The following is a 278557-nucleotide window of genomic DNA, read 5'->3' on the forward strand; positions in this document are numbered from 1 at the left end:
TTCAACAGGATCTTTTTACATCCACACTGGGTTGTGAATGGTATCCACACTAAACTGTTTAACAATATCTACAATTGGCTATGAATGGGCTCCACGCTATGAAAATGTAGTGGAATAAGTTCGGAATAATGACCCAAAAGACAAATGTCTCTTTACTGTAAATTATTATTTAATTTTGTCAAAGGTAGAAAAGTAAAACAGTCCTTTCTCGTGTCTATCTATATGTACATCATTATTAGAAGAAAAAACAAAGAATTTTAGGTAAGCCGTGCTCCAATGTACAAAATAAAAGACTCTATAAATGCATCAAATACATTGCATTTTCTGTAATATTCCAGATCATGTCTTTTAACATCACATGGAAATAGTAACTGTAAATTTCTTCACATAACAACATTTCATCAATTTAATTTAAAATATCAATTATATTAAGGTGCAACACCATAAATTATTAATGATATCCACTACATGTAATTATCTGATGCCAACTGGCTGAGGATGGTTAAGAAATTACTAGTATAATTCACCGTTTTGATATTTTTTAGAAATGCCATAAGTGAATAGTAACAGATAAAAGATATTTGAATGAAGTGCAAATTTCAAGATTTTTAAAATCAAAATTCTTGTTGAAAAAATGTTGTGGTCATTTTCCCAAAATATCTGTTTTAAATGGTATCTGAAAATAAGTAAAATATCTCAGGACTAGTATTAATAGTATAATGTGCAAGACTAGAATTTTTGTTTCATTGTGTCTAAATCAGCACACTTGTCTACTGTTGAGTACGCTGAGTATACTTTTGTTTTGTTTTTTTTACAAAGCTGTTAAGTACACAGAAGTTAGGTACACAAAAATAAAAGTTAATGAACACTTTGGTCTCTGATATATGACACGCAGCTTGAAGTCATATTCCATAAAAACGAACAAACACAGATGGGCTGCAGGAAATTGAAATATCAGTGACAACGGGACTGCAAATAAATGTACTGTATGCGGTCTACCTTTTATGGTACATCGTTAAAACTGACCTCACACGGTTTACAGAAGGCTTACTCTTCCCCCGACAGAATCAGAGTGCAGACAGGTTTGAGATGATTTATGACGCTCCCATAGAACAGCTAAAATAGCATGGTGGCATTTTTTGCGTCCTGCCCATTGCGTGCTAAAAGCTGCGGCATGCTTAGCAGACAGTACATACTTTAAGGGCACAGTAGTATGGAGGCTGATTTAAACACAGCCCCATTCATTGTGGACTCATTCTCTCCTGCCCCCTAGTGGTAAAATAAATACACCAAACTGTAAAGTGGTATTATTTCTCATTATGAATTCTTGGGTAAGTCCACCCTCTGGTGGCAGCATATGGAACTGCAAGGCACTTCGCTCCACATAGCGTGACAGCAAATAACAGGAAACAGAAAATGACAGGTCAGACAGGAAGAAGATGAGGTCCATTTGAGGAAGACACTGAATGGGCTGAATTTTAACGTGTTTGAAGACTATGCGCGAGTTTGTGCAACTGAGTGTGTGCATGCAAGTCTGTTTTTTTTGTGTGTGCGTACATGTGCCTGTGTGTATATATGCATGAATGTATGAATGCATTGTGTGGAGCATGTGTGTCATGATTGTGTGCATGTATGAAAGTGCATGCATGTGCGCACACACACAAAGGCGTGTGCACATGCGTAAGAGAGCACATTGCCGTGCACCACCTATAACAGATCAAATATTTAATATTTAATATTTAATAAAATAAGGTGCGCATTAATATCATTCTTTTTTATTTCAAATCGGCAATAAGAAGAAAATGCGTTCCGACAGAAAAGAGAAAAAGCATGTTACTGGGGCGACGGGTTCAACTCCAGTCCCACAGGAGAGTCTAGCCGATGAATTCCTAGCTCTTTATCCAATAGGCATCAGTCTGTGTGCGTCCCGTCACAGGAATACCTCAAACAGACCACTCCACACATACAATCACACACACACACACACACACACACACTCTCTCATACATTCACACACACACACATTCATACACTCGTACACACACACGCAGCTGGACAGACCGATGGTGTGTGATATAGCATGATCACACAACAAACTTTTGTTCATGTGACTGCCATCTGCTGGTAGAATCTGGGAATTTTCACTAGGTCTGGAATGGGTTATTAATTGTGTGCATGTGCACAAACACCAATGTAATTCAGCAGGGCAACGTGCACATCAAGTCAAACAAGAAAACCGAGGCAAGTCCTTTGCCACATAATAAATATATCACTGCATCTACACAATATACAATTCCTAAATTCTACCAGTAGATGGCAGTAACATGAGCAAAAGTTTGTTGTGATCGTGCTGTGTCACAAATTCAAAGTTTATTATGCGTGACAATTTCTGCACCAATAGCAACCTAATTTCATAAAGATTAGGAAACCATATATTGCAAAACTATTTTCTTGAAATAAAGGACACAACTGAATCAATTTCAATGTTAGTATTTATAGAAGTCTTTTTTATATAAGCTAAGGGAATATGTATTGAGGCGTATAACAGGAACACTGTGGAAAGCGTTCATTCAAAGTCTAGTTCCAGATGAGACTGCAGGGAGGGCGTTCTTGTTAAATGGACGACCTAGGCAACAATAGCGACACTCAGAAACTCAGTATGTGGCATAGTTGTCATGTATCATCCACTAATAAAAGCTAGAACAGTTTGTTGTTTCCACTCATAGTTTGGTTGCCGGAGCAGTGAATACCTGAGTTGAGCAATCTCACCTGCGCGAACAGGTCAAACCACTTCGCTGATCACACCACTAGAACGTTTGAAATATATAAACACTTTATTTTGTGAAGCGATAGCAATCAGTTATTTTCAGACAAAATGCAAAAACCTTAGTACAATAATCTGTACAATTCACAAGAGTATTTCCACTTTCTGTAAACAAAAATACAGATTTTGATTGTTATTCTTTCACTTATTCACAAAAATATGACATCTCTTGGAAATGTACCTAATACACACGTTTCTCTAAGTTTACCAAAACTGACAAAAAAGGAGGAAATCTTTCTTAAACCGACGATAATGTACCACAGTGCTTGGTTTCATGTCATTTTTTACGAGAAAAAGATGAAAAACCAAGTAAACGAACACCAGACCATTGTAAAAATTGAAAACAGGAAAAAGACGAAAAGGATTGAATAATAATAAATGGGCGAAAGGAAAGAAGTTTGGCTTTCTGGGATGTCTGTGCTCTTAAAAAGTTTCCATGGCAATGTAATACTGCCTTTCCTCTGTCCTTTACAGCATACAAAATAACACTAATCTCCGAACCTCGGCCACAGAAGTCCGAGATACAAACCACAGGACTCGGGAGCATGACAGCGGTATTGCTTCTACTGCATGACTGCACCAGTTACTCATGTAAACAAGGACTTATTTTTGGTTCCTAATTTTACAGGGCTTTTCGGGTTAAAGGGAAAAAAACGCTCTACTGCAGAAGTGGTTTACAGTGTAGCGTTAACACACGCTGTGCTGTACTGCAAACAGGAGTGACTTCCGGATTTGTGCCCTCGTTCTGTATGTTTGTAAAACAGTGCGTCTGTCCTTTATCCCAACGCTAGCGTATCCCACCGGAACATTCCATCGCACACACCGCGCCTCGACAGCCCGGGAACATTCAGAAACACTACAGCTACACATCGCCCTCCGCGTAAAAACAGCACACAGAGCACCTCCGCAGGTCAAAAATACACATCATTTATAACACCTAAATAGTACAGTAATAATACCTGCACAGTACCTGGGGTGGGGGGCATCAAACACATGGACCGCACTCAAAATAGGTTCTGAGGGAGGACTTATCTATCCAACACGCATCAGACTCTAAGGTGCTGTAGTTATGGCTCAGTGCCACTGGGGGCAGTGCAGGCCGGAGTAGGGGAGGGGGGTTTGTTCCGGGGCTGCAGGCATGTTTATTAATGGATGCCTGCAGCACACTGGGCGGGACGAGGGGGGAACCATGGCTTCCGTGGGGCAGTTTGGGGCAGTTAGGGGAACTCCAGAAAGTGGTGTCCTCAAGTCTTTAGGCAGCGGATATGCTGGCAGTGCAGTGCAGGAAGGGGTGGTGGGGGGGGGGGCATCCATGGTCCTCACTGGTATGTGCTTAGGCCTAGGTAGGGGGCAGTAAGGGGCAGTTCTGGCTGGTAGGGGGGCAGTAAGGTGTAGTAAGGGGCGGTTCTGGCGGGTAGGGGGGTAGGGTGAGGGGCAGTTCTGGCTGGGAGGGGGGGTAAGGTGAGGATCTGGGGTCAAATATCAGTGGAGAGGTGGATGCTCCTGCTGGGGGAGGGGCGTTTGTGCTGGGCGGGGCTGAGGGGGTCGGGGGCCAATCGCTCCTCCTGGAGGCTGCAGGCGGAGTAGCGGCTGGGCGGGGCGTGGCCGTGGGCGTGGCCGTGGGCGGGGCCTCCCGCCAGCGCGTTGCTGACCTGCTCGAAGGAGCGGGAGAAGACCACGCTGCCGGCGTGGGACAGGCCGAGGGCGGCCGGCTTGGGCACCGATTGGCTGGAGGTGAGGTTGAGCCGTTTGAGTGACAGCAGCTCCAGGTTCTCGCTCATGGCCCGGCCCCCCGCCCCCGCCTGCTGCCTGCGGGACAGGTGTTCCCGGCTGCCCTCCGACCCGTCCCGGCTGCTGGCCTTGCCCCCCCCGAGCCTGCGCTGGCTCTTCCCCGAGCTCTTGGCCCCCCCCCCGGAGGGCGTGGCGCTGACCGTGATGGAGGGGGGGCCGTCGCCGGCCGATCTCACGCAGAACCCCTCGTCCACCTCCGCAATCTCCATCAGGTCGTCCGGGGAAACCAGATCCACCGCGTCTGGGAGAAACGGACCAGAGCCTCAGTCCCCGACACCCCCAAACCCAACACCCCGTTTATACAATTAAATATAATCTCTTTTATTGAATTACACTGTATGTTGAATGCACAGACGTTCCCAAGTCTGTTCAAAAAGAACGTAGGTGCAAAGAGAGAGGGAGAGACCCCCGTACAGCACAGGTAAGGACAGGACAGTGGGAAAGAAGCCACACCCCCAGCCAGCAGGACCATGCCCTAGTGCTGCATGATGCCGGAAGGATGAGGCAGCAGATACTGTAGAGACAACACGCAGGGGGGAACGTGAGCACCCAATCCTGCATGCAGGGGAAATGCAGGGGAAATGCAGGGGACTGATTCTGCATGCAGGGGAAATGCAGGGGCCTGATCCTGCATGCAGGGGAAATGCAGGGGCCTGATCCTGCATGTAGGGGAAATGCAGGGGAAATGCAGGGGACTGATCCTGCATGCAGGGGAAATGCAGGGGCCTGATCCTGCATGCAGGGGAAATGCAGGGGACTGATCCTGCATGCAGGAGAAATGCAGGGGAAATGCAGGGGCCTGATTCTGCATGCAGGGGAAATGCAGCGGTCTGATCCTGCATGCAGGGGAAATGCAGAGGTCTGATCTTGCATGTAGGGGAAATGCAGGGGAAATGCAGGGGCCTGATCCTGCATGCAGGGGAAATGCAGGGGCCTGATTCTGCATGCAGGGGAAATGCAGGGAACTGATCCTGCATGCAGGGGAAATGCAGGGGCCCGACTGCAGCACAGAATGGTTTGTGAGTCCTGAACATGACATGCCAATGAAAACAGAAATGCTGAAATAAGCCTCTAGTTAAAGTGTTTTTGACCAGGTAAGACAGACACAATCAAGGAAAGTGGTTAAACTCAGCCAGTAAGTACCGTTCACTCGGCCAATAGGAACGGCCCCTCCCTGAGGCCAAAGGCTCCCAAGGCTCCCAAAGACCCCCTGTGAGCTTATGGGAGGAGCAATGCATTCACATAGGAGGAGGAGCAATGAGTTCTTATAGGAGGAGCAATGAGTTCTCATACAGTCGGAGGAACTAGACTGCACAAGGAAGAAACTTTGTTCAGATTCTGTAGCTGTACACAGGCAGCGGTTTACTGCGCTATATCATAATCATTATAATCTTTCAATACTCATTTCCACATGTAAACCACGATGTGTTTTGGTTTTTTTTAGCTAATTGAAGAAACATGCTTTGTAGTTTTAAGGGAATTCTGATTGGTGGAGACCAAGTGAGCAGTCAAAGAGCAAAAAGCCAGTCTGAATGTGAAGGTGCAGAACTCCAGAAGCATTATCCTGAACAAAACCAAAATCCATCCAGTAGACTAAAATTCCTCCTGTAGACTAAAATCCCTCCTGTATACTAAAATTCCTCCTGTAGAGCCCTCCTGTAGACTAAAATCCCTCCTGTAGACAAAAATCTGTCCAGTAGACTAAAACCCTCCCTGTAGACTAAAATCTCTCCAGTAGACTAAAACCCTCCCTGTAGACTAAAATCCCTCCTGTATACTAAAACCCCTCCTGTAGAGCCCTACTGTAGACTAAAATCCCTCCCGTAGACTAAAATCTCTCCTGTAAACTAAACCTCTGGCTCCTGTAGACTAAAACCCCCCCTGTAGAGCCCTCCTGTAGACTAAAACCCCCCCGTAGAGCCTAGACCAGAGGGCCGGGTGTCGCTCAGGAGGCAGGGAAACGCAGCAGGTAGATGCACAGCGCCCAGCAGAGGCCAGCCTGCATCGCGCTCTGCGGCAGGTGACCCGGGAGAAGCAGGTAAAGGGGGAGCGGTCTGCAGGTGCGCGGGCAACACCCGGGCGTGGCCTGCAGGTGAGGGGGGTGGAGTTAGTCAGCAGGGGGGGCCATGCAGCAGTCACCTGGCCCACACGGTACCTGTGGGCGTGGCCTAGTGCTGGACTCGCCCCGAGGGGGCCCCCCCGTCCTCCAGCAGCCTCCGGAGGGACTTCTGCCTCCGGACCTCGGCCCGGGAATCGGGCCCCGGCTCGGCCAGGCCCGGGGCCTGGGCTTCCGGCCTCAGCCTCTGAGCGTCCCCGTTAGCCACGGTCACGCTAATCTCAGGCACGGGCCCCGGGGGGCCCGCGTCCGTCTCAACACTGCTCTCCAGAGACTCTGGGGGTGAGAGGGACACACACACACACACACACACACACACGCCACACACACACGGACGGACACACACACACACACACACACACACGCACACGGACGCACACACAAACACACACACACACGGACGGACACACACACACACACACACACACACGGACGGACACACACACAAACACACACACACACACACGGACGGACACACACACACACACATGCGACACACACACACACACACACACACGGAGACACACACACATGCCATGGCTGGAAACAAAACAACATTCATATGCAGAAACTCAAAATTGACAAGACACAAAAATGCAAAATGTGGCGACGATGGATGATGGATGTGAAATGTGCTCCCGGGGGAGGGGTCGGCGACGTGGGATAATGAACGACATCGGGGGGCGGGGGGGGGGGGGGGCGACAGAATACACTAGAAGTGATCAGCCCTGTGCTTGAGCTTTCACAGGGGGCCGCTGGTCCACGGCTGCGCTCATCTTACGCACAGCCCAGACCCTCCCCAGCCTCGGCCCCAGTGCCAGCGCTCGTCCGATTGGACCGCGCGGGACGCGACGTCAGACGCAACGAGCTGGGGGAACGAGGCCTGCCGCCAGGCCGTGTGACCGTGTTGTGTGACCGCGTCATGTGACTGCGCGGCGCTCCTCACCGTGCCGCTTCCAGCGGTGGCCGCGGATGGACATGCTGGTGACGGCGTTGCGCGAGATGCGCGAGGCGCTGGGCGTGATCTCCACCTGGATGCAGCGCGGGCCCTCCTTATTGGACTTCAGCGCCGCCCCGCGCTGCGACGACCTGATCGCGTTCCCCACCTGCAAACGCGCGCACGCCGCACGCCCAGAAACGCACCGTTAAACACACCTGCCAGGTCAGGGGTCAGACACGGGTCAGGGGCTATACACAGGTCAGGGCCTATACGCAGGTCAGGGGCGATACACAGGTCAGGGGCCAGACACGGGTCAGGGGCTATACACAGGTCAGGGGCGATACACAGGTCAGGGGCTATACACAGGTCAGGAGCGATACACAGGTCAGGGGCCAGACACGGGTCAGGGGCTATACACAGGTCAGGGGCGATACACAGGTCAGGGACGATACACAGGTCAGGGGACAGACACAGGTCGGGGTTGGGGGTCAGACGCAGGTCAGGGGTCGGGAGTCAGGGGTCAGACGCACCAGCAGCGGCTCAGGGAACAGCTCCAGCTGCGCCCTGTACAGCACGTCCTCCAGAGCTTTAGAGCCCAGATCTGACTCTCCATTACACCTGCACAGAGAGAAAGAGAGGGGGGGGGAGAGAGAGAGAGAGAGAGAGAGAGAGGGAGAGGAGAGGAGAGAGAGATAGAGAGGGAGAGAGAGAGAGAGGGAGAGAGGGGAGGGAGAGGGAGAGAGAGAGAGAGGGGAGGGGGGGAAACCATCATAAAGGAAATGGGCTGTGTAAACCATAAGAAAGTTTTTGTAATGCAAATGGGCATAAATATGTGTGTGTGTGTGTGTGTATGTGTGTGTGTGTATGTGAGTGTGTGAGTGAGAGAGTGAGAGTGTGTGTGTGTGTGTGTGTGTGCACGCGTGTGTGTGTGTGCATGTGAGAGAGTGTGTGTGTGTGTGTATGCATGTGCGTGTGTATGCGCGTGTGTAAGCGCGTGTGTGTGTGCGTGCGTGCGCATGCGTGAGAGAGTCACTCACAGGGCGTAGTGGATGCCAGTGATAAGCTGCACTAGGAAGTCTGAAGACACCATCATCCTGGAGCTGATTCCTTTATAGCGCCTTAACTGCTGCCGGGGGTAGCCGCAGATACAGACCCTGGGCGAGAGAAGCCACACAAGCTCAATCAGAGGGAACATCCCGGTTACTGTACTGCATTACTGCAAGTGCAGTGTATCCCCGTATCACTGTAGTTTACTGGGATACATCCCCGCAGCCCTCAGGCCTACCTGGAGCCCAGCTGACACAGGGACTGCAGCGACAGAGCGGTCATGTAGCTCAGGGCGGCGTTGTAGCAGAGCAGGAGAAACGTCAGGACCTGGAAACTGCGCGGGCACAAACCAAAGAAGAAGAAGAATGAGTAGTGCACAAACCAAAGAAGAAGAATGAGTAGTGCACAAACCAAAGAAGAAGAATGAGTAGTGCACAAACCAAAGAAGAAGACAGTAGTGCACACACTCACACACACACCCAAAGCACACACATGCAAGCGCACAGTAAACATGCACACTTGGGATGGCGCTGAATATTTTATGAATATGATGAGCGCATGAATATTTGATGGGCGATTGACTGCATATTTCATGGCGGGGACTCACCGGTTCTGCGCCGTGAACGTCTCCCTCTGGAGGTGGGGTCCGCTGTACACCACCCGGCTGAGCCCGTGATTGGCCAGAGCCCCTTCCGTCAGGGCCAAGGAGCCAATGGTGGAGGGCTAGAGAGACGGAGGGCAGGCGTACTCGTTAACTACCCAGGGAGGCGGGCACCACAGTGTCTAATGCAGTGTCTAACACAGTGGTTAGCGCAGTGGATAATGCAGTGTCTAACGCAGTGGTTAGCGCAGTGGATAATGCAGTGTCTAACGCAGTGTCTAATGCAGTGTCTAACGCAGTGGTTAGCGCAGTGGATAATGCAGTGTCTAACGCAGTGTCTAATGCAGTGGTTAGCACAGTGGCTAACGCAGTGTCTAATGCAGTGTCTAACGCAGTGTCTAATGCAGTGTCTAAGGCAGTGTCTAACGCAGTGTCTAACGCAGTGGTTAGCGCAGTGTCTAACACAGTGTCTAATGCAGTGTCTAACGCAGTGTCTAACGCAGTGGTTAGCGCAGTGGTTAGCGCAGTGTCTAACGCAGTGTCTAACACAGTGGCTAACGCAGTGTCTAACGCAGTGGTTAGCGCAGTGTCTAACGCAGTGTCTAACACAGTGGTTAGCGCAGTGTCTAATGCAGTGGCTAACGCAGTGTCTAACGCAGTGGTTAGCGCAGTGTCTAACGCAGTGTCTAACACAGTGGCTAACGCAGTGTCTAACGCAGTGGTTAGCGCAGTGTCTAACGCAGTGTCTAACGCAGTGGCTAACGCAGTGTCTAACGCAGTGGCTAACGCAGTGTCTAACGCAGTGGTTAGCGCAGTGGTTAGCGCAGTGTCTAACGCAGTGTCTAACACAGTGGCTAACGCAGTGTCTAACGCAGTGGCTAACGCAGTGTCTAACGCAGTGGTTAGCGCAGTGGTTAGCGCAGTGTCTAACGCAGTGTCTAACGCAGTGTCTAATGCAGTGTCTAACGCAGTGTCTAATGCAGTGTCTAACGCAGTGTCTAACGCAGTGTCTAACGCAGTGTCTAACGCAGTGTCTAACGCAGTGTGTAACGCAGTGTCTAATGCAGTGTCTAACGCAGTGTCTAACGCAGTGTCTAATGCAGTGTCTAACGCAGTGTCTAACGCAGTGTCTAACGCAGTGTCTAACGCAGTGTCTAACGCAGTGTCTAATGCAGTGTCTAATGCAGTGTCTAATGCAGTGTGTAACGCAGTGTCTAATGCAGTGTCTAATGCAGTGTGTAACGCAGTGTCTAATGCAGTGTGTAACGCAGTGTCTAATGCAGTGTCTAACGCAGTGGTTAGCACAGTGTCTAAGGCAGTGTCTAACGCAGTGTCTAAGGCAGTGTCTAATGCAGTGTGTAACGCAGTGTCTAATGCAGTGTCTAATGCAGTGTGTAACGCAGTGTCTAATGCAGTGTCTAATGCAGTGTGTAACGCAGTGTCTAATGCAGTGTCTAATGCAGTGTCTAACGCAGTGGTTAGCGCAGTGTCTAAGGCAGTGTCTAATGCAGTGTCTAACGCAGTGTCTAACGCAGTGTCTAATGCAGTGTCTAACGCAGTGGTTAGCGCAGTGTCTAATGCAGTGTGTAACGCAGTGTCTAACGCAGTGTCTAATGCAGTGTCTAACGCAGTGGTTAGCACAGTGTCTAAGGCAGTGTCTAACGCAGTGTCTAATGCAGTGTCTAACGCAGTGTGTAACGCAGTGTCTAAGGCAGTGTCTAACGCAGTGTCTAAGGCAGTGTCTAATGCAGTGTCTAACGCAGTGTGTAACGCAGTGGTTAGCACAGTGTCTAACGCAGTGGCGGCTCCACTCACCTCGTGGTAAACCGACGGTTTGGACAGGGACGGGACAGTGAAGGACAGCGCTCTGCTCTGGCCGTCTCTGTCCACGATCTCCTGCAGGGGACGCAAACACAGGGGAATGCGTATGTGTCATGCCCCTCAGACAGACAGACACACAGACGGACAGACGGACAGACAGACAGACAGACCCCCGGGCAGACAGACAGACGGACGGACAGACAGACAGACCCCCGGGCAGGCAGACACACAGACAGACGGACCCACCAAGTTGTAGATGCCCCTCAGACAGACAGACAGACGGACCCACCAGGTTGTAGATGCCCCTCAGACAGACAGACAGACAGACGGAACAGACAGACAGGCAGACAGACGGACAGACAGACAGACAGACAGGCAGACCCACCAGGTTGTAGATGCCCCTCAGACAGACAGACACACAGACAGACAGGCCCACCAGGTTGTAGATGCCCCTCAGACAGACACACAGGTAGGCACACAGGCAGGCAGACAGACAGACAGGCAGACAGACGGACAGACTGACCCACAGGCAGACAGACAGACGGACAGACAGACGGACCCACCAGGTTGTAGATGCCCCTCAGACAGACAGACGGACAGACAGACAGACCCACCAGGTTGTAGATGCCCAGCAGGAGCGCCTCGATGCAGCCGCTGCAGTGGGGGTCGCGGCTGGAGGTGACGGACAGGTAGCTCCAGAGCAGCTCCGGGAGGAACTGCAGGGTGAAGTGCTGCAGCTGCGGCTCCCCGCTGCGGTAGAACTCAAAGAGCTGGTGGCACACCGGCTCCAGCAGCTGCAGCGCAGGGCACGACTCATCACACAGGATTCACTGACTCACTGACTCATTACACAGGACTCACTAACACACTAACTCATCACGTAGGACTCACTAACTCACTAACTCATCACGTAGGACTCACTGACTCACTAACTCATTACACAGGACTCACTAACTCATTGACTCATTACACATGACTCACTAACTCACTGACTCATTACGTAGGACTCATTAACTCACTAACTCATCACGTAGGACTCACTGACTCACTAACTCATTACATGGGACCCACTGTCTCATCACACAGGATTCACTGACTCATTACACAGGACTCACTAACTCACTGACTCATTACGTAGGACTCATTAACTCACTAACTCATCACGTAGGACTCACTGACTCACTGACTCATTACACAGGATTCACTGACTCACTGACTCATTACACAGGACTCATTAACTCACTGACTCATTACACAGGACTCACTAACTCACTGACTCATTACACAGGACTCACTAACTCACTGACTCATTACACATGACTCACTGACTCATTACGTAGGACTCATTAACTCACTAACTCATCACGTAGGACTCACTGACTCACTAACTCATTACATGGGACCCACTGTCTCATTACAAAGGATTCACTGACTCATTACACAGGACTCATTAACTCACTGACTCATTACACAGGACTCATTAACTCACTGACCCATTACGCAAGATTCACTGACTCACTGAATCATTACACAGGACTCACTAACTCACTGACTCATTACACATGACTCACTGACTCATTACGTAGGACTCATTAACTCACTAACTCATCACGTAGGACTCACTGACTCACTAACTCATTACATGGGACCCACTGTCTCATTACAAAGGATTCACTGACTCATTACACAGGACTCATTAACTCACTGACTCATTACACAGGACTCATTAACTCACTGACCCATTACGCAAGATTCACTGACTCACTGAATCATTACACAGGACTCATTAACTCACTAACTCATTATGCAGGATTCACTGACTCACTGACTCATTACACAGGGCTCATTAACTCAATGACTCATTACACAGGACTCATGGCATGCTGGCACTGTGATTGGTCCAGTCAAAATGCCTGCACTGTGGTCAGGTCATCTGAAAGAGGGAGAGAGGGAGATAGGGAGCGAGGGAGAGAGGGAGGAAGAGAGGGAGAGAGGGAGCGACAGAGGAAGAGAGGGAGAGAGGGAGGAAGAGAGAGGCAGAGAGGGCAAGGCAGACGTACATCACTGTAATTCTCCCGGATGACCTTGTAGAGAGCGGGAACCAGAGAGGTCTTCTCCTTCAGGGAGGCAGCATAGCCGGACACAGCCGCTTCCGGAAGAGTCTACGGAAGCAAAGGTCAAAGGTCACGTAAAAGAACTTCAACCTGGCTCTGCCACAGCAGACCCACAGGACTGACCGGGCGGACTCAAAGCTGCGGCAGACCCACAGGAAATGATGTCATTTCACATCCTGCACAACTGCCTTTTCCTGTCCAATGACCAATGTCCACCAATGTCACAAGGCTAATTTCCCACACTAATCCCGAAACACTTATTTTTGTGGAGAAAGTGAATTTTCTTGAATAAACGCAAACAACAGTTTATTGGGGGGGGGGGGGGGCAAAATGAGCAAAAATGACAGTATTAAAAGCACTGCTAACCCCGTGCACCTGAGATTCCTTCAGGGGACAACGCAGATGTAATAATAAAAATGTTTTTGAAAAATTGAAGAATACCGGATGCCCCCTATTCCGTGCTCACCTTAAACTCAGCCAGCCATTCTCCTACGACTCCCTGGTCCATAGCAAACATCTTCCCGCATCCGCTTCTGGGCGACTTCAACCTGGCGCAGATCAAACAGCAAAGTACACAGTGAGGGGCAAGCAGGAGACAGTCAACGGCAGCTCCAACTCACAAGCACTGTAGTCCGGCGGTTTGCAGAAGAGCGCTTCTTATCAGACCTCCAAAGGACCACAGACTGTGTTTACAGTGCTGGCAGGGGGTCCGCACGTGTGATGAAGAGACGCTGCTCAGTTGCAAAACATCCGATTGGATCAGCATTATGTAAAACTTGGGCTCTCCGTAATACGGTGTGTAATCATGTTTCCGTATCGCTGGAAAACTGGGGTCACGGTAAATTCCCAGAAACTATCCGGAAACTTTCCACGGGAAGTTAAGCTGGAAAATAAATTATTACTTTTTTTTTTTGCCCAAAATAAAATGTCAGCATACAATAGTTAATAATTTCTGGGACGGGGAGGCAAAAATACACATAAAAAAGTCATTCTAGATATTGTGGCATGTTTTAGTTAACAGGTAAAGCCCCCCAAAAAAACTCCAAACACACATGCGTGAATCTGGCTGCAGAAAGGTAATTCCATCATAAAAACCATGATTATGCACACGCAGCTTGCATGGCTGTCCAATGAGGGCCCACTAAAGCTCAATAAAGAAAGGCTCTTTTTAACCAGCTCCCAGCTCTCATACAGCACTGTGTCAGCTGGTTTCAGTTACACAGTTTAAAACATTAAGGTTTTTAAAAAGGTTAAATTAAATTGTGCGGTTAAATTTGTTGGAACACACACAATGTGGGTTTGGCTTGTTGCAATTTGCTGTCAGTTAAACTCCATTTATTTCACACAGATGGCTTCATGTTTGCACACTCTCAGAAAATAGGAGCCAACTGATTTCACCTGTCAGTTTGAATTAAAATCATTTAAAAACGGAACCAATTTCAATTGGAATTATCTGGCATACACCACACACAGCACAGCAAATGAAAGCAACTGATCAATTGAGCGACTGAAATCCCTGGGATGTGAAAATGGGATATTTATTTTTTCGGGCATGCCAAGTTATTTCTGGCAGAAGGAGGCATTAGGAGGGGAAATCGTCCTTCGATAGACGGTGAAAGTGTCTAATTAAGAACGATTAGCAGCTCGTTACAACACAAAGCTTGTTATTACGGCTGGAACAAAAGCAGCGGCACAGCAGAGGGCCCCAGCACCGGGGTTGAGAAGTGTGCCACGTTGCCAAGTTCCGTCAGGTAAAACCAAGTCAGACGTTTCTATGTGTCAGACGTTTCTGTGACAACTGGGTACAGCACAAAAAGCAACCAGCAGCTTCTGCCAGTGAACTACTGTCTGTCATGCTTCTGTGTCTATGATGTCTCATATTCTATTGTGTTAAAATGTCTGGGATGTCCCATGTTGCATTGTGTTAAATTGTCTGTATTGTGTTAGAAGTTATTATGATGTTGGCGTTAAATGTTGGGACCCTGCTGTTTTTCTTACTATTCTGCACAGCTCACAAATTCAACCAGCCTTGGCTGTGTGGTCATTAAAGTATCCACATCTGAATCTGAATTCTGTAAATCGTTTTCGATTCATTTGTAGCCTGAATAATTATTTTGAACGATACAAAAAGCAAAGTTGACGTTTCAGTCCCCTGGGAAACCCAGGTGGAATAGAGCAGATGTTTACCATAGTGGCACCTCACCAAACCCCAGCCTCAACCACAAGATTAACCCCAAAGGAATCCATATTACCCATTACAGTACATTACAGTACATTACAGGCATTTGGCTGGCGCTCTTATCCAGAGTGACTTACACAACGTTTTTTACACAGCGTTTACACTGCATCCATGTAAACAACTGGACATATACTGAGGCAATGCAGGCTAAGTACCTTGCTCAAGGCTACAACGGCAGAGTCTTATCCGGGAATCGAACCTATGACCTTTAGGTTACAAGGCCAGTTCCTTACCCATTACGCTACACTGCCACCCACGTATACTCTCAACTGTGAAAAGACTCTTCCTTTGCAGAAAATTTCAGGAAAACCTGGAAAACCAAGGGAATCTTGAATCCTGAATCTTGAAAAGCTGCATTATAGCCAGCGTACTGGCAGCCATGTTGGGTATATAAGGGCCCAATAAAACAATAAATAAGGTTTATTATTATTATTGCTTCATATGACTATCTGCGCAGTGCTGAAACGATGCACTGGGGGGGGGGTTTAGGAGAAGCGTTTCCGAGCCCACAGCGACAGACAGCTCACAGACAGCTCACAGACAGCTCACAGACAGGCCACGGCAGCGGGGGCAGGACGCGTCTCTAATTGGACGCCGCGCACTTAACACACGACCATTAACTCCAGCTCCGCACACGCACCGCTCACACAAAACACAGTGATTAACTCCCGCTCCGCCCACACACTGACACTAACTCATACCAGAGAGAGACGGAGACGGGGAGGGAGGGAGGGAGGGAGAAAGAGAGAGAGAGAGAGAGAGAGAGAGAGAGAGAGAGAGAGTGAAAAACACTTCCCCCCCCACCAATGATCTAGCAAGAGCTGCACACTCAAGGACTCTCACGATTATATGCTTGCAATCCAAGAACACACAGAATCCTCCGGAAAGCCATTCTGAGGGGTAGGGAGGCGAGGGTGTCCCTGGCACAGGGTCAGCTCCAGGTCACATCGGGACTCAAACACAGGGCATGTGCACAGGCGCAGGCTATTCTGACCCAAACACACGCATTGCACAGGCCACATTCTGACCAAACACAGCGCAGTGGCACAGGGTAAGTTATTCTGACCCAAACAGGGCATGTGCACGGGCAGTCATTCTGACCCAAACATAGGTCTGCACAGGCGTAACTTATTCTGACCCAAACACAGGGCATGTGCACAGGCGCAAGTTATTCTGACCCAAACACAGGGCATGTGCACAGGCGCAAGTTATTCTGACCCAAACACAGGGCATGTGCACAGGCGCAAGTTATTCTGACCCAAACACAGGGCATGTGCACAGGCGTAAGTTATTCTGACCCAAACACAGGGCATGTGCACAGGCGCAAGTTATTCTGACCCAAACACAGGGCATGTGCACAGGCGTAAATTATTCTGACCCAAACACAGGGCATGTGCACAGCGCATCAGCCATGTACAACATTAAAATCTTAATTATAATCACACTAATTCATATAAACAATCAACCTTTCTCCAAAATATCGATCCTATAAAACACATTATGTCCCTGCTATGACATCTCCACTCAACCATTAGCCTACATTATTGAAGTGGTTTGACAGTACAGAAAACAGATCACACCGATTGCCCAGAAACACCTGTTGAAAAACCTGCGTGCTCACCTGGTCAATACGAGTACGATTGTCTTTCAAACGCACCAATCGCTGAGATCACGGAATTTGGTTGCAATATCATTTCCAACAATCGGCAAAACTACGACTGAGTGTTTGTCACGCGAGTGTCACAGATTCCACGTTTTTGCCATTTGTTCTGGCAGTTCTGTGACATTCCCTATTTTAAGCCATTTTTAGTTCTTTCTGTGATTTTTCAGCAATTTTGGATGGTAACTAGAAACAAACCCCAGAAAGAAAACCCATTTCTTGAAGCTATGACTCTTCATTTTTGCGAAAAGAAGACAGCGTATTGTCTTCTCCACATCCAGAGAAGGGGGCAATGCTCAGGCATTTTCAACTTAGCTGTCCTTACCCACACAAAAGTGGCAAGCGTGTCATTTAAATATTACATGGAGAAAAGATTTCACTGGACTTACGGTTTTTTTTACGTAACGAACACCCAGTGAACCCCGCCCACTGAAAACCTGGCATTTGGCCAAGTAGGAAAGCAAGCCAATTTCGGGACAGACTTTTATTTATTTCTTTTGCTAGAATCATTTTAAAATATTCATCCACCGTTTGCGATAGCAAAAATGTATTAAAAACAGCACATCAGCAAAGATTTCACACATTTCAGTTTCCTGGATCTTTTCGTGATATCTGGGCATGCTGTTTCTAAGAACAAGGCAGAATAAAAACACGTTCATTCTTTCCATGATGGACCGAAGTGATTACATTCACCCGCCTTGTCAACGCATATTTTGTTCCAAGTGCCAACTTCCCTCTGATTTTTTGTTTATAAACTTCAAAAATCTGTTACTGTTGGTACAGCTGAACATTATTTCAATCTTTTTACTACTGCTGCACATGAGGTCTACCGGTTAACTTAATAAATTAATGATTTTTTTTTTTTTTAAACACTTCATGATTTCCAACAACTTTGCTGTGACTGCAAAGTTATTCAGTCTTTCCCATGACGAACACCCAGCTTTCACAATAACAAGTCAGTTTCTCTGGAGTGGCCAAGAATGCTTATAATGACTTTGGGCTTTTTATCCCCCAGAAGTTGCTTGAAAAAAATGTGAAGTTGCATTTTTTCAGGCTCGTTTAAAAAAAATTCAGGGTGTTTTTTTTTGGAAATGTAACAAGCGACCTCATTTTTTATTTTTTTTCACCTTTTATGGTTAGCCTAAGATTGCTCACAAACACTAGCGACCATAATAATTTAGCTAATCCCCCCGGTCCACAATCGTCCTCCTTCACCCCCACCCCTACTTCACAATATACACTGGGAAAGACAACAAAAATCAATGTTTTAAAGTTTCAACGAATCAACTTCAGATGGAAAAAAAAAAAAAGTGTTCACTGGTCGACCGAGATTTCCTTCATTCGAAGGCAGCCCTATAAACCTGTTTGTGCAGAACTCCAATACAGCTTCACTCCTCTAATAAACAAGATGACACACGGCACTTTACTATTTTCACTTCTTGACAAACCAGATACGTTTAATGTAACCTTTTTCAGACTGATCTTTCCGAAAAGCAGATTTCTATGTCCAAGGACAGCACGTTGCACACACATTAGCTTACAAACAAACGCTTCCACTGCATTGCGATGAGGCTTTTAAACGCTATAGACCATTCGGAAGGAAGATCAGCCTACGTTACACGAGAGGGAGGAGTCGACACAACCGCACTGACAGAGAATGAGCTCAGACCTTCTGCAAGTGCAGAAGGAAAAATAATCCGAAATAATGATTAAGAACACAACACACAAAGCTCAAACAACCCCACAGACAGACAGCGTGTGTTTAGTTAAGACCTTACTCACAGCGTGCACAGGAAAGTCTGAAGCTGCAGGTGAACAGCCAGGAAACCCAAACCCTCACCACAGGCACACCCACGGCACTGTCGGCCTAACAACACACTCACATTTCCTGTCCTGCCTGCCTACACACCAGCAAGCAGGTCCAGGCACTCACTGAGTCATTTTCCCTCTAACAGACAGGGGGGGCGGGGCCAGGAAGGAAACGTACCAATCAGAGGGAAGGGAGCTCCAGGGCAAGAGAGACAGAGAGAGAGAAAGAGAGCGAGAGAGAGAGAGGACTTCTCTACACTCTCCATTCTATATAAACACAATTATGAAATGTATCATACATATATGTGTGTGCAGAGCCTGCCCGACACAATCAACATAACTGGCTGCTTAAGGCCCTGGGGTCGTCAGGCAACACCAAATTATTTCAAAAATAATTGCCATAGGAACGGATCAAAGCATGTATAGCCCAGGGGTTGTTCTTTTTCCCCAGAACACATGTAGTCGCAATAGGTGTTTTTTTCTATGTCTAATGTCTCCCTGTGTGCTGGTTTGTTTAGTTATTGTGTCATTTGGACAAATTTTTTTATATTTTGTGGACCAATCAGGGAAATAAAGTTTCACTGCCATTTCACTTGGATGTGGGGGGGGGGGGGTGGCTCCCAAGCTTAGCAGACGACCCAGACCCAGCCCAAACTTCATGACCAAATAAGGGTCCCCCCTTCTCCCTACTGCGCAGTCTCTGGCTACAAATTTTACAACATGGCGGCACAAAAACTGCACTTCTGCTTTCAGATTCAACAGGCTGTCTGCAAGCCCCTGGAGAGTCCCTGGCTGACATCACAGTCACTTTTTTTAATTTTTTTTTTTTTTTTTTACAGTTTACAACCAGATATCCAGAGATGGCCTCTGGAGTTTGGACGTTTACTACCGCGTCAGGTATGATTAAAAACATAAAGCAAAAAGATGAAAGCAAGCCGACATAATTAGGTTGTTAGGACACAGGTATGCTTGGGACTAAGGTGGTGCAGGCATTAGGCAGCACACCAAAATTTAAGTCAAGGTGCCAAGTTTGGTGTTTCGAAAGCAAACACAATGAGATCTAGACAAACATAATGCAGAGCTTAAGTCACAACCGAACCACAACAAACACCAACAGGCTATATTAGTCCACATCTCTGTATAGTATTGTCATATTATGTTTTTTTTTTTTTTAATTAAAAATTTTTTTTTAAACTTGTTAATTCGTTATTATTTTAGTTTTCTGGCTGCGGAGAGGAAATTGTGGCGGAACACACAACCCCAACAGCTGGTGCACACGCGCATTTAATACTTCCATGTTCGCACGTTAGTACCGCATATCTATACCTGCGCACACACCTGAACATCTGTGACATGACGTTTCAGACTTCCAGAAAAAGGGGGGAAAAGACAGAGGAAATTAGCACAATAACAGACGAAATCAGCAAAATAACAAAGGAATATACAAAATCATCTCAGTCTTTGAAGCGAATCAATTTAATATATTTATATATGTTTAGCTAGATCAACATTTCCTTTCCTCGGTGTGCGCGGGTGGCAATCAGTCAAGCGGAAGTTAGTGCTGAACAGCGAGCTAAGGATTTTATTTTCAGGCGCCTGTATTTTATTTACCATTTAGCTACAGTAAAGAACCGAAACAAATGTTTCAGATATTATTACGAACGTTAATAAGCGATCTATACTAGACTACATGGAATCTAAAACTAGCTCTAACTGTCCTGGCTTACTTGCAACTCAACTCTGAGTTTATCATCATGCAAGTTTTAGAGTCCATCAGTACCAGCAACTGCATGCTAAATTAGTCGGTAGAATCAGGGTACTACTAGGTAAGAGTTCTAACTTCCAAGGCGGTCATCTAGCTATCCACGTTTCAATTGCTTCTTAATGATATAAACAGTATTGTCTAAACTCATCTTAGACAGCTAGTCTAAGTAGCTAGCTCTTTGTGGTTATACAGCTGTCTAATCCATACACTGTGTTGGATAGCCAGTTAGTCAGCCAGCGCTGGTTTAGTCGTTTAAACAGAACAGTTTCAATCAACATAACTAGCCTATCTCTATGGCTAGCTCAATGTAACCTTCGCTGTCATTACTACATGCTCCGAGCTGGTATGCCAAAAACAATGAAATAAGTTGCTACTGGTATTTGGTCGGAGTAGGAAACGTTTGCTAGCTAACCTTGACTTTCAAGCTAGCTACCGCGATAGCCTGGTCACTAAGTTAATATTAATTAGGTTAGCTAACTAAAATGGCAAGCTAATCTACCTGTCAAGCAGACAACCAAAGCATTACCATCAGAACCAGCAAGCTAGTGTCATTATACAAGGTTAGTCTAGTCTGGCTAGCTAGCGTTTGTTAAGCTAAATAACCACCCAAGCCATCTGGCTAGCATGAATAATTTAGACTAGCGATCAACTACGCTGGTAAGTCAGAACGATTGACTGTACTTACTAGCATGCTATCTTCCAAAAATGTCTTTTAATCTTGGCCGTTTTATGTATCGTCCAGTGTATGAGCTATCGATTATTCCATAAATTCGTTTAATAATTAAACATGAACGATTTCCTCCATCTGTATTACCATCACTGCTAACCAAACAGACATCTTGTATTACAATAGAGTGACAGTCACTGTAAGCCAATTGCAGTACAGTTTACTGAGTCTCCGCTGCTGTCTTCAAATAAAGATGCGCTATAATGATATTTAGGGCGTGGTGACATGATTTCTACAGAAGAATACAACTGTGGCAAATTCAGATAGTTATGGTACTTATCTATGCATAGTAGTCATCAATCTATATGCGATCCTAATGAAATATCATTGATCTTGTAAGGTTCGGAGTAGCCTACAAGGAACTGCATTAATCATGCAATATATGGTTACGATTTGTCTACCACTTCAGGAGTTTGTGCTAAGCCTACAGATTTACAGACCTCTCCCCTGCACAGCCGAAGTGTTTTGGAAAAGGTGTTATTTAAGTGCAATCAATAATGACCAGCCAGTTAAAGCTACTCAGCATCCGTTAATAAATGGTCAAAAAGTGGAATTTGCTGTGTGCATTTTGCCTTGGCTCACTAAATAGCTATTACATTTTGCAAGTATTATACAATATTGTTTTATGTCAGAGAAATTTGACAATGGAAACATCTATTTTCTTTTTCTACTGAGATGGGAAATCAGGTAGGCTATGCATTGCTGCTCAGCTTAAATGCCTCAAGTACTATGAAGTTAGAATGAATTGGAAGTATAAAAAGATTTAAGCTTTCACCAAATTAGTAACTTGCCACATCTTATTGTAAAAAGAAGGAAATCTAGCAGCTCAGGCAATGCTAAATAGAAAAAAGTGACTAGGCACACCAGTATATGTTATAATGAGATAGAAATGTGCAATTAATTCGCCTGACATTTTCCCTTTTAAATTATTCACATTAATTGATTCCCAGAAATTAGATTCATGCCATTGAACCTCAGCATGGCATGTGCTATGCAGAAGATGAAAGCAGGGCATACTAGCATCATATGTCATGCAATTACCAGTAGCAACAGAAGCGGCAGCAACAGTAACAGTACAGGATAGCCTAAAACCTTCAGTTTTAAATCAACTTTGATAGACCACATTTCCCTGTTAGAGAATGTTTAATACACATTGCACTCAAGACTCTGTTAGGCTTGCATTAACGATGAGCATTTTACTGAGTGGTATATGTAGTGTTTGTGGTTGCAGTTGCAGAAGCAGTAGTAGTAAGTGCTGAGCTAATAGTGTTTCAGTAGTAGTACTGTATTATTATTAGCAGTATTAGTATTGTAGTGTTGGTACTAGTTAGAGAAGTAGTAGCAGTATTTGTAGTAGTAGCAGTTGCAAAGGCAGTAATAGAAATTGCTGTGGTAACAGTATTACAGTAGTAGTAGGGGTGGCTGACATCTCATGATTTTTTTGAGGAGAGCATGCTTGCCCGTGGTCTCCCAGGGCAACGACGGATGTTATGATAAGCACTGCAGCATCAGAAAGAATGGGGGTTCAAAATTTAAGAGAGAAAAAAAAGGAAAGAGCACTAAATGTTATGCAATTTAGTTCCTTTTTAGGCCTTTAACAACCCTTTTTTTTTAAAGAAACAAAAAGAAAACGGTTAACCCTTGTGTTTGGTTTGGGTCAAACTGACCCACCTTAAACTTTCAGTAAAAAAGGAATGACACGTTTGAGCAACTATTGAATTCAGTTCAATTCAATTTTATTTGTACAGTGCTTTTTATATGGACGGTTTCACAAAGACGATTCACAGTGGAGTACAAAATAAAATTGTCAACATGGTTCTTCTTTTGTGTGTTTTGTGTTTCTATTTCTTCATCTATTGTATTTGCTTTAGGTATATATGTTTTCTTTGACTATATTTAAGAAAGATGAATAATGAGAAATGAAAAATAATTGAGAATGTCAGTTTAAAACAATAAATCAATAATCTACTGCATGAAAACCTTGTTTCATTTTAATTCACAGATAAACCTGATAAATCACTTCCTTATCACAAATAAATGGTACTTTCATTATTAAACATGATCCAGCAGAAGTAAATGGCATCCATTAACCATATGTACAGTTTTCTACCGTATTGCTTTCCCAAGCCCCAACAATGTCCTGGGTGTATCTGATCCAGGCTAACAGTTTCACCGGTGCTAATAAGTAAACAGAATGCAAGGGTTAAAACAAAAACAGGAAACAATGCTGTAATGTCCTTATGTCCTGAATATCAAATATTCAGGTGGGGAGTGGTCTGGGCTCAGGGTGCAGGTGTGGAGTCTGGTCTGTGCTCAGGGTGCATATGTGGAGTCTGGTCTGTGCTCAGGGTGCAGGTGTGGAGTCTGGTCTGTGCTCAGGGTGCAGGTGTGGAGTCTGGTCTGTGCTCAGGGTGCAGGTGTGGAGTCTGGTCTGTGCTCAGGGTGCAGGTGTGGAGTCTGGTCTGTGCTCAGGGTGCAGGTGTGGAGTCTGGTCTGTGCTCAGGGTGCAGATGTGGAGTCTGGTCTGTGCTCAGGGTGCAGATGTGGAGTCTGGTCTGTGCTCAGGGTGCAGGTGTGGAGTCTGGTCTGTGCTCAGGGTGCAGATGTGGAGTCTGGTCTGTGCTCAGGGTGCAGGTGTGGAGTCTGGTCTGTGCTCAGGGTGCAGGTGTGGAGTCTGGTCTGTGCTCAGGGTGCAGGTGTGGAGTCTGGTCTGGGCTCAGGGTGCGGGTGTGGAGTCTTCAGTGCTCAGGGTGCGGGTGTGGAGTCTGGTCTGGGCTCAGGGTGCAGGTGTGGAGTCTGGTCTGTGCTCAGGGTGCGGGTGTGGAGTCTTCAGTGCTCAGGGTGCAGGTGTGGAGTCTAGTTGTGTTCAGGGTGCGGGTGTGGAGTCTGGTCTGTGTTCAGGGTGCAGGTGTGGAGTCTGGTCTGTGCTCAGGGTGCAGGTGTGGAGTCTGGTCTGTGCTCAGGGTGCAGGTGTGGAGTCTGGTCTGGGCTCAGGGTGCGGGTGTGGAGTCTGGTCTGTGTTCAGGGTGCAGGTGTGGAGTCTGGTCTGTGCCCAGGGTGCAGGTGTGGAGTCTGGTCTGTGTTCAGGGTGCAGGTGTGGAGTCTGGTCTGTGTTCAGGGTGCAGGTGTGGAGTCTGGTCTGTGCTCAGGGTGCATATGTGGAGTCTGGTCTGTGCTCAGGGTGCAGGTGTGGAGTCTGGTCTGTGTTCAGGGTGCAGGTAAAGTCTGGTCTGTGTTCAGGGTGCAGGTGTGGAGTCTAGTTGTGTTCAGGGTGCAGGTGTGGAGTCTAGTTGTGTTCAGGGTGCAGGTGTGGAGTCTAGTTGTGTTCAGGGTGCGGGTGTGGAGTCTTCAGTGCTCAGGGTGCGGGTGTGGAGTCTTCAGTGCTCAGGGTGTGGGCGAGTGCGATGGCCTCCTTGAGGAAGGCGTCGGCCTCCTTTCGGTAGCTGGCAGAAAGCTCCCCAACGCGGCGCACGTCCTGCAGGTTCTCCCTCAGGTTGGCCTCCAAGCGGCGGTGCTCCTGATGGGAGGCGCTGGCCTCCCTCACGCGCTCCGCCTGCTGCGCCTCCTCCTGCAGCACCCAGCCCGTCATGTTCTTCAGCTTGGGCCCCGCCGCCAGCACGGCCGTCGCCGCCTGACCCAGCGACCTCACCTGCTCCTGCGTCCGCTGCAGGCGGTCGGACAGCTCGCCCGACACCGCGAGGGTCAGCTCAAAGCCCCTCACCTGCAGGCTGACCTCGGCTGCACCTGCAACACCGCAACCAATGCTAGCAATTCAGCTTCATATTCATCAACATCTACACAAATACTGCTTATTGTGAACATAATATGCACTTAGAAAATACGGGAACTACTATATTAAATATCATATGGAATGTTAGTTTGAGGTAATATACAATCCAATAATCAAAATGGACAGTATGCAAGTTGCTGTTCTTGATAAACCCGATGTAACTTGCTTCATGCTATACTGACATTTGGAAACCTGTCCATCAAAAAGACCCCTAAGCTGTAAGCTCTAACTTTGATTGACAGCGACATTTTAAGAAGACTGCTCCTCGAGTCTGTGTTGGCTCACTGTGGTTTTGGGGGGGGGGGGGGTAGGGGTGCTAGCTTTCCCCCAGAGAGCTGATATATCAGAGGATTCATCGGATTCAATCCTATTAGGGGAAAATAGTGTACACTCCTTTTCTTCAAGGGAGGCTTTACAAAGGCTTTGTTTGAAACGGCTGGCCCAGAAATGTTGCGTAGTTGCAAACATTAGTACATAAAGCCTGACAGACTGTGCTGTGATTTACTTCAGCCAGTAGGGGGCAGACATCCATCTCAGAAACTTAAAAACCAGTGGCAGGTTTTTAATCCTACTAGGATTCTCACCACATATGCTGGTCAAAACCAGACACGCAATAATTCAGTACCCCGTTGACAGTTTATACATGGTTTTGGATGACCCAAAACTTTCATTTGCAATGAAGGCCATGGTAAAAGCTTATGTATTTACTTACTGGTTTGTTTGCAATGACAAGCACGTTAAACACTGACAATTGTGAATGCACTGTCCAATGCACCATGCACGCAATTCTAGCCAAATGAGCAAAGCCGGCCCACACAGTCAGTAAAACCATCGCGTTGTTGCAATATTTAAACAGTGGAAACTATAGTCAAAATGAATTAAAACAGCATTCACAAAATGGCATTATAATTCAATGAAGGGTACAAAATCTAAATAATGTGTAATATTGTGTTTGTTTAAAAGCACATTGCCCTAAAATGGCTGCAGGTTCAAACTGGCTCAGGCAAGGCCTTTTTACTCACAGTGCTCCTCCATTATCCTCTTAAGGCACTCTGAGAAACTGTTTCCATTGGAACAGCCGTAGCTGCCCCTCAGTGCCTGCAAGGTTTTGGTCATGGTCTCGTAGTGTCCCAGCTGCTGGTTAAACATGTCGCGAATGTCCGCAAAGTGCTGATCCAGCTCTGAGACCCCCACCAGCTTGGTGAGTATTTTTCCTTTCTGCTTCGCCACAGCTGCAGGAGAACAGGAGAGAACTAAAACTGAACCAAACGCAGAAGCATGGAATGAGACCAATCGCACCACAGTGACATCACAGCTGAGACTGTTCTCATCATGCAGTGACATCACAGCTGAGACTGTTCTCATAGCAGTGATGACTCAAGCTTCTGTTCAACACTGAGAACTGTGTCTAAACATGCGGGGGACTGCCTGGCTGATGCTGCTGGAAGAATGGGCTGCCTCTGAAATTCACAGGGTTAAAACACAGCTCCAACATGCACAGCATTACAGCACAGCTCTGTACATGTACAGGGTTATAGCACAGTTCTGTACATGCACAGGGGTACAGCACAGCTCTGTACATGCACAGGGGTACAGCACACCTATGCATATGCACAGCATTACAGCACAGCTCTGTACATGCACAGGGTTACAGCACAGCATTACAGCACAGCTCTGTACATGCACAGGGTTACAGCACAGCATTACAGCACAGCTATGTATATGCACAGGGTTACAGCACAGCTCTGTACATGCACACGGTTACAGCACAGTATTACAGCACAGCTTTGAACATGCACAGGGTTGCAGCACAGCTCTGTACATGCACAGGGTTACAGCACAGGTCTGTACATGCGCAGGGGTACAGCACATCTCTCTCATGCACAGGGTTACATCACAGCAATACAGCACAGCTCTGTACACACACAGGGTTACAGCACAGGACAGTGTGGGACTATTCAATTTCACTGTACAGTGAGACATGGTTATAGTGCTGCATTACAGAATTCCAGTGACCAATCAATCTGTGGAAAAGGATCAGCTCGTTAACGAATTATGTAACAACTATGTTATTCTATGAAATCTGGGTGACAATCTTTCTGCCATTTCACAGGCAACGTTCTTGGGTCTGACATCATACAGTGGACGGGGGATGCACCTGTCCCTTTGGTGGGTCTCGGGCACAGTTGCGCCTTATTAAACAAGTTGGATCCGCATGTGAGCACCCGTGACGCACCAAGTTGACAACTTTCTCAACCGGTTGAAAATAGGACGATAAATTTAAAACGCATATTTCTCCAAAAATACAGAACGGGCATATTTAATACTTTACTCACTGTGTTTCTTCAATGCCTCTTGTGCAAATAGCACATAAAACCGAGAAAGTGTGAAAATCACCATGGTACTCCTTTAAGGCTGGAGCAATATCACACGGCCGCGGCGCTTTCCGAAAACCAAAAGCAGGGAATACCGAAATTCATATCACCTCAATGTCTCAAGTTGTAGCCACTTCCAGATGCACTATATACTTTGTAGGCTTGTATTTTCATTATGACAAGTGCATACAGTTCTTCACTTTGTTACCTTACTTTTAATTTTAAACTTGCCTACCAGTCGCTAAGCATCAAGGAAGTGCCATCAACAGTATTACCCACAGGACTGTATAAGAACCCAAGAAGAATACGTATGTTGAGAACTGATATGATTTTTTACGTCAAAATTACAATTCGGAGAATCCCAATCGTATTGGCTGTTAAGGGTTTCATACCTCCGCGCTGCTTTCCGCAGATTCATCTACTGTGGAAAGGCAAGACGAACGACAACAAAATAAAAACGACATTTCTTCTTATTATCTTTAATGACAGTGACAAGTTGAACAGATCCGGCGCCGAGTTTCCCGAACTCAGGCATTCCACATGACGTCACGGCCATGTGACTCTCGGGAAAAAGTATCAGAAGTGAACTGGAAACACCTGTTAGAATATCGCCGGTGATTATCAGCCAGGTCGGTTCATATGCGGGATCATATTTCTTTACACGCACGTCCATTTTAGATAAACATTTCATATCGGTGAAGTGCTGCCTTCGAAATGGCTTCCTGTCGTCAAGTTAAATCAATTTAGCAGAGTGTAAAAATGGCAATGTAAACTACACTGATGTTGATCGAATGCGCAACATCAGGCCGATTTTTCCGTCTTGCTGATTATACCTGCGCTCATGTTCACTAATCAGAAATCTGTCGATCGACAAATATTGGGCAAGGGAACTGGGAACATACCTTGGATTAATTTACGAGCAATAGGGTACATACGCGCATAACTCCCCGAAGTAGCCTACATTCCCAGGTATCGTCAAGCAAGGTTTTTTAAAAAAGCGTTTCATATAGGCGGGGGACCATTTGTATGTCTATTTGATTTTCACCACAACCTCGCCAAAGATAAGAGAAAATATCTAAATAATTCCCATGACCTTAATCATCCACACAATGTTGTATTGCCAAATCAAGCATTCTCCTAAAATCTCTGGTTTTACTCTACCATTTGTTCGAACGACCATGTCCATTTCAGACATGTTAACGTGAATATATGACATTGTATAACAATAACTGAAGCTTGTTAGCAAAATCAATCACAGCACAATTTCCAGTCAAAAAGGCTACAGTACAATAAAGTTTTTGAATTTGAATGCATACTCCTCCGCAATGATTCATGGGACAGGAAAAAGGAGAGATACCCAAACAAAGCTTGAGCGGGTGCAGAAACCATGCTAGCGAGGTCTGGGAATAAAATCACTGAATTTACCCCCTACAGTCTACGGTTCCTCCGATCCCTACGTAATTAGCTAAGCCAGCTAACTAATTGTATTAGAAAAGAAAAAAATATACATCGACTGCATAGAGTGTTATGAAAAACTAATTCACCAACTGCCCTTGTGGCAGGATAACAGTGAGAAGGCACTTGCACACTGGCTAGTTTGTGACTATTAAATATTATTAAACTGCATAACCCCACTGTCAGTGATCGCCAGTACTCGACCGAGATTACAGTACGCGGAGTTGAGTTCGTTGGGTTTGAATTAGGGTCAATAAGTATAGTCGGCTATGGCAGCTGAGAAAGCATCAGCGAGCTGTAAGAAGAAGGGTGAAAAGAAGTTTGCGGCCAAAGAAGAATACAGGCTGCTGTCGAGTATAATGGGGGCCATGAACAATTTGCGGAAACAGGTCAGAAGGTTTACTTAACTGCTTTCACTTATTACAGGTACTCCCGAAGTCGGGGGTTCTAATCAGACTCTTAATGTGTGCTGAAGTATGACTTGACCTCTGAAACGACAGTGTGTCGGGAAAAGCTGTTCATGCCACGAATAGTTTTAATCAGTCGGATCAACTAATTCTTGTATTTTACGTATGTGTGAGAGACTATTTTACTGCGTGTGTAGTGTATAACTATGTGTAGTGTGTGGTGTGTGTGTATGTGTGTGTTTAGGGTGGTGTGTGTGGTCTTTAGTGTGTGTGGTGTGGTGTTTAGCATGGTGTGTGTGTGTTTAGTATAACTGTGTGTATGTATGTGTTTTTAGTATAACTGAGTGTGTGTGTGTGTGGTTTCAGTATAACCGTGTGTGTATGTTTAGTATAACTGTGTGTGTGTGTTTAGTATAACTGTGTGTGTGTGTGTGTGTGTTAGTATAACTGTGTGTGTGTGTGTGTGTGTGTGTGTGTGTGTTTAGTATAACTGTGTGTGTGTATGTGTTTTTAGTATAACTGAGTGTGTGTGGGTGTGTTTAGTATAACGTGTGTGTGTGTGTTTAATATAACTGTGTGTGTGTGTGTGTGTTTAGTATAACTGTGTGTGTGTGTGTGTTTAGTATAACTGGTGTGTGTGTGTTTAATATAACTGTGTGTGTGTGTGTGTTTAGTATAACTGTGTGTGTGTGTGTGTGTGTGTTTAGTATAAGTGTGTGTGTGTGTGTGTGTTTAGTATAACTGTGTGTGTGTGTGTTTAGTATAACCGTGTGTGTGTTTAGTATAACTGTGTGTGTGTGTGTGTTCAATATAACTGTGTGTGTGTGTGTTTAGTATAACCGTGTGTGTGTGTTTAGTATAACTGTGTGTGTGTGTGTTTAGTATAACCGTGTGTGTGTGTGTGTGTGTTCAGTATAACTGTGTGTGTGTGTGTGTTTAGTATAACCGTGTGTGTGTGTGTGTGTGTGTTTAGTATAACTGTGTGTGTGTGTGTGTTTAGTATAACCGTGTGTGTGTGTTTGTGTGCTTTGCAGAGCACTCTGTGTGATGTCAGTCTGGTGGTCCAGGGGAGGCATATTCCCGCTCACAGAGTGGCTCTCGCTGCTGCTAGCCACTACTTCTACCTGATGTTCACCAGTGAGTGTCCCTGCATCCTCTGCACATCAGGAATATATACACAAACACACACACACACACAAGCGCGCACGCACACACACACATACACACACACACACACACACATACACAGTTATACTAAACACACACACACACACACACACTCTCTCACACACACACACACACAAGCGCGCGCACACACACACACAACACACACACAACATTTCACCCACACACACAACACTCTCAAACAAACAAGGGTACACACACATCTCACATACACACACACACATCATATGTTATCTTACATTTGTGTGTTTACGTTTGTTGTGTAACTGTACGTTTGTTGTGTAACTGTACGTTTGCTGTGTAACTGTACATTTGTTGTGTGACTGTACGTTTGTTGTGTAACTGTACGTTTGTTGTGTAACTGTACGTTTGTTGTGTAACTGTACATGTCACCATTAAACAGCCAATATGATGGAGTCAACGTCCCATGAGGTGGAACTGAAGTACGCTGAGCCTGAAATCATTGAGCTGCTTGTGGAGTTCATCTATACGGCCCAGTGAGTTGTATACACACAGTGCTTCTATATGGCTAATTTGTACATTTGTGGAAATACAAAAGTTTGCATGAAAGGGTGTTGTGCATATTTTGTATGACAATATTTATGTTGATGCTCCGGTAGAAATATGTTTCAATATCAAGTATAGACATGCGATGCATTTCATGCACATTATAAAAGATTTTTTCCCCCTTTGTTTTAGAATTACTGTCAACAGCAATAATGTTCAGTCCTTACTGGATGCTGCTAATCAATATCAGATTGAACCGGTGAAAAAAATGTGTGTGGATTTCCTTAAGGAGCAAGTGGATGCAGCTAATTGTCTAGGTAAGGGTAATGTATGGGTTAGGTTTTACCCTGCTCACAGCAAGGATACTGTATGGGTTTAACAGTAAGGTTATGGTTTTACAGTAAGGGTACTGTATGGGTTAGGGTTTCACAGTAAGGTACTGTATGGTTAGTGAGTTTTACAGTAAGGTACTGTAGGTTAGGGTTTAACAGTAAGGTACTGTTGGTTAGGGTTTAACAGCTAATGGTACTGTCTGGTAGGGCTTTAACAGTAAGGTACGTAGGGTAGGGTTAGACAGTAAGATACTATGGTTGGGTTTACAGTTAAGGGTACTGTGGATTAGGTTTTACAGTAAGGGTACTGTATGGGTTAGGTTTTACCCTGCTCACAGCAAGGATACTGTATGGGTTTAACAGTAAGGTTATGGTTTTACAGTAAGGGTACTGTATGGGTTAGGGTTTAACAGTAAGGGTACTGTATGGGTTAGGGTTTAACAGTAAGGGTACTGTGTGGGTTAGGGTTTAACAGTAAGGGTACTGTGTGGGTTAGGGTTTAATCTGCTTACAGTAAGGATACTGTATGGGTTTGGGTTTTACAGTAAGGGTACTGTGAGTTAGGGTTTTACAGTAAGGGTACTGTATGGGTTAGGTTTTACAGTAAGGGTACTGTATGGATTAGGGTTTTACAGTAAGGGTACTGTATGGGTTAGGGTTTTACAGTAAGGGTACTGTATGGGTTAGGCTTTTACAGTAAGGGTACTATATGAGTTAGGGTTTTACAGTAAGGGTACTGTATGGATTAGGGTTTTACAGTAAGGGTACTGTATGGATTAGGGTTTTACAGTAAGGGTACTGTATGGGTTAGGGTTTTACAGTAAGGGTACTGTATGGATTAGGGTTTTACAGTAAGGGTACTGTATGGGTTTTGGTTTTACAGTAAGGGTACTGTACGGATTAGGGTTTTACAGTAAGGGTACTGTACGGATTAGGCTTTTACAGTAAGGGTACTGTGTGGACTAGGGTTTTACAGTAAGGGTACTGTGTGGATTAGGGTTTTACAGTAAGGGAACTGTATTTAAGGTTTGGGATGTCTTTGCAGGGATCAGTGTGCTGGCAGAGTGCCTAGACTGTCCAGAGTTGAAGAGGATTGCCGATGACTTCATCCACCAGCATTTCACCGAGGTGTACAAGATGGACGAGTTCCTCCAGTTGGACGTGAAGAGGGTCACTCACCTGTTGAACCAGGACACGCTCACTGTGCGGGCCGAGGACCAGGTGAGCCATTTACCCATTCGCCTGTTATACCTGGACACACCTGGGTACACCTGAGGCCCCCTCCGAACCCGTCTGTGCCCCTCCCCTGTAGATCTACGACGCTGCCGTCCGGTGGCTGAGGTATGACGAGCCGAACAGGCAGCAGTACATTGTGGACATTCTGGCCAAAGTCCGCTTCCCTCTCGTGTCCAAGAACTTCCTGAGCAAGACGGTTCAAGCGGAGCCGCTGATCCAGGACAACCCAGAATGTCTGAAGATGGTGATCAGTATGTACCACTTCCTATTAACCTGTACCACTGCACATTAACCTGTACCACTTCCTTTTAACCTGTACCACTTCCCATTAACCTGTACCACTGCACATTAACCCGTACCACTGCCCATTAACCTGTACCACTGCACATTAACCTTACCACTGCCATAACCGTACCACTTGCACATTAGCCTGTACCACCACACCACTGCACATTAACCTATACCACTTCCCATTAACCTGTACCACTTCCTATTAACCTGTACCACTGCCCATTAGTCTGTACCACTTCCTATTAACCTGTACCACTTCCTATTAACCTGTACCACTGCCCATTAGTCTGTACCACTTCCCATTAACCTGTACCACTGCCCATTAGTCTGTACCACCACACCACTTGCACATTAGTCTGTATTACTTCCTATTAACCTGTACCACTTCCCATTAACCTGTACCACTGCACATTAACCTGTACCACTGCCCATTAACCTGTACCACTGCCCATTAACCTGTACCACTGCCCATTAACCTGTACCACTGCCCTTTAACCTGTACCACTGCCCATTAACCTGTACCACTGCCCATTAACCTGTACCACTTCCCATTAACCTGTACCACTGCCCATTAACCTGTACCACTTCCCATTAACCTGTACCACTGCCCATTAACCTGTACCACTTCCCATTAACCTGTACCACTTCCCATTAACCTGTACCACTGCCCATTAACCTGTACCACTGCCCATTAACCTGTACCACTTCCCATTAACCTGTACCACTGCCCATTAACCTGTGCCACTGCCCATTAACCTGTACCACTGCACATTAACCTTTACCACCACACCACTGCACATTAACCTTTACCACCACACCACTGCACATTAGCCTGTACCACCTCACCACTGCACATTAACCTGTACCACCACACCACTGCATATTAACCTTTACCACCACACCACTGCACATTAACCAGTACCACTGCAGATTGGCCTGTATATTGACTCGGTACTGCCTCCCTGTGGTGATAGGTGGGATGCGCTACCACCTCCTGTCTCCAGAGGACCGCGAGGAGCTGGGGGAGAGCAGCCGACCACGCCGCAAAAAACACGACTTCCGCATCGCGCTGTTCGGCGGCTCACAGCCGCAGTCCTGCCGCTACTTCAACCCCAAGGTAGAGGGAGGATTAAACTACACCTACAGAGACTAAGCTATACCGTGTACAGAGATTAAACTACACCTACAGAGATTAAACTACACCTACAGAGACTAAACTATACCGTGTACAGAGATTAAACTACACCTACAGAGATTAAACTACACCGTGTACTGAGATTAAACTACACCTACAGAGATGAAACTACACCTACAGAGATGAAACTACACCTACAGAGATTAAACTATACCGTGTACTGAGATTAAACTACACCGTCTACAGAGATTAAACTACACCTACAGAGATTAAACTACACCGTGTACAGAGATTAAACTACACCGTCTACAGAGATTAAACTACACCGTGTACTGGGATTAAACTACACCTACAGAGATTAAACTACACCGTGTACTGGGATTAAACTACACCTACAGAGATTAAACTACACCGTGTACTGGGATTAAACTACACCGTCTACAGAGATTAAACTACACCGTGTACAGAGATTAAACTACACCGTCTACAGAGATTAAACTACACCGTGTACAGAGATTAAACTACACCTACAGAGATTAAACTATACCTGCAGAGATTAAACTACACCTACAGAGATTAAACTACACCGTCTACAGAGATTAAATTATACCTGCAGAGATTAAACTACAACATGTACAGAGATTAAACTACACTGTGTACAGAGATTAAACTACACCGTGTACTGGGATTAAACTACACCTACAGAGATTAAACTATACTGTGTACAGAGATTAAACTACAACATGTACAGAGATTAAACTACACCGTCTACAGAGATTAAACTATACCTACAGAGATTAAACTACACTGTGTACAGAGACTAAACTACACTCTGTACAGATACCGCCTCAGTGGATAAACTGCTCTGTCTGTACTGAAGTAAATTCACATTCTAGAAACCACTGACTAATCCTTGGTGTGGATAAACTGCTCTGTCTGACGGGTTGGCGGGTGATGACAGGCAGTTTCTGGGTCGTAGGACTACAGCTGGACGGACATCCGCTGTCCGTTTGAGAAGAGGAGGGACGCGGCGGCAGTCTTCTGGGACAACGTGGTGTACATCCTGGGGGGGTCGCAGCTCTTCCCCATCAAGCGCATGGACTGCTACAATGTGGTGAAGGACAGCTGGTACTCCAAACTCGGCCCCCCCAACCCACGCGACAGTTTGGCGGCCTGCGCCTCTAAAGGGAAGATCTACACGTCTGGGGGGTCAGAAGTGGGTAAGAGTGCGGGGGGGGGGGGCTACTAAGATTGTTGCTGTAGCCTTGCACAGTGACTGCAGTTATCTTGTGCAGTGACTGTAATAGTGTAGTTCTGTGGTAAGTTGGTGTATGCATCTTGTGCAAGGAACAAGTGTGTGTGTCCTGTATAAGGAACGTGTGTGTGTGTGTGTGTGTGTCCTGTATAAGGAACGTGTGTGTGTGTGTGTGTATGTGTGTGAGTGTCCTGTATAAGGAACATGGGTGTGTATGTGTGTGAGTGTCCTGTGTAAGGAACACGCTTGTGTGTGTGTCCTGTATAAGGAACGTGTGTGTGTGCGTGTGTGTGTGTGTGTGTGTGTGTGTCTGTGTGTGTGAGTGTCCTGTATAAGGAACATGGGTGTGTATGTGTGTGAGTGTCCTGTGTAAGGAACATGCTTGTGTGTGTGTCCTGTGTAAGGAACATGCTTGTGCGTGTGTCCTGTGTAAGAAACATGCTTGTGTGTGTGTCCTGTGTAAGGAACATGCTTGTGTGTGTGTCCTGTGTAAGGAACCTGCTTGTGTGTGTGTCCTGTGTAAGGAACGTGCTTGTGTGTGTGTCCTGTGTAAGGAACATGCTTGTGTGTGTCCTGTGTAAGGTAACTCCCCGCTCAGCCTGTTTGAGTGCTATGACACGCGCACAGAGAGCTGGCAGGACAAGCCCAGCATGCTGATGCCCCGCTGTAGCCACGGCATCGTGGAGGCCGACGGCCTGGTCTACGTGTGCGGCGGCAGCCTGGGCAACAACGTCTCTGGCAGGGTCCTCAACAACTGCGAGGTGTACGACCCCAGCACCGAGCAGTGAGTCACACGCCACACCGCTGCCTGGCAACCACTCTGCACGTCTCACACCGCTGCCTGGCAACCACTCTGCACGTCTCACACCGCGGCCGGCAACCACTCTGTACTTCTCACACCGCTGCCTGGCAACCACTCTGCACATCTCACACCGCTGCCTGGCAACCACTCTGTACGTCTCACACTGCTGCCTGGCAACCACTCTGTACGTCTCACACCGCTGCCTGGCAACCACTCTGTACGTCTCACACTGCTGCCTGGCAACCACTCTGTACTTCTCACACCGCTGCCTGGCAACCACTTTGCATGCCAACACCGCTGCCTGGCAACCACTCTGCACATCTCACACCGCTGCCTGGCAACCACTCTGCACATCTCACACCGCTGCCTGGCAACCACTCTGTACGTCTCACACCGCTGCCTGGCAACCACTCTGTACGTCTCACACCGCTGCCTGGCAACCACTCTGTACTTCTCACACCGCTGCCTGGCAACCACTCTGTACTTCTCACACCGCTGCCTGGCAACCACTCCGCACGTCTCACACCGCTGCCTGGCAACCACTCTGCACGTCTCACTCCGCTGCCTGGCAACCACTCTGTATATCTCACACCGCTGCCTAGCAACCACTCTGCACATCTCACACCGCTGCCTGGCAACCACTCTGCACATCTCACACCGCTGCCTGGCAACCACTCTGCACATCTCACACCGCTGTCTGGCAACCACTCAGCACATCTCACACCGCTGCCTGGCAACCACTCTGCACGTCTCACACCGCTGCCTGGCAACCACTCTGCACGTCTCACACCGCTGCCTGGCAACCACTCTGTACGTCTCACACCGCTGCCTGGCAACCACTCTGCACGTCTCACACCGCTGCCTGGCAACCACTCTGCACGTCTCACACCGCTGCCTGGCAACCACTCTGCACGTCTCACACCGCTGCCTGGCAACCACTCTGCACGTCTCACACCGCTGCCTGGCAACCACTCTGCACGTCTCACACCGCTGCCTGGCAACCACTCTGTACGTCTCACACCGCTGCCTGGCAACCACTCTGCACGTCTCACACCGCTGCCTGGCAACCACTCTGCACGTCTCACACCGCTGCCTCGCAACCACTCTGTACATCTCACACCGCTGCCTGGCAACCACTCTGCACGTCTCACACCGCTGCCTGGCAACCACTCTGCACGTCTCACACCGCTGCCTGGCAACCACTCTGTATATCTCACACCGCTGCCTAGCAACCACTCTGCACATCTCACACCGCTGCCTGGCAACCACTCTGCACATCTCACACCGCTGCCTGGCAACCACTCTGCACATCTCACACCGCTGTCTGGCAACCACTCAGCACATCTCACACCGCTGCCTGGCAACCACTCTGCACGTCTCACACCGCTGCCTGGCAACCACTCTGCACGTCTCACACCGCTGCCTGGCAACCACTCTGTACATCTCACACCGCTGCCTGGCAACCACTCTGCACGTCTCACACCGCTGCCTGGCAACCACTCTGCACGTCTCACACCGCTGCCTGGCAACCACTCTGTACGTCTCACACCGCTGCCTGGCAACCACTCTGCACGTCTCACACCGCTGCCTGGCAACCACTCTGCACGTCTCACACCGCTGCCTGGCAACCACTCCGCACGTCTCACACCGCTGCCTGGCAACCACTCTGTACGTCTCACACCGCTGCCTGGCAACCACTCTGCACGTCTCACACCGCTGCCTGGCAACCACTCTGTACGTCTCACACCGCTGCCTGGCAACCACTCTGCACGTCTCACACCGCTGCCTGGCAACCACTCTGCACGTCTCACTCCGCTGCCTGGCAACCACTCTGTACGTCTCACACCGCTGCCTGGCAACCACTCTGCACGTCTCACTCCGCTGCCTGGCAACCACTCTGCACGTCTCACTCCGCTGCCTGGCAACCACTCTGTACGTCTCACACCGCTGCCTGGCAACCACTCTGCACGTCTCACACCGCTGCCTGGCAACCCCTCTGCACGTCTCACTCCGCTGCCTGGCAACCCCTGTGCTGATCTCTCGTGCGGTTTTGGCGTCTTTAGGTGGAGGGAGCTGTGTGGTATGAGGGAGGCCAGGAAGAACCACGGCCTCGTGTTTGTCAACCAAAGAATCTACGCGGTCGGCGGGCAGAATGGAATGGGTAAGTTCTGCCGCTGTTTTCCCTTGTTGGTCATTCCGCCATAAATGTCTTCAGCTCGCCTGATTGGGAAAGCCAGCCATTCAGCCTTTTCCCCCCTCCCCCCTCCCCGTGTCTCCGTGGCGATGCAGGGGGTCTGGACTCGGTGGAGTTCTACGACGTCGGCGGGAACGAGTGGCGGCCGGCGGCGCCGATGCCGTGGAAGGGCGTGACGGTGAAGTGCGCGGCGGTGGGCTCGGTCATCTACGTGCTGGCGGGCTTCCAGGGCGTGGGCCGGCTGGGCCACATCCTGGAGTACCACACCGACGCGGACAAGTGGGTCTCCTGCAGCAAGGCGCGCGCCTTCCCCGTCACCAGCTGCCTCATCTGCGTGGTGGACACCTGCGGGGCCAACGAGCAGGAGGCGTCTTCCTCCTCGTCCTCCTCCTCCTCATCCTCGGTGTAGCCGCTCCCCGCCATAGAACCCGGCGGGGCTTTTTTTTTTGGGGGGGGGGGTGGGTTTAACTGTGAGCATCTGGGGGCTGCTGGGTAACAGGCTGTCTATTCTGGATAGGAAGAAGACAAGGGTTTTTTTTTAAATGGCAGATACTGGTACGATCATGGAGAACTGCGGTGTAAGTTCTGTTCCCTTCAGCAGCGGGTCCGTTATGCTGAAACCTTTGCTGTGCTTCATTTTACATGAATGTCTTTTATATGTAAATATTGAATAAAACCGAAGCTCATCCGCTCTTGCACAGTGTGGTCATTCTCATCATGGATGTTGTTTCTTTCAGCAATATTCATTACGGAACTGCATCTGCTGCATTGCAAATGTGTTGCTTTTGCTGTACACTCGAGGCATTAGGATTTGAGATCAGAAGATGAATGTGAGACGAAAGTACAGCCAATCAGCTTTCACTACATGGCATGTACATGCGTACGTTTAACTGCCGTTTTTACATTACATTAAACAAACGCTCTTATTCAGAGCGACTTATACTACTATTTATACAGCTGGGTATATACTGAAGCAATGAAGGTTAAGTACCTGAAGGGTATAATGGCAGTGGCCTACCCAGGAATCGAACCTATGATCTTTCGGTTGCAAGCCCAGTGACAAGGGTTAACTGTTGTTCAGGTGTTTCCTTTTATATGGACTGACTGAACTATGGCTGAGAAACAACTAATTTGAGGACAAAACAGTTCATTAAGGACGGCACAGAAACTGAGCATAGCAAGTGCAGCAATTTGGAATGTCTTGAAAAAGAAACTACAGGTGGATGTACCGATCGGCCAAGGAAGAGAACTGCAGTTGATGACAGACAAATCTTAAGAGCTGTGGAAAAAAAACCCCAAAAAACAGTCAGTGACATCACCAGCAGTATCCAGAATTCGCCAGAAAATATAGAGAGGAGCCAGAAGCGTTCTGGAACGAAATTTCATGGACATACGACACTGGCCGGATTATCCTGCAGTGGGCACGAAGCGTAGTTGCCTAAAACTTTTATTTTGAAATCGGATTACCGGAAGTACCTCTTTGCCAGCAACAGTTGCTTGTTTCGGTTCTTAAAAATGTTTCACGGTAGCACTGAACTCCTATAGAAGTGAATGGTGTTTTGTTCCTTTTCCAGGACCACTTCACTGTCACGTTAGCCTAATGTATTAGCAGAAAATGTCGGAAGCGGCGTTGTAACATTGTGTTTATGAGAATCGGAGAGGATGACGGTGTGTAACTTCTTTCTACAAGGCCGATGTCGGTACGGTGAGAAATGCTGGGACGAGCATCCACGGGGCGGCGGCGGTGGCGGTGGCGGGTATGGTGGCGGCGGCGGCGGATATGGCGGCTATAATAACCGGCCACCACCGCGGTCCGGTAATCGTGGAGGTAGGGGAAAGAAAGTCGCCCGGTTTGTTTTGTTCCAGCCAGTGCGTGGTAGACGCTTACCTAGCAAATGTTTGCTAGCCAATTATAGTATACGCGACGAAACGGTTCCTCTGCGATCCCTTGTTAACTAACTGGCTAGCATATTTGCCTAGGTTATGTTGACTGTGGATTAATCACTATCGACACTGAGTAACTTGGATGTAATCAGGAGGGGTTTCCGCATATTTCTCACAGCAATACTGAAAACAGCTTGTTAATGTTACCACACTACTACTATACATCGTGTTCGCGTGTTGGTTAATTGACTCCTGGACCCTTTTTCACGACGCAGGATTACTGATGTAGCTGGATAACTGAACCGAGTGACACGTAAACCCATGATCCAGATTTTGGAGGCTTCGGGGTTTCACTCAGCTGAGTTATCCAGCTAACTCCGCAGTCCTGGTTCAAGAAATACCCCCCTGGTTGCAATTCTCTAGGTGTACTATGATTATTTAATTAGTTGACTCTTGTGCCTTGATGCTGGGCTAAAGCAAAAAAGAATAAGCTATCAAGCTAGTTAATTACATTCCCTACTAATGCACATTTGATACCCAAAAAATATCCCTTTCGTGTTCTCTTAGGTGCAGTATTGTGAGTAGAGCTGGTGTAATGTAGTTGTTAGGGAACTGTGTTGGTAACTTTAAGACTGTTCGATTCCTGGGTGGAATACAGCCGCTGTTCTCTTCAACAACGTGCTTAATCAGATTTTTCTTTTCATAAAACATGTAACTGTATTTAATGAAAAAGGAGATCTGGATAAAAGGTCTTTAAATGTAAGAAGCAGGAAATTCTCCTGTTTGTTGATTGGGTTCTGATCTGTATCTCCAGGGTATGGGAACAGGGTGTGGGTAAATCCCTCACAGCGGTCGTCGGGTCGAGACTACATCCAGTCCTCCACCTTCCCCAAGGGTGGGGACAGCGACTGGGGGAGGGGAGGGGGCGAAGAGAGGAACAACAAAAGCTCCAGCTTCAGCTTCTCCACCCAGAACAGATACTCCACCCTGAATACCCCACAGGGCGGGGGCAGTCACAGCCAAGGGGACGACGATGAAAAATATGTGTGAGTTAACACACCCAACATGCACTGAGCATGTGCTGTCACACACACACACGCACACACGCATGCGCATGTGCACACACAAACATTTTGCACAAGAGAAGGCTTGATGTTTACTTGCAATAAAATTAGAGTTTTAGAGTGAGATGTGAGGATGTGATATTGTGAGATGATGTTGTGATATGAGATGTGAAGATGTGTTATTGTGAGATGATGTTGTGATATTGTGAGGTGATGTGTTTTCTGATTATATGAATGATTTGATATGAGTATATTGTAAATGAGGTGGTGTTTGATATGAGGTGTATGTGATATTGTGGTAAGATGAGTGATTTCTGATGTGAGATGTGGTGTTGTGATATGAGGTGTGGTACTGTGATATGAGATGTGGTATTATGAGATGTGATTTTCTGATGATGTGATATGAGATGTGGTATTGTGATATTAGATGTGGTATTATGATATGATGTGATTTTCTGATGTGATATGAGGTGTGGTACTGTGATATGAGATGTGGTGTTGTGATATGAGGTGTGGTGTTGTGATATGAGATGTGGTATTGTGATATTAGATGTGGTATTATGATATGATGTGATTTTCTGATGTGATATGAGGTGTGGTGTTGTGATATGAGGTGTGGTGTTGTGATATGAGATGTGCAGATGTGACGCGAGACGGTGTGGTGTTTCTCCACAGGGAAACGGTCTGTCGGGATATGGAGTCGTGGGTGAGCTCCGGCCAGTGGCTCTTCTCCTGTTACTCACCACTCAATGCCTGCCTCTCAGGTATCTGCTTACGGATTTAAAATCTTCATAGGCGGGCCTGGCTAATGTGTTTAGCGTGATTTCATTAGCGAGTATGTTAGCATTAGCGTGTTGTGCAGTAGCGTTTGGGCCCAGTTTATGGCATTGATACGGGCTTTATTAAAGTGTTTAGTGCTGAGTGTGAGCTGTGTGCGTTGCAGGGTTCACTGAGCTGTCTCCGGAGGAGCTGCGTTTGGAATACTACACCAGCCAAGCCAGCGGAACCTTGCAGAACTACGTGAGTCGCTGTCTGCGATTGGCTGCTCGCTTCGTCGTCGCTGTCTGTGATTGGCTGCTCGCTTCGTTGCCGCTGTCTGCGATTGGCTGCTCGCTTCGTCGTCGCTGTCTGTGATTGGCTGCTCGCTTCGTCGCCGCTGTCTGTGATTGGCTGCTCGCTTCGTCGCCGCTGTCTGCGGTTGGCTGCTCGCTTCGTCGCCGCTGTCTGTGATTGGCTGCTCGCTTCGTCGCCACTGTCTGCTATTGGCTGCTCGCTTTGTCACCCCAGAGCAGACATGCTGCAGTCGCTGTCTGTGATTGGGTGTTTAAACAGTAGTTGATTTATCCTAATGTCGTGCACTTCATGAATGGGCAAGTAATGAAATGGAAAGGGCCGTTGCTGGCTGTAATGCTGAATATAAAAATGAGTTACAATTTTACTACGCAGGTATAGCTGCAGCCTTCTGTAAAGTGTTCCTATTTGCTTTTATTGAGTTAGGTCCTCAGACTGGGTACTGTGACTTGTGTTGCAGGCAGACACTGTCCAACAGCTGGCCAACCAGTGGAGAAGCAGAGTACAGGAGCTGACCACCCTCAATTCCGCCACAAGGGCGGCGCTGGTGAGCCCCTGTTTTTCCACATGGCCTGCCCAGCACTCACAGTGAACATGGCTCTGGTGCACCTTTCTGAGATGTGAAGGAGAGGCAGTTTTGTGGTGGAAAGGGGACATAAGGTCTTTGAATGTTAAAGTAATCCCTGTTTGATGCATTTTACAGATCGCTGAACTGAAAAATCCTCAGTCTGCATCTCTGGGGTTTTCAACCACAGGTTCTGTCTTCGGAGCAGGTTAGCCTTCTGTCATTACTGGAGTGTGAATCAGTTTCATATGGTGCACATCTTGTTGAAATTGTCTTTAATCTCTGTCATCAAATGTGATACAGTTGGCTTTATTGATCCCTTTTGCAACCCCCCCCCCCCCGAATCTTCTGTTACTGAGACTTAAAAAACAAAAAAAGCATCTGTTTAACTCTCTCTCATCTGGGACCAGTCTTGTTGCTTTTCTCTGCACTTTCTCTATTGGCCAAAAGTGGACAGAGGACTATTTAAACTACACGTGTACTAAGGCATTGTACAGTTTTTTTCCACAACCTCCTTTACATTCATTTCTATATTTATTGAGTGTACAACAATTCTGGAGATTAGAATTCCCTGAATATAAGCCCCCGTTTTCTCCAGGTTTCGGCGCTGATGGGTCGCAGGCCGCAGTCAGTACTGGCTTCGGTTCCGCCGCCTCCCCAGCAGGCCCAGCCGGCTTTGGCTCCGCCCCCTCTGCAGAATCCTTCTCCTTCAGCAGTGGCTCCGCCCCCGCAGAGGTGTCACTCAGCGGTGGCTCCGCCCCCTCGGCAGCATCCTTCTCCTTCAGCAGTGGCTCCGCCCCTGCAGCAGCATCACTCAGCGGTGGCTCCACCCCCACGGCATCATCCTTTTCCTTCAGCGGTGGCTCCGCCCCCGCCCCCGCACCCGCCTCCTTCTCCTTTGCTAGCTCCTCCTTTGGCGCTCCGTCAGCCAATAAAGACGCCCCTGCGGGATTCGGGGCGCCTGCTTCGGAGTTCAGCTTCTCTGCCCCAGGGTTTGGGGTTTCGTCGGCCACGCCCCCTGCCACGGGCTCTTTCGGACAGGCAGTCAGTGGGGCGGCGCCCACTGTGGGGGGGGGTGCAGACCAGCTCTTCACCCCCCAGGGGGAACTCACCTCTGAGGAGCTGAAGGAGTTCGCAGGCAAGAGGTTCACCCTGGGCCTGGTCCCCCTCAAACCACCCCCTGCTGACCTGCTGGTGGTATAGCAGCACCAGACTGCCCCCTGCTGACCTGCTGGTGGTATAGCATCACCCGCTGCCCTGCTGACTGCTGGGTATAGCAGCACCAACTGCCCCTGCTGACTGTGGTGGTATAGCATCACCAGGCTGCCTCCTGCTGACCTGCTGGTGGTATAGCATCACCAGACTGTCCCCTGCTGATCTGCTGGTGGTATAGCATCACCAGACTGCCCCCTGCTGACCTGCTGGTGGTATAGCAGCACCAGACTGCCCCCTGCTGACCTGCTGGTGGTATAGCATCACCAGGCTGCCCCCTGCTGACCTGCTGGTGGTATAGCATCACCAGACTGCCCCCTGCTGACCTGCTGGTGGTATAGCATCACCAGACTGCCCCCTGCTGATCTGCTGGTGGTATAGCATTACCAGACTGCCCCCTGCTGACCTTCTGGTGGTATAGCATCACGAGACTGCCCCCTTCTGACCTGCTGGTGGTATAGCATCACCAGTCTGCCCCCTGCTGATTGGTTGGTGGTATAGCATCACCAGGCTGTCCCCTGCTCATTGGTTGGTGGTATAGCATTACCAGACTGCCCCCTGCTGATCTGTTGGGGTATAGCATGTGCTTCAGACAGCTGGGGTGTATGGGTGGAGGGGAGGGTTCTATCTTCTTTGATATTGTTTTGTTTTTATTGGGTAAATAAATGATTATTTGAATTATGGCTGTACACATCTTTGCCTCAGCAGTTCATCAGTATTTTGATATCACTATTGCCATGGTTACAGCAATTAGGTGTGTGTGTGTGTATTTAGTGGTGGCAATGTTCTTTATTTGACCTCAAAATAGCTTCTGTTTGGCTCAGTCTGAGTGTGAAATTTGTTTGAAGCTGTTGATCACGTTACGCCGAGGAAAATGCTGGGATTTAAACGTTCTCTGAAATTGGGCATACTTTTGAGGATGTACACCTGTCTGGTAGGCCATGTGTGACAGCCAGGGGCACTTTTTTTGTTTTACATTACATTACCTTACTCAGGCTCTTATCAGGCGACTTACACTTTTATAGCACTTACCTGACCTTTATACGTGGTATGAGCAATTCGTTAAGCTCAGACGCAGTGTCTACGGATCGAACTGCGACTTGGTTAGTTAGTTCTCGCCTTGCTCTCCGTTTTTTAAACCTTCCACTATACTAGGGGTGTCCAGTCTAACCTGAAAAGGGCTGGCGTGGGTGCAGGTCTCTGTTTTAGCCCAGCGCTAAGACACCTGATTCTACCCACAAAGGACTTAATTGAAGACCGCGATTGGTTTAATAGTTGTAGTGTAGATCTGCTGTTGTGGTGCTGGGTTAAAACAACAACCTGCACCCACACTGGTACCTTTTCAGATAAGACACCCCTGCACTGTATGTTACATTATATACAGTGTATGGGGATACAGAATAGTGCTTTACAAATGAGTTTTCTTCTAGAATGATTTGAAGTTGGTATAATGCTGGTATAATCCTGCCCAGAATAAGCAGGTATAGATGATGGATGGATGGAATGCTGTTATATTTGTTCATAGACTATAACACTAATACTGTACTAAAACTAAACTATGCCAGCTATTCCCTTTGGGGAAAAGCCATTCGTTGGAGCATAGCATTACAGCTTTATGTTGAAGTGAGGGGTTATGTGTGGAAGTGGAGTGCAGGTGTCCCGTGGATTTGTGGGTAATACAGAAGGAAGTGGTTCTCTTTGAAGGGCGAACGTTGACCTTTTCGAGGCTGCAGATTGCAGGGTGCGTGAGCCAGTGGAGGACTTTATCCCTTTCGGGTACAGATCGGGTGATCATCAGCGCAGAGATGGTGGATCATTAACAGCTGAATAGTTTTACAGGAACGGTCTCTCAGGAGTTACTGATTTCAGTGGAGGGGCGGAGGCAGCAGAACCACACCCACCCAGAAAAAAACAAACTGCCAAACTGCATTGCAGTTACAGTTTAATAATGAAATTAAACGGCATGTCATGATGTAACAATGAAGGGGTGGGTTTTCAGTCTGTGTTGGCACACTCCTGGAGAATGGAGGTCCTACCTCCCTGCAGAGAATCCCTGCTTCAGGTGGGGGTTGGGGGTGGGGTGCTGTTTTAAGCTCCACCTGCTAGGTAGGGTTGGGGGGCACTGCATTAATCTGTAGCGGTCCCGGTAAGGTTCGGGGGAGGTGGGGGGGGGGGGGGTACTGTTTTTTTTTACAGCAGAAAAACCGTGTGAACACCTCAAAAATACTACTTCCAAAACTCCCCCCCCTGCTGATCAGACCCTTACTCAAAACCTGCAAACACTTTAGAAAAAGCACTAGAGGTAGTTCTGTGAAGTTTAGTCACTGTCTGCCTATTTAATGTGTGAAGCTTTCAGGCGGCTTAAATGGTAACTTACAGTAACTTGCTGTAAAAATACTCCACTGAGACGGTTCTGCTATGGGCAGCAATTTCCGTTTTTTTCTCCAAAAACAGTGGCTTCAAATCTGAAAATGATTGTTGGGAAAGCCATGACATTTTGACTGTTATTTTTGCAAGTGTCTAAAATGTACATTTAATGTGTGATCTTAAATAGCCTGGGACAAAGTTAGAGACATAAATTAGTCACCAAATTCACCAAATCGCCCTTTTTATCTTAAAAAAAAAAAACAATATCACGAAGGTCTGAGAAAACAAGGATGTGTGATGTAACTGACCGAGCCCTTAACTGTTTAATGTTTAATCGCATCTTAGGACAGGCGCGGAAAAAGACCTAAAGTCAGCGTTTACCAGCATGAGATGTTCTTCCCTGACCAAGCATTCTTGTCTAATCAGAAAATCAGAACATACTGAATAGCTTATTACTGTGTGGTGGCTTGTGGTTAAAATATGCACATTTCCATGGAATATGCTATCAAACCATGGTCAACAAGGAATAAACCACTCTATATTCATACATTCTATATATACAAATAAAAACATCCCTCACAATACATGAAATAAGCCTTTAATGCAGCACTGTTCATATAAAACACAAATTTCACAAACAACATTGTCACTTTGCCATTTATATCACATTTTTATTACCTTCAGAAGGTAGGCAACTATCATTTTAGACCAAAACAGTATCCTACATTTTAGAGGTCATGTAGCGAAAACCTACTGTCTACTAGTGAATTACTGAATGTATGTATGAAGGTATATATCTCCACCTCTACCTGTTCTAACTTAGGAAACTGAAATGCAATCCCTGATTTATTTAATCGCTGTAAAAGTACATGTCAAATAAAATGTACATAATATCTGTTTTTCATGGACTATGTCACAAAATGTGTACAGAGAGCACTGAATCTTTGTCCTGTGTACAGAGAGCTCTGTATCTTTGCCGTGTGTACAGAGTTCTGTATCTTTTCACTGGTGCAGAGAGCCCTGTATCTTTGTCCTGTGTACAGAGTTCTGTATCTTTGCACTGGTACACAGAGCCTTGTATCTTTGCCCTGTGTACACAGAGCCCTGTATCTTTGCAGTGATACAGAGAGCCCTGTAGAGCCCAGGCCAATAGTCCTAAACAACAAGACAGGAATACCTCACTGGATATTTCTGTTTGCAAATAAATATAATAGCTGTAATTAAATAAAATTATCAAGAAAAATAAACGAGCCTATGTACTTTACGCTTCTAATACTGAGAAGGGTAGAATATGAACATATGTTTTAAAATATATGATTTACTTAGTTTCATTAATAATATAATGGCACAGTATAACTACAATAATTATTTAAATTACATTTTACACAAAAGGAATATATAAACATTTCTATGTCAAAAAAATATATTTCATTTTCATTACATCTGTTGTGATGCATGGCACACATGATTTGTGTTTTTTTATGTACAATTGCTTACAGCCCAGCTTTCAGGAAGTGCAATGATGTCACACCAAACATGAGCGACAGAGAGTCCTCGCGTGCAAGCGTGCAGAGCTGAGGTACCTGTTAGGGCACCTGGGTACGGAGGAGGCACTACCGGAAGCGCTGTCGTTGAAGGGGTTCGGGACCGGTTTACGGGTCGACCTTTTCGGAGACGGTGCTGATGGACCGTTTGTGCCTCTGCTCCTTCCGGCAGCAGCGGCCGTAGGTGAATTTGAACAGGGCGACGCCGGGCACCGCTAGGCTGGGGATCCCCGCCAGGATGAAGATGACGACGGGGACCCAGCTCGGGTACAGCACGGTGTCCAGCGTGGGGAAGTTCTCCTGCAACAGCAGCGACAAACAGCAGAGTCAAACAGCACAGTCAAACAGTACCTTCAAACAGCACAGTCAAACAGCACCTTCAAACAGCACAGTCAAACAGCACAGCCAAAGAGCAGAGTCAAACAGCAAGTCAAACAGCAAGTCAAACAGCACAGTCAAACAGCAGAGTCAAACAGCACCGTCAAACAGCACAGTCAAACAGCACAGTCAAACGGCACTCAAACAGCAAGTCAAACAGCACAGTCAAACAGCACAGTCAAACAGCACAGTCAAACGGCACAGTCAAACGGCACTCAAACAGCAAGTCAAACAGCACAGTCAAACAGCACAGTCAAACAGCACCGTCAAAAAGAGTTCTGTTAGCAGTGTGGCCTCTCAGTGTAGTGCAGTGGTGTCAAACTCGTTGCCATGGAGGGCCGTGTGTATGCAGGTTTTTATTCCAGCCTCAGATCTTGATTATATAATTAGTTAAATTATTTGCTGAATTAGGGATGCAGGTTTGTGCACAATGGTGACCCGACGTCTATGGTGACCCGCATTGTCTAAATAAAAATTTTCTTATATTCTGCGCTTCAATGCAGTTAAACGCATATGGCTGAATGAGTAATTGGACTCAATTAAGGCAGCATTAATTGGTTGGAATGAAAACCTGCATACACACGGCCCTCCATGGCAACGAGTTTGACACCACTGGTGTAGTGTAATGGGTAATGAGTTGGTCTTGTAACCAAAAGGTCACAGGTTCGATTACCTTTGGAGCATGGACCTCTAATGACATGAAAAAAAGGTTAACTGTATCTGGAACGTCAGTCACCAGTAAGTTTGAGACTTTACAACTCCAAGGTAGTCTTTGGTATATTCCCCCAGAGTATGAGTCTTTAGAACCTTAAATGAGGTGAGGTTAACAGGCATGCTACGTACGGAGCTGGGGTCCCACACGATGTACGTGAGCTCTGCGCTGAGTTTGGTGACGAAGTAGAAGAGGAAGATGACCAGCATGATGAGGGGGCTGATCACCCTCCAGGTGGCCTGCCAGAAGATGTTGGGCTTGTGCCCGATCATGAACTCGATATCCCTGTTAAACCTGAAGAGAGCAGAGAGGGGAATCAGCACGAAGCGGGTCACGTTCCACAGCCCTGTACCCCTTACTGTTTGGGCTGACGGACTGTAGTCTATAGAGTTAAGGTTTATCACAGGATATGTATATATTCACACAGGAAGTGGAATCAGCACTGTATCCGTTAGGACTGTAGTCTACAGGGTTAGGGTTTATCACAGGATATGTATATATTCACACAGGAAGTGGAATCAGCACTGTATCCGTTAGGACTGTAGTCTACAGGGTTAGGGTTTATCACAGGATATGTATATATTCACACAGGAAGTGGAATCAGCACTGTATCCGTTAGGACTGTAGTCTACAGGGTTAGGGTTTATCACGGGACATATGTACATATATATACACACTGAGCTCACACCTGTCCAGACTCACCTGTCTACACCATACAGGTAAACCACAGCCATCATTTCACAAAATGCGATCACCAGGAGTGGGATGGAGCCAGCAAAGCTGTCGAACAGGGCCAGCCAGTAGTTACCTGACCTCTGCACAAAGATCATGGCCAGGGCGAAGGATATCAGGCACGTGCAACCTGCGGTACAACACAAACACGGCCGCCAATCACAACGCCTGTCAAAGAGACACGGTTTCCATGACAATTTTGACGTTAAAGATGGCGGTGTTCATGTAGTCACAGTCTCAGTGTGGAACAGTGAGAACCTCTGGGGGCTCAAATGCTGTTTGGAAAGATTCGGCCAGGTGTGTACCAGCTCTGTCGGGTGTGTACATGATCTGCCAGGTGTGTACCTGCTCAACCAGGTGTGTACTTGCACTGTCAGGGGTGTACCTGGTCTGTCAGTTGTTTACCTGTGAGAGCCTCTTTGGGCCATTTTTTGGGGAGGATCTTGAGGTCCTGCAGCGGGACCACCACCCCCTCAATGTTCCCGAACATGGTGGAGAGCCCCAGGCAGAACAGCATGATGAAGAACAGTATAGACCAGAGGGGAGACACGGGCATCTTAGTGATAGCCTCTGTGAACACGATGAAGGCCAGGCCAGTCCCCTCTACACCCTGTGGGACAGAAGCACACGCTAAGCTAATGCACTTTACATGAGCACGAAGGTACGCTAAGCTAATGCACTTTACATGAGCACAAAGGCAAGCTAAGCTAATGCACTTTACATGAGCACAAAGGTACGCAAGCTAACCCTAATGCACGTTGTACAATGCAGTACAAAGGTATGCTAAGCTAATGCACTTTACATGAGCACAAGTGTGCTATGCCTAAGAGCACAAGTGCTAGCAAGTTCATGAAGAGGCTAAGTCTCACTAAGCTAACATACTCCACAGGAAAAAAAACGTATGCTAAGCAAACACACTCTACTGGAGAGCAAATGCATGCTAACCTAACAAGCTGTACTGGAGAACAAACACATGCTAAGCTAACACACTCTACAGGAGAACTAACAAACACTATATTACATCCTATTTGGCAGATGCTTTTATCCAAAGCGATGCACAGTAACACTACAGGAGAACAAACACACCGTAAGCTAACACATTACAGGAGCACAAACACATGCTAAGCTAACTTATTCCACAGGAACACAAACACATGCTAAGCTAACACATTACAGGAGCACAAACACATGCTAAGCTAACTCATTACAGGAGCACAAACACATGCTAAGCTAACTCATTCCACAGGAGCACAAACACATGCTAAGCCAACATTACATTACAGGCACTCAACAGTGACTATGTTGAGTTTAGAGTGTTAGTATATATACAAGCTGTGTTGAGTGACTGTATTAGTTCAGGTAGGAGCTGTGTTGAGTTTAGAGTGTTAGTGTATATACAAGCTGTGTTGAGTGACTGTATTAGTTCAGGTAGGAGCTGTGTTGAGTTCAGAGTGTTAGGACAGACCTCGCTGAGGAAGGTGCTCAGATCGCAGGTCTTCAGACTCAGCCCCTGAATGATCTCAGGAGACGTGCTGTTGAGGCTCTGAAGAACTTCTGCATAGTTACTCTCAGTGACGTTGCCTTCAGCAAGGTCAAAAGTGTTCATCAGAGACAGGATGTTTCTAGAGAAAAAAGAGAGAGAATCTGACCTCCAGCCACTGGTGAAATGAACATGATGTTGAAGATGCCGCCAGACCAGCCCGGCGATACCGACCCGGCCAGGCAGTCGTCGAACTTCTCTGTGGCGCGGAAGCCGATGATGGAGTAGATGACAGTGGCGGAGAAGACGGACGTGAAGCCGTTCACCACCGAGATAATCAGAGCATCCTGCTCACAGTTGTTACTGCAGAAGAAATAGACACTTCGTTGTAGTACTATACATACAGTGTGCTATGAATCTCAGGTCATTCAAATAAATTACATTTCACTGCACTGGAATACCCTGCGGTCATGGTTACTTACTGCACTGTTATACCCTGTGGTCATGGTCCCTTACTACACTGTTATACTCTGTAGTCGTGGTTACATACTGCACTGTTATACTCTGTAGTCGTGGTTACATACTGCACTGTTATACTCTGTAGTCATGGTTACATACTGCACTGTTATACTCTGTAGTCATGGTTACTTACTGCACTGGAATATCCTGCGGTCATGGTTACTTACTGCACTGTTATACCCTGTGGTCATGGTCCCTTACTGCACTGTTATACTCTGTAGTCGTGGTTACATACTGCACTGTTATACTCTGTAGTCATGGTTACTTACTGCACTGTTATACTCTGTAGTCATGGTTACTTACTGCACTGTTATACTCTGTAGTCATGGTTACTTACTGCACTGTTATACTCTGTAGTCATGGTTACTTACTGCACTGTTATACTCTGTAGTCATGGTTACATACTGCACTGTTATACTCTGTAGTCATGGTTACTTACTGCACTGTTATACTCTGTAGCCGTGGTTAATACTGCACTGTTATACTCTGTAGCATGTTACATACTGCATGTATACTTGAGTCATGGTTACTTACTGCACTGAGTTGTAGCTGGAGAAGGAGATGAGGCCTCCAAAAGCCAGGGAGAATGAGTAGAACACCTGAGCACCTGCGTCCAGCCAGGTGGATGGGTTCATGAGCTCTTCCACCTGGAGAAACACAGATCTTTTTTTTGAAGGCAACAAAACGTTTCCATGTTTACACTTTTATTAAAATTTTAAAACAATATGTGATTAAGGGCAGTTTTCTTACATCTGGGGTGAAGAGAAACTTAATTCCATCCACAGAACCTTTGAGCGTCAATCCTCTGACCAGGAAGATGGTGAGAACCAGGTATGGCAGGGTGGACGTGATGTACACTGCCTGGGGAGAGAGGAGTGGGTGGAGTCACAAAGAGAGGAGGGGATGGAGTCACAGAGAGAGGAGAGGGTGGAGTTACTGAGGGAGGAGAGGGTAGAGTCACAGAGAGAAGAGTGGGTGGAGTCACAAAGAGAGGAGGGGGTGGAGTCACAGAGAGAGGAGGGGGTGGAGTCACAGAGAGAGGAGTGGGTGGAGTCACAGAGAGAGGAGAGGGTGGAGTTACTGAGGGAGGAATGGGTGGAGTCACAGAGGGGAGGGTGGAGTCAGAGAGAGAGGAGAGGGTGGAGTCACAGAGGAGAGAGTGAAGTCACTGAGGAGGGGAGAGGGTGGAGTCACTGAGGAGGGGAAAGGGTGGAGTTACTGAGAGGGGTCTTGCAGGTCACCTCATTCACCTGTGACCCGGTGTGCTCTCTCCTGCATGGCCACTAGAGGGCGTACCTTGCCGGTGGTCTCTATGCCTCGGATACAGCAGACGTACAGCACGGTCCAGGCGCATGCCAGACACAGGACCATCCACCACTGCAGGCCGCCCGAATCCTCAATGGCCGCTGAGGTGTTGAGCGTCTCCCTGTACCAGAAGTAATCCACCGGGGAGCTACGGTCGCATTCTGGCACCAGACCTGCAGGGGGCGACACTCCCACTGTAGAAACCTGCTACACCTGAGACTGTGTGCATGTGAGTGTGTGTGTGTGTGTGTATGAGACACTGTCCCTGGAGTTATTCATTTAGGATGTTCATGAATATGTACTCACCGCAACATGGGCAGTCTATGTGAATGTTCCCTGTGGGCTGGCTTACAATCAAACATGTGACCGGACCACGTGACCAGACCCCATTTTGTTCTCGTTTTGAAAGTATAGCGTTCCCGAAATGCTGGTCATAAATGCGTTACTAATCTCTATGGAATGTTATGTCACATGTTTCCTTTTCCTCAAAAAAAACATACTCCGCAGAACACTGTAAGAACCTAAATTTAAATTTGCTGTAAGAAAAATGTTTGGATTAACTGATCGATTGAATGATTGACATACCAGTCCTGTTTGCATTGATGGGACACTGGCTCCATGGCAGAGGGTCCTGGAAGGAGTTGAATAAGTACCACATGACCCAGGCCATGATGGTGTTGTAGTACAGACCCACTAAGAAGGACACCAGCATGGACGCAATTCCTGCCCAGAACAAATTTGGAGAGTTAGGTGAGATGTCCTCTTTTCTCTTTGCCAGGAAGGAGGAGGCTTGCACAGGGCTGTTTGATTGGATGCCTGTGGCTTTGCTGGCAGTGTTGTGGATTATTACTGATGTATATTTTATCTTCATGCAGTAATAATAATAATAATAATCATAATTAAACTTCAATAAGGTCTTCCTGCACATTAATGTATACATTGTCCTCATGCAGTAACCCAAAATATGCAGTAACTGATCATTTGGTTGTGTTATACAGACAAACCCCGGGTTTATAGGGGGGTCCACCATTGTCAAACTGACCTACACCACCAAGATAGGGGTGTATGGATGTCCACACCCCAACACTCCCCTTCCTCAGACGCTGGCCAATCGCAAACTCCAGGTGCAACAGAGGGATTCCCTCCAAAACCAGCAGGATCAGGAACGGGATCATGAAAGCACCTAGGATCACAGGGAATTGTGGCTCAACCAAACTTGATTAAACACAGCGTTGATCCGGTCTGTTCATTTCATATGTGCACGTTACAAGTTTTTTTTTTTTCCTGGATTTGTACTTTTTGAGTAGTTTTAAATAAAAATAGTTTTACTTTGAGCACATCTTGAATATAAGATGTTTGATGGTGCTACTCTGAGTAATAACGGTTCCCTTACTGCTTTGTAATTCTGAAGAGTTTATGTTGCAAGGCAGTTGGTATTCTCTGTAAACTTTGCCGAGTATTGTTGCCGCTGATTTATCATTAATACTACAGAGCAAGATTGTCCAGATCTTCAAGTTCCTCAAATCTGTTCTGATCTGGGTTTAACAGTTTTTTTTTTAATTTTATGCCCCTCAAAACCTGAATGTGTTACATAAGGAACTGAACTTACATAAGGAACATGTTTTCATTCTTGGTCATTTTAAGTGTCTGATCTCAACCTTCATTACAATGGAGTGTAATTGTTTTCACAATTTTGTTTTAATAATTGTCCTTGTGAGTTTCATAATTTATGGTAGTTATTTTACATGTACTTATTATTACTGCTAATTTATAATTCTTTGTGTAGTTCATATTTTATTTTATATAATTTTTACTTTTTAATTATTGTTTTTTAAAGCCCGACGCGTTGCGGTAGCCTACCAAGGTGATACACCTTCTCCCCCCCCCCGGGGATACGGGAGCATCCTCTTTCGTTTACGACATGAAGCGGGTCTGTTAGCCAGCTGGGCTAGCCCGACTACTTCAGGCTAGCAGCGATAGCTGCCGCTTCCATGGCGACATCACTAGGTGCCTGCAAGACGTCTGCCTAGAATAGCAGCGAACGACGCAGCTCAGGATAATCCGTTCAGTGACGGGTGCCACCAGCCCTGGTGTCTGTGACCGCACGCCCCAGCACAACTTCACTAACTGAGACTCTTTCACAAAACCGCCCTTTTTATGTAAACGTCAGACCCCTCCAGCGCTGCCCGGGTTTGACCTGCCTGTGGTTCCGGCGCAGGTGAGAGAGGCCGACCTACCTCCGCCGTGGCTCTGGCACAGGTAAGGGAAGCGCCAGACGTTGCCCAGGCCCACGCAGAAGCCCACGCAGGTGAGCATGTACTGGGCCTTGTTGTCCCATTTGGGCCGGTCCCCGGCCTCCTCCAGCTCCATCTTCTCCAGCTGCTGGTGGGACGGGATCCGGCCGTCCAGGCCCGGGTTCGGCAGCTTCAGCTTCATCACAACGGCTTCTGCTCTCACAGGTGTGTGGCCGAGTGTGTGTGAATGTGTGCGTGACCGAGTGTGTGTGTGTGTGTGTGTGTGTGAGACTGTCACTGTACAGGGGGAGGCTACTGCATTTATACTGACCTTTAGCACCTATGGACCCCCTCTCCCACCCCCTGAGGCCCTCTCTCTCTCTCTCACTTACACACACACACAGCCCCTCCCATCTCAACAGACCCTCTCTCTCTCTCTCACACACACACACACACAACCCTCCCATCTCAACAGAACAGACCCTCTCTCTCTCTCGCACACACACACACACACACACACACAACCCCTCCCATCTCAACAGAACAGACCCTCTCTCTCTCTCTCACACACACACACACACACACACACAACCCCTCCCACCTCACCAGACCCTCTCTCTCTCTCTCTCACACACACACACACAACCCCTCCCACCTCACCAGACCCTCTCTCTCTCTCTCTCACACACACACAACCACCACCACCAACCCCTCCCCCTCATCCAACACACTCTCTACCTCTCACACACACAACCCCTCCCACCTCATCAGACCCTCTCTCTCTCGCTCTCACTCACACACACACACACACACACACACACACACACACACACACACACACACACACACAAACCCTCCCACCTCTACACACACCCCCTCACACACACCCTCACATGCCGTGTAGATATCTGTGGATTTGTCTGAACAGAGAGTTACGCATTGTTCCTGGTCAGCAGAATGGAAGAGCAAAATGCTTTAATAATTAATAACTTATCTCCCAGTCGGAGTGAACCAGGGTCCCACACTATATTACCCCCTCAGTTAATATTGGCCTGATTTGGATCTTTAGAGCACTAAAGGCTCGACCAGAGACCATAAAGATCTACTTTGTTCTTTTGCTGTGAGTCAGCACGCACTGCTACCGCCCTTCTACGTTTATCACTGCGTATTTCAAAGAAAAAGATAAAATCGGACTTGCTGGAAAAGTTTTTAGCAACATGCATGTAGATAAAAGTGCTAGCTTGTATTAAAAAAAATGTGTGATTCTTTAGTTTCCAAACAGCCAAGATTCAAGCACATTTTCAGTCAGTCATGACAGACCTTTACCTCAGGATCGGCAGTAAGAGGTGTGTGGTCTGCACTCACGTTGTGCACCAAGCCAATGGCCCTCAATGGCCTGAGTGGTTAATGGCTAAACTTTCCTCTTGCATTGACTGCTTTTGCATCCTTTAAGAATCGCGGTTGTTCCTTTTTCGTGGTGAACAAACACAGCCGTGAGCCAGTAATGTAATGAAACACCGGCCTGCTTCAGTAATGGAGCTCTGTGTGTGGAGTTAGGGTTTGGGATACAGAGCTGAGCTAACTGTCCTGTGCGTCTGTGTCTCGCCACTGGAGTCTGTGTAACACCACTGGAGTCTGTGTAACACCACTGGCATCTGTGTAACACCACTGGAGTCTGTGTATCACCACTGGAGTCTGTGTAACACCACTGGTTGTGTCTCACTCACTGTGCCGCCTGGTAACCCAATGGCCTGTGGTAATCACCCTCTGCATACTGTTGATAACACCATGTTGCTTTGTGTGAACACCACTGAGCGTATGTTAAACACCACTGCGAATGGCTGTGTATTATGATACAGAGTCTGGTATCTCCACTGGCTCTGTGTATCACCACTGGCATCTGTGTAACACCACTGGCATCTGTGTAACACCACTGGCATCTGTGTAACACCACTGGCATCTGTGTATCACCACTGGCGTCTGTGTAACACCACTGGCATCTGTGTATCACCACTGGAGTCTGTGTAACACCACTGGCGTCTGTGTATCACCACTGGCAGCTGTATATCGCTACTGGCATCTGTGTATCGCCACTGGCATCTGTATATTGCCACTGGCATCTGTGTATCACCACTGGAGTCTGTGTAACACCACTGGAGTCTGTGTATCTCCACTGGCATCTGTGTATCGCCACTGAAGTCTGTGTATCTCCACTGGCATCTGTGTAACACCACTGGAGTCTGTGTATCTCCACTGGCATCTGTGTATCGCCACTGGCGTCTGTGTATCTCCACTGGCATCTGTGTATTACCACTGGCATCTGTGTATCTCCACTGGCATCTGTGTATCACCACTGGCATCTGTGTAACGCCACTGATTCTAGTTTCCTTTCTTCCTCTCACCTGCAGTGTCCGTGATGGTGTGCAGGTGACATTACAGTACAGACACTGATGCGGCTGTCCCTGAATGCTAACAGGTTCGTCCCATAGTTTGTAATGTTACACTCATAACCACGGCAGTATTCAGTGAACACAGCCGCGGTGTGCTGCCGCGATTAGATTACTGCCTGGGACCTTGAGGCCTGATCTTACAGAGACAAGAGGCCCGGGGAGACTCAGCTTTGACCTTTGACCTTTGACCTCTGTTTTTACCACAATTCACCAAATCCATCTGATCAAATAGATGTGCCATGCGTGTGTTCTGCAACATGCTACACCAGGAATGGTAGCTTTCCACCACGAGGCCAGACACGTGTGCTCGACTCATATCTGGAAGCAATCTAGCACTGCTTAATGAGGCACTTAAAAATGCATGCTCATCATAAATTGGGTCTTTTATTTTGGCTTTATCTGAGGTGGATCCAGGTTTAAGGATTCACAGAAAGAAAGAAAAAAAACCCTTTTCTGCTTCAACTGATCTGGAACAACTTCCTTCTTGTTCCTTTCAGGAACAAGGTGGTTCGTTGAGAAGAAAATTATTAATAGTTACACTTTGGAGGAAACAAACTCTCATCTGGATTTTATAAGTCTGGACTTTATGGGTTTATAGCCTGTTATTTTCCAACCTTGCTGATAACTCCTAACGTTGCAGAAAGCCCACAGCCTGCACTGCCCTTTGAATTGTGCCCTTTAATGTTTACGCTTTCAGAGTGCAGCACTGAGAACATTTCCTTTTAAATGAAGACAAAGAAAATGGCTGCCAATATCGTAAGCACTTTAATACAAAACAAATTCACCCATATTTTGTGTTTTTTTTTTCAATACAGTCCATCTAATTACAATTTATACATAATTACAGAAATACTGGCACATGATAAACGCGATAAATATCAATACATGACGAAACACTTCAGAGCAAAGCACATACAACTAAAAAAAAAATTTTAAGTCTAGGGGGAAAGTGATAACAATTATTATCATTTACTCAGTAAACAACTTTTTATAGACTGTGTTGTTGTCAAAAACGTTAATGTGACATTATCCCCGTAATAAATATTAATTATACTGCGTGAATCTTGTGGTTATTTGCCAGAAAATGAAGTTCTCTTGCTCTGTTGGAGGTTTGGCGCACCGACAGCAGCAGACCTGCTTCAAATACATATTTGTTTTGAATTCAAATGCTTTTCTGTGCTCTGTTGATCTTGCCTGGTTTAACCGAGCCTGCCAATATGACCAGAAGGCGGGGTTTGCTCTTTCATTCAGAGTATTCCATTGGTTCCAATACACCAGACAAGATCAGTCAAGCGTAGAGAAGCATTTGAATCCAAAACCAATGCGTATTTCACCCAGGTCTGGACAGCGGTGTTGTCATGGCAACGTCTGCGAGGCCCATCCACTCAGGGGCCTCTCGCTGACCCCGGGGCCTCCCGGGGCCCTTCAGAAGCCCTTTGCCCACACCGCAGCGGAGACGGTGCTGACGGAGTCCTCCTCCTCCTGTCGCCCGCCGCAGCGCGCCCTGGTGAACTTGTACAGCGCCGCCAGCGGGATCAGGATGCTCGGCACCCCGGCCAGGAGGAAGATGATGGTGTAGATCCAGCTCGGGTAGGTCAGCGTCTCCAGAGTGGGGAAGTTCTCCTGCGGCCAGAACCGCGAAAGAAACGACGATCAAACCCATGATAAGCTTCTCCACGGCAACCGTTTGACACACAGGTGATCAGTTCAGCCCCAAGCTAACCCTCCACAACACGATGACACACAAGTGTAGAAAGACAGATGCACAGCCAAAACGAATTTTGAGATATCATGTGCGCTTTGTGACATCATCGCGTGTCGCCTCGGGACAAACGCGGCTGCTTAGCAACGGTACGTACGGAGTTGGGGTTCCACACGATGTAGGTGAGCTCTGCGCTGACTTTGGTGACGAAGTAGAAGAGGAAGATGACCAGCATCAGAAGGGGGCTGATCACCCTCCAGGTGGCCTGCCAGAAGATGTTGGGCTTGTGCCCGATCATGAACTCGATATCCTCGTTAAACCTGAAGAGAGCAGAGAGTGGAATCAGCACAAAGGGGGTCACGTTCCATGGCCCTGTACCCCTTACTGTTTGGGCTGACGGACTGTGGTCTATAGAGTTAGGGTTTATCACAGGATATGTATATATTCACACATGAAGTGGAATCAGCACCAAGGTGCCTGCTCTAGCAGGTCATATCATGCAGGTTTGATCATGTTAACAATGTTGGCTCAGTAACAATCACGCACTGGTTGCAGATAGCATTGGAGACTTACCTGTCTATCCCATACAGGTAAACCACGCCCACCATCTCGCAGAAGGCAATGATAAGCAGGGGGATGGAGCCAGCAAAGTTGTCAAACAGGGCCAGCCAGTAGTTACCTGATCCTTGTACAAAGATCAGCGCAAAGATGAAGGAGAATAGACATATGGAACCTGAAAAACAGACACAGATTCCATTACCGCCAATATACACAGGTTCCATTAGGTCACCAATACACACAGGTTCCTTTAGCTCACCAAAATACACAGGGTCCATCACCACACCGATGTATACAGGTTCCATTACCACTAACATGCACAGGTTCTATTACCACAACAATGTACACAGAACGTGGTAGAAATTAGCAAGTGTTTGAGGGACTCCTTTGTGCATCAAAGAGTGGACATGAGTGTGGTGGGGATGAGTGTGTGTTGGGGTGAGTGTGTGTTGGAGATGAGTGTATGGTGGGGGTGAGTGTGTATTTGGGATGAGTATGTGTTACAAATGATTCTGGTGGGGATAAGCATAGTGGGGATGAGTGTGTGTTAGGGATGAATGTGGTGGGGGTGAGTGTGACGGGGATGAGTGTATGGTGGGGATTGATGAAGCTTGTACAGACATGGCCCTTTTATTTTCTTCACTCACCAGTGATGGCTTCTTTGGGCCACTTTTTTGGAAGAAGTTTGAGGTCCTGCAGGGGCACTAACACCCCCTCCATATTCCCGAACATGGAGGACAGCCCCAGGCAGAACAGCATGATGAAGAACAGTATAGACCAGAGGGGAGACACGGGCATCTTAGTGATAGCCTCTGTGAACACGATGAAGGCCAGACCAGTCCCCTCTACACCCTGTGGGACAGAAGCACACGCTAAGCTAATGCACTTTACATGAGCACAAAGGCACGCTAAGCTAATGCACTTTACATGAGCAAGAAGGTACGCTAAGCTAATGCACTTTACATGAGCAAGAAGGTACGCTAAGCTAATGCACTTTACATGAGCACAAAGGTACGCTAAGCTAATGCACTTTACATGAGCACGAAGGTACGCTAAGCTAATGCACTTTACATGAGCACAAAGGTATGCTAAGCTAATGCACTTTACATGAGCACAAAGGTACGCTAAGCTAATGCACTTTATATGAGCATGAAGGTACGCTAAGCTAATGCACTTTATATGAGCACGAAGGTACGCTAAGCTAATGCACTTTAAATGAGCATGAAGGCACGCTAAGCTGTGTTGAGTGGCTGTGTTGAGTTTAGAGTGTTAGTGTATATACAAGCTGTGTTGAGTGACTGTATTAGTTCAGGTAGGAGCTGTGTTGAGTTCAGAGTGTTAGGACAGACCTCGCTGAGGAAGGTGTTCAGATCGCAGGTCTTCAGACTCAGCCCCTGAATGATCTCAGGAGACGTGCTGTTGAGGCTCTGAAGAACTTCTGCATAGTTACTCTCGGTGACGTTGCCTTCAGCAAGGTCAAAAGTGTTCAACAGAGCCAGGATGTTTCTAGAGAAAAGGAAAAACCAGTAAACATTGGGAGACCCCCACCCAGGATAACTAAAGGCACACACATTCTTACCCAGGTTAACTAGAGGCACACACACACACACACTTTCACCCAGGATAACTAGAGGCGCACATACACACACACTTTCACCCAGGTTAACTAGAGGCACACACACACACACACTTTCACCCAGGATAACTAGAGGCACACACACTCGTACCCGTCAACACAGGCGTCCAGCCGCTCTGTGGCGCGGAAGCCGATGATGGAGTAGATGACAGTGGCAGCGTAGATTGAGGTGAAGCCATTAATGACTGAAATAATCACAGCGTCCTGCTCACAGTTGTTACTGGGGGGATAACGGGGGGATACCGTTAACAGACCTCTTTTTGAATCATTGAAATAATTATTAATAATTCATTAGAACAAGAAAATACATGTCGCGGTGCTTCTACACTGAATTACGTCACAGTCCTAACTACTGGACAGAATAACTGCGGATACTCAGTGTCATTATACTGCCTCTGTTATGAATCATGAATACCTGTCAGGTTACTACTGCACTGTTATACTCTGTAGTCGTGGTTACTACTGCACTGTTATACTCTGTAGTCATGGTTACTTACTGCACTGTGATACTCTGTAGGTGCATGGTTAACTCTTACTGTACACTGTTATACTCTGTAGTCATGGTTACTTACTGCACTGTATACTCTGTAGTCATGGTACTACTGCATATACTCTGTAGTCATGGTTACTTACTGCACTGTTATACTCTGTAGTCATGGTTACTTACTGCACTGTTATACTCTGTAGTCATGGTTATACGCACTGTACTCGTATCATGGTTACTTACTGCACTGTTATACTCTGTAGTCATGGTTACATACTGCACTGTTATACTCTGTAGTCATGGTTACTTACTGCACTGTTATACTCTGTGGTCATGGTTACTTACTGCACTGTTATACTCTGTAGTCATGGTTACTTACTGCACTGTTATACTCTGTAGTCGTGGTTACTTACTGCACTGTTATACTCTGTAGTCATGGTTACTTACTGCACTGTTATACTCTGTAGTCATGGTTACTTACTGCACTGTTATACTCTGTAGTCATGGTTACTTACTGCACTGTTATACTCTGTAGTCATGGTTACATACTGCACTGTTATACTCTGTAGTCATGGTTACTTACTGCACTGAGTTGTAGCTGGAGAAGGAGATGAGGCCTCCAAAAGCCAGGGAGAATGAGTAGAACACCTGAGCACCTGCGTCCAGCCAGGTGGATGGGTTTGCAAGCTCTGCCAGCTACAAGGAGCACACACATGCACACACACACGTGTTCCATTATATAATACATTTTGTTGCTCATACCTGAACCCTAGGTGGCAGTATTTACCTGTAAGTACTGCATTAAAACTGTTACAGTAGGAAGAGAGCAAGAGCTTATTATTTATCTTCAGAAGCATTTCATTGTGATTTGGTTTGGCTACAACTTTAAGATTGTTTTCACTTGTGAACATTTGCTAGTCTATCCGGATCGGGTAAATAAGATAAAAACCAGGCACATGTTTGTCAATGCAATTGTAGTATTCATGTTTATACTTCGCTTTCTTGTGTTACATGCGTTGGGGCAGGACATGGGAACTATCTGCAAAATATATTTTACAATGAATATAGTAGTGCCTGGTCTTATGGGTCATAATGAAGTCAGTCTTGATAAATACGTGATTAAGGTCAGTTTACTCACATCTGGGGTGAAGAGAAACTTAATTCCATCCACAGAACCTTTGAGCGTCAATCCTCTGACCAGGAAGATGGTGAGCACCAAGTATGGCAGGGTGGACGTGATGTACACTGCCTGGAGAGAGAGGAGTGGGTGGAGTCACAAAGAGAGGAGGGGGTGGAGTCACAGAGAGAGGAGAGGGTGGAGTCACTGAGGTGGGGCCACTAGAGGCCACCACTAGAGGGCGTACCTTGCCGGTGGTCTCTATTCCTCGGATACAGCAGACGTACAGCACGGTCCAGGCGCACGCCAGACACAGGACCATCCACCACTGCAGGCCGCCCGAATCCTCGATGGCCGTTGAGGTGTTGAGCGTCTCCCTGTACCAAAAGTAATCCACCGGGGAGCTGCGGCCGCATTCCGCCACCAGGCCTGCAGGGGGCGACACTTGCACTGAAACCCCAAACCTACTACACCTTGCAAACCTGTAAAATGAGCTTATCTGCCGCCAGTTGGAAAAAAAATCCTGGCTGTTTGTACTGAAATAAGTGCATGACCTGCGCTTTCTGCCAAAATTTTAATGAAACCTCAGTCTGCAGAAGCACTGACTGTCTAATTGAACGGTTGATTGATTAATTGATCGAATGACTGACATACCAGTCCTGTTTGCATTGATGGGACACTGGCTCCATGGCAGAGGTTCCTGGAAGGAGTTGAAGAAGTACCACATGACCCAGGCCATGATGGTGTTGTAGTACAGGCCCACCAAGAAGGACACCAGCATGGATGCAATTCCTGCCAATTACACAGCCCTCAGTTTCGATATTTCATTGTAAATATGTCAACAGTGTGTGTGCATTAACTATGATGTGTCCATTTCCCTATTTTCAGCTCTCCTCTCCACTCCGTAAAGTTATGCACATTTTCTTGAGTTCAGCCTTGTTTTAACGTTAATTGCATTGCTGGGTTGTGACGGCAGGCCTAGAATATGAATATGCAATACACTTTCGATCCAGTAGGCTGCAATACACTCTCGATCCAGTAGGGTGCAATACGCACTTAGTCCAGTAGGATGCAATACAAAAGTGTATGTTCATTGCATATGTACACAATATGTGTATGATAAAATGTAACAATTGTGAAATACTTCTAAAAGTGGTGTACTGACCTACACCGACTAGATAGGGGTGTATGGAGGTCCACACCCCAACACTCCCCTTCCTCAGACGTTGGCCAATCGCAAACTCCAGGTACAAGAGTGGCATTCCCTCCAAGACCAGCAGGATCAGGAACGGGATCATGAAAGCACCTAGGATCACAGGGAAGGACCAGGGAATTACGGCTCAACCAAACTTGATTAGACACAGTGCTGATCGGTTCTGTACTAGTCTCTAGTCTCAGAGCTCTGTCTGCTCTCAGTCATTTCGGTCACAGTGGCCAATGGTAAAGGAAGAGACTAACTGTAGATCAATGTGCACAAACTGATCAGCAACATGATCATGAGTTTGGGGCGGCAGTGTAGTATAATGAGTAAGGAGCTATAGGTGTCAGGCTCGATTCCCAGGCAGGACACTGCTGTTGTACCCTGTGAGCAAGGTACTTAACCTGCATTGCTACAGTATATATCCAGCAGTATGAATGGATGCAATGTAAATGCTATGCAAACAGTTGTGTAGGTCGCTCTGGATGAGAGTGTCTGCTAAATACCTTTGGCGCCCTCTGTGGTCATTCTTCACACACTTTAAATGTACTTCATCAAGTTTCCTTGTCTGACCTTTAAGGTGCAGAGCTATTTATCGATGCGGACACCTTGGTGTACTTTTTTACAATACTGTAATGCATTTTGTGCAACAGAAACGTGAATTTTGGGGAGTTTCAAACACATCTCTAAAATGTTTTCCTCTGTAAACCATGTGCAAAGCAGCTGGAATGCTGTCTGAAGAGGTCAGAAACACAGTCATAAAACGGCTGCCGCACCGTCACCACCACCGCACCATCATACTGTAAAAGGTTTTAATGCTACACGCTTGCTGGAGAAGAGCTGAAATGTAAGCATCCTATCCTCAACACCAGAGCTAATCCACCAAAGAGGAAGACACCAGAATCTGCATTCTCCGTATCCACGGCAATGGGAGGACATGAGAAGTTACACAAGCCGAACACTCATGAATAAAATGTTACGTTGCTCACTTTTGGAAGTGAACTGCAGAGATCCTGGTGAATTTGCCCCCAGCCCGGGAATCACACAGGTACAGAACTCAGGAGAGAACTCATGTCTCACAGGTACAGAACTCAGGAGAGCTCCTGCGGTCGTTACCTCCGGCGCAGGTGAGCGAGGCCGACCTACCTCCGCCGTGGCTCTGGCACAGGTAAGGGAAGCGCCAGACATTGCCCAGGCCCACGCAGAAGCCCACGCAGGTGAGCATGTACTGGGCCTTGTTGTCCCATTTGGGCCGGTCCCCGGCCTCCTCCAGCTCCATCTTCTCCAGCTGCTGGTGGGACGGGATCCGGCCGTCCAGGCCCGGGTTCGGCAGCTTCAGCTTCATCTGCACGGCTTCTCCTCTCACAGGTGTGTGGCCGAGTGTGTGTGTGTGTGTAACCGAGTGTGTGTGACACTGTCACTGTCAGGGGGAGGCTACTGCATTTATACTGACCTTTAGCACCCTGGACCCCCCCTCCACACGCCCTCCCTCTCTCTCACACACACACACACATTATCGCTTATTTGATCTTAACGAGTACTACCTGTGATCAGTGGAATGTGGGCGGGTCATAAAGATTGATAGCTTATCAGTGAGCCACAGAAATGGCACTGAATATAAAGTTAATAACCATGACAGTGACCAAGCACATCTGGGGGTATACCTACTGAAACTTCAGTTCTTACAAAAAAAAATATTTCAAGCTACATAGATGGTAGATGTGCAGCTGACTTGCATGGGACAGCACTGTGGTTGGGCTGGTGTGTGCTGGCAGTCTGGGCTGGGGTGCAGTTTCACACAGCCAAGCATCAGGCCCAGGACTCTAGGGACAGTGGAGCTGGAACACAGCCATCCATCTTGGCTCACTACCTGGAACACTGTCATCCATCTTGGCTCCCCAACCAGAGCACTGTCATCCATGGCTGTGATAGCAGGCTGTGGGGCCCCTCCACACACTGGAACAGCAGAATGAGCAGCCCAGGACTAGAACAGCAGAATGAGCAGCCTGACGCTAGAACAGAAGAATGAGCAGCCTACCACTGGAACAGCAGAATGAGCAGCCTGCCACTGGAACAGCAGAATGAGCAGCCTGACACTGGAACAGCAGAATGAGCAGCCTGCAGAACACGAAACACCTGCCATTGGAACAGCAGAATGAGCAGCCTGACACTAGAACAGCAGAATGAGCAGCCTGACACTAGAACAGCAGAATGAGCAGCCTGACACTGGAACAGCAGAATGAGCAGCCTGCCACTGGAACAGCAGAATGAGCAGCCTGATACTGGAACAGCAGAATGGGCAGCCTGACACTAGAACAGCAGAATGAGCAGCCTGACACTGGAACAGCAGAATGAGCAGCCTGCCACTGGAACAGCAGAATGAGCAGCCTGATACTGGAACAGCAGAATGAGCAGCCTGACACTGGAACAGATATGAAAATACATTCCTGTTTTGGAGATTATTCACTCTTTCTTTGTAAACATCCAGCCTCCGACACATATCCACCAAACAGCACACTGCTGTTGGTAATTAAAGTGAATGTTTTTTCATCTCTGAACAGAGGCACTAAATGCTAGCCGCTATCCTTGATCTGTCCATCACACTTAACCATCACTGAGGCCTTCTGCAATCTGGGCTAGTGTTAAATATGCACACCCAGGCTCTGCTGTTTGGGAGGAAAAGAGCAGAGTGTGATTTACACTGAGGGAAAATGCTTGCCATGCTCAACTGCGTCGGCTGTAAAACCAGCTTATCTCGATAAACTGAAAGAGATTATGGGATGTTCTTGTCATATCTCTGGACACTGTGCTGTAATAAAAAAATATATACAGCACAATGCATCAATGACCAGCACTTTCATCAGATTTTATTCGGCACTAGACAGCATTTCATTACGCAGCAGATACAGCGATACCAACATTCTCTTAGTTCCAGAAAAGCCCCGTAAAGCAGTCGGTGTGGCCACTTTATTAGGTACGCCTGCTCGTTATTGCAAATAGCCTGCCCCTCTGAACAGCCAATCATGTGGCAGCAAACCAGCATATAAAGCATGAAGACACAGTGGAGAGGTTTAGCTGTTTGTTCGATCAAACGTTAAGATGGGGACGATGCGTGACCTAAGCGGCTTCGACCGAGGCGTGATTGTTGGCGCCAGACATGGCGGTTCCTGCATCTCAGAAATCTCTGCCATCCTGAGAGTCTGGAGTTCACAGAGAACGGTGCGATAAACAAAAAAACATCAGTTTTGTGACCAAATACGCCTCGTAACTGAGAGAGGAGAATGGACAGACTCATCTTTACAAGCTGTTCACTGATTATCTTTCCATCAAAAAAATATTCAGGGGTTGATTCATGAATTTTTATTATGGTGACAAGCGAACACTTTCATTAACAAGGGAAAACTGACTATGACAACCTCCAAATTCATACTCTTAAATTTGATAGAGACCCCCCCCCACTAAAATTGGTGGGCATATGGGCAGATGAGAATCTCATTTTTAAAACCCGTATTGTGCAGCCTTCTTAAAAATTCGAGGAAGAAACCTGGGTACTCATTCAGAGACAAAGCCTGGTTTCCCACATTCACCTGGAAGAGGTTAGTGGAGTCTGTTTATTTCTGCCCTTGTTTATAGACATGCTGCAGCTTCTACCCTGGAGACTTTAGACGTTGCCTAGCATACAGCTCTTAGATTTATAACTGCCCACAATTACAGCTCACATCATCACTGCATTTTATATTTAAAAAAGTAGTTTGGCCCTCTCTTTCCACAAGGAGAAATCAGCGCGGTTTTTTTTTTGCTTGTTTATGAAGCTCCCCTTATCTGTCATCTCTCTTGGTCCGGAATGCCGGAAGCCACCACACACGCTATCGGGACGGCCGAACGCTCCACAGACCTCGAGCCCGCACGGACCTCGGAAAAACCGGCTTTAAATTACGTGCCACTCGTATCTGGAACGAACCGCAAAACAGGATTGAAACTTGATTCTTTTGAGCAGAAGCTCCTCTCTCACGGTAACCACTCACAGCTGTGACAGGACAAGGTCACTAGAAGCGATGAAGTGTTTTCAGAAAAGTTTATTCGGAGGGAAGAGGTGTGAATCGAGAACTGGACTAACTATCACCACTCTGCGGGGCACTCCCAGTCTGGGATCATTTTTATCACTTAAATCCCCCTCTCATGCCCCCTCTCATGTACCTCCTGTGTCACTTTTCATTTTACATGTATCTCGACCCAGCAGTCATATTGTGCTATGTATCATTATCTTGATGTTGTAGCTTGTCATGCCTCCTAGTCTGACTTGGCATAGGTTAGGTCAGAGTAATGTTTACTGTGTGAACTGAACTTAATGTGTTCATGGCTATGAGTAACCGTTACAAAATGAGTATCGTACCTTATTGGACCTGTGTTTTGTAGTTGTTCCAATGACCTTTGGTATGCACTTATTGTACGTTGCTTTGGATAAAAGTATCTGCCAAATAAATGCACTGTAATGTACTGTAATGTAAATGTATTTAATGTAATGTAATTTACAGTATGTAAGAACAGAGAAAGGAGTGAAGGTGTGAATGATGATGTTTATTAGAGGTGAAGAGGTGCGATCAGAGAGATGTTCATTAAGAGTTGTGTGTGGGGATTTAGAACAACCCAACCTTACATGCAGAATTCAATGCCAAATTGTGCCTGTAAATGCTGAAGGGCAAAGTTTATGTCCTTTATCGGGTACGGCAGCCAGTGCCAAAACACACAAACAGCGTTCTGAACCGAGACTTCACACACTTCACGAGCCTGTTGTTCTGCCAGACCAGGCACACGCAATAACCCCTAAATGTGCAATACGGGGACACAGATTAAGCCCATTCTTAGACTAATTTCAACTTTGAGCAGAGATTCTCAATACAAAACTGAGTTTAGTCCAGGACTAAGCTAGATTTGCATCTGTGAAACAGGCCCGTAGTGCCTTATATGTAATTTCTGAAACTTCTCCGCAATTCTTCCGAATTTACGTTAACTGATATCACAGGGGGGCAAAGTGATGATGTTGTCTCAGGACAGATGATGATGATAATGATGATGAGGAGGATGGTCTTCATCGCCGGGCATGCGGAGCACGCAGTGGCTCTGTGCTCTAGGCAGATGCCAGTTTGATACGACTTCACCGGGCTGAGATACGCATGAGATAAACTGATAAACCCTGGGGGGGGGGTCAGACAGCCCCACCCAGGACACTACAGAGAACGCTTACAGTCAGCAACACCGTTTATTACCGCGACCAAACGCGGGAGCCATATTGGATATTTCAGCCAAACCATGAGACACGACACCTATGGCCTAATGAAATGTGGCTCAGCGCCACTTATAGACTGCGTGGTTTATATCACTTGGTAGCCTCTGATTTATTTTAAATAATAGCCACAGACAACTCCGGAACTGACTGTCACTCTTCAGGAAAATGAGCCAAAATGGCGACGAAAACGTAACACGTACAGCGAGTCAAAGTTTGAGCTCGAACACACGGGGAGCTGTTTACTTTTGTTTTACCACTGTGATAGAAAACAAGGTTTCTTACTGTGTTCAGCGACATGAAAATGTATGTTTATGTGTTTATAACAAAACTATGTATGTACCTAAATGTGCAAAATGGAAAGGTACTTCGAAGGAACAACCTTCGAGGAGGAAGAAAGAATGTGGATGAGCTGAGGGAGTCGATAACGATAGCGATCTGGGCATACCGCCAAGTTTCACCTGAAACAATCTTTGGTACAAGAGGAAGACAAGAGGCTTGGCACAGGTGTCTGAGAAGGTCACAAATATATAAACGTGACTTGAGGGATATACTTTGTAAATGGAGTAAAATTTGTAGTAAAAAGTACATTTTCTATAAGCATATAATCAGGTGGTATATGTATGACCATGCGAAGGGAGAATAAGAAGTTAGATTAAGATGGAACACACTGTAAAATCTATGACAACAAATTTTAATTTCACTTTAATAATGATTATTGACATCTTATCATCATTATGACAATGTGTTTAATGTGCACAACACGTTTTATGAATAGAGCACGTTGGAGGGTGCTTTGAGAATGCACGACAATATCATTAATATTCAACAACAGAATTCTACAGTCAAGAGTCAAATTAATTTCAATTTATCACGGCAGTGAAGACTTATTACACGCATATGTATTGACCAGGAGATGTCACTAGAGAGGAAGGTGTCAAATGCCCCAAATGTGAAAGGTCTCAAACTTTTTATACTTGGTCCGGGCAGAAGGGGTCCTGTTCTACGTCCTACCCAGTATCTGTGGAATTTTACTGTAGCATTTTTGAATAATCCCATTTATTCGAATACAAGCGAATTTAAAATTATGAAAAATTTAAAAATTCATATTACAGTAAAATTCCACAGAAACTGGGTTGAACATTGAACAGGAGCCTATCTGCTACGAACAAGTGCCAAAACTTTGGGACCTTTCAAATTTGGGGAGAAATTCTAATCGAAATGTTCATTTTTTAAAATATATTATCTTGTAATGGATTACATAGAAGGTTTGAAGTGTCAAAAGTCGGAGATCTTTCAATTTTGAGGCCAAATTGCCATGCAATATGTCCATTTTTCAATAGGCTTTTATTACTGTATTTGCTAATATAGACAATTTGGAGTTTTATATGCATACGTTGCCGTGATATTTAATTCACACCATGGCAGATGTCCATTGGTTCCTGTTCTCTCTCACGCACGTGATGCAATGTTGAGACTATTAGATTTTGAGGAGAAAACAAAATGCGTGACACTTCGGTATCTGATAGTACAGCCTAAAAAAGACATGTGAAGTGAACATAATTTCTTATTTTTATTTTCACATTACCACCATTGTTAAATTTCTCTCTTGGGCCGTATCTCACTTTTAGAAGCACATTACATCGTTACAACTCCAGCGTCGTATTTCAAGACGTTCATTAAAGTAGCAATCCGAGCTCATCTGAAAGCAACTGCGCACGAATTCCTCACGCTGGTGACGTAAGCAGGTTGCTTCCTCTGCTTTAGGGAGCGGGTGTGTGAGTGCGTGGGAGCCGCTAGATCTTGTTCGGAGGTAAACATTAAAACTCAAGCTCCACATTAACACGCAGAATATCTGTGCAGAGCTCTCAGCGACCTCCGTTTGACCGAAATTCGCATTCAGAGTTCAGCCATGGCGAAAAACATTACCCTGTACTGGGGCTCCGGCTCGCCCCCGTGCTGGCGCGTTATGATCGCCCTGGAAGAGAAGGGTTTGCAAGGATATAACGGCAAACTTCTCTCCTTCGAGAAGCAGGAGCACAAGTCCAAAGAAGTCATGGACATCAACCCGCGGGGACAGGTAGCGAAGCGCTAACGGCTAGCTGAAGTGCTGCACACATCTTGTGTTTAAATGGCGGACGGTGCGGAGCGTGTTTTAGTATGGCTTCCCACATAACTTTCTGCAGAAGCATCGCCAGTCCACTGTTCAGTCTTTCGGTGCAACGAGAGAAATTATGCAAAGGGAACTCGTACTCTGGTTTGAATTACAGTCATTGCAGCATCTCCAACCTTGTCATAAGTGAGCTATTTTGCTCACTCGCTAAACAATTTATATTTGAATAATTTGTTCGTACTGCTGTGGGCGGTGAGTAAAATACCGTGCTGAAAATTCAAACGTGGCAATAAGTCAATTTGGTTAAAAATGCATTTTTAAAAATGTATCAAACTAGTGTTATTCCACAGAGCTGTTGCATAGGTCTGTTTGTACAGTAGCCTAGGTGACACTTGTTCGGAAGTTCCCTTGACGATTGGACTTGTTAGTCAGTTTTATAACTTGCTAACAAGGTGTTTTGCTTAACGCTCGCGTGATTCTTTAGTATTCACGACGGTATTAATATCACGTAATGATTGTTCGGTCTCAGGACCGGACGAGAATGCTCCTCGAGGGTTGCACTTAGACGGGCAAAAACGGTTCTCTATTGACTTAAAGTTAACGTTTCCATGTTATCTTTGGCTGGGTTGCACTTGGGGACTGCTGTTCACCGTTCCAGTTTTTTTGTTGTTTTTTTGATTTTATAAACTGCTGTGTCATGCTTACCCGTGTTTTTTTAATTTATTCCTTTAGCTGCCCGCCTTCAAGCACGGAAACAACGTAGTGAACGAGTCTTACGCTGCGTGCCTGTACCTGGAGGTAAGGTACTTGCGACCTTTTTTACCGGACAGAGAGCCGGTTTTACTGGTAGGCTATTACACGCCCGTGTGGAGTGCCTGCCAAAAGTTTTCACCCCATGTAACTCTCAATAATGAGTCAAATGGAGTATTTAAATATCATCATAAATGCCGTTCAGTCCGTAATTTTGACAGTGACACAATTTTTGGGTTCAGGTTTCACTCCTGTTACCTTGGAAATTTCGGCAGGTGGGGCTCAGTGTTACTAAAGAGACGCTGTCCACAGAAAGAATGGATGGTGCGCCTTTTAAGAGCGTGCGTGTGCTGCCCCCTAAAGGACACACGCAGGACTGCACCCAATTAGAACAGCATTCAGAACACATACTGGTGACAGCTGCGTAAATACGGTCATTAAATATTGTAAAGTGTTCAGTAAACATGCTTTGGGTGAATATTGGCCGGTTGTTGAACCTTAAGCATTCCGGTTGGTTGCAGAGCCAGTTCCGATCACAGGGAACGCCGCTGCTGTTGGGCGGGGCGGAGGAGCAGGCTCGGATGTACCAGCGCATGTTTGAGGCCCAGACTCTCCTGCAGAAACTCAGTAAGCACACCCCCACCCCCCCAGCAGCACACCCCCACCCCCCCCCACCTGTAACACTCCCCTCACCTGTAACGCCCCCCCCCCCCACCTGTAACACTCCCCCTTCACCTGGAACGCCCCCCCCACCTGTAACACTTCCCCTTCACCTGTAACGCCCCCCCCCACCTGTAACACTCCCCCTTCACCTGTAACGCCCCCCCCACATGTAACACTTCCCCTTCACCTGTAACGCCCCCCCCACCTGTAACACTCCCCCTTCACCTGTAACACCCCCCCACGTGTAACACTCCCCCTTCACCTGTAAAACCCCCCATCTGTAATGCCCCCTTCACCTTTAACACCCACCCCTCACCTGTAGGTGGATGGATGGATGGATGATGAAAAAGATGCCATCTTTATCCTGCAGGTGATGTCATCTACTACACATGGCGTGTTCCTGAGGCAGAGAGGCATGATTCTGCAGTGCAGAGGAACAAAGAGGCTCTGACTACAGAACTGAAGCTGTGGGAACAATGTCTGCAACAGGTACGCACACCTGACACAGGTACACACACCTGAGACAGGTACACACTCTCCTGAGACAGGTACACACGCACACACACACCTGAGACAGATAAACACACACCTGTGACAGGTACACACACCTGAGACAGGTACCCATTCACCTGAGACAGGTACACACACCTGAGACAGGTATGCACACCAGACACAGGTACACACACCTGAGACAGGTACACACTCACCTGAGACAGATAAACACACCTGAGACAGGTACGCACACCTGACACAGGTACACACACCTGAGACAGATACACACTCACCTGAGACAGGTACACACTCACCTGAGACAGATAAACACACCTGAGACAGGTATGCACACCTGACACAGGTACACACACCTGAGACAGGTACACACTCTCCTGAGACAGGTACATTACATTACATTACATTACAGGCATTTGGCAGACGCTCTTATCCAGAGCGACGTACAACAAAGTGTATAACCATAACCAGGAACAAGTATGACGAAACCCCTAGAGAGAAGTACCGGTCCAAGTACAGGGAACAACCGCATAGTTCAACTTGGACCCTGATGGTTAAACTGATTAACACTAACAACGAGAACGGCAACAACGCAATCTATGGAAAAATAAAAATAAATTAAAGTACAAGTAGTCGTTAAGACAGGTACACACGCACACACACACCTGAGACAGATAAACACACACCTGAGACAGGTACCCATTCACCTGAGACAGGTACACACACTTGTGACAGGTACACACACCTGCGATAGGTGCACACACTGGCGACAGGTACACGCACTTGTAACGGGGACACACACCTGCAGAATGTGCATAAATACATACCCACCCACACAGTTGCAGAAGGTTCTGTACACACACACACACACCGATATTACAATGTGTAAATGCTACATGAAAAAGTTGTGTAATTCGCTCTGGATCAGACCGTCTACTAAATGCCTGTGATGTAATGTAATCATGTTGTGCTGGGAAAGTAGACTGCACATGTGTGGACCCCAGTTTTAGCCCATTAACCCCAGAAGTCCCCGGCAGCCTCCATCCATCGGGCCGGTCCTCAGAAATCTAAAATCTCCTTCATCACGCTCTACGATTGTCTGGGCCAATCAGAGATGTGCACTAATACTGAAATAGTATTTCTAAAAAACAAAACAAAGTGGGCTATTTTGAGCAGGCATTTCTTCCTTTTTCCAGGTAGGGGAGGGTTCGTTCTTGGCCGGGAAGTCCTTCTCATTGGCTGACGTCATTGTCTTCCCTGTCATCGCCTACGCAGTACGCTTTGGGTGAGTACTTGCATTCTGCTTTGTATTGGATGATGGAGTGGGGGGGTGGGGTGGGGGGGGTTTACATAATGACCCCAGAGGTTAGTAGTGCTGCTGTTTTTCCTCTGTAATCGGGGGGGGGGGGGGGGGGCTGATTTAGACCTGGTTCGCCAGATGAGTAGGATCCGGCCAATCGGTGACATCCCTGACCAGTCGGGTGACCTGCATCAGCCAATGAACCGTCGGTTAGAGGAGAAAAGCAGCAGTCCTGGAGGGTCAGGCTGTGTTTCCCTGCTGTAGTGTATCTCACTGAGTGCAGGCTGGTGCTGGCCCTGACCCTGCTGCTGTCTCCCTGTGCAGGCTGTCTCTGGAGAGATACCCCCGCTTGGGGCAGTACTACTCCCTGCTGAAGGACCGCCCCAGCATCAAGGCCTCCTGGCCCCCCCACTGGCTGGAGAACCCCCAGGGCATGGACACTCTGAAGGATCTCTGAGCCGCCGTCAGCCCGGCTGCCCGCCCGCTCTTCCGTATGCCAGTCTGCCACTCTGCCCGCCCATCTGCCACTCTGCCTGCCTGCCTGCCCGTCCCTGTCTGCCATTCTGCCCGCCTGCCTGTCCCTCTGTCTGCCAGTCTGCCCGCCTGCCCGTCCCTCTGTCTGCCAGTCTGCCCGCCTGCCCGTCCCTCTGTCTGCCAGTCTGTCCGCCTGCCCATCCCTCTGTCTGCCAGTCTGCCCGCCTGCCCGTCCCTCTGTCTGCCCGCCTGCCCGTCCCTCAGTCTGCCCGCCTGCCCGTCCCTCTGTCTGCCCGTCCCTCAGTCTGCCCGCCTGCCCGTCCCTCTGTTGCCCGCCTGCCCGTCCCTCAGTCTGCCCGCCTGCCCGTCCCTCTGTCTGCCCGCCTGCCCGTCCCTCTGTCTGCCCGTCCCTCAGTCTGCCCGCCTGCCCGTCCCTCTGTCTGCCCCTGCTGTCCCTCTGTCTGCCAGTCTGCCCGCCTGCCCGTCCCTCTGTCTGCCTGTCTGCCCGCCTGTTCGTAGCCATATAGAATGCAGCGTGAAGTGCATCTCTCTGCAGCCGTAACCCTAAACTCACCATATGCTCAGTACCTGTACACAGGGTCTTAACAATGAGTGCTAGGCCTACACCTGTGTGCTGTTTAGTGTGTCCAATGTACAGCATAAATGTTCTGAGTAAACTGCTTTAATAAAAAAGATAATTGTCTCTTTCATTCTGTTCGTGTTCATCCGTGCATGCACACGTGTATGTGAACCATTTACACACAGGCGTATGTGCTGAAGCGTGTGCTCATACACACCAGCCACACACACGCGTGCACACGCCAGGCACGCTCTGACGCTTTTGCAATACGAGCCCGAATGGCGGGAAACAGGATCCGGGCTGAGAAGTAGCCGGGCGTAAGCGTCAGCGCAGACATCACCTGGAGACCCCGCCGCCTGAAGTGTGTGCGCTCGTTTGCTACGTCCAGTGCGGCTCGCCGGCGCACTGTCCCGCGATTATGAAAGCGAATCGCCTGCTAGTTCATGGCCAGAATGCTCACGACTAGTCAGGGGCATGGTCAAGCACCACGACGTTACGTGAGCGCTTCAGAACAAAAAACGGGACTGAACTGAACTAGTATGCAAGTAATCACGCCCTTTATAATTATGCATACTGCATACGTTTACTTCTTTGCCCCTTTGCCAAGGTCCGTATCCCCAGAGCACATCCACTTTGCACAACAAAAAAACAGCGGACTGTTCAGTTGAACCTTGCAGAACGGATGGCTCATTCTGCCCACTGAGTAAGCTGAGATGGTTATCCTGCTGATAAAATGGTGGGTATATCCACCTGACTACCAAAATACCCAATGCACAAAATAGGCTACTCAATAGCAATACTATCATATAGCCAGCTCTCCCCAAATAGGCAGTTTTAGCGAGTAGCCTAGGCCTTATAGCCTACATTTATTTTCATTTGCAGTATGAAATTGTGCGCATTTTTAATCAAAATTATTTGTGGATACGTGCACTTCCTTCTCCGCACTCGAATTCATGGTAAATATCTGCAATGCTTAGATTGTAAACAAAATTGAAGTGTAGGTTTTGTTTTTGCTGGTTATTCTGAAAGTTAACAAGGTAGATAACAGACTGGTGTATCTTGTTTGTTAAGTGTAGACTAGCTACTTGGTGATTAAAACGGATTTTAAATTGATAAATTGAATTTATGATTTAATCCCCCTAACACGGTATGAAGATGCTGTGTGTTAAGCTACTTGCCATTTGATTAGTCCGATCGCTGGCACGCTTGATACTAAAGGAAAATTACTAATGATTAGTTGAAAGTTGCTGCAGCTGATTTTGCTCAAGCAGTCTAAGTTGCTGTTAATAATAGCCGGCGTTCGTGGGGGCTGTTTATTCATCTCTCTTTAAAATGTTGCATAGATTAAATTACATGTTAATGAAATTGCCTACCGCGTACCCTGCATAACAGTAATAGCCTACATGAACTATCTTGCCTGTTTTATTTATTTATTTTTTCTCCTACTGAACTAAGTTTGGATAGACTGCAAACCATCTGATGGTCACATATTTTCCAATGGTGGCAACTGTTACCATGAATTAATTTCGTGTTCATTATAGCCTATGACTGATACATACAGCATGCTACATCTTAAACGGATAAATATTGACTGACATACACAGTAAAACGTCGGTTTTTAAATATTTTGACTGCGTTTTGTTATGGAGGAAATTAACACATATAGCTAAACACTACAGGTTCTAAGCTTCATTTTGATGTATAGGTTGCGGGGGTTTGAAAGAAATCCAGCTGCCACACCAGGCTTGTGTCTCGCTAGCTCCCGCACCTCCTCCTCGATGCGAGAGTTTCCCTGAGTGATAGCCGGGAACGGTCAGCTCTCAGCCGGCTTCCTGCTGTGCGCTGACTCGGTGGGGGCGACTACAGAATATAGCGATCACTTTTCAATAATGTGTAGTAAAGGAAAGTGAAATCAAAGTCCTATGTTGAAAACAGAATGGGCATTTTTATCTAGGCTAGTGGCCATCCACAATGATATGAATCGATCTGAAGAAAAATAATGGCTGACGCATTTTATTTGTTAAACATTTTGCAGCGCAGTGGCTCAAAATTTGTGTGTGTAACTGGTGCCCGCACCCTCTTTTCTTGCAGTTCAAGTCTTGCAAGTCATGTTCTTATTTGATGGAAAGAGGTGAGTCATTGAAGGTGAACAAAGAGGAAGTAGAAGAGAAGAAGGGGGAGAAGCAGAAAACTTTTTTCGAGAGAGATTTTTAAAAATCTACTCTTTTATTTTGCCTTTTTCAGTAGGCTAGTTTAATTACCAAAAAATATTTAAGCAAAAACGCATTAATGCTCAGTTTAGTAGTAATTTATTACCTTTTTTAAACGTTCTCTATATAAGTAGATATTATAAACAATCAAAGTGAAACCAATACAATGATTTGTAAGTACATTCTCTTTTATACTACCTACGTGAGTGTAATCATGTAATTCTATGAAGTATAACCACAGCATTTACTATCTACCGTTTGTTTTTCTGTACATATATATAAGTATATATATACTTTCTGCCTGTGAACAATAATTAAAGTCATCGTAACCGGTAGATTAAGCAAATGTGAGCCAAGTGCAACAGTCAAAAATGTATATTAGTAGTATATTTGTAAATACATAATTATTACCTGCGGTAAGATTTGAAGCTGGAGGCTTGTTTTTGAAAAATGCATCATTCTCTTTTCATTCCCACAGGACCATTTTGAATTTTATGTTTTGAGAACATATTTTTCTGTAACGGCCATGGCAGGGTGGATTGATTCCCGTGAGTAGTGACACAACTGTGTCTAAGTTATGTCTCTCCTGTGGGTTTAATGCAAACATTGAACATTAGTATATATTCACAATCAAAGAAAATGATACAAAATCAAGGGATTATTTCCTTTCCAAATACTTTGTATAGACTACTGCTTTAGCAAGTGCAAAAAGGGACTTTATTTTAAATTTAGTCTGAACTTTATTATATTGCAGTTTTTTCCCCCTTAATATTAGTATTATCTTATTTGCTTCTTAGTAGTTCATTGATTATGTGATGATATGGTAGATTATAGAAAGGAAGGAAGGAAAGGAGGACATTTTATATTTGTTTATTAGTTCTCTTGAGTGAGGAGACAGTTGAGGCTAAATGCTGACGGCTACCTATAACCGTGTGAACACCAATGAAATCTTTTTAAAGCTAAATTTTAGTAAGGGTGGCGTGGGATGCCCAGGGGTGAGGGAACAGGGGAGGAGGTGTAGAAGTCATAATTTGAAATGACTTTGTTTAAATACTAGAAGTATTAAAAAAATCCATTATTGGAACTTGAGGTTGCTATGAACTGTGGGAGCCATGACATAGCTGGGATTACAGAGACATGTCTTGGGGAGGAGAATGGGGATGAATATAATATAGAGGGGTACAAACTCATTAGGAAGGATAGATCCAGTAAGACAGGTGGGGGGTATGGCTCTCTATATAAATAAATAAAAATTATTGATTTAATGTGCAGGAAATTCCATAGATTTACCAGTTCAAGCCTAGTGAGGATATTTGATTTAAGCTTATAGGGGAACATTACATTACATTACATTTATTTAGCAGACGCTTTTATTCAAAGTGACATCCGAAAGTGCATATCATGGTCATTGGAACAACTATAAAACAAGGTTTGATAAGGTACAATAAGGACCATGAAAAGGACCTTACACTAGGCGTGTATTACTGGCCACAAGTTTCAGATGGCAGTGTGAATTCAGTGCTCTTGGGAACCATAAAACAAGCTTATCAGGGAGTGAGACTATTATTATGGGTGACTTCAAGTACCCTGCTATTAATTGGGAATTGATGACAGGACAAAGAAAAAGTGCGGCAGAATTTTTAGATGTTATAAATGACCTTTTTGGAACAGTATGTCAGTCAGCCCACAACAGGGAAATAAATTCTGGATCTGGTGCTATGTGGTGCTCCTGACATAATTTGTAGCATAGAGGTAATTGAGCCACTTTGGACTAGTGATCATTCTAGAGTTAGTTTTGATATATTTTGGCAAATTAACAAGGCCTCATCTATGGCCAGAATTTAACATTTTAGACATGCCAATTTTAACATGATGCGAGCAAATTTAAGTAATATTGACTGGGTGCAACTTCTTGATTGCAAGACTGTGAATGAAAAGTGTGTCAGGTTCAAAAGTGTTATTCTTGAGGGAAAAGTAAGTTGAAGAAGCGTTCTCCCCAGTGGACGAACAAAGCCATACGGGCGAGTTTGAGAAAAATAACTGTATAAGATATCTAAAAACTATAGCACTGAGAGTAATAAGGCTAAATATTGTAATATGTGATTATAACGGTTAAGGGTAGAAAAAAACTACAGGAAGCTAAGAGGCTCTTTACATGATGCAAAAAGTAATCCTAAAAGTCTCTTTCAATACTGTAGTAGGAAAATTAAAGTGAAGGAGTATGTCAGGAGGATGTCAGGTGTATCAGCAGTGAAGAAGGATCATTGCTTTATAAGAATAAAGATATTTCTGATGCTTTAAATAGTTACTTTGTTGAGAGCTTTACAAGAGAAGAGGTTACTATTAGAAATAAGGCAGTATTCCCAAGGGTACTCAAAGAGTTAGGTGAGATCATCTTTAAACCACTTGCAGGTAATTTGAGACAGTTTTTAAAAAGTGGAGAAATACCAGGGGACTGGAAACTAGGTAATATAATACCAATATATATAGAAAAGGGGACTGTACTGATCCAGGAAACTATTGCATCCCATGTAAAATACTGGAATCTATCATTAGAGACAAGTGAGAAGTGTTTCTTGAAAATAGAAACATCCTAAGGAATAACCAGAATTGTTTACGCAAGGGAATGTCATGCATGACAAACCTTCCTTTCTTTGAAGAAGCTACAAAGTGTTTTGACTGTAACAAGACTTATGATATTATATACTTTCCAAAAAGCATTCGATAAGGTACCACAGAGTCGTATTAGCAAAATGAAGACATATTTCAGAGTGGATTCAGAACTGGCAACAGAGTAGAACACAAAGAGTTGTAGGAGGGATATTATCTGAGCAGGGAACTGTGGGAAGTGAAGTCCCACAAGGATCAGTGCTGGGACCACTACTCTTCCTCATTTATATCAATGACCTTGACAGGGACATATAAAGTACATTAGTAAAATTTTAAGATGATATAAAACTGGGAGACCCAGCTAATAGTTTGGAATTTGTTAGACCACACTTGGATTTATTGTGTGCAGTTCTGGGGACCATACTACCAGAAATAAGCCGCGTTTCCACCAAAAGTCCTTTAGTTACTTTTCAAGGAACTAAAAGGTTCCTTCAGCCCATTGTTGTCTGCGTTTCCACCGTGGTCTAAAGTCCCGCAAAGATTAGGCAAATTAGCCCACTGACCTATGAAAAAGCGAGTAAAAGTACGGCAGTCTGAAAAAGCTAAAGGGACGATTACTAGAATTAACCTGTTATTTTACCCTGACAAAAAGTGTGGAAGGTGATTTCCAGTTTGCTTTTACTATATCACCAATGTGAATTACGCAGAACTACCGCATACCTCACATAACTGTATCAAATGTTTTGATTCAATTACAATGGGCTAACAAAGAAAATCCGGAAGAAAATATTCAGCAACCGAATTAAACCATTTGAATGTTTTAGTACGTAATATGCTGTCCCAGCACAAATGCTTAGCATTTTATAAAAACGAATACTAAGGCAAGAAAATAACAGAAGAGGTTCCAAGACGTTGGCAGGCTTTAACCAAAAGTAGGCTACTGCGCCGCATAACATACAAGTTTGATTTCAAGTTATTATGAAAATAAATCGGTTTGCTGCAGATTTTAAAAAATGGCGGTTGAAATAAAACACTGCAAGTAGTCGACCAATCAGAAATTTTCAGCGCTTGCACCCCACCCCAAAGGTTCCGGTACTTTTGGAAAGTACTACCCCCCCGAGCAGGAATTTTTTTGGGGGTAAAATAAAGCCCCCAGAACTTAATTTAGACCCTAGTTCCTGCGGTCGAAACGCACTGAGTTCCTCAAAAGGTTCCTAGTTCCGGGGTAAAGTTCCTGCGGTGGAAACGCGGCTATATATAGAGAATCTGATCGGGAAAATGTTCAAAGAAGAGCAACCAAATTGATTCCTTGTATGAAAGATAAAAGCTATGAGGAAAGACTTAAGATGCTTAATCTCTTCAAGCTTAGGCCTGTTCTTGACATCATGTTATGTTATGAATTCAATTTTAGTTAAATTAAATGGAGAAAATAATAAAAAGAAAAATATTAATACTAATAATAATACTTGTTTTTATTATGTGACTAAAGACCAGTGTAGCATACAGTATATATTAGAGAAGTTTAAACACAATGTTATTCTGATAAGCAAATGATAGCATCCTGATGCTATTTGTTTTGATGGAGAGATTATTTTATATTTGGAGTTTTACACAATACCGTATGTGGGTTCCACATTTTCTATTGTGCCTCATTGTGCATTAAGTAATGACTCACTGTGCTATTTCCAGGAGATGTGAAAACAGAGGATTTGCGGAGAAGAGCCAGTGCTGAATTTGAGCATCCCAACAGTACGTTAATACCCCCGAAAAAAAAAAACTAACTATTTATTTCTATGAACTGGCGAAACATATACAAAGGTCTAAAAAGTTAACTTTTTTATTTTAAAGTGCCATTCCTTGACCTTGTCTTTTAGTAAACATTTTGTCCCACTTTGCAGTGTCTGAGCTGAGGATTGTGCTGCTGGGGAAGTCTGGAGAACTGAGGAGTACAGTGGGGAACATCATCCTGGGGGCAGAGGTGCTTTCAGTGAAAGATCAGTGTGAGAGAGCACGAGGTCTGGTGAATGGGAAGCGTGTGGCTCTGATCAACACTCCAGACTTACTGGACCCCAAGCTCCCTGAAGGGAAATTAATCCATCAGATAGAGAGGTGTGTGACCCTGTCTGCCCCAGGTCCTCACGCATTCCTGCTGGTGCTGGAGAACGACAACATTACATCTGCGGGGAAAAAAAGATTTGAGAGAATCCTGCACTCTTTCAGTCCTGAGGCCTTCATGTACTCGATGGTACTGACCACACAGGGGAGTAAAAGAACTCGCTTTCACCTGTCTTATACCCAAGTTCTGCAAATGTGTAGTGGAAGGTGTTACAAGTTTCACAACACAGATGAGACTAATTACACCCAGGTTACTGAACTAATGGAGAAAATAGAGCAGATGGTGGGGGAGAATGAAGGAGGTTTCCTCAGCTGTGAGATGTTCAAGGAGCCAGAATCATCCACGGTTGGTGTGAGTCAGGTACCTCTGAGGAAGGCTGAACAGAAGGTGGAGAGGAAGGAGAAACCAAGGGCTCTATCTAAACAACGACAGGAAATTAAAGAAAAAAAAGGTAAGACAAGAATCAAAGAAAAGATATACTGAAATTAGTTTGTGTTACTAATGGTGAGAATTGATTTGATAGCTAAGTTACCCCTTAATGCTTCTAAAAATTGGATAAATAAAGAAAAACACTGAATACATAAAGATGTAGAAACCTGAGAGAAATTTCTTTTGTGAAGGCTTTTGCTTTGCTACAGAAAATACGGTTATAGCACTGTGAACCGATGCATAAAACATTGAAAACGTATCACTGATTATTCACAAACTGACAATTTGACAAAGTTCATTTCATATTTCAGATGTTAACTTTTGGCATGTAGCACTAAGGCAAGCAAACAAATGGATGGAAACTAGGCTGTGGAATTACACCTGAGTACTGATGAATGAAAGCTGAGGGTGTGCTGCAATGCATGCTGGGGAATGACTCTCAACAGGGCGAAAATGACAATAATGCAGTGAGATAAGTCACAAGACAACAGTCACAAGATAACGGACTCTTCTTCTTTATTTCCAGTGGCTGGGGGAGACAGACTGAACCTGGTGTTGTTTGGGAGGAGAGGAGCTGGGAAGACGTTCGCAGGAAACACCATCCTGGGACGGAGGGAGTCCAGTGTGGGTCCCGGCTCCTCTTCAGTGTGTGAGAGGAGAGAGGGAGAAGTGTGTGGTCGCCCCGTTACCGTGGTGGAAATGCCAGCTCTGTGTGATGCACAGCTCACTGCATCCGCTGTGTCTCGTCTCTTTACCTCTCTCTGTGGCCATGGAGTCCATGCCTTCCTCCTGGTCACTCCAGCTCCTCCCCTCACTGATGAAGACAAGGCAGAAATAACCAGGATTCAGGAGACATTTGGCTCAAGAGTCACTGATTACATGATAGTTATTTTTATCCATGAGAATCCAGCTGCTCAACCTGACATTCTGCAGCAAAGTAAGGACATTCAGGAGCTTCTGAGGATCTGTGGAAACAGGTACTTTGTTTTCTACAACCAGCACATTCTCAACAACCCAGCAGTTCCAAGGCTTCTGCAGGTCATAGAAGAGATAAAGAGAAAAACAAGAAGCTGCTTTTCCCTGGATATGTACTGGGAGGCACAGCTCAAGAGGAAGGTTCGAGAGCTGGAGGCCAGGCACAAGACTGAGCTGGAGGAGAAGGACAGGAAGATCAGAGAATTAGAAGAACGTATTAAGGGCACATCACAGGGTAAGTGGAGAGGTTCATCATTTCTTCATAAGGGTATATCGGTGGACAAGTGTGGAGAGGTTCATCATTTGTTTATTCTTGAGAAATGCTTCACTTCAAAAAGCATTATAATCCAGTGGTTCATTGTGTGTCAACAAGTCCTGTGTTCTGGCATCAAATGGATGAACGCATAATGATGAGAACAAGCCATTCAGTCCACTTAATCCTTCAGACGTTCCATTAATCTACAAAACTCTACCTACATATTCGAACCATGCCAGAGAAGTCTAAGCATGCCGGTGAATTCTGTCCAACAAAGCAATTTAGAATCACCTGTCTTAGTCAGTGGTTTCCACCTCGCATGTTCCATGTTTGTGAAAACATGATGAACAGTCATGATGGACGGATGTATGCCATTTATTTATATGCACCCTTCTTTTAGCAATTCTTTCCCAGCACCTATATATTGTGACAATGTCTACATAACCCCCACAAGATTGTGGTGAAAGATCAATGTTAATTTAATCTGTTTTTTTTTAATTACAAATGGCATATATACCACAGGTGTCACAATTCAGTTCTCGACAGATAAAGGCACTCCTGGTTGGTTGATGGTGGAATCGGTTGATTGCTGGTATTCAATGTGTTTCAGCACCAGAGATTTATTTAATCACTGACTAGCTGATGAGTCCACACACCTTGTTTTCAAGGTCTTCACTGGCAGCTCATTTAAAGGAAACAATACCTGCTGACACTGCTGTGCTTTAGGACTTTGACACCCCTGAGAAGGCTTTTTATGATGGCCTTGATTCTCCGGATTTTCTCTCTGAGTTGTACTGTGTGTCTTTATTTGGCAGGCGCTGGGGGTAAAGACCAGAGCTCTGACTGTGTGAGGATAGTGCTCGTGGGGAAGACAGGAAATGGGAAAAGTGCCACAGGAAACACCATACTGCAGAGGGAGGAGTTCCAGTCGCGGAGCAGTATGAAATCAGTGACGACCTGCTGTAAGAAAGGAGAAGGGGAAGTAGCTGGCAGGCGCGTTGCTGTAGTTGACACGCCGGGTCTCTTTGACACATCATTTTCTAAGGAGGAGGTCCAGCAGGAAATAGCCAAATGCATCTCCTTGTTGGCCCCAGGACCTCATGTGTTTCTCCTAGTGCTACAGATTGGAAGAATCACGAAGGAGGAGAAGGACACATTGCAGCTCATTAAGAGCACCTTTGGTAAAACGGCTGAAATGTTCACCATAGTCATATTCACAAGAGGGGATGATCTTAGAAATGAATCCATTGAAAGCTTCATTCAACAAGGTGACCCTGTAATCCAGAATCTGATTCAAGACTGTGGAAACAGGTTTCATGTCTTCAATAATAAGGACATGAGCAATCGCACCCAAGTGTCTGAGCTGCTGGATAAGATAGACGTGATGGTTCGGAGGAATGGAGGAGGCTGTTACACCAATGAGATGTTCCAGGAGGCAGAATTTACCATAAGGAAAGAGTACGAAAGAATAATGAGTGAGAAAGAGGAAGAGATGCAGAGAGAGAAGGAGACGCTGGAGGCAAAACATGAAGCGGAGATGAAAGAGATGAGGAGGACGATGGAAGAGCAGAGACGCAAAGCAGAAGAAGAAATAATGCTTCAGGAAAAAAAGCTGAAAGACAAAGAAGAACATTTAAGGATGGAGCTAGAAGAGTGGAAGAAAAAAGAGAAGGAAAAAAAAGAGAGGAGAGACAGGGAAGACATAAAGAGGAAGGCAAGACAAGAATCAGCGTGGAAGAGCAAAATAGGTGAGATTGAGGAAAGTAAAAGGAAACTGGAAGAGGAGTTGAAACGTAGGGAAGAGAAAGAGAAGAGGAGGGCGGAAAGCGAGGGGAAACAGAGGGAAGAGCTGATGGAAAAACAAAAAAGAGAAAAGAGAGAATTCGAGGCAAGGCAAGCAGAAGAAAAGAAAAAGAGGAATCAAGAGGAGCAGGAGAGGAAAAACAATGAGGCAAGACAAAGACTTGAGTGGGAACGGAGAATTAAAGAGGCAGAAAATGAGAAAAAAGAGGTACAGGAAGACATTAAGAAAAGAGCTAAGCAATGGGAGAAGGAAAAGGAAAAGGAACAGAAAAGGAAAGAGAAGGATGAGCAGTCCAGGAGACAGAAAGAAGAGAAAGAGAGAACAGAGTATGCATTGAAAGAACGCAAAATGCGGGAAGAGTTTGAAAAAGTAATGCAACAAGAAAGACAAAAGGGAGAGAATGAAAGGAGATCTAAAGAGCAACTAGAAAGGGAGCTTGAAGAAATGCAAAGGCAGCTGAAAAAACAACAAGAGCAGTTAGATAAGGAAAGAAAAGAGGAGGCAGACAGAAGATCTAAGGAGGACGCAGAGAGAAAAGAGGAGCAGAGGAAAAGGCTGGAATTGTTACAGAAGGAACTTGAGAAGGAACGTGGAGAACTTCAGAAGAGTAAGATTGATGAAGAGGCTAGGAAAACAAAAGTAGCGAAAACATTGAAAGACATGGAGGAAACATATCATAAAATCATTTTTGAAAATAATCAGAAACATGAAGAAGCTGCCAGAAAAACAGCAGAGGAATTTAATAACTTTAAGGAGGAACAGGGAAGAAAGCTAACTCAATTACAAGAACAGCTTCAGCGCCATACTGAACATTATGCAAATGAATTGCGGGAGAAAGACGCAAAAATTCACAGATTGGAAAGCAAAAAATGTTTAATAATGTAGCGCTGAAACAGGCATGTGTTCATGTACTAGGCCATGGAATGTACAATTACTTCTGTGTCGATCAAGTTTTCCATGTGGAATGCTCCAATGGACAGAAGACTGCCTTGTGAAAACATGAATTTTGGGCCCTTTATTAGCAGATGCTTTCCCCACATTTTTGTTTGAATTTTTAATGGTCAATCATGCATGCTCACCCTGCAAGGGTCCTCATCAGAAGCTCAGATATAATCAGAGGCTCTCCTCGAAAGCAGGTGGTGTCAGCTGTATGCTCTGTATACCGCAGTTAGCAAGGTGGGCTGTATGTGTGGCTCTACAGATGAAATGGTGGACGCCAGACCTTGGGGCCCTGTCCATGTTCCAGAACATTCCAGAACAGTTCCTTAACAGGATGAGCCACCCAGCAGCCCCAGGGGCCTCTATGTTCAGGAACCACTTAAAAGCTCTTTCAAAGGAAAAAAAAAAAAAAAAAAACGTGGATCAGGAACACATCAGATGTTCTCAAAGATATTTATTAATTTAGAGAAATCCCGCACTACTGCCAGTTACATCATTACCAGCAGTCACTCCATTGCCTGTAATGCTTCTTCTGAACAGTCCCAGGGCACTGGATGTAGCTGGGCTTACACTGAGAAGTTTTTTAGGCACTATACAAGCAGACTAACATTATTACATTTACTACAACAGTGGGCCCAGAGTCAGGTTGTGTGAGATCGGTGTCAGTTCCAGAAATGTCCAGTGTGAGGAGGTGCCCCACAGATATAAACCCCAAGGCCCTGCTTCTACAGTGTAGCTTCCTGTTTGCCTCGTTTCTTCTTCAAACAAAACATTTATATTGCTTGGTTCTTTGATAATGAATGAATGAATGAATGAATGAATGCATGGATGAATTAATGAATGAATGAATGATTGGCACGATTTTAACATTTTATTTTATTTTTTATTTTTTTTTACATCGATCATCCTGATTTTATAATCTTTTTTTATCTGCTTTTTTACTAAATCGACAAGATCAAAATAAGACTGTTACGGATCACCGTTTTGTGTCGCTATCTGCTTTTTCGGCTTGGTAACGGAGACACAGTTCCAGACACGTATAGCCATCTTGTGATCGCCCTACCATTACAGCGTGTGCCTCCTCGTCCGGCTGAGAGGGCTGCCTCTGCCTGGAGTGGAGATTCACGGAGCTGGAGAGGAGAACATCTGTCCTCCACCAGGTCAAAGAGAATGAGGAGCTCCTGGACTCCTCTGGAGACCATGGGACCATGGCGGGAGAAGAGCCGCCCCATGTCCTGGAGTTGCTGTAGAGCAGGCTGAAGATCCTTGGATCCAGCTGAGTGCCAGACCCAACTGCTCGGCTAGCTTCACCCCACCCCAATGCAGGGCAGTCCGCAGAAGTCTGCCTTCTATCAGACCAAAACAGGAAACAGACTGTTTACCTTGCTGACAGGGGGTCAGCAGGGTGTGATAAAGAGACAGTGCTCAGGTACAACACATCCAGTTGGATCAGCATTATGTAAAACCTAGGTTCTCCATAATACAGTGCAGTCGCGTTTTGTATTGTTGGAAGACCGATGTCATGGGGAAGGAGTTGGTGTCTCAGCTATAAAGGTTAACCCAGAGTGATATGCGTAAAGAGATGGTGCAAGCTGGATCATTAATGTTGTGTGTTGTTATCTCTGTGTCTTCATTTGATGTCTTGGTGTTTTAGTTTGATCTTGGAATATATAAGGGGAAAGCTGCAATGGTTTGGGACACTTGTCAACACTCTCTCCTGTGCATATGCCTGTGTATATGGCCATTTCACCACTCACATTTTGCACAATTGAATATTGTCATTATTACTGAACACACAGAACAATAAACTGTAAACTATATTGAATCCTGTCTTAGTGAAGATGGGTCAGCCATTCTTACTGAAGCATCTCCCCATAATTAGAGTTTTATTTTTTTGTACAGCACAGTAGAAGAAATGGGGTGGACTGGCTGCCATCTTTTAAAATTCCGTAAACTGTAAGGTTAATTTAGTACCTTTGAGTACCATGCTGTGCTGCGTAAATGCCAGCTCTCAGTGCTGGCTGTCAGTGCACAGGCCATCCAAACAAGCTTCCACAATGATTTCTGAGAGCTCTTATCCATAATCCAGACAAAACTTGTTAGAATTATCATCAGTGGAGGTTCTAATTTTCACACAGATACAGACACTGACTACAAGGCTATTCTATTATTCACTATTAACTATAGGACCTACTGAATTCTATGGCTTTTATTCAGCATGTTTCAGGACCGATCCACAGCCGTGGTCACACCTTAGACCTGGTCATTTCTAGAGGAATTTCATACGTGATTTTCAGACTAACCTACAGGGTCCAAGTTAAACTACGCGGTCGTTCCCTGCACTTGGAACTGTACTTCCCTCTAGGGTTTCCAACACACCTGTTCCTGGTTTTGGTTATACACTTTGTTGTACGTCGCTCTGGATAAGAGCGTCTGCCAAATACCTGTAATGTAATGTAATGTAATCTGTAATATCATATTGTCAATACTGCCATATCTGATCATTAGTGCATAATTTGTAATACCATGATCAATTGCAAACAACTAAAAACAGAAACGTGATATTACCCCTTTGGTTGCTCGGCACTATACTTCTTATTTCTGTACCCATCCAAATCTGACTGCACTGATTTATGTAATCATTTCAACGCTCAGCCGAAAACTCTGTAGCTCCCGTTAAGGTAAAAAATATTCTCAAAACAGGAGGTGGAATGGAGGAATGAAAGCATCCCACAGCTTAAGCGATGCTGTCGTGGGGCGGAGCGATGGAGGAAAATCAAATCACAGGTATTTTATGACATTTGGCACAGAGTTTTAAAAAAAATTCTAAATGATATTTATAATAACCCCAGAAAGCCGCTTTCCACTATCGACCACCTCCTCAATCCTCCCCATGTCCACACAAGGGATTTGTCTCAATATCAAAATGCACAGAATTTACTTCTTTTTTCTGAGTTGAAAATATTAATTCTGGTGTAAAACAATCGGGGGTTAATCAATAATTAACCCCCCTATTCCTCCATGCAGAGTCTTCTGAGATTGATTTGAAATTATTCCTCATGACATGCTGCACAAAGTTGTTACTGAATTCAAGTCCCCAGCCAGTCTTGTAGACCCCACCGCCACCTCGCTTTTTAACAGGCACTGATCTTAGCTGGTTTAAGACCTAACAGCACAACTCTGAGAGTTCTAATGTCATGCAGTGTCCTTCAGGGATCAATTCTCAGACCAGTCCTTTTTAACCTTGATATGCTACCTCTGGGAGGTGTTATGACTACAAACACGATCCGGACTAAGAAGTAGCAGGGCATAAGAGTCACTGTTGACACCAACTCGCACGTGGAGATCCCGCGGCCTGAAAAGTGTGCGCTTGTTTGCAAGCCCTGGTTTTCTTTTCTCCCGGGTAATTAGTGCTACTGATTGGCCAGGATGTCTTCACACCTGACTCCCAGGCAAAGGGAGGGTGGACAACCAGCAGTTCTCAGCCCTCGAGGACTGTGAGTTGCTGATCCCTGCATTAAAGAATACATTGCAGAAGCTCATCCTGAGGTCGAGAACCTGACTGAAAACTGTGGAGGCAGGTACCCTGTCTGCGATAACAATAAACAAAAAATGTCAAGCCATTGACCTGTTTAAAAAAGGCTGAGAAGATGAACTGGGAGAATGGAGGAAGCTGCTGCACTCGTGAGATGTTCCTGGAAGCAGAAGTGGCAATGATAGAAATACAGACGGAGAAAGAAAAAGAGGAAGAAGTGAAGAGAGAACTGGAGACGTTACAGCCCAAGTGTAAATCAGGAGTTGACGCTTGACAAAAAAGTGGGGCAAGGGGGAATATCTACAGAGGGGGGAGGACAAATTCATACAACGGAAAAAGCAGGACAGGAGGTTGAAAGAGAGGAACAACACAGAAGAAATAATAAGCCAGATAAAGAGCAGGGGGGGTTACAGGGACACCTGACACTTCTGGTGAGGAAAGGAGGAGAGGAAGGGAGAGGAGGAAATGAGGTGAGGGAAGGAGGAGAGGAAAGGAGGTGAGGAAGGGAGGAGAGGAAGGGAGAGGAGGAAATGAGGTGAGGGAAGGAGGTGAGGAAATGAGGTGAGGGAAGGAGGAGAGGAAAGGAAGTGAGGAAGGGAGAGGAGGAAAGGAGGTGAGGAAGGGAGGAGAGGAAGGGAGAGGAGGAAATGAGGTGAGGGAAGGAGGTGAAGAAAGGAGAGGAGGAAATGAGTGAGGAAGGAGGAGAGGAAGGGAGGAGAGGAAAGGAGGTGAGGACGGGAGAGGAGGAAATGAGGTGAGGGAAGGAGGAGAGGAAGGGAGAGGAGGAAATGAGGTGAGGGAAGGAGGTGAGGAAAGGAGAGGAGGAAATGAGGTGAGGGAAGGAGGAGAGGAAGGGAGGAGAGGAAAGGAGGTGAGGGAAGGAAGAGAGGAAAGGAGGTGAGGAAAGGAGGTGAGGGACGGGAGGAGAGGAAAGGAGGTGAGGAAAGGAGAGGAGGGGCCAGTCAACCATAGAAGCAAGAGCAACATGACAGAGGAGGAAGAAAACTGTAAACAAGAGAGAAAAAAAAGAATGAGATGAAGAAGGGAGTGAGAAACTATGGGGGAGAAAGAGAGAAAGGGGTCAGAATTTTTAGTTTACACTTACTGGTTCTGAGACTATTAGGGTTAACCGGTAATGGTTTTTAAATAGAGAACTACAGAGCTATAAATATTGTAACCTGTGTACACAAATACACACGATATGCACAGTACGTCACACTACAGCACAGCACAATAACCTTCTGTAAGTGTAGAAATTCTGCGCAGATGAGATTTTAAGGCTATTATTTTGACAGCACACCTAATTTACGGTACCATACAAACTCAAAATTATAATTTGCTGTCCCATATTGCTCCACTATGTGATTATTAGCTCCAGTATGCAAAGCCCCCAGCAGCAATATCTCATTTAACAACAGGGGGGCCTTTCCTGTGGTAATATATACATACAAAAATACTACACAACAACACAACACAATATATATTAGGGCATGCAGAGACCTCATTATCTGTATCTGTATCTGTTCAACCAACAAATTATTTTCATCGATGTATGCTGTATAACTCGACTACTGATAGAAGACAGGGAAATGGCGTGGTTATATACAGAATCACTTAAATCAAAACAAGGCAAATGCTGTATATATTGCTAACGAATATTAATCTGCTATGCAATGTTTGTACCAAATTACCAAAGCATCGACATTGAAGAAGCAGGAATGGGGGTTTATACAGAAGTACTTTAATCGAAATCATTTACCTATAATTTGACATGCAATTGTTGTCTCAAAGCATCAATTGATTAATATTTCATAATTATGAAATATATTTCCACATCCTCATATTGTACTTTTCATCTCTCTATTTTTTTTATTTTTAACTAAACTAAGTTTTATGAACTGTCTGGACCCTGAGATCCGCTGGGAGGTGGGTGAAAAAAGGTACAAACCAATGAATATCTCAGCTCAAAATAGTTGTATCTTTAATGTATTGTGCACATAATTGTAATTAAGGAAAACAATGTTTTATAAAGAATGTATACTATTGGTACTAGCTTTTACATAAAATATTTCAAGTTTACTGAGTGTAATTAATGCTGAGAATTTTTTTACCCACGAAAATAATCGGTCATCCTCCTCTTTTGTCCTCCCTTATCCATCTTTCTTAAACTGTCGAATTGAAACCAGCGGCGACTGGTGAGCTGAAAATTGGTGATGCGCAAAACTTTCCTTTAAACTAATCATTGATCTCTAACTGTTTTAATTAATTTTCAGTGATTAACAATGCAAACGATCTGAAGCAATTGAAAGGGACACAGCTTCTTCGCATTGTGTGAGGGAGTTTAAATGATAAATGCGATTTAGAAAAATCAGTTTTAATCACTAAGCAGTGGCGGAATCTTCCCCTGATTTTCCTTGAGTATCAATGCAATTAATGCTCAAAATAGGCTACTCAATACTATCATATATAGCCAGCTCTCCCCATATAGGCAGTTTTAGCGAGTAGCCTAGGCCTTATAGCCAACATTTATTTTCATTTGCAGTACGAAATTGTGCACATTTTTAATCAACATTATTTGTGGATACATGCACTTCTTTCTCCGCACTCGAATTCATGGCAAATATCTGCAATGCGTAGATTGTAAACAAAATTGAAGTGTAGGTTTTGTTTTTGCTTGTTATTCTGAAAGCTAACACGGTAGATAACAGACTGGTGTATCTTGTTTATTAAGTGTAGACTAGCTACTTGGTGATTAAAACGGATTTTAAACGGATAAATTGAATTTATGATTTAATCCCCCTAACACGGTATGAAGATGCTGTGTGTTAGGCTACTTGCCATTTGATTAGTCCAATCGTTGGCACACTTGATAATAAAGTAAAATTACTAATGATTAGTTTAAAGGAAAGTTTTGCGCACCACCGATTTTCAGCTAACCAGTCGCCGCTGAATAAAACGTTATGTATGAGGGAAATATTCATTCCTATCTTAGCTGCTGACCAGCAACCTGCTGATTTTTTGCTCAAGCAATCAAAGCTGCCATTAATAATAGCTGGCGTTCGTGGGGGCTGTTTATTCTTCTCTCTTTAAAATGTTGCATAGATGAAATTACATGTTAATGAAATTGCCTACCGCGTACCCTGCATAACAGTAATAGCCTACATGAACTATCTTGCCTGTTTTATTTATTTATTTTTTCTCCTACTGAACTAAGTTTGGATAGACTGCAAACCATCTGATGTTCTCATATTTTCCAATGGTGGCAACTGTTACCATGAATAATTTCGTGTTCATTATAGCCTATGACTGATACATACAGCATGCTACATCTTAAACGGATAAATATTGACTGACATACACGGTAAAACGTCGGTTTTTAAATATTTTGACTGTGTTTTGTTATGGAGGAAATTAACACATATAGCTAAACACTACAGGTTCTAAGCTTCATTTTGATGTATAGTTTGCGGGGGTTTGAAAGAAATCCAGCTGCCACACCAGGCTTGTGTCTCGCTAGCTCCTGCACCTCCTCCTCGATGCGAGAGTTTCCCCAAGTGATAACCCGGAACCTGCTATCCCGCTGCCTGCTGCGCGCTGACTCGGTGGGGGCGACTACAGAATATAGCGATCACTTTTCAATAATGTGTAGTAAAGGAAACGACTAGTTAGTGAAATCAAAGTCCTATGTCGCAAACAGAATGGGCATTTTTAGCTAGGCTAGTGGCCATCCACAATGATATGAATCGATTTGAAGAAACATCATGGCTGACGCACAGAACTTATTAAACGTTTTGCCGCGCAGTGGCTCAAAATTCGTGTGTGTAACTGGTCCACCCCACCCCTCCCCCCCTTTCTTGGCATGTTCAGATAAGTCATGTTCTTATCTGATGGAAAGAGGGAAAGAGGTGGGTCATTGAAGGTGAACTTTGAACGGAACAAAGAAGAAGTAGAAGAGAAGGGGGAGAAGCAGAAAACTTTTTTCAAGAGAGATTTTTAAAAATCTACTCTTTTATTTTGCCTTTTTCAGTAGGCTAGTTTAATTACCATTAATCAGTTTAGTAGTATTTTATTTTTGCATTTTTTAGACGTTCTATATATAAGTAGATATAAACAATCAAAGTGTAATCAATACAATGATCTGTAAGTACATTCTCTTTTATACTACCTACGTGAGTGTAATCATGTAATTCTATGAAGTATAACCACAGCATTTACTATCTACTGTTTGTTTTTCTGTACATATATATAAGTATATATATATACTTTCTGATCGTGAACAATAATTAAAGTCATCGTAACAGGTAGATTAAGCAAATGTGAGCCAAGTGCAACAGTCAAAAATGTATATTAGTAGTATATTTGTAAATACGTAATTATTACCTGCGGTAAGATTTGAAGCTGGAGGCTTGTTTTTGAAAAATGCATCATTCTCTTTTCATTCCCACAGGACCATTTTGAATTTTATGTTTTGAGAACATATTTTTCTGTACCAGCCATGGCAGGGTGGATTGATTCCCGTGAGTAGTGACACAACTGTGTCTAAGTTATCTCTCTCCTGTGGGTTTAATGCAAACATTGAACATTAGTATATATTCACAATCAAAGAAAATGATACAAAATCAAGGGATTATTTCCTTTCTACTGCTTTAGCAAGTGCATAAAGGGACTTTATTTTAAATTTAGTCTGAACTTTATTATATTACAGTTTTTTTTCCTTAGTATTAGTATTATCTTATTTGCTTCTTAGTAGTTCATTGATTATGTGATGATATGGTAGATTATGGAAAGGAAGGAAGGAAAGGAGGACATTTTATATTTGTTTATTAGTTCTCTTGAGTGAGGAGACAGTTGAGGCTAAATGCTGACGGCTACCTATAACCGTGTGAACATCAATGAAATCTTTTTAAAGCTAAATTTTAGTAAGGGTGGCGTGGGATGCCCAGGGGTGAGGGAAAAGGTGTAGAAGTCCTAATTTGAAATGACTTTGTTTAAATGCTAGAAGTATAAAAAAATCCATGATTGGAACTTGAGGTTGCTATGAACTGTGGGAGCCATGCCATATAGCTGGGATTACAGAGACATGTCTTGGGGAGGAGGATGGGGATGAATATAATATAGAGGGGTACAAACTCATTAGGAAGGATAGATCCAGTAAGACAGGTGGGGGTATGGCTCTCTATATATAAAAACATTTTTATTGATGTAATGTGCAGGAAATTCTGTAAATTTACCAGTTCAAGTCTAGTGAGGATATTTGATTTAAGCTCATAGGGGAACATTACATTACATTACATTTATTTAGCAGACGCTTTTATTCAAAGTGACATACGAAAGTGCATATCATGGTCATTCAAACAACTATAAAACAAGGTTTGATAAGGTACAATAAGGACCATGAAAAGGACCTTACACTAGGCGTGTATTACTGGCCACAAGCTTCAGACAGCAGTGTGAATTCAGTGCTCTTTGGAACCATAAAACAAGCTTATCAGGGAGTGAGACTATTATTATGGGTGACTTCAATTACCCTGCTATTAATTGGGAATTGACGAAAGGGCAAAAAGTGTGGACAAGTGTGGCAGAATTTTTAGATTATAAATGAGGTTATAAATGACCTTTTTGGAACAGTATGTCAATCAGCCCACAACAGGGAAATAAATTCTGGATCTGGTGCTATGTGGTGCTCCAGACATAATTTGTAGCATAGAGGTAATTGAGCCACTTTGGACTAGTGATCATTCTAGAGTTAGTTTTGATATATTTTGGCAAATTAACAAGGCCTCATCTATGGCCAGAATCTAACATTTTAGACATGCCAATTTTAACATGATGTGAGCAAATTTAAGTAATATTGACTGGGTGCAACTTCTTGATTGCAAGACTGTGAATGAAAAGTGCTGGGACCACTACTCTTCCTCATTTATATCAATGACCTCGACAGGGACATATAAAGTACATTAGTAAAATTTTAAGATGGTATAAAACTGGGAGACCTAGCTAATAGTTTGGAATCTACTAAAGTAATCCAAGAAGTGGGCAGAAACCTGGCAAATGAAATTCAATATAGCCAATTGTAAAGTTCTGCATGTGGGAAATAAAAACATTGGGCAAGATTACTTTCTGGGAGGAACAAAATATGAATGTGCTCAATTTGAAAAAGACTTGGGAGTAATGGTTGATCAAAGCCTTTCAGGTTCTAGGCACTGTGCTGTTGCAGTACAACAAAAAAAGGCCAACGGGATGCTGGGATATATAGCCAAAAGTACTGAGTATAAAACCAAGGTAGTTATACTTATCTTATACAATACATTTGTTAGACCACACTTGGAATATTGTGTGCAGTTCTGGGGACCAGACTACCAGAAATATATAGAGGATCTGATCGGGAAAATGTTCAAAGAAGAGCAACCAAATTGATTCCTGGTATGAAAGATAAAAGCTATGAGGAAAGACTTAAGATGCTTAATCTCTTCAAGCTTAGGCCTGTTCTTGACATTATGTTGTGTTATGAATTCAAATTGAGTTAAATTAAATTGAGAAAATAATAATAATAAGAAAAATACTAATACTAATAATAATACTTGTTTTTATTATGTGACCAAAGACCAGTGTAGCATACAGTATATATTAGAGAAGTGTAAACACAATATTATTCTGATAAGCAAATGATAGCATCCTGATGCTGTTTGTTTTAATGAAGAGATTATTTTATATTTGGCGTTGTACACAATACCGTATGTGGGTTCCACATTTTATATTGTGCCTCATTGGGCATTAAGTAATGACTCACTGTGCTATTTCCAGGAGATGTGAAAACAGAGGCTTCGCGGGGAAGAACCAGTCCTGACTTTGATCGTCCCAACAGTACGTCAATACCCCTGAAGAAAAAAAATAACAAACTATTTATTTCTATGAACTGGCGAAACATATACAAAGGTCTAAAAAGTTAACTTTTTTATTTTAAAGTGCTTTTCCTTGACCTTGTATTATAGTAAACATTTTGTCCCACTTTGCAGTGTCTGAGCTGAGGGTTGTGCTGCTGGGGAAGTCTGGAGAACTGAAGAGTAAAGTGGGGAACATCATCCTGGGGGCAGAGGTGCTTTCAGTGAAAGATCAGTGTGAGAGAGTTAAAGGTCTGGTGAATAGTAGGCCTGTGGCTCTGATCAACACTCCAGACTTACTGGACCCCAAGCTCCCTGACAGGAAATTATTCCATCAGATAGAGAGATGTGTTACCCTGTCTGCCCCAGGTCCCCATGCATTCCTGCTGGTGCTGGAGAAGGACAACATTACATCTGAGGGGAAAAAAAGATTTGAGAAAATCCTGCGCTATTTCAGTCCTGAGGCCTTCATGTACTCGATGGTACTGGCCACACAGGGGAGTAAAAGAACTCTCTTTGACCTGCCTTATACCCAAGTTCTGAAAATGTGTAGTGGAAGGTGTTACACGTTTCACAACACGGATGAGATTAATTACACCCAGGTTACTGAACTAATGGAGAAAATAGAGCAGATGGTGAGGCAGAATGGAGGAGGTTTCCTCAGCTGTGAGATCTTCAAGGAGCCAGAATCAGTCACGGTTCGAGAGCTGGAGGCCAGGCACAAGACTGAGCTGGAGGAGAAGGACAGGAAGATCAGAGAATTAGAAGAACGTATTAAGGGCACATCACAGGGTAAGTGGAGAGGTTCATCATTTCTTCATAAGGGTATATCAGTGGACAAGTGTGGAGAGGTTCATCATTTCTTTATAAGGGTATGTCAGGGGACGAGTGTGGAGAGGTTCATCGTTTGTTTATCAGATAAGCCACTCCTAAAAGTGTATAATCGGTTGATCTGTTAATGTGTCACACAAGTCCTGTGTTCTGGCATCAAATGAAGGAACACATAATGATGAGAACAAGCCATTTAGTCCACTTAATCCTTCAGATGTTCCATTAATCTACAGAATTCTAATGCCAGAGAATTCTAAGCATGCCGGTGAATTCTATCCAACAAAGCAATTTAGATTCACCTGTCTTAGTCAGTGGTTTCCACCTCGCATGTTCCATGTTTGTGAAAACATGATGAACAGTCATGATGGACTGATGGATGGCATTTATTTATATGCGCCCTTCTTTTAGCAATTCTTTCCCAGCACCTATATATTGTGACACTCTCTACATAACCCCCACAGGATTGTGCCAAAAGATCAATGTTAATTGAATCTGTTTTTTTTAAATAACAAATGGAATAAATACCACAGGTGTCAGAATTCAGTTTTCGACAGCTAAAGGCACTCCTGTTTGGTTGATGGTGGAATCGGTTGATTGCTGGTATTCAATGTGTTTCAGCACCAGAGATTTATTTAATCACTGACTAGCTGGTGAGTCCACACACCTTGTTATCAAGGTCTTCACTGGCAGCTCATTTAAAGGAAACAATACCTGCTGACACTGCTGTGCTTTAGGACTTTGACACCCCTGAGAAGGCTTTTTATGATGGCCTTGATTCTCTGGATTTTCTCTCTGAGTTGTACTGTGTGTCTTTATTTGGCAGGCGCTGGGGGTAAAGATCAGAGCTCTGACTGTGTGAGGATAGTGCTCGTGGGGAAGACAGGAAATGGGAAAAGTGCCACAGGAAACACCATACTGCAGAGGGAGGAGTTCCTGTCGGAGGGCAGTATGAAATCAGTGACGACCTGCTGTAAGAAAGGAGTAGGGGAAGTAGCTGGCAGGCGCGTTGCTGTAGTTGACACGCCGGGTCTCTTTGACGCATCATTTTCAAAAGAGAAGGTCAAGGAGGAAATAGCCAAATGCATCTCCTTTTTGGCCCCAGGACCTCATGTGTTTCTCCTAGTGCTACAGATTGGAAGAATCACAGAGGAGGAGAAGGACACATTGCAGCTCATTAAGAGCACCTTTGGTAAAACGGCTGAAATGTTCACCATAGTCATATTCACAAGAGGGGATGATCTTAGAAATGAATCCATTGAAAGCTTCATTCAACAAGGTGACCCTGTAATCAAAAATCTGATTCAAGACTGTGGAAACAGGTTTCATGTCTTCAATAATAATGACATGAGCAATCGCACCCAAGTGTCTGAGCTGCTGGATAAGATAGATGTGATGGTTCAGAGGAATGGAGGAGGCTGTTACACCAATGAGATGTTCCAGGAGGCAGAATTTACCATAAGGAAAGAGTACGAAAGAATACTGAGAGAGAATTCGGAAGAGATGCAGAGAGAGAAGGAGAGCGTGGAGGCAAAATATGAAGCGGAGATGAAAGAGATGAGGAGGACGATGGAAGAGCAGAGACACAAAGCAGAAGAAGAAATAATGCTTCAGGAACAAAAGCTGAAAGACAAAGAAGAACATTTAAGGATGGAAGTAGAAAAGTGGAAGAAAAAAGATAAGGAAATAAAACAGAGGAGAGACAGGGAAGACATAAAGAGGAAGGCAGGACAAGAATCAGAGTGGAAGAGCAAAATAGATGAGATTGAGGAAACGAAAAGGACGCTGGAAGAGGAGTTGAAACGTAGGGAAGAGGAAGAGAAGCAGAGGGCGGAAAGAGAGAGGAAACAGAGGGAAGAGCTGATGGAAAAACAAAAAAGAGAAAAGAGAGAATTCGAGGCAAGGCAAGCAGAAGAAAAGAAAAAGAGGAATCGAGAGGAGCAGGAGAGGAAAAACAATGAGGCGAGACAAAGACTTGAGTGGGAACAGAGAATTAAAGAGACAGAAAATGAGAAAAAAGAGATACAGGAATACATGAAGAAAAGAGCTAAGGAATGGGAGCAGGAAAGGGAAAAGGAACAGAAAAGGAAAGAGAAGGATGAGCAGGACAGAAGACAGAAAGAAGAGCAAGAGAGAACAGAGTATGCATTGAAAGAAAGCAAAATGCGGGAAGAGTTTGAAAAAGCAATGGAACAAGAAAGACAAAAGGGAGAGAATGAAAGGACATCTAAAGAGCAACTAGAAAGGGAGCTTGAAGAAAAGCAAAGGCAGCTGAAAAAACAACAAGAGCAGTTGGACAAGGAAATAAAAGAGGAGGCAGACAGAAGATCTAAGGAGGACGCACAGAAAAAGGAGGAGGAGAGGAAAAGGCAGGAATTGTTGCAGAAGGAACTTGAGAAGGAACGTGAAGAACTTCAGAAGAGGAAGATTGATGAAGAGGCTAGGAAAACAAAAGAAGAGAAAACATTTGAAGCCATGGAGATAGTCTGTCTTAGAATCATTCTTGAAAATTATCGGAAACATGAAGAAGCTGCTAGAAAAAAAGCAGAGGAATTTAATAACTTTAAGGAGGAACAGGGAAGAAAGCTAACTCAATTACAAGAAGAGCTTCAGCGCCAAACTGCACATGGTCATGGGAAAAAGAAAGGCAAAAAATGTTTAATAATGTAGCGCTGAAAAAGGCATGTGTTCATGTGCTAGGCCATGGTAAGGGTCATTACACTGCTGCGATGTTTTAGGGATGTTCCATGGCCAAAACCTGAACATGATTTTGGCCCTTAAGCAGAGCTGATAACCCACATTTCATTTGAATAGGTGTGTAATGGCAGCAGTGTGACTCATCTGCAAGTCTCATCAGAAGGTCAGTTATCGGTGCTCCCAGGCCAGGGTTGAGAAACACTGTGCTAGGCCATGGAATGTACAATTACTTCTGTGTTGATCAAGTTCTCCATGTGGAATGCACCAATGGACAGAAGACTGCCTTGTGAAAACATCAATATTGGGCCCTTTATTAGAAGATGCTTTCCCCACATTTTTGTTTGAATTTTTAATGGTCAATCATGCATGCTCACCCTGCAAGGGTCCTCATCAGAAGCTCAGATATAATTAGAGGCTCTCCTCGAAAGCAGGCGGTGTCAGCTGTATACTCTGTATACCGCAGTTAGCAAGGTGGGCTGTATGTATGGCTCTGCAGATGAAATGGTGGACGCCAGACCTTGGGGCCCTGTCCATGTTCCAGAACATTCCAGAACAGTTCCTTAACAGGATGAGCCACCCAGCAGCCCCAGGGGCCTCTATGTTCAGGAACCGCATAAAAGCTCTTTCAAAAAAAAAAAAAAAAAAACGTGGATCAGGAACACATCAGATGTTCTCAAAGATATTTATTCATTTAGAGCAACCCCGCATTACTGCCAGTTACATCATTACCAGCAGTCACTCCATTACCTGTAATGCTTCTTCTGAACAGTCCCAGGACACTGGATGTAGCTGGGCTTACACTGAGTAGTTTTCAGGCACTATACAAGCAGACTGACATTATTACATTTACTACAACAGTGGGCTCAGAGTCAGATTGTGTGAGATCGGTGTCAGTTCCAGAAATGTCCAGTGTGAGGAGGTGCCCCACAGATATAAACCCCAAGGCCCTGCTTCTACAGTGTAGCTTCCTGTTTGCCTCGTTTCTTCTTGTGTAAATTCTAAATATATGCACAAAACAAACAGAACACTTATATTGCTTGGTTCGTTGATAATGAATGAATTAATGAATGAATGAATGAATGAATGAATGATTTGCACGATTTTAATTTATTTTTTATTATTTTTTTAGATCGATCATCCTGATTTTATAATATTTTTGATCCGCTTTTTACTAAATCGACAAGATCAAAATAAGACTGTGTTACGGATCACCGTTTTGTGTCGCTATCTGCTTTTTCGGCTTGCTAACGGAGACGCAGTTCCAGACACGTATGGCCATCTTGCGATCGCCCTACCATGCCAGCGCGTGCCTCCTCGTCCGGCTGAGAGGGCTGCCTCTGCCTGGAGTGGAGATTCACGGAGCTGGAGAGGAGAACATCTGTCCTCCACCAGGTCAAAGAGGATGAGGAGCTCCTGGACTCCTCTGGAGACCATGGGACCATGGCTGGAGAAGAGCTGGACTCAGCCGTCCCATGTCCTGGAGTTGCTGCAGAGCAGGCTGAAGATCTTGGATCCAGCTGAGCGCCAGACCCAACTGGCCGGCTAGCTCCACTCCACCCCAATGCAAGGCAGTCTGCAGAAGTCTGCCTTCTATCAGACCAAAACAGAAAACAGACTGTTTACCTTGCTGACAGGGGGTCAGCAGGGTATGATAAAGAGACAGTGCTCAGGTACAACACATCCAGTTGGATCAGCATTATGTAAAACCTAGGTTCTCCATAATACAGTGTTTTGTATTGTTGGAAGACCGATGTCATGGGGAAGGAGTTGGTGTCTCAGCTATAAAGGTTAACCCAGAGTGATATGCGTAAAGAGATGGTGCAAGCTGGATCATTAATGTTGTGTTTTGTTATCTCTGTGTCTTCATTTGATGTCTTGGTGTTTTAGTTTGATCTTGGAATATATAAGGGGAAAGCTGCAATGGTTTGGGACACTTGTCAACACTGTCTCCTGTGCATATGCCTGTGTATATGGCCATTTCACCACTCACATTTTGCACAATTGTATATTGTCATTATTACTGAACACACAGAACAATAAACTGTAAACTATATTGAAACCTGGCTTAGTGAAGATGGGTCAGCGACTCTTATTGAAGCATCTCCCCATAATTAGAGTTTTTTTTTTGTACAGCACAGTAGAAGAAATGGGGGTGGACTGGCTGCCATCTTTTAAAATTCCGTAAAATGTAAGGTTTAATTTAGTACCTTTGAGTACCATGCTGTGCTGCGTAAATGCCAGCCCTCAGTGCTGGCTGCCAGTGCGCAGGCCATCCAAACAAGCTTCTACAATGATTTCTGAGAGCTCTTATCCATAATCCACACAAAACTTGTTAGAATTATCATCAGTGGAGGTTCTTATTTGCACACAGATACAGACACTGACTCCAAGGCTATTCTATTGTTTACTATTAATTATAGGACCTACTGAATTCTATGGCTAATGTAATCTGTAATATCATATTGTCAATACTGCCATATCTGATCACTAGTGCATAATTTTTAATACCATGATCAATTGCTCCACTATGTGATTATTAGCTCCAGTATGCAAAGCCCCCAGCAGCAATATCTCATTTAACAACAGGGGGGCCTTTCCTGTGGTTATATATACATACATAAATACACACACACACATATATATATTAGGGGCATGCAGAGACCTCATTATCTGTATCTGTATCTGTTCAACCAACAAAATTATCTTTATCTGTATCTGTATTCGGATAGAAGACAGGAAATGGGCGTGGTTTATACCAGAAGTCACGTTAAATCAGGCAAATGCTGTATTTTCTAACCTAATATTAATTGACAGTGCAATTGTTGTACCTTCAAAGCATCACATTGATTTAATATTGTCATATAATTAATTATGAAATATATTTCCACATCCTCATACTGTACTTTTCATCTCTCTCTTTTTTTTATTTTTAACTAAACTAAGTTTTATGAACTGTCTGGACCCTGAGATCCGCTGGGAGGTGGGTGAAAAAAGGTACAAACCAATGAATATCTCAGCTCAAAATAGTTGTATCTTTAATGTATTGTGCACATAATTGTAATTAAGGAAAACAATGTTTTAAAAAGAATGTATACTATTGGTACTAGCTTTTACATAAAATATTTCAAGTTTACTGAGTGTAATTAATGCTGAGAATTTTTTTACCCACGAAAATAATCGGTCATCCTCCTCTTTTGTCCTCCCTTTCTTCCTCCTTTATCCATCTTTCTTAAACTGTCGAATTGAAACAAAATAAAACCAGCGGCGACTGGTGAGCTGAAAATTGGTGGGGCGCAAAACTTTCCTTTAAACTAATCATTGATCTCGAACTGTTTTAATTAATTTTCAGTGATTAACAATGCAAACGATCTGAAGCAATTGGAAAGGGACACAGCTTCTTCGCATTGTGTTAGGGAGTTTAAATGATAAATGCGATTTAGAAAAATCCGTTTTAATCACTAAGCAGTGGCGGAATCTTCCCCTGATTTTCCTTGAGTATCAATGCAATTAATGCACAAAATAGGCTTAGGCCTTATAGCCAACATTTATTTTCATTTGCAGTACGAAATTGTGCACATTGTTAATCAACATTATTTGTGGATACATGCACTTCTTTCTCCGCACTCGAATTCATGGCAAATATCTGAACAAAATTGAAGTGTAGGTTTTGTTTTTGCTTGTTATTCTGAAAGCTAACACGGTAGATACTGGTGTAGACTGGTGTATCTTGTTTATTACTTGGTGATTAAAACGGATTTTAGACGGATAAATTTAATTTATGATTTAATCTCCCTAACACAGTATGCAGACGCTGTGTGTTAGGCTACTTGCCATTTGATTAGTCAGATCGTTGGCACGCTTGATAATAAAAGAAAATTACTAATGATTAGTTTAAAGGAAAGTTTTGGGCCCCACCAATTTTCAGCTCACCTGTCGCCGCTGTGAACGTTATGTAGGTATGAGGGAAATATTCAATCCAGCTTAGCTGCTGACCAGCAACCTGCTGATTTTGCTCAAGCAGTCTAAGTTGCCGTTCATAATAGCCGGCGTTCGTGGGGGCTGTTTATTCATCTCTCTTTAAAATGTTGCATAGATGAAATTACATGTTAATGAAATTGCCTACCGCGTACCCTGCATAACAGTAATAGCCTACATGAACTATCTTGCCTGTTTTATTTATTTATTTTTTCTCCTACTGAACTAAGTTTGGATAGACTGCAAACCATCTGATGTTCTCATATTTTCCAATGGTGGCAACTGTTACCATGAATGAATTTCGTGTTCATTATAGCCAGACCTATAAATATTGACTGAAATACACGGTAAAACGTCGGTTTTTAAATATTTCGACTGCGTTTTTTTATGGAGGAAATTAACACATACAGCTAAACACTACAGGTTCTAAGCTTCATTTTGATGTATAGGTTGCGGGGGGTTGAAAGAAATCCAGCTGCCACACCAGACTTGTGTCTCGCTAGCTCCCGCACCTCCTCCTCAATGCAAGAGTTTCCCTGAGTGATAGCCGGGAATGGTCAGCTCTTCAGCCCGCTGCCTGCTGTGCGCTGACTCGGTGGGGGCGACTACAGAATATAGCGATCACTTTTCAATAATGTGTAGTAAAGGAAACGACTAGTTAGTGAAATCAAAGTTCTATGCTGCAAACAGAATGGGCATTTTTATCTAGGCCATCCACAATGATATGAATCGATTTGAAGAAACATAATGGCTGACGCACAGAACTTATTTGTTAAACGTTTTGCAGCGCAGTGGCTCAAAGTTCGTGTGTGTAACTGGTGCCCCCCACCCCTCCCCCCCTTTTCTTGGCATGTTCAGGTAAGTCATGTTCTTATCTGATGGAAAGAGGTGGGTCATTGAAAGTGAAAGGAAAAAGTAGAAGAGAGGAAGGGGGAGAAGCAGAAAACCTTTTTCGAGAGAGATTTTTTAAAATCTACTCTTTTATTTTGCCTTTTTCAGTAGGCTAGTTTAATTACCAAAAAAAAAATTCACGCAAAATTTATTCACTCTATATGTTTTTTAATACTCAGTTTAGTAGTAATTTATTTTTGCCTTTTTTAGACGTTCTCTATATAAGTAGATATTATAAACAATCAAAGTGAAATCAATACAATGATTTGTAAGTACATTCTCTTTTATACTACCTACGTGAGTGTAATCATAGAATTCTATGAAGTATAACCACAGCATTTACTATCTACTGTTTGTTTTTCTGTATATATATATACTTTCTGATCGTGAACAATAATTAAAGTCGTCGTAACAGGTAGATTAAGCAAATGTGAGCCAAGTGCAACAGTCAAAAATGTATATCAGTGGTATATTTGTACATACGTAATTATTACCTACGGTAAGATTTGAAGCTGGAGGCTTGTTTTTGAAAAATGCATCATTCTCTTTTCATTCCCACAGGACCATTTTGAATTTTATGTTTTGAGAACATGTTTTCTGTGACGGCCATGGCAGGGCGGACTGGTTCCCGTGAGTAGTGACACAACTGTGTCTAAGTTATCTCTCTCCTGTGGGTTTAATGCAAACATTGAACATTAGTGTATATTCACAATCAAAGAAAATGATACAAAATCAAGGGATTATTTCCTTTCCAAATACTTTGTATAGACTACTGCTTTAGCAAGTGCAAAAGGGGACTTTATTTTAAATTTAGTCTGAACTTTATTATATTACAGGTTTTTTTTCTTAGTATTAGTATTATCTTATTTGCTTCTTAGTAGTTCATTGATTATGTGATGATATGGTAGATTATGGAAAGGAAGGAAGGAAAGGAGGACATTTTATATTTATTTATTAGTTCTCTTGAGTGAGGAGACAGTTGAGGCTAAATGCTGATGGCTACCTATAACCGTGTGAACACCAATTAAATCTTTTTAAAGCTAAATTTTAGTGAGGGTGGCGTGAGATGCCCAGGGGTGAGGGAATAGGGGAGGAGGTGTAGAAGTCAAAATTTGAAATGACTTTGTTTAAATGCTATCCATTAATCCATTATTGGAACTTGAGGTTGATGAAATTCAACATAATGAAATTCAATATAGCCAATTGTAAAGTTCTGCATATGGGAAATAAAACATTGGGCAAGATTACTTTTTTGGAGGAACAAAATATGAATGTGCTCAATTTGAAAAAGACTTGGGAGTAATGGTTGATCAAAGCCTTTCAGGTTCTAGGCACTGTGCCTTTGCAGTAAAAAAAAAACAAAAAACAGGATGCTGGGATATATAGCCAAAGGTACTGCGTATAAAACCAAGGTAGTTATAATTATCTTATACAATACATTTCTTAGACCACACTTGGAGTATTGTGTGCAGTTCTGGGGACCATACTACCAGAAATATATGGAGGATCTAATCTGGAAAATGTTCAAAGAAGAGCAACCAAATTGATTCCTGGGATGAAAGATAAAAGCTATGAGGGAAGACTAAAGATGCTTATTCTCTTCAAGCTTAGGCCTGTTCTTGACATTATGTTATGTTATGAATTCAAATTGAGTTAAATTAAATGGAGAAAATAATAATAAGAAGAAAAATATTAATACTAATACTAATAATAATACTTGTTTTTATTATGTGACCAAAGACCAGTGTAGCATACAGTATATATTAGAGAAGTTTAAACACAATATTATTCTGATAAGCAAATGATAGCATCCTGATGCTGTTTGTTTTAATGAAGAGATTATTTTATATTTGGAGTTGTACACAATACCGTATGTGGGTTCCACATTTTCTATTGTGCCTCATTGTGCATTAAGTAATGACTCACTGTGCTATTTCCAGGAGATGTGAACAAAGAGTTCCTGCAGGGAAGAAGGAGTCCTGAACATCCCAACAGTACGTCAATACCCCTGAAGAAACAAAATAACAAACTATTTATTTCTATGAACTGGCGAAACATATACAAAGGTCTAAAAAGTTAACTTTTTTATTTTAAAGTGCTTTTCCTTGACCTTATCTTATAGTAAACATTTTGTCCCACTTTGTAGTGTCTGAGCTGAGGGTTGTGCTGCTGGGGAAGTCTGGAGAACTGAGGAGTAAAGTGGGGAACATCATCCTGGGGGCAGAGGTCCTTTCAGTGAAAGATGAGTGTGAGAGAGCACGAGGTCTGGTGAATGGGAAGCGTGTGGCTCTGATCAACACTCCAGACTTACTGGACCCCGAGCTCCCTGAAGGGAAATTACTCAATCAGATAGAGAGGTGTGTGACCCTGTCTGCCCCAGGTCCTCATGCATTCCTGCTGGTGCTGGAGAACGGCAACATTACATCTGAGGGGAAAAAAAGATTTGAGAGAATCCTGCGCTCTTTCAGTCCTGAGGCCTTCAAGTACTCGATGGTACTGACCACACAGGAGAGTGAAAGTACTCTCTTTGACCAGTCTTATACCCAAGTTCTGCAAATGTGTAGTGGAAGGTGTTACACGTTTCACAACACAGATGAGACTAATTACACCCAGGTTACTGAACTAATGGAGAAAATAGAGCAGATGGTGGGGGAGAATGGAGGAGGTTTCCTCAGCTGTGAGATGTTCAAGGAGCCAGAGTCAGCCAGGCTTGGAGCGAGTCAGGTACCTCTGAGGAAGGCTGAACAGAAGGTGGAGAGGAAGGAGAAACCAAGGGCTCTGTCTGAAGAACTGCAGGAAATTAAAGGAAAAAAAGGTAAGACAAGAATCAGTCAAAGAAAAGATATGCTGAAATGAGTTTGTGTTACTAATGGTGAGAACTGATTTGATAGCTAAATTACCCCTTAATGCTTCCAAACATTGAATAAATAAAGATAAACACTGGATAAATACAAATGTAGAAACCTGAGAGAAATCAGGCTTTTGTTTTGCTACAGAATATACAGTTATAGCACTCTGAACCGATGCATAAAACATTGAAAACGTATCACCTATTATTCACAAACTGACAATATGCAAAGTTCATTTCATATTTCAGATGTTAACTTTTGGCATGTAGCATTAAGACAAGCAAACAAATGGATGGAAACTTGGCTGTGGAATTACACCTGAGTACTGATGAATGAAAGCTGAGGGTGTGCTGCAATGTATGCTGGGTAATGACTCTCAACAGGGCGAAAATGACAATAATGCAGTGAGATAAGTCACAAGATAACGAACTCTTCTTCTTTATTTCCAGTGGCTGGGGGAGACAGACTGAACCTGGTGTTGTTTGGGAGGAGAGAAGCTGGGAAGACGTTCGCAGGAAACACCATCCTGGGACGGAGGGAGTCCAGTGTGGGTCCCAGCTCCTCTTCAGTGTGTGAGAGGAGAGATGGAGAAGTGGACGGTCGCCCGGTTACCGTGGTGGAAATGCCAGCTCTGTGTGATGCACAGCTCACTGCATCCGCTGTGTCTCACCTCTTTACCTCTCTCTGTGACCATGGAGTCCATGCCTTCCTCCTGGTCACTCCAGCTGCTCTCCTCACTGATGTAGACAAGGCAGAAATAACCAGGATTCAGGAGACATTTGGCTCAAGAGTCACTGATTACATGATGGTCATTTTTACCCACGAGAATCCAGCTGCTCCACCTGTTCATGACTTTCTGCAGCAAAGTAAGGACATTCAGGAGCTTCTGAAGATCTGTGGAAACAGGCACTTTGTTTTCTACAACCAGCACATTCTCAACAACCCATTTCCAACAACAACAGTTCCAATGCTTCTGGAGGTCATAGAGAAGATGAATAGAAAAACAGGAAGTTGCTTTTCCCTGGATATGTACTGGGAGGCACAGCTCGAGAGGAAGGGTCAAGAGCTGGAGGCCAGGTACAAGATGGAGCTGGAGGAGAAGGACAGGAAGATCAGAGAATTAGAAGAACATATTAAGGGCACATCACAGGGTAAGTGGAGAGGTTCATCAGTTCTTCATAAGGGTATATTGGTGGACAAGTGTGGAGAGGTTCATAATTTATTTATAAGGGTATATCAGTGGACGAGTGTCGAGAGGTTCATCATTTGTTTATTCTTGAGAAATGCTTCACTTCAAAAAGCATTATAATCCAGTGGTTTGTTGTGTGTCAACAAGTCCTGTGTTCTGGCGTCAAATGAAGGAATGCATAATGATGAGAACAAGCCATTCAGTCCACTTAATCCTTCAGACGTTCCATTAATCTACAGAATTCTATCTACATATTCGAACCATGCCAGAGAATTCTAAGCATGCCGGTGAATTCTGTCCAACAAAGCAATTTAGATTCACCTGTCTTAGTCAGTGGTTTCCACCTCACATGTTCCATGTTTGTGAAAACATGATGAACAGTCATGATGGACTGATGGATGGCATTTATTTATATGCACCCTTCTTTTAGCAATTCTATCCCAGCACCTATATATTGTGACACTGTCTACATAACCCCCACAGGATTGTGCAGAAAGATCAATGTTAATTGAATCTGTTTTTTTTTAAATTACAAATGGCATATATACCACAGATGTCAGAATTCAGTTTTCGACAGCTAAAGGCACTCCTGGTTGGCTGATGGTGGAATCGGTTGATTGCTGGTATTCAATGTGTTTCAGCACCAGAGATTTATTTAATCACTGACTAGCTGATGAGTCCACACACCTTGTTTTCAAGGTCTTCACTAGCAGCTAATTTAAAGGAAACATTACCTGCTGACACTGCTGTGCTTTAGGACTTTGACACCCCTGAGAAGGCTTTTTATGATGGCCTTGATTCTCTGGATTTTCTCTCTGAGTTGTACTGTGTGTCTTTATTTGGCAGGCGCTGGGGGTAAAGACCAGAGCTCTGACTGTGTGAGGATAGTGCTCGTGGGGAAGACAGGAAATGGGAAAAGTGCCACAGGAAACACCATACTGCAGAGGGAGGAGTTCCAGTCGCGGAGCAGTATGAAATCAGTGACGACCTGCTGTAAGAAAGGAGTAGGGGAAGTAGCTGGCAGGCGCGTTGCTGTAGTTGACACGCCGGGTCTCTTTGACACATCATTTTCTAATGAGAAGGTCCAGCAGGAAATAGCCAAATGCATCTCCTTTTTGGCCCCAGGACCTAATGTGTTTCTCTTAGTGCTACAGATTGGAAGAATCACAGAGGAGGAGAAGGACACATTGCAGCACATTAAGAGCACCTTCGGTAAAATGGCTGAAATGTTCACCATAGTCATATTCACAAGAGGGGATGATCTTAGAAATGAATCCATTGAAAGCTTCATTCAACAAGGTGACCCTGTAATCCAAAATCTGATTCAAGACTGTGGAAACAGGTTTCATGTCTTCAATAATAATGACATGAACAATCGCACCCAAGTGTATGAGCTGCTGGATAAGATAGATGTGATGGTTCAGAGGAATGGAGGAGGCTGTTACACCAATGAGATGTTCCAGGAGGCAGAAAGTACCATAAGGAAAGAGTACGAAAGAATAATGAGTGAGAAAGAAGAAGAGATGCAGAGAGAGAAGGAGATGCTGGAGGCAAAACATGAAGCGGAGATGAAAGAGATGAGGAGGAAGATGGAAGAGCAGAGACACAAAGCAGAAGAGAAAATAATGCTTCAGGAAAAAAAGCTGAAAGACAAAGAAGAACATTTAAGGATGGAGCTAAAAGAGTGGAAGAAAAAAGAGACGAAAAAAAAAGAGAGGAGAGACAGGGAAGACATAGAGAGGAAGGCAGGACAAGAATCAGAGTGGAAGAGCAAAATAGGTGAGATTGAGGAAATGAAAAGGAAACCGGAAGAGGAGTTGAAAGACGAGGGAAAAGAGGAAGAAAGAGAGCGGAAAGAGAGGGAAAAGAGAAGAGCTGATGGAAAAACAAAAAAGAGAAAGAAAGAAATTGAGGCAGGCAGCAGAAGAAAAGAAAAGAGAGAACGAAGGAGAGAGAGGAAAAACAATGAGGCGAGAAGAGACTTGAGGGGAACAGAGAATTGAAAGAGGCAGAAAATGAGAAAAAAGAGGTACAGGAAACATTAAGAAAAGAGCTAAGGAATGGGAGCAGGAAAGGGAAAAGGAACAGAAAAGAAAGAGAAGGATGAGCAGGACAGAGACAAAAGAAGAGCAAGAAGAAAAGAGTATGCATTGAAAGAAGCAAAATCGGGAAGAGTTTGAAAAAGCAATGGAACAAGAAAGACAAAATGGGAGAGAATGAAAGGAATCTAAAGAGCAACTGGAAAGGGAGCTTGAAGAAAAGCAAAGGCAGCTGAAAAAACAACAAGAGCAGTTAGACAAGGAAAGAAAAGAGGAGGCAGACAGAAGATCTAAGGAGGACGCAGAGAGAAAAGAGGAGGAGAGGAAAAGGCTGGAATTGTTACAGAAGGAACTTGAGAAGGGACGTGAAGAACTTCAGAAGAGTAAGATTGATGAAGAGGCTAAGAGAACAAAAGAAGAGAAAACATTTAAAGACATGGAGGAACACTTTCGTAAAATCATTCTTGAAAACAATCAGAAATATGAAGAAGCTGCTAGAAAAACAGCAGAGGAATGGAATAACTTTAAGGAGGAACAGGGAAGAAAGCTATCTCAATTACAAGAAGAGCGTCAGCGCCAAACTGCACATGGTCATGAGAAAAAGAAAGGCAAAAAATGTTTAATAATGTAGCGCTGAAAAAGGCATGTGTTCATGTGCTAGACCATGGAATGTACAATTACTTCAGTGTGATCAAGTTCTTGATGTGGAATGCCCAATGGACAGAAGACTGGCTTTGAAAACATGAATTTGGGCCCTTTATTAGCAGATGTTTCCCCACATTTTGTTGAATTTTAATGGTCAATCATGGATGCTCACCCTGCAAGGGTCCTCATCAGAAGCTCAGATATAACAGAGTTCCTCTGAAAGCAGGTGGTGTAGCTGTATGCTCGACCATTAGCAAATGCGGGCATGTGTGGTCTCCAGAGCCAGGTTGGAGAACCTGGGTGCTGTCCATGGAATTCCAGAACAGTTCCTTAACAGGTGAGCACCGCAGTAGCCCAGGGGCTGCTATGATTCAGGAACCGCATAAAAGCTCTTTCAAAGAAAAGAAAAAAAACGTGGATCAGGAACACATCAGATGTTCTCAAAGAAATGTATTTATTCATTTAGAGCAACCCCGCATTACTGCCAGTTGCATCATTACCAGCAGTCACTCCATTACCTGTAATGCTTCTTCTGAACAGTCCCAGGACACTGGATGTAGCTGGGCTTACACTGAGTAGTTTTCAGGCACTATACAAGCAGACTGACATTATTACATTTACTACAACAGTGGGCTCAGAGTCAGATTGTGTGAGATCGGTGTCAGTTCCAGAAATGTCCAGTGTGAGGAGGTGTCCCACAGATATAAACCCCAAAGTCCTGCTTCTACAGTGTAGCTTCTTGTTTGCCTCGTTTCTTCTTCAAACAAAACATTTATATTGCTTGGTTCTTTGATAATGAATGAATGAATGAATGGATGGATGAATGAATGAATGAATGAATGAATGATTGATTGGCACGATTTTAACATTTTATTATTTTTTACATTGATCATCCTGATTTTATAATCTTTTTTTTATCTGCTTTTTTACTAAATCAACAAGATCAAAATAAGACTGTTACGGATCACCATTTTGTGTCGCTATCTGCTTTTTCGGCTTGCTAATGGAGACGCAGTTCCAGACACGTATGGCCATCTTGTGATCGCCCTACCATGCCAGCGTGTGCCTCCTCGTCCGGCTGAGAGGGCTGCCTCTGCCTGGAGTGGAGAATCACGGAGCTGGAGAGGAGAACATCTGTCCTCCACCAGATCAAAGAGGATGAGGAGCTCCTGGACTCCTCTGGAGACCATGGGACCATGGCTGGAGAAGAGCTGGACTCAGCCATCCCATGTCCTGGAGTTGCTGCAGAGCAGGCTGAAGATCTTGGATCCAGCTGAGCGCCAGACCCAACCGCCGGCTAGCTCCACTCCACCCCAATGCAGGGCAGTCCGCAGAAGTCTGCCTTCTATCAGACCAAAACAGGAAACAGACTGTTTACTGTGCTGACAGGGGGTCAGCGGGGTATGATAAAGAGACAGTGCTCAGGTACAACACATCCAGTTGGATCAGCATTATGTAAAACCTAGGTTCTCCATAATACAGTGCAATCGTGTTTTGTATTGTTGGAAGACCGATGTCATGGGGAAGGAGTTGGTGTCTCAGCAATAAAGGTTAACCCAGAGTGATATGCGCAAAGAGATGGTGCAAGCTGGATCATTAATGTTGTGTTTTGTTATCTCTGTGTCATCATTTGATGTCTTGGTGTTTTAGTTTGATCTTGGAATATATAAGGGGAAAGCTGCAATGGTTTGGGACACTTGTCAACACTGTCTCCTGTGCATATGCCTGTGTATATGGCCATTTCACCACTCACATTTTGCACAATTGTATATTGTCATTATTACTGAACACACAGAACAATAAGCTGTAAACTATATTGAAACCTGGCTTAGTGAAGATGGATCAGCCACTCTTATTGAAGCATCTCCCCATAATTAGAGTTTTTTTTTTTTTGTACAAACACACAGTAGAAGAAATGGGGGTGGACTGGCTGCCATCTTTTAAAATTCCGTAAACTGTAAGGTTTAATTTAGTACCTTTGAGTACCATGCTGCGCTGCGTAAATGCCAGCCCTCAGTGCTGGCTGTCAGTGCACAGGCCATCCAAACAAGCTTCCACAATGATTTCTGAGAGCTCTTAGCCATAATCCACACAAAACCTCTTAGAATTATCATCAGTGGAGGTTCTAATTTGCACACAGATACAGACACTGACCCCAAGGCTATTCTATTATTTACTATTAACTATAGGACCTACTGAATTCTATGGCTTTTATTCAGCATGTTTCAGGACCGACCCACAGCCGTGGTCACACCTTAGTTAACCGGGAAGGAATGGACATTATAGGCATTTGGCAGATGGTCATTTCTAGAGGACTTTTCATATGTGATTTTCAGATTAACCTACAGGGTCCAAGTTAAACTCCGTGGTCGTTCCCTGCACTTGGAACTGTACTTCCCTCTAGAGTTTTCAACACACCTGTTCCTGGTTTTGGTTATACACTTTGTTGTACGTCGCTCTGGATAAGAGCATCTGCCAAATGCCTATAATGTCCATTCCTTCCCGGTTAACCTGGGCAAGCACAACTCTGAGGGTTTTAATGTCATGCAGTGTCCCTCAGGGATCAGTTCTCAGACCAGTCCTTTTTAACCTTGATATGCAACCTCTGGGAGATGTTATGACGACAAACACGATCCGGACTAAGAAGTAGCAGGGCTGTTGACACTGTTGACACCAGCTCGCACGTGGAGATCCCGTGGCCTGAACAGTGTGCGCTTGTTTGCTAGATACATTCAGTACATTTCACTAGAACACCAAACCAACCAGTCTATATAGAAGATTAACAAGTCTCTCACCACTATCAATGATACAAAAAGTACCAACCATACTGGAAAAAAAGCACAAAAAAGAAGAAGCTGGGCAATGCCAGGTTTATGCCGGTCAAAAGTGTAAACCAGCTTAGCCACTTAGTCAATGTGATGACCATGCTGGCAGACTAACTTGGTCATAACCATGCTCACTGATGTACGCTGTTTTCATAGCAGGAAATATAATCAATGACTCAATGCTTCATAATCGCAATTAACCGCAGTTAAAACAAAGGTAAACAGTGACAGTTGTGCAGATGGTGTTGTGTGCATGTATAAAAATAAATGTCAATACAAGCATGAGAGTACAGACAGGACATTATTTAGCTAGCTATACAAACATTTAAACCAAACCAGTACCTAATTAATACGACGTTCCGTGGCGCTAGCTCGCAAAGATAAAAGACGTCTTACAACCCAAAACGGCGTCCACTTTATTAATAAAACATCGGATAGGCACTTCACCTTCACTGCACTCCGGTACAGTAGGTGACGGTATGCACCTATACACGTTTTTTTAACATCAGCCATTAAATTTAGCGAAGAAGAAGGTACTACACCGGAACGGAAGTTCATGCGACGTCGAATTGGAACCGGAAAGCTAGCTAACGGTGGTTGCTAACGCACGGGTTTTTTTTTATCTAAACAAGTGCCGCGTATCACGCAGTAAGTACATTTAATTTTTAAACTGCTTAACGTAACGATAGTTGACGTTGTGACACATTAAATACGGCAAAGTTGCACTGCGATCTTAGTTGCGTAAGATAGTTAGACTATATAAACAGCTAGTTGTAGTAACATTATTGACCATTCAGAAGCTACCTAGGTCTGTCTACCAAGTTATAGCTACCATTGGAATAATTAACGTTGCTAGTTTTATATGCACACGTATGTCAGATGCCAGTGTGTAAGCCAAACACATACTACCTTAGAAACAAAAACATACTTAGTCAACGTAAAGCGTGTGTGTGTGTGTGTGTGTGTGTGTATGAAAGAGGGAGCAATTGTCAGAGATTTCATTTTCAGAGAATATGGAGAATATTGTATCGACGTACGATGATGATGAAGTGGATTTCATCGTATGCGATGTAAGTGTCGTTTTGTCATCGTCAGATTTTATAATGAATGAATCCCATGTGTTATTAAATTAGTTAAATGGCTAGTAAAATGATTATTCATGTGTATGTATGCATACTCCTTGTTTGCGTGACCATGTCATAGAATTTCTCCCGACCATGAAGAATGGCTGACTTTACATGCTGGACAGTTGTGGCTACGAAGTAAATCTGTCGATGTCTTCGTCGCAGCTATTTCAATATAAGCTATACCTGAAGCGCTGTCCTAAAATTTCTGTTTACCGTGAAGAGTGTCTTACCCGAAAGCGTAGAATTGTGTTATCACGGCGACACAATTATATCGAGAAATACCATCTTTGGAAAAAACGCCATAGGCTTTAACTGCATTTAGATTGAACCTACTATGTATAAAGTATATAAACACTCGTCAGTCACCCACTCAATCTGTGTATAATCCCACCATAGCGCGGAGTGTTTAAAACCGTAAAACCACCCCATTACCAAAAAAAAGCTTGAACTTTAAATGTAGGCCAACTAATCTGACTTTGACAACTTTCGGACTAAACTGGCTCACGTTTTAATTGATAAAACTAAGTAACTTAAACATCCAGTGAGCGTCGACTTACTACTAGTTAAGTATTTTCGTATAATTTCTGCATCCTGTTTGAAAATACTTCGTGTAGCTACGAAAAGTTGCAACGAGGCATCTGTCCAGAATGTAAACAAGTCAGTCATTTTTCACGGTCGGGAGAAATTTTATGACAACAATTGAACATTAAAAGTGAAATGTGTATTCTTTTTCCAGGTATGTAATATTAAGATTAGGACTGACGCTATGTACAGGATACACCTGACCACGATTCAGCATCTCAAGGTAAAGATGTGGCTTTGTGCATTTCTTCTGTACTTTCACATTTAGATAAATATGTAAAAGTAATGTGGAATGCAGTGGTCACTGAATCGATTTTGTTCAGGCTGGGGTTATGTTTTTCTGTTATTTTTCTGTAGATATCCACTGTAATCAGATTACTGCTCTCTTGAAGGCTGGGGTGGGGCAGGGCAGAGTTGGGCTGGGTTTGGGGGTGGGGGCAGAGTTTAAGAGAGCTGGGCAGGGTTAGGTGGTGGGGACGGAGCCTGGGAGAGCTGGGCTGGGTTAGGTGATGGGGGTGGAGTTTGGGAGAGGATGAAAGGATAAAACCTGTTCATGGGAAATATCTTTCCACAGTTGTGTCAATGACGATCTTTCAGCTGAACTGAGAGAAACTGGTGCTTTCAGATCGAGAAACCGCCTGCTCTTTTCAGGCTTAGAGAAACCGTCTGCTCCTTTCAGACTGAGAGAAACCGCCTGCTTCTTTCAGACTGAGAGAAACCGTCTGCTCCTTTGAGACTGAGAGAAACCATCTGCTCCTTTCAGACTGAGAGAAACCATCTGCTCCTTTCAGACTGAGAGAAACCGTCTGCTCCTTACGAGAAACTCTGTCTCAGAGAAACCGTCTGCTCCTTTCAGACTGAGAGAAACCGTCTGCTCCTTTCAGACTGAGAGAAACCGTCTGCTCCTTTCAGACTGAGAGAAACCGTCTGCTCCTTTCAGACTGAGAGAAACCGTCTGCTCCTTTCAGACTGAAAGAAACCGTCTGCTCCTTTGAGATGGAGAAACCGTCTGCTCCTTTCAGACTGAGAGAAACCTTCTGCTCCTTTGAGACGGAGAAACCGTCTGCTCCTTTCAGACTGAGTGAAACCACGTGCTTTGTTAACTGAAGACTGGCTTTAACATGTTGGAAGAAAGACTGATCCAGATTGGAGTTGTGGGAGGAGCTCCACCTCTTTGCTGTTGGACTTGGTTTCTGCAGAAACACGTTCGCTCAGCCGCGCTGTGCAGAGTTTCACACACTCCTTACAATCCTGTCATCCTCTGTTCTCTCCTTCCCTCCTTCCATTTTCTTACATCCTTTTAGTGCTCTTTGTTCTGCTTTGGCAGCCTCCTGCCAAAAGACTTCACACACTGGATGGCTCCTCCTCCAGGGGTGACTCCTCCCCCTGGATGACTCCTCCTCCTTGGTAACTCCTCCCCCATATGACTCCTCCCCCGGATGACTCCGCCTCCCGTGGCATGTGCCCATGATGTTCTTGGTTGCAGTCAGTAAAGCTGAGATGGGGTTGGCAGTTGCAGTGCCCTCTTCAGACAGTGAGGACCGGCTAACTCTGAATGCCAATGCCTGCTGATTCGTTTAACGCATACTCGCGCATACTAGCGCATACTCGCGCATACTAGCGCATACTCGCACACATTAGCGCATACTCTTGTTAGCGCATACTAGTGCATACTTGCTTCTTTCCACCACATTCTTTCAGGAAACAGGCTTCTCTTCCTATTTCTGAGTTTCCTGTTGTCCTGCTTTCTATTGGTTGAAGAGGACTGAAGTAACGAATGTGCCTCCATCGATGTGGAAGTCTCTAATCTCGATTGCACCTGCCAGAGGTCAGTTACACTTGTACTGACCCGGAGTCAGTCACACCTTTACTGAACTGGGATGAGAATCGCCGGGACTGATCTGGAGTCTGCTTCTGCATGAGATCCACTCGAGTTGCTCTTTGATGCGTGTGAGACACCTGTATGTAATGGTCCAGTTCTGTAGGGCCTGGCCCGGGTCTGTGTACTGGTCCAGTTCTGTAGGGCCTGGCCTGGGTTTGTGTAATGGCACAGTTCTGTAGGGCCTTGGTCTGTGTAATGGCCCAGTTCTGTAGGGCCTTGGTCTGTGTAATGGCCCAGTTCTGTAGGGCCTTGGTCTGTGTAATGGCCCAGTTCTGTAGGGCCTTGGTCTGTGTAATGGCCCAGTTCTGTAGGGCCCAGCCCTGGTCTGTGGGGTCCATCTGACCCAGAGAAGAGGAGGGCACAGGTAAGGCCGAACATGGTGGCCACAGGCGGTCTCTCCGTAACGTTTTATTTATTATAACGTCATGTTTCCACTGCCTGTGATTACCTGCCTGTGTACTGTGTCCATAGAGACTCTATCCAGGTGAATTTAACCCGACTCTCTGCGAAGGATGGGGGGGTGTAGGAGCGTGAGCTCAGAAACTCTGTCTGACGCTGTCTGCTGATGCCATTTTCCTCTGTCTCACCTGTGTCTCACCTGTGTCTCGCCCGTTTCTCCTGCATCTTGGTCACCCAGAAAGTGGAGGCTCTGGTTGCTGCAGGTAAGTCCCACCCTGTCGCTCTCTCTTCTTCCTCGTCTCCTTCCCTCCCTCCTCTCCCTCCCTCCATCACGGGAGCCCAGTCCCTCCTCATGCCAACTGTCACACAGTGGCTGGTGAAGCACTTTGCTGTTTTTAGGATTTAAATGCTGTCCCATGCGGAGAGTAAGTATGGATCTCTCAGTGACAATGTCAGTGTGCATTTATATCATCTGCACTTTGGCCTTGTGGGGTTTGGCCTAAATTAGAGTGAATATTAACTTAGCCAACACTCAAACTTAATAACTATTATTGTTATTATGAAAAATATAGCTGCAAAGCAGCGATTCCAGGGTCCAAGCAGGCAGTGAAATATGACTCTGCACAAGGCTGAAGACCAGGTCTGGAATTAACAGACCAATAATTAAAGCTGTGACTTTGCATTTTGTGTACAATGTTTTTTCATATCCTGAGATTGCTTGCCATTTCACCTTCTTTGAAGGTAAAAAAACTTTTCAAGAGTTTTCACCATCTCGTCTGGAAGATATGGATTTTCCCCAGATAAAAAAAAAACAGTACAATAGGGTTCTGGCAGCTTCGCTGCTTGGAGCCCTTCTAGTAATAATAATACCATACCTTTATTTTCTGATACTCAGTACCCTTTACTGTAATAAAGGGGAAAACACTCCTCAACCACCACCGGTGTGTAGCCCCCACCTGGGTGATGCACGGCAGCCATTTTGAGCCAGAACGCTCACCACACATCAGCTGTGGTGGACAGGAAGAGAACACTTTAAGCCACATAAGGTTGGGGGGTGATGAAGTGGCGGGTTGAGAGAGCCCGGTTGGGAATTTAGCCAGGACACCGGGGAACCCCCTACTCTTTGCAATAAGTGTCATGGGATCTGTTGTGTATTTACCGGTTTGCATTTGCACTTGTCCCATTGTGCTTACCGTAGACAGCGGCGCACTTGCTACGTGTATATATAAGGCGACATCGGAATGTAATACGGGCCGGCAAGTAAAGACATGTTATTTACCTGCGCTCCGTCTACCGTCTCATCTTTATTTTGTTATATAGAGGGTTACAAAGTCCCCAGGATATAACAAAGTTGGCGACATTGATCTTCTGTGCAGAAGAAAGGTTTTGCGTGTTTAATATCGTTTATTGTTTTCCGTGTTCAGTTGTGCACGCTAGCTTGTTAAGTTGCTAGTTAGGCGGCGTTGCAAACGTGGTGAGGACAATCTTTTGTGGAGGGGAGGGAAGACCCGTGAATAAATTGTGAAAGGACATTTATTCATACACTGAATTGTCAACGTCTGATGATCAGGAGCCTCCAAGGAAGATGGCCGGAATTATTGGTAACATTGGACATTTTGATGAGAATGTAGAGCAATGGAGCTCATATACAGACCGTTTTCATTGAAGCAAATGAGATTGTGCCCACATTTTTGAGTGTGATGGGGCCAAATTGTTATAATCTGTTGCGCAGTTTATTACAACCAGAAGAACCTGGAACAAAAATATACCAGGAAATTGTGAATGTTTTGAAAGGACATTTCTCTCCCAAACCCCTAGTCATTGCTGAGAGGTTTAGGTTCCACCACCGTTGTCAAGGGGAAGGGGAGTCAGTGCCGATGTTTGTTGCTGTACTGAGGAAGCTTGCAGAGCACTGTGACTTAGATACTGCTGCCCCAGTGTCTCCAATTGTGTCAGACACCATCTACCAGAGAACACAAACACCTCCCACTTCAACGTGCTGAAATAGTGTTGAAGACCTTCACAGGTGAAAGTGTACCCTTGAGAGGCCTAACAGAGGTCACAGTTCAATTAAATGAACAAAGTAAACGGTTACCACTTTTTGTAGTTAAAGGAGACCACCCGTCCTTGCTGGGGCGTGCCTGGCTTGAGAAAATCCAGCTGGACTGGCCATCAGTGCACCTATCCGACCAAAAGTTGAAGCAGACTTGGATGCCCTAGTTAAAAATGGAGTACTGGATCCGGTCAGTGTAAGTGAATGGGCGACACCCATCGTGCCCGTCCTTAAGAAGGATGGGTCAGTTAGGTTATGTGGAGACTTTAAAGTTACAGTCAATCCAGTGTTGTCAGCGGAGCAGTATCCACTTCCCCACACGGAGGACTTGCTTGCGACATTAGCCGGGGGTCAAAAGTTTAGCAAAGTTGACCTGAGTCAAGCCTATCTACAAATGCATGTACATGAACAGTCAAGAAAAATACTGACTGTTACAACACGCAATGGTCTGTTTCGCTACTGTCGACTTCCTTTTGGCATCACAACTGCTCCAGCGATTTTCCAGCGCGCCATGGACCAGATCCTGTGTGGCCTGAAGGGAGATCAGTGCTATTTGGATGATGTGCTGGTGACTGGATCCAACGATGAGGAGCACCTGCAAATCTTGGACAGAACCCTACAGAGCCTGAGGGACTACGGACTCAAAAAGTTTGCAAAGACAAATGCGACTTCTTCCAGTCTTCAGTTGAATGCCTTGGACATGTGATTGACGCCACAGGCCTTCAGCGATCATGGCGGCCCCAGCACCAAAGAATGTTGGACAATTACGTTCCTTCCTGGGATTACTGAACTGCTATGGACGATTTGTACCCAACTTAGCATCTATGCTACATCAGTTGTTATGTCAGAATAAGAAATGGGAATGGACAAAGGAGTGCCAGGAGACCTTTAACAAGGCGAAAGACACCCTCCTTAAGTCAGAGGCTCTGACGCACTTTGACCCTGCATTACCGATCCAACTAGCCTGCGATGCATCATCGTATGGTGTGGGGGCTGTCTTATCTCACATCATGCCAGACGGCCAAGAGAAGCCAATAGCATTTGCGTCAAAGAATTTGAACAAGGCTGAAATGAACTGCGCCCAAATAGAACGAGAAGCCTTAAGCATTGTTTTCGGCATCCGTAAGTTTTATCAGCGTCTTTTTGGAAGAAAATTCACTCTTCTAACTGATCACCATCCTTTGACAACCATTTTCGGACCACATACTGGTATTCCTCCATTGGCCGCCAGTAGGATGCGGAGGTGGGCGCTGTTGTTGTCTGCACACGCCTGTGACATGTGAAGTATAGGAAATCCGCTCTGCACGGAAATGCAGGCAGCCTTTCCAGGTTACCGCTACCTGTGATCAGATCTGAACCATCCAACGTGGACTTTCAGCAGGTGGAAAGCGCACCTGGCACCGTTACACAGGTTTGGCGAGCAACGAGAAATGATCCTGTGTTGTCACCAGTGATGGACATCATTGTCAAAGGCAAGCCTGACAGTGGTGATGCGGGCCTGAACCCATATCTGTTCCAACACCACGAGCTGTCGGTGCAGTCTGGGTGTTTGCTGTGGGGGAGGATAGTGGTGATTCCGCCATCACTACGGAAACCAGTGTTGCGGAAATGCCACACAGGACACTGTGGAATCGTCCGGATGACGGAAATAGCTAGGAGCTATTTCTGGTGGCCTGGCGTGAACGAACAAATTGAGGAAAAAGCCAGAGCCTGTTCCTCATGTCAGCATATCTGCAATGTTCCTCAGCTTGCCCCACTTCACCCCTGGGACTGAGGAAGTATGGCACCGCATTCATCTTGATTTTGACGGCCTATTCGAGGAGAAAATGTTCCTTGTGGTTGTTGATGCACATAGTAAGTGGCCAGAGGTTGCCATCATGCGATCTACTACTGTTGAGAAACTAGGGGAGATCTTCGGAGCAGATTCGTAGCCAATTGGTTAGCGATAACGGTCCCCAATTTGTAGCACAGGAAATAGCTACATTCTTACAAGTGAATTGACATGCATCATATTAAAGCTGCTCCATACCATCCTTCCACAAACGGACTAGCGGGACGGTTCGTACAGACCATGAAACATGCTCTGAAAGCATCTCAGGGCCAAGGTACACTTCACCTGCACAGTTTCCCGTTGTCGTACAGGAACGCACCGCATGCGACCACTGAGACTCCTCCTGCCGCTATGCCGCTAAGGAGAGATCTATGTACCCACTTCGACCTGCTGAAGCCACCCACAGTGAAAGATGTGGTACAACACCAGCAGCACAATCAAATGAAGTGACGTGGACAGCACGCCAAAGGCAGAGTCTTTGGTCCAGGAGATCCTGTACTAGCCCGGAACTACAGCAGAGGGCCTAAATGGGTTCCTGCCACCAGCCTTGCACAGACGGGCCCAGTGTCCTATACTGTCCAGACCGCTCGAGGGACATAATCTGGAAACGACACACCGATCAGCTACTTCTAGGGAGCACTAACTACACCCGCTGAACTACAGACAGCGGCTGATCCAGATGTGCTGCAGGGCGGGGCTTCGAGTGTCCAACCTGCTGCACAGGGAGCGTCGGCATCATCATCTGATGGCCGCGTCGCTTCTGACCCTGCCTCACCAGTAAACGACATTTTGACAGCGGCATCTCGACCGCCTACACCGGTGTCCACACCACCTGTGAGAGACACGGTGGACCGCCGGCACCCAGCCAGAGAACGGCGGCCTCCTCGACATTTGAATATATAGTTTAGTGGCTACCCATTAAATGGGGCAGAATAATCCCCATGGGAAGAGTCAGGGTTTGAGGCAGTCTACCCTCACTCCCAGGTTATTGTTTTGAGTTAAAATAAGTGCTCATGTATGTTTGGGAATGTTTATGTTAGAGGGGCGGAGATGTTGTCTATTTACCGGTTTGCATTTGCACTTGTCCCATTGGGCTTACCGTAGACAGCAGAGCGCCTGTTACGTGTATATATAAGGCGACATCAGAATGTAATACGGGTCGGCAAGTAAAGACATGTTATTTACCTGCGCCCCGTCTACCGTCTCATCTTTATATTGTTATATAGAGGGTTACGAAGTCCCCAGGATATAACAGGATCTTTAATGACGTTAGTGAGTCAGGGCCTTGGTTTAACATCTCATCCGAAAGACGGCGTCTCCTACATCAGTGTCCCCGTCACTGCACTGGGGCACTGGGGCTTATTTGACCAGACGGAAGATCGCCCCCTGCTGGGCCACCAACAACACTTCCAGCAGCAATGTAACTTCCCCAGGCGGTCTCGCATCCAAGTGCTAACCAAGCCCACACCTGCTTAGCTTCAGCCAATCAGCAGGAGCAGGGTGGCCTGGTGGTGTACCTGTCTGCATATAAAGCCTCCCAGAATACAGAATTTCTTGGGGGGGGTTGGAACTGAGGTGAAATTCTTTCTGCCTGTTGTGGAATTCAGGGGGGTTGGGACATTGCAGTCCAGAACCATACCATTAATTTCAAACTTGAACATTCTGGTCCAAAACCAGTCTCCCAAACCTATCGCCACCACTGCTTGGCAGTAACTGTGCAGCAGAGAGAGTGTGTGGATGGTGCTATGGTTTCCTGGTTGGGTGAGAAGGCAGCGCCCCCTGCTGGTGCCCTGGAGACTGCAGTGTCTCACACAGGCCTGAAACTGTGTTTCTCACACAGTGCTGATGTAAATGTGCGAAGTGACACAAAAACACGTACTTTTAAAACGTTACATTGCTTTTAAATACTGCTCACATTTTTGCAGCACTTGTTAGATAAACATGATCAGTGCATTTGCTCCTGTGCTGTACTTTATGGCAGCGATGGGGCGTGATGTCAGAATGTTTGGGTGTTGGTCACAGGGAAAGCCAGGAGAGACCAGTCACTGCCCGTATGGACCAGCTACACCCACTACCTGGACTACCTGCAGCTGGACGAGCCCATCATTGGTAAGACTAAAATCATCTAAATGATCAATCAGCATTGAACTCTACAGTTTAAAATCACCACTGAAGTCTAAATCACCACTCAACTTTGTTGTCTAAAATCACCACCGAACTCTACGGTCTAAATCACCACTCAACTCTACAGTCTAAAATCACCACTCAACAAGCTGCTTGTGTTCATCTGGGCAGAAGTACCCAGTGGAGGAGTAGGGATTTAGGTCAGGGGTTGGAGATTAGGGGTCCTGGGATATGGGTTAGGTGTTAGGGGTGATTGGTTAGATATTAGTGGTTGTGGGTTAAGGAGTTATAGGTTAGAGATTAGGGAGTTATAGGGTGGGGGTTATGGATGAGGGGCTATAGGTTAGAGATTAGGGGATTATGGGTTAGTGGTTATAGGTTAGGCGCTATAGGTTAGAGATTAGGGGATTATGGGTTAGGGTTTATAGATTAGGGGATAGGGGTTAGAGGTTAGAGATTAGGAGGTTATAGGTTGGGGATTAGGGGATTATGAGTTGGTGGTTATTGGTTAGGGATTGGGGTTGGAATTAGGGGTTATGGATAGTTGGTTAAGGTTAGGATTAGGGGATTGTGGGTTGGGGATTAGGGGTTATGGGTTAGGGGCTATAGGTTAGAGATTAGGAGGTTATGGGTTAGAGATTAGGGGATTATGAGTTAGTGGTTATTGGTTAGGGATTGTGGGTTGGACATTAGGGGGTTATGGGATAGGGGTTAGGGATTATAGGTTAGGGATTAGGGGTTATGGGTTAGGGGCTATAGGTTAGAGATTAGGAGGTTATGGGTTAGAGATTAGGGGATTTTGGGTTAGTGGCTATTGGTTAGGGATTGTGGGTTGGACATTAGGGGGTTATGGGATAGGGGTTAGGGATTATAGGTTAGGGATTAGGGGATTATAGGTTAGTGGTTATAGGTTAGGGATTGGTAGGGTTATGGGTTGAGATTAGGGATTTGGGTTAGTGGCATTAGGTTAGGATTGTGGTTGGCATTCAGGGGTTATGATAGGTTAGGATTTAGGTTGGATTAGGGATATGGTTGTGGTATAGGTTGGGATGTGTTATGTTATTAGGGATGGGTGACTTAGGGCGTAGTCACACTGGGTCGTCCCAGGCTGAAGCATCTTGTGGAGGTGGAGACCCCCCCGGGCTCCCTGGGGCCCAGGTACCTGTGCAGACTGTGCAGATTTGACGCAGACTTGCCCGACATGACCAATCACATCATCGGTCGCAAACACAGGCAGAAATACCTGGTGAGCTCACCTGCTGTCCCGCGTCTGTGTGTTTTTGTGTATTAATGTGTGTACACGTGTATGTGTTTGTGTGTGTGTGTGTACGTGTGTGTGTATGTGGTAGTGTGTGCATCTGTGTGTGCGAGTGTATATGTTTGGAGTGTGTGTGTGTGAGTGTATATGTTTGGAGTGTCTGTGTGTGTGGGTGTATATGTTTGGAGTGTGTGTGTTAGTGTTTGTGTGTGAGATAAGGTGCATGTTTGCAGTGTGTGTGTGTGTGTGAGACTGTGAGTGTATATGTTTGGAGTGTGTGTGTTAGTGTTTGTGTGTGAGATAAGGTGCATGTTTGGAGTGTGTGTGTGAGTGTATGTTTGGAGTGTGTGTGTATGATGATGTGTGTGAGATAAGGTGCATGTTTGCAGTGTGTGTGTGTGTGTGAGACTGGTTATGTTGGAGTGTGGTATGTTGTGTGTGAGATAAGTGCTGTTTGGAGTGTGTGTGTTAGTGTTTGTGTGTGAGATAAGGTGCATGTTTGGAGTGTGTGTGTGTGTGTGTGGGTGTATATGTTTGGAGTGTGTGGGTAACTCTTCTTCTTGCAGGAGACGCAGAGGCCTGACCTGGTCACCTGGGACAGGAGCAGCGCCTCTCAGCCGGGGAAGGTGGTGCGGGCCAAAGCGGAGGTGGCCGAACGGCAGGATGGGCGGGGCGTCCCCGAGGTAGCACCTGAACCTAAACACTACTGCACCTGAACACTAACACTACTGCACCTGAATACTAACACTACTGCACCACCTGAACCTTAACACTACTGCATCACCTGAACCCTAACACTACTGCGCCTGAACCTAAACACTACTGCACCTGAACACTAACACTACGGCACCGCCTGAACCTTAACACTACTGCACCTGAATACTAACACTACTGCACCTGAACCTAAACACTACTGCACCTGAACACTAACACTACGGCACCTGTGCTCCAGTACTGCCACCTATTCACCTGAACCTTCAGCCTACTCACCTGAATGCTACCACTACGACACCTGAACCCTAACCCTACTGCACCTGAACCCTAACACTACTACACCGCCTGAACACTAACACTAACTGCACCTGAACCCTAACACTACTGCACCTGAACCCTAACACTACTGTACCTGAATACTAACACTACTGCACCTGTGCTCCAGTACTGCCACCTGCTCACCTGAACCTTCACACTACTCACCTGAATACTACCACCAAGGCACCTGAACCCTAACACTACTGCACCGCCTGAACACTAACACTACGGCACCTGAACCCTAACACTACTGCATCACCTGAACCTTAACAGTACTGCACCTGAACACTAACACTACTGCTCCTGAACCCTAACGCTACTGCACCACCTGAACCTTAACACTACTGCACCTGAACACTAACACTACTGCACCACCTGAACTTTAGCACTACTGCACCTGAACACTACCGCACCTGTGCTCATATACAGCCAGCTACACACCTGAACGCTAACACAAGCTGCACCTGCGCTCATATACAGCCAGGTACACACCTGAACGCTTACACAAGCTGCACCTGTACTGATATACTGCCACCTACACACCTGAACACTAACCCCACTGCACCTGTGCTCATATACAGCCAGCTACACACCTGAACGCTAACACAAGCTGCACCTGCGCTCATATACAGCCAGCTACACACCTGAACACTTACACAAGCTGCACCTGTACTGATATACTGCCACCTACACACCTGAACACTAACCCCACTGCACCTGTGCTCATATACAGCCAGCTACACACCTGAACGCTAACACAAGCTGTATTCAGCTGTAGCCTGCTACACACCTGCACTCCCCTGCCGGGAGCTGCAGTGGGCTGACTCTGCCTGTGCGATCGGGAAGCCTCGCCTGGTGTCACTGAATGATGTCACTCTGCTTTTCTCCCAGAGATCAAAGAGGAGGTCTGCAGCCCTTGAGAAATCAGGCACTCTGAAAGGTGAGCAGCTGTGACCTGTGCTCTAATCTCATTGGCTACAGCTCATAGTGAGGGCCATTGAGGCTTCTGTGGTGTTTTGTGGGAGCGCATGCGCATTCTCACCTGTGCTGACAGGTGTGCCAGCGAGGCTGTAGTTTTAAGAGCGTAAAAGTGTTTGATGGCAGAGACCTGTTCTGTTTCAGTTCCCAGCCCTCAGTGGAGAGGCGGGCAAACGTCGGCCCAGGGGGGGGCTAGAGGGGGGCTGGCCAACAAACCCATCCGGCCCTTGCTGGACCAGCATGGGCACGCCCGCTACAGGGACCTCCCCCCTGGGCGGGGCCACCCAGAGCAGCTCCCTGAGTCCTTTGCTTCAAGAGAGGAGTGGAAAGCCGAGCAACCCAGGAGGAGGAGGAGCCTGGAGAAGGACGGAGGGTTCGGAGGGACGGATGGCCTTCCTGTCGATTCACATCCTGCATATCACCATGGAGACAGAATGTACCCAGAGAACGAAGAGGAAAGGAGGGGCAGGATTTATGAAGATGAGCCTAGAAAGGGTGGAGTTTATGAAGATGAAGGGAGGAGGGGTGGGGCTTATGAAGGGGAAGGGAGGAGGGGCGGGGCTTATGAAGAGGAAGGGAGAAGGGGCGGGGCTTATGAAGAGGAAGAGAGGAGGGGCGGGGCTTATGAAGAGGAAGGGAGGAGGGGCGGGGCTTATGAAGGTGTCGGGGGAAGGGGAGGGGCTTATGAAGGGGAAGGGAGGAGGGGCGGGGCTTATGAAGGTGTAGGGGGGAGGGGTGGGGTTTATGAAGGGAAAGGGAGGAGGGGAGGGGCTTATGAAGGCGAAGAGAGGAGGGGTGGGGCTTATAAAGGGGAAGATAGTAGGGGCGGGGCTTATAGCTATGCGGAGCCAGGCAGAGATGTGAGGGTGAGTGGTGGCCAAAGGAATGCTGGGAACTCTGAGCAGGAGGTGGAAGGAACGGAGTGGCTGAGAGGGCCCCCAGCCAGGGAGGGGCCCTCAGCGAGGGGGGGGCCCACCACTGTGAATGAGCTTCCAGAAACATTCAGGCGCTTCCTGTCTGGAGCTGGAGAGAAAAGAAGAGTCAGTCGGTTTTCCCAGGACACAGAGCCGAGCAGGTTGGAGCAGTACCCAACACCGAGCAGGTTAGAGCAATACCCAACACTGAGTAGCTTAGAACAACACCCAACACTGAGCAGGTTAGAGGGAGACCCAACACTGAGCAGGTTAGAGGGAGACCCAACACTGAGCAGCTTAGACAGATACCCAACACTGAGCAGCTTAGAGAGATACCCAACACTGAGCAGGTTAGAGAGATACCCAACACTGAGCAGGTTAGAGCACAACAATACCCTTTTCCCCAATCCTTTTGTTCACACATTCATACCTGTTCATTTTCAGTTCTACTGTGGGAAATAAAATTTTCCTGATTGTTTAACCTGCAGGGAGGCAGGACTGGACCCAAAGAAGCTGAAACTGGATCTTCTGAACTTTGGAAAGGTGTGTTACTGAAGCTCTGAGGTATGTGTGGCAGGTGGAGGTGTAGAAGGAAGAGATGTGTGATAGGTGGAGGTATAGGAGGAGTAGGTGTTGTGTGGCAGGTGGAGGTATAGGAGGGGTAGGTGTGTGTGGCAGGTGGAGTTGTGTGGCAAGTGGAGGTGTAGGAGATGTGTGGCAGGTGGAGGTCTAGGAGGAGGAGGTGTGTGTGGCAGGTGGAGGTGTAGGAGGAGATGTGTGGCAGGTGGAGGTCAAGGAGGAGGAGGTGTGTGTGGCAGGTGGAGGTGTTGACTGCTGTTTTTATGTTCAGGTGGATTTCCAGGGGATGGTTTCTGAAAGCGGCGATGTGCTGGATGACCTGGTGAGGGCGCTGTAATCCTCCTTAGCTGGCAGACTTCCAGTCGGGTCTTTGTCTTTGCACTGTGCAGTCTGTGGAAATGTTGCGGGTTTGAGTCTGATGAGCAATGCATGTTTCATCCTGGCCTAACTGCAGAGGAACATCGACATCGGAAGTGTGGAAGAAGCCAACTTCATCAAAGAAAAACTGTGTAATCTGCTGAGAGAGTTTCAAGCCAACAAATCTCAAAGGGAAAGGGTAAGCAAACGTGTGTTTGTGTAGAGTAATTTTATATAACGTGTGTGTGTGTGTGTGTTTGTGTGTAGTGCGTGTATGTATATGTGTGTTGGTGCATGTGTGTGTGTGTAGAGTAATTTTATATAACGTGTGTGTATGTGTAGAGTGTGTGTGTGTATTGTGTGAGAGTGTGTGTGTGTGTGTGTGCATGTGCAGGTGTGTAGACTGCGTGTAGTGTGTATGTGTAGAGTGTGTGTACAGTATGTAGTGCATGTGTGTGCGTGCACGTGCAGGTGTGTACAGTGTGTGTAGAATGTGTATGTGTACTGTGTGTGTGTGTGTAGAGTGTGTGTACAGTGTGTGTATGTGTACTGTGTGTGTGTGTGTAGAGTGTGTGAGTGTGAGTGATGGAGATGTTTAATGGTTGTCTTTATTTTTCCTCTCCCAGGCTGGGAGGAAAAGCCCATCGGGTTTTTACAGAGATTATAATCACCTGAGCTCCCAGCAACAAGGACCTTCAACCGACCACAGTCATGTGATCACAGCCTTCCAAGATCCACAAGATCACTATGAAAGGGGTCAGAGTGATCCACAGATCGTTAATGAAGGGTCACTGGAGAGAATCCACAAGATCGTTGAAAAAGGTCGAGAGATCCACAAGTCACTTTGAAAGGGCAGAGAGATCACAAGATTACCGGAAAGCGAGAGTCAGATAGAAAGGATTCACAAGATCACTTTGAAAGCGGTCAGAGAGATCAACAAGATTACCTTGGAAGAGGTCAGAGAGATTCACAAGATCGCTTTGAAAAAGGTCGGAGAGATTCACAAGATAACTTTGAAAGGGGTCAGAGAGATCAACAAGATCACCTTGAAAGAGGTCAGAGAGATTCACAAGATCGCTTTGAAAAAGGTTGGAGAGATTCACAAGATCACTTTGAAAGAGGTCGGAAAGATTCACAAGATCGCTTTGAAAGAGGTCAAAGAGATTCACAAGATCACTTTGAAAGGGGTCAGAGAGATCAACAAGATCACCTTGGAAGAGGTCGGAGAGATTCACAGGATCACTTTGAAAGGGGTCAGAGAGGTCAACAAGATCACCTTGGAAGAGGTCAGAGAGATTCACAAGACCGCTATGAGGAACATGGAAGAGGCCGAAAAGATCACTATGATTCTGTACGATCACGTGAGAGATCAGATCCCAGAGCTACACATCGAGATTCATATGAAGGTAAAGGTATTAAATCTTCATTTAGTAGCTTGACCGTTTAATTGCTTGCAACGGAAGACTTGGTGTTTATAGATACAGCAGAAAGCCATGAACTTAAAAATTTTCAAACACGTCTGAAGCTGCTGGTGGCCTTTTCCAGTGGCATGCTAGAAGTGTAAGAGTGAGCTCACAGTCAGTGTGTTCATATCGCTTGTTTTAGTCATTCTGGTTGTACTATGTACCCCTTTTGTTTGCATAAAACGTATCCTAAACTGTCTTTCCGACATTTTCCTGACCCCGTTTAACGGGATGGTTCACTTTCTGGGGTCTTTTGATATTATTTTAAATATCTTAAATATCAAAGAACTGTCTAGGCCAGTGGTAACTGACCTTGTTCCTGGAGATCTGACATGCTGTGAGGTTTCATTCCAACCTCGACACCTCATCCCACACCTGATTCTACGGCTAGCGATCTCGTTGAGCTGCTAATTGGTAGAGTCAGGTGTGCCAAATTAGGGTCGGAATGAAAACCAACAACGCATGGATCTCCAAGAACAAGGTTGGTTACCACTGGTCTAGACCAGTGTAAAATGTACACTAAAACTCAAATGTAAAAAGTCAAAAGAACAGTAACCTGTGCTTTTAAAATCCCAGCAAGCGCTTGGCTCCTTTAATAACAATCTCATTTAAATTTATCAGAATAGTGCATTGCTTTCATGACCAAAGTTAGCTTCCGTACATTAGCTGCATTGCCGTAGGAACTTGGCAAACTACCTTCCTGTTACCATGGTGATGTATTATTTTTGACCTGTGTTTCATTGCAAAAAATTTTGTTCACAGCTATTAAGAGGCCAGTTCTTTCTAGAGACTTTGCTGTCTAATGGATGTTTTATGGTGTCGAATTGCTTCTAGAAGAGAGAAACATGCTATGACTCTCCATATTTTATAGTTTAAGTAATACATTACGTGATGGTCTAACTGCACTGTTATGCTTGTCTTTTCAGATGTTTTTGGAAAGGCCGCTCCTGATACCAAAAGAAGTCCTGTTCGACGTGGCATGCATAATTACCCACAATCCTCCTCTCTCCCAGATGTATGGTCACCCAAGCAGAGGCTAGACAGGATGCAGCCCACTACGGAGTTTGACCCCCGCCTGCCCCTTCCCCCAACCCCCCTGCAGCGGGGTCATAGCGGCCCCGAAAACTCAGCCTCCCTGGAAAAGATCACCTCTACCCTCCTGCAGATGGTGGCCCGCAATCGCCCTTTCTGACTTGCCCTTCGCCGCCACCTGCTGGTCAGCTGAGGCAGTGCAGCTAAACGTAGTCTCGTGTGAATGACGAACATGGTGTCAAATTGGGTTTCAAATTTTTATAGTTCAGAGGTTTGACTTGCTCGGTTTTTCCAGACACTAAGTAGATATGTTGTGGGGCAGCCATGGCAGCGGTTATGCTGTTAAATTGTGCTGGTGGTGGGACTGCTTCAGCCTGTACAGAAATCAGCCGTGAGTTTACCTGCCTCCTCCTCCTCCTCTCTTCCCTGTCCCGTTCAGTATACAGCGCTCAACATGTCAGAAGCTCTTCATTTTCCCCTATTTCTGATTGTATTCAGGCCAGTTATTACCATTTTTTTTTTTTTTTTTTTTACCAGTTATGCTCATTTTGTCTAGTGTTCATTAAAATGCTGTTCTTGGAACCAAGCAAATTTATCTTTACATTGCAGACCCAAATTGCTGTTCCTGCACATCACAAATTCAGCAGCTATAAACAACCAAAACATGTGCTCAGACACGCACGCACACGTCCGCGCAACCACACACACACGGCACGTCAGCGCGCAGACACGCACCACACACGCTGCGCGCACACAGCACACACAACACCAACGCGGCAACACGCCACAACACACACACGCGTGCAGACACGCACGCAGACACACGCGCGCGCAGACACACACGCACACACACACACACGCGTGCAGACACGCACGCAGACACACACGCGCGCGCAGACACACACGCTCACACACACACACACACACGCGCAGACACACACGCTCACACACACACACACGCTTTAAACAGCACTCACGTTGTGCTCCGGGTTGTTTCAGGTTTAGCTTTATTTGTTTTAAAAGTGAAGAACATTGCAGGAATAAAATGCAAATTTACAGGAAGCAAAACTGAATATTTTACTCTACAACTCAGAAGCACACTGACCTTTCTGCTGGAAATGGACAGAAATGCAGGAGGAGTTAAGGGGTGAAGATAGAGGGCTGCAGTGTGTGCTGTAGCAGCTAGCGTAGCTGGTCCCTGCTCCCCACGCGGATGAGCCCTAACGCTGCCTTCACACCGCTGCGATGAGGGGCTGCAAGAGCACCGCACTGCTGACACTGTGTGTGATTTAGGGTTACATCATATCCTGTCCTGACGCACTGGAGATTTAGGGTTACATCATATCCTGTCCTGACGCACTGGAGATTTAGGGTTACATCATATCCTGTCCTGACGCACTGGAGATATAGGGTTATGCCATATCCTGTCCTGACGCACTGGAGATTTAGGGTTACATCATATCCTGTCCTGACGCACTGGAGATATAGGGTTATGCCATATCCTGTCCTGACGCACTGGAGATTTAGGGTTACATCATATCCTGTCCTGACGCACTGGGAGATTAGGGTTATCATATCCTGTCCTGACGCACGGAGATTTAGGGTACATCATATCCTGTCCTGACGCACTGGAGATTTAGGGTGACATCATATCCTGTTCCCTGAAAAGCACCTGGGAGAATTTAGGGTGACATCATATCCTGTCCTGACGCACTGGAGATATAGGGTTACGCCATATCGTGTCCTGACGCATTGTAGATTTAGGGTTTGCGTCACTACCGAGTCTGGACTTCAAGTCCCTACTGCGCAGTCTCTGGCTCCAACTTAGACAACATGTCGGCGCCCATGAACTACACTTCCCAGACTTCAAAACCTTTTTCACCAAGCCAATGAGAGTCAATGGGTGAGGTTACAGTGACTGCAATATTTTTGTACAGACTATGTTCCAAGCCCATCCAGGGGTCCAGGAAGTCACCACTGCCTCTGCTACTGCCCCCTCCCAGGAACAGCAGTGCTGGCCCAAGGCCAGAGATGTAGAGTGGGGGGTTCAGGGGGGATGTGGGGCTGTTTGAGGGTTGCGGCGGGGTTGTGGGAGGGTTACAGGGGGGTTGTGGGAGGGTTGCTGGGAGGTTATTGGATTGTTGCTGGTGTGTTTGTTATAGGATGGCGGGGTGGTTGTTGGAATGTTGTTGGAGGGTTGCTGGGAGGTTGTGGGAATGTTCTTTGGAGGGTAGTGAGGGGGTTGTGGGAGGGTTGCGAGGAGGTTGTTGGAATGTTGTTGGAGGGTTGCAGGGAGGTTGGTGGAGGGTTGCAGGGGGGTTGTTGTAATGTTTGTTGGAGGGTAGTGAGGAGGTTGTTGGAGGGTAGTGAGGGGGTTGTGGGAGGGTTGCAGGGAGGTTGTTGGAATGTTTGTTGGAGGGTTGCAGTTGCATGCTACATACAGCCCTACAGGTCAATAAATAAATCACAACATCATAACTTATTCATATTAATAAAACTGATCAGGAGCTGCCTGTCTACCCACTCCTACCTGTGGGTCAGAAGTCAAATCACAAGCAAACGCATAGTCTTCTTACAAACACAAAAAAACACTGTCCACATCAGTTATTATACAAAAACAACATAAACAGCCTACACTGCAGAGAGGGGGGAGGGTGGGTCAGGCACAGTGGGGTGGGGCTGGAAGGGGGGTGGGTTGTGAATTAGGGACTTAGACTTCACTCTGCAGAGGAACCACAAATTCCACAGAGTGGTGCAATCAAAGACAAAAACCGACCGGCAATCCAAAACTTTTTCGGGCTGTGACTGAGTGAAAATTAGTGAAGAGTGTTTTTTTTTTTTTTTTTCAAGCCTGGCCTCTGAAGGGTGTGGAGAAGAAGGGCATCCTGTCCCCTAGGGGGCGCTCAATCGCGCGCCCGGCCCACAATGGCCAGGATGAACAGGAAGATGTTGATGATGTCGGTGTAGAGATTCAGCGCGGCGAAGATGTACTCCTCCGGGCTCAAAGCCAGTTTCTTGTTTCCCAGCAACAGCTGGGTGTCCACAGCCAAGAACTGCAAATAAACACATTACGCACAGATCATTATACGTAATACGCAACATATACCATTAAACATTACGCACAATCATTAATACGCCACATATCATAAAATACCACATCATCTAAATTACGCACACATTACATATAACCATTACCACAGATCATACGTAAATTACGCACACATTATACACATTATAAACACATTACGCACAGATCATACGTAAATTACGCACACATTATACACATTATAAACACATTACGCACAGATCATACGTAAATTACGCACACATTATACACATTATAAGCACATCATACATGCAGCACGCCGGGGTCTGTGGGCGGATTATTTCAGTGTCTGGTGAACGGGACTAATTTAGCAGACGCATTGTTGGGTAGAAGTCAAGCTGCCAAAAAAAATTACTTAAAGATTCACGGAAGTTCACTTGGTTATAGCAATCGCAAGAATAGCTTCAGAATACAGTGTTAAGGTGCAGTGTTAAGGTGTGGGTGAGCGACGTGTTAGGGTGCAGTGTTAAGGCGTAGTGTTAAGGTGCGGGTGAGTGCAGTGTTTAGGGGCAGTGTTGAGGTGTGGTGTTAAGGTGCAGTGTTAAGGCGCGGGTGAGTGCAGTGTTTAGGTGCAGTGTTAAGATCCAGTGTTAAGGCGCGGGTGAGTGCAGTGTTAAGGTGTAGTGTTAAGGCACGGGTGAGTGCAGTGCTTAGGTGCAGTGTTAAGGCACGGGTGAGTGCAGTGCTTAGGTGCAGTGTTAAGGCATAGTGTTAAGGTGCGGGTGAATGCAGAGTTAAGGCGCGGGTGAGTGCAGTGTTTAAGGGCAGTGTTAAGGTGCAGTGTTGAGGTGCAGTGTTAAGGCACGGGTGAGTGCAGTGCTTAGGTGCAGTGTTAAGGCATGTGTGAGTGAAGTGCTTAGGTGCAGTGTTAAGGTGCAATGTTGAGGTGCAGTGTTAAGGTGCGGTGTTAAGGTGTGTGTGACTCACGCAGGTGAAGAGCAGCGCTCCCAGGGACGCGTAGACGATGTGCAGGATCCGGTGGCGAATGAAGATGCAGAGGAAGGAGAAGAGTAGCAGCACGATGAGGCAGACGAACAGGACCCCCCGACAGGAAGTGAAGTCGTATTTGCTCTGTTTCAGGTCACATGACAGGAACGGTTTCATCAAAGTGAAAAAAGGAAAGGGTTTTTATCATAATGCAGTTCTCACATAATGCTACTTGAGAACTACTGGAGAAGATCTGGCTGCTAGTTCAGGTCTGATCTGAACTAAAGAGTTCAGCCGTGTAGACAGCCTCAGGACAGATTAGAGAGAGGAGTAACTCCACTCATCACAGAGTGTATGAGAGAGAGTGTGAGAGAGAGACTGACCTGCAGAGAGATGGGGAAGCGAGGGAGTGTGAGAGAGAGAGAGAGAGAGAGACTGACCTGCAGAGAGAAGAGGACCACAGTGAAGCACACTACAGCCGTGATGCCCACAGCCATGATGACGGAGTCCGTGTCGTAGAAGCTGGCGATCATCCCCACCATGTAGGACAGACTGAGCGTCAGGATGGACTGCAGGACACACACAACAGCGTCTCAGTCAGCACCACAGAACAGCGTCTCAGTCAGCACCACAGAACAGCGTCTCAGTCAGCACCACACAACAGCGTCTCAGTCAGCACCACACAACAGCGTCTCAGTCAGCACCACAGAACAGCGTCTCCAATCAGCACCACAGAACAGCGTCTCAGTCAGCACCACAGAACAGCGTCTCAGTCAGCACCACACAACAGCGTCTCAGTCAGCACCACACAACAGCGTCTCAGTCAGCACCACAGAACAGCGTCTCAGTCAGCACCACAGAACAGCGTCTCAGTCAGCACCACACAACAGCGTCTCAGTCAGCACCACAGAGGGGGCCCGTGTCTGTGATCCCGTCACTCTAGGGGCCCCGTGTCTGTAATCACCCAAAGAGCCCCTTATGTTTTAATGTGCAATAGTTCCTGTCAAATAAACGAATAAATAAAATTAAATTAAACTTGCCGTCATCTTACTTTTACAGAGTGCTCATGAGGTCAGTTTCTGCATGTTGTCGGCCTTGTTCCCCATGGAAACCCCCTCCCCACCCCCACCCTCCCTCCCCCCAGTCCAGCCGGGCCGTACCAACGCCACCAGGTTCCAGGGGTGTTTGCGGCGAAATTCTCCGCAGCAGCTGAGCACGATGAGGGTGACGAAGAAGATGGCGTAGGACACGTAGTACGTCCACGGGTTCATCCGCACGAAGCGCTTGGCATCGTCCACGAAGGTGAAGACCGCCACGAAGGAGAAGGTGACCAGCAGCTGGACGGTCAGGACCAGAAACACCTGCAACACACGGACAGGTGTGCTGCACAGGTGCGGTGTTCAGGTGTGCGGTACAGGGGTGCTGCACAGGTGTGGTGTTCAGGTGTGCGGTACAGGGGTGCTGCACAGGTGTGGTGTTCAGGTGTGCTGTACAGGGGTGCTGCACAGGTGTGGTGTTCAGGTGTGCTGCACAGGTGCGGTGTTCAGGTGTGCGGTACAGGGGTGCTGCACAGGTGTGGTGTTCAGGTGTGCTGCACAGGTGCGGTGTTCAGGTGTGCGGTACAGGGGTGCTGTACAGGTGCGTGTTCAGGTGTGCGGGACAGGGGTGCTGCACAGGTGTGGTGTTCAGGCGTGCGGTGCAGGGGTGCTGCACAGGTGTGGTGTTCAGGTGTGCTGCACAGGTGCGGTGTTCAGGTGTTTCACATGGGCGTAGTGTACAGGTGCGTGTTCCAGTGTGCTGTACAGGTGCGTGTTCAGGTGTGCTGTACAGGTGCATGTTCCAGTGTGCTGTACAGGTGCGTGTTCAGGTGTGCGGTGCAGGGGTGCTGCACAGGTGGGGTGTTCAGATATGCAGCACAGGTACAGTGTTCAGGAGTTTCACATGGGCATAGTGTACAGGTGCGGTGTTCAGGTGTTTGTCATAGGCGTAGTGTACAGGTGCAGTGTTCAGGTGTTTCACACAGGTGTAGTGTACAGGTGCAGTGTTCAGGTGTTTCACACAGGTGTAGTGTACAGGTGCGGTGTTCAGGTGTTTCACACAGGTGTAGTGTTCAGGTGAGTCTTACCTTGCGTATGAAGGCCTGCCGAATTGACTTGTCCTCAAAGCCTGAGCTGCTGAACTCCTCGTTGCCATAGTAAGATGGAGGTACATCACCGTGGTAACCAGGGTTGTTCAGAGGAGCTGAAATTGAAACACCTGTTTTGTTACTGCAAATGTGCAGTGATACACATAAAGGAATCACTTGTAATAATAAGCATCACTTTAGATCATGTTATTCAGCAGGCAGAAGCATCTTATCCAAGGCACCTTGCACAGACGGGCAGTACTTTCAGCGTTCAGGAGATTTCCTAATACTGAAGCCACAAGAAGAAGGAAGCAACAGCCGTACAGGAAGTGACAGTGCACCCTTACAGGAAATTATAGCGCGTACCTACCTGACAAGACAGATTAGCCACAATGCAGAACTACCCTCTGACACTAGTGAGCACTAGACCCCCATAGGAAGAGAGAGAGAGAGAGAGAGAGAGAGAGCGCGACAGGGGGAGAGGGAGAGCGAGAGAGAGAGAGAGAGAGAGAGAGAAAGAGAAAGGGGAAGAGGGAGAAAAACCGGCTCAGACTGGTTGGGGTTGTGTGTACTCACCGGTGGACCCAGCAGTGAAGTCTGGTTGGGGCGGGGCCTGCTGGTAAGGGCCTGGAGGATAGGGCATCTGCGGGTAGGGGGCGGGGCCAAACCCCGGCTGCACGAAGGCAGCGGGCGAGGGGTAGGGTGCGCCCCCGGGGGGGGCCTGGCTGTAGTTGGGGGGGGGCATGGCGAAGCTGGTGGGGCTGGGCTGTCCGAACACGGAGTTGTGCAAAGGGTTGGTCTCCCCCATCACAGGGTAGCTGCTCTTATCCTTGGACATGGCCGTGTGCTGCCTGCAGAGGAGACAAGACACCTGCACATCACCATCGAACCCGCAACAGCGTCACCCAAACACACCTGTACTTCACCATCGAACCCGCAACAGCGTCACCCAAACACACCTGTACATCACCATCGAACCCGCAACAGCGTCACCCAAACACACCTGTACATCACCATCGAACCCGCAACAGCGTCACCAAACCACCTGTACAACCAAACGCAACAGCGTCACCCAAACACACCTGTACATCACCATCGAACCCGCAACAGCGTCACCCAAACACACCTGCACATCACCATCGAACCCGCAACAGCGTCACCAAAACACACCTGTACATCACCATGTGCGTAATGAGTGTGTGTGTGGTGTGTGTGCGTAATGAGTGAGTGTAAGTGTGTGTTGTGAGTCATGAGTGAATGTAAGTGTGTAGGTGTGTGCATGGGGTGTGTGTGTAGCGAGTGTGTTTAATGAGAATGTGTGTGTATTTGGTGTGTGTACTGAGTGTGTGAGTGTAAGTGAGTGTGTGGTGTATAAGTGTGTGTGTGTGAGTTTAAGTGTGTGTGTGTGTAGTGTGTGTGACAGACCTCCTCCTCTCTTCCCTGTCTCTGGGGCTATGAAACAGGAGCCACCAGTTCATGTGTTACTGTTACCATGACGATGGCCCCACAGCATCATGGGCCCAAACGACTCTATTCCCCCCTCCTTTTCTCTATCCCCCCTTCCCCACCTCCTCTCCATTCTCCATCTCTTCTGTATTTTTCTCTTCCCCCACCATCTCACCCCCCCCCCCCTTTATAAAGCAGAATGGATACCAGCATGATTATATAACTCTGCCCTACTTCCTCTGTCTCTTTAATCCCATCTGTCTCTTTTCTGGACTCCTCCCTCCCTCTCTCCCTCCATCCCACTCCCTCTCCCTTATTCACTGTCTCAGTCCAGTGCATTCATCAACAAGCTTCAAGCAGAGAGCTCCAGTCCTGGAGGGCCGCAGTGCCTGCAGGTTTAACTCCAGTCCTGGAGGCCCAAGCGTCTGCTATTTTTTTTAACTCCATCCTAGAAGGCGAAGGTCAGCAGGTTTTAACTCCCCATCCTGGGGTGCTCTTTAATCCATCTGCCGGTTTTAGACTTCCATCCCTGCTACGCTCACGCACTGCACTGTTTACTCTCAGTCCGTGCAGCCACAAGCTTCAAGCAGAGAGCTCCAGTCCTGGAGGGCCGCAGTGCCTGCAGGTTTAACTCCAGTCCTGGAGGGCCGCAGCGCCTGCAGGTTTACCTCCAGTCCTGGAGGGCCGCAGCGTCTGCAGGTTTAACTCCAGTCCTGGAGGGCCGCAACGTCTGCAGGTTTAACTCCAGTCCTGGAGGGCTGCAGTGCCTGCAGGTTTACCTCCAGTCCTGGAGGGCCGCAGTGCCTGCAGGTTTACCTCCAGTCCTGGAGGGCCGCAGGGTCTGCAGGTTTAACTCCAGTCCTGGAGGGCCGCAGCGTCTGCAGGTTTAACTCCAGTCCTGGAGGGCTGCAGCGTCTGCAGGTTTAACTCCAGTCCTGGAGGGCCGCAGCGTCTGCAGGTTTAACTCCAACTGAAAGTGGCTGCAGTTTTAGGGAAGTTCACAGAAGTGTGCCTCTTATCAGACCACTAAAGAAAACAGACACAGTTTACTGTGCTGACAGGGAGTCATCAAATGTGATGAAGAGACAGTGCTCAGTTGCAAAACATCTGATTGTATCGGCATTGCGTAAAACTTAGGTTCTCCGTAATACAGTGTAACCATGTTTTGTATTGTTGGAAAGCCGGTGTCATGGGGAATAAGCTGGTTTCTCAGCTGCAAAGGTTAACGGGAGCGGTGGAGCGGTGTAATGGTTCAGGGAGACTCGCAGATGCATATGCGTACAGCCAGTTAACCACGCGCATTCTGCACCATTGTATATTGTCATTATTACTAAACACACTGAACAATAAACTGCATTCATTTGAACCTGGCCTTCCTCTTTGACTCTTACCACTGCACACCTAGCAGTTTTAAGGGCCTAACGTGCAGGCAGAACTCAGGATATCTGCACCCCATTGTTACTTGCCTATATACTAGTGTTGCAGCAGGACTGTATTTATGCAGGCTACGCAAGCCAGAGGCACGCCCACATCTACCTAGACAGACAGGGATCCATACGGAGAAACACTACTGGTGGACAGCAGTCTCCTCCACCTACTCCACCAACTGTTAGCCCAGAGGAAAGGTTGGAACACTATTTTGGAGTCAGATAACTGCTAACATTAAATGAAAATACTATGGGGCGACAGCTCAGGGGGTAAGAGCGGTTATAGGGGCGACATAGCTCAGGAGGTAAGAGCAGTTATAGGGGCGACATAGCTCAGGAGGGGCGACATAGCTCAGGGGGTAAGAGCAGTTATAGGGGTGACATAGCTCAGGGGGTAAGAGCAGTTATAGGGGCGACAGCTCAGGGGGTAAGAGCAGTTATAGGGGTGACAGCTCAGGGGGTAAGAGCAGTTATAGGGGTGACAGCTCAGGGGTAAGAGCAGTTATAGGGCGGACATAGCTCAGGGGTAAGAGCAGTTATAGGGGCGACATAGCTCAGGGGTAAGAGCAGTTATAGGGGCGACATGGCTCAGGGGTAAGAGCAGTTATAGGGGCGACATAGCTCAGGGGGTAAGAGCAGTTATAGGGGCGACATAGCTCAGGGGGTAAGAGCAGTTATAGGGGCGACATAGCTCAGGGGGTAAGAGCAGTTATAGGGGCGACATAGCTCAGGGGGTAAGAGCAGTTATAGGGGCGACATAGCTCAGGGGGTAAGAGCAGTTATAGGGGCGACATAGCTCAGGGGGTAAGAGCAGTTATAGGGGCGACATAGCTCAGAGGGTAAGAGCAGTTATAGGGGCGACATAGCTCAGGGGTAAGAGCAGTTATAGGGGTGACATAGCTCAGGGGGTAAGAGCAGTTATAGGGGCGACATAGCTCAGGGGGTAAGAGCAGTTATAGGGGCGACATAGCTCAGGGGGTAAGAGCAGTTGTCTGGCAGTCAGAGGGTTGCCGGTTCGATCCCCCACCCTGGGCATGTCGAAGTGTCCCTGAGCAAGTCACCTAACCCCTAATTGCTCTGGTGAATGCGAGGCATCAATTTTAAAGCGCTTTGGACCATTTACTAGACTTTATTGCTTTGATTTATTTTTTTAGTTCATCGGTTGACTTAATTTGGCATAGCTAAAAATGTGGGGAATCAACATGAAACAGCCGTTTCTGTTAAAAGGTAAAAACACCCACGTGTGTAAGAACCATGAAATAAAAGCCGATTGCCTGCACTTTTGGCTCATGTTCATCTTTTGATCTCAGATCCAAATATAAGTACTTATGTTGTAAATAAGACTGGATAAGAATGCCTGCTAAATTAATGTAATGTAAATATGTAATGTGTGTCTGTGCCTGTGTGTTTGTGTGTCTGTGCATGTGTTTGTGTGTATGTGCTTGAGTGTGTGTGTGTTTGTGCATGTGTGTGTGTGTGTTTTTGTGTCGGGTGTGTGTATGTGCTTATGCGTGTGTTTTCGTGTCTGTTTTTGTTTCTGTATGTGTGTTTGTGTGTATGTGGTTGAGTGTGTGTTTGTGCATGTGTGTGTGTGTGTGTTTTTGTGTCGGGGTGTGTGTATGTGCTTATGCGTGTGTTTTCGTGTCTGTTTTTGTTTCTGTATGTGTGTTTGTGTGTATGTGCTTGAGTGTGTGTTTGTTTGTGTGTGTGTGTGTGTTTTTGTGTCTGTGTGTGTATGTGCTTATGCGTGTGTTTTTTTGTCTGTTTTTGTTTCTGTATGTGTGTTTGTGTGTATGTGCTTGAGTGTGTGTGTTTGTTCGTGTGTGTGTGCATGCGTGTGTGTGTGCATGTGCTTGTGTGTGTGTATGTGTGTCAGTGTGTCAGTGACTGACTCGCTGTAGGAGAAGAGGGGAATTGAGAGGAAGCAAGTCAGTCACTCTGGTAATTAACGGTTAGGAGGACGATAAAAATCCTCTTAGGGGAGGTGAGCACAGATAATAAGTCTGCCTCTATTTCCACTGCCTGTGCTGTGTGTGGTACACAGATGGATTATAACCCCTCCAGCCCCCCTCCCTCCAGCCCCCACACGGGCCAGTCACAGCACCCTCTGCAGGCCAGAGAGAGGAGGTGCATTTTCTTTCCTGTTTATTAGCTTCTGTCTGAGCCTGCTGGTTAAATGCCAACATTAAAATGAACATGGCCTGAGCAGCCTGTGTGTGTGTGTGTGATTGGCTGGTCTCTTTTCATGTGTGTGTGTGATTGGCTGGTCTCTGATTGTGTTAGTGTGTGACTGGCCGGTCTCTGATTGTGTGTGTGTGTGTGTGTGTGTGTGTGTGATTGGCTGATCTCTGATTGTGTGTGTGTGTGATTGGCTGGTCTCTGACTGTGTGTGAGTGTGAGATTGTCTGGTCTCTGATTGTGTGTGTGTGTGTGTGACTGTCTGGTCTCTGACTGTCTGTGAGTGTGTAATTGGCTGGTCTCTGACTGTGTGTGAGTGTGTAATTGGCTGGTCTCTGACTGTGTGTGAGTGCGTGATTGGCTGATCTCTGGCTGTGTGTGTGTGTGTGTGTTTGTGTGATTGGCTGGTCTCTGACTGTGTGTGTGTGTAATTGGCTGGTCTCTGACTGTGTGTGAGTGTGTAATTGGCTGGTCTCTGACTGTGTGTGTGTGTGATTGTCTGGTCTCTGACTGTGTGTGAGTGTGTAATTGGCTGGTCTCTGACTGTGTGTGAGTGTGTGATTGTCTGGTCTCTGACTGTGTGTGAGTGTGTAATTGTCTGGTCTCTGACTGTGTGTGAGTGTGTAATTGGCTGATCTCTGATTGTGTGAGTGTGTAATTGGCTGGTCTCTGACTGTGTGTGTGTGTGTGTGTGTGATTGTTTGGTCTCTGACTGTGTGTAGTGTGTGTGTGTGATTGTCTGGTCTCTGACTGTGTGTGGTGTGTGATTGTCTGATCTCTGACTGTGTGTGGTGTGTGATTGTCTGGTCTCTGACTGTGTGTGTGTGTGTGATTGTCTGGTCTCTGACTGTGTGTGTGTGTGATTGTCTGGTCTCTGACTGTGTGTGAGTGTGTGATTGTCTGTTCTCTGACTGTGTGTGTGTGTGTGATTGTCTGGTCTCTGACTGTGTGTGTGTGTGATTGTCTGGTCTCTGACTGTGTGTGAGTGTGTGATTGTCTGTTCTCTGACTGTGTGTGTGTGTGTGTGTGTGTGTGTGTGTGTGTGTGTGTGTGTGATTGTCTGGTCTCTGACTGTGTGTGAGTGTGTGATTGTCTGGTCTCTGACTGTGTGTGTGTGTGTGATTGTCTGGTCTCTGACTGTGTGTGGTGTGTGATTGTCTGGTCTCTGACTGTGTGTGTGAGTGTGTATTGTCTGTTCTCTGACTGTGTGTGGTGTGTATTGGTCTGGTTCTGATGTGTATGTGGTGTGTGTGATTGGCTGGTCTCTGATTGTGTGTGTGTGTGATTGGCTGCTCTCTGACTGTGCGTGTGTGTGTGTGATTGGCTGGTCTGATTGTGTGTGTGTGATTGGCTGGTCTCTGATTGTGTGAATGCGTGATTGGCTGATCTCTGACTGTGTGTGTGTGTGTGATTGGCTGGTCTCTGACTGTGTGTGTGTGTGATTGGCTGGTCTCTGCTCAGTTCAGTCTGATGTAGCCCTGCAGCCTCTGAAGTACAGGGTCGGTTTATTAAACATGTTTAATGCACAGTGATGGAAGGTTCATCCTCTGACTATCCGAAACAGATATTCATGTTACAAGGAAGTAATATTCCATTTTCATTTAAGGACTTTCAATCATTGATAACTATTAATGTGTAATCACTTCATTTATTGCAATATGCTATGCTAAAAGATTCCTTTTGAAGGACGTTAGACTTGCAACTAATGTATTGATGGAGATTCTGCTAAAATGCATAAGTCCTAAATGTTGAAAGCATGGGCACATGTTCAATAAAACTAACTCGTTTTGGGAATAGGAGGAGTAGAAAGATGAATAATGGCCAATATAAAAATATAGGATCAGAACAGGGCTACAGAACCCCTGCTGGTGCTGTCCCACAACTTGTGTCTTTAATCTTTCGCTGATTAAACGGCCCAACACTGTCTCCGCAAGTTTCTCTCTCCGTTTCAGACCAGCGCTCGACGAGCGAATGGCGCCAATATCCCACCCAGGAAAAACCTTTCACCTGCAGCTGCCGTCGGTACGTAACGGGGACATCCGCTTTCTGGACGACTGAATCTCGGAGATTAGTTTACTCCCTTGATTTTGTAACCTGCGAATGTACGGCGATCAAAGATATTTTAAGAATATCGTTTCATAACAACTCGCCACCTGCGGTAGGGGACAGCTAATGCTACGGGAAAACACAATGAAACCACTTTTTTTTTTTACGCATAGACCTATCGTAAGGACAGGCGAACACACAGTCACGACCCAATTAAAATGGGAAAATCTGGACTGAAATTGGGCAACTCTTAAAAGATTCACAAAACTGGGACTGTCGGTGTTCTGACATTTCACCCTACCTGTGGAGTTTTCCTACAGAGGGGTATTGCACACGTGGACATCAAAATTACGTCATTTTTCTTGTGTCTATAATTTTATGCTACTTTCGGTTTTTTGACGGGTTGATGATATTTGCATGTTTTTTCACCATTAGTGTGGTTTTTCTTTCATTCTAGTTCTGATGTTAATTCAACCATTCTTCAAGCATATTATACACCAAACCAGCTTATTGTTATCAGTTCGATTCTGTTTGTTATCCAAATTGGCAAACGTTGATTCTAGTCATGAGCACACAGATAACTTCAAGGGCGTACTTTAAGGCTTATTTAATTACCAATGTGCATACAGTGATTGGCCACTTAACCAGGTGCACATACTATATAGGTGTGGCTACGCAGTGCAAATTTGACCAGTTACGTCACCGTGGGTTCGTGTAGCATAGGCCACTCGGATACTCTGTACAGCCATGTCAGGCTGTAATGGCCTTACTCATGTAGGACCTGTTTCAAGCAACAGGGCAGCATAATCCTGCTGTGCTTGGCACTTTTATGTACTTTATGGCACCAATTTGTTTGAATTGATATTTCCAATAAAACACCAATGGTAGGCTTTTCTAATAGGGAAAATGTAGGCCATCAAAATATGCTGCCAATTGTCACTAATTGTCATTATTGTCAATAATGTCACGAGGAGTATTATTTGTATAAAGCTTCAATGATGGATTCATGCTGGTAGCATTGTTAGTGCTGTCTTAATGTAAAGAGAGTTGCGATTAGAGGAAAGAAACAGCCTTTGCCTCTTTGGCTACAAAGTCTCTGCGAAACCCAGGCAAGAATGTTTTTGAACGTTGTTGGATGAATTGATGAAAATAACAATGTAATTGTAAGTTATAAGTTAAAAAGGCCTATCGCTTTTGGCTACTAACATAGCACAGTTTACTTGCGGTAATATTTGCCGATAGGGTAGCAAAGATCGATAGATGTGACTATAGAAATATACAAAACACCGGTCTGTCATGTTTCTTTATCGCTGACAGGAGGACGCCGTAGTGATGTCGTGATATTAACAGGCAGGCTAGGGGGCGGGGCGGGGGACAGAATAAAACATGGCTTTCTTTCTTCAGTCATACACACCCAAAATGTAAATGCAAGTATTTACGACTCGTATGTCATCGTACATCGTATGTCAACATAAAAGGCACCAGATAGAAACTGTCCGAAGGTTAAATCGTGTGGTCAGATAAGGAACTGTTGTAGCTTATTAAAATGCGTTCTCCACCACCCGTTAGGTTGTGACGTCCGTCTCATGAAAGTGAACTCTTACAGCACGCACAAATTGTACTGATATTTATTTGTCTATATCGTCACACCGTTTAACCTTACCTATAACCCAGCTTTTCAGCGAAATGCAGCCTAGCCGACTCCTCGCCAAACCGCTAACACGATTATAATTCACCATCGCGAATTCTGACGATATCAAATGTTTATTCCCAGACTGGAAATAAAAAGCGCCTTTGCTGGAATATAAGCTTGGAAATGAATCCACGAGGCAGATGTATATAATTGCAGCCTGTTGAATTCAAAGCACAGATACGCTCTTCGCCATTGTTTTCTACACCCATACTGGTACTGTTATCAAACCCCGCTCGCTATTAAATAACCTGCTAGCGGTACATTACAATTAAAATGCACCGTCTTTAAAAAAATTTTACAAACTAACTGCGTTGCGTGCAAATTACGTTTACTTACAATGGGAAATTTGTTGATATTTTGGCTCATGTTAATTTCGTTGTGCCCTAGTTTACATGCACCAGTTACAGCGAACCGCCAGGCCACCAGGCTCGTTCGCCAGCCCCAACTATTTCTAGTAACGCCATGCTAGTTCATGCTATGCTAGTCCAAGCAGGATCATAACCTGACTACGGATACAGAACAACCGACTGGACCAATCACCATGACGACGTAATACCGCAAATATTATCTGATAACACAGAATAAATGTGTAACCTATAGCGAATTCCACATTAAAAAAATAAAATATACATTTAGCGCCTGCTATTATTCTACAATATAGCTAACTGAAAGGTGCTTACGGGCATTTGGTTTAGTTATAGTAGGCATATTAGCAAACGGTCGTACTCTAGAATGTTTTCTACAGAATAGCTTATATTTATGTTAAATAAATGTGGACATACACACACACATATATATATAACAAATTTACAGCGGAGGAATATGACTGACCTTATTTTTTTTCCAACCTTTCACTTTCGTACCGAGAGCTGGACAACAAATCCTTTTAAAACTGCAGTCTTTGTGCTCAACCTGCGCACTGTCGTTGCGCTCGACAGCCTGTCCGATTTCAGACCATCAGTCTCCCTCGCCGACTGACGTCATTCACGCACACGCACCCGTCAGCTGACTTGCGGGAAAGGAGAGAACGAACGACCGCTCATGTTTGACCCGGGGATCCATTGAAAAGGAAAATTCAATATATAGACTACTATATATATATATATATATATAATCCAGTATACATTATATTATAATATATGCACTGTATGACCAAAAGTATCATCCCTTGGTCTGGGGCTGTTCTTCGTGGTTTGGGCTAGGTCCCTTAGTAAGCAAATCTTAATGCTACAGCATACAATCACACTCTAGATTCTAGCAGGGTCTCAATCTATCCAGAAGGCCGGTGTGGGTGCAGGCTTTTGTTCCACCAGCAGTTACACACTGATTCTGCTAATCAAACACTAGAGTCCTACTTTTCAAAGGACCTTGATTAGTGATCAGGTGTGTAACTGTCTTGGTTGGGAACAAAGCCTGCACCCAGCAACCGACCTTATCTGGATAAGATTTAGACCCTCTCTAGATGATTCTGTGCTTCCCCAACAGTGTCCTGTTTCAGCATGACAAATATCCAGAGCACACAGCAATGTCCACATAGAAATGATTTTGTCAAGGAAAGTGTGGAAGATCTTGACTGCCCTGCACAGAGCCCTGACCTCAACCGCATCCAATACCTTTGCGATCAATTTGAAAGTCAACTGCGAGCCAGCCCTAATTAGCCAATCAGTGCCCGATCTCACTAATGCTCTTCTGGCTGAATGGAAGCAAATCCCTGCAGCATTGCTCCAACATCTAGTATAAAGCCTTCCCAAAAAGTGTGGACGTTGTTATAGCAGCAAAGGGTGGACCAACTCCATATTAATGCCCATAAAGAGATGTTGGATGTCAGGTGTCCACATACTCTCTCTCTCTCTCTCTCTCTCTATATATATATATATATAGTATACACGAGAGAGAGAAAGAGAATGTCTGAAAACAGTAACAGCGAAGCTGTAGAGAAACAAGAGATGTTCTGTAGGTCCCTTTACCATAATTTTATCTGCGGAAGCACAACACAGAGAAATGTGAACTACCCAGACATTTTAGACATTTGTGCTAAATCACAGTTTCTGTTTCATAATTACCGAGCGATATTTTTTTTGACTGGCAGCCTAAGCACATTTTATTCCATGACACACCTGTGTCACATCGGTTGCCGTGGCGATCATTTTATTGCCGGTCGTCACAGTTTGTAAATGGCTTCCCAGGGTTAGCGGTTATTCACAGTTCATTCAGACTGACTTCAGATCCTGGTCTCGCTGTGCAACTGCTGGCGAAGAGGGGAGTCACCCAGCCGACACGGAGGCCCTCATCAGCCCTCTACCGTCGCCGTTGTTACGCACGTAGCCGCGGCAACTCCTGTGGGTGCTCTGGAAAGCCCCAGTGGGCCTGTCGTGTGAGGCCCTCGCCCCCCCCCCCCCGCTCCACGGCGTCGCTAGCTGTCGCTAGCTGTCGCGGGTCCTGCGCAGGTTCTCCAGCTCGGTCCTGTTGATGGTGCCGTAGGCCTGCGAGTAGCTGCCCAGCTTGGCCCGCGGGTCCCCCGCCGCCCCCACGTTGGCGGAGTTCTGGAACACCTTCCTGCTGTACCTGGGGGGGGCGCGCGTCTCTCGGGCCGGGGACGGGCCGGGCTGGCTCTGCACCCCCCCCCCCCGCCAGGAAGAGAAAAGACACGGGTCTCACTCATCTCCAAATGCAACAGGACGGCCCGTCAAACTGTCAGTCACAATCAACATTTTATTTCATACAGCGAGCAGCCGATTCAGCAATCAGGACGTTATGGTAAGAGCTGTGTGAGTTACAGCAGAGGGAGGTTATGGTAAGAGCTGTGTGAGTTACAGCAGAGGGAGGTTATGGTAAGAGCTGTGTGAGTTACAGCAGAGGGAGGGTTGGGGTAAGAGCTGTGTGAGTTACAGCAGAGGGAGGTTATGGTAAGAGCTGTGTAAGTTACGGCAGAGGGAGGTTATAGTAAGAGCTGTATGAGTTACAGCAGAGGGAGGTTATGGTAAGAGCTGTGTGAGTTACAGCAGAGGGAGGTTATGGTAAGAGCTGTGTGAGTTATGGCAGAGGGAGGTTATGGTAAGAGCTGTGTGGGTTACAGCAGAGGGAGGTTATGTTAAGAGCTGTGTGGGTTACAGCAGAGGGAGGTTATGGTAAGAGCTGTGTAAGTTATGGCAGAGGGAGGTTATGGTAACAGCTGTGTAAGTTACAGCGGAGGGAGGGTTGGGGTAAGAGCTGTGTGAGTTACAGCAGAGGGAGGTTATGGTAAGAGCTATGTGAGTTACAGCGGAGGGAGGTTATGGTAAGAGCTATGTGAGTTACAGTGGAGGGAGGGTTGGGGTAAGAGCTGTGTGAGTTACAGCAGAGGGAGGTTATGGTAAGAGCTGTGTAAGTTACGGCAGAGGGAGGTTATAGTAAGAGCTGTATGAGTTACAGCAGAGGGAGGTTATGGTAAGAGCTGTGTGAGTTACAGCAGAGGGAGGTTATGGTAAGAGCTGTGTGAGTTATGGCAGAGGGAGGTTATGGTAAGAGCTGTGTGGGTTACAGCAGAGGGAGGTTATGTTAAGAGCTGTGTGGGTTACAGCAGAGGGAGGTTATGGTAAGAGCTGTGTAAGATATGGCAGAGGGAGGTTATGGTAACAGCTGTGTAAGTTACAGCGGAGGGAGGGTTGGGGTAAGAGCTGTGTGAGTTACAGCAGAGGGAGGTTATGGTAAGAGCTATGTGAGTTACAGCGGAGGGAGGGTTGGGGTCAGAGCTGTGTGAGTTACAGCAGAGGGAGGGTTGGGGTAAGAGCTGTGTGAGTTACAGCAGAGGGAGGTTATGGTAAGAGCTGTGTGAGTTACGGCAGAGGGAGGTTATGGTAAGAGCTGTGTGAGTTACGGCAGAGGGAGGTTATGGTAAGAGCTGTGTGAGTTACAGCAGAGGGAGGTTATGGTAAGAGCTGTGTGAGTTAGAGCAGAGGGAGGTTATGGTAAGAGCTGTGTGAGTTAGAGCAGAGGGAGGTTATGGTAAGAGCTGTGTGAGTTACAGCAGAGAGAGGGTTGGGGTAAGAGCTGTGTGAGTTACGGCAGAGGGAGGTTATGGTAAGAGCTGTGTGAGTTACAGCAGAGGGAGGTTATGGTAAGAGCTATGTGAGTTACAGCAGAGGGAGGTTATGGTAAGAGCTATGTGAGTTACAGCAGAGGGAGGTTATGGTAAGAGCTGTGTGAGTTACAGCAGAGAGAGGGTTGGGGTAAGAGCTGTGTGAGTTATGGCAGAGGGAGGGTTGGGGTAAGAGCTGTGTAAGTTATGGCAGAGGGAGGTTATGGTAAGAGCTGTGGACTGACCGGCTGTGTAGAGGTAATGGCACCTCTGGCGGCTGCAGGTTCGATGCGACGCAGCAGTGGGTTGTTTTGGGGGTGTGGGAAGTCCAGGGTGCTGGTGCGGGCGTGAGACGTGGGGGCAGAACACCCACGCTGCAGAACCTGTGGGAACCAACCAATGAGAAGCAGCCAAACCTCAACCTTACTACAACAGGAACCAACCTATACCCATCACTTACCAACCAATGAGAAGCAGCCAATCCTCAACCTTACTACGACAGGAACCAATCTATACCCATCACTCACCAACCAATGAGAAGCAGCCAAACCTCAACCTTACTACAACAGGAACCAACCTATACCCATCACTTACCAACCAATGAGAAGCAGCCAAAACTCAACCTTACTACAAGAGGAACCAATCTATACCCATCGCTACTTGCGTTTCCGGAAGTGAAGTAGTACTCACACTAGTGCTGTTAGCGCCATCTGGTGGTTGCACTACTGCATTCTCCTGCCTCCCTTTGGAACCCAGGGGGCGCTGTTGATTGGCTGGCACCGAGGGGTTTTGTGTGGGAGGAGCCAAAGCATTTGAACCTGGACAGACAGCAAATGACTGATTACTGCAGATCATTTATGTGTGTATGTGCTCGTGTGTACCTGTGTGTGTGTGTGTATCTGTACCTGTGTGTGTGTGTGTGTCTGTACCTGTGTGTGTGTGTGTGTGTATCTGTACCTGCGTGTGTGTGTGTGTGTCTGTGTGTGTGTGTATCTGTACCTGTGTGTGTGATGGAGTTGTAGGGCACGGGTTTGCATCTCTCCCTGGTGGGGGGGGCTTGGGGGGGGACAGCAGGGGAGGGCTCAGAGGCCTCTGATTGGGCCTGCCCTCCATCTTCCCTCCTCACCTGATCACCAGACTCCGCCCCCCGCCCCGCCCCCTGTTTCAGCTGCGTCCGACGGAGGATACTCCGCTTCTCCAGGATCATCTGAGGCACAGAATAACAGAGGCTCATTCATCCATCCATTCATCCATTCATTCATTCAACCTTTATTTAAACCTCTGAGAGACCCTCATTTGCCGAGTCACAACAGAACAACATCAGATAAGACAAATACAAACAGATAGATTTAAACTCATGAGCAAGTTCTGTAATTGTTTTAGCGACAATAATCGCTAAAATATCTTTAGTGTATTTTGTGAAATATTCCATGTGCTTTGGGCACTGAAGTGGAATGCAGATCGACCCAGATCGGAGTGAGCAGTGAGATCAGTAAAAGGATCAGCCAGCCCTGGGAAGCTGTATGATGTGTGGTACCATTCCAGAGCAGAAGAGATGATCAATAGGAAAGTATCAGTCTGGAATGGCTCACCATGGCTCATTCAGGACACACAACCCGACTCCGGCCAGTGGGGGGCGCTGGACCTTACCTCATACAGTTTGTTGCGATACTGTGCCACAGAGAGCTGGACCCAGTCATCCACAGGCAGGACCACCTCATAGGACAGGCTGGGCTCCTGGGCGGGGTTATGGAACCTGCAGGGCAGGAGGCCCATTACAGGACTGTGGTAAGCCCCTCCTCCTCCACATTATTACACTAAGTCCCTCCTCCTCCTCCACATTATTACACTAAGCCCCTCCCCCTCCTTCTCCACATTATTACACTAAGCCCCTCCTCCTCCTCCACATTATTACACTAAGCCTCTCTCCCTCATTATGACACCAGTGCTCGTACCTGCAGACGTAGGGGTGCTGCAGGGCCTGTCTCTGCACTAAGCCCTCCCCCTCATTATGACACCAGTGCTCGTACCTGCAGACATAGGGTGCTGCAGGCCTGTCTCTGCACTAAGCCCCTCCCCCTCATTATGACACCAGGCTCGTACCTGCAAAACATAGGGGTGCTGTAGGGCCTGTCTCTGCACTAAGCCCCTCTCCCTCATTATGACACCAGTGCTCGTACCTGCAACATAGGGTGTCTAGGGCCTGTCTCTGCACTAAGCCCCTCTCCCTCATTATGACACCAGTGCTCGTACCTGCAGACATAGGGGTGCTGCAGGGCCTGTCTCTGCACTAAGCCCCTCCCCCTCATTATGACACCAGTGCTCGTACCTGCAGACATAGGGGTGCTGCAGGGCCTGTCTCTGCACTAAGCCCCTCTCCCTCATTATGACACCAGTGCTCGTACCTGCAGACATAGGGGTGCTGTAGGGCCTGTTCTGCGCTCAGCCTCTTATCAGGGTTAAACACAAGCAGCTGCTGCAGCAGGTCCAGAGCATCAGGAGCCACTGAGGCAGGCAGCATCTCCACCAGGGGCACCTGCGGCCTGAGGACCAAGAGCTCATCAGCTTACTGCAGAGATCAGCTTGCACTGCACAGAGATCAGTTCACACTGCACAGAAATCAGCTCACACTGCAGAGATTAGTTCACACTGCACAGAAATCAGCTCACACTATGTAGAGATCAGCTCACACTGCACAGAGATCAGCTCAGTCACACTGCAGAGATCAGCACACACTGGAGAGATGAGCTCACACTGCACAGAGATCAGCTCAGTCACACTGCAGAGATCAGCTCACACTGGACAGATCAGCTCACACTATACAGAGATCAGTTCACACTGCACAGAGATCAGTTCACACTATACAGAGATCAGCTCACACTGCACAGAGATCAGCTCAGTCACATTGCAGAGATCAGCACACACTGGAGAGATCAGCTCACACTGTGCAGAGATCAGTTCAGTCACACTGCAGAGATCAGCTCACACTGCATAGAGATCAGCTCATACTGCACAGAGATCAGCTCATACTGCACAGAGATCAGCTCATACTGCACAGAGATCAGCTCATGCTGTATAGAGATCAGCTCACACTGCACAGAGATCAGCTCACTGCATAGAGATCAGCTTACTCTGCAGAGATCAGCTAACACTGCACAGAGATTAGCTCACACTGTATAGAGATCAGCCCATTCACACTCTGTAGAGATCAGTGTTGGTGTTGTTCTGGGGTGTTGTACTCACCGAAGCAGCATTCTCTGTATGACAGAGGCCCCATACTCAGAGTGAATGGACTGCACATCTGAAATGAGTCACTGACAGATTCAGCACAGAACAGTGTGCAATGAACTGCACCACAATCCAGTCTCTGGCTGGAGACTGTGCCTGCTGTACACACACACACACACACACACACACACAGCACATCCCTGCCTAGTACACACACACACACACACACACACACACACACAGCACATCCCTGCCTAGTACACACACACACACACACACACACAGCACATCCCTGCCTAGTAAACACACACACACACACACACAGAGCACATCCCTGCCTAGTGTACACACACACACACACTGTACATCCCTGCCTAGTACACACACACACACACACACACACACAGCACATCCCTCCCTAGTACACACACACACACACACACAGAGCACATCCCTGCCTAGTGTACACACACACACACACACACACACACAGCACATCCCTGCCTAGTGTACACACACACACACACTGTACATCCCTGCCTAGTAAACACACACACACACAGAAACATCACTGCGTAGTAAACACACACACACACACACACACACACACACACACACTCTCTCTCTCACACACACACACACACACACACACACTCTCTCTCTCACACACACACACACACACACACACTCTCTCACACACACACACACACACACACACTCTCTCACACACACACACACACACACACACTCTCTCACACACACACACACACACACACACACACACAGGCTGTTCCTCTCTCACCCTCGGCAGAGGGGCGGGGCACCGTGCTCAGGATCCGCTCCACCTGGTTGATGGTGGAGGTTCCGGGGAAAAGCGGTTTCCCAAGCAGCATCTCACCCAGGATGCACCCCACACTCCACATGTCCACACCTTTGGTGTACCTGCACAATCAGTCACATGACCACAACTTTAGTGTACCTATATGACCTAGTGCACCTGCAGAGCACAATTAGTCACATGACCAGGGTGTTAGTGCAGCTGGAGGTGCCATCTGTAGTGCTGTGCTGTTAAACACAACACGCCTTCATTAAGGCACAAAGCCAGCGTGACCTCTGACCCCTGTGCTTACCTGGGGGAGCCCAGCAGGATTTCGGGGGCCCGGTACCAGCGCGTGGCCACGTACTCCGTGAGCGTGGGGTTCCCCTCCTCCTCCTGCACCTGCTTCAGCGAGCGGGCCAGCCCAAAATCACACAGCTTCACCTGGCACTCCCTGTCCAACAGCACATTAGAGGGCTACAGGGAGAGAGACACAGGCTTATTACACACACACACACACACACAGACACACACACACACACACCTCGCTCTCTCTCTCTCACACACACACACACACACACACACGCGCAGTAAAGCAGCGGGCGCTGGGCCGTACCTTCTGGTCCCTGTGGATCACGTTCCCAGAGTGCAGGTACTTGGTGGCAGTGAGGATCTGGTAAATGACATAGCGCTTGTGAATGTCCTTCAGCAGGCTCCCCTTCTTAATGACCGCGTGGAGATCCGTCTCTGTGGGGAAGCCCTCGGCCAATCAGAGACCAGAAACATAAAGCGCAGCCCACCGAGCAACCAATCACACCGCACAGAACATGCGGCCCAGCCCACCGATTTCATGACGCAACGTTTAATTAAATGCTCAAAAAAGGCCTAGATTAACCCTGAGGGAGGACGAACACTTGATATATGTTTTTACGTGTGAATTATACATTCTACCAACCCCTGAGGCCAAACATGCAGCATAATCCCAGAGTATCTTACCCATGTACTCAAACACCAGATATCTTACCCATGCACTCAAACACCAAGTATCATACCCATGAACTCAAACACCAGATATCTTACCCATGCACTCAAACACCAAGTATCATACCCATGCACTCAAACACCAAATATCTTACCCATGCACTCAAACACCTGGTATCTTAACCATGCACTCAAACACCAGATATCTTACCCATGCACTCAAATACCAGATATCATACCCATGAACTCAAACACCAGGTATCTTACCCATGCACTCAAACACCTGGTATCTTAACCATGCACTCAAACACCAGATATCTTACCCATGCACTCAAATACCAGATATCATACCCATGAACTCAAACACCAGGTATCTTACCCATGCACTCAAACACCAGATATCTTACCCATGCACTCAAGCACCAGATATCTTACCCATGCACTCAAACACCAGGTATCTTACCCATGTACTCAAACACCAGGTATCTTACCCATGTACTCAAACACCAGGTAGATGTCCTTGTCGTTCAGAGCCCGAATGACATTGAGCAGCTTGATGATGTTGAGATGATCTCCAAACTCCTAAATTAATAACATTAGAGTCACTTTACTGCCTTTAATGATCTCACAACCATAACAATCTACAATAATCATAAACATCCATCTCATGTACAACAGTTTCAGCAATGTTGTGAGAAATACACGCAGACTCTTTAATAGAGCTAGATTGTGTGTGTGTGTGTGTGTGTGAATTCTTACCTGAAGGAACATGATCTCTCTGAACGTCCTCTGTCGAATGAACCAAAAGAGCCAATCAGGGAACAGTAAGAAAAAGCCAATCATAGGAAACTAGCAGCCAATCAGAGAAGAGGAACAATAAACAAACTTTCATTGCACCAGAATTAGCCTGATTGAAGAGCCACAGAATGTAACTTGGGGCGTGCGTGTGTGTGTGTGAGAGAGAGAAAGAGAGAGAGAGCGAGATGTGTGTGTGTGTGTGTGAGAGAGAGAGAGGTGTGTGTGTGTGTGTGTGTGTGAGACAGAGAGAGAGAGATTTGTATGTGTGTGTGTGAGAGAGAGAGAGAGAGAGGTGTGTGTGTGTGTGTGTGAGACAGAGAGAGAGAGATTTGTATGTGTGTGTGTGAGAGAGAGAGAGAGATTTGTGTGTGTGTGTGCGCACGTGCGTGTGTGTGTGTGCGTGCGTGCATGTGTGTGTCACCTGTGCATCGGTCCTGTTCCTGAAGGCATCAAAGATCTTCTTCACGGCTACAACCTCTCCACTTCTCCTGTCCACAGCCTTCCACACGATCCCATAGGCCTGCAGGAGAGGGGGGGGAGAGAGGGGGGGGGGAGAGGAGTAGGTATGATGTTATTGCTGGGGGTGTACTGTGACAGAGTCCTCATTGTGATCTCAGCAAAGCAGCTGTCAGAGCCCCCCCCTCACCCACACCCACACCCCATACCCCACACACACACACACCTGCCCCCAGGTGCACCCTGCTGCAGCTAACCTGGGGAACCAGCATGGGCAGTGTGAAAATGTGTGTGTGTGTGCGTATGTGCAAGTGTGTTTATGTGTGTGTACATATGTGTGTTCATGTGTGCGTATGTCTTTGTATAAAATGTGTGTGTGCAGATTGTGATCCTGCATTATAGCATCAGAACGCAATTAAACTATTTATATAATTATGGTTTGTAATGGAAAAACAAGACCTTATTTCAGTCTTGTGGGAATGGTCACGTGACCAAATCACTACAGAAGAGAAACGTCATCCAAAAGGACCAAATCACTCCGCACACGCACACACACTAAATTGCAGAATTAATAAGCACTTGACAGAATAGCAGAAACAGTTACACTCACCCCTTTCCCCAGCCTTTTCTTAATGTCATACTTCTGGGAGATGTGCTCTTCAACTTCAGAGATGTTCATCGTGTAAATTATCTAAGCTTACAACTAAGATAACAGACAGTAGAACATAATATAACTGAAATCAAATTGGATGAAATAATTGATATCCTAGCCATTAACGGACTACGTGAATAAGACACTCTATTAATTGGCAGGCAATACAAGAAACGTTATTTCGGTGTTTCCCCGGAAATGCTATAGCCACGCTGATGTGTAGGATCTAGGGTCGAACGGGTCGAACCCAGTCATGCGGTTCAGCGCCTCTCGCCAGGTAAAGGTTTCACAACCAAGGTCTCCAGGTTTCGTCACGGTCTACTACGCCAGACTGCAGGCGGGTTTGTGTTTGCCCAGTTCCTGTTACTTTGGCAACCTCCAACAGCTCAGCTGACCTTCCAAGTTTTAGTAGGTTAGCCAGTTAGCAATCTAGCTTTCAGTCGAGCTCGTCTTAAGCCGTCATTGATATACAATGCTAATACACTTAATTATTAGGTGTGCTATCCCAAGCCTTCTTCCGCCCTATTAATCCAAGTATTTATTTTAAACTCTCGCCCGATGTCCGTATGCTCAGATCTCGTAGCCCGACTCCTACGATCGCATCGGATGCAAACGGTCCGCTTCTGTTCGTTTAGGAAGTCCTCTGTCGCCCGGGAGACGCTCGCAACACGACAAACCTGCAGAGCGTCTGTTCTTAAAGGTGTCGCAGCTGTAACACACATGCATGAAAGAATGCACGTATCTCATAGTGAATGCAGGGTTGAGTTTACTTCAGCAGGTGAACACGTCAGTAGTCTTAACTGTCTTAATGCTCTTGGGGGGGGGGGGGGGGGGCTTTGAGGTGTGAAGACATGTATATGCAGAGGTGAAAACACTGCAAGAATTTCATTTCATTTAGTACTTTTTATTTCTAAAAAGAGGTTACATGCATTTTTACTAAACTTTGTTTATTTACAAAGAAGAAGGTAAAATAAATACAGACGTTCTTTGATGCTGCAGAAGAGTGAGAAACAGTTGGGTCAGACAAACCCCGTGTCCTAATACAGCCCTGCACAGCCCCATATAACACCAGCACAGACACTGCCAGTACAATAACTAAACATATGATTAACAGAGAGGGAAAATGCGTTTCCTTTGCCACCAGGCCAGGCTGGTCCAAGCACTTCTGAGCTTGTGTTAGGACCCGGGGAAAAGATGTGTGTGTACCCAGTTATGATTATAAAACATACTCAACAATCACTTCTTGATTAATATACTACACCGAGTAAATCGCAGGTTCACAAAAAAAATTTTCTCCTCAAGTATTTTCAGAAATGAGCGTCACCAAATAGTCACTCATTTCCCCAACAGTTGATCAGATGATTTAGGTTCTTTGAAGAAAAAGAAAAAAAATACTATAAAAGCACAAAAGATTTCAGCAGAACAGGCTCCATGACATCACCATTATACCCACAATCCTCTGGGCTCTTCAGGTGACGTATTTAGAAGGAGCATGCTCATTGGAGGAATGAATCACAGGCCATGAAACTCAAACTAAGGCCACACATTTTCCTCCGCACTGTGACATTAACAGATCAGAGAACAGAAACGGTCGACTCCCCACTCTTACGCCCCACCCCCTGCCCCACGCCCCGCCCCCTGCCTCATGCCCCGCCCCCATGGCCCAATCTGAAGAACAGGAAGTGGAGAGACGGGCGAGTCCCTCGGCCCAGCGCTTCAGGAGGCGTGCAGGAAGCGGTTGAAGGCATTATAAGCCGATTCCAGATCAAACAGCATCTGCCGAACCTGAGAGTCATCCAGCTCGTCAGAGGCAGACATACTGCTCAGCGTGGATAACCTGGAGAGAGAGAGAGAGAGAGAGAGAGAGAGAGAGAGAGGGAGGGAGGGAGGGAGGGAGGGAGGGAGGGAGGGAGGGAGGGAGAGAGAGAGAGAGAGAGGGAGGGAGAGGGAGAGGGAGGGAGGGGGAGGGGAGGGGAGAGGGAGGGAGGAGGGAGGGAGGGAGGGAGGGGGAGAGGGAGGGAGGGAGGGAGAGGGAGGGAGGGAGAGAGGGGTTAGAGAGACAGAGATTTCAATTTGAACTGTCGCACTACCTGAACTATAGTCAAGATAGTGCTTTTAAATACAAAGCAACACAAGCAGCCATAACGCAGACTTCAGGAGCAGACATTCTGGGCTACGTGCGAGCACAAATCACAGAAACGAGCCATGTGACAGGTAGTGCACAGCAGACAGCTTCATTATTTTAAAGTTGATGCTTAAAATGCCTTTAATCGCCTTTAAACGTTTTTACAAAACGTTTAACAATTAAACTTTTAGAAGTCACAGCCCTAAATGGTGTACATGCGTTTGTGTGTGTGCAGGTGTGTGCAGGAGAGGGCAGGTGAGTACAGGTGTGTGCAGGAGTGGGCAGGTGAGTACAGGTGTGTGCAGGAGTGGGCAGGTGAGTACAGGTGTGTGCAGGAGTGGGCAGGTGAGTACAGGTGTGTGCAGGTGAGTACAGGTGTGTGCAGGAGTGGGCAGGTGAGTACAGGTGTGTGCAGGAGTGGGCAGGTGAGTACAGGTGTGTGCAGGAGTGGGCAGGTGAGTACAGGTGTGTGCAGGAGTGGGCAGGTGAGTACAGGTGTGTGCAGGAGTGGGCAGGTGAGTACAGGTGTGTGTAGGAGTGGGCAGGTGAGTACAGGTGTGTGCAGGAGTGGGCAGGTGAGTACAGGTGTGTGCAGGAGTGGGCAGGTGAGTACAGGTGTGTGCAGGTGAGTACAGGTGAGTACAGGTGTGTGCAGGAGTGGGCAGGTGAGTACAGGTGTGTGCAGGAGTGGGCAGGTGAGTACAGGTGTGTACAGGTGTTCAGGGCAGAGCCGTACCACAGGCTGACTTTATCCTTGGCCTCAAACTCTGGGGGCATGTTACTCATCCTGTTCATGGTCTCCATCAACTCCCTGAGGTCTGGCTGGATCTGACCAATCAAAAAACAGCACGCGATCACATGACTGTCCGAAACGGCCTGAAAACAAGACTCTACCACTGCAAACTATCAATGTGCTAAAGCCCTTTAATAAAGGCAGACTGGAACATATATAACCACATATATATATATATAGATGCATATCAACCTTTAGAGGGCATAACATGTGTAACTGACTCAGGGGAAGTAACAGGTGTGACTGCACTACCTCATCCATGGCCCTGATCTCCAGACGCAGCTTATCCATCACTGTGATGAAGAGCTACAGGAGAGCAAGAGAGAGCAAACATGAGACACACACACACACACAGGCACACGCGCACACACACACACACACACACAGGCACACGCACACGCACACACACAGGTACAGGTAGAAATAACTACAGTGACTCACAGAAACAATGTCGGCGATGCAGCGGTTCAGGTTGCCTTTGTCATCCTTGATGGTGATTGGTCGATCCTCCTTGATCCTCTCCATGGCAAGAGGACAGTCGAGCTGAAATCACACGTTCTGTCTTACAAGGCCTGACACCACATACCCAGCATGCATTGCCCGTGTGGGTGTGTGCGTGTGTGTGTGAGGAAGAGAAAGAGCACATATGAGTGGTTATGTGCGAGTGTCCATTTGTACTTGTGTGTGTGACTCACTCTGTACTTCCGGCAGAAGTCATCAATTGAGCCCACGTCGGACCCCTGGACCTGTTTGAAAGCAGCTTTATACTGAACCAGCAACCTGGAGCACGCACCTGTGTACCTGTAGGAGACTCTCATCAATTAGGCAATCAGCACGGACACCTGCCATCAACAACTCAGCACTGACGCATTGGTCAAACAACCAAAAAGCACTGCCTTAAGCATACAGACGCACACACGCAGAGACAGACGGACACACAGACAGACAGAGACAGACAGACACACAGACAGGCAGAGACATACAGGCAAAGACACAGACACACAGACAGGCAGAGACAGACACACAGGCGTGCAGACAGACAGGCATGCAGACAGACATACAGACAGACGTGCAGACAGACACACAGACAGATGGGCACGCAGACAGACGGGCAGACAGACGGGCAGACAGACAGACAGACACACAGACAGATGCACAGATGTAGCAGACAGACACACAGACAGACAGGCAGGCAGGCAGACGCGTAGACTGATATGGGGCACTCACTCGTTGGGTGTCACACAGTCTTTGATGTAAGCTTTCTCCAGGGCCTGCAGAGTCTTCACCACAGCAAATAACTCTGCCATGTTATCAAACCTATCAAAACACAATGCTAATGTTATCACACCAGCCAAAAAACAATGCTAATGTAATCATACCTGCCAAAAAAAAATGCTGATGTTATCACACCAGGCAAAAACACAACACCAATGTTATCATACCCGCCAAAACACAATGCTAAAGTTATCATACTAGTCAAAACAATGCTCATGCTATCATTTCAGGAGTACTTACTTTTCCCTTTCTCTTGCATTTTTGTACAGCTTCACTTCCTGCATAACAGAAAGAATATCATTTTCAGTTACCTGATGTAGTGCACAGGGCTTCTGCAGGTGATGTACTGCCTATTTCAGAGTATGACTATGACTTTACTATGTAAACTCTGAGTAGTTTATGAGTATGTTTAACATGTTCATGGGCAGAGAAACCACTCTTAATGTGCAAATGAATATTTTTTCCACCCCAAATAATATTTGAGACCCTCAGGCACTTAATTGATTTCAAAATGTAAGAAGACCCTCAACAGATATTACCATTTTACTAGATGTTACTATTTACAAAGTCTGCACCCTCGCCCCCACTCAGAGACAGGTCATGGACAAGGACTTACTTCATACAGTTCAGGCTTATTGGCAGGGGCTAAAATTATGAAATGCAGAGGAAAAATATTGAATAAATTTAATTTGCATTACAATCATATATTAAGCTTCTTTGCAGTGAATTATATATACATATAATATATAAACACATTTTTGCAGTAAATAAGTTTATTTTGATGAACAGATTAGTCCATTTACATTATTTTACAATTCATATTACAAGTTAACTCCACTCCAGTTAAGCATTGTGAAATGTCTGGTCACTGGAGTTTAAATCAAATGAGGAACCATATGTACAAGTGAAGTTTTTAAAAATTCTTCAGGTTGCAAAGAAGAAAAAAAAGAGTAAAACCCACCTCCGCCCATTCCTGCGCTCACCGGAATTCCGTGAAACATGGTGACGTCACCAAACTGGAAATCAAAAAGGGATCAGAGAGGGTTTGTTTGTCGCCGGTTTAATATCAGGAAACTAAAGACACCCCACACATCATTAGTTTCCATCATTACAAAAAGAAAGCCATAACTAAATGCCATCTACATTCACCCTTCCACGGTCTTATGTCTCTGTATCTTATATAGTAATGATGAGAAACAAACGAAGGAATGTCTTGTTCCACATCGCAAACAGTGACAGATCATTCTATAACCACGATAGAGTAACTGCCGGAAACCTAGCCAACGTCACTGTTCAGTCATTTACGGTGTGATACATAAACGCCGATATGTCAATTCACTGGCAAGTCGAGAAAATTAGGATATTAGAAGAATAACTGCAGCTAAGAAAAGACGTCACTATATTGATATGACATGGCAATCTGACTCCAAAATTAGCGAGCTAAACTAACAACAAATGTCTTTAGGACTTGGTTTTATGGTCAGACAAAGGAATAGCTAGCGACATTCAAAATTTAACAACAGTTAAAAGGTGTGTACTATACAAATGAGAATTAACGTAAGGTAATATCTGACCACCGGTGTCTTTGTTGTGGATAATCATTGCCTGTGTACGGGAAAGTAGCTAATGTTAGCTTGGCTGCTAATCATAGCTAATGCGAACTACTTAGCCTAGATTATATAATACGTTTCGTTGTTCGTGACTACGACTTAACAAAACGTTTGTGTGCTGTCTTTCAGTAATTAAATATTCTGATGTGCGAAGAATTCCACAGGCTTTCTGCTTAAAACGAAGAAATTATTTCACTCACCTCTTGTCTAATTTTAATATCACCACAAACACACCCCGTTAGCCTAATACATCACTTCCTGTAGCTCATAAAGCTGTCTAGTAGTGTGCCTGTTTTATTTTTTATGTTTTTAAAATACACATTTAATTTGGAATTCAGAGTTGTTTTAAATGTCGATACTTAATCACAAAAAACTCATAGTATAAGTATCGTGGTAAATTACACCTGTGAGGCTTTTGTTTATAATTGAGAAAAGGCGCGAGATAAACAGCTCTCACGAAAAATCTCTTGGCGGGACAGATTTAAATCTTCTGCAGCTACTGTTCGCTTCATATTTAACAACCATAACTCTACTAATTAAGTCGTTACTGGGATTGTTCAGGATCCGCCAGCTGTGCGTTGAAAAGAAGTTGCCTCTCTTGAAAGCACGAAAACTCAATAAAGTAAGCCGACGGAGAAAACGGTTTTATTTTTTTCCACTGAGCAAGTTAGTCTAGATAACGTTAACTTTAGCCAAATGGTTTGCTATTTTGTATGACTTGTTTATTAAATTAGTCGCAATCAAACAGTATGTCTAAAGTTACCTAGCCAATATAATGTTAGCCAAACCATCTCCGGCTGGCTGACTTCACAATTAACTATGAAGTAACGTTAAACAAAGTATTAACTGTTACTTGTCTTTCAGATTTTCTTTCACCTTTCTTCTGTTATTTTTTTTGTGTTCTAATCGCCAATATTTTAAATTGACCTACGTAGTTAGTTTTTTTTCTTTCTCAGAACAAACCATGTTTAAAAGTGATTCAAGCGTTTATTTAGCTTTATTGTGACGTATATGCGTTTCCATTTATCAGAAATTTGACTGAATAATTTTAAAATTTGTTACTTTTGTGGCACGAGGCTTTGAAGGCATAATTTACGTCACGTGATCTGTTCAATTATGCCCAGCCTTATTCATACCGTAATTTTATGACACTGCATGAACACGCGATACAACTCAGCCCTATCTCATGTCATTGTCCTATCCACAGTTATTCAAATTAATTTATGTTAAGCTGCTTATTTATTCATTTAGTCATTTATTTAACCAATTAATTTTTAATTTAGGCTCCATAGTGGATGACTCGCCTTTTCCTCTCTTGTTGTATGAAATTGATTCAGGCTGTGTCTCCGTTTCTAATCGACATCTCATGTATTGGGTGATGTCAGAAGTCTTGTCCTATCCCTTTGTTTACCCCTGAAGCCCTCGTCCACTTGTAGACTCACCTGACCCCGGAGATACGCCATTAAAGTCCATGAGTCCAGAGGGCTTCGTTTGGGCCGGAGCCACCGCAGGGCCTGATTTAGGCATAGATCCACGGTCTAACTAGCCTCCCCCTTACCAGCAGGAACGGGAGGTTGCTTGTCGAGGCTCGGGATTCTGGGATACGCGTGGCGGAAATCGTCGTGACGACGATGAAGGCTTGCAAGGTCCCGGCGAGCACGCAGGAAGACTGCGGCGTGTGGCTGGACACCGCGGACCTCCGCAGGAAGAGGAAACCGGTGAGGACGCATCACGTTTCAGTCCTCGCCAAACACTGGCACTGGATCAGGGTTCAGTGTTTGTATAGATATAGGCCTTAAAAAAAAAAAAAAATGCTTGTACTGGGCCATGTCCAAACCGATGCACGTGCCTACTATTGAGTGTAGTTGAGTACACTGCGTGAGAAAGTTGCGTAGGTGAAATTTTCTCTAGATGAAGTGAACTTATAATTTTAGGAATGTATGCTCATTTCTGGGGTTTTCGCTGAGTACGTTCGTGAGCGTACTTTTCAGGGAGTGAATGACCGTTTTTGGTCCCATAAGTATGATGGGCAGAATTGTTTAATAAAACGAGGCACGGCTTTGCTTACATTTTCCTTCAACTATGAAACGTGATCATGACTACACAAATACGACACCTCCACAGTACGGCTGGAAAATAGTATTTGGGAAATTGTTTCACATACTAAAAAGTATGCACCAAACAGCACACAGTATTCTTAGTAGACCGCATATATTGAGGACCCAGTAGTTTGGGAGTCTGATTCGGACACAGGCAGTGTGCTCAGTAGACCTCAGTAGGCCCCACACCTTGAGGACGCAGTAGTTTGGGAGTCTGATTCGGACACAGGCAGTGTGCTCAGTAGACCCCAGTAGGCCCCACACCTTGAGGACCCAGTAGTTTGGGAGTCTGATTCGGACACAGGCAGAGTGCTCAGTAGACCTCAGTAGGCCGCTCTGCCCGTCTCAGTTGCCGGTTTTCCCGCTTTGCAGGTCCGCCCCCCCCGCCCCATCTCCAGGCTGCTGAACCCGCTGGGGCCCTCGGGGGCCTACAGAGTCCCCGCCGTTCTGAGCTTCACACAGACCAGGCTGCAGTTTCCCGCCACCGCCCAGAGCTCCATCACCTCCTTCCTGTCCCCGCGTCGCCATGGTGACGCCGCCCAACCCTCCTCACTGCCTCTTGGTCTCGGCTCCCGCATCACCCAGAGTGCTTCACCTGCCCCTGGTTTGCCGTGGAGTGGGAGTGAGAACAAGGCTCCAGAACAGGTCATAGTTCTGTCCACTTCCTGTCAGGGTAAGGAAGAGGCGGAGTCTGCCGCTGCAATGGCCACGCCTCTCTCCCCACCGGACGTTACCGCAATGCTGAAGAAGAGGAAACGTTTCGGCAGGCCCGAGGAGCCAGCCAATCAGAGAGTTGGGGGTGTGGTCCCTCCTTTAAGGCCCCTCCCTCAGGACAGTGCAGGAGGCGGGGTCAGGGGGGGCTGCAGGGTGCTGGCGGCGTGTTCATCCCCCCTGCCAGTGGAGGAGGAAGAGGAGGAGCCTGCTAAAAAGAGGCTCAGGGCCCCAAATAGCACAGAGACCCTGCCGTGCCATCTCACCCAGCGTGACCCCTCCCTGTCCCACCGTGGTGAGGGGAAAGAGAACAGCCAGAGACCCCCGCTGCCTCCCTCCTCTCCCCTCTCCCCCAAACCCACGTCCTGGAGGAGGGAGTCCCCTTGCCTGTCGCCGTGGAAACGCCCCCTGCGCGACCTCCCGGAGACGCAGGTGGTGAGCCGCTCCCAGCTGTTCACCCAGGACTCGGAGGGCCGACAGGTAATGGCTCACCGCGGCGCCGTGTGCAGGACCCCCCTGCTGGACTGCACCAACTTACCCCCCTGCAGGGAGCTGCCCGGGACTGTACCATCCCAGCCTCCCCTGCAGGGGGAGCCAGACTCTGAGCTAAGGCCAGAGCTGCTGTTCACACAGGACTCCGAGGGAAACAGGGTTATCAAGCACTGAGCGGCACCATAGAGTTTGCACACAAACCAGATAGTACACCATAGACTCTCCGCACTCACACCAGACACTGGAGAAGTCCAGGGCTCAGAAAATGGAAGCACTGCCACGTCCACCCATTAACTCAGGTGGCTGACTGCACTAATTTGTTCCATCTTCGGGATGAAGAATTGCGCTAATTGGCAAATCCAGGTGACTGGGACGAAGTACAGTGGAGGACTTTAGCTTTCTGAACCTGGATTCTCCACCACTGCTGCGTTGCGTGGAAGGTCTCGTCTCCCTAACATTTAAGACCAGATGTGCATCTTCTGAATATTTAAGTGGTGTCTGTCCCACTACAACTTTATTAGCAACCCACCGTAGCCAAGAAGCTGACGGAAGGAACATATGAGGTGAGCACCTTGTGAGCATATAGAATCTGTGGCCTTCCGCTGGATGCACGAGGGAGGGCGGGGCTTAATGTCATGACCTCTTGGCTGTGCGACAGCGCGCTCTGGTGGCAGGATGAGAGCACTGCACATAATGCCGCTGTTGAGGGCTGCAAAACACAACATAACTGCAGGCACTGAATCATATTCATTTTATTTTGAAAAATGTCCAATAAACAAATTCATTGCGATATTTAAAATGCACTTGTTTCTAATCCCCCCCTTTGACATTATTGGTGGCCGCAAACTCTCGCGGTGTCGAGCCTGAAAAATTACACCTCAGCGATGACTGACACAGGACCAATCACAGCTCAGCAATGACTGACACAGGACCAATCACACCTCAGCGATGACTGACACGGGACCAATGAGAACCTTTTGAGAAAAGAACGGTTTCCCAGTGTACATCTCCCGATAGTACAGCGCAACTGCACTGAGACAGACACAACCTTAAACCTACAGTCTCTTTTCTTTCTACGTTATTACACAGTGATATTTTACACTACTAGTGTTAAACTACAGTTACTGTGATGCTCTATTAGTGTGAAACTACAGTTATTGTGATACTTTACATTAGTGTGAAACTAGTTACTGATACAGGACTAGTGTGAACCTACACTGACGTGATGCTTGACGTGGAACTACAGTTACTGTGATACTTTACATTAGTTACTGATGCACGACTAGTGTGAACCTACACTGACGTGATGCTTGACGTGGAACTACAGTTACTGTGATACTTTACATTAGTGTGAAACTAGTTACTGATGCACGACTAGTGTGAACCTACACTGACGTGATGCTTGACGTGGAACTACAGTTACTGTGATATTCCGCACTATTAGCCTAAAGCTAGTTACTGTTATACACTATTGGTGTATATACACTATAGTTATTGTGATACACTATTAGTGTGAAACTACACTTCCTGTGATGCTCTACACTCTGCGTGTTAATATGACATTGAAGGGGTGGGGAGACTTGTGCAAAAGCTGTCAGCTTTCAAAACACTTAACGGCACACAAGAACCAAGAGCGTGTGAGACATTGTTTACATTCCCTGCGAAGCTTACACACAAATGCTGTAGCTGTGTGTGTCTGTGTGTCTGTGTGTCTGTTTGATGTGCGCACGTGTGTGAGTGAGTGAGACAGAGTTATGGCTATGGCACGGATGATAAATATGTAAGTTTGTGGTTATTCCACTTTTGCCATTTAAGGAGGAATTCATTCGAGAGAAATCACAGAATTAGCCCTAGAAAAACCGCGGCGCGAGTCACATGAACACACCTACATTTACACACGTCACATACGGTCCTCACAACAAGGGTGTGTATATACGTGTGTGTGTGTGTGTGTGTGTGTGTGAGTGAAGGAACTGTTTTAAAGAGCTGCAGAAAGAGTCTTGGATTATATCAGGCTGGTGCTCCCACTAACACAGTGGCTATGGTGAGGAGGACTCCGATGAAGAGTTACTGTAGTATTACTGTTATTTCTGAGTGAATGTGTGAGACTGCTGTGTGAGGAGGAGGTGGAGGAGGAGGTGGAGGAAGAGGAGGAGGAAGCCATCAGCCAGCGATCTCGGTGGGCTCCGACACTAGTCTGGATCCGTCCCACACCGTCTTGAACTGCTCTGGAACGGGGAACTCTCTCTGCAACACAAACACACACACACACTGCTCTAGAACAGGGAACTCTGCTACACAAACACACACACACACACTGCTCTAGAACAGGGAACTCTGCTACACAAACACACACACACACACACTGCTCTAGAACAGGGAACTCTACAACACAAACACACACACTGCTCTAGAACAGGGAACTCTGCAACACAAACGCCCACACTGCTCTAGAACAGGGAACTCTGCAACACAAACGCCCACACACACACTGCTCTAGAACAGGGAACTCTGCAACAAACACACACACTGCTCTAGAACAGGGAACTCTACAACACAAACGCACACACACACACTTCTCTAGAACAGGGAATTCTCTGCAACACAAACACACACACACACTCTGCAACACAAACACACACTGCTCTGGAACGGGGAACTCTCTCCCTCCCCCCTCTCGCTCACGTAGTCGTCTCCTTGCGGGAGCAGGATGTTCATCTCGGAGCTCTTGGCGCTGATGATCTCGCAGTTGAGCGCGTCCTGGCTGAGGTACACGTGGCAGCCGTCCGTCTTGTTGATGGAGATGGTGGGCACTGTCCCCATCACCTAGGAAACGGGGCAGAGGATGGTCGTGACATCACTGCTCTACCTGGAGCCCTATGAGAAACCGCTCTACCTGTACCTCTGTGTGAGACTGCTCTACCTGGAGCTCTATGAGAGACTGCTCTACCTGTAGCTCTATGAGAGACCGCTCTACCTATAGCTTTATGAGAGACTGCTCTACCTGTAGCTCTATGAGAGACTGCTCTACCTGTAGCTCTATGAGAGACCGCTCTACCTATAGCTTTATGAGAGACTGCTCTATCTGTAGCTCTATGAGAAACTGCTCTACCTGTAGCTCTATGAGAGACCATTCTACCTATAGGTTTAGGAGGGACAGAGCTGTACCTGTAGCTCTATGAGAGACTGCTCTACCTGTAGCTCTATGTGGGACAGAGCTGTACCTGGAGCTCTGTGTGGGACAGAGCTGTACCTGTAGCTCTATGTAGGACAGAGCTCTACCTGTAGCTCTGTGAGAGACCGCTCTACATGTAGCTCTATGAGAGACTTATCTACCTGTAGCTCTATGTGGGACAGAGCTGTACCTGGAGATCTGTGTGGGACAGAACTGTACCTGGAGCTCTATGTGGGACAGAGCTGTACCTGGAGATCTGTGTGGGATAGATGTTTACCTGGAGCTCTATGTGGGACAGAGGTTTACCTGGAGCTCTGGGTGGGACAGAGGTTTACCTGGAGCTTTATGTCTTTGCAGTTGATGATCTCCACGATGCCCACCACGCTGTCAAACACCACACCCATTTTCTTACAGTTATCTGTGGAGGAAAACAGAACAAAAGTCAGATGGATGAATGAGAACAAGAGACGATTCATCCCAATATCACAGCGCCCCCTGCTGGCCCGGAGGGGTCATCTCACCCAGAATGATGGAGTTGACTTTGCCCTTGATCTGCAGGGTGGAGTTGGCGCAGCTGAAGACGTAGGCCACCTGCCGGAGCTCGGTGTCGGAGATCAGCAGGTCCGGGGCCTGGTTCTGGTACTCCTGCAGGGACAGAACCCGTTTAACATCTTGCACTCCCACGGGTCGAAGGAGGGATGAAGGGATGAGGAGCGAACGAGTGGGGCACATACCACCCGCCACTTCTTCCCCTCCAGCTCCAGCAGCGGGGTGCGGCTGTGGGGTGGCGTGGCCGCGGCCTTGGGGGCGTGGCCATGTGCGGCTGTGGGGGGGGGTGCCCCGCTCTGGGAGCGCAGGCCCGGGTTCTTATGGGTCTTCTGGGCTTCAGAGACGTGCTTCAGGCCTGGATCCAAAAAAAATACAGTAGCGCTGTGTCCCAATACGAGAGCAGCTGCCTCTCTGCCTGCACCCTTAGAAAGCACTGTGTCCCAATACCCCAATACGAGAGCAGCTGCCTCTCTGCCTGCACCCTTAGAAAGCACTGTGTCCCAATACCCCAATACGAGAGCAGCTGCCTCTCTGCCTGCACCCTTAGAAAGCACTGTGTCCCAATACCCCAATACAAGAGCAGCTGCCTCTCTGCCTGCACCCTTAGAAAGCACTGTGTCCCAATACCCCAATACAAGAGCAGCTGCCTCTCTGCCTGCACCCTTAGAATGCGCTGTGTCCCAATACCCCAAGACGAGAGCAGCTGCCTCTCTGCCTGCACCCTTAGAAGGCAGCTCTTTCTGAAGCCATCAAGCCAACGGTAAAGGAACCTCAAAAGGCAATGAATTTGGGACGCACTTTGAAGGCAGAACGACATCACAGAGAGTTCATGAAACCAACACAAGGTCAGGGTTTACAGCTGACAGCTTTTACTTTCCAACTGACAGACCCAACGTAAGTAATTACTAATTCTGTCGTTGTAGCCGCAATTGTCGTGATTCTTTATTTTAAATTCTCCCTCCCCCCCTTCCTCTCTCTCTATCCCACCCTCTCTCTCCCTCCCCCTCCTTCCCTCTCTCTCCCTCCTTACCTCCCTCCCACTCTCTCTCTCCCTCCCTCCTCCCTCTATCTCTCCTTCCTTCCCTCCCTCCCTCCTTCCCTCTCTCTCTCCCTCCCTCCCTCCCTCTCCCCAGGTGTGCTCACCTCTGGTGATGTCCTCTCCCTGGTTGAGCTGGGCGAAGAGGGCAGAGTGCAAGGCGCTGCTGTCAGGTTTGGGCTGCTGGTCTGCGCTCGGAGGGGGGGGCGGGGGCAGGGGGGCAGGAGGAGGGAGGGCGGGGCATGGGGCAAGGTCCAGCAGGAGGAGAGCCTGAACCTGCGGAAAAGAGCGCAGTTCTCCTTGTCCATGCAGGTCAGACCTGCAAGCACACTGGCACACTGGTGATGGTCGTTTCTGCTGCATAGTGGCTTACTGTGCTGTATGGTGTGGCTTAGTGTTAAGGAATGGGCAGTGTTCAGTGTTAGTGTTTGGTGCTATGGAGTTGACAGTTTTCAGTGTTAAGGAATGGGCAGTGTTCAGGCTTACAGTTTGGCTCCAGGCCAGGCCTGTGGTGTGATGCTGCTTTATGTAGGCTTGCATCTCTGTCCAGATGTTCAGGTAGGACCGAACCCAGTCGACATGCCGCTTATCTCTGGAGGGGAGAGAAAAGAGAGAGAGAGAGACAGAGGCAGGAGCCTCGTTCACACGTTCCATCTGTCCTCCCGCTGCATTATCATTCCCAGCAGGCACCTCTCTCTGGATCTGAACATAGCAGCCTTCCTGTGCTACAGGTCTGAGCAGCACAGCAGTGTCTGAGCTTCAGTTCTGTGCACTGAGGACTGAAACATACCTGCCAATGGGACCATCAGCTCCATAACCAGCATCATTAACAACGCCAGTGTCCACAGTACTCACGTCTGTTTGTAGTCCTTCAGGACGCGGCTAGTGACGGTACTCACGTCTGTTTGTAGTCCTTCAGAACGCGGTTAGTGACGGTACTCACGTCTCTTTGTAGTCCTTCAGAACGCGGTTAGTGACGGTACTCACGTCTGTTTGTAGTCCTTCAGAACGCGGTTAGTGACGGTACTCACGTCTCTTTGTAGTCCTTCAGAACGCGGTTAGTGACGGTACTCACGTCTCTTTGTAGTCCTTCAGAACGCGGTTAGTGACGGTACTCACGTCTCTTTGTAGTCCTTCAGAACGCGGTTAGTGTAGAACATGGCGGCATCGTTCATTTCTTTCACATATGGCCCTGGCTTCATGCACTGTGAGAGACAACACAATTACACAAATACACAACAACAAGAGCACAATTACACAAATTACACAATTACACAAATGACACAGTACACAATAACAGAACAAGAGAACAATTACAGAAATGGCACAATACACAAGTACACAACATTCAGATGCATATATGCATAAACTCAGTTCTATAAGTGAGAACGTACAAGTGTGCTATCTGTCAGGGGCACCTCCATCTGCACTGCTTTAGATACGAGACGGGACGTAGCACTGAGGGGGTGTTGCTGCATACACCATTGCCATGGCTACTCACCACGTACCCACACCAGCCACGGGATCACTCCCACGGCATGAACGGTTAACAGCAGCCCACGCAGTGCTGCATCGCAGCCTAAACGCACTCACTCACACACAATGCCCGACTCACATGATCAACACACAGGAGCAATACACACACATGAGACACACAATGACAACTCACAGCCATACAAATACACAGCACATCACACAGAACAGAAACAAAGCACATCACATCACACTCAGCAATGTGCATAAGCCATGTTTGAGACTGTTGAAAGTGTAGCTCATCTGTGGGCCCCTCCATCTGCATTGCTTTCAGAGAACAGAGGTACCAGAGGGGGCACTGGAGTGGGGTGTTCTCGCCATAGCGACCCAGTTGCCATGGCTACTCACCACGGTGACCCAGCCCAGCGCCGGGATGCTCTCGCTGACGGCTGAGAGGTGGTTGAACAGCAGGCTCCCGCGGTGCTGCTCGCGGAAACGCTGCACCTGCTGGATCTGATCCGAGATGGGCTTCAGCAGGGCCGACATCTCCGCCTGCAAAGCATCATGGGAGGGACAGGGAGCAGGCAGCTCAATAGCGCGTGAGTGTGTGTTTGAGTGTGTGTTTGAGTGTGTGTGTGGTTCGGTGTGTGTGTCTGTGCTGTCTAGTGCAGTGTTATTTGTGGAAGTGTGTGTGTGTATGTGTGGTGTGTGGTGTGTATGTGTGTGTTGTGTGTAAGTGTGTGGCCATGTGTATGTGTGTGCTGTGCTATGTGGTCGTCAGTGTGTGTGTGTGTGTATGTGTGTGGAACAGGCTTACCTGTGCAGGCTGCTGGTGTGTGCTCGCCATCTTGATGAAGTTCCTCTGCACTTTTAGAGCAGTCTTCACCATCTCTGCCTGGAAAGGTTAAAGGTTGGGGTTAAAGGTTAGGGTTAAAGGTCGTGCCAACTCTCATAACTCTTGCTGTGCAGTGCAGTCATGATGATGAGGATTCCATTAAATATTCAACAGATGAGAATGACAGTATTATGTTCACAAAAATATTTGATTGCAAAGAAATATGTCCTTCCTTTTTTGTTTAAATGGCAAATCAAAATTCCAGATGCATTGATTTTATATTAATGTTGTCTGCGATTCTCATTTTCTAAGATCTGGGATTTGTTCTTGTCTTATTTTATTTGCTGCTACAACCACTGACAAGAACTTCTCTATCTCTCTCTCTCTCTCTCTCTCCTTTCTCTATACCCCCGACCTCTCCCCCTCACTCACTCCCTCCCTTCCCCCTCTTTCTCTTTCGACCCCCTCTCCTCCCCCCTCTCTCTCTCCGCCCCACTCCCTCACCCCTCTCTCTCTATCCCTCCCCCCTCTTTCTTTCTACCCCTCTCCTCCCCTCTCTCACTCTCCACCCCACTCCTCTCACCCCTCTCTCTCTATCCCTCTCTCCCTCCCTGCCCCTTTCTCTTTCTACCCCCTCTTCTTCCCCTCTCTCTCTTTCCACCCCACTCCCTCTCCCCCCCTCTCTCCCTCTCTCCATCCCTCCCTCCCCACGAAGCTTGTGCTCACTCGGATGGAGGTAGAAATTGCCCAAGTTTGGTCAAATGCCTCCAATTTTGGAATAAATCACTTCAGAACCAGTAGTTCTCCATAAAAGGAGTGATTTTAAACTTTTTAGCCAAACAATCTCCTCCTCTCCCCCTTTTCTGGGAGAGAGTGTGTTTATGAGTGTGTGTGTGTGTGTATGTGTCTGAGAAAGAGAGAGAGTGTAAGAGTGTGTGAGAGACTGTCCTTGGGAGTCCTTATCACTGTTATCTGTTGGTGTCATTGTTTCTGCTCTTATTTTACATGTCTTTACAATGCAGCTGTACTGACGAATACACAATCTTTGCTTTGGCAGCCTGTATTGGCAGATATGTCCATGCGGATAACGCGCTGGAGCTGGAGTAGGAGCTGAAATGACAGCGTGGGGGTCAGTACTCACGTGCTTCTCCACGTCCTCTCCGATGGCTTGGCTCGTCCGCAGGTAGTCCGACACTGGGCCCTCCAGCAGCAGGTCAAACGCCTCCACACACCGGCTTACACCTGCGCAAGAAACGCCAGAGACTGAGCTACACCTGGGTCATGGTCACAGGTGTGTGAATATGTGTGTGTGTGTGTGTGTGTGTATGTGTGCGTGAGGTCTGTCTGTACCATTGATTCCATTGGTTATGTCTCCATTGGCCACGCCCCCTCCCGGGGTCTGCATCTTGATGGACATGCTCTCCAGGCGTGTCACAGCCTGCTCCAGTCTCTGCACCAAAGCCTCCATCTCTCAGAGCAGCCTGGAAAACAGAGCGTCTCTCAGTCACAGTGTCTCAGTCACAGTCCAATTCAGAGCAGCCTGGAACACAGAGACTCTCTCAGTCACAGTGTCTCAGTCACAGTCTCTCAGTCACAGTGTCTCAGTCACAGTCACATTCAGAGCAGCCTGGAACACAGAGACTCTCTCAGTCACAGTGTCTCAGTCACAGTCTCTCAGTCACAGTCTCTCAGTCACAGTGTCTCAGTCACAGTCACATTCAGAGCAGCCTGGAACACAGAGACTCTCTCAGTCACAGTCCCTCGGTCACAGTGTCTCAGTCACAGTGTCTCAGTCACAGTCCCTCAGTCACAGTCTCTCAGTCACAGTGTCTCAGTCACAGTGTCTCAGTCACAGTCCCTCAGTCACAGTGTCTCAGTCACAGTGTCTCAGTCACAGTGTCTCAGTCACAGTCTCTCAGTCACAGTCCCTCAGTCACAGTCTCTCTCAGAGCAGCCTGGAACACAGAGAGTCTCTCAGTCACAGTCCCTCAGTCACAGTCTCTCAGTCACAGTCTCTCAGTCACAGTCCCTCAGTCACAGTCTCTCTCAGAGTAGCCTGGAACACAGAGAGTCTCTCAGTCACAGTCCCTCAGTCACAGTCCCTCAGTCACAGTCTCTCAGTCACAGTCCCTCAGTCACAGTCTCTATCAGAGCAGCCTGGAACACAGAGAGTCTCTGTCACTTTCTCTCCACTCAGATTCCCAGTCACAGTCTCAGGCACAGTCTCTCAGCTGAGCCTCCCAGTCATGGTCTGTCGTTACATATACAGTACACTGGATCTCACAGCTGCTGAACTCATCGTTACAGGGGGGACCCCTGGGAGGGATCAGGGTTGGTTAGTTATGCACCCCAAAACAACATCACCACACAAGCATGCATTAATACTGAAACCCAACCTGGTACGACCCCCCCCCAACAGAACATGCATGTCAGGCAGGAACAGAGCACCTGTATAATGACTAATGATACACTACACACTAATATCACACACTGCACACTCATATCACGCACTGCACACTCATTTCACACACTGCACATGCATATCACACACAACACATTCATATAATAATTACACAGTGAGACCGTGTAATTAAACACAGAAACTGTTTAATTGCACACTGAGACTGTTTAAATAAACACTGAAACTGTTTCATTACACACTGAGACTGTTTAATGACACACAGAGATTGTTGAATTACACACTGAGACTGTTTAATTAAACACTGAAACTGTTTAATTAAACACTGAATCTGTTTCATTACACACTGAGACTGTTTAATTAAACACTGAAACTGTTTCATTACACACTGAGACTGTTTAATTAAACACTGAAACTGTTTAATTAAACACTGAAACTGTTTCATTACACACTGAGACTGTTTAATGACACACAGAGATTGTTGAATTACACACTGAGACTGTTTAATTAAACACTGAAACTGTTTAAATTAACATGAAACTGTTCATTCACATGAGACTGTTTAATTAAACACTGAAACTGTTTCATTACACACTGAGACTGTTTAATTAAACACTGAGACTGTTTAATTAAACACTGAAACTGTTTCATTACACACTGAGACTGTTTAATTAAACACTGAAACTGTTTCATTACACACTGAGACTGCTTAATTAAACACTGAAACTGTTTCATTACACACTGAGACTGTTTAATTAAACACTGAGACTGTTTAATTAAACAAATACTCTCCCTTTATTTCTTCTCTCTGATCTTCACTGCCCCCCATCCCCCAAAAGTTTAAAATATTTAGTTTGAGTGTGTGTCTCTCCCTTACGATGGTGAGCGTAAACGTTAGTGTAGATGATGGTATATGTGTGTGTGTGTGTGTGTGTGTGTATGTGTGTAAATATTTTTCTTTCCCTGATTCTTTACACGTGGGAGTATCTCCCCACTGGTTCCTGGAGACTCGCTTGTTCACCATACATGGATTCCTCGAATACAGACTTTCCTCTAACTACAAACTCTGATAGTATATTTTTTTTTTTCTTGCAAACTGGACGACTTCTATGATCTCCATTTGAGTACGGGTCCATTTTTGCGTCGACTTGTTGTTCCTGGCAACCAGCACCTTAATCTTTCTAATTGTGCTATTTATCAGAACGGGGAACATTTTAATTAAGTCCATAACTTCCCAAAACAATGAAATTATGAATCTCTTTAAATATATAGGAGTTTATACCGTTTTATGACACAATCCGAGGCAACTCTTCCACGTCACGCCAGTACAACAGACTGCGCTGAAATACGGCGCGGGGTTGGCCGGTTATGATGCAACACAACAGTTCGTCGGTCCTAGCCGGTGTAAACAAGAGACGAGGTCGACCTGCCGGTATCAGCACCCACCAGCTCGTGCCCGGAGGAGCCACAATAGAAGCAGTAAATCTTTGGGCTCCCTCTCGAAGCATCAGAATCAGTGCGTCATCGCCAGACCGAGCGACCGTAATCCACCCCCGTCAGGCCGCTATTATTTCGCATCGCTACAACCGTTACGCACGCGTCAGGTTTCTATAATAAACAATGATGTCAATTAAAATATTAAGCAATATTGTATTTGCGCACACTGTGTCAAAGTAACATAAACATAGTCAATGTCTTGGGCAGAAGTTCTTTTTGAATACAATTAGCGACGAATAAATACATTGTGCGGTATGTGACTTGATTTAATAACCGAAATAAAAGACACTCGCGGTTATACGGCATAAAAGAGCCACTGATCAGGCATTCGTCTTGTATTTCCAGTCCAACCAACAGAGTCAATCATCTCCTCACACACAAAAACGCATGCTTCCGACACACAATCCCCGAGCCTGTTCCATTCCGTCAATACATTTGCTATTTTCACACACTTTGAAGGCGATCGCGATAATACCTGCAAAACTGAGATTCCCTTATGATGAGCGAATTTTGAAATCTCGAACCGCAGCCAGAAGGGTCTGTTCGTGCCGCAGCTCGTGCCCCCCTGCCAGTCACTGCGCGAGAGCCGGGCGCTTCCGGGATTTCCAAATAAAGCAACATCGGCGAACCTGAGAAAGCGGTGGAAAAGTCAGTGGGCAGATCATTAAGCGACCTTGCTTCTCGCTCGGTTTTAGATATCCAGGGGCGCGGAGTCCCGCTGACAACGCGCCTAAATAAGGAATGACTGAATAACGGCCACCCGCATGGTGAACGCGCTTTTACATAGACACGTCTCGAGACGCCACTGCAAGCGTTCATAGTTAGTTGTATCTGGGTGCAGATTGCGAACTTCACCCAGTTGTATTGACTATGTACTGAAACGCCTGAACGTCCGTCTTTGTTGTTATGAATATAGGCTACATATTGATTCCTATGTAAAAGTGAACCATTAAAAAAACTATGTGTTTGACGACAGTATTTTGGAGTAGGGGAATTTAGAGTGCAGCATTGCCTGCATTTTAATAACCTTCTAAAGTGTTGTTTTCATGAAAGACGAAAAGAGACGACCAGCACCTAACCTTCGTCACCCTTCCCGTCCTCCTTAAAATAGCAGCTGTCTTATTCTTGTGTGTCTGTTCTTAAGTGTCAGAGAATGAGTCATTTGTCTTTGTACCTCTCTGTTCTGCTCCATTGCTGCAGAATCGTTTTCCAGTTTTTCCCAAATCTACCCCATGAGCGTTTTTCTGTTTTTGCTTTTGTTTTTTGCTTTTTTTATTGGTAGGAGGAAATATCCACTGTGTTTATATCTGCTCATTAGATAGAGAGAGAGAGAGAGGGAGGGAGGGAGAGAGAGAGAAGTTTCTCCACTTTATATTATACTTATATACTTATAATGATATATATGTTTGGCCCCAGTACTCGATAGTCCAGTGTAAAATGCCTTATCTCTGACTGTACATTCTATAACAAAGCACTCTGTAAACCTAAAGATTCAGAACGAGTGAAAGAGAGAGAGAGGGGTCAAGGGTCATGGGTCAGAAGATCTGCTGTGGAAGGCTGCAGTAGGGAAGAGTGCTATCACTGTAACCATGGGTACCATCTCCAGAGAGATACAACCTGAATGGTGTAAACACATGCTTATACATCACACACACACTTAGTCACACACACACGTGTAAATACCTGGCAATGTAAATACATGTGACTATGCTGCTGTATCAGTGACCTAGGATATGGGTATTTGCTATAAAGTAGGCTGAGAAATGTTAAAAATATATATTAAAGACTAGGAAGCATACATTTATAACATTTGTGTTATTCCTGCAGGTGCAAAGGACAGAGTCAGATTTCCATTTACGCAGAGTTTTTTATTTATTTAAATTTAGAAGCAATATGGACATTCTGTAACAATGCTGATATATCTAAAAATGCCCTGCTTTCATGTTTTAAATAACACCGGCATTTTCTGCAAAACGCTGTACGTTCTGTAATCCAGTGTAAGTTAAAGCTTTTTTACAGTGCTATCTTATGTCATTCACTTCATGTATTCCCTTGAAAGAAGCAGTTCAAGTATAAGAATTCCCAACAAAACATTCTCATTTGAGGCAGGATCTCCCTGTCTGTTCTTGGGTTTTAACCCCAGAGTACATCATCACTAAAATAATGTTTTATACAAAATGTATGAAACTACCCAAAAATGTATATCATTCTAAAATTCAGAGCGACAAAAAATGACCATCTCGTGTACGTACAGACTTAAATATAGACTTAAAAATATATCCTATGTCCTATAATAAATATATCCTATATATGCTAAGGCAACATGTTTGGTTGATTATGTTTATCTACTCAATAACTTACATGCCATGAGATGAATATATGATATTAATTTATACGGCTGCACCCCTTTGAACACTGTCAGCCCCGGTAAATAAATACGTTAAACAGAAGATGGCTTTCTGGGGTGCACATTCGTGTTCAGGGGTGTCTGTATTCATGTTCAGGGGCGTGGGTTTGAGGTCCAGAAAGGTACAGAAATATCCCTGGTCCCTGCCCAGAACAGGTGTGCAGGGTGGATGGAGTGTTCAGTGCAGTTGGGAGTGTTCAGTGTGGTTGGGAGTGTTCAGTGTGGATGGGTGTGTTCAGTGAGGTTAGGAGCGTTCAATGTGGTTAGGAACGTTCAGTGTGGATGGGAGTGTTCAGTGTGGATGGGTGTGTTCAGTGAGGTTGGGAGTGTTTAGTGCAGTTGGGAGTGTTCAGTGTGGTTGGGAGTGTTCAGTGAGTGTGGTTGGAAGTGTTCAGTGCAGTTGGGAGTGTTCAGTGTGGTTGGATTGTTCAGTGCAGTTGGGAGTGTTTAGTGCAGTTGGGAGTGTTCAGTGTGGTTGGATTGTTCAGTGCAGTTGGGAGTGTTCAGTGAGTTTGGATTGTTCAGTGCAGTTGGAGTGTTCAGTGAGGTTGGGAGTGTGTTCACTAACTGGCGGGGAGGCAGTAAAATGTGACAGTTGAACAAATGAGCACAACTGGGGTTCGGTTTGAGTGGGGGGCTGACCCAAAATGCTCTGTGTCTAAACAGCTGCATGTACACAGCTGTGACTGTCTGTCCCACACACAAGAGTGTGTGTGTGTGTGTGTGTGGGGGGGGGTGTGTGTGTGTGTGTGTGTGTGGCGGGGGGGGTGTGTGTGTGTGTGTGTGCGCGTGTGTGTGTGTGTGTGTGTGTGTGTGTGCGTGTGTGCGCGTGTGCGTGTGTGTGTGTGCGCGTGTGCGTGTGTGTGTGTGTGGGGGTGCGTGTAGGTGTTCCTACATGCTGATTCTCAGTGTGCTCTGTGGAGATGAGGCGGTCTAGGCCTGGAGGTGTACTCCATTACACTGTGCTTTCAACAAAACCTCAATAAATAATCACATGAAAAAGACAGTGACCACAAAAAATACTATTGCTATTACTACTACTATTACCGCTAATACTAACATTCGTACTATAACTATAATTATATAACTACTACTACTAATATTATTAGTCCTTCTCCTTGCAGCTGTTTTTGTATGCTTTGTTTTATCACTGCAAGTCCAGATGTGTTTCTACTTATAGTATTATCATCATCGGCAAATAAACTAATCTGTTCTGGCTCCGCCCCCATAATGTTCAAACCCCACCCCCGTAATGTTTAGACTTCGTCCCACAATGTTCAAACCCCACCCCCACAATAATCAGACTCCGCCCCCACAATAATCAGACTCCGCCCCCCACAATGTTCAAACTCCGCCCCCCGCAAATGTTCAGACTCCATTCCCGCGATGATCAGACTGGGCATCCAGGTAAGCTGGCCCCGCCCCTCTCAGTGAGGTGGTAGCAGGTGTATACGTCTGCCAGGTCTGGGGCTGTCATTGCATCCGGTCAGTCTGCAGCTGCTGTTGCTGGAACTGCCCGAACGTGGGCGGGGCAGAGCCGGGCGTGGGCGTTGCCAGGGCGGGTGGGACCGCGTAGCCGTACCCGGCGGCGGCAGCCAGGTAGCTGGGCGTGGCGGGCGACGCGGCGTAAGGATACTGCTCATAGGCAGCGGCCGCCATGCTGGCGGTGGAGTACTGCGCGTAGGCAGCGCTGTAGTCCAGGTACGGGGAGGCGGCCGGTGTGGAGGCGGTGGGCGGGACCTGAGGGATCATCAGGCTGGGCTGCATGTAGGCCTGCGGGTACATGTACTGCGCCTGAATCCTGCGGAGAGCAAGGGCACAACGTTCAAACCACGCTCTAACAACATTTACACAACGCTCAATCTTTACACAACGCTCTACCAATCTTTACACAACACTCAGTCTTTACACAATGCTCAATCTTTACACAACGCTCTAATAAACTTTCCACAACACTCAATCTTTACACAACACTCTAACAGTCTTTACACAATGCTCTACAGTAAGTCTTTACACCACGCTTAATCTTCACACACACTCTAACAATCTTTACACAACACTATAACAAACTTTACACAATGCTCAGTCTTTACAAAACTCTCAATGTTTACACAATGCTCTAACAAACTTTACACAACGGTTAATCTTTACACAACACTAACAATCTTTACATGATGCTCAATCTTTACATAACACTCTTCACAAAATGCTCAAACAACACTCTAACAATCTTTACATAATGCTCTAACACAGCTCAAACAATGCTCTAATAATCTTTACATAACACTAACAATCTTTACACAACGCTCAATCTTTACACATCACTCTAACAATCTATACACAATGCTCAATCTTTATACAACACTAACCATCTTTACACTATGCTCAATCTTTACACAATGCTCTTACAATCTTTACACCACGCTCACGCAATGCAAATACAACGTTCACGCCATGCAAATACAACACTCATAAAATGTAAATACCACGTTCACACACTGCAAAAACAAGGCTCACACAACGCAAATACCATGATCACACAACACACTTCCTGCATAGACACTGCAGGAAACAAATGCCTAATACTAACATGACAGTGATGCAGTGTTCATACAATACTCACCCAGCTCTAATGCAGTGTTATAAAATATAATGAATATGTCTGAAAGTGGATATGATGTATATAAATATGCTTAACAAATACTGTATACAGTGCACTCCAGAAGGATGGGATTGGTAGAGTGAAATTAGTTATTTTTGCTATAGACTTAATACATTTGGATTGGAGATCAAAAGATGAATAGGAGACAAAAGTACAGACAATTAGCTTTTATTTCACGGTATTTACATGTGTATATGTATTGGGGGGCTCAACACAAAAATATTTATCTTCTGAGCTCGAATCCAGATGCTCTAATTACATAGCAAGAATAATTAATTTTACCCTAATAATTAATATATTAATTTTACTTGTTCCCATACTTTCGGAGGGCACTGTATGTGTTATCCCCCCGCGACCCTGCCCAGGATAAGTGGGTATAGATAATGGATGGACGGATGGATGGATGGATGTATGTGTTATGTGTATACATAACATATAAACAACTGTTTTGTGAGTGATTGTAAGACCAGCACTATCTGCAGGACCTATGTCAACTCCCCTCCAGACTTGGATAAAGAAGTGATTTCACTCTTTTGCTCACCTGTATTAGAGCAAAGGTAAATTAAGCCTGTTTCAGAGCCCTTACTGACACGATCCAAAACCCAGGTACAGAAGAAACAAACAGGAAAACCAAACATTAATGAGAGAAAGAGCCTCCATCACTTTTTTCCTCAAAAGATCTTAATTCTGTTCGAATCCCCCCCCCTCTCTCTCTCTCTGCCTCCCCCCCACCCTCGGTTTTTCCCTCTGCCCCCCTCCCCCTCACACATAGACTGCAGACTCCCTGCAGCCGGGGGGGCTATTTCAGGCTCTTCATGTCAGCCTGAAAAAGATTTGGGGGGGGGGTATTCACCATGACCCTCTGTGCTCCCTCTCTCTTTACCTCTCCCTCTCTCTCCATCTCCTGGTCTCTCTTTCTCATTCTCTCTCTCCGTCTCCCCTCTCTCTTCTTCTCCAGCGCTCTCTCTTTCTCTCTTCCTCTATCTCAGTGTGCATGTTAAATGGCTGAGTCATTAAAGGTCAGAGTTCAGACCGGTGTGATGTAGATGGATGGGGTAAAGGGGTTTAGAGCAGAGGGTCACAGCTGCGCCAACAGGATTTTGGGTGGTTAAAAATAGCTCTGTTGCTATGGTAACGCCCTGTCTGCTTGGTAGCTGGAGTCTTTACATTTCTGGGCTAAATAAAGTGTCTGTCTGACAGAGACAAGCCCATGGGGACCTCCACCAAGGCGCCATTATCGCCATCTTTATGATGAGTCACTGTGCCCCACACTGCCAGAGACTGCAGCGCCCCCTGTGCCTGGCTTCCTTTTAACCTCTTATGTCACATCCTGTCCAGCTGAACCACAGCTTCCCATTGGAATATAACATCCTGTCCAGCTGAAACACAGCTTCCTGCTAGAACATCACTTCCTGTCCAGCTGAACCACAGCTTCCCATTGGAACATCACATCCTGTCCAGCTGAAACACAACTTCCTGCTAGAATATCACTTCCTGTCCATCTGCACCAGAGTCTCCGGTTAGAGCTCTCCAACAGTGCTGAATGTTCCTGTTCCTGTTGGAACATCACTTCCTGTACAGCTGCCTCAGAGCTTACTGGTAGAACCCACTCTACATGTTCCTTCCAGTTGAACATCACGTCCTGTCAGCTACCTGATTAGTCACTTCTCATTGTCCTCAGTAGAAAACGTTTGTGACAATGAGTCACTCCAGACCAAACTATGACAGAACCCTGTGACCCTCAGCTGTTCCACCACTGTGATCATTACTCAGGCCTTCCTTTCTCTTTATTTCTCTCTCCCCCTCTCTCTCTGTCTCTCCCTCTCTCCTCCCTTTCTCTTCCTCCCTCCCTCACTCTCTCTCTCACCCCCTCTCTCTCTTTCTGTCCTCTCTCTCTCCCCCTCTTTCTCTCTCTCTCCATGACCTCTGGCTGACATGCAGAACAGCTCCATTGCTTCTGTGCGCAGCCCCACCATATAGGGCTGAAAGCAGCAATTGCACTGGTATGATGTTTACAGACAGAGAGGGGGAGAGAGAGAGAGAGAGCGAGAGTCTGCAGCCAGAGAAGGATAAACCCAAACACAAGATGGAGTAAAGCAGAGTATCAGACTAAAACAGGAAATACTGCTCACTATAGCAACCACAATACATACGACCAAACACATCCGCAGTCAACCAAAAACAACTACACGAGATTCACAAAACCCTTCTACCACACTGCACCAACACCAGAGCACCTCTGGTCCAGTCTGCCTCGGAGAAGAGCAGCAGCTTAACCAAAATAAGCAGAAAAAAACGCAGATCTCATCTTTAAGCATGGCTTAGAAACGGGAACACAAAGCAGAACATGCATGCATTTAATCACCCGATCAGCTGCTCTGTTTTTGATTCTACTGGTCTGTGTCAAGCAGACGCACAATCTCAACACCATCTGCCAGACCAGAGAGAAGGACACATTGAGTCAAAATGATATCCACATACATGTACACACAGGCGTGTGCACACACACACACACACACATACACACACACACAGATCCAGGTATAAAGTACCTCTATCTACCATCCACTCAGGACACAGAAACACACAAATGGACCCAGATGGACCTGTCAGTACTACACCACAGACACACACACAAACCTGTCAGTTCTGCAGTACAAACACACAGTTGGACCTGTCAGTACTGCAGCACAGACACACTGATGGACCTGTCAGTACTGCAGCACAGACACACAGTTGAACCTGTCAGTACTGCAGCACAGATACACAGTTGGACCTGTCAGTACTGCAGCACAGACACACAGTTGGACCTGTCAGTACTGCAGCACAGACACACAGATGGACCTGTCAGTACTGCAGCACAGACACCCAGTTGGACTTGTCAGTACTGCAGCACAGACACACAGATGCCCCTGTCAGTACTGCAGCACAGACACACAGATGGAGAGGATATTCAGTACAACAGATGCAACTCGGCATTTCTGCCATGAACTCACTTACCCATAAGGCCTTTGGATAAATGCTGGGTGCAGCTGTGGGACCCCGAAGGCAAAACCTGGAACCCAAAGAGTTTGAACGGCTATAGAACATACTCAATGATATCACTCAATTATATTAAAATTATAAAAGGTTCATTTTTGGGAAATCAAAGTCATGAACATTCTGTTTAATGGCTGCTTGATGGTGAAAGCATTGCCTTTGTATCCATTTTATATCCATCAACAAACCACCTGCCTAAAGCTGATTCAATTAATTTAGTGAATTTTGTAGTTCTGGCTGATTCAGAATGTTCTGAAGATTGGCCTGATCAGTGTGCGGCATTTCTGTGGGCGTGTCCTGGGTGAGTGGGGCGTGGTCAGTGTAAAGGTGTGTGGAGTGTGGTCAGTGTAAAGGTGTGTGGAGTGTGGTCAGTGTAAAGGTGTGTGGAGTGTGGTCAGTGTAAAGGTGAGTGGGGTGTGGTCAGTGTAAAGGTGTGTGGAGTGTGGTCAGTGTAAAGGTGTGTGGAGTGTGGTCTGTGTAAAGGTGTGTGGAGTGTGGTCTGTGTAAAGGTGAGTGGGGTGTGGTCAGTGTAAAGGTGTGTGGAGTGTGGTCAGTGTAAAGGTGTGTGGAGTATGGTCAGTGTAAAGGTGTGTGGAGTGTGGTCAGTGTAAAGATGAGCAGGGTGTGGTCAGGTGCTCGGTGGGGGCGGGACCCTCACCTGTCTGTATGACGCGGGGCTTGGCCCCCAGGTACGCCAGGTTGACGTTGGCCTTCCTGCCATCGATGATGGGGTTGGGGTCCTTACACGCCCGGTCTGCTGATCCCCGGTCCCCCATCGTCACCTTGCATCAAAGAGGACAACGCTCAGATCCAGCCCAAACGCTGACCCCAGAACAGCTACAGTAAGACTGACCCCAGAACAGCTACAGTAACACTGACCCCAGAACAGCTACAGTAACACTGACCCCAGAACAGCACAGAGGGGACAGGCCTTAACAACAGCTTCAGTAAGACTGATCCCAGAACAGCTACAGTAAAGCTGATCCTAGGACAGCTGCAGTAAGACTGATCCTAGAAAAGCTGCAGTAAGACTGATCCTACAACAGCTGCAGTAAGACTTATCCCAGAACAGCTACAGTAAAACAGATCCTAGAACAGCTGCAGTAAAACTGATCCTAGAACAGCACACCAGCTAAGATACAGACTCAAAAGATAAACAACAGAACAACACGGCTACGTCCCGAAAGTGGCATTGGTGGGCCAGTAGGGGGTGTGTCTTCCCTGTGGAGCAAATAAACCCTAATGCCCCACCATAGTGATGGGGACACTGTGGTGTAGGAGACACTTTCAGAGGCCTTCCAGTTCCTGACTCATTGTGGTCATTGCAGATCCCATGGTACTTAATTATTCATCACAAAGTGTCCACCTGCCACCTACTCAAACCCCCCCCCCGGTTACACTATTTCCCTCACCCTAATATTCCCTTTAACAAACAAGGCACACTAAATCCGATTCCCGAGAATTACGAAAACTTTATCAGCCCCTGCAAATGGAAGGAGTCTCATTCTTGAAGTCGATACTTGTCCTTTCCCAGATCCTGTTTCCCTCTCCGCCTCGGCCGTCGTGCGCTGGGGGTGTTCCGGTGCGAAATGCAAAATGGCTGCCCTGGCCAGTGTTACATGCTGAGGGGGGGGGGGGAGGCGAGTTTCCGTCCTGTACTTAGTGTTGTGAGGTGAAAGGCGCTGTATAAATGCCCAGTACAACCATAACCGCAAGGGTGTGACCTCAAAGACCAGTTCGGCTCTCAGCCCAGAGCTGGAGGGAAACCCAGGAGACACATCCACACTGACTGAGGCCTAAATAAAACTTTTTTTTAAAACTGCCAATTATTTATCACCTTACGCCGTGTCCTCCGTGTTTCCACTGCCGGGACATGTCGTCCTGTGCTTGCTGGAGGCGGTGGGGGGAGAGGGTGGGGTGGGGTGTCTGAGGAGCCATGTGGTTTTTTGCCGAAGTGCAGCTGTTTACGCTGAAGGCCGGCAACACAATGCGCGTTTGTGTAAAAACGTGGGGACACAGAGGGAGGTGTAGGCGGGTGTTTCCCCACACCTGCTGCCGACTGTACGACTGCTTTGGTTGGCTGCGGAAAACTGAAATTTCCGAAATTAGCCTTTTAAAGGTTTCGGCAACTTCACCCCGAAAACGAGACAAAACGCGCACGCAGAATGTCTAAAAAAGCCGACGTAATTCTAGGCTATTAAAATATTGCTGGATACTCTTCCGTTATCAAAGTTCCAAGTAAACTTTGATAACGGAAAACTTTGATTCCAAGTAAATAAAAATATGACTCACTTGAGCCACAGGTCTATTCAGTGGTAAAATGATTGACTGGAGGACACCGCCTACTACTTAATAATGTGTAGAAATGTTAAGCATAAGAACCACATAGGCCTACATATAAGAACCATGGGTTGGCCAGGAAGAAATATTTGGTCCCATGTTTTTCTCGTTCTATGGCCTTTGACACGTCCGGATTATATTGCTTCAAGTGTCAACAGACTGACGACATAAGAAGACAAATGTTGCTCAATTCAATTCTGCGTATCTATTCCAGACTCATGCACCGTAAGGCTGTCAATTCGCTAAAGTTCCCCTCTTTTTTTAACAAGCTCATGCCCCCTCCCATCATCTCCACCCCCATTAAATCAAGAGTTTTTCTGTGCCTGTGTCAACTGTCACTTTAGCGTGCGTGCCCCAGACAGCGAAGTCTGGAATAAACGGTACTTACAAAGCCGTAGCCTCGCGATTTGCCAGTCTGCCTGTCGGTTATCACGACAGCTTCTTCGATCTCCCCGAACACTTCGAAGTATTTCCTGAGACTTGTGTCCGTGGTGTGGTAAGGAAGACCCCCAACAAATATCTTCGTATACGTGGTGTCCTTCTGCGTGGTGTGCATTTTATTAAATTATTAGTGCACAACAATATAAATACGAACAAACGAAAATAGTGCACTGTTGCCTTAGTGTCCTGTATGGCAGGATACGGAGTAGAAACAATATAAAAATATTAGAAATATAAAATAAAATTAAAATGATAGTATTGGAGGTAGATCAGTTATTGCCACACCGAAGGAGGAGCAGAGCCGAAAAAAACCACAACGCTTCTTCCAAACTTTGTAGAATCTTACTTTTGTGCTCGTGATCTAGCTCTAAATGCACTGCCGTTTGCTCCACCCAGTTCACGAGGCGAGGGCAGGGCGGCCGCGCATTCTTCCCCGCCCACCTGCCGCACGAGCCGGCCAACTCTGGAGCGCGACCCTTGAAAATGGCCGGAGTGTACCGGTGTCCTCGCGCTCCTTATTTAACCGTCAATGGGACACAGAAAACGCTGTTTAGCTACCAGCATCGGCAGGGAACATGTAGTTGGCAACACAACTTAATTTTCATTGTCACTCATTGATCGTGTGAAGTTATTACATTACAGGCATTTAGCAGACGCTCTTGTCCAGAGCGACTTACACAACTCTTACTTAGCGTTAGTAGGGGTCAAGCCGTAAACACATTCTGATAGTACTCAACATTCATCTGGGAAGTGTTCATGATAGACTGTACTGTGAGGCCAGTTGTGTAATCTTGTTGGCATCCTTTACCTTGGTCATTTGATGTGGTGTTTTGCAGTTGCTGGAACGGAAGCACAGACTGTTCTGGAATCAGTATGGCAGGATATTCAAGTCTTTCACTGATAAACAGGTGGTCTAGCGTCAGATAAAGAATTCAGTCATGTTTTAAGCTTACCAACAACCTGCTTGTATCGATCCAATGCAACCCACTCTGTGAAATCGCTGTGTGAGTGTGTGTTTGTGTAGCTGTCCAGTATGTATATTCCATACGTATAGGATCTGATTATTTTTCAGAAAATGAAGTTTAAAATGACTCAGGTTACATCTAGCCTATTTGAATTTGTTATGTACAGGCTCTGGAAACATAGCATTGCTGTATACACTGCTTTGGAGTCACTTTAAGTGTATTTTCTTGCTTCAAAATGTAACGCCCTGGCGCCCATATACCTGCCATCATGAAGCCAACAGGTATTCAGAAACTTCTTTAATTATCTGAACTATCTAAATTACACAATAAAACCGACTGGGCCAATTGGAAGCGCAAAGGCTGGAAGAATACACTAAAACTCCAGCTATGGCTATAATATGCTGTCTTAAAGTGTAACTGAAAGTCTGTTAAAATCCTGTACCTCCAGAAATTGTTCCTTTGGAGGAAAGGGGGCAGGTGTGTGTAGGGGGTGGGGGTTGGGGGGTTGGGGGGGGCGTTGGCAGGTGTGTTTTGAACCCAAAATACCCTAATCATTTGAGTACAGTTTCATCGCCGAGTGTGTGTCTGAGAAAGCAGTTTTCAGGGCAGTTATCAAACACAGGAGGCATCCAAGGAAATTAAGCTCAGTGCGCTGAGTGGATTACTGTACCAGAGCACCTGTTACCTGCCTATCCCTGTTTCTACCAGACACCCACCCCTTGGCCTCCATTAGGGGATGAGCTTTCTTTCTCAACACAGTTTTAATGCTCATTGTGCATTGACAGTGGCAGTTGGGCTACCAATGGACCCAGTGAAGCACAACACAGATTTGACTGGTGATTTCATTACATATAAATGGCTGCACATACGAATAAAATGATATTATAAGAATAATATAATTGTGAAAAATATATACAGTGGTAAAAGCCTTGCATTTGTAGCTACTTCAATGTTATATGTGTTGCATTTTTTCAGTTTGTTGTGATCTTGTGTTTTGTCAGGATTGTTCAACTCTGTTTGATGTGGAATAAGTAGACCTGGATGTCGTGTAGTTTGACGCTTAATTAATTATTAATTTCAAGGCTGGACTTCACTGGCCTCGCGGGTAGTTTGTCTTTCCTTCGTCCGTTATTTACACGGACAAACTTGATACTGAAGGCGGTAAATTATGCACGCGGTCTCTTCTGTGAAAGGGCTGTGTTGTGCAGCTGTTGCTCGGGTTTGTAACTGGAGAGCTTCGTCTTTATTATCACGCGCAACCCGACCCAATGATCTGCCGCGCGTGCGAACATCGGGGTCCACCACAGCCTGAAGACGCAAAAAAAAAAAAAAAAACGTAAGCGCAGCTGGCTGTCCACTAGGCCAGACAGCAGTGCAGTCGCAAGCGCCGGGGCCATTTCCTGAAGATCTGTAATTTATTCATGAGCTGCCGCACGGCCGACGGGCGCGGGACACGCCGGGGGGAGCTGGCCTTGTTATCGCGTTGCAGCGCCTCACAAAGGGAGCGCGATCAGGTTCCCCTGCGCGTGCCCCCTGTCCACTCTGTTGTACTATAAACACTGTGCGCGGGGTTCGTCATTTATAAAGACAGATTTATTGGGTAGCAACGCGTATGTTTCTCACGCGCACGAAATCGCACTCATTTACGTCGTTTATAAAGTTAACAAATGTAGAATATTTTCGCGTCAATGCCTTTGCGTCTTCTGTGTACTTTTAGTGGAAACACAAAAATCCAAACAGCCACATATGCTACAGATATTTCGCGTTTTTTTATTTGCGACGTGTCAGCAACTGAATAACATAAAACGCGAGGGGACAGGTGTACCACCCACCACCCGCGCGCGCACACAAACGCGCGCGCGCGCCCACACAGGGCAGTGAGTTTCAGTGTGTGCCACTCGCAGATGCTCCGCCTGATTGTGGGAAACAGCCCCATCTAGTGCAGGAAGTGGTTACATCTGCAGGTTAATTATAAAACATAATGTCCGTTTAATATGTGTCACTGGCACGTGATCAGCTCCCGACAGGAGGAAAGAGCTCAGAGCAGTTATACGCACACGTCATGCCTGCAGTATACCAGGGGACTCTGTTCCACCCAAAAATTACAAAGATATCTACAAGAACAATGTTAAAAAGGACTTGAACCACTCACATATGTGTAAAAAGACCGCAATGTGGAGATTACATTGTCTGTTCCGTTAACCCCCACCCCCCCCCCATTTGAACTCACGTTGCAGTAGGCATTAAAAAAAAACCCTATTTATTCTGGTTTTACCTCCCCAACTGCATCCCCCATGCCACCTCATAAATTACCAAGAGCACACCCTTAAATATAGTAACAAGCCCGGGTTGCGCTCTTATTTTAGCGTGTTGTGTGTGTGTGCGAAGGGGGGGGGGCATTAAAATATAACCTGGATGTCTGCACTCTTACCGATACCCCACTGTGACAGCAAGCAATCCTGAACTAACGCAAGTTGACCTAGAACTGGGAGCAGCGAGCAACCCCACAATCCTTTTCAACAGCTCTTCCTCGGCCTCCCGGGCTCTTGGTGATTTCTGAGCTCACCAGAGCTCTCTTTCTTCTTACTGATGTTCCAGACAGTTGATTTTGGTAAACCTACAGTTTGACCTATGTTCCAGTTTTTTTTTTCTTATTTCTCAGCCTCATAATAGCATCTTGGACTTTCATTGTCTCAACTCAAAAGGCTAGAATCAAAACTAGATCCTGAAAGCTTTCTTATACCAGCACTAAGGAAGCAATTGTGATATCCTGAAATGGGGGAACTATTTCTAAAAAAATTTTTATTAAAAATACCCCTACATAAAAGCTTAGAATGTGCTCTTTAACCACATGTGAATTGTTTGATTACAAATATAAATTGTGGAGCACAGAGCCAAATCAAGAAAAAATATGTCTTTGTCCAAAACATTTAGCAGCTCACTGTATATTTTAAATAAATTCATACCTTCACTCATATTACATAAAATAAATATGTGCACAATGTAATCTGCTGCTGTCTGTAGATGACACACACGCACACACACACACCTGTACACACACATGCACACAGACACACCTGTACACACACACACAAACACATACACACCTGCACACAAAAACACAAACAGACACACACACAGGCACATACGCACACACACATACATACACACACATGGTCACACAAACACTCACACACACACATACACGCACAGGGCTGCCACATGGAATAGTATATTTGGCTAAAACTCTTCCCCCTCGGGGTCTGTCTCTAGCTGTGTCTCCTCCAGGCCTGGGTTGGGGGGGTCAGAAGGCTGCAGGGAGGGGCTCCTGCAAGGCCCTGGGGCGGTGGGGTCTGGGGCTCTGTCAGAACTGCCCTCCTCCTCCTCTTCCTCCTCCTCTTCCTTCAGCTTTGGGTTGCCACGGAGCCGAGCTGACCTCAGCCGCTGCCTTAGCTCCGCCTCCTTGACCTTTTACACAGAGAGGGGTGGGGTTAGCCTTTAGCTCTGCCTCCTTGACCTTTTACACAGAGAGGGGTGGGGTTAGCCTTTAGCTCCGCCTCCTTGACCTTTTACACAGAGAGGGGTGGGGTTAGCCTTTAGCTCCGCCTCCTTGACCTTTTACACAGAGAGGGGTGGGGTTAGCCTTTAGCTCCGCCTCCTTGACCTTTTACAGAGAGGGTTGGTTAGCCTTTAGCTCCGCCTTCTTGACCTTTTACACAGAGAGGGGTGGGGTTAGCCTTTAGCTCCGCCTCCTTGACCTTTTACACAGAGAGGGGTGGGGTTAGCCTTTAGCTCCGCCTCCTTGACCTTTACACAGAGAGGGGTGGGGTTAGGCTTTAGCTCTGCCTCCTTAGGGGTAGGATTATATGGGGGAGGGCCAACCTGCTTATTTATATACCAAACTTAAAAGTTTTCCTGCACCTCATTTCCATGTTTACTGTCTCTAATCCTCTCTGGCTCTCGTACTCCCGCCACCTCTCATTCCCTTTCTCTCTCCTTTCCTCTCTGCCTCCCTCTCTCTCCCTCCCTTCAGATTCACCTTGCGTCTCTCCTCTACGCTCTTCATCTTTTCTTCAATGGTTTCCATGCTGGCAACTGTTTGCTCCTTGCTAGTCTTCAGTGACTGCAGACGTGCAGGTGGTTTCTGCAGAACCTTGTCTGTGCTGTCCATCTGCCCGAGAGAACATCGCAACAGTAAGTATTAGAACACAGTCACATTAGAACAGTAAGTACTAGAACACAGTAACATTAGAACAGTAAGTACTAGAACACAGTAACATTAGAACAGTAAGTACTAGAACACAGTAACATTAGAACAGTAAGTACCAGAACAAAGGAACATCAGAACAGAAAGCACATGAACAGGAAAGAGGGATTATCGTTGGAGCATCAATGCATTACAAGAAACTGCGCAGTCACTCTGCAGTCCCCCAGCTGAGTTGTACAGTCCCCCAGCAGAACTGTGCAGTCATGGAACTGGAACAGAACCTCAACAGAGCCTTAACAGATACCAGACCATGGGGCCCATTCACATACTGGGACAGTGCCTTAACTGATACCAGACCATGGGGCCCACCCACACACTGGAACAGTGCCTTAACAGACACCAGGCCATGGGGCCCATCCACACACTGCAACAGAGCCTTAACAGATACCAGACCATGGGGCCCATCCACACACTGGAGTCTTAACAGGATGAACCAGCCTGCAGTTGCTATATGCAGTAAAGGTGGCACGTACAGGTATGTTCTCATCAGGTGGGTCATATCTCAGGTAATGTCAGAGCCCCTGTGCAGGTGACGGTCTCCACCCCGGGGACCAGGTACTCACCGTCACACTGTAGGCCTCACCTGCCGCACCCAAAGTGGGCGGGGCCAGGAGGATGCCCTGATTCCGCAGCTGCTCCAGGATGTCGCTGGAATTCTGCCTCTCTGCGTTCTCCGAGCTGCGAACTGACACACACCTTCATTACTGTGTTTCTCACCTTCATTACTGTGTTTTGCTCGGCGTGGGAACACGCGGCACTGGCAGTTTGTAGGGTGTTGTGCATGCTTGTTTAAAACGAGCATAAATGCAGCATTACTGTGACAGTCCTAAGAAAAGAACCCGGAGGTAATCATGTTGCACTAGCAAATTCATCAACAAGCCTCCCAAGCCATTTCTGTCAATATCATAAAACAACATTAAAACTAATGAAAAGGCCTAAACATTTTCGTCCTATTAACCCGATATGTTTTCTTCAGTTTTTTTTACGTTATTATTTAATAAATGTAGGCTCAAATGCTAATAATGCCCCGGGGTGTTAAGACAGGCCTTTCAACCTGCCGCCCAGTCAAGTTCCCGCAAGTGGCTCTGATTTAGACAACTGCGTGTCCACGGGAGACGGAGCGGCGGACACAGCAACGCCCTCCCCTTCAGCACGAAAACGGGCATTCCCTCACCCGTTAGCGGCGGCGCGAGAGGCGGCAGCGGCCCGCGTGAGGGCGACGCACCCTCGCCGGCCTCCAGGCCCAGCCCGCTGTCGTTCGTGTGCTTCGACACCGCCGAGTCGCCCCGGGAAAACGCGGCGGGCTTGCAGAAGGCGTCCTGCAGGCACATCACAGTAACACTGTGCTTAAGATCTGCAATTAATGCGACTCTGCAGGCCTTCAATCTGATCACTTAAAAAGGGGGTGCTCTCGTGCACAGCCAGGGAGGCCCCTGTACCACCCCCCGTATCGCGGTATAATCCAGCAAGTATTTAGATAAATATTCATTTTATACTATTACATTATTGTAGGCCAATGATTGTATACATCTTGTTAAACAGGAAATTGACCCAGTGTCGAATGTTGAGATGTTTCCATATGTATTTCAAGATGCGTTGCAATACAGTTTAATAGACATCAAGGTAATGAACAACTTGTACTTTTATACAATAAAGTGATGTAGGCTAGGCCTACTGCCTTTACAGATGTATCACCAATATAGCTTATAGCCCATTCAGTTTAGTTGACATCAGTTAAATGTCTTGAATCTGTGTCAATGTGTTGTACGTACATTATGTCGACATCATGAGAACATTATTTTTTCTTTTTTTTAAAAAAAGTTTTACTTTGTTCAACCTGAAAAGAGTAACACGCGCAGAAATTGTTTCACACGCTAAAATTACCTCAAATCCGTTGCGTTCCACTGGGCTGACCACCCTGATTTTTGAGCTGCCACATCCCATTCTTAATTCAGGAGATAAGCCCTAGATCGTTGCATCTATTTCACGTAGCTGTGCTTTGAAGCTACTTTTCACGGTGAAGGAACACTAAAGAACGATTGACAACAAGCTCTCACATTCTTATACATGGTCCGAGAAAGCACGAACGACGTTGTCATGGACTCATGCGTTGCCAGGTGCCGTTGCTACAATAAATCTGACCCAGTTGCGGAGTTGACAATACGCAGTCAATGAGGGCTATGACCTCAACCCAGTCAGCACGTGAGCTAGAGGCTAGGTGAAGCACCAAATTCTGTCTTTTCAATTGAAATGTATATATTCATCAGAAAAATATAAAAAGGCTATGGTTAATATCGCAACCTAATATTGAATAGTTAAATCACATTAAAAATATAGGCTAATCATGATGACTCTATATGATCACTATTATAAATGTGATTTAGCTAGGACTATTCAATATCAGGCTGAAATAATAACTTTATACAAATTATAAAGTGTATTCTCGTTTTTCTTATCACTGGAACGTATATTAATTTCTTACATTAAATACATTAAATGTCCACCTTTTGTATTTCATGACATTGCATTTAAGCTGATGACCTTCTGGACAGCTTCCAATGCGTCATATATTTGGATATCACTTACTGGATTTCAGACGTTTGTTCGTCTTTCATTTTCCTAAATTATATGCGACGTGCGAGAAATTTGCAAGAAGAGGTTGCTTTGCTGGACACAAGAGAGTGGACAATCCTGTGGCCCTTATACTCCGGGACGGAAGGTGGCAGCATCGCTCGTAAATGATATCTTAAAACATAGAAAGCACTGAAGAAGAGCCACTCAATGTACTTATGGTTGGAGCACGAACTCCTCATGTGTGGATATCCTGTGGTAACAGTAGTCCTGATGCCACCTGTGTTCCGTCATTTTGACAACATGGAAATCCGCATCCACTAAGAAAGATACTGACCGTAACGAGAAAGCCACCTCACCTGTGCATACCGAGCGTGAGTGCCATTATTCTGTTTGATATTGAGTCAAGGGCTTTTAGGTACTACCCAGCTTTGACGTTAGCAGTCTAGGTAGCTCGCTGTTTGGCCACATAGTTGTCATTGATTAGGATATAATTCAGCCAGGTGCAGTTTCAATTTGTAGCCATGATCTTCTGTAACGATAGGCTAATTTAGTAATTCGCTACTATCTCGTCGTTATCAAAAATGTTATTTCATACTCACAAAAAACATTATGCAGTTGCTATATATAAAACAGCCAACAATCTAATAAAGAAATGCAAAAACACGACTTGGTTTGCCAAGATGAAAATAAGGCGGCTTTCTCAAAGATCTGTGAGTCGCTATACCTGTGAATGTTGCATGTGAATGTCATATCCTGTTGAGCGTTTCATGTCTATGGACAGTAAAACGTACAGCTTCCATACGCGCGTGTAAACCTCTGTGCCTGTATTGACGAGCGCAAAAAATGTTTCCTTGTTCTGCCATAATGACATTCATGGTAATACTTATGTGGTGAGATTAATTACATGTATTTTTGTGTTTTTTCTTGTTGTTGTTGTTTTTTTTTTTACTCGTCCTTAGGTGTCCAGTTTAACGGATTTGTCCCGGGAGTTTCCGGATGGCTTTGGCCCAGTTTCGGCTGCTGCTGAGCCGGACGTTGGTGGCGGGGGTCACACGGAACCCCCAAGTTCAACCCCTAAGTTTCCGTGGCCATGCCGCCCCCCCGCTCTGGGTCAGAGGCGGACTGTGCCGGAGCGGGACAGTTAGCCGGTACAGTGAGCTGGCGGGCCGGGGGGAGGGGCCCGCCCCCGGTGCTGCTGTGGTGAGCAGCGCACTGACAGACCTGCCCCTGCCCGGAAGCCTGCCCTGCCTGGTGGGTGAGTACGGACGACACGTCATTTCAAACGGGCGTGAGATCCTGGATCTCTGCAGATTTTTCGCCATGTCTGTGTGTCTGTGTGTCTGTGTACTGAAACTGTGTGTGTGCTCGTGTACTGAAACAGTGTATCTGTGTTTGTCTGACGCGTGGCATGTCTGCCGCCACAGATCTGGACAGAGCTCCGCCCCTTTCTCCATTCGAGGAGATCAGCGAGGAGGAGGCGGTGCAGATCGTGGCCCTGCCCCCTCTGCCACCTGTGTCTACCGCCCTCCGGGATTACGTCAACCAATCAGAAACTCTCCGCATGCTGGTGCACCTAGGTGCTTCTTTCATTCTCATTGGTCAAAATAACTTTAAGTATATGGTTAGGGTCGCCAGGTTGTCTCCACCTTGTGACCTGCAGTGATTTAATTTAATATTACTGAGGTGGTGCAAATGATAATTGTTTGAGAATGGGCTTGACAAAGAGGCTATCCTGACCTCTAGCTGGCGGAGGACTGAAGTACCATGCAAGAAAACAAAGGGAGACAAACTGGTGTATATACTGTGTACCTGTGTGCAGGTGTGTATATATATATAGTGTACCTGTGTGTGTAGGTGTGTTTATGCTGTGTACCTGTGTATGCAGGTGTGTATATATATATATATAGTGTACCAGTGTGTGCAGGTGTGTTTATGCTGTGTACCTGTGTGTGCAGGTGTGTTTATGCTGTGTACCTGTGTCTGCAGGTGTGTTTATGCTGTGTACCCGTGTGTGCAGGTGTGGATCTCTCTAAGCTGCAGGCCAGGCGCAATGTGGGCTCCATGCTGCTGAGGATGGGCCTGCAGGACCTGCAGGAGCGGCTGCTGTTCCTCAGGGACCTGGGCCTGCAGGAGCCCCAGCTCGGCCCCCTCCTCACACGCAACCCCTTCATCCTCACCGAAACCCTGGAGAACCTGCGGGCCAGGTGAGGCAGGGAGGGAGAGAGGGAGGGAGAGAGAGGGAGAGAGAGAGAGGAGGGAGGGGGAGAGAGAGAAAGAGGGAGGGGAGAGAGGGAGAGGGAGGGAGAGAGAGAGAGAGAGGGAAGGAGGACGGTGGGGGAGAGAGAGAAAGAGGGAGGGGGGAGAGAGAACGAGGGAGAGTGAGAGAGATTGGCAAATTGTTATAAAGATATAGTAATTTTTGTGTGGTGTGTGTGTGGGTGTGTGCAAGGGTGTCATATCTTCGGTCTAAGCGGTTCAGCTCCGAGGAAGTGGGTTCCATGGTGTGCAGAGCTCCCTACCTGCTCAACTTCAGTGTGCAGAGGATGGACAACCGACTGGGCTTCTACCAGACCCTGCTGGGCCTCAGTCCCCAGAAGGTAGGGAGTGTTAGATACACACACACGCACAAGCCAGACCCTGCTGGGCCTCAGTCCCCAGAAGGTAGGGAGTGTTAGATACACACACACGCACAAGCCAGACCCTGCTGGGCCTCAGTCCCCAGAAGGTAGGGAGTGTTAGATACACACACACGCACAAGCCAGACCCTGCTGGGCCTCAGTCCCCAGAAGGTAGGGAGTGTTAGATACACACACACGCACAAGCCAGACCCTGCTGGGCCTCAGTCCCCAGAAGGTAGGGAGTGTTAGATACACACACACGCACAAACCAGACCCTGCTGGGCCTCCGTCCCCACAAGCTAGGGAGTGTGGGCCTGACTGTGTGTGACTACAGTGGGAAGATGGCAGGGATGGGCACATGCTGCTTATGTCTCTGTTATGAGTCGTGTGTCTACGTGCGGTTTTCTTCCAGACTCGTGACATCGTGACTCGTCTTCCTCGCCTCCTGTGTGGCAGCCTGGAGCCGGTGAAAGAGAACCTGAAGGTAGGTGATCGTTCCGGAGCCTTCCGTCCTGCCGTGTTCCGCGCTTCGCCTCCCGTCTCAACACACTGCCCCCCCCGCAGGTGTGCGAGCTGGAGCTGGGGTTTCGCCCAAACGAGATTCAGCATGTGGTCACGCGCATCCCCAAATTGCTGACGGCCAATAAGAAGAGGCTGAGGGAGACGTTCGACTACGTCCACAACAAGATGGCCGTCCCTCATGCGCTGATCGTGAAATTTCCCCAGGTGGGCTGCCGCTGGCAGTTTTTATCATTTGGCTTTGATGACACGATGGAGTCACTTTTAATGCTCTCTGCAGTGCTTGTAAACTACAACTCCCATGATGCTTTGTGTGTGGCCCGCAGGTGCTGAATGCCAGCCTGCTGCGAATTCGGGAGAGGCACCTGTTCCTTCAGTACCTGGGGAAGGCCCAGTATGACCCCGCCCAACCCGGCTACGTGCCCCTGGATCAGCTGGTGTCTCTCCCCGACCCAGAGTTCTGTTCTGAACTGGCGACGGCCTCCCTGCAGGACTTTGAGCTCTTCCAGAAGACGCTGTAGTCATTGGGTGCTGCGTCGCTTGAGCTGTTCTTCTGCCTGTGGACAGAGGGCTTGGGAAACAGCTCAACACCAAGAGCCAAAATGGCTCCAGTGTTGCCATGTTGCAGAGGATTTCCACCTCAGAGTGACTGCATTGCAACGTGGTTCAGTGTACACGGGAGAATAGGTGTTATCAATGAAAGGTTAAGATCTGGATGTGCAGAGTGTAGAAACCCGGGGGGAAGGGACTGAGTTCCTGTCTGATATTGCAGTGTGTCGTCTGGAAGTGGCTTAAAAGATTCCAAAGAAAATGGCTGCAATGTTGAGGTCATAATTTGCAATAAAATGCTTAATATTTAATTGTCTTACTGTTTATGAGGGACGTTTCTGCTTGTACAATGTACAAAATGTCATGAAATATGACTTTTTTATATTAAAGGAGATCAAACACGACTTTAATTATGAAATTTTAAATGATTGCTTGTGTCATATGCCAATTAATGCTAAATTTTTAGCAGAAGATAAAAGAAAGTGCTGCTTGAGTCTCTCTTAGGCCCACAGGTGCTCTTTGCATTATGTGGGTTAGTTTTAGTTAAACAGAAACTATGAAGAAAGCCACTTTGCATTAGACTGATATATCTCTCAAAGGTACTCCTTTGTTTCAGTAGAATGTAAGCCTTTATTATAACATGACAAAATGATTTAAAATGACCCAGGTTGTTTTAAATCATTTTCTGATGTTACAATAATGGCTTACATTTTCTGAAACAAAGGATTGATTGAAGAAGTGCTTTTTACATTTGCAAGAGATGTCAGTCTAATGCAGTGGCTTTCTTCATATTTTTAACTCATCCTAAATTCTTATTTTACTTTTCAAAAAATTTTGTTATATATTCAGTCTATATAGCAGTTTTCAATTTTCTAAATTATAATTTTGGGCTGAATAACCCATTTTTTAATTTCCCTTTTTCATTGTATTTAAATTAGGGTTGAATAATTCTCCATCATTCCGATCCTAATTTGGAATATAACGTGAATATAAACACTGCACGGGACAATGGTTATTAACCTTAAATAACACCGCGAGACGACAACTAGGCTGCAGAGGACGTCAAGCAATACGGCACCAATGATTTCTTCCTTGCGCTATACTAGCTGACCCAGCATCAGTCCACCCGAGTCTGATTGATAAGTGGGAAAAACAAACGCTGGTCCAGGGTCAGCAGCCGGAGCAGAAACGTTGTGCAACGCGTCCCTTCTGCGCAAACGCAGTCCTTCCCATAATCCCATTCGCCAGTCATTAGGAAGTAAAATGGCGTCCAGAGCACCAGGTAAGAGCTGTACTTTTCTGTATTTTGTCTTCGTTTCTTCGTGTATTTTAGGGAGCAGATTAAGAGCACAGCCATGTTGTTAGATTGTCACAGCGAGTAATGATTTCTGGTATGTGAACTTTGTCGCGAAGTAGTTATTTTTCTGACGAACATCCGAGTGTCCTCTACGGTGTCCCCGAGTGGCTAACGTTAGAAAACTGGCGAGATAGTATGAGCTGTTCTGGGCAGAAGTAGCCCGTCATCTGACCTGCGTTAGTAAAACGTTGGGTGTCATGATACAGTTCAGATCTCAGTTAAGTAAGACACGTTGAATAGTTAGCTGAACTGAATTCCTCCGCCCGGAAATTACACTGTTCAGGCTGGCGATCTGACAAGGTGCTGGCGTTCGCTAGTACGCCTTAAGGTCGGTTCTACTAAATGTGTTTTGGATGACGGAGACACTTTTGAGACTATCAACTTTGTAATGGTTTGTTGAATCCTGTCTGTGTCCAGCAAAGTTACGTGCACTACTGTTCTAACGTGTAACCCGTCTTGGGCAGATTGACATAATAACCATGTAATCGCGAACGGAATTAATGCTCCCTAGCACGTTGACTAGTAGATTGAGAACTAGACTAGTGAGGTCTTGCCAGCCACAAATTGGAGAATGCTGTTGACACACAGACCTTCATATGAAACTGCTAGCCTGCTATTTTGGTAAATTTCACAATTAAAGTACATAGCAGATGCTTCGAGGCAAATGGCTTGAAAACCATAAGTACATATAGACCTACAGTCAAATGAATTCTATCATAGTGATGTGAGCTACAGGACCTGCAGAACAGAGAGAGGGAACAGACAGTTTTTAAACAAAAGCTGGAGTAGTAATTGGGTGTATTGTGAAAAGGTGACTCGGTTGTGAAAGGTACATTTTAATTGGCTGTCTAACGCATGTTCTTGTCTTGCAGCATCTTCTGGAAGGCTTCTTCTCAGTTTCCGCAAATGGTACTACAACGCAGCCGGCTTCAACAAGATCGGTATGTTCTTCAGTCCTTGAAACGGCGAAAGAGCCAATTCATTCAGTGTGTCTGTTGGAATGTTTTGTTTCTGAAGTGTTGCTGAAGTGTGGGGGTCAGTGTATTTTATAGGCGGATTGTGGAGGCAGACTGGTGTGTGCTTGTTTCAGGGTTTATGTGTGATTACATGGTTTATGAGGACTCTGCCCGGTGTGTGTGTGTTTCAGGGTTTATGCGTGATTACATGGTTTATGAGGACTCAGCCCGGTGTGTGTGTGTTTCAGGGTTTATGCGTGATTACATGGTTTATGAGGACTCAGCCCGGTGTGTGTGTGTGTGTGTGTGTGTTTCAGGGTTTATGCGTGATTACATGGTTTATGAGGACTCAGCCCGGTGTGTGTGTGTTTCAGGGTTTATGCGGACTCTGCCCGGTGTGTGTGTGTTTCAGGGTTTATGCGTGATTACATGGTTTATGAGGACTCAGCCCGGTGTGTGTGTGTGTGTGTGTGTGTGTGTTTCAGGGCTTATGCGTGATTACATGGTTTATGAGGACTCAGCCCGGTGTGTGTGTGTGTTTCAGGGTTTATGCGGACTCTGCCCGGTGTGTGTGTGTTTCAGGGTTTATGCGTGATTACATGGTTTATGAGGACTCAGCCCGGTGTGTGTGTGTTTCAGGGTTTATGCGGACTCTGCCCGGTGTGTGTGTGTTTCAGGGTTTATGCGTGATTACATGGTTTATGAGGACTCAGACCGGTGTGTGTGTGTTTCAGGGTTTATGCGTGATTACATGGTTTATGAGGACTCAGCCCGGTGTGTGTGTGTTTCAGGGTTTATGTGTGATTACATGGTTTATGAGGACTCAGACCGGTGTGTGTGTGTTTCAGGGTTTATGTGTGATTACATGGTTTATGAGGACTGAGCCCGGTGTGTGTGTGTGTTTCAGGGCTCATGCGTGATTACATGGTTTATGAGGACTCAGACCGGTGTGTGTGTGTGTGTGTGTGTGTGTTTCAGGGTTTATGCGTGATTACATGGTTTATGAGGACTCAGCCCGGTGTGTGTGTGTTTCAGGGTTTATGTGTGATTACATGGTTTATGAGGACTCAGCCCGGTGTGTGTGTGTTTCAGGGTTTATGTGTGATTACATGGTTTATGAGGACTCAGCCCGGTGTGTGTGTGTTTCAGGGTTTATGTGTGATTACATGGTTTATGAGGACTCAGCCCGGTGTGTGTGTGTTTCAGGGCTCATGCGTGACGACACGATTTACGAGGACTCGGATGTGAAGGAGGCCCTGCGGCGGCTGCCGGAGCCCGTGTACAACGACAGGATGTTCCGCGTCAAGCGGGCGCTGGACCTGACCATGAAGCAGGCCATACTGCCCAAGCACCTGTGGACTAAATATGAGGAGGTGCGTTATGAGTGGAGTGGGGGCGGAGTCTGTGTGACTGCAGGTGGGGAGGGGTGGAGTCTGCGTGACTGTAGGTGGGAGGGGCGAGTCTGCATGGCTGTAGGTGGAGGAGGGGGTGGGGTCTATGTCGCTGCAGGTGGAGGAGGGGGCGGAGTCTGCGTGGCTGCAGGTGGGGGAGGGGGCGGAGTCAGTGTGAATGCAGGTGGGGAGGGAGCGGAGTCAATGTGACTGTAGGTGGGGGAGGGGGCGAAGTCAGTGTGACTAGGTGGGGGAGGGGTGGAGTCAGTGTGAATGCAGGTGGGGGAGGGGCGGAGTCAGTGTGAGTGCAGGTGGGGGAGGGGCGGAGTCAGTGTGAATGCAGGTGGAGGAGGGGGTGAAGCCAGTGTGACTGTAGGTACGGGAAGGGGCGGAGCCAGTGTGACTAGGTCTGCTCTGTACCTGCAGGATGTGAATTACCTGGAGCCCTACCTGAAGGAGGTGATCAGGGAGCGGAAGGAGAAGGAGGCGTGGCAGAAGAAGTGACGTCCCTCCTGGTTTGGCATCGGTCTCCTCTTGTGATATTTAAATAAAACGTGTAACCTGGTCCAGAGTCTGTAATTAATGAATAAACTGTACATTTCTGACACTGGCTCAAGTGTTTATTATTCTGTCACCAATCTCTCATACAGCACATCAAGCAGTGAAACGGCAACATGATAAAAAACAGCTGGTCTTAGCTGATCCAGGGTTAGTTCTCTTTGGTGTTTATAACTGATTCAGGGTCAGTTCTCTTTGGTGTTTATAATTGATTCAGGGTCAGTTCTCTTTGGTGGTGATCACTGATTCAGGGTCAGTTCTCTGGTAGCTAGGTGGAGGGTTGGCTGCTGCATCTACTCTCCGTGGAGAATTTCACTGTATTTTCCCCTTATTGTAATAGGAATGAAATGGTGTGTACATCTTATTTGCAGATTCAATAATTATTCAAGCTAATATACTCAAAAATACTATTTCCCTGCAATGTCCAGTTAAGTTAAAAACAAAAAAACCTAATATCCCAAAAAAATCCACTGAAAAAATGTTCTCTTTTTTTCCTGTGCACATGTATGCCTGTGTGTGTGTGTATGTGTGAGAGTGCTTGTGTGTGTGTGGTCTCTGCTTCACTCTGTGTGTGTGTGGGGTCTCACTCTATGTGTGTGTGGGTGTGTAGTGTGTGTATGCGTGTGTGTGTGTGTGTGTGCGTGTAGTGTGTGTATGCGTGTGTGTGCGTGTAGTGTGTGTGTAGTCTCACTCTGTGTGTAGTGTATGTGTGTGTGTATGCGTGTGTATGCGTGTGTGTGTGTGTAGTCTCACTCCCTGTGTGCCACGGTGTACATGTAGTTGCCGAGGGCCTCTCTGAAGGAGTGCAGCATGGCCACGCCCAGCTCGTTGCTGGTCTCGTGGATGTCGGGGTCGAAGGCGCCGAACAGCGGGGTGCAGACCTCCACGTCCCCGCGGCCGGCGCTCTGCAGGACGCTCAGCAGGTTGGCGCGGGCGCGCTCGAACCCGGCCCGGTCGTACTGGCCCAGCGCGGCCTCGTCCAGCGGGTACACCGCGTCGGGCGGGTAGCAGTCCCGCGGCACGGGCAGCTCCACGTAGCGCAGGTCCGGCAGTGCCGCCAGCGCGCCGAACAGCCGCCGCAGCGCCGCCACGCCCAGCGGGTTTCCCAGGATCCTCAGCTCCCGGAGGGCGCGGCAGGGCGCCAGCGCCTGCAGCAGGAAGTCGGCCTGCGCCTCGCCCAGGGAGCACTCCTCCAGCGTCAGGCTGCGCAGCGAGGCTCCGCCCCGCTGGAGAAGCTTCTGGAAGGTCCGGGGGAAGACGGTGGCCAGGTCGTGGCCGCTGAGGTCCAGGCTGCCCAGGTGCTCCGCGTGCAGGCTGTTGGCCAGGTAGGCCATGTCCACCGCGTTCAGCCCGCAGTTGGCCAGCTCCAGCGCCTGCAGCGGCGTGTGCAGTGGGCTGCCGGCACAGGAAGCAGGAAGCAGGAAACAGGAAGCACAACTCTCACACACTGTCGTCGGGGGCTTTCCAATCTCTTATTTTACCTCTTTGCATCCTTTCCTCGTGTCCTTTCCTTGCACTCCTGAGCTCCATCCAACGGAGGACTCGAGGAAAGGACGCGAGGACGGAGGAATCAAGGCAACGTGTATTAGGCAAATGGAACGCCCTTGCTCTTTCCAGCGTCAGTTTAAATGCACGAGGCTGATGGGGAGAGATCGAACGACAAATACGTGACGTGTTCCGAAAAAATTACTTCTGCAAAGGATGCACTCGTGTTTCCTTGCTCAAGCATCCTTCAGGAGCCTCCGAGCTCCTTGCTTCTGGCTCCTTGAGGGAGCATTTAACGGGCTGGAATGTCCTTAAAGATGGAGGACCTGAATCAGTTTCCGGATCAGGACCGAGGAGACAAGGACGGATAAAATAAGCGACTGGAACAAGCACCTCTGTCTATCTTTAACTGTAAAAGCTGATTCCAGAAACCTTGGTGTGACCCTTGATCAAAATCTCAACCTTGCTTGTTAAGGCCAACCAAGAAATATTTCTAGAATCAACCATTTTATAATCATTTGAGGATACAGAAAAAAAATTATGCATTTTTTTTGTCCTCACGTTTGGACTACTGCAGTCCAGCTTTATCCTTGCCTTGGCTGTCAAGCACGGCTTCAAATGGTACAGAACTCAGCGGGGCAGACTTTTAACGCAGACGCACAGGAGAGCACGTATCACCCCTGGTTTTAGCTCTCCTTCACCCCAGCAGCTCCCAACGGCTTTTAGGGTCTATTTAAAAGTTTTATTCATCACCACCAGCGCTCAGCACGGTCCAGCTCCCTCTCACATTAGTGAACTTCTGTCCCTACAAGACCAGTCGCCCCCATAGGGCCACAGGTCAGGTGCTGCCGGCTGTCCCAGAGTCTCGGTGGGAAAGTGGGGGGCGGCAGTGTGGTGTAATGGGTAAGGAGCGGGGCTTGTTAGAAACAGCATCTGTGGACAAGCCTGTGTCTAACCTATGTACCCAGAAAACAACGCATAGACATGCCAACAAACACACACACACCATAACACACACACACACAACACACAACACACACTACACCACCACACACACCTCCATCACACACCACAACCACCACACCACACCCACACTCCACACACACACACACACACTCCACACACACACACACACTCTCACACACACACACACACTCTCACACACACACACACTCTCACACACACACACACACACACACTCACTCTCACACTCACACACATACACACTCACTCTCACACTCACACACACACAGTCTCTCACACAATCACACCTCACACACACACACTCTCTCACACACACACACACACTCTCACACACACACACACTCTCTCACACACACACACTCTCACACACACACACACACACTCTCACACACACACACACACTCTCACACTCACTCACACACATGCACTCACACACACACAGTCTCTCACACACACACACACGCACACACACACACTCTCACACACACACACACACACACACACACACACACACACACACACACACACACACACTCACACACACACACACTCACACACACAGTCTCTCACACACTCACACACACACACACACTCACACACACACACATACACACACACAGTCTCTCACACACAGACACACACTCTCTCACACACAGACACACACTCTCACACACACACACACACACACACACACACCACTCTCACCCTCACACACATGCACTCACACACACACACTCTCACACACACACACACACACTCTCACACACAGACACACACTCTCTCACACACACACACACACTCTCACACACACAGACACACACACTCTCACACACACACACGCACACACACTCTCACCTCAGCAGGCGGCGCAGGTGTCCTGTGAGGGTGGAGAAGGCCAGGTACAGGTGCGTGAGCTCCGTGAGCTGGCTGAGCTGCTCGCCGATGGAGGTGAGCAGGTGGAGGCGGTCGGGCTGGAGGCGGCGGACGTCCAGGGCGCCGGTGGGCAGGGTGAGGGCGCGGAGGCGGGGGAAGGCCAGCTCCTTCAGCAGCAGGTGGAGGTGCGCGGCCTCCAGCGGCACGTTGTGCACCACCTCCAGCCGCTGCAGGTGCTCCGTGCCCGCCAGCGCCAGCGCCTGGAACAGCTGCTTCAGGGTCAGCGAGTCGCCGCGGAAACCCGCCAGGCAGGGCCGCAGCGGCGAGTGCTGGCGCAGCAGCAGCACCCGCGACACCGCCTCAAAGTTCCGCCCCGTCACGAACGCGTTGAGCCACACGTCCACGGCCGGGGCGGCCGGCGGGGCTTGGGGCGTGGCAGCGAGTGTGGCGGCGGGTGTGGCATCGGCGGGCGTGGCGGGCAGGGCGGTGAGTGGGGCAGAAGCAGGCGTGGCTGTGGGTGGGGCAGCAGGCGTGGCTGTGGGCGTGGCATCGGGCGTGGCTGTGAGCGGGGCAGCGGGCGTGGCTGTGGGCGGGGAAGCGGGCGTGGCTGCGGCGCCATCCCCCTGCGTGGCGAGCAGCGCGTCGCAGCACATGCGCGTGAGCAGCTCGGTGCGGCCCCAGCGGCCCAGCGTTCGCCCGCAGGCGCAGCCCTGGTGCTGCGCGTCCCGCAGCGCCGTCAGGTCCGCATTGCGCATGGCCCGGGCGTAGGGGGCGCTGGCGCGCAGGACGTGGTCCCGCAGCCCCGTCAGCAGCGCCTCCAGGCACAGCCGGCACGTGCGCGACGTCAGGTCCTCCGGGCAGTCCGCCGTGCGTCCCAGCAGCTCCTGCAGGTCCAGCTGCGGCAGCGGCCAGGCCTCCACTAGGTGGCGCAGCAGCTGCGGCCGCTCGTGCAGGTAGCAGGCCTTGAACAGGACCGGGTAAAGATCATAGGCCACCGAGCAAAGATCCTCCGGTCTCGTCCGCCCGTTAGCGACGCCTTCCGCCGCCAGAAACCGCAGAGTCTTCATTTCACTGCTCACTGCTACACCGCCGCTCCTTCGGTTTCTCTCTCTCTCTCTCTCTCTCTCTCCACTCTCTCCCTCTTTCCTTTCTCTTTCTCTGCTCACTCGTTCGTCTCTGTCTCTCTTCCCGCTAACCTTGTCTATGCGTGCTTTCTGTGTGCCTGTGTCTGCGCGGGGCTCTACCGTAGAGGAGACAGTTGCCCCATGTGGGGGTGCGTGAGGGGTTATTTTCGGACACAGCTGCCTTGGTTCTATTTCAAGCACCCAGCTTGATCACGCAGTGGCGCAGAATAACTGTGTAGTGACCTGTGTAGTGACCGCAGTCCTGTCTGTTGTTATCCCTGAACCAGCAGAGTTAAAAACACGCACTTCGATGAAAACAAATCCATCAAAATCAAAATTAATGTCGCGATAAAACAAGCACTGTAAAAATTCACACGTGAATGAAAGTGTCACTTTCAAAACTGACCTTTCACTGATACAGTGACTGAACAACAAAAGTAGATCATGTCCGACTCAGACAATATTCTGACACTTGCCCCCGCCAGATGGCGCCAGCACTGCAGACGTGTGTCGTAAATAGGATATGGTTCAGTTTACGGCAGCGTTTCCGCTTTCCTGCTTTCCTGCTTCCGTCCTTGAGGAATCTGCACGTTTGCGGCTAACAAAATGGCAAAGATCAGCAAAGAAACGAAACTGCGGCTACAGCAAGTGTTCCAATGCGGCCAGTTCGTTATCAGATGGGGATTTATCCCCACGGTTCTGTATTTAGGTTAGTATCTCACGGTCTGCTTTTTTACTTTCTGCTTTTAGTCGCGCGGTCAATCTAGCTGCCCGGGTTTACCTGGATCTAGCGCGCTAACGTTCTCCAAGTAGTGGGAATACGTGTGAAATATCAAATGATGTTATGCACCTACCTGTGCAGGCTAAGCGAAAATAAACCCCTCGCACGTTGTGTACAGCGCCGAACTCTAACGTTCGTTCGGCTTGGCTTTAACTGTAGGTTTAATCAGAAACCGGGTGTATTAAGGTTGCAAGCGAATATCCCCCGAAAAGTAGTGTTACTTCTGATATGGTTTCTGGTCAATTATTTCTATTTCTGTGAAGTGTTTTGTGACAATTCTCAGTAAAAAGGCAGATAAAAAATAAACCGAATTGAAAATTGACTTTAAAGAAACTGATGCCGTTTAGTTTAGCTGTATCATTTAACAAGTCCTCTAAGTGCAGAAATGCCACTACTCTGACAGCTGTGAATATGACCAGCAATTAGCCCTCTCTTTTGACTAATGTTAAATGGCAGGTCCAACTCCAGCCTTTGGAGGGGGCGCTGTGTCTGCAGGTTTAACTCCAGTCCTGGAGGGGGCGCTGTGTCTGCAGATTTAACTCCAATCCTGGAGGGGGCACTTTGTCTGCGGGTTTAACTCCAGTCCTGGAGGGCCGCAGTGTCTGCAGGTTTAACTCCAGTCCTGGAGGGGGCACTTTGTCTGCGGGTTTAACTCCAGTACTGGAGGGCAACAGTGCCTGCAGGTTTAACTCCAGTCCTGGAGGGCCGCAGTGTCTGCAGGTTTAACTCCAGTCCTAGAGGGCAACAGTGCCTGCAGGTTTAACTCCAGTCCTGGAGGAAAACAGTGTCTGCGGGTTTAACTCCAGTACTGGAGGAAAACAGTGTCTGCATGTTTAACTCCAGTACTGGAGGGCCGCAGCGCCTGCAGGTTTAACTCCAGTCCTGGAGGGGGCACTTTGTCTGCGGGTTTAACTCCAGTACTGGAGGGCCGCAGCGCCTGTAGGTTTCATTTTTCAGCCGCAGTGTCATTTTTGGTGACTGTGTTGTGTTAGACTTCCTTTATTGGCTGATCCTAGTTCTCGCTGTGCTAAATGTTGTGGCAGTGACAGCAGTTGGAAGGATGTGTCCCCATCATGTCTTTTGAAACCCTGGTGGTGCTTTTAATGTGAAAGACCCTGGTAGTCTTTGGAAATTGCATGGAGGTCTTTAATTAGCTTGATTTTCGTTTGGTTTTGGGAAAACCCCTTTTTTGTGAAGCTTTGCTATTCCTGTGCAGTAAAATCCCAAAGTGTTGCAAATGAAGTGATGTCAGCACTATTTTACAATGTGGGCAGTCTCTCTGGATTGAGCACATTAAAAAAAAAAAAGGCATCATTCATGTACAAACGAGACTCATGGAAACCGTGTTAGCTGTGTGTTGAGTTTTCTGAAAAGGTACGATACATTAGATGATGTCCAGGTATATACAGTGCCTACGGAAAGTATTCAGACCCCTTCTCTTTTTCCGCATTTTGTTACGTTGCAGCCTTATTCTAAAATGTATTAAATTAATTTTTGTTCTCATGAATCTACACACAATACCCCGTAATGGCGAAAACGGGTTTTTAGAAATTTTATCAAATTTTTTGTATTTTTTTTAAAAACTGAAATATCACTTACATGAGTATACAGACCCTTTGCTGTGACACTCAAAATTGAGCTCAGGTGCATCCTGTTTCCATTGGTCATACTTGAGATGTTTCTACAACTTGATTGGAGTCAACCTGTGGTAAATTCAGTTGATTGGACATGCAGGGACCCGGGTTCAATCCCCGGCAGCGGTACTTCTGCGATCACATGTATCACGGGAGGCATGTGGTAGTCTACATCCTCCCCAGACCGACAGAGGATAGCGCATCGACCAGGACCGTGATACACACGGGAAATTGGTATAACAACTAAATTGGGGAGAAAATGACAAAAAAGAAAAGAATTGAATCCATATTAGAATAAGGCTGTAACGTAACAAAATGTGGGAAAGGGGATCTGCAGGCACTGTATGGGAGTGTACAGGTGTGTGGGTTTCTCTGTGTGTGTCTCTCTCTCTCTCTATCTCTATCCCTCTCCCTCTTTCTCTAACTCTTTCTCTCTCACTGTCTCTCTCTCTCTCACACACTCTCTCCCTTTCCCTCTCTCTCTCTTCCGCTCTCTCTCTCTGTGGTGTGGAAAGTCTGTAAATAATGCCATTGGTTTCGTCTGTGTAACTTTTTCTGTGAATGTCCACTGAAGAGGAAGAGGAAGAGGAAGGCTGTGTGTGTGTTCCTTTTTGTAGTGGCAGCCATCTCCCCCGGAAAGTTCACTGTGCAGAATGTTAAAGATGTTTGATAACTGACTGCACATCCGCTGCAGATGGGCGTTAAAGATTGTTAATAACTGTATTTTGCGACGTCCGCTGCTGACAGCGTTAAAGATTATTGATGACTGACGTAGCTTTCTACGCAGTGGACGAAGCAAAATATTATTAATAACTGACAGCATACTGAGGTGAAGAAGGGGTTCTCTGTTTTTAGCGTCATGTCTGTAGTACCATGTGTGGTCACCCCCCCCCCCGCCACCGGTATGGTTCCTACTGCCCAGTCATCCAGCATTCTTGGGGGGGGAGGCGGGGTGAAATTGCACAAGCCAGTGATGTCACTTCCTGTGCTGAGTGAGAGTGTCTGATGTGGCCTCTTGCCCTGCTGGATGATCGCCATGGTTTCCTGTAAATGGCTGCAGTGATTGGCAGGGCTCACGTACACACGGGAAACATAAAAATATAATAACCAACCCCCCCCCCTTTGCAGCATAGTTGGTGTCTGTGGAAAGCTGAGCTAGGACAAGGGGAGCGACTGGTATAGTCTGCTTTTTATAAATAATCCATAAAAAATTCATATCTTTGTCTGTGTGGTAGGAAAGAAATATTTTACTTTGGAAAAATAATAAGTGATTTTTCTTCTTTATATAAGGCACAGAGTTAACATCAGTATTTTAGTGGAAGTATTTTCCTGTCAAAAATGAATGGAGCCCAGGGGGGAAACTTGGTTTTTGAGCGAAAATCATAGATGTCAGCAGGGGGCGACATTACATCCGTTGCTGAGGTTGAGAACCGAAAGCTGGCCCCTTGGTCCCCCCTGGAGTGCAGTCCCTGACTTAACATTTCCCCCAGCTCCCGCAGGTGTTCTGTGCAGTTCCACCCTGAAATGGTTCACCTGGATGATTATGCATTATGAGTTTGAGTGGACTTTTTTACTGCAGTGTGTTTGTTTGATCATCACTGCGTCTGCTTTTATCACAGGGTTCAAGCGAGGGGCGGATCCAGGTATGCCAGAGCCCACCATTCTGAGGTAAGGCTCCGCCCACTCTCCCCCATCATGTGACAATACAGTCCTACCTGATTGGATGCCGGTGTGCCCCAGCCCCTCCCCCCATTAGCGTCACTCAGCGGGATCGCTTTTGAGCCCCGGATGTTTCGTGACCTTCAGCGCGCACTTATCGTACATCGCTTTGGGACGAAGCCGTCTGCTGAATAAGTGTGATGTGATGTTATGTGATGTGATGGATGTACCCTCGGTCGCCATTTTAGGGACGGGTCCGACCCGTTAAAAAGGCGAGCGAAGTCAGTGACACCGCCTTCTACGCATCTGCACCAGAGCACACTCTGCAAGCTCATATTACCCACAATTCACAGCAGGCTTCCTGTCCAGCGATAATCACGGTATTAGAAGTTAAAAGGACAAGTGGAAAAGACAGTGTATAAGTTTGAATTAAGAGTTGTTTGTTAATAGGAACAGATTTTCATGAAATCATTTATCCAACCTTGTGTTACGCGTTGGGAAGCACATTAAACGTGAGATATCCCTCTTTAAATTTACGCTCCCTGATGTTCAAATAGTTTTGGCGAAAGCACATGCCTTCTTAACCCAAAACCCCCCGCCCCACCATCCCGACCCAGGATAAGCGGGTATAGATAATGGATGGATGGATGGATTTTGTTAAAAGGAACTGCATTCTGTGACGTGATGAGTAGAAAATGCTACAATAACATGTGATGCAATTCAGGCGAATTTTTGCCAACTGTTATTATCATCACCGTCCTTGTTAAACAATCTCATGTTGTAGTTATCTTTGACATTGTCATTTCTTCATCATTGTAGGCTATATTGGCCTATTGGTCTTGATCATTCAGTGAATGAGTTGTTTGATTGTTTAAGGGAAACATAACTCCCCTGCTGTCGGGTTCAAAGGTCACGTTTTACGCACTACGTATATTGAAGTGCTGCGCAGTTGTATGACACAAAAAAGATGCACGCGCACTGGGTGCAGGTAAAGGGTTGGGGTTAGAGCTCTGGTGTGTTGTAGCTGGTGCAGGTAAAGGGCTGGGGTTAGAGCTCTGGTGTGTTGCAGCTGGTGCAGGTAAAGGGCTGGGGTTAGAGCTCTGGTGTGTTGCAGCTGGTGCAGGTAAAGGGTTGGGGTTAGAGCTCTGGTGTGTTGTAGCCGGTGCAGGTAAAGGGTTGGGGTTAGAGCTCTGGTGTGTTGCAGCTGGTGCAGGTAAAGGGTTGGGGTTAGAGCTCTGGTGTGTTGTAGCGGTGCAGGTAAGGGTGGGTTAGAGCTCGTGTGTTGTAGCTGGTGCAGGTAAAGGGCTGGGGTTAGAGCTCTGGTGTGTTGTAGCTGGTGCAGGTAAAGGGCTGGGGTTAGAGCTCTGGTGTGTTGTAGCTGGTGCAGGTAAAGGGCTGGGGTTAGAGCTCTGGTGTGTTGTAGCTGGTGCAGGTAAAGGTGGGGTTAGAGCTCTGGTGTGTTGTAGCTGGTGCAGGTAAGGGTGGGTTAGAGCTCTGGTGTGTTGTAGCTGGTGCAGGTAAAGGGTTGGGGTTAGAGCTCTGGTGTGTTGCAGCTGGTGCAGGTAAAGGGTTGGGGTTAGAGCTCTGGTGTGTTGCAGCTGGTGCAGGTAAAGGGCTGGGGTTAGAGCTCTGGTGTGTTGCAGCTGGTGCAGGTGCGGTCGGTCGGAGCTGCAGGTGCTTGTGGGAGTGTGACTTCATCCCCTGCTGAATAATCACTGGCTCTCGGGTGCGGTGAAGCTGCCGGTCCGGAGGAAGGACAGGGTTCGAGCCTGAATTCGGCTGCAGTGTTGTAACTGCTTGTTGTTTTGTGTTTTTAGTTTGCTGTGGGGATGAGGGTCCAGGTCCAGGTCCAGGTCCGGACCCAGGACCGGTCCGGTCCGACGCCGGTCCAGCTGGAAACAGAGCCACGGTCTCTCCTGCGCCCAGACGCCCTTCCTGACAGGCAGAAGGGTGGACGCGCCCCTCTGTCTCCGTTTTAAACGTTCCCCCTCCTCTGTTTGGACTGTAGCTGTATGGACACAAGCCGTCTTCATCCGTGTGCGTGCGTGTTGCGTGTTCCGCGATGCGTGTTGAATGCGCCGCCAATGCGTGTGCGCTTTCCCCTGAACATTCTGTGTGTGTCTCTGTGTCGAATGTAGAGCGCACTGTATTTGTACCATGTGACATGCCTAGACCAGTGCGAGTGTTGAATAAACTTTTTTTTCTCTTTTTGTTGAGTTTGGCCTGATCGGGTGGCTGGTAGGTTTTCTAAAATCTGTGTTGAATCGAGTATTGAGTATTTTTTGCCACTTGTGTCATCTCTTATTTGAGGCCTTAGCCCAGCGCTGAGACACCTGGTTCATCGTGGTCTTGGAGCAAGGCCTTGAGGAGTGGGGACCCACTGTATGTAGGCACTTTTGGGATAAGATTAGACACCCCTGGTCCGTCAGTGCAGTCCGAGCTGTGGGGAGTACCATTGAACTGCCCCCCCCCCCCCTCCAAATCTCTCCCATAATTCACTACCCAAAAAAACCCTCTCCACCATCCTGTCCACATTCATTCTAGTGATGGGATTACCTGTGGTGGGTGTGTTGTGGCCTGACCGTTGGGCTCAGTGAGTTTTTTTTACATAGACCAGACACGATGTGGTTGACCTTCTACACTTCATTTATTTCCCTGAAAGTTTTGTTCATTTTACACAGCAGAATCTATTGTCAATTTTACAGTCCCAGAATAAATACTCAAATAAATTACACTTTACATAAATAATGGAATCCACCTTTTTAAATAAAATTAATAAATAGTAAACAACATCCTCATCAAGATTAAAATCCCAAGTATAGTATAAAAATGCTTCTGATATGTTGTTATAATTTGAGACTTTAGATACCTTTTAGTTGATACGACAGTACATTGATCTGTATTACAGGTACACCGATATTTTAAATAATTCCACATAGTAAATACTTAAAATATGACATATTTTACAAAAACTTGACTTGTAAACCAAGAAATTCTTGAGGTCTAATGAAAAAAACATTTACGCATTGGGCCCATTCTTCTTCCTTGCGCGATCCTCTATGCAACGCAACGCTCTTAAGGTATTCTCCAAGAAGGTCCGGTAGTCCCGCAGAAGCACGGGCACCGTAATTTTCTTCTGCCACGCGGTGGCTGCGTTCAAGTCGCTCAGCAGCTGGTCGCGCACTTCCGAGTTCAACCCCTGCGCGCGCTTTGAATTGTTCATCTGTGAGAAAGGAATGCAAATATTGACCACCCGGAACCACAGCTGAGCCGAGCAGGCGATGATATCAGAAGCACCGTGATCAATAATATACTCATAAAAAAATCATATGTCAATTCGTTTATCTTAATAACAGAATATTAGTGCTATTTAGAAATAGGGCCATTACAATATTGAAATTATATCAATAACGGGCAATCTTGGAAGCTATCTGCCCTGTTTAACTCGCTTGTAGAAATTGTCGTACATCACAAAATAGCCTAGAACGTGTCATTTTAAAGTAGGATAGAATAGAATACGAAACATTTTATGCCATTTACCAGCTCCATGACGTGATCAGCCAGCGCCTTCGTTCGCAACCTAATGTGAGAAACTTTGCCGGGCTTTGAGCACTCCCGCTCCACGAACTGCAAGTACACCATGTGCCGCTCCAGTCCCCTGGAGATGCGCAACAAGTAGTTCTCCTACGCGAAAAGGCACGAGAGATTCAACACGAGCTCGGCAGACCACTCAGTCTATTAAATGCATTGGAAAATAGAATCTGTGTAGATTGCACAAGTTTGTTGTTGAAAGAAACGTACACTGGTCATTAATAAAACAATTATGTAGGTTAAAATGAGATTAAGTTATTAAATAAAAGATTCCTATAACTGCGCAAAGGTGGAACTGATGAAAGGCCTCACCTTGCTGAAGTTTGGGGAAGAGCAGTCCCGCGGCAGCTCCAGCTGGTCAGGCTTAAAATCGGACACGCTGTCTTTTGGTACACCAAACTCTTCGACGAACTGAAAATGTGGGAAAGGATAAATTGGATCGTCTCTTAAAAATGTCAACATGAATGTGACTGATTACAATTAATTTCCACTGTATTTTAAGCATTAACTGCAGCAGCAACAACAAAAGATTCAAAGCATTACTGCTGAAGGAAAAAAATAATGTTAAGATGTGAAGGTATATTTTAATAATCAGGAGTAAAACGGTCTGTTTTTTTTTTTTTTCGTACCTGGTCGCATAGGCTGTTGACCTCGCAAATTAGCAGATAGGTCAGCGGTTTCCATTTTGTGGATGCAGAGGTTTTGAGGGCGTCGGGGAGTTCGTCTCCGGAGATTTCTAAGGTGTCACCGCCGGGGCTGGAACACGGCGCTCCTGTCACGTGTAACGCGGTGGCTGACAGCAACAGCAGCAGCACAGGCAAAGCGCGGGATCCTGCGGAGGGGAAGGTACAGTTAGGGAGGTACAGTCAGAGCCGCTGAACGCGAGAGAGCGCAAACGCCCTCCGAAGGCGCACGGAGGCGCACTGAACTTTTACTCACGCTGCGCAGAGGGCATTGCAGTCGCTGATGCAGTCTTCGTTTCGGGAAGCTGTTTTAGGACCAACCATCTCGTTTAATTTATACACCCCAAAATCAAGGGATTCCCCCTCCCAGTTCCAATTCAAGGAAAGACCGGCACAGAAAAAATACCGTTGGATTATAATTCTTCCCCATTTCAGTGACATAATAATTATTACGTCCACAGACAGCCTGACCCTCTTTTCCATGGTAGGCCATCCAAATAACGTTTACTAAAATGAAATAGCATATAACAGACATTGCTCTTTTATAAATTACCCAGAAAATGGCATGAAAACTCGTATACTGCCAACACCTGCCTGTACATATAAAATAAATACTACGAGTGGCTTCACGACTACTAATATTTACCACAGTAGTAGGAAAAGTCATTTAAAATTAAAACTCCATAAAACGAAAACTGCGGTAAATGAATATTATTAACCGACATGTGAAGATTGTGCGCAGTGGTAATCATTTTCCGTCATATGCCGCGAGTTCATTTATTAATGTAATAAATAAACAAATACATTTGAAACTGGTCATGTGACCGGGCAACCGAGAGTAAAGATTATTTTAGAATACCCAATTTAACCTAAACTCTACTGTCGAAATAGCGGAATATTTGCCCCTAAATTTTGGTTCGGATTTGCGTGGTGAAATCTGTAACATTTAGCTGTTCCGGTCGGGCTTCGTGTGGAATCTCCGTAGCCAAGCTTAAGCAGGCTACTTCTGAGACAGTTATGTATATCTACAGCATGATGGCAAAATGACTAAAACAAGCTTTTAAATTCTTCACCTGAACATTTTACTTTGCCGTTGTTTTCCGTAGAAAACAACGGCACCGCGCGACCGCAGTCGAATAATGCCCAAAATAAGTAATAAATAAATAACATTTCATGAATGAACGTACACTGATTACCTTACCATCTCCATTAAGTCGTGCGATTATTTTATATAATTCCCAAAAATACAGGAACTGTAGAGTGAAATTAGTTATTTTTGCTATATATTCAAGGCATTTGGATTTGATATCAAAAGACAAATATTAAAATAAAAATGTGCAGCTTATATTTCAACGTTCTCTTGGTGTACCGCACACATGCACTGGGCCGATTGTCGAGAATATGGTGACGGATGGCTCATCTGACCATATCTCTTTTTTCCACATCTCTGTAGACCAGTGCCTATGGTTTTTGCACTACTGCACTCTCAAATGTGCATTCATCTTTGTAATGAGGGGTTTATGCCTGGCAACCCTACAATAATATCCCTCTCTATGTTGTTGTCGATGGACTGTTCTTTCTGACACTGTCTGATCACGTCCAGCACTGACATTCTCAGTCACTTGAGGAGCTCCTCTGTTTTTCCTTACATATAATGCACTAATGCATCTGCATCATGGTCATCGAAGGTGAGCTTTCAACCACAATTTCTGTTTGCTGATGTGTTTTCCATAGATCTGCCAATATCCATTTGCCTATTGGCAAAATGATTGATTGATGCCCCGCCCCTTGCCCCGCCCCCTTAACGTTTTGACCTCTGATATGGTCCGGTTTTCTATGATGTACATATTGTCAAGATTTGATTGATCAGTTTGACCTTTTGACCTCTGATATGGTTTGGTTGGTGAGGGATAAAGGGATGGGGAAGGAGGGGGGGGGGGTTTACCATATGGCCCGCGCTTCACAGGGCACCCCACCTGTTCCGATACATCCCCACTTTGCGTACTAAACGTCGACATCTATTTATTGATGGGGCTCTTCGAAACTTTGTGTGGGGGCATTGCTCTAAAGTAACAGTGGCTCCTCCCTAACTCTGTCCATGCTTACCGGCTCGCTGTGACCATTTTGATCCTCGCAGCTCAGCTGTGAACATCTACCTAGAGACCCTCCGCTTCCGTATTGTCGCAGGAAATCGGCTAAGTAACTAACGCGTGTACTTTTTTCTACTTTAGCTTTCTTAAAAACCTCTCTTATACCGCTTTAACACTCCCGGATTCGGCTTGTTAAGACTTTGCATACTTGCCTGGGCTTGTTCTTTTTAAACTAACGTCCAAAGCACTGCTTTAAAACTTAGTTACTTACATATTCTCACATATTGCCTGTTTAACTGGTAAAGGATAAAAAAAGTTTCAAGTTCCACAAGCACTTTGCCCCACAAGGAGTGTAGCTACACCAAGCATTCTGAACATTTAAATTATTTTTATTTTTATTTATTTATTTTATTTATTTATTTATTTCTATTTTTATCCTCACCATCTGGCAACCACAACCCCCCCCCCCCCCTTCCCCATCCCTTTATCCCTCACCAACCAAACCATATCAGAGGTCAAAAGGTCAAACTGATCAATCAAATCATGACAATATGTACATCATAGAAAACCGGACCATATCAGAGGTCAAAACGTTAAGGGGGCGGGGCAAGGGGCGGGGCATCAATCAATAATTTTGACAATAGGTGCATCATATATTCTTCTGTTACTGTACTGAGTGAAACACCAGCCAGTTGAGCAGTCTTTATGACTGAAGCTCCTGCCATCTGTGCCCCAATAATGAATTCTCTTTCAAAGTCACTTTGATCTTTTCCTTTTGCCATCTGGATCCAAAATTAAGGTCGACTGGGCCTGCTCAGCATTTTTATCCATGCCACAGAGCATGATAGGATGTTAATTGCTTAATTGTATCATGCAGTACACCTATATGGAAACATCTGCATTCATTATGTTTCTCATCTATTCAGGGTTTTTATTTAATTTGTCACCCGGCTGTATATGCATGTGAATACACTGAAACCAAAGCTGACCATCTGCACATTTGTCTCATATTCATCATTTTGATCTCAAATACAATTGCCTTGCATGTATCGCAAAAATAACACATTTCACTCCACCATTCCCTCACTTATTCAGGGCATTGCAGATAAACAAAATTGCTATAGATCACAGATGGGTTATGGTTGAAAAGTTGACTTGCACAAAGTGTCTCTCTGTTGTTATCTTTAGCTTCAACACCATCATTGTTGTTAAGAAATTTCTACATCACCTTTTGCAAAAAACAGTTAATTCTCTTTTTGCAGCTTAATTGACTGGCTCACTTCCATAAAGTTAAATGTTTATTAAACAGCTGTGATGATAACCGGGCTTGGTAAGAACGACAAGGAACTCTGCTTCAGTAATCCGCGGGAGCAGACCGGTCATTTTCCTCTTGAGTACAGGGGGGTGCGGCCAGAACTCTGTGCTTATGGTAAATGGACTGCATTTATATAGCGCTTTTATCCAAAGTGCTTTACAATTGATGCCTCTCTCTCATTCACCCATTCACACACACACTCACACACTAACGGTGAAAGGCTGCCATGCAAGGTAGCAATCAGCTCGTTGGGAGCAATTAGGGGTAGGTGTCTTGCTCAGGGACACTTCGACACGCCCAGGGCAGGGGATCGAACCGGCAACCCTCCGACTGCCAGACAACCGCTCTTACCTCCTGAGCTATGGCGCCCCCCCGCTCCGCTGCTACCCAATCACAGATGTGATTGTACTGAGTCAGCTGAGTCACATGGCATTTATTAATTTCATAAGTCGCTTCAAAAAGCTTACGGAACATTGACAAGACTTCGATTCTGGTTAGATTCCGATTAGTTGCAGGATAACATCACAATGAACTAGTTCCCCAGAGTTTTATTAGTTTGGTGAAAGGCATAGGAAAACATTGCAATTGGAAGGCAGTTTTGTGGGGGGGGGGTGGTGTTGATGGTGATGCAGAGGCTGTTGACGAGGGGGGGCATTGACGGGGGGGGGGGAAGGGGGCATGCTTTCTTGACAGTGGGGAAGAGCAATCAGTTAGGAAAGTGCTACAGGGACGCTAAGTGCTAATTGCTAATTGGGGATTGCAGAAGTGACCCCACCAGGGGTCCTCTCCTCCAGCTGCGTATAGCTACTGGGACAGAGACTGAGAACCAATGCGGCCCAGAGCACCCTTCCGTGGTACTGCTATGGTTTCTCTTTCTGATGTATTACTTCATGCCGGAGAGAGATAGGTCTGAATCACCATAAAATCTGCGGACGTGTTTCCTCACTAAAGACAAAACCGTCTTGTTTTTCTTAGAAAACAGATGCAACTTCTGCCTCGGGTTCCAGGGAATCCGGCTTTCTGTGTGATCGACAGAGATAACGCCTTTCCCCTCCTCACTCTCACCGGTCCACTCTCTCTGAAAGCTTTACGTCAGCGCGAGCCGGGGTCACAGAAATGCCCCGCAGCACACCGTGTGGCGGCTTCAGCGTTACTCAATCACGCAGAAATCATGAGTCAAGGATTCTTAGCCAGTCATGTACCTCCCTGGGTAATGCTCCAGCCAATCATGCTTCTCCCTGGGCAATGCTCCAGCCAATCATGCACCTCCATGGGCAATGCTCCAGCCAATCATACAGCACTCTGGACCATGTTCCAGCAAATTATATAAACACCCTGCACAACGCACCAGCCAATCATACAACACCCTGGGCAGTGCTCCAGCCAATCATACACCTCCCTGCAGTTGTGTCTTTGAACCCAAATCTTGGGCAAGGGAACACTTCTCTTCTCCTGGATTGTGTGGAGACACTTCAATATCAGAACCACAGTAAAACGTTTGAAGCAAGGGTCTATACATGACTGTAGCCCCTGACTTTATAAAATAATACTAATAAATTAATTATGATAATTGGACTTAATGTGTTCATGGCTAATAATAACTGTTAAAAAAATTAGTATTGTACCTTATCGGACCTGTGCTTTGTAGTTGTTCCAATGACCTTCGGTATGCACATTATGTCTAGTTTATGGTTATGTAATGTAATGCTACACTATGTTTAGTTCATGGTTATGTAATGTAGTGCTACATTATGTCTAGTTTATGGTTATGTAATATAATGCTAAATTATGTCTAGTCCATGGTTATGTAATGTAATGCTACATTATGTCTAGTTTATGGTTATGTAATGTAATGCTACATCATGTCTAGTTTGTGGTTATGTAATGTTATGTAATGCTACATTATGTCTAGTTTATGGTTATGTAATGTAATGCTACATTATGTCTAGTTTATGGTTATGTAATGTAATGTAATGCTACATTATGTCTAGTTTATGGTTATGTAATGTAATGTAATGCTACATTATGTCTAGTTTATGGTTATGTAATGTAGTGTAATACTACATTATGTCTAGTTTATGGTTATGTAATGTAGTGTAATACTACATTATGTCTAGTTTATGGTTATGTAATGTAGTGTAATGCTACATTATGTCTAGTTTATGGTTATGTAATGTAATGTAATGCTACATTATGTCTAGTTTATGGTTATGTAATGTAGTGTAATGCTACATTATGTCTAGTTTATGGTTATGTAATGTAATGTAATGCTACATTATGTCTAGTTTATGGTTATTCCACAATGCTTGCAGCCTCATAATGATAATGAGGAAGATGCTTTCTTCCGAAGGCCCCGGCCTGCTTGTATCGGACCTTGTGCGGACACGTGCTGACTCAGGTTTTCATCCTGACAGTGTTTCCCCATTTTAAGACTGTCCCTTGCCGGGGAGTTTTTACAGAAAACTTCAGCGAGCCCATTTGCATGGGGCATGCAAATGAGGGTGGAGTTTTAGGGCAAGAGGGGGCAACGGTGGGAATAACGGTCCCGGGTTCGATGAAATCCCTGCCGCGCGGCTCGAGCGGGACCTCACTTCCTGGGCGGTGAAAGCGAAACCTCTGGCGTGGCGCGGGCTGCGTCCTGCGCCCGCCAGCTCAGAGAGATCCCCTGGCAGAGATAACCAGGCGCAGTTTAACCGCGTGTGACAGTTAGGAAACGGGGGAGCCGGGTGGAGTGGGTGCGCAGCGCAAGGTGTGAAGTGTAAGCAGTCTGAGACACTTTGCAGAAAACATGAGTCACCATCACCGGGAACCTGGGTGGCGGTCTTTACTGTTAAGGCAGTGTAAGATGAAAATATTTATTTTCCACATCAGCGTTATGAATCCATTGCCTATACAGAGCTTATATTCTGCATGTATATTATTATTATTATTATTATTATTATTTTGTTTGTTATTATTATTATTATACTGTTATTATTGTTGTTGTTGTTATTATTATGATTATTAATACATAGATTTGGCATTTATTTCCTGGTGGTAGGCAGTGATCACTGTCCACGGGTCTGTAGTGATTCAGGAGAATGAGGAAATGCCCGGACTTGGACCTCCAATAGCTACCACAGAACCTTCCTGTCGCCAGGCAACGGAGTCACCTGCTGCGCTCTCTCCTGCCAGGCCATTGGCCACAGTCGGCACTGACACCTTCCGGAGACAGCGGGGTAATAGTGCACATCTCGGTTACTTTCAGTGAGTTTCTCAGACTCTACAGTTCCTCACCTGTCCTCTATAACCAGAATCTGTGCCACACCTGAACTGTGGCAGGTTGAACAGGTGTGTGTTCAGCCCAGAGACACCCAGGCTCTCAGTCCAGGGGCTCTGGACAGTTACACTCCATCAGCAAAGGGAAATTTCCACGCTTCACAGGGGGAGTCCTTTATCTATCCGTCTTTCTTCCGTTTTTTAAAAACAAAAAGTCCTCATCCTCGCCTCATCCAATCTACATTCTGGGCAGTATTTGGGGAAATTCAGGGTGTTTTGGGGAAAGTATGTGGCGAGTTAATTCGTATGCTCGTTGGCCTATGCAGGATTTTTCTTATTTAATTTTTTTATTGTGCCTTTGCATTGTAAATATACAGTTGGGAGAAAAAAAAAATTGAAAATAACCCTTTTTTCCCCAGGCTACAAGGTAGAATGTACAAGATCGAAACAGAAATACAAACAACCACATGTATATTTACACACACGCATATGCATATATATGTAACAAAATATATGTAAATAAAGGAGTGAATGAAAAAGAAAATTAAAAAAACAAACACAAAAAAGTAGAAGAAAAAAAACATCAATAAAATGAATACCTGGTCAGATAGAAGCATGGTTCTAATATTAATTTCACTTTAACAAATAGGGGTATATGAGCGGGGATATATATAATATGCTGTGGTTCCTCCCTAGGATTTATATTGCATATAAAGTATATACATATACAGATACATTTATACAAACATAGCTATCAAAGCATGTACACAATAAAATACACTTAGACAGTACCTTACCCAAGCATGACAGTATATATTTACCCCAGTGGTGAGACCAACTTATTCGTATGGAAAGTTATTTAAGACATATATGGGTTATAAAAAACATCTTCGAAGCCGTGAGCTAAGGCACTTAAACGCTCCATAGGAAGAATTTTAAAGATCTCCTGGGGCCTTATTTATAAAAATATTCTTAGATTTATACTTGAACTTAGTCTTAAGACCATTTCCGACGGTGTGCTTATGTTCGATTCATAAAAGACACACTGAGCATAAAAAACCTTGCTTACGCAGGTTCCAAGAAGCCCATTTGTAACTTACGCACCTGTGATCTATAAATCTCAAATTAACTTAAAATTGATGGCACCTGAGCTTGCCTTACAATCAGTGAATTTCCCCTTATATAATGCTAGCACAAATAAGGGTTTATTCAGGAATAACCTTGGACCAAATGAGAAAAGCAAACTTTTTGGAAGATCATCATGTGCAAAAAAGTCATTCCAGTCTCTGAAAACTCTCTCCCCTCTAAAAGCAAGGTTCTCAATGCCTTCCAATAACGCAAGAACAGCCATGGTTACTTTTTTCTAATTTGACGCAAATGTGAAGATAGTCTTCGGTTTGTTGGTGAAATGAACGGTCACTGTTTCCAACATTCGAAGTGAGACAGGAACCAGCCAGCCATTTTGCAACCTTCTCCATCGCTTGCGGAGAAAGTTTCCAGATGGCACAATCGCTCTGGCCTCGCTCAACGTTTCGGGTTACGCCATCGATTACGCGGGCGGGTGTGCACACAAACCCCGATCCTCAAACGTCAACACATTCAGCATTTTGATCAAGTTCATGTAAATTGTCTCGATTGAGGCTTTTGGTGAGGCGCTCGAATTCATAGTGATTTTAACCTTGTCTCTGGACAGTCTGTGATGTTTCTACCTGATGGTTCTTTGTTCATATGCCTGAAATAATCTATGAATCTGACACTCCCCTATAGTCAGTTAATCATTTTTATTTTTGTACTAGTTCTTCCTGAAACACTGAGACCCAGTCATCGTGACACAACACTCCTGCTCATCTATATTGTGGCACTGATTTTGTTTTTTGAAGTCAAATGTATTTCTCTTAGCTGCCATACTGATGGGCATTAAGTCAGTGTTTCTGAACTCAATCCCCCTGTACTGGATGTTTTCACATTACATTGAAGGCATTTAGCAGATGTTCTTATCCAGAGCGACTTACATTGTATCCAGTTATACAGCTGGATATATACTGGAGCAATGCAGGTTAAGTACCTTGCTCAAGGGCACAACAGCAGTGTCCTACCAGGGAATCGATCCTGTGACCTTTAGGTTACAAGACCAACTCCTTAGCCATTATACTACGCTGCCACCTTTTTGAGGGACCAATACCCCTTAACTAGTTGTGGTAAATGAATCAGTACATTACACCCAATTACACCCTACATCTTTACTGGTAACGTGTAAATTAATTCCTTTTAAACTTGTCTAACGTGGAAACGTATCAGGACTTCAGGATCAGATTTAGAATCCTCTCATCAAAACCCCCTGGGATTGGCTTTGAGAGGCATCACGTGACCACTCCTTTGTCACAGGGCATAGGGTCTGAAACCTGGTTCTGTTGGGCAAATACTAATCAATATATCAGCTAAGAGAAAAACAGCGCCTGACTTACGCCATAACGGCAGTTTGACTATGGCTGTGCTCAGGGGGAACCCCACTGAGGTGCCAGACTCTGAACAGGGTGCCGTCTGGAAAAGCAGCGATATAGATGCACAGGGCAGTGCCAGCTTTGGTGTCATGGTGACTACTAGGTCTGTGTGTGTTTCAGGATAGTTATTAAAGGGATTAACGGACTATAATGGAGTGCCCTTTCATAAATTTATTTCAGGCATATTAGCACAGAACCATCCGGCAAGAACAGAGACTCTCCAGAGACACGGGTGACATCACAATGGCTGCGTGCGCCTCACCAAAGACAGCAGTCAAGACTATTAAAATGAGCTCGATCAAAATGTCGGTCGTGCTGACATCTGAGCATTACTGCTTGCTTTAGCAAGACGACGGACATTTTCAGAAGCTCGTCCAGGCATCGAGTATTAAAAACAGCCAGAGAGAGCAGCTGCTACAGGCTAGCTAACGAAAGCAGCTGGCTAGTAACCTAAGTAAAATGTACCCAAGTAATACAAGAACAACAACAGTTAAAACAACTGAATTAAACACTCAAGTCAGACGAATGCTGAACACTATTTAACAGTATATGAAAGCTAACTCTGTGTAAAATGTCACTGAAATGCAAGGGGGCAAACTAATCAAACACAACTCTCATAGGGGGAAGGGGGTAGGGAACACTCTGGAAGTAAACTATAGTTCCTATAGCAGATGTGCGTCACACTCCATTGTGCAAGAGGCCAATATCGCCAATATCGCCCTCTAGATGTACTCCATCTCTGCGGCTAGTTACCCATTGAGCTGGGTCCCAGCTAGACTGATAATGTTATTTAGGCCCCCTGGCCTGTAACAACTACCTGTAACATAAGTGCGATTAACAGCGCGGCAAAGCTGTGTGACTATGTACTAAATAACAGACTGAAATCCTGGCTGGAGCCCAGCCCCAGCGACGCTGCACTCAGCACGTCTTAACACTTAGGCTGCTTATCGACTATCGTGTGAGAAAGAGGATACAGCTGTATGTTGCACGTATAGACTTCTCGCAGGCCTATGATCGTGTGCCAAGAGGAACGATGTTCAAAATTCTAAGAAGTATGGGCTGTGGTATCGTTATGCCTTTGGCCTTGATGTCAATGTACAGTGTTACAACAAGTGTTGTGGGCTCAACTATGGTTACATCAACATTAGGCGCGCGACAGGGCTCATCTACGTCACGCTTCCTCTTTGAGTTATTTGTAGACATGCTGATAAGAATGATTAAACAGGGATGTGGAGAGGATAGTTTCCTGAAACGGCTTCACGTTTTAATGTTAATGGACGAAACTGTCATCCTGGAAACACCAAGGGAGAAATGAGTCAAAAAACAACTCAAATACCTCGAAGCATATTGCAGTGAATATGGCATGGTTGTGAATGAATGCAAAACAAAGTTCATGGTGATTATGGGCTCTGATGAAGGCAGACCGCAAATTGACCTTGGTTCTCTCATAGTCAAGCATTGTGACAGTTACACCTGCATTGGTGCCATCTTCACTGCTGATGGAAGTGCCCTGACGTCACTGAAAATACATGTGGAGGAGAAAGTGGAGCACTTAAATAGACTAATCATCTTTTTAGCTACTATCTATGATGCTCCTATCAGTGTAAAAATGAAAGTATTCAAAGCTGCCTTCTCGTCAGCCATCCTGTACGGATGTGAGGCTTGGCTTAAAGTGCCCCTAAAATCTGTTGAGACCCTCTCCATGCCCGGGGTAAAAATCATGCTTGGAGTAAGGACTACTACACCCAACCTGACCTGTCTGTTAGAGGCAGGGCTCCCATCCGTACAGGCCCTAGTAAAAGAGAAACAGGCCGAGTTCCCGCGCAGGATGAGGGCACGGCATGGCATGCGTGACGATCCTTTGTGGGATGTACTCGAAATGACCAGACATAAGAACCACGTCATGAACTCACATCTAGTGCAAGTGATGGAGGTGATGGATTATATAAGCACCGATCGAGAGGAGATGATGGAAGGGGTGCGGTCAAAGGAAGGAACCAAGTACAAGACATATTGTGAACTTAACCCTGAATTAACTGTCCACCCACTGTATACAATAGTGGACCTTTTATTTATTTATTAATTCACCTTTATTTAACCAGGAAGTCTCATTGAGATTAAAATCTGTTATTCAAGAGAGACCTCGCCAAGGTAGCAGCAGTAGGCCTACACAACAGTTACAGACAGTACAACAGTCAACTGAACATACAACAATACACAGAGACAGCTATTCAGTCTTTAGGAAGACATAGCATCTCAAAAACATTTACATTTCTCAGTTGCAGTATTTTGTATGAGACTTTTAAAATCACCCAGAGGTATGGGATTAACTAAATTCAGCTCTTCCTGTAGTTTATTCCACGCCCACGGTGCCTAATAGGAAAAAGCTGTTCTTCCCAGTTCTGTATGAGCCATGGGAACTTTACAGAGCAAACGTTTCTGGGAGCGTAGCGAGTAGCTTCCTGAGTTTAGGTACAGCAGGGAACAAAGGTAGAGGGGTAGTTTACCTAGCAACGCTTTATAAATAAAAACATATGAGTGTTGCAGTCTGCGTGTAGCCAAAGAAAAATTTTGAGCATATTTCTAATGACCTTAGTTCACTATTCATAGACACGGACAAGAAAGTTTTGTGTATGTTGCGTAAATGTTTGGAAATCCTGGAACATGAACATGTAAATGAGTAATATTTATTTGTATATGGAATACTGTTTGGACCCAATGTTTTTATTCTTTGTATTTTATGTTGAATATTTTCTTTGGAAGTCAATAAACATAACTAACTAGGACGGAGTGTGGCACAGTGGGTAAGGAACTGCGCTTGTAACCGAAAGGTCGCAGGTTCGATTCCCGGGTAAGGACACTGCCGTTGTACCCTTGAGCAAGGTACTTAACCTGCATTGCTTCAGTATATATCCAGCTGTATAAATGGATACAATGTAAAAGTGCTATGTAAAAAAAAAAAAAAAAGTTGTGTACGTCGCTCTGGATAAGAGCGTCTGCTAAATGCCTGTAATGTAATGTAATGTAACTACTCCTTTGCGGTAGACTGCGGCTGGTTCACGCAGTGCCCTCTTGTGGCAGAACTACATACTGCGTTGGACTGGTTAATTCGTAATTGTGTATTTAAGGGGCAACAAGTTGATGCAGATTCGGACGCGGCCAAAGAAGGTGTTTTCATCACGTAAAACATGGACTGGACCATTCACAACCCGTAACTGGACCACGGAGACTGTTTTTTTTTTCTGTTTTTTTTGGACACTACTGTTCTCCACGTATGTACCAAACAACGGATTAAGTATAAGAACAGTCTTAAGATGTTTCATTTAAAACTTCATCTTACATCTGCAAGCAGAGCCTTGAATTAAAACAAATTTTACCCCCGCCCCCTCTCCTTTCGCCTGCGCCACGACCTTGTGTGTGTTTTTTTTTTTTTTTACCCCTTCATTTGTTAGAAGTTTGTGAGCTTTTGAAGAGGTATCCATTCGCCGCGCCTAGCTCAATGGAGGTGAGTCACACATGTATCGTCTTATTTATAAACGATTGTTTGTTTCTTGCTCGCTATTCCTCCGTTGCATCGTAATTGCTCGCAGTTCTTGTATAGCTAACAGGACTAATAAGGCCCAGTCCATTCAGAGGATCCCCAGCCATTCCCTGTTCCACTAATTTCTATGATTATTCTCGGAGCTCAGGTACAGGCTGCCAATATCAAAAACAAGGACTAAAAATGCCTTTATCCCAACTGGCATTGGCTTTCTTAAAGCCATAAGTTATAGGACAGCTGAGGTCGGCATGGACTTACTCCTTATCCATCTGTGTTTTAAGTTTCTCCTTATGGTTATACACTTTGTCGTACGTCGCTCTGGATAAGAGCGTCTGCCAAATGCCTGTAATGTAATGTAATGTTAAGGGTTGACTTTTTTTGCACGTATTGCTTTTATTTATTAATTAATTTAATTTATTTATTTATTTCAATCTTTTGTGCTTTTAATGTTTTTAATGTTTATCTGTTATCGTGAATATATTTATTGTTATGCGGTTGTCACAGTGCTGCAGAACAGTCCAAAGACATGCAGGCTGGTCTGATTGGAGACTGTAGATTGTCCGTATGTGTTGTTAGTGAGTGAATCGTGTGTGTGTCCTCCGATGGACTTGTGACCTGTCCAGACCTGTTTTTATGAGTGAGTGAGTGAGTGTGCGTTTTTATACGAGTGAGTGTGCGTGTATAGCGTGTTTTTATACGATTGAGTGTGTGTGTCGCGTATTTTTGTACGAGTGAATGGGCGTGTAGCGTTTTTATGAATGAGTGTGTGTGTAGCGTGTTTTTGTTTCCGGCTAACTCCTTCCCCAAACTCAACTGCAGAGGGGCCCCTGAAGCTATCATTTCAAAGTAGGCCAGACAAATCCAGACCTCCATTTTAGTTATCTTTTTACCACTGAAGGGTTTGTGAATCAGGGGTACCTGGTTGTGCAGCATCATGGTAAGTAAACGCCACTAGAGGTAGTACCAAGACGGGCTTTCCAACTATTGAAGGCAAAATCCTGTAGAGCTCCATGGTGTCTGCCAAGCTTTTGGCTCCCCCTGCTGGACATAACCAAGTGCTACCTCCTTATTTAGACTCCCACTGTTCAAGAATCCAACAGTGGGACTGAATAGTGTTCACCGTGTGAACTAAACTGTGTTCTTGGCTAGAAATAGCTGCACAAAATAAGTATTGTACCTTACTGAACCTGTGTTTAGCAGTTGTCTATGACCATGAAATGCACTTTTTGTACGTCGCTTTGGATAAAAGCGTCTGCCAAATAAATGTAATGTAATGTAAGAAAGTATGACCGCACAGCAACATGTAGTCTTGCATTATGAATTTATTTATTCGGTTTTATGCAAACTTTATGCAGACAACCTTTTTAACTTTTTCATTCACATAACACCGCTGTACAAATGTGGCTTAAAAATATCAACAGATGTCAGCCTTTGGGGCTAAACGGTCCGGGTGATAAACACATCTTAGAAAAAGATTTACAAATGAGATGTCACTAGAAAATATTAAAGAATTTTTTTTCTTTTTTCACACAAAATGTTACCAAAAACATTTCAATCATTTGGTATAAATCACTGTTTAAAACATTTTTTTGTGATTTTACCCCCCCCCCCCCCCAACCCCCCCAAACCCCCCAACACAAAAGTTTAGCAGCTAATGGAAGAAGCGGAGGCTATACAGTATGAAAGGGTTAAAAACAGGAAGCAGAAATACACCATGCCGCACGTGATAGCTCACAACACCACATCATCTTTTTAATTTGCACAAGCAAATATTAAAATAATACGGATAAAGAATAAATTAGCCATACGCGGCCTTCTACACTGGCCTGTATGAGGATGAGACAACCAAAAAAACAAAAAACAAAAAAAAGAAACAAAACATTTTTTAAAAACTTGATCACGGAAAACACAGACAGAAGACATCGTGGTAACGACGGGGTCTGGCGTAACACCAAAACGAGACCAAACGGTCAGGAATGATCCAGATCACAGCAGGAACAAAAAACTACCCCAAAACCTTCAAAGTGAAAGAGGCTCCTTTCTACTACTCAAGAGCCATCACTTCAGTAGCACTGTCCGTCCTGAAGGGGGCGCTAGGCGCTCGTCAGACGTGCCTGTGAAGGTCTTTTTGAGGAATGAGAGGTTTGTGCTTCATGCAGTCAGTATGGTGTCCGGGCTGCACTAGTCAATGGGGCCTTGCCGTAAAGTGTCAGTTAAACTGTCAAAGTGCAGTATTGCACGTCACAAGCCAAATCCTGGGACCGCTGTGCTTACTGTGAAAGTTGAGCCCTCCCACCCGCACTCCACACACACACACACACACACACACCCGCACAGACCAGTGGTCCCCCCACCCACCCACCCATCCCCAGAGGTTGTGTGTGTGTGTTTTGTGTTAAGGCATTGTACTGCACAGTCAGTCTGCTATCTGCTCCTGTGGTAAATGAGTGAGAGAGATCGCTTCTATACAACAAACAGTTTGTATTATATTATTATTATTATTATTATTACCTATTACTACTTATAATATGCGAATGTAAACATGGTCTCAGATTGTCTTAATTGTGTCGCTTTCACCTGCTGTGTCACAGCAGAAAGCTAGATTGTTTTTATAGTATAAAAAACTCACTTTAGTCCATAGCTTTCCTAAATGTATGCACTACTAATAAATCTGACCTCTGTGCTTTTCACTCAACGTATGAAGTTTTCTCCTTTAGAAGAATAACTGAACTCTATGGTAAAGCGAGTTACTGAATCCACGATAAAGGTAATGACTGAACTCTGTGGTAAAGAGAATTGTGGAATCTCTGGTAGAGATAATGACTGAACTCTATGGCAAAGACAATTACATTACCCATGCAAAAAAAAATTACACAACTCTATGATAAAGAGAATTATGGAATCTATGGTAAAGATAATGACTGAAATCTACAGTTAAGATAAGGTATGAACTCTATGGTAAACAGAATGATGGGATCTATGGTAAGGATAAGGACAGAACTCTGTGGTAAAGAGAATGACTGAATCTATGGTAAGATAACTGAAATCTACAGTTAAGGTCTGAACTCTATGGTAAGGATAAGGACAGAACTCCGTGGTAAAGATAATGATGGGATCTATGGTAAAAGCAGAGCGCTCTCAGGTTTATCAGTACTAAGATATGTACTCTGGAGACACCCTCAGTCCCACACTCAGCTTCTAGATGATTCTGTACCTGTACTCCTGTCCTGCGTACCTGTGCAAGTACCACCTGTCTGCCCGTCCCACACCTTCCAGCCTGTTTACAGGTAGCATCCTGTCTCCGCCTCCCATCCCCCTTCATAACTAAAACACAGAAATGTACTTTGTGCATAGAAATCGACTTTCTGAATCCACCCAAACTAACAGTGGCCCTACTTTACCGAAAATGTACAAACCATATATCATTCTTTCATCTTTTAAGAACATAGCTAAAATTATTTTTCTGGTAGAAAATTTGTCAAATTCAGATGCACATGTTGCTGTGCATGTGTGTGTAAAGTGCGTGTGTGTATGTGCACATAAGCATGTGTGTTGTGTTGGCACACGAGCATGCGTTTGTGTGTAAAGTGCGTGTGTGTGTATGTGTGTGTGCATGAGTGCGTGTTTGCGTGTGTGCATGTATGCATGAGTGTGTTGTGTTGGTATGTGAGTATGCGTCTGTGTGTGAAGTGTGTGCTTGTGCGCATGTATGCATGAGTGTGTTGTTTCGGCGCACAAGCGTGCGTGTGTGTGTTTGTGTGTGTGTGTGTGCGTGTCTGTGCATTTGTGCTCGCAGGCTGCTAGAACTCCTCCTCCATGTTCGTGACGGTGGGCGTGGCGGGGTTGGAATCCTGGGAGAGCGCGGCCATGGCGACGACCCCGGGCGACCCCAGCGCCTCGTCGGTGCTCTCCTCCATGTCCTCGGTGGTGACGATGGCCAGGGCCGCGCCCGCCCGCTTGTTCTGGTGCGTCTTGATGTGCTTGGAGAGGTGGTCGCTCCGCATGAACCTCTTAGAACACTCCGGACACTCGAACCGCTTCTCCCCTGGAGGAGAGAGAGAGAGACCAGAGCCAGCATGGGACCAGGAGCGCGTGCGTGTGTGTGTATAGTGTGTGTGTGTGTACCTGTGTGTGTGTGTGCGGCGAGTGTGTATAGTGTGTGTGTGTGGTGTGCGCGCGCGCGCGAGTGTGTATAGTGTGTGTGTGTGTGTGTGTGTGTGCATACGTACCTGTGTGTGTGTGTGTGCGCGTGTGCGTACCTGTGTGTGTGTGTGCATACGTACCTGTGTGTGTGTGTGTGAGTGTGCGTATCTGTGTGTGTGTGTGTGTGTGTGTGCATACGTACCGTGGTGTGTGTGTGTGTGTGTGTGTGTGTGCATACGCACGTATACCTGTGTGTGTGTGTGTGTGTGTGTGTGTGTGTGTGTGTGTGTGCATACGTACCTGTGTGTGTGTGTGTGTGTGTGCGCATATGTACCTGTGTGTGTGTGTGCGCGCGCGCGTGCGTACCTGTGTGTGTGTGTGCGCGCGTGCGTACCTGTGTGTGTGCGCGCATGCGCGTGCGTACCTGTGTGTGTGCGTGTGCGCGCGTCCGTACCTGTGTGTGTGTGTGCGCGCGTCCGTACCTGTGTGTGTGTGCGCGCGTGCGTGCGTACCTGTGTGTGTGCGTCGGTGTCTCTGCAGCTCGTCGGAGCGGGTGAATCTCTTCCCGCAGAAGATCCAGTTGCAGACGAAGGGCCTCTCGCCCGTGTGCCAGCGCAGGTGCGCCCGCAGGTGAGACGTCTTCCCGTAAACCTTCCCACAGCCCTCCATGTGGCACACATGCTGCTTCTTCTTCCCTGGGTCCCCACTGTTACTGCGACACACAGCGTTACTGACACACAGCGTTACTGACACACCTGCGACACACAGCGTTACTGACACACCTGCGACACAGCGTTACTGACACACAGCGCTACTGACACACAGCGTTACTGACACAGCGCTACTGACACACAGCGTTACTGACACACCTGCGAGACACAGCGTTACTGACACACCTGAGACACACAGCATTACTGACACACAGCGCTACTGACACAGTGTTACTGACACACCTGCGACACACAGCATTACTGACACACAGCGCTACTGACATACAGCGTTACTGACACACCTGAGACACAGCGTTACTGACACACAGAGTTACTGACACACCTGCGACACACAGCGTTACTGAGACACACAGCGTTACTGACACACCTGCGACACACAGCGTTACTGAGACACACAGCGTTACTGACACACCTGCGACACACAGCGTTACTGACACACAGCGTTACTGACACACCTGCGACCCACAGCATTACTGACACACAGGGTTACTGACACACAGCATTACTGACACACCTGCGACACACAGCGTTACTGACACACAGCATTACTGACACACAGCGTTACTGACACACAGCGTTACTGACACACGGCATTACTGACACACCTGCGACACACAGCGTTACTGACACACAGCCTTACTGACACACCTGCGACACGCAGCGTTACTGACACGCAGCGTTACTGACACAGCCTTACTGACACACAGCGTTACTGACACACAGCGTTACTGACACACCTGAGAGGGAGGGGCAGTTTGGTGTGCAGGGAGGGGCAGTTTGGGGTGTAGGGAGGGGCAGTTTGGTGTGCAGGGAGGGGCAGTTTGGTGTGCAGGGAGGGGCAGTTTGGGGTGTAGGGAGGGGCAGTTTGGGGTGCAGGGAGGGGCAGTTTGGGGTGCAGGGAGGGGCAGTTTGGGGTGCAGGGAGGGGCAGTTTGGGGTGCAGGGAGGGGCAGTTTGGGGTGTAGCTTGCCTGCTCTCTCCGTCGCGGCAGTTGGGGCAGGAACAGGCCACCCGGCGAAGCCTCTTGCTGGGCTGCGGCTCCTGGCTGGACGGGCTCTGGCTCTCCCCACCGGCCCCCCCCACTGCCACCCCACCGGGGGACGGCTGCACCTTCACCCCCTCCACCCCCGTCGGCTGGCCTGGGGGAGAAATCCCCAGAGCTCCACTGAAGTCATTAAACGCACACACACATTCAGTCAACAGCTCACTGATCTCAATACGCAATCGATTTAACAGAGCTGGATGTTTAAATACAAGAACGCTACAGCCGGGTACCCTGTCCAGCATACTACCGCCCCCCCCCCCACCCACCCACCCCACGGCCAAACTTTAGCGCACAAGATGGCGGTGAGCTGCATTTCTGCAGGAAACGCCCCAGCACCCTCAGCACAGTGAGTGAGTGAGTGAACACCCTTGCAGTTCACCACTTCCTGTCTCATCACTCGCACAAACCCCAATTACACGCAGTCTGGAAACACACAGACACCTGATTATGGTCCCAACCCAATGGTGAAACGCGTCAAACAACTGCCTGCTGGAAAACAACTGCAACAGACTGCCCTAAAGCTTCTACATCTCCACAGGCCACCATAACCACACCACAACCCCCCTATAACCATGCCACACCGGACCCCATAACCAAGCCACACCCCCTCTAACCATGCCACACCCCCAAATAACCAAGCCACACACCCCTATAACCATGCCACACCCCCCCATAACCAAGCCACACCCCTCCATAACCAAGCCACACCCCCATAACCAGCCACAACCCCCATAATCAGGCCACACCCCTCCATAACCAAGCCACACACCCCATAACCAGGCCACACCCCCATAACCAAGGCACACCCCCCATAACCAGGCCACACCCCCTATAACCAGGCCACACCCACCAATAACCATGCCACACCTCCCATAATCAGGCCACACCCCTCCATAACCATGCCACACCCCCCATAATCAGGCCACACCCCCCATAACCATGCCACACCCCCCATAACCAGGCCACACCTCCCCCATAACCATGCCACACCCCCCATAACCAAGCCACACCCCCCCAATAACCACAGTGACCCCCAAAAACTCTCATAACCACCCCGTAATTGCGTTACCACTCACTGGGTCATTGGGTGATTAAATCTGTTCCTGAAAGCGGAGGTGGAGCCTTCTAGAACCTGCTTTTTGAACTATGAACGCCACGCATTACAGAGGCTCCCAAATGCACTCCTCCCCTCGTTCTCTTCACCGTTTACAAAGCTGCAGTCCAGTTCAGCCGCCTTCTAGTTTTACTTTCCCACCACAGCTGTCACAGCTAAGGGATTACTTCAAGGTAAAAGTTCTGGGAGCAGGCAGGGAGGGTTTATTTCAAAATAAAAGTTTGTATAATGGTACCTTGCAGGCTGGTGATGGTGATGGGCACCCCCTGCAGCCCGGCGATGTTGAGCGTCTGGACATTGGGGGCGGAGTTAAGGGTGATGGGCGTGCCGGCGAGGGTGAGGGGGGCGATCTGAGCAAAGGTTCCAGCAGAGGCGGAGCCCGAGGCGACGGGCGCCAGGGTGAGCTGCTGCGGCAGGGCGGGGCCCGGAATGTTCTGCAGCTGCACGGTCTGCCAGCTGATCTGCCCCCCCGCGGTCAGTGTGGGTGCCCGGATCAGCACCGGCGCCGGGTTCGAGAAGGCCTGCAGCTGCAGGTTCTGCAGGGCGGGGCCCGCCTGCACCAGCTGCTGGGAGGGGTGCACCTGGAACTGCTGCAGGACGGGCTGGCCGACAAGCTGCACCTGCTGCACCGGCCCCCCCGCCTCGCCCACCTGCAGCCCGTTGGCCTGGGCGTGGCCCGAGTTCCGCCTCTCGCCCTCGGGGGGCGGGGCCTCTGTGGGCGGGGCGCCCTGCTCGGCCGGGGTCGTAGAGGTCACCGCCAGGGAGTCCCCGCCGGAGGGCGTGGTCGTGGAGGTGACGGCGCCGACGGAGTCCGCCCCGCTGGAGACGGGCGTGGCCACCAGCTGCCCCACCCCCTCGGCGGACTGCACCAGCTGGAAGGCCCCGCCCCCGGCCGACATGCTGACGGGCAGCGCCAGCGTGACTCCGCCCACGTTGATGGGCACTGTGGCGACCACCTGCGTCTGGGGGCCGGAGACGGCCTGCAGCTGCAGGGGGAAGGACACGCCCGGCCGGATCTGCAGCGGCACCGCCTGATTGGCCCGCAGGCCGGGGTTGGCGGCGGCGGCTGGGATGAGCTGGATGGGGTCGGTCTGCAGGCTCAGGGCCGCGGGGTTGCCGGGGGTGATCTGGATCTGCTGCCCGTCGGCTGTCTGCAGGTGCGGCACCACCTGGTACTGCACCCCTCCCGCGGCGCTGGGCATGTTCTGCACCTGGACGATCTGGAACTGCTGCTGCTGCCCCGCGGGCGCGGGCGCCAACGCCGCCGCAGCCTTGGCCCTCCTCCCGCCCGCGCGCTCGCCCCCGCCGCCGGCCGAGGTGCTGGTCACCGCCGCCCCGCCGGTCTGCGCCATGGCGACGGCGGGCGGCGCCGCGACGATCTGCCAGCCGCTGCCCGCCAGCGGCGCCGAGACCAGCTCCAGCGGCTGCGCGGCGCCCTGCAGCTGCACCAGGCCCTGGCTCGGGTCGATCAGGATGTGCTGGCCGCCGGCCCCGCCCTCTCCGGGAGCCCCGCCGATCTTGCTGCACGTGGCGGCGAGGAGAGCGAGGGGCGACGGCTGCGAGTCCTGCACACGCACACACACACACACAGGCACACACACACACACACAGGCACACACATCAGTACGCACAGCACAGCACATGTGGGAGGGTTTACGGGAAGCGAGTGGGCGTGCGAACGACAGTTCTCAGAGAAGTAAAAACAAGCCTCATTTCAAACTCAATGGCTCTCGCGTAGCGAAAGATTTATCAACGGATGGAGCACTTCATAGATTTCGAAGAGTTAACCGAACAGTTTAAAGTTTAAATTTAAAGTTTAAAATTAAAGCCAGAAGAATAGGGTAAAACTTTCCCAACATCACAATAAAAAGCGCTCCGAGTAACGTTAAGATGTTATTATAACGTTACATCGGTTATAGTTTTGCAAAATTGACTGCCTTACAAACGTAAGCTTAACTTTAATTCTCATGCAACAAAAACTTTAAACACAGTGTCGCCAATAATACTATGAACTACCCTCAGTGATTAATTGTCTGTCAATAGAATAGACTAATTGATAAGGTACCCGAGTAGGCGTACCTGTATAAACGCATGTGCTGTTTGTACAGTTTTTCGCTAATAACCGTCTTACCTGTGTTCCAGAAGTTTTGCCTTTATTATTATAATCACCAGCAGCTGCCTTAGCCCCGTCTGCCGCCATCGCTTCCTCCTTTTGATCTGAAAAACAAGTTGTGTTTAAATATTACAGTAACCGTTTAAAGTTGTTCGTAACATCGCGCAAAAAAGAGAGTGAAATCCGTAAAGTTGGGGACAATCAATCATTATCAGAATGACATGTCAACGAAATAGCCAGTCAAAAATGTCATCGCGCGCCTCTGACCCAGCCTCCGCCGATACAAAGTACATGTTAACACCCAGAAAAGAGGCTGTCTCCCAGAGACAGAGCGCAGAAAACGGCTCCGTTTCGAAAATAATTCGTAACGGTAGTCTGTAAAGCTTTGCAATAGGGGGTTCGCTGCCTGGCGATGTAGGGAGGAGGTGTGGTGGGCGGCGGTGGGAGGGGGTGACCGTACCGCTCATTCCGCATTAATAAAAACGAAGAGGAGTTGTTCAACAAAAAAGGCCGGACGGTATGGAGTCGGGGCTGGCTGCTTTCCGCTGTAGGACGGCCTATTTTCCACGAATGGCTAGTCCTGGGCTGCGGCGTAGCTCCTCCGACCGCTAAGGTTCCTCCGTCAGACCCGCCCGTCGGGGGCGGAACCAGACAAACCCCAAATGTATCCGGTCTCGTCACCTTCCAGTCAAGAGCCGCGCTTCTTTCGCGGTTCCGTTCATCTTATTTTGTATCTTCTAGGCGAATATAGCGACAGAAAATGTTTTAAATTCAAGCTCCAATTGCCGTGCCTCTAGAAGGATCCACCCTTATTTAAACTGCTACACGAATGACGCCCCCATTTTAGATGTCCGTTGCAGCCGATGTCAGTATTCTTTGTAATTTCCCATGCCCTATATCGTATTTGTCTGATAATAGTTTATTCAAACACGCAAAGCTACTAAAATTTAATGCATTTACGACTTAATATTTTATACAGAACGTTTTGTACGGATCAGGTGGGCGAGCGTCCCGCCCCCGTGCTCAGATTGGATAAAACCAGCGTTCAATTCGCGAAAGTTTGTGTGGGAGATGTATTTAGCGTGGCTTTGCTTTCAGAGCCTGTTAAAATCACAAAGGACTACAGCTCCCATGATGCAAATGCTCTATCGTTGAAATAGATCAGTGTTCATGCTTGGTTGAGGAAAGCGAGGGAGAAGGGCGGTAACTGTCGTTCTGTGGGGGTTGGGCGAGTGGAACTGGGCGGGGGAACGATTCCCCGCTCGTGCTCCAGTGCTGTGTGTGTGTGCAGTACGGCTACCGTAGCCTACGGATCCCATGGCCCGCGAGGGAGCACCGTATTTCTGTACTGCACGCCTGCCTACTCATTTCGCCTAGGACTAACGGACGTGTTTTAGTTTGCTCCTGTAAATAAGCGAATTCATTTTGAGGACGGGAAAGCAGAGTTTCTTAGATCGGATGGCTGACTTTTTTTGGAGCTTTTATTATAGCAGAGGACTAAATTATTATTCATATGCATGAATGTATGAATTAACGTTTTGGTCCCGTCTTTTAGCCACTTCAGCTCATGCAAATGGATCTGTTTGTTTATCAAGACCTGTTGGGTTACTTCTTAAAAAGAGATTTGGGTCAAAATGACCGCCACTCACGCGCAGACGCACACACCCACCCACACACACGCTGAACCCTCTCAGATACAGCGCTTTCTCAGCTCAGTGGCGCCCCCCACAGGCCGAAACCTGCGCAGAATTCGACGGGTAGCCGTGCAGGAATGTGCGTAATTAGACTTGGCGTCACGCAGAGAAGGTTTACAGGTAATGGCGGCCAGATCAGGTGGGAGTTTATAAAAATGGAAAAAAAAAATTCTTTCCGTTGACCCGAATGCTTTGCACTCTGACCCACTGTGTACATATTCAGCTCGGAGAAAACGAAGCCGAACTGAACGCTGTTAATCAGCTGATCGCATTAATTAGGACCGAAACGGTGACGGGTCTCTGGTGGGAGGGGCGGAGTTCTGGCGTGGGGCCAGTACACACGCTCTGTAGTTATGGCGGCATAACCACTGCCCTCTCCCCCGGCCCCCCAAGGCCATGGTTAGAGGTTGCTAAGCAACTGTGTCTGGGGGGGAGGGGGGAGAACAGCTGTTTTGCACAGGCCGGGCTACAATGCTTAAGATGCGCATGCGCGCGCACACGGACACACGCGCACAGTTACCCACACTCACTCAGACGCACACGCAGACAGTTATCTGCACACACACATTCTCTCACACTCATGCACGCATGCACTCTCACACATGCACACATGCACTCATGCATGAACACACAGCTGTTTTGCACAGGTCAGTCTACAATGCTTAAGATGCACACACACACACACACACACACACATGCACTCTCTCTCTCACACACACCGCTGGGTAGTTTTAGAGATGCAGCCTAAAAAGCCACCTTAGTTTCCTGTTGACATTTTTGGCCTCATCAGTATTACTGTGGCACTGTTCCAGCTGCTACCTGGGGTATTTATGATCACATTCATTCAGACTTCCTGCATAGTCTCGTTCTGAATTCAGCAGTTTAGCTGTGAAATCAACTTAAATCACCCACGCCAGTCAAAGTTTTCAGTCCTGAAGCTACGATATTGAGCTGTGTTTTTAAACCCCCAATGCAGCTGTTTTTACCATCCTTAACACGCCTGCCAGGTTTCGTGTGTTTTATGTGGCATTTAAACTGGAAAATAATAATAATAATAATAATAATAATATTATAAATAGAATAACAGCAATAAGGTTCGTTCACTATTTGGACCCCTAAAAATAAGTATACAAGCTGCATTCATATAAAGAATATTTATACATTATTAATTAACTCAAATATATAAAATAAGGATATTTGCACGGCACTTAAAAACTGCGATACATTTGTACAAATGCTTCTTTAATGTTTTCTTCATAATAATTATTCTTCTTTCTTCTCAAGGCCTGCTGCTGCTCTGACCCCCCCCCCCCCCCCCCAATTTTGCTCAGGAATGTAAGTTCTATAGAAAAAAAACATAACTACAGAATAATTTGTGCCAGAGTTAAAATTTATTTGAAATGTTCAAAATAATGCTACATCTCAAATGTCTCATAATTCTAAATAATCACAATAGAGATATCAAGCTGGAACTTGTTCACATTGCATGAATTCATTGCTTTAGATAAAGTATTTACAGTAATTTACTGCTTGGCTTTTTTAGATTGTTACCTAATTGTATCCACGTGCAAGACTTCAATTATTTTGTCAATTAATATTTTAATAAATTACAATATAAAACAACTTGAGTCAAACGTACCAGTCATGTTTCAAAATATATAATAATAGTACTTATATAATAAAACATAAAATAAAACAGCCCTGCAATATTTGAGGGGATTTTTCCTAAATAAAAGAATGCATATTAATGTGAATCCATAAAGAGCAGTGGAACTGCCACCATGGAGAATGCTGGTCAATCCTCTGGCTCCCCCTGCTGGACGCTTTCAGTCCCTCCAACATGGTTCCTGTCCCCAAACACAGTTGAGCCGCGTGTAAATCAACAAACACGCAATGCTTGGTATTTGGCATGAGGCTAATGTTGTGCAATAGCAGTAGTCAGTAGCAGAAATCCCGGTAATAATCCAGATCAGCTCCACAGACAAGTCGGTAATGTTTCAATATGCATCAAACCATAAACGGTGCTTTCCTGAATGTTCTGCTCTCAGTAGTTGTGAAATGAAAAGTTATACTGTGGGAATGTGTCCCAGCAAACAGTGAAAGTGAATTAATCCGTTCCCATCTGGGCCCTCCACTGATTTTACCGACACGTTTCATTTCAAATTAATTTATTAAAACATTTTTACGCATTTAGCAGACGCTCTTATCTCGGGTGAAATGAAAATTGGACATCAGTGTTAGTCCCAGGAATATTAAAAGCACGAAGCTGCACTTCGCTCCGTCTGCAGCGGACAGGCTGGACCTGAAGGGCTATTTGAGCAGCTGGTGAACTCTCGGGTAAATAATGTCAGGCCCAGATTGTCCACCAGAGGGCAGGCTTGGCTAGAGAACAGCATAGTCGCCCCTTAATAGGCAAGTTTGGATAAAACAACAGTAATGCTTCAAAGAGAATGAGCTGATTTGAAGATCTAAAATTCATTTGTACTGCACGGTTAGTGTGCAGAGTATGGGGCTGACCTGCAGGGGTTGTGGATTTTTGAGGCGTGCACATTTATTTCGGGGGGGGGGGGGGGGGGGGGGGGGGTTTCAAAGTCTCTGGAATGGGTGTACGTCCTTTGAGAGAGCATCCTCATCTGTCCTAGCATGTCCTGCATGATGGCTGACACGTCCAGCAGGTAGTATCTGTCCACCAGGCAGCGCTTTATCCATCTCATCTGCACCATGAAGCTGACCTCACTTCCCTTTCCTCTGCAGGCCCTTGTCACGCTAGCCATTCCTTCCCAGACAGGGTGGAGACTTTCCGGATGAGATCAAAGGAAGTAAGACGTGAGCAGAGGAACTCACCTGGCCGAAGGGGAAGCACGGTCTCCCGCGGTGACACCTGTGTACCGGATGGTCTTTTCCACCGCTTGAGCAACCTGCTGTTCGACACGTCGCGACTCGCAGCCTCTACGCGGCAGGTTAGTGAGCGTATCACCTGTGTGAGCTCACCTGTGTAAACTTACCTGTGTAAACTCACCTGTCTGAGCCCACCTGTGTAAACTTACCTGTGTAAACTCACCTGTCTGAGCGCACCTGTGTAAACTCACCTGTCTGAGCTCACCTGTGTAAACTCACCTGTCTGAGCTCACCTGTGCAAACTCACCTGTCTGAGCTCACCTGTGCAAACTCACCTGGCAACACCACTGCACCTAGCAACCCCACTGTACCCTGCCAAAGACTGACCCCCTACTGCTCTGTCTCCCCATCGCAGACATGGAGCTTCTATTTTGGACTGGCGCCATTCTGTTCATGACAACAATTAGAAATAAATAAACAAAGAATGATCTGTCAACACAAACCAACAGGCGCCACTGGCCACACAGCGAAGTGTGCTGCCAGGACAGCCATTTTGCGTTTAATTGCCTATTGAGAGGCTAGACTGTAGCGTATTAATGTCACTGTCAGAAACACAGTGGCATTCATTCCAGTCCCCACTCGACTGGACTGAGACTGTGTGCAGTCTGTGTGCAGTGAGGGACGAATGGGGGAAACTGATGTGTGATACATTTTTATTACATCTTATACGTCCTTGTCCTGATGTTGTAGCGCTTGTTATTAATTACAGGGATATGGTGCGTATAAAATGATCACTTTATGACATTTTTCTCCAGAAGTGCCAGTGTGTTATATGTCACAGCTGCACTCACAGTATTTTAGAGGCCGACACGCACTCACACACACACTCTCACACAGCGCGAACATGCATACACACACACATGCGCACACCCACACACACACACACACAGCACGAACATGCACACACACACACTCACACACACACTCTCACACAGCGCGAACATGCATACACACACACATGCGCACACCCACACACACACAGCACGAACATGCACACACACACACTCACACACACACACAGCACATACATACATGCACGCACACACACAGCACATACATGCACGCACACACACACACACAGCACATACATGCACGCACACACACGCACACACACACAGCACGAACATGCACACACACACTCACACACACTCACACACACACACACAGCACATACATGCACGCGCACACACACACACACACACACGTATACTCGCACGTGTGTTTGGGGGAAGGGGCTCTGTGGTGTTATTAGAGTGAAATATGAGTGTGGTGGAGGATGATGCATGTTGTGGTGAAATCGGCTGTGTCTTTATTGGCTCAATAGTAGGGGATCCATCTGTCTTCCCTAATGGTTGTCACGGGAACACAGGGACCTTTAATTGGGTCAACGGTGGCTAATTTGTCAGACGGGGATTGGTTCCAGCTCTACAGTGGGAAAGGGCTATAATGAGCCAGCCTGGTTCCAGCTCTACAGTGGGAAAGGGCTATAATGAGCCAGCCTGGTTCCAGCTCTACAGTGGGAAAGGGCTATTATGAGCCAGCCTGGTTCCAGCTCTACAGTGGGAAAGGGCTATAATGAGCCAGCCTGGTTCCAGCTCTACAGTGGGAAAGGGCTATAATGAGCCAGCCTGGTTCCAGCTCTACAGTGGAAAGGCTATAATGAGCCAGCCTGTTCAGCTCTACAGTGGGAAAGGGCTATAATGAGCCAGCCTGGTTCAGCTCTACAGTGGGAAAGGGCTATAATGAGCCAGCCTGGTTCAGCTCTACAGTGGGAAAGGGGTATAATGAGCCAGCCTGGTTCAGCTCTACAGTGGGAAAGGGCTATAATGAGCCAGCCTGGTTCAGCTCTACAGTGGGAAAGGGCTATAATGAGCCAGCCTGGTTCAGTTCTACAGTGGGAAAGGGCTATAATGAGCCAGCCTGGTTCCAGCTCTACAGTGGGAAAGGGCTATAATGAGCCAGCCTGGTTCCAGCTCTACAGTGGGAAAGGGCTATAATGAGCCAGCCCGGTCCAGCTCTACAGTGGGAAAGGTGTACTGTGGAATTCTGTTTCTGTATTTTGAGCTGCCAGGCAAGGGGAGGACAGGCCAGGCCCCCCCCACACACACACATACACCTTGGGGACCCTGCACCTCGCCTTCTCTCCCCGAGGCTTGGCCGTTTACACAGAAGGGTTCCTGCCCCTTAATTATTAAACAGCCCTTAATGCATTAAACATGGCGGAGGAACCAGAGCCGAAATGGAGCCCGCTCTGGAGCCGCACGCTGGCTTTTTCCTCTGCGCGGGTGCGGATTCACTAGGCCCTGCGTCAGCACTCTGAGCCGCTGGCATGTCAGCACTTCCTCACCAACACGGCTGCAGCCTTCAAAATCCCTGATCTGACCTCACTTTGGCGACACAACAGAATGACCTGGGCTGTCCTTCATTTCGGGGGCATGCGTGCCAGGGGGGGCAGAGGTAGGCTCCTTTATTCAGATGGGGGGGGGGGGGAGGGGGGGGGTTAGCATAGCTAACAGGAGAGATCCCATGTCTCATTATTTTGACCTGACAAGTTGGGTGACTTTGTATCCAAATGCAGAAGTGTTTTCAAGTGAGCGCTGAGTTGCAGTGTATGTGTGTGCGTGTGCGTGTGCGTGTGCGTGTGTGTGTGTGAGTGTGTTTGTGTTTGTGTGCTTTACAAAATATATCATATTTGATATATTTATGAATCAAATATATCAAAATATATTTGATTCAGTCTGGGCTGAGTCAGTGTGGTGTGCGTGTCTTAGTATGTGTTGTGTGTTTTAGTATGTCATGAATATATTGATGTGTGAGTCAGTGTGTGTGTGAAATGTGATGGGTTATGTGTGTGAGTATGTGTGTGTATATGAGTGTGTGCAAGTGTATGATTGTGTGTGCAGGTATGTGCATGAGTGTATGTGTGTGTGTTTGTGTCTGTCTGTCTGCATGTGAATGTGTTCTGCTCGGTCTATGTTAATACCAGCAGCTGTAACAGTAAATCTGGCTGCATGTCACTCATGTATAAACAGCGTTCAGCTGCACTTATTCTGTATGAAAAACAGCTGACTGTGCAGTTCCCCAGCATTTCCATATCTGCCCGGGGGGGGGGGGGGGGGGGTAAACTGGGCAAATTTTGCCCGTGGCAGAATAACACCTTCCAACCCGTAGTTTACACAGACCCCAGCAACACAGACCAGGGCGTTTAGTTTACTCAGACTGCGCTGCCTTCATTTTGCTGCATAGACTGTGCTGCTTATGCATGTGCTTGAAACATTATACATGTACTGAATGTAGAATGCATTTAAGAAATGCAACATTTGCAAACTGTAGAATTTCCTCCTTCATTACAATCAGGCCCACACAGGGGCTCCTTGTGCAGTGCAGTAAATCAGCAGACACAGCAAAGCACGATTTTAACGGCGAGGAACCGTTTAATTCAAGATATGCAAATCATCGGAATGTTTAGACTGGTTTATGCATTATTTATGCAAATGAGCTGGTGTATTTAGTGTAAACAACCTGATGTAAGGATTTTCAGTCGGGTTCGCTATACTGCAAAGGTGAGCTCTCAAAACATTACATTCTGTTTATTTAATTTACCTGCATCTAAAGAAATAAACAACAGGACGCATAGTGTTAGTGTTAACATACCAAAAACAAATGCAGACGTTCCATTTAAACAAATTAAACTGGTGAAGTGTGAACACGGTATATTGTTTGCAGTGTACAGGTGATAATTGTTTGCAGTGTACAGTATGGTCGATCATACTACTTACTCATTTCACACTGTAAAACAATGAGGATTTTACGTTATAAATTTCTTTTTTAATGACCTCTAATTTGACGTCCCTATTGGCATCATAAGTAAAACGGATCAATGCCCAATGTCATTCCCAGCACTAGCTGGCATTCCCAGAGGTACAGCACTAGCTGTCATTCCCATAGATACAGCACTAGCTGTCATTCCCAGCACTAGCTGTCATTCCCATAGATACAGCACTAGCTGTCATTCCCAAGATACAGCACTAGCTGGCATTCCCATAGATACAGCACTAGCTGGCATTCCCATAGATACAGCACTAGCTGCCATTCCCATAGATACAGCACTAGCTGCCATTCCCATAGATACAGCACTAGCTGGCATTCCCATAGATACAGCACTAGCTGGCATTCCCATAGATACAGCACTAGCTGCCATTCCCATAGATACAGCACTAGCTGCCATTCCCATAGATACAGCACTAGCTGCGGCATTACAGGCTTAAATATAACGTGAATATGACTATATTATAAATACAGTTGGGCTGATTGAGTACACAGCTACTCTCCGTTATATGTGATTTGATGTATTTGTATGCAGAGCGTCCATATTTATTATATTTATCGTGATTTAACGCTGTAAAGCCACAGTGTGCAGGCCCTCCCTCCTGGGGAGGGATGTGTTCTCTTGCAGGAGTGGATTCTCCTGCACTTTCCCCATACAGAGCTCACATTACAGCACCTCTATTGATTCTAGATTCTCTGCTACCGTCAGCAAAAACGCTACGCACTCTCACACACTCACATTAAACACTACACACTCTCACATTAAACACTATACACTCACACACACTCACATTAAACACTACACACTCACACACACTCACATTAAACACTACACACTCTCACATTAAACACTATACACTCACACACACTCACATTAAACACTACACACTCACAGTAAACACTATACACTCACACACACACTCACATTAAACACTACACACTGACACACACTCACATTAAACACTATACACTCACACACACTCACATTAAACACTATATACTCACATTTAACACTACACACTCACATTAAACACTACACACTTGCTCCAGACCTGGGTCAAATACGTATTTATTTTGGATTCAAATACTTTTCTACGCTTTACTGATCTTGTCTGGTGTATTGGAACCAATGAAATACTCCCAAAAAGTGCAATTTGCAAACCCTGCCTTCTGGTCATATTGGCAGGCTCAATTATACCGGACAAGATCAATAGAGCATAAGTCTTATGATACTAGGTTTAATGATATAAGTCTTATGAGACTAAGTGCTAACTGTACTTGCTATGGTACTAACGCTTAACTGATACTAACTGATGTAACTGATACTAAGTGCTTTAACTGATACTAAGTGCTTTAACTGTATACTTAATGATACTAAGGTTCTGATAATATGCTTAAATTGAGAGGCTAAACTATGCTAAGTGCTTTAACTGATACTAACTCTTTAACTGATACTAGCTTACTGATAATAACTGCTTTAATTGGACTAGTGCTAATGTGCTAGTGCTTTAATGATACTAAGGCAACTGATACTAACTGCTTTAACTGGTATAATCTTAACTGTACTACTCTTAACTTACTAAGTGTAACTGATACTGGCTTTAACTGATACTAATCTTTAACTGATACTAGTGTTACAATAACTGCTTATGAGACAGTCTTAAATGTGCTAGTTAACTGTATAAGTGCTTAATGATATAAGCTTTAACTGTATAACTGCTTATGGTACTAACCTTTAACTGGACTAAGCTTTAACTGTAAGATAACTGATACTAAGTGCTTTAACTGATACTAACTCCTTTAACTGATACTAAGTGCTTTACTTGATAATAACTTCTTTAATTGAGACTAAGTGCTTAAACTGATGCTAAGTGCTTTAACTGATACTAAGTGCTTTAACTGATACTAACTGCTTTAACTGATACTAAGTGCTAACTGATACTTTAACTGCTTTAACTGATACTAACGCAGGTGTTCGCGCAGCGCGTGCTGCAGATCGCTATCCTCCATGCGGGGGTGTAACGATCTCTGCACGTCGCTGCGGTCGTCCGCAGCCAATCAGGGCCCACATTTCCCCATCATTAGTGCGCTGCTGTCGTCCGCAGCCAATCAGGGCCCACATTTCCCCATCATTAGTGCGCTGCTGTCAAGCTGATCAATTAAATCGTCAATCCATCAGACCTCTGACCCAGGGGTCATCAGGCACGAGCCTACCAACTCTCTCCGCTCACAAGCTAAAACCACAGGCTGCTCTAATCTGTCATGGGTGGTGGGGTGGGTGGTCACACTGACGGCTCTTTATGAAATCACGCGAACCTGAGCATGAGCTCGTTCAATAACTGGAGACCTCAGTCGCCGCTACGCCCAGCTACGCCGACGTGCCGCTTCTCTCCTCCCGCAACAGTCTCTGGGGAGTCGCATGTGTGCGAGAGAGCGGGGCGCTGGAGGTCCCCCCCCCCCCACCCTGGGCTCCACTGCTCACTCCAGCTACAGTACAGTACATTCCCAGGGGGCTGCTCTATCACTGCTCTATCGCTGCTCTGTGGCTGCTCTATCGCTGCTCTGTGGCTGCTATATGGCTGCTGTAACACTGCTCTATCGCTGCTCTGTGGCTGCTCTCAGAGAACAGGCCTGGGCTGCAATGCTCACTCCAGCTGCAGGACAGTTTGCTCAGAGTAAGTTTAGGAGAGGCCACAGAGTTTAAACCCTGTAACCGGGGGTCTGAAATACCCCGTATGCCTCTGTCTGTGTGAACGTCACATCTGACATTTATAATGTTTGTAATATGAATTCTTACGGCTGAAGGACTGGGAACAGTGACCAGCAGGAACACACAGATTTAGACTCTGCATTGCTAACAGTGACCAGCAGGAACACACAGATTTAGACTCTGCATTGCTAACAGTGACCAGCTGACTGATTTAGACTCTGCATTGCTAACAGTGACCAGCAGGAACACACAGATTTAGACTCTGCATTGCTAACAGTGACCAGCAGGAACACACAGATTTAGACTCTGCATTGCTAACAGTGACCAGCAGGAACACACAGATTTAGACTCTGCATTGCTAACAGTGACCAGCAGGCAGATTTAGACTCTGCATTGCTAACAGTGACCAGACTGATTTAGACTCTGCATTGCTAACAGTGACCAGCAGACAGATTTAGACTATGCATTGCTAACAGTGACCAGACTGATTTAGACTCTGCATTGCTAACAGTGACCAGCAAACAGATTTAGACTCTGCATTGCTAACAGTGACCAGCAAACAGATTTAGACTATGCATTGCTAACAGTGACCAGCAGCAGTTTAGACTCTGCATTGCTAACAGTGACCAGCACAGATTTAGACTCTGCATTCTAACAGTGACCAGCAGACAGATTTAGACTTGCATTGCTAACAGTGACCAGACGATTTAGACTCTGCATGCTAACAGTGACCAGCGGCAGATTTAGACTCTGCATTGCTAACAGTGACCAGCAGACAGATTTAGACTTGCATGCTAACAGTGACCAGCACGATTTAGACTTGCATTGCTAACAGTGACCAGCAGGAACACACAGATTTAGACTCTGCATTGCTAACAGTGACCAGCAGACGATTTAGACTTGCATGCTACAGTGACAGCAACAGATTTAGACTATGCATTGCTAACAGGACCAGCAGGAACACACAGATTTAGACTCGCATTGCTACAGTGACCAGCAGATGATTTAGACTCTGCTGCTAACAGACAGCAGGAGATTTAGACTCTGCATTGCTAACAGTGACCAGACTGATTAGATCTCTTTAGCATTGCTAAGACCAGATTAGACCTAGCATGAACAGGACCAGCACGATTTAGACTCTGCATTGCTAACAGTGACCAGCAGACAGATTTAGACTCTGCATTGCTAACAGTGACCAGCAGACAGATTTAGACTCTGCATTGCTAACAGTGACCAGCAGGAACACACAGATTTAGACTCTGCATTGCTAACAGTGACCAGCAGACAGATTTAGACTCTGCATTGCTAACAGTGACCAGCTGACTGATTTAGACTCTGCATTGCTAACAGTGACCAGCAGGCAGATTTAGACTCTGCATTGCTAACAGTGACCAGCAGACGATTTAGACTCTGCATTGCTAACAGTGACCAGCAACAGATTTAGACTATGCATTGCTAACAGTGACCAGCAGACCAGATTGACTGATTACATGACCTAGCATGCTGAACGTACAGCTAGAGTTTAGACGCAACTTTAGACATGCGCTACATGAGACTGCATTGCAACAGTGACCAGACAGATTTAGACTCTGCATGCTACTGAAAGTTAGACTGCAGTACAGGCGCAGATTAGACAGATTTAGAGCACGTTGCTCTCGGATTGACACAATAGGACATCGTCCCCTGGAACCCTGTGCTCTTCCAGGGGGGGTACACTTTGTCCCGAAGTCCTAGTTCCCCCCTGCATGCCCCCCCCCCCAGAATGCGAGGAGAACAGACGTCTCGCCACTTCTCCCCTCGCGTACCCCCCCGAGGCGTGCTGTATAAATAGCAAGCTCTCGCTATTTAGGGCAGGGCAGGCAATACAGTCAGCAGATTTATTTTTACCGTCGGAGGTAAGACTACTAACGCTGAAATACGCAAGGAAGCCACTTCACGCCCAGCGGCTTGAGGGCAGATCGGTGCTGACCTGCGCCAGCCCGACACCTTTAAATTGCCACACCAAAGGACGTGGAGATTGAAATGGATCATTTTAATACGTTAATACCTCAGTGAAAAATGCGCTTGAGTTCCCTTCCCTCACCCGCAGCGTGTCGGGACTGCTGAGGAATGTTCCGGAGGGCAAAAAAATAAATAAATAAAAATTATTAAATGAATATGCCAAGTTTACGGAGATGTGTGAAACATGCTGACAGAGAGTCTCATGATGGAAATAAGAGCTTTGGGACGGTGGCGATTTCTCTCCTTACGAAAGAGTGCTGAGATTTTCCGGAGCGATTTGCTTAATTAATATTTTATGACTTCAATTTGGAGACGTGTTTCTCTTAGTCCTACACACAGAGTCTCCGGGGCCCTGTGTGATGAATAATTTATTCCCTTATCACAAGTTGGTGCTTTAGTCAGGTTTCATTCCAGATTTCAGCTGTTTCTTCAAAGGAGAACAGCTACAGCGGGGGGCCAGCGGGGGGGGGCAGTGGGGAGCCAGCGGGGGGGGGGACCAGCGGGGGGCAACGGGGGGGGGGGTGGGGCAGTGGGGGCCAGTGGGGGTCAGCGAGGGAGCGGGGGGGCAGCGGGGGGGCAGCGGCAGCCTAACAGGACGACTGCACGCAGACCAGCCTCCTTCCAGCTCACAGTTCACTTTTCCAGGCTGTGGGAGGAAATGTGATCCAAAATAAGCAGGAGCTGGGAGCCCATCCAAAACGTGCGTTTGTCTGAGAATACATATTGGCTATATGTGTGTGTGTGTGTGTGTGTGTGTGTTTGTATATGTGGATGTGTGTGAGAGAGAGATGTGTGTGTATGCATGTGTGTAACTGTATGTGTATGTGTGAGAGAGAGAGATGTGTGTGTATCTGTGTGACTGTGTGTGTTTGTGTATGTGTGTGTGAGAGAGAGATGTGTGTGTGTGTGGTGACGGGAAACGCGCTGTCTCTTCCCGAATCGCGGTGGGAACGAGCAGTTCTTAATATAAAACAAAGCTTTATTAGAAACAGTTTATCTGGATATAGGCTACATTAATCTGCATAGATTTGGTGGGAGGGTTTCTATCACTTACGGAGAGCGCTCGAACTGGACGCGAGTCACGTGTGCCAATAAGTGCCCCGCTAAAGACACTTTTAGATAACCAAAGAGTAAAGGGTTTTCCAGCCCACACGGCAAAGCGGCCAGACGGGCGCCAGCCAGGGGAGAGGGAGTAACGCAACGGAGTTTAAGCACCGTGGACAGCGCCCCGGGGAAGTTTGGAGAGGTTCCACAGCGCGCGACCAGGGATTAGCGCGAGCTCGGAGTCGTTACCAGGGCGATCGCTGCCTATGATCCTAATTACCCGGGCGGATTTGTCTAATGTGAGCGGCTGATTTGATGGACTGGTGCTACATTAAGAGCGAGACATCAACCAGGCGCCGCTTTCGGGAGGGCGGGAAAGCGGGGAATCACTTACCTTCGCGGAGAAGTGCTGAAACATGCCCCAGGGAGGATGTGCAGCAGCCGGAAGATCATCTGCAGCTTGCTGGTGCTGTCCGTGCTGAAGATCGGGCTCGGGGTGTCCAGCATCGCGCTGGGAGCCGTGGGCATCTGCCGCATGCGACCCAAGTACAAGCCGCAGCAAGGCGACGCGTCTCCGGTCTGGAGCGGTGTGTCTGTACGTTACGCGTTTCATTTCTTTAACCACGCACTCTCCGAACCTAATAAAGCATGGAAACTTTCAAAATGGATTGAAAATCATATATTATATTTCTTCTCCTCTCCCATTTTATTGTTATCTTCAACTCAGTCAACCAAATGCGTGGAGAGGAGGCGGGAGAGGGGAGCTTAATGGTGTTTCTCAAACTTTGCGCTCACTTTTAACTGCCGTGTTTTTATTCTAACAATTCCACCCTGGCGATCTCCAGTCGCGGGTTTTCACGGATCAGGTTCAGAAAAGTCTGCCTTACCCTTAGTCGCGATCGTCCGCTTTAAATGGTCTGGCTATGCACGAGCGTCTGTCGCGATTCAGTTTCGTGTCCGACTGATGAGTGTGCGCGTGGAAAGAATTGCAATTGGCCGCATTCTGCATGCGAATCTGTTTATGATACTATTTTCGTAAACAGTCGGGGGGCGTAATGGGTATGATGGAAACAGGTAGAAGTGGTGTTTCAAAAACATCAGGAGGTTGCCAGCCTTGGTTCTGGGGTACCCTTGTGTACGTTGGTTTTCAGTACTTTTTTAATTTTATTTTTTATCTCAGCCGTAATTTGGCACATCTGGCTACTAATTAGCAGCTCTACAAATCTCTCTGTTCGAATTAGGTGTGCTTTGTTAGGGTTAGAGTGAAAATCTAGAGGATGGCAGATCTCCAGGAACAGGGCTGAGCAGCCCAGGTCTATTTCTTCATTAATTAACGTACAGTTCCTTTATTTTGTACAGAAACTGATTTTTTTTAACACGATGCAGGTTTTTCTCCCCAGCGGCCACGGTTCAGTCTCCACAGATGGCTTGTCCTCAGTGGGCGGGAGCCACACTTTCAGCAATTAGGATTTCGTTTGATTGATTTCAACTACCATCGCACCAATTAGTCAATACAAACCGTAACGTCGTTCAAAAGGAAACATTTGCTGCAGAATATAACAGAAAATGAAAGTGCCCCGTTGTCTGTCAGATAACTGACTGAATGATTAATGTCCTGGAATGAATATGAGAAATTAATTCCCTGTTTTGTGAATATTTGATTCTGATGTGCTGTGGAATTCGGAGGATACCACATCCCACATCAGGTATTAAAAATATTTAATTAAGAACAATTAGTGGCTTTTTTAACGTACTTCAGGAATTTTAATTAAGGTTTAAATTAGATCAGCACACAGGGGCATTCTTTGAATACGTGGCAAGTTTCATTTGTGGTTACAAATTGCATGAATTACATTGTATTAAGGTTCAGCTGGTTTCACATGGAAGACCATAGAGTTTCTGAAAGAGATGTGTGAAACCATGGAGTTTCAGTAGGACATAGATGTGAGACCAAAGAGTTTCAGAGGGACAGAAAAGTGAACCCATGGAGTTTCAGAAGGGCCCAGTTGTGAAATCACAGAGTTTAAGAAAGACACCAATCTGTGACCATGGAGTTTCAGGACACAGATAAGACCATAGAGTGTCAGAAGGACACCGATGTGGAACCATAGAGTTTCAGGACACAGATGTGAACCATAGCCTTTTAAACTAGTTCTCTGTCTCTTCACTGGGTGCATCTAGCATGGGATTGTGATGGGCAACGGACTCTGGTCTGTGCAGTTTGGCTATCCGTTTGCAGTGATGACATGACCAGTTAGGGGCCTGAGGGATGATGGGAAGGTTGGGCACTCCTGTTCCCTCTGTCCCAATTATGATACAATAGGGAGAGGACATCAGGCACCATCACACTAGCCAGGGACGAGCTCCGCCAATTATCTCCTCTCGTTATCTCCTAGCTACAGTATACTGCCTGGACACGGTATGGGATCCCTGAACCACAGCCAGAATCCCCCCCCCCCCCAAGGGGTTTCGACACTCATCCTCTCACTCTCTGTTTTCTGCTCTTCTGCAGTTTCTCCTCTGTGGGATTTGTGGGGTGCTGTGTGCCAAGAGGAGAACAGGACTCATCGTAAGTCTTATAACACCCCTGCTTTCTCTTCAAACTGTGTGTGTGTGCATGTGGGTGTGTGTGTGTGTATGTGAGTGCATGTGAGCGTGTGTGTGTGCACGTGTGTGTGCGAGGGTGTGTGTGTGTATGTGTGTGTGTGTTTAAGCGTGTACATGTGTGTGCGTGTGGGTGTGTGTGTGTGTGAAATACCCACCCCACTGTGTACAACCCCCCCTTTCCCTAAAAGCATACCTCGCGGACAAGAGCAGAGCTGCGAGAGGCATAACTGCCTTTATTGAGTTTGTGTTGAGCCATCTAATGCCCATTAAGGGTTTGAGCTGCACGATAAGTGCCATCATTCAGTTATAGAGATCCACAGGGAAGAGAGATACACTGTTAGACCCTAACAGGCAGAGATCCACAGGGAAGAGAGATACACTGTTAGACCCTAACAGGCAGAGATCCACAGGGGACAGAGATACACAGTTAGACCCTAACAGGCAGAGATCCACAGGGGACATAGATACACAGTTAGACCCTAACAGGCAGAGATCCACAGGGGACAGAGATACACAGTTAGACCCTAACAGGCAGAGATCCACAGGGGACAGAGATACACAGTTAGACTCTGACAGGCAGAGATCCACAGGTCCCAGCACACAGAGAGAGAGAGGATATGTTTCTCTCTTTATTAGTGTAATTGCAAGAGAAACTGGTTAAATTCAACCCCCTTCACATAGGAACGCAAACAATATTGATCCAAGGCCAGATCAATAAAACAAACCAATCCAAACAAAGCCGCTCATCAGTTATACATGCTTACCTGATCTCTGAGTGCTCACTGAGCTTGCGAGAGGTCCTTAGTGTTCACCTTCCACAACCCAAGAGATCATTTAATCAAACAAGCAAGCAGCAGCGCATGGGCTCCCTCTCTCTCTCGCTCTCTCAATGGAATACACTGGTTAAACATGAAAGCTATGATTTATATATCTATATTCAACAATATACTATTGTCTAGTTTCGCAGGCACAGGCTCTGGCATTTTTCCCAGAATTCCCCCTCAGTAAAACGGTCTCCTTTCTGTGTCCGACTCTCCGATCTGATTGGCCGGCAGATGACCCTGTTCTCGGCCTGCTGTATCTGCGGCCTGATTGGAGGGATCCTGAACTTCCAGTTTGTGCGCGCGCTGGTGAAGAGGCCACAGACCCACCGGCCGCTGCAGGTGGTTGCCATGACGCTGGCCTGCCTGGGTGTGGCCTGCAGCACCCTGTCCACCTGGCTGACCTGCCGATTGGCTGGCAGCGAGCAGCAGCGCATGTTCATCGAGCGCGAGCACTCTCTGCACCACTCGCACGAGATGTCCGAGAAGGTGAGCCAATCGCACGCCGCCACCCGTCCCTGTGGGCGGGGCTAATGGGGAGAGCTGCACAACAGATCCTTCGCTCTCCAGATAACCAGCTCTTCCAGTAATGTGATGCAACGTAGTTCAAAAATCGGCATCATATCTCAACATGTCTGCTTCAGTGAATGAAATGGAGGCCTCAGCATTAGAGACTCTGAGCTGAGTAACTGTAGCCCCTGCGGTGCTGTTTCTGTGCTGCACAGGAACTCCCAGAGACCTCCAGCAACGGGCTGCCCCCGATCCCCCACAACGGGAACGCGTCTCCATTGTGATGAACAGCCCAGGAAGTGACATCACGGACAGGAAGTGAGGCCAGGGTGAAGTGCAGCAGTCAGGGGGGTGGCTGCTCCACCATCACGCCTCACGGTCTCTGTAGCAACCCCAAACCCTCTCCTCCAATCAGGCGACCACCTAAACGCTTGTGAAGTGCTTTGGAATGGTAATACTGAACACAACTGAAGCATGCATCTCTCTCTTTCTCTCTCTGCCTGTCTCTCTGTCTCTCTCTCTGCTTGTCTCCCTGTCTCTCTCACTCTCTGCCTGTCTTTCTCTCTCTATCACTCTCTGTCTCTCTCTCTCTCTTTCTCTAAGCTTCCATCCAAATGTATTGCAAATGTTAAGCGAATTTCTGAAAAGTCGGCAAAAGGAAACGCAAATCAGCACGCGTTATGCGAATATTCAGAAGAGGACGCAACACGGTTACATAATCCAGAGAGTGCCAGCCAAACAGTTACGGAGAGTTAGTGAGACATACTCCTAGAAGAGCGATCATAACAGCCCTCTCTCAGTCATGCATGGCTGTATTACGTGCAGCCCAGAGACGGCGAAGAGGGTGTGCAATGGTCTATTTAACGGCGGCTGAAACGGCGGTATCACCACTGCGAAAGCCACCATGCGCCAGGGAACGCCGGCACACCTAGAAATTCCAGCAGTTTTTTTGTGTGTGTACAGATATTTCACTCACCAGCTTCGGGTGAAGCGTTTTACGATTCTGTGCTTTCGTGTGACTTCGGTCCTTGTCACGTCATCGCTTATTAGAAAAATCAGTTTCCGTCACCCTTTTTATCGCATCTCCTCTTCTCTTTATCGATACACCTTGGCCGAGCGTAAAATGTTATTTTTTTTAAACTATATTTTACCGTTCTTTCTCATTTATGGCGTTTTCGCTCGTGTTTATTCACACGCAAAGTTAAAATTCGCATGAAAACAGTCGGATGAAAACCCCACTTGTGTCTTTCTCTCTCACACACTCTCTCTGTCTCTGTGTCTGTGTCTCTGTCTTTTCTTTCTCTCTGTGTCTGTCTTTTTCTCTATCAGGTTTTATAGCACAAAAGGAATGCTGATTGTGATGTTTCTGAATGCTTAAAAACATACACAACACTGTATACAAAAATGTGGATAGAGTATTCAATCTTGTATATACGGGAAATTATCATTTATGAATTTATAGTATTTTTATATACAGGCTTCTTATGAACATTAAATAAAATATTTAGACTCAAAGACCTTGTTTAGTGTGTCTTTGATTCATACATCTCAGTTCCCAGATGATGAACACAAACCTGAGTCCTTAAATTAGTCAAGAGTTACTTCACCTAAGTTACAATACCTTCCTGTTCAGGTAATATCTGATATAGGAGCCCCAATCCACAACGCAAACCCATTCAACCACAGCATAAAAACATGACCGTCAACATGGGCGTATATTTTATTTTCAGTACTTTTTTCCTTGAGTATTTTGTTGATTTTATGCTTTTTAAACCTTCAAACCAGTAGTTTCCAGGAGGGGAATTTTTCTGTGAAGTGAATGTCACAGGAGTGGAAACTGAAGATGTCGGCTGTGAGTGTCAATACCACAGCATCTGAGGGCTGCGAGTTTAAGTCCAGAGAGGGGCACAGCGAATGCGTTTCAGCAACACAAACATGCATTTATACTGCACAAGTGTACACTGTAGAGGCAAAGTGTCCAGGCAGAAAACTAATTATGTAACATTAATAATCTGGGACTGTTAGAATCTGTCTGGCCTTGATACAAAATATCCTGCACAATTTGCAAAGCTGTCTAGTCTTACCGTGAATCACAGACCACATTGCAATCTGAATCCGTATTATTTCTTTGGGTATATGACTCAGCTGTTTTGGTACAGATCAGTGCTTTTCCACCAGTTTAACAGCCTGGTGGTTCCAGAGCTCCAGGAAAACAAACGTTTATCACAGCAGTGTTTATTACTTTTACCATAAAATGTAGTTTTTAACATATATCAGTACACCCATCTGTTTTGCATCTGTAATGCTGCTTATAAAACTACTTAATCATGCTCTATGCTGTAAGATGTGCTGGTTAAAGACATCTGTTAAATTGATAACATGTGAAGGCGTCCAAATATATACATTTTAACTCACTCCACTGCTGCGTCTTGGCAAACTGACTTCCCCAATACCTGGAAATATGATGCTAAAACAGACATTCACCGCCATTACAGAGCATTTCAGTCTGTCCATTACTGAGCTTCTATAAACACACCTGCGGTCGTTGAATAGTTATCCATTTTGATCAATAGTTCATTAGCGCATCTGCTTGCGTCAAACAGAGGGGGGGGGGGGGGGGGGCCCGGTGAGCAGAGAAACGGATTACTACGGCAGAAAGCGTCGCGGTTCGCGCTGACTCAGACACGGCGTCACCATACATCACCGCGTCATCTGCCGGCTGGCGCCCTGCCTGAACACGCGAACGCGCGGCACGAAGACCATTTTTTTAAATTCAGATTTATTTGGGAAAATGTGACACCGGGCAATCACTGCAGCCCTAATGATGAACCAAAGAGTTTATTATTTAACTAAACCATTACTGGGCCCATAGACCCTCTCAGAATATCGCCATGTTACGCACAAAATTTAACATGTTTAAAGAATCTGTAAGTATTAAAATAATAACAAACACAAGCATCAATTCACCTCTCGCTCCACTGCAGTCCACTGTACTCTCTGGTTCTTTAGCCCAATCCTAATGCGCATTACAGTCATCTCACTGGCACCCACTGCAGGAGCTGCAAATTTTATTGTCCTGGTGAAGATTGGGGTTATGATCTGGGTCACAGTGCTGATAAATTCTCAAATTCAGCAGAATAACTGTTCAATCTCTCGAGTTTAGTCGGGTCATAAGTCCTCCTTTCCACGTGGCGGCGCTATCACTCAGAGGTTCAGGTTGAAACGCGGATACGTCCGTCCTTACAGCGCTCCAGCACATTGCCGTACTTCTCAGCAGCAGCATGGCGAACCTGGAACCAGTGGCTGAGGACTGCGAAAGTGGGAAAATGTCAACTGAAAATTGTACCTCAACGCTTAAGCAAAGTTGTACCCCGGCGGGAGATAAGAGCGCAGTGCCGTGTTTGATACCGTCTTTTGCGGACGCCTGCAAGCTTGTGGACGCGCCGTACTCGTGCCTGGTCGTGGAAAGCCACCGGAGACACGTCGCGCTGTCGCCTCTCTACCTGCGAAAGAAAAGGAGCGGAATTCAGGAGCAACTGAACGCAGAACTCCTGAAGTACTCTGAAAGGTGTGTGACCTGTGCTTTAATACTATTAGCTGCGTTAGCCAAATCAGAAACTACAAGTCGCGAAGAAGCCAGTTAGCTCGCTTTCTAGCGTAAGTTAACTGGCTACCTGTTGGCAGCACGTTGCACTAACATGCAAACTTTCCTGGTAAAGTTTTCCTTGGATGTTCTTTTAACCACAACTCATGAGGAATATTGTCTAGTTTGCTAGCTAGCAAATTGTAGCTATCTAATTTTTTTACCCGGAACCAGCCTGGATATCATTTGAAAGCTTAAAGCCTTTATTACGAATACACAGCCCGTTAAAAACAACAGCAGTCTGCAGAGCAGTAGTTCAAGGCTGCTGTCTGTGCTTAACGGATTAGTTATAACGAGTAACTCGCTTAATCTGGTTTCTCCCCTTGACTTTCCTAGGGAAGACTGAACCTCGAAGTATAAAATAAAACATATTTTTGAAAACGGCAAGACTGCTGTATTGCTAGTACCTAAAGTGCAATTTTCATGTAGCAAGAATACCCCCGAAACAGATTTGTCTAGGTAACAGAGAGATACTATTTAAACAGTTTGATTATATGTGGCCAGCTGTTAAGGTTTTGTGGTGAATTACCTGTTGGGATTTTATGGGGGCTGTTCTGTAAGTGTCTTTTCATATGGTAAACAGTGCGCGTTTATAATCATTCCGCTTGGTGATGTAGACCAGCTCTGGTCCTGCTGAGCCACAGGTTTCCGTTGCTTTTTGGCTTCATATGAAATAAGCAAACGGTCAGAAACCAGGTGGTGTCAGTTAACTGTGGAAACTGCTTCCATTATATTAGTAACCGTGAAAGCCAGCGGATCCTGCCGTTGTTCTGGACCGGTGTCGGTCCGCCGGGGAATGTCCCTGTTTTGTGCAGCTGCGCTCCGTGTTAGCGGTCTCTTAGTTTTTGCATTTTGTAAATGTAGTTACCTATATATATAGCAGTTAATGAATCCATGTTTTTGTTCTTTTTCAGTTTGAAAGGGGTTCCTTTGGCCTATGACAACATCAAAGTTATCGGACAATACGGAGACATTTACGATGATAACGGATTCATCCACATGAACATTGAAGCGATGTTTGTGATCTTCCAGCCCAAACGAGGACAGAACCTGTCTGTATGTATTCTGTCATGTGATATATATCCGCGTCTCAGTTTTTTAAATGAATGTGTGTAATAAAACGGGGTGTTTATCTAATATGTATGCATAGCGTCAACGAAATGCGCGTTCTTGTGTCGGCCAGAATCAAAGCGCTGAGACGCGTTTGTTTGTGTCCGTCTCCAGGGTGTTATAAATAAAGTTGGCGTGAGTCACGTGGGCTGCGTGGTGCACGGCTGCTTCAACGCCTCCGTGCCCAGGCCCCCGCAGGTGTCTCAGGAGGTGTGGCAGCAGGCGGGGCTGAGTGTGGGCTCCGCCCTGGAGTTCCAGGTGTCCCAGCTGGACGCTGACACTGCAGGGGTCCTGCTCATCAGAGGGAGGCTGAACAGACACAGGTACAAACCTGTACAGGTGTATGTGTTCAGGTACAAACCTGTACAGGTACATACTGGTACAAATCTGTACAGGTGCATACAGGTACAAACCTGTACAGGTATATACTGGTATAGATATGTACAGGTACATACTGGTACAAACCTGTACAGGTGTATACTGGTATAGATCTGTACAGGTGTATATGTACAGGTACAAACTAGTATAGATCTGTACAGGTGTACGAGTACAAGTACATACTGGTATAGATCTATACAGGTGTGTGTGTACAAGTACATACTGGTATAGATCTAGACCTGTACAAGTGCATGTGTACAGGTACATATGGGTACAGATCTGTACAGGTATATACAGGTACAGCACAGTCTGCTGTATGTAGAGGCATATACAGGGACCCACAGAATAAATGGCAGTGGTAGTGTATTTTAGTTAATTTCTGTACAGTGTGCAGGTGTGTTACAGGTGACCCTCTTCCTCTGTGACGTCCGTTTGTGTTCTGCAGTGCACAGACTCTTGCTGCAGTGGGCGTGGCCAACGGGGCGGAGCTTACAGAGGAACCGCCCGAAGAAACAACCGCCAAGAAGAAGAAAAAGCACAAAAACCCGGCAAACGATTCGGCTGGAGTTTCCACGGCGACGGATGAAACGACTGCAGGTGAGTTCGTTGCCGTGGAGACGGATGCAGGCACAGCCTTGGTCGATGTGGACGTGAACATGAATGGGCACGGCGACGGCAAGAAGAAGAAAAAGAAGAAGAAAAAGAGGAAGGAGGAGGAGGCGCAGGAGGAGGTGCAGCAGGAGCTGCAGCTGAACTCTCCGGTGGAGTTCCACATCAGCGACTCCAGGGGTTACCAGAGCGACAAGGGCAACAGGAAGAGGAAGAAGAGGGAGGAGCAAGAGGAAGGGGCGGAGCTCAGCAACAGCCTTGAGGAATCTGAACCGAAGAAGAAGAAGCAGAAGAAAAACAAGAGAAGCAGCCAATAAAAACAGGGCTTGTGGCTGGTGGGAGGGGAGCAGACTGACGCGCGCTGGCTTGGCTGCAGGTCAGTCGGGATTTTCTGCAGCACAGTCCTGTGAATTATGAACAAACTCACTGTGAGCTGGTCCAGCATACTGACCGAATTTATGAGACAAACTGTAAAATTGTAATAAAATATTTTATTATGCATTGCCTGGCTTTTGTGGAATGTGTGTGTAGGTCTTTTGTTGTTCCAGCAGGGGGCAGCAGTAGCTCCTGCTACTGCAGTAACAGTGCAGCTTGGCTTTGCTACGAGTGGCATGGAGGTGAGATATAAGTGGGTAATAAATAGTGCTGCACGGGGTTAAGTAATATCACAGATCCGTAAGGAATTGCATGTTTTCTTTCCTATTCTGGGTCGTGTTACTGCAGGATGACTGTGTTTGGGTGGGGTAGTGGAGTGGGGTAACTGGTTAGTGTTACAGTGGGGTCACTGGGTGGAGTTACAGCGGGGTTACTGTATTTGGGTGGTGTGGGGTGACTTCATTTTGGTGGTGTGGTGTAGTGGGGTGTTGGTGTTTGGGTGGTGTGGTGTGAGTGCGTGGTGTTGTGCAGTGATGGTGTTGCGCAGTTACTGTGTTTGGGCTGTGTAGTGGGGTGACTGGGTTGTGTAGTGGGGTGAGTGGGTGGTATTGTGTGGTGACGGTGTTTGGGTGGTGTTGTGGGGTGATGGTGTTTGGGTGGTGTTGAGGGGTGACGGTGTTTGGGTGGTGTAGTGGGGTGATGGTGTTTGGGTGGTGTTGTGGGGTGATGGTGTTTGGGTGGTGTTGAGGGGTGACGGTGTTTGGGTGGTGTTGTGGGGTGACGGTGTTTGGGTGGTGTTGTGGGGTGATGGTGTTTGGGTAGTGTGGGTACATGCACACACACACACACACACACATACACTCACTCACACACACACACACACACACACACACACACACATACATACACTCACTCACACACACTTACACACACACACTTGTGTACTTGCACACAGGTTGGGGTTTCAGCTGCATAAGTGCCCTAACCCCTCTAATGTTTATTTGAGCCCCTGAGCTGGAGATCGGCTTGGAGGTGAGGGGGGGCAGGGAGGGTAGAGAAGGAGGGAGGGAGGAAGGCAGTGAGGGAGGGATGGAGGGGGGCAGGGGAGGGTGGAGAGGGCCTCTGTGTTTGTGCAGTTTGGGAAGGTTTGTGGGGGGCAGGGTAGAGTAAGCACAGGGTTCTTTGGGTCACAAAATAAGAGGGAGCTGATACAGTTTAAATACAAAAAAGGTGATTAAGTAGAACTGAATATCCAGTGTTTCTCACTGGGGGATAATCATAGAGCATGCTGGCCTTGGGGAGCCTGCTGGGGGCGCTGTTCTGTCCGTGTCTATGTGGTTCAGCTATTCTGTGTGTGAATCTGTTGTGCATAACATGCAAATAAGTGAGGGCATTTTGAGACCGTGATTTAATATTCGATAAAAGCGCATGTGTGTTTTGAAGGTGCTTTCCTTTTAATAAAAGCGCAGTTGTGCTTTGAGATCGCAATTTAACATTAGATGAAAGTGAACAGGAGCACATCGACTGGGAATCCAGAGATGGATGTTTTTTTCTGGTGTTTCTAGCGTTATATTAATCTCTTAAGTTAGGAAGTCTGTTGTGCAGGTAAGGGACAGAAATAAATCATCCATAAAATGCTTTAATTAATGTATCAACAGCTAGATAGGACATAAGCCCTTGCCCTTTGTCACAAGAGTTATGGAGGGAAATTTTAAAGATGGTGCACTAAGACTATTTTCAGCAATATTTATGGGATACTTGGAGCATGTAAAAACCATTGTGTCCCAGAGATTGGGAGCATAGTTTCATATTTATTGTAGTTTTGGGGGAACAATCCGGTCCAAACCCTGGAAAAATCCAGGAGGAGGGGACGCAGACGGTCCCAAACCCAGGACAGGGCGTAAATCTGAGAGCGTGTCAAGTTTTTTTTCCAGCGACGGTGCATCGCAGGCCTACGTGGCCTATAACAAGGCCCCTCCTTTCAGTTTGGATATGATTACACACATCTGAAACGGTGCCCTGAACGTCTGATTTGCTGATATAGCAGTGGCTGTAATGAGTCCTGCGTGCTGTTCGATCATCTCTCCCGCCAGGTGACGGTGCGGTTTTGGGTGGCGGAGATTTTTAGCGGTGTCGAGAGGGCACCTCCTTAGCCCTCTGGAAGCAGGAAGGCTAAACGTTATCGGCGCTGCGGCTGTGGGGGAAATGCAGATCTTTTAGCTGGAACACGGGCGTCTGAGTGCGGAGAGACGCGGTTAAGCGCTCGGGCGATCTCCGCGCGGATGTGCGTTCGTTAGCGGGTTTTCTAGCGGCAGGGTCGGGAGAGGAGCAGTGGATGGAAGGAACAGAGGCATTCTGGGACTGGGCCGCCGTTTGGAAAAGGTCCCGCGTCTGAGCCAACACCGTCATTGTCTCCCGGGTTTTATTTCTTATTTAAAATCAATATTTACCCAGCAGCCACTGGGGTGCACAGGATTACCTCATATTCTCCCGGTACAGCTGTGCTTTCTCAGCGTCGCCGCTGACGACGGTGAGAATGCGCACGTCGTGTTTACTCTGTGGACAGGAACACAGGCCGAGCAAAGATCCTCCGCGCTCCTGAGCAAAGATCCTCCACACACCCCCTTCTCTTTGGCCGAGTTTCTGATGGCTCTGTGGTGGATTCTTCCCTGGGTGCCCCACGTCTGCAGCAGCTACCTCCCGTCCGGCGCACGGGTCTCTCAGGGTGATGTGGCCTTTCAGAGCTGTGACTACATTTGTTTTCAGTGGAGGTCACCCTCTCCTGGACTCAAATTAATTTTCTCCAAATTGTGAAAAAAATTTTTTTTTTTTTGTTGGCCATTCTTCTTAATTGATCTTATTGGTTTTTTGTGACTATAGCATAACACCATTCCTTTGGCTCTTTATTCATCCTGGGAAAGATGGCTCCAAGCCGGCGTGACGTTGAAGGGCCCGTTTACTTTCCACAGAAATCGAAGCGCTCTCTGTGCTCTAGTGTCACTTTACAGGAAGAGCAGGTTAGAGCAATACCAGCTCTCTGCAAAACACCTGCCCTACTTACCTGTGAAACCAGGTTAGAGCACGACCAGCTCTCTGCAAAACACCTGCCCTACTTACCTGTGTGAAACCAGGTTAGAGCACGACCAGCTCTCTGCAAAACACCTGCCCTACTTACCTGTGTGAAACCAGGTTAGAGCAGTCAGCACTGTCTAATGAAACACCTGCCTTACTTACCTGTGTGAAACCAGGTTAGACCACAGTCAGCACTGTCTGACAAAGCACCTGCCTTACTTACCTGTGTGAAATCAGGTTAGAGCACAGCCAGTTCTCTCTGCAAAACACCTGCCTTACTTACCTGTGAAACCAGGTTAGAGCAATACCAGCTCTGCAAAAAACCTACTTTACTTACCTGTGTAAAACTAGGTTAGAGCACACCCAGCTCCCTGCAAAACACCTGCCTTACTTACCTGTGTGAAATCAGGTTAGAGCACAATCTGCTCTCTCTGCACAAAACCTGCCTGCCTTACTACCATTACAGCCTTTAAAAGCATAAACCTGGTTTACTTACCGCCATCACAACCTGTAGGCCCCAGCACATCCCCCAGTGTAGTGCTGATGTCTGAACCGGAGGGATTTAGGTTCCAGTCCCAGTTTGATCACAATTCCGTCACACCCCTTGAGCAACGTTCTGACCACCACCCCGCCCTGTGTTGGCTCTTACGCTGTCCCGTATGTGTGTGGAGGGCCCTCGCGGTTTCTCTGAAAAACACCCCCAGTTTATGGGGTTTTTTGGGCGGTGGAAGGGTCTCCGGCCCTGGGAACTGACAGTCGTTTACTCTGATTTGCAAAATAAAGGGGGCTCAAATATAGTGACTGTGGGGGAATGTTATATTTGGTCGTCAGCGCTGGCTTCTTTTAAGTGATAGAACTCTCATTATTTAGTTCCCATTGCACCAGGATACTGAGTAAACAGCGCGCGGCGACCCTTTGTCAGCGCGAGGGCTCTTGTGCGCAGCGCCGTTAAAGCCTTCGCTTGCTCAGCGCTGCCCCGTCACTTTCACTCGGATTCCTCTTTAAAGGGATTTTCGCTCCGTCCGGAGACATGAAAGCGCGTGAAGTCGAATTGGAGACATTAAAACAGCGGGAAAAGACCCATGGAACTTTGCCAAGAGGACCTGACTTCCTCGCTCTGACAGGATTTCGCAGCTGAATAACGGCGTCGGCGATTTCCACGCGACGCAAACCGTCGGCCGTAATCTTTCATCGTCCATAAAGGCGGGTGGATCATTTGGCTCCCTGACCGGTCCGTAATCCCGTTATGACATTAACGAACTATAAAGACTTGGTGTGCCTCCGTAGTGCTATGTGTAACCATTCTAGTAATCCCATCGCCATCGTTTCCCTCTGAAGACCCCCAAATATTTACCCATGTCCTCCTGAGTATTTTTCATTATTTCAAAATAAAATGGAAATTCAAGGGACGCTTTTGGAACCTACGCTTTTGGACTTTGCCAGTGACGTTCACTTTCTAGATTTATCTCCAAAACCGGCAGCAAAGCTTAACTCGGTCACGTCTCTGCACAGCGCGGATTTGCGGGGCCGATTTTTGGATATCATCTCCATCCCCGGAGGAGACGAGCCGACGCGCTCCGCTCAGAGCGGCTATCCGCGGACGGGCGACACGCCCGCGCTTGGCACGGCCTCGCTCACGGGGAGGTCAAAGAGGAAGCGCGTGATCACCACCGTCCAGCGGCAGGCCGCGAACATCAGGGAACGGAGGCGGATGTTCAGCCTGAACGAGGCTTTCGATGACCTGCGGAAGAAGGTGCCCACCTTCGCCTACGAGAAGAGGTTGTCCCGGATCGAAACTCTGAGACTCGCCATAGTGTACATCTCCTTTATGACGGATCTGCTGGAGGAAAATAACGCGCCTATCGGCTGATTAGCTAATTGATAAAGTGTTAAATAATATTAGTTGTAAACAGTATTATTAATTTCGTATCCATAATTGCGTCGCATAATAACATGTTCTCAATTGATGTTTTGTTGTCTCTTTTGTTAACGTCACCATAGTAATCTCAGAACCGTTGTTTTTGGTATGACCTTTGTCGTTGTAATTATTTTCACTGTTACAACTTGAGTACTAATATGCATTTCCACTCACGAGAGAATACAATCCGACATTTATAAACCTGGATTTGTCAGAAAGCGTCTGATTTTAATCAAATACGCTTTGATCTGGGGAACTTATTTCTTGTGACTTAAACTACTGTTGAGTTGATATAGTGACACTTAATACTAATAATAATAATAATAATAATAATAGCTTGCACTTTAATACAAACTTGAGAAATGTATTGTTTAGTTTGAGCTCCTCAGTACCAAAATCAGATACTTTAAAAAGAGGAAGTTTTATACCTTTTATTTGGTCATTCTAGATAATTAAATTCATGCAATGTCATTTTTCTGGGTAAAAGGGTGATGGACAGGTCAGTGTATTCTAGTTCCTGTATGTGAGAGGCTCATGCACGTATATGTGTATGTGTGTGTGTGGCGTGTGTGCGTGTTTGTGTTTGTGTGTGTGTGCGTGTGCGTGCGTGTGTGTGTGTGCGCGTGTGTGTGTGTGTGTGTGCGTGTGCATGCGTGTATATGTGTGTGTGTGCGTGCGTGTGTGTGTGTGCGCGTGTGTGTGCGTGCGTGTGTGTGTGTGTGTGTGTGTGTGCGTGCGTGTGCGTGTGTGTGTGTGCGTGTGTGATGGGGGGGACGGGAGACCCTAATGACCATCAGCTGGTTGGGGCACCGCACACCCAACCAATCACACAGGAGAGCCCCTCCTGAAGTGGTGACTAAAGGGACCTGACTGAGCATGCCCAGCCCAAATATTCCATTACCCAGCATGCCTCAGGCCCCTCCCGTCACCCCCACCCCCCCCCTCCTTTCCTCCTGGAGCCGTTCTCTGTTACTGTGGCAACGGCTCGAGCCATTTTAATTCCCAGGCTGTTAATCAATGAGGTATCTGAACGGTTTATCATTTGAAATTAATTTTGTCTGATAGCGTTTGCTCACAGACGAGCTGGGGAGGGCCAGATGGGGGGAGGGGGGTGTGGGCTAGCGGAGGGTGGCGGATTGTGGGGGTGTGGCCTAGCAGAGAGTGGGGGTGGGTCCACTGGATCATGCTCTTCGTATGTAAACAGAAGTGTCTGTGCAGAGGGGACTGATAGATGTGCTGGGGGGGGTGTCTCTGGGGGGGCAGGGGTGTCCCCAGGGGGCCATCAGTCACAGACCTAGCTCTTTAACCAGGGCTGACCTCTGACGATGTGTAAGAATCTGAAAAAAAAACAAAAACAGAAGTGACTTTCTCAGATTGAGCGCAGAAACCACCATGATGACTTTCAGCCTTGTGCACACTGAGCTACTTTAATATTAGCGCACTAAAAATTTTTTTTTTTTTTACCAAAAAAAAAAAACCACCCCACAATGACTAAAATGTCTGCAATTCTTGAATTTAAGCCAAACGTTCAATAATGTGACTGTTTTATGAGAGATTCACTGGAACACTTTTGCATAAGCGATGAGTAAGCGTTTCACAAAAGAGCGTCAGGTGACTGCACGCTTGGCTGAAGCTGATGCATTTATCTTGTTTAGCGTTGAGCTGTCGGCCGCAGACCCGCGCCGCTGCTCGTCCAGTCTTTTGGAGACGTGGCCCACCTACGACGGCGGGGTTCCCCACCGCTGGCACGGACGCGCAAACGAAGCTAAATAAACAGAGAGTGTGGAGTCCGGCTTTCCCCAGAGGAGAAGCCCTGAACTCTTTACCTGCGCCCCTCTTCGATGAGTACCCCGCCTGGGCTTCAGCTTAGCACTTCTTTTATCCATTTTCGGCTGTTCTGGATCACCCCCCCCCCCCCCCATTTTAAAATTTTTTTAAAAAACTTTTCCTATTTTCCCATATTTTCCCCCTCTTTATCGTCCCCTGAAGTTGTTGTGAAGTCATGTGTGATGCCCAGTTTGTAAGGGGCGCTATGCGGAAATAAAAGCCTGGTTTTTGGAGAGATTAAGGGCAAGTTTGGGGCACAGGGCACTCTCTGCGACCCTGGCCTGCTGCCACATAGGATGCTGGCAGCGCTTTGGACCAATGGGCTGTTGGGCAGGCTAACCAGACCTGGAGTCTGCGCAGCAGCGTGAAAGCAACACCGCTTCAGGTTGGTTTACTGGACAGAAGCCAAGAGGGCTGACAATGACTGAATCTGTGGTGTGGGGAAAGTACGCCCTCTGGTGGTGTGTGTGTATATATGCCTTCATTCATTGTTTAATTTAAGTTTAGTTATTATTTGGCTGTATTTGTGGGTTGTGTATTTGTGTATTACATACACCTGGGTGGAAAGTACCGAGAGATCGTGTCAGGAGCTCTGCGCGGGGCTGCCCCGGAGCGGAAATGTAGTCAGCACATTTTACCTCGTTTAATTCTTAATCGGGGCTGCGGGTCCAGGGGGTTCTTGTTAGCCGGAACTGCGCCGTAAACTGAATGCCCTGGGGTGCAATTTGTGGCGGCGTTAAAGTTACAAGGTTGGAGACTGATATTTTGAAAATCAGACAGTCTTTAACTGCATCCGCTCAGAGTTAAAAGTGTTTTATATGTTTTCTTTGGACGCAGTCCCTCCCCGCCCGCCATCCCACCCCATCCCACCCCACCCCCGCGCCAGGTAATGTTTGTGTAACATTCTGGCCTCGCAGTCCGAGCCTTGGCCGCTTCGGTGACGTGTCGTGAGAGTCGTTCACCCCGCAGCTTGAAATCGGAGCCGGACTCCGGAGCCCAAACTCGCAGCGCTCTGTCAGGACCGCGGGCAGGCTGTGGTGCGCTTCAGAGCTTCCAGTTGGTCACGTGTGAAAATAAACGCCCGGCTCTCGGTGGGCAGCCCGTTTCAGCACGGCGCCCACGCGAAGCAATAACAGTTCTCACCTTCCGCGCCGTCGCGGGAAACCCAGACGGCTCCGAATGGGCGAAGCAGGGACGCTTATTAAAATCATCATCACGTGCAGTGCGCCTCTTTCTGCGCCCTCCGGTCTCCCATTCCCAGTCCGTCTATTTATGATGCAAATGAGGAATCCGGGTGTCTGGCAGTGATTAATTTTAATTTCCACTGACGCGCTTATCAGATGAAAGGGTCCTTCCTGGCATTTCCATCACATTGTGTGTGACGGCCAAGTTGTAACAACCCCACCCCCCCCTCGCGTATCCTGCGATGAGTTAGCAGGGGAGTGTTTGCCAGGAGACAGCGCGAGGCGCCGCATCACCGCGCCTCATCACTCCCAAGTCCCTGGTGAACCGACTCCCTTCCCCGACCCAGGCACCGAACTCCTCACTCACTCGGGAATCTCCTGCCTCAGGCACCTTGAGTGCAAGCGCACGCGACAATCAGGGTCTGTTGAGTTTGGCACAATGTCATTTTATGAACAAATTGGATAGCTCTTTAATGTAACTAGGTATGACGTTGTGTAAAAGTAAAACGTTAGGCTACTGATTGTTTTCATTGGTTTGCGTATTTATTTTATTTTTTATTTGTATTGTGTAGACCTGACTGATTGTCATGGCTTCAAACGTCAATTTAATTTACACATTTGATCAAAATTTATGTTTAAAAAAAAAAAAAAAATCCCGCTTCGGACTGGAGAATTTAAATGTCATCAAATATGAGTCATGCTGTGATTTAGGAAACCCTATAAAATGAACTGCTTTTCCTTCCCCCAGGTTTAAACGCTCGAGGCACTTTAAACCTTCACTTCCGCCGCCGTGTCCTCTTTTACCCACTTTCGGCTGAACGCGTAAAACTGAAAATCAACTCAAAAATGATATTTTCTTTACAATGATATTCTTGGCTCCGATTCCAGACGCCTCCGAGAGAATTGATTCTTGTATAACGGAAACTTTTTTTTGATAGTTCCTTGGACGCGCCCACCCCTCGTTTCGCGTAGTTCGCTTCCTTGGCCAATCGCCTCCCTCTCCAAACATTTCTCTATCCAGTCTTTAAGTGCGCTCAAAGTTTCCGACAAGTTACAGGCGCCGCCACGGCCCAAAGCCAGGGTGTGAGCACTTTGCCTAATTCTTCTTAGGTGAGCACCCGGGCTGAAGGCTGCGTATAAATTCAAATAGTTAAAAGTACTTGTCTCGTGCGTCTGGAAGCAATGTTCGAAGAAACGAACCAGGACGAATCCAGCTCTCCTCTTTCTCCCGACGACAGCCTAACCAACAGCGAGGAAGAGCCAGAGAGACGGCCGAAGCGAAGGGGGAGGAAAAGGAGAAGAGGCAGGAAAAACGGGGAGGATTCAGATAGCCCGACCCCTGGGAAAAGGGCGAAGAAATCTAGCGGCAGCAGCCCACAGTCTTTCGAAGACATTCACGCGCAGAGAGTCATGGCGAACGTGCGCGAGCGACAGAGGACGCAGTCGCTGAACGAAGCCTTCGCATCCTTGCGGGAAATAATCCCCACTTTGCCGTCGGACAAACTGAGTAAAATCCAGACGTTAAAACTCGCCGCCAGGTACATAGACTTCCTCTGCCAGGTTTTGCAGAGTGACGAGCTGGACTCCAAAGCGGCCGGCTGCAACTACGCGGCTCACGAGAGGTTAAGCTACGCCTTCTCGGTGTGGAGGATGGAGGGCGCGTGGTCCATGTCAACATCTCACTAGCGTTCGTAGAGCCTTAGGGGGCAACATGGTATGCTTTCATTTCAGTTTTCGCATTCACACGAGTTCGTAGTTATCAAAAAATCGTTCCCATCATATTCGGAGTTAATCGTCTTGCATTAGCTGTATTGTAGTCTTTTAACTGCCACTAGAGAACCCCCCTTTACCACTGAATTTGTACTTACGGTAAAAACAGCCTGGTTTTTAAGTGGTGAACCAAGCTTGTGGTTGCGTGTGTGACACAACTGATTGATATTGTTTTCTTAGGTGGCAATCGATTTCACTTACCTATTCTGGGAGGCGTTTCCTGAGGCCGACGCTGGATTGTACAAACTGTGTTTTTTTTTTCTTTTTAGGGGTGGGTGGTGGGGAGAACAAAGAAATATTTTAACCAAAGAGGGACGGGGGAATGGGAGCACTTACGGAAAAAGTTCCGACACGGCATTTGAGCGCGCGGGCCTCGCTGTACCGCGACACCCTGCGCTTCCAGACCTGGTACCAAATAGTTTCTTGAATGTGGCAAACACGCATGTCTATACGCCTGGATGACCTTTGACCCACAACGGCCAATTTTCTTATGAAGAAAGTGAAGAAACACCATTTCCGTTCTCGGCTGTGAACGAAGATTTATTTTTTATTATAAGACTTCATTTTTTATCTTTCTTGGCTCATACCTGTGCAAACATTTATATAAATGTTTTCATTTTTCTGGGAAATCCATTCTATTTATTTATTGATGTTAGGGGACTACGCGTTATGATGCAGAGCAGATCCGGTGTCTTGATGCATTCCTAATTTTAATCATTGTTTTGTAAATAACTGTATATGTTTCTCAAATAAAATAAATATTGCATTTTAACGAGTTACGTTTGATGTAACCAGCTTATGTAAACGATGTAAACGACAAGTAAAGGGACGGATAGCATACGCTTCCGAAGTGCTTAGCCTAATTATGTTATGCGAAAAGTAGAAACCCAGGCGACAGTTTTACCAGAACTCGGCCATAAACTGTGAAGTACCCCTTTGTGGAGGTATGAAAAGGTTATCGAACTCCATTTTTAATGGACATACCAACCCATTGCTCGAGGTCAGAAGGGTGACAGATTCACCGTTAATCACGTTTTATTTGTTTACTTTACTTGGCAAAGGCCAAGTCCCTGGCTCCTTCTTTTTCTAACGGTGACTTAACGGGAATCGGTTGATTATATGCTTACTAAGTATTTTGTCACATTTTAAAAAAATCGATTTCATTGTTACATTTCAGAGTTTCTGTTGCTAGTGTTGGAAGCGGTCTGAGGGGCAGTTATAGCGGTTAAGAGCTCTTTACGGCCCATAGCTGTTGTTTTTAGTCCACCGTTTGAGGCTATTGACAAATATAAAACTACTGTTGATAATTACGGACATATTCAGGTATTAATCATATAGAATGAGTAGCCGGATAACCTATTCAGGATACTCCGACTTACCAGGACTCTTTTTGGGGAAGTTCAGATGAAAGAATGACCGGCTTTCTTACGCTCTGGTAGAATGGCATATAAGAGCCTACGAACATCTGCTGTCCTTGAGCGTTAATTACAAATATTTTGGTTATGATTATTTTAAGGGGAGGGAATATTTTTCCTTATTAATGCTATTAATTAAACTGCATTCAGTTGTTCCAAATTATTAATAGTAGGCCTAGGCCCAATAGTCATTCTTTTCAGCATCAAATCTTTTTTATTTTTGTATTATGAATATAATTATTCTCATAGCTATAATTACTGTTGTTTCCTCGTGTTGTTGGTGTTCCATTTCAGTTTGTCCTCGTGGACGGAGGGTTGCTGGTTGGCATGGCTTGCGCTAGGACATGCGTCACATTCCGTCGTGACGTCATTCTGATTTATATGTTATCCTCAAAATACTCGGCCCACGATTATGTTCCACAACAATTCAATAAAAATTCTATGCTTAAAAAGGGTACGCAGTTGGTTCAGACTATATTTTCTGGTGACATTGTAAAAACAGTTTTGACGGTCACAGGCAGCTTTTTTTTTACCGCAAATGGAAAATCTGGAAAAGTATTTTAGAACGAGCTGCTCTGCATTGAAAGCACGTGCCCATCTGAAGGTGTATAACTGGTCTCCCAGGCACGTGCGGAATTCCCAGATGTGGATGAAATGCAGAGCGCGAGCACACACACGCACGCACATACACACGCGCGCAAACACGCAGAATATTTTACATAGCCTAATAGATATGGCTAAAATAAGTGTCATAATTATAGGGTAAACAATGTTCTGTCTAAAGTATTAAGACAGAAAATATAAGAATCTTATTTAAGAATGGAAAAATTACGATACTTTAAAAATGTATGGCAGTAGGTGTACAGGTCCGTTATTAATTTCCGGATATGTTTTCAAAAGCTAGTCAATAAATGGTTGCACGTCGTCTGTAATTAATGCTTATTGAAACATTAAATCTGAGTTAAATCCCTTTATCTAAAATTATATTTGCACATCTTGTAATAGGCTACATGGCAAATCTGAAATTTAACCGATTAATCTGTTAAAGTTCACCACGTTCTTATACAGACGAGAATTGTGAAGTAGAGTTCCTCTGGGTGACTTTTGAGAGTGCAAATTTACTGAGGCACCTGAATGAAACTTATTTTTACCAGATGTTAGTATTTTTCTTAAAAGTCACGTGAAAAGAACAGATGTTTCTCGGTAGCAGGGGAACGCCTTTGAATGCGTACCAGGGATAAAAACTCCAAAAAATCTGTTCTGTACGTGAATTGTCGACATTTCTACTCGAACTAGGCGTCCAATCTTTTCGGGCTGTCCTCGTTGTCCACATTTACACAAACCTGGATTTGTCTGGCGGGTCCTGTGTGTTTCAGAGGGAAGTGTACAGGCACGAGGCAATTCTCCGTGCAAAAGAACAAACGACCAGGAAAAGTCTTCTAAACCTAACTATTATATGTGATGAACAACTTGATGTGGATTAACGTCGGTAAATATGACTGCGTCCTATTTGCTTGCTTACCATTAAGAAGTTACCATCTCGACATTTGCAAACTTATATTAAAGTTTAATTGTATATAAACTGCATTTGTTCTACAGAATCTAAACGTAGGCCTATAGACATTTTTGTACGTGATTCACCACATGATCTATGCTTTTCTGTTTTTTTTATTTCATACATTAATCCATGGTAATACTACATTTATATGTATATCCAAACATAAAAGGCAATTAAGACAGCTGAAGTATTTACTTTGGTAAATGTTTAACGTTTACATTTAATCAATGATTAAATAAAACTTGACGATAACTTTTTTAAAAAACATTTAACTTCTGACGTAGCCTACACTTACTATGAGGAGGGAAAAAAAAGCTTATCGGCCCGTGCTTGTTGCAATTCCAGAACAATAAAAATAAATAATTAAACTGGTTCTTTATCAACACAAGGTACTTTAACAGCTATGTGGACGACTATGAGTACCTATACGTTTCTGTTTCTCCTTCTATATTTGTATAGATGTTTTATTCCGGAGAAAATACATGGTGAAACTGTCTCCGTATACAACGAATGTATACCCAGATCCGCTCAGGCCTCTCTCTCTCTTTCTCTGTGTGTGTGTGTGTGTGTGTGTGTGCGCGCGCGCGCGTGTGTGTAAATTAAAGGGTTTCCAGTTTTGCTGCTGTTTTGATGGATTGCGTCGTTGT

General features: G+C 46.4%; 26 protein-coding genes and 3 long non-coding RNA genes across 48 annotated transcripts; 15 read left to right on the forward strand and 14 right to left on the reverse strand.

Annotated features, from left to right (window-relative positions):
• Positions 1-2815: 2815 nt before the first annotated feature.
• On the reverse strand, positions 2816-21603 carry hycc1 (hyccin PI4KA lipid kinase complex subunit 1). Of its 3 annotated transcripts, XM_064349038.1 has the most exons (12): positions 21413-21603; positions 20301-20328; positions 13721-13802; positions 13201-13302; positions 11755-11934; positions 11135-11215; positions 9326-9441; positions 8957-9052; positions 8709-8825; positions 8202-8289; positions 7678-7837; positions 2816-4856 (listed from the first exon to the last, which is right to left on the reverse strand). In XM_064349038.1, the coding sequence occupies exons 2-12, from the start codon at positions 20315-20317 to the stop codon at positions 4300-4302; spliced, it is 1596 nt and encodes a 531-aa protein (XP_064205108.1). In that variant the 5' UTR covers positions 20318-20328; positions 21413-21603; the 3' UTR covers positions 2816-4299. The 3 variants fall into 3 exon arrangements, with proteins under 3 accessions (XP_064205108.1, XP_064205109.1, XP_064205110.1); XM_064349039.1 differs by lacking the exon at positions 20301-20328; XM_064349040.1 differs by lacking the exons at positions 20301-20328; positions 21413-21603 and adding an exon at positions 18936-19252.
• LOC135262152 (uncharacterized) lies at positions 14150-18929 on the reverse strand. Its single transcript, XR_010332121.1, has 2 exons — positions 16622-18929; positions 14150-16477 (listed from the first exon to the last, which is right to left on the reverse strand). It is a non-coding gene; the product is annotated as an uncharacterized LOC135262152 (long non-coding RNA).
• Positions 21604-23173: 1570 nt separating the features above from the next.
• On the reverse strand, positions 23174-28258 carry si:ch73-345f18.3 (uncharacterized). Of its 6 annotated transcripts, none has more exons than XR_010332123.1 (5): positions 28012-28258; positions 26639-26704; positions 26267-26465; positions 24745-25198; positions 23174-24467 (listed from the first exon to the last, which is right to left on the reverse strand). XR_010332123.1 is itself a non-coding variant. In XM_064349046.1 (5 exons), the coding sequence occupies exons 1-4, from the start codon at positions 28081-28083 to the stop codon at positions 24810-24812; spliced, it is 726 nt and encodes a 241-aa protein (XP_064205116.1). In that variant the 5' UTR covers positions 28084-28258; the 3' UTR covers positions 23174-24467; positions 24775-24809. The 6 variants fall into 6 exon arrangements, 4 of the variants coding, with proteins under 4 accessions (XP_064205116.1, XP_064205115.1, XP_064205118.1 ...); XR_010332122.1 differs by having other exon boundaries at positions 23174-24331; positions 24702-25198; XM_064349046.1 differs by having other exon boundaries at positions 24775-25198.
• Positions 28135-39106, forward strand: klhl7 (kelch-like family member 7). Of its 2 annotated transcripts, none has more exons than XM_064349044.1 (11): positions 28135-28248; positions 30516-30618; positions 31070-31163; positions 31366-31490; positions 32551-32726; positions 32818-32992; positions 34007-34149; positions 35147-35387; positions 36005-36206; positions 38288-38385; positions 38514-39106. In XM_064349044.1, exons 2-11 carry the CDS (start codon positions 30609-30611, stop codon positions 38825-38827), a joined length of 1578 nt encoding a protein of 525 aa, XP_064205114.1. In that variant the 5' UTR covers positions 28135-28248; positions 30516-30608; the 3' UTR covers positions 38828-39106. The 2 variants fall into 2 exon arrangements, with proteins under 2 accessions (XP_064205114.1, XP_064205111.1); XM_064349041.1 differs by lacking the exon at positions 28135-28248 and adding an exon at positions 28952-29463.
• Positions 39107-39852: 746 nt separating this feature from the next.
• On the forward strand, positions 39853-44894 carry nup42 (nucleoporin 42). 2 transcript variants are annotated; one of them, XM_064349050.1, is made up of 8 exons: positions 39853-40246; positions 41117-41348; positions 42042-42130; positions 42310-42386; positions 42898-42984; positions 43141-43210; positions 43601-44190; positions 44341-44894. In XM_064349050.1, exons 1-8 carry the CDS (start codon positions 40081-40083, stop codon positions 44353-44355), a joined length of 1326 nt encoding a protein of 441 aa, XP_064205120.1. In that variant the 5' UTR covers positions 39853-40080; the 3' UTR covers positions 44356-44894. The 2 variants fall into 2 exon arrangements, with proteins under 2 accessions (XP_064205120.1, XP_064205119.1); XM_064349049.1 differs by having other exon boundaries at positions 39854-40246; positions 43601-44230.
• A 2269-nt stretch (positions 44895-47163) lies between these two features.
• Positions 47164-55788, reverse strand: LOC135262157 (sodium-dependent neutral amino acid transporter B(0)AT1-like). The gene is made up of 12 exons (XM_064349053.1): positions 55489-55788; positions 54294-54434; positions 53837-53974; positions 53243-53424; positions 52697-52807; positions 52481-52593; positions 51662-51790; positions 51413-51569; positions 50353-50557; positions 49918-50077; positions 49347-49509; positions 47164-48425 (listed from the first exon to the last, which is right to left on the reverse strand). The coding sequence occupies exons 1-12, from the start codon at positions 55685-55687 to the stop codon at positions 48234-48236; spliced, it is 1890 nt and encodes a 629-aa protein (XP_064205123.1). The 5' UTR covers positions 55688-55788; the 3' UTR covers positions 47164-48233.
• Positions 55789-58681: 2893 nt separating this feature from the next.
• Positions 58682-66063, reverse strand: LOC135262156 (sodium-dependent neutral amino acid transporter B(0)AT1-like). The gene is made up of 12 exons (XM_064349052.1): positions 65777-66063; positions 64598-64738; positions 64087-64224; positions 63680-63861; positions 63454-63564; positions 62899-63011; positions 61923-62051; positions 61545-61701; positions 60843-61047; positions 60211-60370; positions 59795-59957; positions 58682-59558 (listed from the first exon to the last, which is right to left on the reverse strand). The coding sequence occupies exons 1-12, from the start codon at positions 65973-65975 to the stop codon at positions 59361-59363; spliced, it is 1896 nt and encodes a 631-aa protein (XP_064205122.1). The 5' UTR covers positions 65976-66063; the 3' UTR covers positions 58682-59360.
• A 5354-nt stretch (positions 66064-71417) lies between these two features.
• Positions 71418-75883, forward strand: gstr (glutathione S-transferase rho). Of its 2 annotated transcripts, none has more exons than XM_064349054.1 (6): positions 71418-71994; positions 72760-72825; positions 73299-73404; positions 73811-73929; positions 75144-75232; positions 75572-75883. In XM_064349054.1, the coding sequence occupies exons 1-6, from the start codon at positions 71827-71829 to the stop codon at positions 75702-75704; spliced, it is 681 nt and encodes a 226-aa protein (XP_064205124.1). In that variant the 5' UTR covers positions 71418-71826; the 3' UTR covers positions 75705-75883. The 2 variants fall into 2 exon arrangements, with proteins under 2 accessions (XP_064205124.1, XP_064205125.1); XM_064349055.1 differs by lacking the exon at positions 71418-71994 and adding an exon at positions 72256-72279.
• Positions 75884-76165: 282 nt separating this feature from the next.
• Positions 76166-114446, forward strand: LOC135260429 (uncharacterized). The gene is made up of 10 exons (XM_064345643.1): positions 76166-78684; positions 78990-79059; positions 82811-82870; positions 83020-83688; positions 84193-84876; positions 97980-98039; positions 108594-109262; positions 109746-110447; positions 111332-112398; positions 114255-114446. Exons 2-10 carry the CDS (start codon positions 79038-79040, stop codon positions 114444-114446), a joined length of 4125 nt encoding a protein of 1374 aa, XP_064201713.1. The 5' UTR covers positions 76166-78684; positions 78990-79037.
• A 1543-nt stretch (positions 114447-115989) lies between these two features.
• On the forward strand, positions 115990-129986 carry si:ch211-13c6.2 (uncharacterized protein LOC100000125 homolog). The gene is made up of 10 exons (XM_064345644.1): positions 115990-116642; positions 116974-117064; positions 117858-117926; positions 120223-120247; positions 125891-125977; positions 127099-127238; positions 127817-127933; positions 129174-129222; positions 129405-129845; positions 129934-129986. Exons 2-10 carry the CDS (start codon positions 117008-117010, stop codon positions 129984-129986), a joined length of 1038 nt encoding a protein of 345 aa, XP_064201714.1. The 5' UTR covers positions 115990-116642; positions 116974-117007.
• A 71-nt stretch (positions 129987-130057) lies between these two features.
• Positions 130058-134206, forward strand: LOC135262159 (uncharacterized). 4 transcript variants are annotated; one of them, XR_010332127.1, is made up of 8 exons: positions 130058-130344; positions 130507-130524; positions 130663-130717; positions 131025-131075; positions 131208-131309; positions 131737-131866; positions 132001-132516; positions 133500-134206. It is a non-coding gene; the product is annotated as an uncharacterized LOC135262159 (long non-coding RNA). The 4 variants fall into 4 exon arrangements; XR_010332126.1 differs by lacking the exon at positions 130507-130524 and adding an exon at positions 130534-130551; XR_010332125.1 differs by lacking the exon at positions 130507-130524 and having other exon boundaries at positions 130058-130362; positions 131737-131897; positions 132065-132516.
• A 1490-nt stretch (positions 134207-135696) lies between these two features.
• On the reverse strand, positions 135697-149523 carry grinaa (glutamate receptor, ionotropic, N-methyl D-aspartate-associated protein 1a (glutamate binding)). The gene is made up of 7 exons (XM_064349056.1): positions 149385-149523; positions 140340-140614; positions 139764-139879; positions 138799-138999; positions 138079-138207; positions 137639-137782; positions 135697-136658 (listed from the first exon to the last, which is right to left on the reverse strand). The coding sequence occupies exons 2-7, from the start codon at positions 140599-140601 to the stop codon at positions 136509-136511; spliced, it is 1002 nt and encodes a 333-aa protein (XP_064205126.1). The 5' UTR covers positions 140602-140614; positions 149385-149523; the 3' UTR covers positions 135697-136508.
• Positions 136807-138673, forward strand: LOC135262161 (uncharacterized). The gene is made up of 2 exons (XR_010332128.1): positions 136807-137146; positions 137232-138673. It is a non-coding gene; the product is annotated as an uncharacterized LOC135262161 (long non-coding RNA).
• A 977-nt stretch (positions 149524-150500) lies between the features above and the next one.
• Positions 150501-160263, reverse strand: mapk15 (mitogen-activated protein kinase 15). Of its 2 annotated transcripts, XM_064349058.1 has the most exons (14): positions 159501-160263; positions 158856-158954; positions 158396-158425; positions 158128-158218; positions 157272-157402; positions 156969-157132; positions 156641-156780; positions 155854-155911; positions 155016-155153; positions 154261-154366; positions 153610-153817; positions 153301-153428; positions 152856-152993; positions 150501-151165 (listed from the first exon to the last, which is right to left on the reverse strand). In XM_064349058.1, exons 1-14 carry the CDS (start codon positions 159567-159569, stop codon positions 150977-150979), a joined length of 1689 nt encoding a protein of 562 aa, XP_064205128.1. In that variant the 5' UTR covers positions 159570-160263; the 3' UTR covers positions 150501-150976. The 2 variants fall into 2 exon arrangements, with proteins under 2 accessions (XP_064205128.1, XP_064205129.1); XM_064349059.1 differs by lacking the exons at positions 158128-158218; positions 158396-158425; positions 158856-158954; positions 159501-160263 and adding an exon at positions 157652-157664.
• Positions 160264-160425: 162 nt separating this feature from the next.
• Positions 160426-165683, reverse strand: vps28 (VPS28 subunit of ESCRT-I). The gene is made up of 10 exons (XM_064349063.1): positions 165546-165683; positions 164697-164751; positions 164352-164380; positions 163976-164013; positions 163688-163777; positions 163156-163261; positions 162902-163003; positions 162713-162766; positions 162404-162495; positions 160426-161379 (listed from the first exon to the last, which is right to left on the reverse strand). The coding sequence occupies exons 2-10, from the start codon at positions 164734-164736 to the stop codon at positions 161259-161261; spliced, it is 672 nt and encodes a 223-aa protein (XP_064205133.1). The 5' UTR covers positions 164737-164751; positions 165546-165683; the 3' UTR covers positions 160426-161258.
• A 115-nt stretch (positions 165684-165798) lies between these two features.
• Positions 165799-169450, forward strand: LOC135262163 (aurora kinase A- and ninein-interacting protein). 2 transcript variants are annotated; one of them, XM_064349060.1, is made up of 3 exons: positions 165799-165967; positions 166907-167063; positions 167817-169450. In XM_064349060.1, exons 2-3 carry the CDS (start codon positions 166977-166979, stop codon positions 168819-168821), a joined length of 1092 nt encoding a protein of 363 aa, XP_064205130.1. In that variant the 5' UTR covers positions 165799-165967; positions 166907-166976; the 3' UTR covers positions 168822-169450. The 2 variants fall into 2 exon arrangements, with proteins under 2 accessions (XP_064205130.1, XP_064205131.1); XM_064349061.1 differs by having other exon boundaries at positions 165810-165967; positions 166910-167063.
• Positions 169384-177196, reverse strand: cap2 (cyclase associated actin cytoskeleton regulatory protein 2). Its single transcript, XM_064349064.1, has 12 exons — positions 177066-177196; positions 176857-176957; positions 175698-175775; positions 175289-175432; positions 174527-174612; positions 173879-173999; positions 173515-173677; positions 172557-172726; positions 172344-172467; positions 172158-172240; positions 171333-171473; positions 169384-170894 (listed from the first exon to the last, which is right to left on the reverse strand). The coding sequence occupies exons 1-12, from the start codon at positions 177181-177183 to the stop codon at positions 170811-170813; spliced, it is 1413 nt and encodes a 470-aa protein (XP_064205134.1). The 5' UTR covers positions 177184-177196; the 3' UTR covers positions 169384-170810.
• A 4282-nt stretch (positions 177197-181478) lies between these two features.
• On the reverse strand, positions 181479-190910 carry rbm24a (RNA binding motif protein 24a). The gene is made up of 4 exons (XM_064349062.1): positions 190468-190910; positions 188398-188521; positions 187701-187755; positions 181479-183839 (listed from the first exon to the last, which is right to left on the reverse strand). The coding sequence occupies exons 1-4, from the start codon at positions 190633-190635 to the stop codon at positions 183512-183514; spliced, it is 675 nt and encodes a 224-aa protein (XP_064205132.1). The 5' UTR covers positions 190636-190910; the 3' UTR covers positions 181479-183511.
• Positions 190911-193382: 2472 nt separating this feature from the next.
• On the reverse strand, positions 193383-197841 carry stmnd1 (stathmin domain containing 1). 2 transcript variants are annotated; one of them, XM_064349066.1, is made up of 5 exons: positions 197637-197836; positions 196927-197071; positions 196316-196437; positions 195525-195656; positions 193383-194953 (listed from the first exon to the last, which is right to left on the reverse strand). In XM_064349066.1, the coding sequence occupies exons 1-5, from the start codon at positions 197694-197696 to the stop codon at positions 194726-194728; spliced, it is 687 nt and encodes a 228-aa protein (XP_064205136.1). In that variant the 5' UTR covers positions 197697-197836; the 3' UTR covers positions 193383-194725. The 2 variants fall into 2 exon arrangements, with proteins under 2 accessions (XP_064205136.1, XP_064205137.1); XM_064349067.1 differs by lacking the exon at positions 193383-194953 and adding an exon at positions 195203-195292 and having other exon boundaries at positions 197637-197841.
• A 684-nt stretch (positions 197842-198525) lies between these two features.
• On the forward strand, positions 198526-202416 carry mterf3 (mitochondrial transcription termination factor 3). The gene is made up of 8 exons (XM_064349069.1): positions 198526-198697; positions 199286-199581; positions 199751-199903; positions 200344-200530; positions 200776-200923; positions 201357-201428; positions 201509-201670; positions 201790-202416. Exons 2-8 carry the CDS (start codon positions 199323-199325, stop codon positions 201982-201984), a joined length of 1176 nt encoding a protein of 391 aa, XP_064205139.1. The 5' UTR covers positions 198526-198697; positions 199286-199322; the 3' UTR covers positions 201985-202416.
• Positions 202417-203188: 772 nt separating this feature from the next.
• Positions 203189-206321, forward strand: LOC135262171 (cytochrome b-c1 complex subunit 7). Of its 2 annotated transcripts, none has more exons than XM_064349071.1 (4): positions 203189-203294; positions 204242-204310; positions 205532-205698; positions 206143-206321. In XM_064349071.1, exons 1-4 carry the CDS (start codon positions 203276-203278, stop codon positions 206218-206220), a joined length of 333 nt encoding a protein of 110 aa, XP_064205141.1. In that variant the 5' UTR covers positions 203189-203275; the 3' UTR covers positions 206221-206321. The 2 variants fall into 2 exon arrangements, with proteins under 2 accessions (XP_064205141.1, XP_064205142.1); XM_064349072.1 differs by having other exon boundaries at positions 203292-203403.
• lrrc14b (leucine rich repeat containing 14B) lies at positions 206315-211223 on the reverse strand. Its single transcript, XM_064349068.1, has 3 exons — positions 211147-211223; positions 209599-211018; positions 206315-207669 (listed from the first exon to the last, which is right to left on the reverse strand). The coding sequence occupies exons 2-3, from the start codon at positions 210681-210683 to the stop codon at positions 207024-207026; spliced, it is 1731 nt and encodes a 576-aa protein (XP_064205138.1). The 5' UTR covers positions 210684-211018; positions 211147-211223; the 3' UTR covers positions 206315-207023.
• Positions 211224-211280: 57 nt separating this feature from the next.
• On the forward strand, positions 211281-217022 carry tomm7 (translocase of outer mitochondrial membrane 7 homolog (yeast)). The gene is made up of 3 exons (XM_064349073.1): positions 211281-211449; positions 214775-214823; positions 216632-217022. Exons 1-3 carry the CDS (start codon positions 211347-211349, stop codon positions 216645-216647), a joined length of 168 nt encoding a protein of 55 aa, XP_064205143.1. The 5' UTR covers positions 211281-211346; the 3' UTR covers positions 216648-217022.
• A 420-nt stretch (positions 217023-217442) lies between these two features.
• On the reverse strand, positions 217443-219489 carry LOC135262170 (interleukin-6-like). The gene is made up of 5 exons (XM_064349070.1): positions 219345-219489; positions 219035-219237; positions 218718-218816; positions 218355-218498; positions 217443-218037 (listed from the first exon to the last, which is right to left on the reverse strand). The coding sequence occupies exons 1-5, from the start codon at positions 219358-219360 to the stop codon at positions 217834-217836; spliced, it is 666 nt and encodes a 221-aa protein (XP_064205140.1). The 5' UTR covers positions 219361-219489; the 3' UTR covers positions 217443-217833.
• Positions 219490-231477: 11988 nt separating this feature from the next.
• Positions 231478-260558, forward strand: LOC135262175 (transmembrane protein 196). 3 transcript variants are annotated; one of them, XM_064349076.1, is made up of 5 exons: positions 231478-231757; positions 245387-245592; positions 257626-257682; positions 258776-259030; positions 259267-260558. In XM_064349076.1, exons 2-5 carry the CDS (start codon positions 245437-245439, stop codon positions 259333-259335), a joined length of 537 nt encoding a protein of 178 aa, XP_064205146.1. In that variant the 5' UTR covers positions 231478-231757; positions 245387-245436; the 3' UTR covers positions 259336-260558. The 3 variants fall into 3 exon arrangements, with proteins under 3 accessions (XP_064205146.1, XP_064205145.1, XP_064205147.1); XM_064349075.1 differs by lacking the exon at positions 231478-231757 and adding an exon at positions 236435-236566; XM_064349077.1 differs by lacking the exons at positions 231478-231757; positions 245387-245592 and adding an exon at positions 254704-255708.
• On the reverse strand, positions 233098-241957 carry LOC135262174 (transcription factor Sp4-like). Its single transcript, XM_064349074.1, has 6 exons — positions 241399-241957; positions 240957-241042; positions 239061-240390; positions 237637-237805; positions 236449-236642; positions 233098-235838 (listed from the first exon to the last, which is right to left on the reverse strand). The coding sequence occupies exons 1-6, from the start codon at positions 241403-241405 to the stop codon at positions 235594-235596; spliced, it is 2031 nt and encodes a 676-aa protein (XP_064205144.1). The 5' UTR covers positions 241406-241957; the 3' UTR covers positions 233098-235593.
• Positions 260559-262266: 1708 nt separating the features above from the next.
• polr1f (RNA polymerase I subunit F) lies at positions 262267-265292 on the forward strand. Its single transcript, XM_064349079.1, has 4 exons — positions 262267-262619; positions 263609-263750; positions 263919-264127; positions 264628-265292. The coding sequence occupies exons 1-4, from the start codon at positions 262333-262335 to the stop codon at positions 265106-265108; spliced, it is 1119 nt and encodes a 372-aa protein (XP_064205149.1). The 5' UTR covers positions 262267-262332; the 3' UTR covers positions 265109-265292.
• Positions 265293-269631: 4339 nt separating this feature from the next.
• Positions 269632-270108, forward strand: LOC135260431 (pancreas transcription factor 1 subunit alpha). Its single transcript, XM_064345645.1, has one exon. It carries the CDS (start codon positions 269632-269634, stop codon positions 270106-270108), a length of 477 nt encoding a protein of 158 aa, XP_064201715.1.
• A 3795-nt stretch (positions 270109-273903) lies between these two features.
• Positions 273904-275709, forward strand: LOC135262177 (twist-related protein-like). Its single transcript, XM_064349080.1, has 2 exons — positions 273904-274881; positions 275118-275709. The coding sequence occupies exon 1, from the start codon at positions 274350-274352 to the stop codon at positions 274851-274853; it is 504 nt and encodes a 167-aa protein (XP_064205150.1). The 5' UTR covers positions 273904-274349; the 3' UTR covers positions 274854-274881; positions 275118-275709.
• Positions 275710-278557: the final 2848 nt, after the last annotated feature.

Source organism: Anguilla rostrata, chromosome 8, assembly GCF_018555375.3.
Source record: "Anguilla rostrata isolate EN2019 chromosome 8, ASM1855537v3, whole genome shotgun sequence".
Lineage (NCBI taxonomy): Eukaryota > Metazoa > Chordata > Actinopteri > Anguilliformes > Anguillidae > Anguilla > Anguilla rostrata.

Bases quoted from the DNA above. Each gene is read 5' to 3' on its own strand.
- hycc1 (XM_064349038.1), bottom strand. The intron at 9,053-9,325 runs GTGAGTCCCCGC...GTGCCCGCGCAG, and splicing joins ACGTTCACGGCGCAGAACCG to TTTCCAGGTCCTGACGTTTC. The intron at 4,857-7,677 runs GTGAGGAGCGCC...CGTTTCTCCCAG, and splicing joins CCACCGCTGGAAGCGGCACG to ACGCGGTGGATCTGGTTTCC.
- si:ch73-345f18.3 (XM_064349046.1), bottom strand. From the start codon at position 28,083: ATGTCGTTTTTATTTTGTTGTCGTTCGTCTTGCCTTTCCACAGTAGAT. The intron at 26,705-28,011 runs GTATGAAACCCT...TGTGAATTTCAG, and splicing joins CTGCGGAAAGCAGCGCGGAG to AGGCAGCCCATTCTTCCAGC. The intron at 25,199-26,266 runs GTGAGTAAAAAG...GCGGTGTTGCAG, and splicing joins GAGGATAATGGAGGAGCACT to GTGCAGCCGAGGTCAGCCTG.
- klhl7 (XM_064349041.1), top strand. From the start codon at position 29,344: ATGGCAGCTGAGAAAGCATCAGCGAGCTGTAAGAAGAAGGGTGAAAAG. The intron at 31,491-32,550 runs GTAAGGGTAATG...ATGTCTTTGCAG, and splicing joins GGATGCAGCTAATTGTCTAG to GGATCAGTGTGCTGGCAGAG. The intron at 35,388-36,004 runs GTAAGAGTGCGG...GTCCTGTGTAAG, and splicing joins GTCTGGGGGGTCAGAAGTGG to GTAACTCCCCGCTCAGCCTG.
- nup42 (XM_064349050.1), top strand. From the start codon at position 40,081: ATGACGGTGTGTAACTTCTTTCTACAAGGCCGATGTCGGTACGGTGAG. The intron at 42,131-42,309 runs GTATCTGCTTAC...TGTGCGTTGCAG, and splicing joins ACTCAATGCCTGCCTCTCAG to GGTTCACTGAGCTGTCTCCG. The intron at 42,387-42,897 runs GTGAGTCGCTGT...CTTGTGTTGCAG, and splicing joins GCGGAACCTTGCAGAACTAC to GCAGACACTGTCCAACAGCT.
- LOC135262157 (XM_064349053.1), bottom strand. From the start codon at position 55,687: ATGAAGCTGAAGCTGCCGAACCCGGGCCTGGACGGCCGGATCCCGTCC. The intron at 50,558-51,412 runs GTCTGTCCTAAC...TCTGTCCCACAG, and splicing joins TGAGCACCTTCCTCAGCGAG to GGTGTAGAGGGGACTGGCCT. The intron at 49,510-49,917 runs GTGAGTCTGGAC...TGCTCTCTTCAG, and splicing joins TACCTGTATGGTGTAGACAG to GTTTAACAGGGATATCGAGT.
- LOC135262156 (XM_064349052.1), bottom strand. From the start codon at position 65,975: ATGAAGCTGAAGCTGCCGAACCCGGGCCTGGACGGCCGGATCCCGTCC. The intron at 63,012-63,453 runs GTGAGTAAACTG...TGCTCCTTGTAG, and splicing joins AGTTTCTCTTCACCCCAGAT to CTGGCAGAGCTTGCAAACCC. The intron at 61,702-61,922 runs GTACGAGTGTGT...CCTTTTCTCTAG, and splicing joins CTGGACGCCTGTGTTGACGG to AAACATCCTGGCTCTGTTGA.
- gstr (XM_064349054.1), top strand. From the start codon at position 71,827: ATGGCGAAAAACATTACCCTGTACTGGGGCTCCGGCTCGCCCCCGTGC. The intron at 71,995-72,759 runs GTAGCGAAGCGC...TTATTCCTTTAG, and splicing joins ACATCAACCCGCGGGGACAG to CTGCCCGCCTTCAAGCACGG. The intron at 72,826-73,298 runs GTAAGGTACTTG...GGTTGGTTGCAG, and splicing joins CTGCGTGCCTGTACCTGGAG to AGCCAGTTCCGATCACAGGG.
- LOC135260429 (XM_064345643.1), top strand. From the start codon at position 79,038: ATGGCAGGGTGGATTGATTCCC. The intron at 83,689-84,192 runs GTAAGACAAGAA...CTTTATTTCCAG, and splicing joins GGAAATTAAAGAAAAAAAAG to TGGCTGGGGGAGACAGACTG. The intron at 98,040-108,593 runs GTACGTCAATAC...CCCACTTTGTAG, and splicing joins TGACTTTGATCGTCCCAACA to TGTCTGAGCTGAGGGTTGTG.
- si:ch211-13c6.2 (XM_064345644.1), top strand. From the start codon at position 117,008: ATGGAGAATATTGTATCGACGTACGATGATGATGAAGTGGATTTCATC. The intron at 127,934-129,173 runs GTAGCACCTGAA...CTTTTCTCCCAG, and splicing joins ATGGGCGGGGCGTCCCCGAG to AGATCAAAGAGGAGGTCTGC. The intron at 129,223-129,404 runs GTGAGCAGCTGT...GTTCTGTTTCAG, and splicing joins GAAATCAGGCACTCTGAAAG to TTCCCAGCCCTCAGTGGAGA.
- grinaa (XM_064349056.1), bottom strand. From the start codon at position 140,601: ATGTCCAAGGATAAGAGCAGCTACCCTGTGATGGGGGAGACCAACCCT. The intron at 139,880-140,339 runs GTGAGTACACAC...TTTCAATTTCAG, and splicing joins CTTCACTGCTGGGTCCACCG to CTCCTCTGAACAACCCTGGT. The intron at 137,783-138,078 runs GTCAGTCTCTCT...GACCTGAAACAG, and splicing joins TGGTCCTCTTCTCTCTGCAG to AGCAAATACGACTTCACTTC.
- mapk15 (XM_064349058.1), bottom strand. From the start codon at position 159,569: ATGAACATCTCTGAAGTTGAAGAGCACATCTCCCAGAAGTATGACATT. The intron at 155,154-155,853 runs GTGAGTACAACA...CTTGGTCCTCAG, and splicing joins ATACAGAGAATGCTGCTTCG to GCCGCAGGTGCCCCTGGTGG. The intron at 153,429-153,609 runs GTACAGATACAC...CTGTCTGTCCAG, and splicing joins CAACTCCATCACACACACAG to GTTCAAATGCTTTGGCTCCT.
- vps28 (XM_064349063.1), bottom strand. From the start codon at position 164,736: ATGTTTCACGGAATTCCGGTGAGCGCAGGAATGGGCGGAG. The intron at 164,381-164,696 runs GTGGGTTTTACT...TCATAATTTTAG, and splicing joins GAGCGCAGGAATGGGCGGAG to CCCCTGCCAATAAGCCTGAA. The intron at 163,004-163,155 runs GTGAGTCACACA...GTGTGATTTCAG, and splicing joins ACTTCTGCCGGAAGTACAGA to CTCGACTGTCCTCTTGCCAT.
- LOC135262163 (XM_064349060.1), top strand. From the start codon at position 166,977: ATGAAGGCTTGCAAGGTCCCGGCGAGCACGCAGGAAGACTGCGGCGTG. The intron at 167,064-167,816 runs GTGAGGACGCAT...CCCGCTTTGCAG, and splicing joins TCCGCAGGAAGAGGAAACCG to GTCCGCCCCCCCCGCCCCAT.
- cap2 (XM_064349064.1), bottom strand. From the start codon at position 177,183: ATGGAGGCTTTGGTGCAGAGACTGGAGCAGGCTGTGACACGCCTGGAG. The intron at 175,433-175,697 runs GTAAGCCTGTTC...GATGCTTTGCAG, and splicing joins CACACCAGCAGCCTGCACAG to GCGGAGATGTCGGCCCTGCT. The intron at 172,468-172,556 runs GTATGTGCCCCA...CTGTCCCTGCAG, and splicing joins AGGGGAAGAAGTGGCGGGTG to GAGTACCAGAACCAGGCCCC.
- rbm24a (XM_064349062.1), bottom strand. From the start codon at position 190,635: ATGCACACCACGCAGAAGGACACCACGTATACGAAGATATTTGTTGGG. The intron at 188,522-190,467 runs GTAAGTACCGTT...CTTTGATGCAAG, and splicing joins AATCGCGAGGCTACGGCTTT to GTGACGATGGGGGACCGGGG. The intron at 187,756-188,397 runs GTGAGGGTCCCG...TTTGGGTTCCAG, and splicing joins GCCCCGCGTCATACAGACAG to GTTTTGCCTTCGGGGTCCCA.
- stmnd1 (XM_064349066.1), bottom strand. From the start codon at position 197,696: ATGGGATGTGGCAGCTCAAAAATCAGGGTGGTCAGCCCAGTGGAACGC. The intron at 196,438-196,926 runs GTGAGGGAATGC...GGTGTGTGTCAG, and splicing joins TCTCGCGCCGCCGCTAACGG to TTCGCAGCTCGGAGAACGCA. The intron at 194,954-195,524 runs GTGAATCTGAAG...TCTGTGTAAAAG, and splicing joins GCGTAGAGGAGAGACGCAAG to GTCAAGGAGGCGGAGCTAAG.
- mterf3 (XM_064349069.1), top strand. From the start codon at position 199,323: ATGGCTTTGGCCCAGTTTCGGCTGCTGCTGAGCCGGACGTTGGTGGCG. The intron at 199,582-199,750 runs GTGAGTACGGAC...CTGCCGCCACAG, and splicing joins AAGCCTGCCCTGCCTGGTGG to ATCTGGACAGAGCTCCGCCC. The intron at 201,429-201,508 runs GTAGGTGATCGT...CCCCCCCCGCAG, and splicing joins CGGTGAAAGAGAACCTGAAG to GTGTGCGAGCTGGAGCTGGG.
- LOC135262171 (XM_064349071.1), top strand. The intron at 204,311-205,531 runs GTATGTTCTTCA...TGTGTGTTTCAG, and splicing joins AGCCGGCTTCAACAAGATCG to GGCTCATGCGTGACGACACG. The intron at 205,699-206,142 runs GTGCGTTATGAG...CTGTACCTGCAG, and splicing joins TGTGGACTAAATATGAGGAG to GATGTGAATTACCTGGAGCC.
- lrrc14b (XM_064349068.1), bottom strand. From the start codon at position 210,683: ATGAAGACTCTGCGGTTTCTGGCGGCGGAAGGCGTCGCTAACGGGCGG. The intron at 207,670-209,598 runs GTGAGAGTGTGT...CTGTGCCGGCAG, and splicing joins CACCTGCGCCGCCTGCTGAG to CCCACTGCACACGCCGCTGC.
- tomm7 (XM_064349073.1), top strand. From the start codon at position 211,347: ATGGCAAAGATCAGCAAAGAAACGAAACTGCGGCTACAGCAAGTGTTC. The intron at 211,450-214,774 runs GTTAGTATCTCA...CTTTTATCACAG, and splicing joins CCCCACGGTTCTGTATTTAG to GGTTCAAGCGAGGGGCGGAT.
- LOC135262170 (XM_064349070.1), bottom strand. The intron at 218,817-219,034 runs GTACGAAAAAAA...CCACATTTTCAG, and splicing joins TCAACAGCCTATGCGACCAG to TTCGTCGAAGAGTTTGGTGT. The intron at 218,038-218,354 runs GTAAATGGCATA...CCTTTCTCACAG, and splicing joins CTGATCACGTCATGGAGCTG to ATGAACAATTCAAAGCGCGC.
- LOC135262174 (XM_064349074.1), bottom strand. The intron at 240,391-240,956 runs GTAAGACGGTTA...GTGCGTGTGCAG, and splicing joins GCAAAACTTCTGGAACACAG to GACTCGCAGCCGTCGCCCCT. The intron at 236,643-237,636 runs GCAAGCTACACC...TCGCAGTAACAG, and splicing joins TGCCGCGACGGAGAGAGCAG to TGGGGACCCAGGGAAGAAGA.
- LOC135262175 (XM_064349077.1), top strand. From the start codon at position 255,544: ATGTGCAGCAGCCGGAAGATCATCTGCAGCTTGCTGGTGCTGTCCGTG. The intron at 255,709-257,625 runs GTACGTTACGCG...GCTCTTCTGCAG, and splicing joins CGGTCTGGAGCGGTGTGTCT to TTTCTCCTCTGTGGGATTTG. The intron at 257,683-258,775 runs GTAAGTCTTATA...ATTGGCCGGCAG, and splicing joins AGAGGAGAACAGGACTCATC to ATGACCCTGTTCTCGGCCTG.
- polr1f (XM_064349079.1), top strand. From the start codon at position 262,333: ATGGCGAACCTGGAACCAGTGGCTGAGGACTGCGAAAGTGGGAAAATG. The intron at 262,620-263,608 runs GTGTGTGACCTG...GTTCTTTTTCAG, and splicing joins CTCCTGAAGTACTCTGAAAG to TTTGAAAGGGGTTCCTTTGG. The intron at 264,128-264,627 runs GTACAAACCTGT...TGTGTTCTGCAG, and splicing joins GGGAGGCTGAACAGACACAG to TGCACAGACTCTTGCTGCAG.
- LOC135260431 (XM_064345645.1), top strand. From the start codon at position 269,632: ATGGAAATTCAAGGGACGCTTTTGGAACCTACGCTTTTGGACTTTGCC.
- LOC135262177 (XM_064349080.1), top strand. From the start codon at position 274,350: ATGTTCGAAGAAACGAACCAGGACGAATCCAGCTCTCCTCTTTCTCCC.